Source organism: Neolamprologus brichardi, chromosome 16 (assembly GCF_056152115.1).
Source record: "Neolamprologus brichardi isolate AB-2024 chromosome 16, ASM5615211v1, whole genome shotgun sequence".
In the NCBI taxonomy this organism is placed as follows: Eukaryota; Metazoa; Chordata; class Actinopteri; order Cichliformes; family Cichlidae; genus Neolamprologus; species Neolamprologus brichardi.
This window is the reverse complement of record NC_142119.1, coordinates 26,068,042-26,328,132: the sequence shown is the minus strand read 5'-3', so window position 1 is coordinate 26,328,132 and position 260,091 is coordinate 26,068,042. Positions and strand designations below refer to the sequence as shown.

At 39.9% G+C, this 260,091-nt stretch overlaps 10 protein-coding genes across 19 annotated transcripts; 5 read left to right on the top strand and 5 right to left on the bottom strand.

Annotated features, from left to right (window-relative positions):
* The first annotated feature begins 59,536 nt into the window (after positions 1–59,536).
* On the top strand, positions 59,537–65,196 carry galnt5 (polypeptide N-acetylgalactosaminyltransferase 5). Its single transcript, XM_006788548.3, has 10 exons — positions 59,537–60,953; positions 61,031–61,197; positions 61,643–61,762; positions 62,510–62,645; positions 62,739–62,858; positions 62,957–63,074; positions 63,190–63,519; positions 63,670–63,750; positions 64,128–64,280; positions 64,438–65,196. The coding sequence occupies exons 1-10, from the start codon at positions 59,974–59,976 to the stop codon at positions 64,573–64,575; spliced, it is 2,343 nt and encodes a 780-aa protein (XP_006788611.2). The 5' UTR covers positions 59,537–59,973; the 3' UTR covers positions 64,576–65,196.
* On the bottom strand, positions 65,160–66,837 carry ermn (ermin). The gene is made up of 3 exons (XM_006788550.3): positions 66,752–66,837; positions 66,093–66,670; positions 65,160–65,997 (listed from the first exon to the last, which is right to left on the bottom strand). The coding sequence occupies exons 2-3, from the start codon at positions 66,655–66,657 to the stop codon at positions 65,612–65,614; spliced, it is 951 nt and encodes a 316-aa protein (XP_006788613.2). The 5' UTR covers positions 66,658–66,670; positions 66,752–66,837; the 3' UTR covers positions 65,160–65,611.
* A 1,651-nt stretch (positions 66,838–68,488) lies between these two features.
* On the bottom strand, positions 68,489–72,251 carry cytip (cytohesin 1 interacting protein). Of its 3 annotated transcripts, none has more exons than XM_035906811.2 (9): positions 72,055–72,251; positions 71,725–71,961; positions 71,350–71,426; positions 71,136–71,190; positions 70,872–70,974; positions 70,546–70,639; positions 70,343–70,409; positions 69,992–70,058; positions 68,489–69,775 (listed from the first exon to the last, which is right to left on the bottom strand). In XM_035906811.2, exons 2-9 carry the CDS (start codon positions 71,890–71,892, stop codon positions 69,297–69,299), a joined length of 1,110 nt encoding a protein of 369 aa, XP_035762704.2. In that variant the 5' UTR covers positions 71,893–71,961; positions 72,055–72,251; the 3' UTR covers positions 68,489–69,296. The 3 variants fall into 3 exon arrangements, with proteins under 3 accessions (XP_035762704.2, XP_006788610.2, XP_087685850.1); XM_006788547.2 differs by having other exon boundaries at positions 71,350–71,399; XM_087829724.1 differs by lacking the exon at positions 72,055–72,251 and having other exon boundaries at positions 71,725–71,988.
* Positions 72,252–75,819: 3,568 nt separating this feature from the next.
* On the bottom strand, positions 75,820–91,473 carry acvr1c (activin A receptor type 1C). 2 transcript variants are annotated; one of them, XM_087829706.1, is made up of 10 exons: positions 91,417–91,473; positions 90,138–90,257; positions 84,718–84,948; positions 82,049–82,291; positions 81,651–81,881; positions 81,386–81,553; positions 80,816–80,972; positions 79,705–79,829; positions 79,019–79,149; positions 75,820–76,909 (listed from the first exon to the last, which is right to left on the bottom strand). In XM_087829706.1, the coding sequence occupies exons 2-10, from the start codon at positions 90,205–90,207 to the stop codon at positions 76,784–76,786; spliced, it is 1,482 nt and encodes a 493-aa protein (XP_087685832.1). In that variant the 5' UTR covers positions 90,208–90,257; positions 91,417–91,473; the 3' UTR covers positions 75,820–76,783. The 2 variants fall into 2 exon arrangements, with proteins under 2 accessions (XP_087685832.1, XP_087685831.1); XM_087829705.1 differs by lacking the exon at positions 91,417–91,473 and having other exon boundaries at positions 90,138–90,316.
* A 567-nt stretch (positions 91,474–92,040) lies between these two features.
* On the bottom strand, positions 92,041–119,483 carry LOC102794322 (activin receptor type-1-like). Its single transcript, XM_006788545.3, has 12 exons — positions 119,283–119,483; positions 106,863–106,936; positions 106,016–106,267; positions 103,910–104,182; positions 103,470–103,742; positions 101,747–101,952; positions 99,510–99,609; positions 97,639–97,785; positions 97,136–97,411; positions 95,507–95,704; positions 94,900–95,030; positions 92,041–94,787 (listed from the first exon to the last, which is right to left on the bottom strand). The coding sequence occupies exons 2-12, from the start codon at positions 106,927–106,929 to the stop codon at positions 94,653–94,655; spliced, it is 2,058 nt and encodes a 685-aa protein (XP_006788608.2). The 5' UTR covers positions 106,930–106,936; positions 119,283–119,483; the 3' UTR covers positions 92,041–94,652.
* A 2,511-nt stretch (positions 119,484–121,994) lies between these two features.
* On the top strand, positions 121,995–126,688 carry LOC102793742 (uncharacterized protein C7orf57 homolog). Of its 2 annotated transcripts, none has more exons than XM_006788543.3 (8): positions 121,995–122,089; positions 122,353–122,399; positions 122,575–122,739; positions 122,853–122,949; positions 123,273–123,381; positions 123,639–123,721; positions 126,172–126,264; positions 126,563–126,688. In XM_006788543.3, exons 1-7 carry the CDS (start codon positions 122,010–122,012, stop codon positions 126,251–126,253), a joined length of 663 nt encoding a protein of 220 aa, XP_006788606.2. In that variant the 5' UTR covers positions 121,995–122,009; the 3' UTR covers positions 126,254–126,264; positions 126,563–126,688. The 2 variants fall into 2 exon arrangements, with proteins under 2 accessions (XP_006788606.2, XP_087685930.1); XM_087829804.1 differs by lacking the exon at positions 126,563–126,688 and adding an exon at positions 126,344–126,437.
* Positions 126,689–127,312: 624 nt separating this feature from the next.
* On the top strand, positions 127,313–129,427 carry upp2 (uridine phosphorylase 2). Its single transcript, XM_006788544.3, has 7 exons — positions 127,313–127,478; positions 127,637–127,751; positions 127,878–128,036; positions 128,125–128,239; positions 128,347–128,556; positions 128,643–128,789; positions 128,915–129,427. Exons 1-7 carry the CDS (start codon positions 127,426–127,428, stop codon positions 129,055–129,057), a joined length of 942 nt encoding a protein of 313 aa, XP_006788607.1. The 5' UTR covers positions 127,313–127,425; the 3' UTR covers positions 129,058–129,427.
* Positions 129,428–131,746: 2,319 nt separating this feature from the next.
* Positions 131,747–157,370, bottom strand: LOC102793443 (coiled-coil domain-containing protein 148-like). The gene is made up of 15 exons (XM_006788542.2): positions 157,331–157,370; positions 155,377–155,465; positions 154,846–154,967; positions 150,196–150,299; positions 148,904–148,995; positions 148,653–148,804; positions 145,759–145,854; positions 145,069–145,241; positions 144,401–144,539; positions 141,493–141,699; positions 136,317–136,457; positions 134,732–134,850; positions 132,794–132,911; positions 132,475–132,609; positions 131,747–131,946 (listed from the first exon to the last, which is right to left on the bottom strand). Exons 2-14 carry the CDS (start codon positions 155,429–155,431, stop codon positions 132,553–132,555), a joined length of 1,575 nt encoding a protein of 524 aa, XP_006788605.2. The 5' UTR covers positions 155,432–155,465; positions 157,331–157,370; the 3' UTR covers positions 131,747–131,946; positions 132,475–132,552.
* A 157-nt stretch (positions 157,371–157,527) lies between these two features.
* pkp4 (plakophilin 4) lies at positions 157,528–253,521 on the top strand. 5 transcript variants are annotated; one of them, XM_087830187.1, is made up of 23 exons: positions 157,528–157,698; positions 183,042–183,175; positions 203,754–203,866; positions 213,367–213,401; positions 219,286–219,417; positions 219,857–220,044; positions 221,544–222,108; positions 223,703–223,729; positions 230,925–231,095; positions 233,446–233,656; positions 234,952–235,084; positions 236,626–236,839; positions 242,687–242,870; positions 243,575–243,692; positions 244,694–244,885; positions 245,043–245,216; positions 245,411–245,561; positions 247,872–248,064; positions 248,524–248,608; positions 249,003–249,120; positions 249,232–249,372; positions 250,155–250,219; positions 252,446–253,521. In XM_087830187.1, exons 2-23 carry the CDS (start codon positions 183,047–183,049, stop codon positions 252,683–252,685), a joined length of 3,579 nt encoding a protein of 1,192 aa, XP_087686313.1. In that variant the 5' UTR covers positions 157,528–157,698; positions 183,042–183,046; the 3' UTR covers positions 252,686–253,521. The 5 variants fall into 5 exon arrangements, with proteins under 5 accessions (XP_087686313.1, XP_087686314.1, XP_087686311.1 ...); XM_087830188.1 differs by having other exon boundaries at positions 183,039–183,175; positions 219,286–219,411; XM_087830185.1 differs by having other exon boundaries at positions 183,039–183,175.
* Positions 253,522–257,728: 4,207 nt separating this feature from the next.
* dap1b (death associated protein like 1b) lies at positions 257,729–259,752 on the top strand. 2 transcript variants are annotated; one of them, XM_035906760.2, is made up of 4 exons: positions 257,729–257,891; positions 258,794–258,890; positions 259,042–259,108; positions 259,224–259,752. In XM_035906760.2, exons 1-4 carry the CDS (start codon positions 257,822–257,824, stop codon positions 259,338–259,340), a joined length of 351 nt encoding a protein of 116 aa, XP_035762653.1. In that variant the 5' UTR covers positions 257,729–257,821; the 3' UTR covers positions 259,341–259,752. The 2 variants fall into 2 exon arrangements, with proteins under 2 accessions (XP_035762653.1, XP_006788604.1); XM_006788541.3 differs by having other exon boundaries at positions 257,732–257,891; positions 259,045–259,108.
* The last annotated feature ends 339 nt before the right edge of the window (positions 259,753–260,091 follow it).

The window sequence follows — 260,091 nt, the reverse complement described above, 5'->3', positions numbered from 1 at the left end:
AGCAGGAAGGGTCTCCATGGCTTCTCACAGTCACACCAGAGTCTCCTTGTGTCAAACACTAGATCTCTACTTCGCTGTTCTCAGTTTGACTCAACTCACTGGATTCTCCACTGCCTGGACTGGCATGTTTAAAGACCCTCTTTGTTTCTTTCCTGCAGCTTGAAGTGGCCTGCCTTTCTGTTTTTGTGGTGAAATCTTTCCACACCACACAACAGTTCCATTCCCCAACCATGAGTCAGCCGAACAAAGGAGGCATCAGTGTAGCTCACTCTGCCTCTGGAATTAAAGAATGAAAAACTTTTCTTTTTTTTTTCACTGAATATTTCCCATCTTCTTCTTTAGCCATCGAATCCAAAGGGACTCCTCCTTTTGCTCGCTGTGATTATTTACATCAAAATTCAGCTAGTTATCTACACTACAAACTGTAATGACATGTAAATAATTAGAAGTGTTAGCCCATCCTCATCACCCATCATTATTATCCATTATTTTGGAGTTTTAAATCCATGGCGGTATGGCTTCTGAGCTCAGGAGACATTGTTTATTATCTTTAACTTTTATTTTGAGCAAGTCTAAATGGACGTTGTCTTCATTGGCATGCTTTTTATTGTCCATGTGAGGCCTCCTGCTCCACAGCTACTCACTTGTCATAAATGTTTTAAAAATGCCCTTTGATAACGAGTTTGTCATTGTTTTATTCAGAAATATCAACCGGCCCATTATAGTGGCAGGTATTTTGTCAATCGATACACAATAGCGTATTAATATTTAATCCCTTATATGTCACCGCTATACAAGAAAAACTAGATTGTTGAGAGGCAGCAGCAGGAGCTCGTTTATTTTCCTGCTTTAGCGGTGAAATAGAGAGGATAGACAACTCACTTCAAGGGTGTGTGTGTGTGCACGCGCACACTGACACACACAGCATATATCTGTAGGATGCGTGTGTCTTCAAACAGTAGGTGTCCACATGTTTATGTTTGCCAACATAGCCGTCTGCACTGTCTTTCTCTCAGATAGGAGAGGTGATGTCTCACCACCCTGCAGTGGTTTTTCCTCCGGTCATAAAGCTAAACTCCAAGGACACTCAAACTGCAGGAGCAACAATGTTGACATTAGAGACAGTGAACTGGTGACCATGTAGCGCTTTTTCCAGTATGTATTTTAACAAATGAGGCAAAGAAGAGAATAATCATATCTATATATATGATTGCTTGATCTACTCTCTGTGCTAGGCAACAATTTTGATCTATCCTATCAATCATTCCCTATTTAAAATGCACTCAATGAACGTGTTCACAGTTAATGTCCAGACAGATAAAACTAGTATACAACACACCAAGTCAAAATTGCTAATTATAAAATGACAATGTGAAATTACACTTTTACTTATCTATGACCTTTAATTGTGTTTTTAACATTTGGGAGGGGGGGTTCAGTTTATTTTGAGAGGAACACTTTGGGTGTACCTGTTCACGTATTTAGTCACTGAACATAAATTAATGTGCCTGAGCCCACTGACCTGACTGATTTCCACTGTGCATGTTGGGAAGAAAACACAATACCAACTGTCTACTGCAGATTTGAATAGACCAGTAGTCTGATGCTTTCTGCAGTCTCAAAAAAGTCAAACACCTTTGCTTGCTGCCTTTGTTTGTTTGTAACACAGCTGTATTTCAGCCATCATAAACTAGGATAAAATGTACATTATCCTTGTGCAGGGTTCCCTAAATATAAATTTGATGTTTGCGTTCTTCTTTTGCTTTATCATGGACAACTTGTTTTATTTTTTTCAACAAATCCAATGAAAACAGTGTGATAACTTTTCTCTTGCTACCGTCTAACCTCCAAACCCTTCCAGAGTTCCTAATGAAGACGTAAATCTTTAAAAAAAAAAAAAAAGATCTCAAATGTTTTTTAATTGCAACAGCTAGGTACTGAAGTTACCTATATATTTGTTGAGTATAGGGACATGCCGAACAGTGTCAGACAGTGAGGTGTGTAATTGTTTTTGGAAATTAATGCAAGTCTGTGGCACAGTTCTAGATTATGCTGTGGATAAATAGTAGGTTGAATTCAATGTAGGTCTTTAAAACTAGAAGCACGCCCTGCACAGTAGATAGTTCTAGGTAAGCTCCTACAACTGCTTTAAAAAAAAAACCAAAACTTTGAAAACTTGGAAGCTGAAAATTTACAGGTGTGTGGGTGTCCTGCAAAAAAAAAAGAGAAATAAGCTCAAAAATATGAAAATATTAACTCTAGAAGCAAGCCTGTTTTAGATTGCAAACATGGATTATGAAACATGTGTAGGTGGTAGACTGAATGGATGGATCTACTCAAGCAGTAACAGAGCTTGCTGTCATCCTGCACAGCTTCTCTGTCCTCCTGACAATACACACATATCACCAGGACAGTCCATGCCATGTTAGACTTCAAATGAACTGTACAATGACCTGCAAATGACAAGCACAGAGAGTTGCCGCCCCCTGTGACTTTGGTGTGAATGAGTTTTAACCCTTTGTTACCGAGAAAGAGGGGAAGAAAGCATAATCTATGATCCCAATGTTTCTGGAATGTTTAAAAAGGTCAATATGCTGATATTTTTGACAGCGCTTGACCTTTTGTGAAAAAAGTAACAAAACCATTGGAATTGAAATAACTTCTTTGTTTAGTTCTGGCACATAATGTATCACAGTCAAAGCATGCTGTCTCCCCACAGCATCTGCCCATGAATGACTTGACTGTTAATCCGGTGTATTGATCTAATATCAAAAGGTGCTATTTAAATGCAGCATAACTCCCCAGGAGCCATGATCTGTCAGTAGGCTCTGTTTGGAGTCTGGCTGAATAACTAATGTCTGTTTTGTCTGTCACTGTGTCCAGATGGCACAACATCTGGCTTCCACCTACAGACGCACGATCTACAAAGTGGTCAGGTGGGCTGATGGATACCAGGAAAGTAACTTCACATACACTGACAAGCCACACTAAAACTACTGCAAGGTGAACTAGATAGCATTAGTTATGCTGTCACAGTGGCACCGGTATGGAGTTGAGTTCAATTACGATACTTACAAATTGTCATTCCTTGATGCTGAAAGAGAAGGAAGACCTAAAAGACTTTGACAAGTTCCAAAAATGTGATGGATAAATGATCATATCAAGCATATGCAGTGTTTAGTACCTACTAAAAGTGGTCTTCATAAGGAGTGCTATAACTGGAGACAGGATCATGGCACCAAAGATTCATTAATGTGTGTGGGCAGCACAGGCTGGCCTGTGTGGTCTGATCCCGTCAAAGAGTTGCTATGGCACAAATTGCTTAATGGTAGAAAGCTGTCATAGCCAAAGTGCATTCAGTCTGCTGTGATTGGGGCCATGTAGACATCAGTCTGTTGCCTACAAAACCGCCCATGGTGCAGTGGAACAAGGGGGGAATTCTTTTACATCATGTGGATGCCCAAGTGTGTGTGTGTGTGTGTGTGTGTGTGTGTGTGTGTGTGTGTGTGTGTGTCATTTACCTGGGGAGGAGATGGCAGAAGGATGCACTGTGAGAAAAGAGCAAGTGTCCATTCGCCACATTTTCAACTGTTAGTGGAGCACTGCAAGGAGAGGGTCTTCTAATTCATTCTGAACTTATTATACTTAATGTAACTACTACTTTTCAATCTAGTTCAGGCTACTTAACCAACCTCTCCTGGCTTTAATGTTACAGGTTTGTTGTGTTCTGCAAAGCGCAGGCCAAAACCTTATAATAAAACCCCTCCAGCTATGAGTTCTCTGTTTAGCTCACCATACTTTAAAACAGCCAGTGAGTGAGTGTACAGTGGTATTAACACTGTGTACTGTTATTGTTTTGAATTAAGCTCGACAACAGCTTGCGCTCCATTGTCTATTTAGAATAGATGTTTTTGACAGCACCATTCACACTGTCAGTAATCCCCGTACACCTCTTCCCAATCAGCTACATCAATTCCAGCTCTGATATTCCCGCACATGCATTTGACCTCACATTAACCCAGATACATTTGATCTTTAAGAGCCATAAATTGGCTTTTGTCATTACCATAGGTTAATTACTGAGATTTGCTCAGCACCGTTTCTACACTGTGATTGCAATAATACCCAGTACACAAAAGCCATTCACTGTGCCTGCGTGAGCCCTAAAAATAGGCATTGTTTTGATCTATACCTATCAGGAGTTTGCAATAGTCTATTATTGGCAGTCAACCTAGCAGTACTTTTCGTACAGTTAAGCCTCACCCTTCCTGTCATTCTGTTCTTAATACGTCATCTGCCTGGAAGCTCAAATATAGATCTGAATGTGATCCCTGCATTCCTCACAGCACCTTTATAAGAAAGGAAAAACTGTTATTCAAAGGAATATTCAGCAAGTTAATCAGTAATGAAAATAACTGGTAGTTTTAGCCCTAATCCAGACATCAGATAAATGTTGGTCTTTGTGGATTATTATAGACCATAAGAAATTAGTAAAGTAGCTCATCAAGTATCACATGATTAGTATATACAAGTGATGTGACTGTCCAAGTTTTGGACACTCCTCTTGCTTCAGAGGTGCAGGCTTCTGCAGTATCATTACCACTTTCTTTGCTTTACTTGGAGGTAAACCTGTTTTCTTTTATAGAGAAATGGGGGCCGATTCTATGTAGAATGCACAAGCCCGTTGGTCCAGAATGATTCACATGTTAACACGATAGTAAGAACAATATATTTAAGCATTGAATTAATTAAATATCTTAACCCTTTAAAGCCAAGCATATCGTATTTGATACATGTGTTTTTGTGAGTTTTTGCGACGTCTACATCCTCAGCGTGACTTTTTTTTTTACCCTCAAAAAATGATATAAATTACATCACACATTTTTAATAACTAAATTGCAAAAATATGGCTTATGTAGCAAATGTGATACAAATTAAAACTCATATATGCAGATTTAAATTTGATATATTTGTTATATATTTTGTCTAAACACTCCATTATCAAAAATTTCTGACAGTTATTTCAGGTTTCAGGTTTTAAAGGGTTAAAGGAAGGGGGTGCAGTTTGTAGCACTGTTGCCTCACAGCAAGGAGGTCCTCATTATGTTAAGTTAATTGGTGAGTCTAAATTTTCTGCAGGTGTGAATGTTAGTGGTTGTCTCTCTGTGATAGATTGGTGACTTGCCCAGGGTGTATTCTGCCTCTTACCCAGTGACTGCTGGTATAGCTCAACCATAACTCTGAACTGGATAAGTGGAATATGATGGATGGTTGGAAAAGAAATGTGGAACAGCTAGGCCTGGAATGTGGTGAGTGTGTGGGTGCGAGTAAGTGATGGAGGCATCTGAAAGAAAGTAAAAGAGAAAGCAAACAAACCTAGATTGTACTTGGTGCTTTTTATAGAAACAAGAAGTGCTTAAAAATGGAAAAAGAATATGACTGCCATTATACAGATACAATTTAATGTAATATAAGGTCATATTTTTAGCTAACTTTGCAGTCAAACCATTGATTTGAGTTCTCACGTGACATGAATGATCATAACATGTAAACCCAGAGGTATTCATCTTTACATTTCACTCTGCCATTCATTCCTTATGACTTTGTGTCCTACCACGGCCTCTGAAGACTACTTACAGTTGTTCCTCTTTACTGCTCAGAGAAGTACATGAAAAGTTCTATTTTTTTTTTAAAGAAATCAAAGGTTTGATTAACCATGGATGTTCATGAAATAATACGGGAAAGTGTGAGTGTGTGTGGGTGCATGTATGTGAACAGGCTCCTATCTGATTATTACCAGTGGGCGTTTCTCATGTGTTCCTTTATGAGAAGAGGTTTTAGATTTCTCTACTTTAATAGATGTTCTGTGCTGATGATCCTCTTTTAGCTCAGTAACCATGACACTCAGACTCTCTGTCTGATATGCGGGATCAGGAACAATACTCCAGATGTTGACTGGAACAGCACATCCATGTTGTTTTTCTCTCAATGACATGTTTTGTTACCCTGAGAATGTCCAGGAAATGCAGCTTGATTCCATATATTTTCACTTATTACTTTTCAGCCTCTGAAAATAAAGATTATGTACAAAAATGGCTGTGACTTCTAAACATTAAATGCAATACTTTTACACAACCCTTTAAATTGAAGCTGAAAGTCTGCACTTCAATCACATATTGATAAACTGATTAAAAGTTCCCTACAGTGATGTACAAACGCTGGCCAAAACCTATGAGCATAAAATGTTAGAGAGGTACTGATGCTTCCCTCCTTCCAGGCTGGTGTAGGTTTAGACCCTGTACTCTAAAACCCACCAAAAATCAGTTGTGACACTAACAGAAACTATGTATTTTATACTGTGTGTCACAGAAAATTAGGTGCAGCATTACTTAATCAGTGCTTCTCCCAAGCCCCTGAGGTATGACAAATAAGACTATATTTGTGTTGTGAGTTTGAAAGGAAACACACAGATAACCTGTGAATAGAGACTCAGCTAGTGGCAGGCCTTTCTATGTGAACTCCACAGCACTAATTGAGTTTATTGTAGGGTCTTGTGTGGGAGTTTCTACCAACACAATTTCTAAATTAAACACGTTTTTGTAACGGCAGATAGTAAAAGTACACATTCCTAATTTACTTTTCATCATTTTTAAGCAGTTTTATACTTTCTTGGATAGTCTCATATTTTTGAAGTTTTAAATATGTAACACTTTTAGTCCCTTAACTTCACTTAAACTACATCAAATTAAACCATTCTACAAAGCTTAACTGGTTTTAGCTAAATTTACCAATTACAATGTAAATTAAAAGCTGAGTGTTTTAAGGCTGTCTTGAGACCTTTTATATGGTCGAAGATTTAATATATTTAACACTGGCAGTTCAAGGATGTACATAACTACATACGTGAAGTTTCAATGTGCTTTTTTTTTTCTCAATGTGGGAAGGGATTACATGAAGAGGATGTGGGAGCTATGGAATCTCCGATACCTAACACCTGGACTGACAACAAAAAACCTCAGTGCTCCAACATTTGGAAGAAGGAGCTGCTATCACAACTGAGCTGAGGGGATTGTATCCTACCACAGCCTCTGAAAAGGGTGGTTCTGACTACCTTCCCTCTCTTCGTTACCATCTGACCATAGTTCTCCGGTCCGAATGACATTCCTCTGTCGGCTCTGGGTGTGATGAAGAAAGGGTACAGAAAGCTGTCCATCTTGCTGGTATCTCTCTTCGAGATCAGTGAATCAATGTCGTGTTCACTCCTGGTACACAGCTTGATGTCACCCATGTAGAGGAGGTGGCTGATGCTTTCTCCATAGTCACTAGTTGCTCCGTAGTCACTATCTGTAGCCAGTCTTGTCAGTGATCTCACTGAGGGGATTCAGGCCTATGCAGAACACCATTGTGGATGGAGCATCTTCTTGGTGGAACCTTGATGGTGGCTTGTGCAATTGGCTTGAAGTTGTCCTCAAGTGTTGTTCGCCACATCCCCATTGAGTTCCCGATGAAGGGTTAGGGCGCTGTTCATGCTGTATAGTTCTAAGCATTACAGGATCCATGTGTGGAACAAAGAGTCGATAAGACTATCGAAGAGTCCATAGGTGCCACATCCTCTTCATGTAACCTCTTCCACTGGGTTTACTTGCATAGTAGCATTCCAATAGTGCTCTGTTTTACATCTCTTGCTCACGTATGCCTTCTTTTTCCAGTAGCCCACTTCTCATCAGTGTGTACTGGTTGCTCAACACCTGACGCTTGTTAATCCGGGCGACGTCCAAGCCAGTATGGTTTCAGTTATCTCTCTCTCATTCTTATCCGAGGTAGGCTTGGTTAGCATGGGAGGTCTAGCCTAGGGACTCTTACTAGACACAGACGCCTTGGTTGGGAGTCGAACTCCCAACCTGAAGAGATTTGCCTAGGCCACAAAACACAAGGAACGAACATTAGACCAGTGGAAATCTGTGCTTTTGTCTGATCAGTCCAAATTTGACATCTTTGGTTGCCGTATATTTGTGTGACTCAGGAAAGGTAAAGGATGGTCTCTACATGCATGGTTCCCAATGTGAAACATGGAGGAGGAGGTGTGATGGTGTGCAAGTGCTTTGCTGGTAACACTGTTGGGGATTTATTCAAAATTGAAGGCACACTAAACCAGCATGGTTACCACAGCATCCTGCAACAATATGCCATCCCATCCGGTTTACGTTTAGTTAGACCAGCATTTATTTTTCAACAGGACAATGACCCCAAAAATGCCTCCAGGCTGTGTAAGGGCTATTTGACCAAGAAGTAGAGTGATGGAGTGCTGCACCAGATGGCCTGGCCTCCACTGTCACCTGACCTAAACCCAGTCAAGGTCTGGGATTGCAAATGGACAAGCAAGTGCTCAGCATCTCTGGGAACTCCTTCAAGACTGTTGGAAAACCATTTCAGGTGACTACCTCATGAAGCTCAGTGAGAGAATGCCAAGAGTGTGCAAAGCAGTAATCAAGGCAAAGGGTGGCTATTTTGAAGAGTCTAAAATATAAAACACGTTTTAAATTTATTTATTTAAATATACATGTATATACACATACACCAAGCCTACACATAGATACAGAGCTCCAGAGTTCTGGTTTGAACCCTCCCTGTGTGGATGTTATCCCAACAAAAATAACGTATAGATCCAAACCAGACACTAACCAGCATCTAGTTTGTCAGACTAGTTTAATTTATAACGCTACATCTGTTGCATTTATGCATACATGCTCTTTCATGCTCTTATGCTATTATTAGCTATTCATAAAAATAGAAAAAGAACAACTTTTGTAAAAGAAAATATTTTGAAAAAATGTCAATCTTGACTACTATTAGAAGATTTACATTTAGATACAGCTGTGAAATGTCTTCAATAGATAAATACAAATAATAATTGTGATTATTTAATAAAGACAAATTTGTGCATTCAGGTAAAATGAAAAGGCAAATGTCATGTAACAAATTACATCTAAAGTGACCAAGAGGGAATAATAAGAGTGCATGCACAGAAGAGAATCAGGTATGAGTCACTGTCTGAACTAAGTCCTGAACAGCATCTTGTAGATTTTCACCCACATCACACAGACGATGGAGTTGCACAACACAAAAACATTTTTTTTAGATCGTTGTTTTCTTTAAAAACAATCTTCCAGCAGCGTAAAAAATAGACATTTTATTATCGTTGTCAGTGGAGTGAAGAAATTAATCATTTTTGTCTTCTTATTTCTGCACACATCTTCTTTTTTTTATCGTGTGTGTATGTGTGTGTGTCATCTGTCTTTACCACACACACAGATACAGCCTCTTTTCTGTCCTCATGTGATGCCGGCACTCTCCTCTAGGTTAGTGACAGTGATGAATGCAGAACATGGAACACATTAATGCAGTGAATTCTGGTCAATGTCAGGCCTTTCTTCACCGTGTCAAGTTAAACAAACAAGATCAAGCAAAAGCGAATGGTAATTGACCCTCCAGAGATAAGGCCCTTGCGACTGAAGCAGGAGGTCACGGGAATCCCAAGCCATTCTAAAACCTGAGTGTGTGTGTCCACATTTAAAAATATACTGTACTCACTGTCCAAGTGCTCACACTTTGATAAAATGCTGTAGCGTTCTCACCCCTATTACAAAGTGAATTATTACAAGAAGGAGACCTGTGATATATACTTTCTCTGTACAGTGCCTCATCAGCAACAGACTGTCATTGTAATAAGTGGATTTTACTTGTAGGAGATGTCTAAAGCTGTAGTGGGATGTGTTTAAAATGTGGAGCTTCTGACATTTTGATGACACATTCTTGTGAAACCTAACTAATTAGTAGAGTTTTGGTTTTGAACTTCTGATTTTATATAATGAACCTTGTATACTTACTGCATGTCCGTCACAGCTAGCAAACATCATTCTGATGCTGTGTAATTGGAAGTGAGTATGATAGAAAAGGAAGAGGGTTACCAGGTGGTGAAAGGCAAACAGCTGATAGAATTTCATATTAATTTATTCATTCATTTTTGTTATTTTCCTATTTTAGTCCTGTTGATAACACTAAAAGAAATCATTGTAGTAAATTTTACTTTTTTTTATTGTTTAATTTGGGAGATTAAGACTATCACATTTTGTAAGTGTGATTGGTAGTTGGGTGAGACCCTATAAGCAAACTGTTATTTCAATGCATACATATTTTTAGGTATTGCACTCGATGTAATTGAAATAAATGTACTAATATATTACATAGAACTCAATCTTTAAGGAAATTACGGTGTTTAATAAACTTATTAGATCGCCACCCAATTTAAGGTTTATACCACAGCTGTAACAATATTAGTAATGACCAAAATCTTTTTTTTTTATCTTTTTGTTATGATAACTCCATCGGTGCAAGATGTTTTGAAATGAAAAACATTTTATCACTAAAACATAATTATTGTTGCTATCCGTGTTTTTTTCAAATTTACTTTTTTACAAAAAAAAGCATAAAAACAGTAATCTGACTTCTCAGCGAAGGCCAGTGTGCCCGAAATTTGAGTATGCTGTGGCATGCATAGTTGAAGCATGCGAACAACCACGAATGCAAAAAAGACTCTTCTCCCTGGCCTTGCATGCTTACACCACTGACTCCTTCAGATTTGTATAGGCACACACGCTCAAAGCCATAAGTAAAACGCTAAACCTGACTCCTAATTTCATTGTCACCAAGTTAATAAAGGAGCAATTCATGGGGGGAGATGTGTTGTTCAAGGGTGCCTTCAGGAGGGGGATACATTTTTTAGAAAATAGTACTGTACCTGGGGAAATTAATATCAATATCACAGTCTTCTGGTAAAATGGATGGGTTGTTTGACCATTAAAAGTCTAGAAACGTGCACCTGACTAATTTGATACTTTCTCCTTGTCTATGACTCGCATTTAGTTGCCTCATTTATAACGCCTTCAGGCTTCTACCCTTATGCTGAAGTGCACCTGCTACCTTTCAAAGACTGAATAGAGTGGTTGTTGGTCTGGAAAACTGCGTTGTAAATCTGGGTAGTGTTGTGATTTTGAGCAACAAATGAAAAGGCCATGTACTGAACTTTCAAGCTTTGTCTGAATATCTTGGATGAGCTCAGCTTACAGTAAACTGGGCTGCAGGTTTGCCAGGGCTACTGTGACCTACATAGGTAAGGTAATTGTTGAGGGGCAGGTACAGTCCATGGGAGCCAAAGTCCAGGCTATTCATTTTCTCCCTTCCAAATTAAAAAATGAACTAAAAAGAAATCTTTGGTATTGTTGGTAATTACTGATCAGAGATTGATTTTTAGAAGACTTTTGAACTCTTATGTTGCTGGTAGATGTGACGAGCTGGACATGTTACAGGGTAGAGATGGGTGGAATGACGGTTTAATCAGTATTAGGTCTTTTTTTCACTGTTTTATCTGGTTAAACCTTCAGTGAAGGTGTCTTAAGTGAGACATTAACATTATCCCTTTTCCTGTTTGGATTATTGCTCTATTATTGTCATATCCATCTACTAATTGACTTGTTTGATATCAACATTGCCAAGTTTAAGTTAAAAGGTCTCTAGCAGGAGTTGTTTTTGGGGTTTTTTTTAATGTTGAATATCAAATTTCCCCCAAAAGGACTTCAAATGCTTGAAGCACCGACTAACATTTCAGCCAGTGCTGAACGAGATACATATCAACATTAAATATGTTTAAATATTGCACAGTAGCTACATGTGATTGGTTCAAAGAAATGTTACTGCCATGTATTTTATTAAGCTAGACTGCCTGTTGTATTCGTTGCTGGCTTTTAATTTCTACATCTGTCCACACAGCTGGTGTTTTTATTACTATTAATTTATTACTTGGGTTTTGTCTGCCTGGACACTTGCATTTATAGAGTAATAAGGGAATGCATTTAATGCTCCCCTCCTCAGTTGCATTGTGAATTGTGAGCATAAATTGAATTGAAGGCGGTTGATTAAACCATACTGTCCCAGGCTTTTAAGTGTGTTTAATTTCACACCATCTATAAATAAGCCAATTATTTTCTTATGCACACTGTCGCAGTGAAGGCTTCGTGTTTATCTCACGCAATTGTGTATGAAGGCTCTTTCAAACACCATGCATCTCTAGTTCTCTTGTTAATCCACTTCTAATGTTGACTAAGAAACCAACACTGTTTTTTTTGTTTTTACAAAGCTCAGATTATGAGGGAATTGTATTTTGAATGCACTTGAAAGCCAGGGAGTTCTACGCATATTTTTGTCGGGCTTAATCTACAGATTGTTATGTCTTGCCATGTGGGTATTATTCAACACAAACTCCTCAAAAGAACACAAACAGTGAAATTCTCAAGACTGAGTATGTGGGAGGGCTTATCCGAGCGTCTGCTGCCAGTTTTAACACTGGAGGATACTACATGTTGAATAGCTTTATGCTTTTTATGCTTTTATTTCTAGTCTGTATTGTTTCTCTTGCAGTTGGGGAGAGTCCTGTCTTCATCCTGACAGAAGCCAGAGTGAAATAAAGTAAGCCGGTCTAATCATTTTCAGTCTCAAATGGTCTCAAAAGGAATATAAAATTTTTGTATTTTACTGTTTTTATTTATTTATTTATTTTTTGCACATGCACCATGTTTACTTTTTTACTTGACATTTGATGGATGTACTTTTAAGCTAAATGCAAATAGACACAAAACTCAAAATATCCCATTTGGTTTCATAGCTGCTTCAAGAAAATCTCCATTGTTTACACATTCAAATGTCGTTTTGTATAATCATGCACGCCTATTGAAGGACCTAAATGCATTGTAATTAGAAAATAATGGGCCAGCGTTCATGGATGGAAGGTTTCTACTTAACATTTTCCCTCGAAGCAAATGGGCTAAAGTCAAAATCAACCTGGATAGAAGCCCGTCAGACCCCGGTATAAAAGTTGATCTAGCCTGTTAAAAGAGGGGGGACTGTGCATGCAGAGGTGTAATGGCAATCGCGGTCTCTATTAAGGCTAACAGCTCCCATCTCCTTCAAGGTGGTCATTTAGTAGTGCTGCTCATTCAGCCTAATCAATGGTTGAAGCTGCAGCGAACCATTAAATAAAAAAAGAGGCTAGAGATGAGGTGCTTCTGATTGGGGTTAATTGGATGTAATTGGAATTTATACTGTACAGTGGACGACTCATTAAGAACACATTTAAAAATAATGTCATTTGAGCTCAGGTCATTTAACCATTTTTACACTGAAAAAAGTGCAATGCAGGACTTGGGAAAAGTGGCATAGCTGGTGTCCTACTGTGACTTTCTACAGGCTGTATGTGCGCTAAAATGCAAAATGTCACTCACTGATTTCTTTTCAGTTTGCACCTGAACCTTGCACCTTGAATTTCAGATTGAACAGAGTTTAGATTTGTATTGGATAATGTGCTAACACTTCATTTAATTCCCTTTTTTTTTTTTAGCATTTAAAGCCCCAGATAAACATTGAACACTTTGAAATCAATTATAATGCAGCTGTAACCAGAAGCTTTCTGTGTGCAGCAATAAGCATATGCTTGTGAATAAACAGATAATCAAACAAAGTCTCATTAAGCTATATTTAATTTAAACTGTGTTTGTTTGTTTTTTCTGCAGTTTTGTCCAAGCTAGCATCTTGTGTTGGACAGCTACTTGAAGCTCTGTGCCATGAGACAAGCTCAGACGGATGGATTTCAGCACTAATCCGTTTGATGTAAGTGAATTTAGGTTCTAATTCATGGGCTTGTGCACTGTATAACAAGCCAGAATCAGCAACACACGGTCCATAAATTCAAGAGGAGAGCAAGAGGGAGAGAGAGACAGAGTGTGGGATGAGAGAAGGGGGTAGAAGAATATGGTGTTTAACTGGAAGGCAGTATGTTTTATCAGTCACTGGCACCATTTAGCTGACAAAAATGAGCAGGCCCAGCTCTGGGAATAGGGCCTAGGCACCGGGTGTTCACCAAATCCTCACAAGAAGAATATCAGCACTTCTCACATGCTGCTGCCTGATATCCACTGCTGTAGCTGAAAACTATCTCCATTGTCCAGTTTGATTGCCTGAATCAAACTGATTTACTGCAAATCCATCTGAGCTTTGATAAATCTATTACAGTTTCATTTCACTGATTTCATTAACGTGAATAAAACCAGCCATGCTTTCTGCATAACTGCCTTTTAATGGCTTGGCCCTGTCACCTGCCTCAGTATTAATCCCTCTGACTTATTGCTCCGCAGAGGGAATGAGTAATGGGTATTTGAATGTGATCAGCACAGTACAATGCAATTAAGGAACCAGTACTGTTCTGTGCCTTTAATCCTGAACTAATTTGAATTGCAGTTTGATAGCACTGTGAATCCTGCATAATTATGTAGGGTGCATATTAAACTCTGTGACAAACCAAAGAGGCCTTTAACTAGCCCTGCCACAAGGAGAGCAGCCAGGAGAGCCACAGTAAGGTAGCCAGCCGGAGCACACTGGAAGTCTCAATTACCACCGTCTTGGATGACAGGTGGAAGCTTAGGGGGATGGGATGGGGGGAGGCTTCATTTGAAAATGGTTGACACTGATATCTCTCTTTTTTTCATCCCTAACCTCAACTGTTATGTACAAGTGTCATTTCAGCCTCAAAGAACAGATACATCAAGTGTGAATCAAAGAAAGGTTTGGGTTCGGTCAGTGAGGATAAGCCCCGAAGAGACGCTACTTCAAAGTCCACGTGTATTTAACAGTTCTCTTCTGGCAGCTAATTAGGAAAGTTTCAAATTGTTCATTATGGGAGTTAATTTTAGGACATACCTGCAGAGGTAGATACAGTTTGGTAACATCCGACAGAGTGTTTGCACTAGTTTGTGCTTCTGATATATTACTAAAGCCAGATTTAAATTGAGTGCATGAAATATAGACATTTATAACATTTAAACCCCATCTGTGTCATTGCGAGACGTGTGGACTAAAAATAAAGTTCTTTAATGGGAACTGAGTTAAATATGTTAGGTTTCTTGTTTTGCATCAAAATGGTCAGAAAGAAAATTCCCATGTATCTCCCTCTGATTTTACTTTAAAGCAAAAGAATTTAAAGGCAGGACATAATTTGACTGTTATTCTCTGGGGAGGGGAAAAAAGAGTTTAAAGACAGTTTAAATCGGCAATAAATGCTTCCATCAGGACTTACCTTATTTTTCGTTCCACAAGTGGTCGGACTCGCATATTTCACACTGCCTTAAAATATTCTTAACAGTGAGTTATTCTGCCTCACACAAGATTGAGCCAGAGAGCAAAGATAAGAGGGATGGAGTGAGAAAGAGAGGCAGAGGGGAGAAGAGGAGGAAGACACAGAGGGGGCTGCTAAATTAAGCCATTGTGACTCAAAATCCTCCTTTAATAAGGTTCATGCTGTCTACAACTTCATCATTTTCTCCTGAATGATAATTACTTTATTCAATCATGTTCAAGGTTTTAGTGAAAGCTAGCATTGATTGATTAACTTCAATTACCATGCTTGCATTTGCATAGATAAAAACTGCTTTTCAATTTGTGAGTGGCACGCGGGTGGAAACCCTGCCTTGATATTTGCATTTCAATGTGAACGGTGAAGGATAAAGGTGGGAGCGGGGTCTGATCACTGCTAAGCCCTTTCTGGTCGGCTGCGCCAGCATCTATTTTTCCATAAACACCCTTTGTTATGATGTTGGTTTGCTCCCTCCACGCAGAGAGAGCCAGCAGCGAGCTCTGTTTGCAGGCTGGCTTGTCGGCTCTGTTGGGGGATTAGGCTGCGTCGCACTACAACTCAGTCGAGAGCTTAGGTGAGCGCAGGCTGTGGCAGTGCACTGCTCTCACAACAGTTGTACACCAGGCAGATGAATGGGTGAATGTTGGAAAATTTCACACTCCAAGGAATTGTATATGCTGCATTCTATCTATAGGCTCACCGAGCTAATGAAGATGCACATGTGTAAAGAGCGGGAGGCAGTGGGAGATAATTACAATTATCACATGTCTATATCAATCATCATTAACGAGATTGAAAAACACGCATAAACCCACACAATTTATCTTGACATACTTATTTAACCGTCAAATTGTTTTAATTTTCGTAACTTTTTTTTTTTTGAAGCACCTCATGTGTCATGCCAGCCACACAACTACATGCTCATTTACAGATGACAAGATATCCCCTCTCTTGACAACCTGAAATCTTTTGCTTCTTGCCAACTTTAAGTGATAATGGAAAACCCAACAGATACTCGTAATTGAATTATTGTAACGGAAGGCATGAGCACCTAAGTGTGAAGAAAAAAAATCTTTTTTTGAAGTCCGTTGCCACTTGATCTCTGTGAGCTAAAATAAAAAAAATAATGAGAGGAGGTGGTTTCGTAATGTATTTCCATTTGTGCTCCGGTCCATGCAAGGAACCGTATAGATATACAGTGAGTCAAATCACAGCTGTGCCACTTATGCATGAGTATTGGGATTACTGTCACCTTTGTCTGCATATTTTTTCTTTGATTAATGTCACCCAAATGCTGTGTCTTCCAATTGAGAACCCAGTTCATTTGCATGATTTTTTGTACATGGTGCAAATTTGGGGATAAATTAGTCAGTCTCCCTATGTTGGCATGGCACTGAGTGATTTTTACAGAAGGAAAATAGTCTCAGAGCAGTACTCCCAGAGAATTACACCTGTGAGATATGCTAATCATTAACACAGCCATAATGACCTTATTTACCTTCATATAAAAGACAGAAATTAGCATTAGGTGCCCTAAATGAACAGGGAGTTAATAATCAAGGCACTCACTTTTACCCCCCATTTGTTAGCTGGAGAGGCGTCAATATGTTTAGTTGGAGGCAACCATCAGTTGATGCCTTTAAAACGTATTATGGCGCCATCCCCTATTGCTGCCTTGAAGGGGAATTCCCAGATGGTGGGCTATGATTAGGTAGTTCACTTAGCTGTTTAGAATTGAGCATCTGGAAACACAGGTTGAATTAACACCACTGGGTCCCTCATTTTCTCTAAATGAGTGTCATTCAATTAATCTAATTATTAGGCATGCAAAAACTGAAGGACTAATAGATTCCTATTATACAATCATTATCATCTCTTACTCACAAGTGCTTACATTTCCAAGCGGACTCATGTGTTCAGCACCAAAAGAAACAGCCTCGAGCTTTGCTCTTATACCTTCAGCTTACCTACGGACAAGTTTAGAAAATTGACAAACTTGGTTACTTTTTAAATGATCTCATTTGCATTTTGCTTTCTACTGTGCAGCGAGTTTTACTCATTCTCATTTCTAGTCCTTTCGGATGCAGAGGCCCTGCTGGTTTCCACTTTTGTCATGTAATCAGGGCCTGATTTAGACCTAGAACACCAGCTGAATGAAATTAAGATTCTAGTAGGACTGAAAACAAGCAGCACTCTGGGTACTGGAGGAGCAGGACTGAGAGCCACTTAATTACAGCACTGTATCTGTGACAAAATAAAATGCACCTCAGAGGCATCATTAGCAACAGATACACGGGCAGATCAACGGTATAGGTATGAAACTGAACAAAACAAGTCTTAAAGCGATTACAAGTGAGAAAACTGACGATGACATTAGAGGAGAAATTTCAGAACATCATAGCCGTATCCTATCTGGGACTCCTGTGGCTATTTCTGCTACATTTGTTGCAAACAAAAAGGTTGATCGAGGGGTTTTCTTTTGAACACATTGTCCTTCTGTCACTTCACTCTATTTGACATAATGGACAGGCAGAACAGATGATAGGTGTCAGCTCCTCATCAGCCACCTCCCGATCATGTGATGCAAGCCTAAAATGGCCCATCTCACATCTCTCTTCTCTGTTCCCTCGCTAACTCCCCCTCTCTGGATCCCCTGCTGGCCGGAAGGACCCTCTCCCAAGCCTGGAGTGGCTCCTGCTGGGACTAGTGAGCCGCTGGCGAGAAAGGCAGGGGGGGGGGGGGAGAGAGAGAGGAGGAGGTGGTTGAGGGTGTGGGGGTGTTACACAGACCTGGAGAACACTAGCAGTCCCAACCTTACCCATCACCCTCCACCCCATCCCAGACTGCTATCTAGTTCCTGCTGACCCTCCCCCCACACAGACAAGCACTCTCCCTGCTGTTTGTGTGTGTATATGCGTTTATGCACTTCTATTCTAGCGGATGCATGTGTGACAAAGCGACTGCGTCCTTGTGTGTGCGTCTGTGTTTTCACACAGATGTACTTGCTTGGTTGTGTTAGAATTATTTTTAGTGTGTAGCCTGTGTGCGTGTGGCCGTGTTAGTGAAAGACTGAGTGAGTAAACATGTCCCGGGAAAGGCTGAACATCAAGTGTAAAGAACAATAAATCTACTGCACAGAACCTATCATACAGAGGTAACAATCCACCCAGAGCTGGAGCTAGTCAATTAAATCATCAGCTCATTAGAATAAAACCACTTAAGCTGTAATCAAATAACTTTGAATCCTTAGATCAGCATCTAAAAAAAGAACACTTTCTATTTTCTGTTTCTTTTCCTCTCCAACTAATATCCAGTTTTCTCAGTTTCCATGAGATTTTTTTTGTCATTTGCCTTAACACACTTCACCCCCCCCTCCAACAGGCCCTGTACCAGCCGCACTCCAGTCTAGCCCTGTCTGCAATGCAAACACCCCAGCAACTTAATTCACAAAGAACAGATACCAATTTCTTCTCTGCAAGAGATATATCAAGGATGTTAAACAAAGCAAACAGCTGCATCGAATTCTGATGGCGCAAAGCTAAGCCTTCAATTTGAGCCTTCTCTCAGGAAAAAAAAGCAGAATTTAGCTTCAAATATATTCCTGGTAGAAAAGAGAGCGTATTGTGTTATCATGAGAGTCTGTTTACCTAGTGAATCTACATATGGCTATCTAATATCTTTGTGCCATTGAGCAGGTTGGAAGCTGGAGTCCCAGGGGTTTCAAGGCTGGGATTATGCATGGCGGGGGTTGAACTATTGCCCCTGTGTGATTGAAAGACCTCCACCAGCTTAGGCCCTGTTTATTGTACATTTGCATTGCTCAGTTCCACAAGGCTGCTGGGAACTATCAGTGGCCAGGCAGCTCATATCTGGGCTTCTGTAATTCGGTTTCCTGCGGATCCCCCTCATGCCTTCCAGCAAGCAGGAGGCGCTGAGGGCTTATAGGCAATCATTTAGTCTGATTGACCAGGATATTCTCTGATCAATATCTTGTACCAGGCCCCACACGGTGAGAAAAAACAAATCAAGTGTTTGCGCATTTCAAGCCAGTATTTACACTGGCATTCAGGATTCAATACCAAAACACTTCTCCTTAATTTCGATTAACAAGAGGAAGGCGGCTTTGACTGTGTCATGCTTTCCAAATGAAGAAATGTAAGATTAGCGATGTTGTGAGGCAACTTTAAGATGCACGGCATGTTTTGTGTCAGTAAGTTGGATTCTGAGTCATCTCTTGCCAATGAAGTGAAGATCTATTAATAAAGATAATTGCGTTTGGATCCATGCCCTGAAGTGGTCAACTATGCAATTTCACTAATTCATCCTGGAGAAAGGTTGACCTTAAGAAATGTAATTACACACACACCTCAGTTACATCGGGAACCCAAGAGGTCTGCAAAACGTTTACTGGTGAAGAAGGCATAATTACCAGAAAACAATTAGCCCATTACTGTGGCAGTTGGAAGAAGAGGTTTTTTTTCTGGTGCATCTTCTGGCTTTAAGCAAACAATTTATTATGAAAATCCTGTTGCTAAATTACATGTTATCTGTACTAAAGCAAGAATAAAGATTGTTTGACTTGTTAATTTCTTTCTTTTTCCCCCTTAGGTCTTACTTCTCTCTTAAATAGTGAAAATTGAGTTATTAAAATTTGTGAGAAACTCAATGCACCTGCCTATCTTTAAGGTATACAGTGGGGACCAGCATTAGTTCTACATGGCCACGTGGAATTAAGTGGTTTAGAGTAGCCTGGTATAAACACAAATCATTTATGAATTTTAATAGGCCCACCCATGCCTCATAACTATGCATGACTTCATACTTTCATAATTGACAGGAAATATGATCTAGGCCAAGGGTCGCCTATTAGAATGACTTTTCATTTAATTTTTTGACAGCCCAATACACAAATACAGGGTGGATTTCTTGAGCATATTCATGTAGTGCACAGGAACCTTTCTGGTGAAGTCTAGCAGCAAACCCCTGAGGTCAGGACCACCTCTCTTATAATTACGTACTACTACATTTTGTAGTAGTACAGCATATCTCCCTTTGAGTTGCACAATGCTGTTGTTCAAGTGGAAATTTGGCTTGTTCGTTAAAGTGGTTGAAAGCATATCTCACAAAGCTAAAATGTACATTAGATATACAGATCATTTCCGCTGGCAGGTATGCTGTGCACTCTGATGTCGACCATGCAGACTGAGCAAATATAAAATGTTGCCTTTTGCTCAAGTTCAGCTGTAGCTGTAGGCCCTCGCTCTTCTTCCACACCTACCCTGACCAGGACTGTTCTGTGGCAGCGAGGTGTTCATATACAATGGAACAATATGCCGTGGGAGGTCAAGGAATGTGGGCTCTATCACCCCCCTTTTAGCACAAGCTAAAACTCATTGTATCCCTTAGATGTAAATCTACACCTCTGGGCTATAAAAGTGCTACAAAGAAGCTTCTTGACTGTGTAAATTAACATTCATCCCACTCACAATTAAGCAGACAGACTGACATTGTAGCTCCTACATGGCAGCAACACTGGGGGCTTTGTTGACATGGCGTCTGGATAGAGGAAAAACCAGAGGAAAATATTTTCAACTGAGTCATCGACTGGACATTGGGATCTGGAGACTAGAGTCTGAGTGCAAAACAAGATGCTGTAATTCTGCTTTTGCTCTCTCGTAGGATGCTATTGCGCCACTATTAAAGTCATCTTCACACCAACAGAAGCACCTTTGGTGCTGACACGCGAAGTGTACAGCCCAGTTTGTTATTTTCTGCGCACTGCTGATCACTTTTAGATGGTATTTCAAACATTTTTTCTCATTTGGAAAGATAAAACAAGCTAATCTCAGTGAGCACATGTATCCATAGTTAGAAATTACATGGAAACCAAATTAGTCTCTAATAACTCTGCAACAGATGGCGCTTGCTCTTCTTACCGAAAGTTAAGAATAAGCACAGAGATGCAGTAGCGCAAGATGAAGCTAATAAATTAATCTAAATGACCAAAGACAAAAATAAATTCCCCCTAGATAAATCTATTCAAAACACACACACAAACATGCACACACACAAACATGCACACACACAAAATTTATATCCAGTTAACACTGGATATAAGAACACATTGCTGAAAGCATGAATACATTACCATCTGCTGCTTTTAATCCCAGACAGTTACAGTAGTGGCATGTTTTGGTAAAAGGATATCATTAATCATGGGTATAATCAGATGACATCAGGTCATGGCCCACTAAGTGTGTTTTCCTCATTATGGTAATATGGAGGAGAGGGGTATGTTTCCGCTCCTTTTTTTCTACTTTGACACTTCTTTTCATGACAACCCTCTCCTCATGGAGGAGGAAGGAAAACATTAGCAGCCGTCTGCTTCAGTCACTATAATCTGATAAACAGCAATTTTAGCTGATGCTACAAAGAGCTAACAAGCGCAGATTTATTGTGTTAAGACTATTTCAATTTAGTATATGATCTCTAAACACGGAGGTATCAAAGAAGTCGTTTTCGTATCAGATCTTAATTCAAGCCAACTTCAACTTATGAATAGACCGAAAGCTTCTCTGTGGCAGTAGAAAATAAACCCTGAGGCTATTTACTGTCTCCTTGATATATGAAGTTTGTGGTTTTGATTGTGTGTGATTATGTTCTGGGAGAATGACCTTTAGTGGCAACCGTATTGTAATGTAATGAGGATGTGTCAGTCGGCGGGGGTACAGTGATGAGACGAGGCCAGGCAACTGGCGTTTAGAGCATCGATCCACCGGCACCACGAGTGTAGAGGAGAATCTGAAATATTCCAACGCCTCCCTCGCCCAGGGTGTGGGATCTCTTTGAGCTGGTCTCAAGTACTTTGAGGCATCTTCTGAAACAAGGCCGATGTATACGACCAAACCAGTAGGTGATGAACTAAAGATATTCCTGAATAATACGGTACACGATTAGAGTAAATCTACTTCTAGAAATCACACACACACACAGGCAAAAAAGTGATCTTGCTGCACCTCCTTGATTTTTAGTTTACGCTATAAAACCACAAATCTGATTCCGTGCTGCTAGGAATATGACAATGTTATGTCATACTAATCATGATTAATGTAGAAAAGATAAAAAACAGTTGGAGTGGAGGTGAAAGGAGAGGAGGTGCAGATTGATATGGTGATGAATTCTCTTACCTCCACCTTCTCATTAACTCTTGCCTGGGTAATATGACCTGGGAGAGATTTTCTCCTCCTACTTCAGCCCTGACACTGACTCTCTAAGCCCTTCTTGGTAAGCCCTATCTCATAAAGTACAATTAACTGGGCCAATCAGACAGGCTTAAAGTCACTCCTAGTGCCTTAACTCCTAATTAACCAAAATACATCATCAGCAATAAATCAGCCCCATGGATTTCAATCATAATTAAAGTAATTCGTAATGTTGTAATTTGCTCTGACTTTTTCTTCAAGGACTACTTAGTCTGATTTGGGCTAATAGGAATTAAAATCAATATTTTTTAGTCAGGCTTGGTTTTTCTTTAAAAAGAAAAGAAAAAAAGGAGTACACAATACAAGTACAAGATATCTGATTTAGAGGTGAATGTGAATATTTGGTTGAATGTGATCTGAGCATGTACTGAATAGTTTATCTCTGGGGTTTGAGCCTTAACTATGGAAGCAGAGCACCAGTGAAACATTAATCACCAAAGTATTATGGCTGACATCCTTGGATAGCACATTAATTCATGTGGCTATTAGGCTGCCTTGCAGCAAACCTTCGAAAAAGGTCTACATTGAAATTCAGTTGACAGTGTGTAGAAAGTAACTATGACGTTACTGCATTTAAAAAAAAATAAGAAAAACAAATTATAGGTGTGAATATAACCAATATTTTAAGTATGTTTAGTGGAGCAGATTTAAAAAAAAATAATGTGGACTTCAGTGGGCTGTAGGTTTAATCATTCCTGACTGGCACAACAGTCTTCCCTGTATTCCTTGTCAACAGAGACAGCCACTCTACCTGTAGATGGAAAATACAAAAAAAAAAAGCTGAAGAAACACCAATTAGAATGGTTCGCTCTCCTGCACTCCCTCAGAAAAGCCTGGCTCCGCTAAAGGTCAGCCTGAAATTTGAATGACAGGGCCAAAGTCTTTTACTCATAATTTTTGTGTTTGCAATAGATTTCGGAGCAATTCACAGCCTTAAAGGCCTTAAGTGGAACAGCAATTAATTGTAATGAATAATCTGACAAATCTGGTTGACATATGGCCGCTAATACTCCTCCTTTCTAGAGGGAGCAGTGGAGGGATTAGATTACCTCAAATGAAATCTGGGAGCGCTGTGCCATCTGCATGTACAGGGTGAGGCAGCGCACGTAAAACAGGACGTGGGTGGAACCAGGGTCTGCTCCCTGCCGCTCGAGTTCCCTCAGCCTCACCGGCAACTGATTTGGGAATTGAGCCTCCTTTTTTTCCCCCCTCATCTTATTGAACCAGCTGCCTCTCATGAAATAAAACGCAATAATGCTGCGGCGTTGCCAAAATCGAACACACTGAGAAAAGTAAACAAACATGACAGAAGTGATAAGTGTTGTGCAAACATATAAACAACACCGCCGTGTCAAGCCATCTGAGCACAAGGAAGCCATAACTTTATTAAAAGTATGATGAATTTCCATGAACCCCACACACACATACACACATCTGTTTATTATTAAACTTATAAAGCTACACAAAGTATCTTGTATTTTGTTGCTTTAGGACATGAAAGATGTAATTAATGAGCGGCTGGTTTAGCAGTGATAGAAAGCTATGAAAAGCATGGACAGTGATGGGAAAGCTATTCAGCTAATTTGCTTAAGTGAAACAAGTAAACCCACACTATAAAAATACTTCATCACAAGGAAAAAGTTCTGCATTGGCTAACTTCATTTAAGCAAAACAATAGAAATAAATTTAAATATAAAGTATTTATACAGTAGTTTGTGAATTGGTGAAGGTGGAGTAGATTACAATTTAATCTGTACTTGTTATATGAATGTACTCAGTTACTTTCAAACATGGAATGAGGTAATTCTAGGCTTTGGCAAAGGGCTGCTACAGTTAGGGTCATTAATGCCTATTTAATAACCTATTTACAAAGTCTTTTAAATGGTGCCAGAAAAAGTAAGAATAGCCCAGTCCTCAGCACTGGGAAACAATGTATTGCTGGGAGTGTGCTGCTGTATCAACAGAGCTGATACGTGTAATGGCGTCATTCTGTAAACTCCTGCTAAAAGCCTGATAAAGAGGCAGCGGCTATTAACAGCCAGCTGACATAAGCATGGATCAGCACATTCGTTTAAAGAAGGAAAACACTCTTCTCACAATATACTTCAGCCTCTACTATTTCTTTGTCTTGCATGTAGTCTTGAGACCCCTGATTATAAAATCACAGCAATATTTGTATTTGATAAATGCCTTTATACCTCCCTTGGACCTTAAAGGACTAGTTCAACAAGTTTTTTTTTCTTGACCATGTGGTCCAGCTGGCCTCAGTCTTTTCTGTTGATAAGCACGTTTTGCCTGTGAAGAGCAATGGCATAATCTGACTAAATTCTCATGGTGCATCTTTTGACTTCCTTTTCTGTCTTTGCCTCCATCTTCATGTTTATTCATTGTTATGAGTTACTTTCTATTCTGCTTTCTTAAATCTAAACAAATATGGTCAGTCACTGGCGTGAAATGATTTTCATTCGTCCCTGTAGTGGTCCACAGAACAACTTAAAATTTACTTAGCTTTTTGAGGGTTTTTTGTGTAGTGTAACCAGGAACAATCAGTCGTAGTGTTAAAACTTGTGTACTGAGTGCATAGTGAGTCATTTTTTGTCTCATTTACAAGTTGACATGAACCAAAATGATACTTTCGACATGTTTTAGCACAACTCTAGACCCACTTAAAATATTTGAAATGTTTTAGACAATTTTTAAAGGTTGGGGGTGCTTGAAGCAATTCATAGAAAGTCATTGCCCAGTGGAAGTTTTGCCTTTGCTCACATTGTCCTAACCAGCATCAATGTGACATAAACTCGCCTAGAAAACACGGAATAATAATTTTATACAAAGGCAGTGGGTGTCAGCTCAGATTATCAGTCACCACTTGCAGCTTTATTATCATCGCTTTAGCCAAAATGTAACTTTGATACAGAACACTGGATTGGCTCCATTAACTCCACCTGACAGAGAAGGAAAAACAACAATACATAATTACCCTTTTCTTCTTATAAAATGCATTCTGAGCGGAGAGTTCAGGAGCCAGGTCTCATATTTAATTGCAGGAATTGAATAAAGAACGTTTTTCTGTGAGGTGCTGGTGTGTGGCTAGCATAATTGCCAGGGAACAGGTCTTAATTTAAACCGGGGGGTAATTATCATGCAGAGCATACCCACCCAGAATGTTTGCATAACTATCACAAGCGTTTTCATAAATGATGCTTTAATTAGTCTTAATTAGAATTTGTTTAAGTCAGCAGGGAATGCAGGGCCCGTGAAATGATGTATGTAATAAGCATCAGGGCCCGCTCTGTTTTTTTCCTTACTTGGGGAATAGAGCTGACAAAATCACATCACATTAAATTGATTCAGTCAGAATTAAAATTCTTATGGTATTAATTAAATGAGGGAAGATCTCATTAGCAGGCTGTGTGGTGAGGGAGAGACCCTCTCTGCCAGCAGATGTGACGGTGTCAGAGCTGCTGTACATGCTCGCCATTAGGGCCCCCAGACAAGGAAAAAGTGAGGGAGGTGAGAGGAGGGAAGGAAGGTGGAGAAAGAAGAAGAGGAGAGATACGCTGAGAATGATGGAAAACAGAAGAAGGAATAAAAAAGTGGAATGCAGACAACAGAGGAAGAAGGGGAGGGGGGAAGAAAGAATAAGTGAGAATAAGAGAATGAGAAAAGGAGCGAGAGTCAGTGCATGTCTGTTGCTCTGGGAGAAGAGGAGGAGGAGGAGGGGAGAGAGAGAGAGGTGGCAGCGTATTAATGGGTTGAAGGCTCCTCACCATCTATAGCTTTATTTAGCTTCATTTGGTCTATTTGGCTGGAGGAATTCAATAAGAGAAGAGCTAATGACTTGACCAGATACCCTGTTATCAGCACTGATGAGACACCCTCTCTGCTTGACTCTTTATACAGCTACAGTGGTCTAATAGGCCTCTGGAAGATTGCTACCCAGAGTACAGTACAGACCTTCCCCCAGGAAATATAGAACATGATTTTGCCTCAGGGATCTTTGCTTGGCTGTTACAGGGCTCACCTGATCCTTTTGAATTACTATTGACACACTTCTTAAGGTACTAAACTGCAGAATAATCCTCCAATTCAAGGGTGTTACTCCACAGAGGATTTCCTTTTTTATCCTGTTGTGTTTTCAGGGTTGGGGTATTCATCCCTCGAGCAGCACGCAGTATCATCAGGTCAGCAGATAGTGATGGGGATGCTAAGCAGCAGACACATTGTTGGATGCCTGCAGCAGCTGTCGGTTTGAGTAAACTCCAATTTTAGCTGTGTAACATCTATCATAGGTAGACAGCAGATATACCATATAGAGTGTCAGGATACAGTATGCCTTAATGTCTGTGAGGCAAAGACTTTTTTATTGACAATAAAGTCAAAAATTCTGAAAGAAATCACTTTATATCCAAAACGGGTCAGTAAAACACCTAAGGCCTACAGTATATGAGGCAGGAATTGTAAACAGTGGAAACACTGCCCTGTATAGAATCCAATGAAAATGATAATGGAGGAAACAATGGCCTCAGGCAATGTAGCAGCAACCTACCACTGCCAGTGTTACAAGGCATCACTTTCTCTTTATTAGGAGTAAGCATGACTGTTAGTAGGTCCTGCATAAATATTTGGGGTAAATACACAGTATATCATTTTTCGTCACACTTGAATTGCATTATGATTTCCATGCAGACTCAGGTGAACTGGGGTCAGGGGACTAAATTAAGTGGGTCCTGGAAGCAGCTGCAATGGTTTCTGTCTTTAACCATGCTTGGCTGGTTAAGCTATCAAAAGCCGCTTGTACATGCATCATAAAAAACACTGTGTCTGTGTTTAAAATGGTATTAAAATGCTGTTGACCCTTAAAATTAGAAAGGGAAACGTGCAACTCTTTGCATGGCAATTATTTCATGTCCATCTAGAGCACAGTAGACTAGAAACGTATGACAGAGGCCTCTTGAAAATTTATTGACAGACCGGCACAGAAGTGAGGATTCATTTATGACAATGGGGCGTGATGACATCACACCATAAAAGCCCTGTGTAGGGTCAGATGGCATACTCCACACCGGTTTGAGTCTTTGTGTTTGCTATGCATGAATATATAAAAGGTGGAGTGGGTTAGTAGCTGACATTGCTTTCCTGTGATGTATTGTGACATCCACCGCGATGCTCTTTTTTTAATGCACAGGCTGTAGGATCACGTGAGCAACTGCAGTTCAAAATGGTACGACTTGGAGGTCCTTATAAAGCAGGTTTCTGTGGAGAAATTGCAGAAATTTTCCTTGTAACAAAGAGCTAGTTTAACCAAAAGCTCGTTTACTGTTTTTTTTTCTCCCACTGGGATAATAATTGCCAGCTTACATTAGAAAAATCTCCTAAACTAGCTGTCAGCAGTAGCATAAATAATTTCTTTTTTCATGGCTGAATCTAGACTTTAGTGTTGTGAAATTTCTGAACTGTTTACCACAGTGTTTCTCGAGGGGAAACTGCTGCACCTCTTTAATATCTCTGGTTGCATTGGGCCATTGTGGGCAATGTTGCGAATGAGTAAGCAGGATTTGAAAATGTTGGAGTAACTGGCATTTCAAAGGATTTGATAAATTTCCTTCCTTGTTCTCATTTCAATAGATTAGAAAAAAAAATCTGAATTTCATTTGCATGACATGTGGCTGTATCACATTATATACAGTAGTGCTACCATGAAGGGAGATTTGCATTGCCTCTTTCAGATTCCATGGTGATATACATGTTGATTGATATACATGTTGATGAGCTTTAAAAACACATAACAAGCTTTGTAAGCCTGTGAGTGTGTCAGTTACTGTTCCCAGTATGTCCAAACTAAATGCTAAAACTGTAAGCACGGGCTATTATGATAATTTGGCTTACTTATAATAATTAGCTGTTGTATATTCATTAGCCTTTTAATTGGTTAACTCTGGGGACCGCCAACAATTCCAGTCAGTCAAATACACTAATGATACATGCACATACATGAACACACATACATACACACCCTACCAGAAAGACCTTGCTGGAGTAACCTCCTCCTGAACTTTTATAGAGCACTCTCCCTCCAATCTTACTCCAGCTTTCAATACAGCTGTCAGTTTTGGGCAAAAAAGAAAGCTTTAACTGTGAATTTGCAGCTTTGTCCTCAGTGAGAGCAAGTACCTGTGACATCTGCACTGACATGCTGGAGATTATCCTCCATGTGATTGTCAGACAAATTGGGGGTCAGCAGCGTTGCAGACAGGGGAGCGTGGCAAGGGACACAGAGGAAATGTTCAATCACGGGCCAGCCCATTCGGGAGCCTCCCTTTTCAGCCTCTCCAGCCTATGGTTCATCTCTCTTTCGCACTCACGCTCTCTCTTTCTCTGCCCACAGCTGCCGGGCTTCCACTGGGAGGAAGCTGTATTATGGCTGGGTTAATTTACTGATTAATATCCAGCCACTAGATCCAGCTTTCCCCAGATGGCCAATTAAAAACTACAACTGGCAGCGCACATAGGCCTGGCAGCAGGTTGCCGATGGGCCCAGGGCTGGAGGCTGTGACAGAAGGTGTGGGTCCTGCTTGGGCCTGAATAAGAGCCGTTGACGATCTTAGACTTTGACTTTCCACACCAAACTAAAAGCCATAATACTGTGCAGAGCAAAAGTGAAACTGGGGCTGCTGAGAGGACACATACTGTGTTAAACTTAGGCCATCACAAACAGAAAGTTGTAGGTTCTTGTGCACATTCTACATTTAACATATATATATATATATAGATAGATAGATAGATAGATAGATATAGATATGTGTGTGTGTGTATATATATGTGTATATATATATATATGTATATATATGTGTGTGTGTGTGTGTGTGTGTGTGTGTGTGTGTGTGTGTGTGTGTGTGCACGCGTATGTGTGTGTGTCATAAGAACTATTTATATGAAGGTCATAATGGTGATGTGTAATATACAGCTTTAGATCGAAACATAAAAGACATTCCTGGAATCTGAATGTATCAGAACTGTTAAAAATTACTTATTATCTGTTTCACATAGTTACCCAGAAAATGTAATTTATTTTTCAATCAAATGTAACTGTAATGTAACTGTCTGACTCTAGTGACAACAAAGACAGTGAAATCAAGTTATAGATATATTATACTATATAAATAAGGTAAGAAATTATTAATGATAATAGCTTTATTTACAAATGGTAGATAAATATTAATAACCGTTCCTGTGGTATAAATCAAATAGAAAACAACATTGATAAAAGAAGGCAAAATGTTTATCTCCTTCTTGCATATTGAGTAGAACTGCATTCGCCTGGCTTACATTATATGTATAATATACAGATCAGACCTGTCTACATTAATCTTTGTCCTGTATTTATTTATTTATTAGTATGCAACAGAAAATCACTAGGTTATATCCATTTAAAGTTTTTTGTACTAAATATATAGACAAACCTATTTACAACATATATATATATATATATATATATATATATATATATATATATATATATATATGAAAAATTATGTTGTAGATATATATATATATATCTACAACATAATTTTTCAGTTAAATTACATTTAAGTAAAATGTGTTAATAAACAACACATTTTGTATCAGTTATTAGAGAACAAAATAGAACTAAATTACATTCATTATTATCCTTGCCTACATAAATCTTGCTTTGTAATTCCAAATGATGTACACTTATTACTTGGTAAGTACTATGTAATTATTTTCCAGGAGTGTGTATGTACTATGCATGTACTTCTAAATGTAATGATAGTTTATCTTCTATACTACATTTTCACTGCAAGCTGTAGTACTGCTGAATATTACCAGTAAGTAATATAATCCAGCCTGAAATGGAGCAGTGTTAATTTTCCTATAATAACCGGCACATTATGAGACACGGCTATATTTAGGTGGAGACCATTTGAATACAGGTCTTGTTTTAATACTGACACAAACCTTATAAATGAGCTAGGGTCACCATGGAAACACTGTAAATACAATGGTCGCTGCTCCTCTGAGAGGAAGGGTAATTAATAACTGAATTACAGAATGGAGATAGAAAGCCAGACAGACCCATGCAGCTTCTTGGTCCCTTGATAAAGGAGAGTTTAATACAAACAGTTGTACTTCTACTGGGTCAGCTAAACCAGGGATATCTGGGCCATCTCTGTTCAAAGAGAAAAAGGCCACGAACAGAATTGATGGCCCATTTCATTATGTAATTGCCTCTTTAACTTCCTTGTTCTGAGCAATCGCTCTTTAAACTCAAGCTCAAGGTAATATATGCAGAGATATGAGGGTAGTCTCACAGACAGATAATTCAGTAAATAGCTGTAATCTTTGCATCACCTTTAACCACCCCGGAGCTGGCTAATATGTCATCTTAAAACCGCGGAGTGCTAGAAATGAGTACGGTACATAAAAGACTGGTCTGCTACAGAAAGGAAATGCATATCAACACAGCAGTGAGCCCTCATGTGCACACAGACAAGAGAAAGAGGTTTGCTGTGGCTGCTGTGGATATCACACGTGTGGTCTGTTGTGGAACGAGGCTTGAGACAGCCTTTAAGCTGCCACCCTCAGTGTCGGGGTACAAGGAGCACAAAGCTGGATATGATTACCTACAAGAGAGTGATGCTTCCTGCCCTCCAACCCTTGAACTTAAGGTGTACCCTACATAGAATCAAAGTAAACACCAAGCCCCTGCTCAGAGCCTCTGAAGTGGGTAGATGTGAGAACACAACATGAGTGACCCGCTTCCTTTCATTTCCCTCTTCATAAAGATCCCACAAATGAAAAAAAAAAAAGTAATGCAACACACAAAGCAGCGGTGTGAAGGCAGTGCTCTTATTGAAGGGTCAGTAGTAGGATCACTGGGAGAAGGTCACCAAAGAGCCCAAATTCACACCCCATAATTGAGTAACAGGGGTCGCTGATTACAAGAGAAGCATCATAGAGGAGCACTGGACAGCAGTTGGAGATGATTTCACCTTGGGCCGTACAGGAAAAACAAGACAAACCATTGAAAGAAGGCTCTGGAAAGGCAGAATATTGGGTCGTCTTCCGGTCCCCCGGTGTGATAAAGAATTAGGAATTAATTAAGTGAACAACTGGATATAAAAGGAACTACTATATCAGAGAGATGGAGAGCGAGAATTTCTTCATGTAATTAGATCAATTGGGCATGAAGTGAAGAGGCTTCACTCAGGAGCAGTGTGTGGTTCTGAAATGGGATCACTGACTGAGGTGTGATTACCTTTTGATTGTTAATGCAAAATTGGATTGAGCCACAATGGTAAAAATCCCTTATTTTCTCATTAAGAGTTTGGAGGATGGTTTTGTGCTTCTCTTTCAATGAGTGATACGTGTGTGAATCTTAGTTGTAAGAAAAGCTTGACCTTAATGTGCATCATAAATAGTTTTTATAGCAAATGTGCTTGTCCCATTTGAATCATTAGCGGTAATTAATGTCTTCTGTGATAATTCACCTGAGTGCTTTATGTCCACTTACTCAGCCTATAAATTACCTTTAGAAGGACTTATTGACTCTTCATTTCAAAACAGGGCTTTTCAACTGAGTCTATGTATATTTCACAAAGTCACTGTTCATTAAAAGATGCACTTCTGTGACGCATCCTGTGCTTGTAGGAAAAAAATGGCGTTAAAGTGTGTTCTACACAAACAATCAATTTGAGAAGAATCCAATGAATCTCTTAATTACTGTTGGGCTGAGAGAGTCCCCTGTATCTTAGATATGGACCTTAATCCAGAGGCTGGTCCTAACATAAGTGTCCCTGGGGAGGGGATAGTTCTGTGGCCCAGTGGAGCAGTAGAATGCCTCTATCTTTATCTGTCTCTATACACCTCCATACACAGACAGAGGACATGCGTGAGGGATGGGCCTCATCGTCCGGGGGAAACGGCTTGTGTCGGCCGCCCACACTGCGCTTCCTCTGTGTGAAATTGGCTGAGAGGATGTAGACATATTCCATGCACTGATCCATGGCTGAGTATAAACAAGAGAAGATCTTGCTTTCACTCCTAGAAGGTCAGGAAGCTTCCCCGTGAAACAGTAAGTGACACTGCCTCTTCCGCGCTCACTAACTGTCTGACCGGTGAAACTTGACCCTCCCATCGCCTCCTCCCACCCCGTAGCTCTCACCCTTAACTGTGACGGTGTCCTGTATACAACCAATTCGTCCACTCTCAGTGGGGTGCACTGATATTTAGTGGCTGGGTATGCCAACTTAATCAACAATTCCAGGGACAGATACTCAAATTCACATTGAGGGATCGAGCAGCAGACAAAGCATTCAAGCCTGTGACTGGAGATCCATGACCAGCTGGGAACACCTGTAACATCTAACGTCTAAACACTGCTCTGACTCATATATCATGACTTCAGCTGGACAAATGGGTGGAAAAAATCTAAACATCCTGTTAGATCCTCACCTCACAACTAAGACTGTCCAACTGGTTGAGACGGAGCCATGAGATCTGATTGCGGCTGAAATAAAATGGACTAGGGAAGGCATGAATGTAATTAAAGTGGCTGACACTTTTATGCTGGGTAATGGGAGTCCAGGGCCTAGCTATTCCCTGATGAGCTCCCCTCACAGTATGGAGTACATTTTAATACCACGTTGCACAATGACTTAAACGCAACTCTCAAGGCCTACGCAGAGATGTAATATTGATGTGTAAATAGGATAAATGCCAATATCCTGGGGTGTAAGGTACGCTGGAAATAAACACTACCTAATACGCTAAATAGTGTCAGTTTATATTGTCACAGAGGACATAAATGTATATCTAAGAGTAAATGAAGCTAAAGAGACTCTGCTGTATTGGTATGATACTGCAGAAAGATAAAACTGAATGTTATCTCCTTGTAGCTGCAGATTATATAAAAAAGTAAAAAGCCAGAACAAAAGAAAAAGAACTTCTGTGTGTGAAATTAGGCTTAATGAAATCTTCCCTCAGTCCTCCCTAAGTAGACAAAACAGATGAGTTGTGTTGTGCGCACTGGCACTAATGCAGAGAGCAGAAAAACAGTTAGGCATTGTCCAATCAGTAATGTATTTGTTAACGCAGGTAGGAAGGAGGGAGCTTTTAGATCACAGTGGGGCAGATAATGAAGAACTTAATAAGAGGAATGGTACTTTGAAATGTTCCTCAACCACCTAGGTCCCACAATTTAATCTGTAATAAATAATCTGGCATCATTGCAAGATGGCATCTCATAATGGCAAATGAAATATGCTGGTATGATAGGTACAATAAATCTGGATTTTCCTATGGTTCCCTCAGGCTAGGACAATATGCAACTATAGTGCTCTCTGTCAGGAAGAGCAGATCTCAGAGCCGTCATAAAATCTAAATGGGCACTAATTAGGCAAGCCTTCCCTCTCACACTTACTATTTCTATTGACATTTTCGGCGCGCCACCCTCCCACCCTCCCCCTGCACTACTATAAGTCACTGGGAAAAGAACTCCCAGGATTGCAGAGCACAGGGCTGTTAAAAGGAAGTTCAACTTAGTGGTAATGAATAAATTTGCCCTCCCATGCAGAACTGTTTCTTTTGTCTTGGACCCAACCATATTCCTGCATCTAAATGGTAGTTTGCTTTGCAACAACCAACGACGCTATGGCAGATATTAGAGCCGTTAACGTAGATGATAATTACCTTTGATTAGCGATAACATCCTTATTTTCGGAAGGATGACAAGCATAGAGGGCATTTTTAAATTGTGCAATTTATTCAACGTTAACTACATAATGCATATTTTAGGTTCATATAGCAAATGTTTCATTAGTGCTATGGAAACTATAAATATTAGTATTAACTAAATTCATCATCTAAGAACCTCGATATTATTTCTTGCAGCTGGCACGAACAAAGTGTAGTTAACTAGTTAACTTTTCTATAGGGAGTAGTGGTGTTCAGAGGTAGTGAATAGTGGTGGGATCAGGTAAATATATACGTATGCATTCCTGGGTGCTTCAAATTAATAAAAACCTAATGCGTACTTGGCACAGGCCTGCTTGTTGAACATATGCTGCAAGCATGGCTAAGCCATCTGGCTCAGAGTCAAGTATTCCCACCAACTGTAGTCTTATTCTACCTGACAGTGGAAAAGCTTTATTCCCCTGGCATCGGGGGCACAAATGGAGAAATATTATTGAAATGATTATCTGCATCAAGACTCAGATTTGGGCTGACATTTCGCTGGCTCTGTGTAATCCAAGGGGTTGTCTAGGAGAGGGCGGAGAGGGGGTTTGCCAGTAAGCCTTGGCGGGATGATTAATGAAGCCAGGATACTGGGTGGACCCAGCCCACCTCCACTCAGACCCAGGGGCCGAGCCCCGCATATGAAATTGGCCTATGCTGCTCATCTCCCTGGGAGAGAGGCGCTGATGATCCTCCCGACACCGCTCTACCTCCAGTCACCAAACAACAGCCCAAAGCCATGCCAGATCCAGGCTTAGGAGTTACTCTCCTCGCTCTGTGTGGCTGTAAGGGAGGGCTGCAGAGAAGAACAGAATCTATGCACCTGCTTGTCAGTCAAGCGCTCAAGCTGTATTGTTTGTTTGTTTGTTTTGTTTTCACAATGACAGCTTTAATGCTTCTACCCGTTCCTACTGGTGATATTTTATGGTTAGATTAAAGCTTATAGCATTCATGTTGGAAAAATAACTTTTTAATAACCTGAGAACATCTGCATGAACCGATGACTTTTAACATTTTTGTGAAAAAAGTGCCACCTTTGTATAGTCACATAGAGCATCATGTAATGTCATAGCACATGGAAAGTCTTGAAATTTTCTATATACTGTGCATACCTTTTAATAACCAGTAATTTCTCAGCGCTGTACGTCTGCAGCAGCTCTCCTTCTACCCCTTAGTCTTGATGGATTGGCCTGTGGAAGCCTCTCGGGACCCTGGTAATCGGATAATGCCAAACCAAAATCTTGACCAAGGGGGGAAAAAAAACTGTAACAAGCTCATGAATGAATACAGACAGAGCGAGAGCAAATAATTCAAAAAAGTGAAGAACATCTTTAATCATTCCGTGTCGATGATTAGTCATAGACAACGTCGCTTTGTTAAAGTGTGCTGTAATTAATAACAGGACCGGGATAGAACAATCGAGGGAGTGAGTGTCATGAGTTGTACAATACTAGAGAGGTGATTTCTAAATAGTGTAAATTAGCTGTTTACCTATTGTGATCCAGACTGTGACACTGGAGTTCCTTTTTCCTTGAGAACGAGACTAAAGAGAATGATTAATTGCAAGCTCACGGGTTTTACAGCTTCAAGAGTAAATCAACTTCTCAGAAGTGCTAACTTGCTAAAATATAAACTAATTTTAGGCCCCAGATATTAAAATATAATCCATCTTCTTCCTCCACAGGGAAAGCTAATTAGAAAATGTGACTGGCATAAGAGAGGAGAGGTGGAGGAATGGTGGGATTAGGCTCGGAAGCAGAAAATCACACCCTCTTGCTAAATCTTAGGATTTCTATACACTTCAAATCAACTATTTCCCTTTGTGCCTCACTGTTTGTCACATTTCCAAATTAAAAGCCTGAAACCTGTTTTATTCCACATAAATCAAGAGATTACTATCGGAGTGTTTCAGTAAAAATAAAGAAAACCGTGAGGAAGCATTTTTATTTTTTTCCCCAAATTACAAATATTTCCTTTTTTTTCCTCATGTCTTTTAGATGTTAGTTGAATGTCTACCAGGCACACTTTCACTAATACTACAGCCAATAAACAACAATTGCCAGAGGCAATGAGGCTACCTGGCTGAGGCTCCAGTGGCATTCAGCTCCTGTGTTCTTTGTATGTATTGACCTTATGCAGTGAAACATCCACAACCCATTGTACAGTGCGATTTATGTGCCTAAGGATAAAGCAGTGCTAAACCAGGGACTATCTTCCATGTAATATTACAGACATAATAAAGCTAAAAACATGTAGTAGGATGCAGACCAAAAGAAAGATTTGATTAATATTTTTTTTGTAATTTATTTTACTTCTGAATTAGATAATGTCAATGTCAAAGAGGGTGCTTTATGATGAAATTTGTAGAAAAAAAGGACAGTTACAGTAGATTGCATGCAACATGAGATAGTAGCAGTGTGCAACAGATCTGAGTAGCCAGAGCCAGCCGAGTTCTCTCGAGTCCCAGAAGACAATCCCCTGAGAGAAGAAATGCTCTGAGTGGTGACAGCTTAAAGGCAATAAGCCAATAATAAAGACCAGCAAAGTGGCCATGAGAGAGACTTCTATCTCTGCTTCCTTCCAAACAACAGAGCAAACAAGTGTCACTCAAAAATCTGGGACCAGGTGTGCAAAGTTAAAGCAATTTTTAAAGGTTTTTTTTTCTGCATCTATTCTATAATTAATGGAAATGTTTTGTCTACTCAAATAAGTGATTTTTTTCTAAATCTTCTCCTGCAAACATTAAAGAAGGATGCAATTTTGCAAGAAAGTGGGAAACTAAGAGTTTATTTTCACCAGACCAGTTCTGTTAACCCTTTCAATATAACTTCATAATCCATTTACAGAGGCACATTGCAAGTATTTTAGTGCTATAATCGCTGTACAATTGCTGCCCTGCTGGGTGCCTATTTGGCTGCACCAAATGCACTGTAATTCCTTTGTGCTATAAGTAACTACTCAAAAAAAAGAGTCTCAAATAGAAAATGGCACTTAATCTAGCTAAACTTTATTTCATGTGCAGACATGATTGAAGAGGTTAAAATGTAAATGAACTTAAAAACTTGCCTGTAAAGGACAAAACAGTGGCTCAAAATCAACACTGTAGAAAGTGCTCCATTTAAGAAAAACTAAAGAGTAATGGAGTAATGGTAAATTTGTGATAAAATGTGACTGCATTAACAGATAAAAAAAAACACTTATTTGATATTAAGCAGCACATAGTTTATGCTAGAGGAGAAAAATACATGCAAAACCTTGTGTGGCTCTATTCTATCAACCTATCACCCCTAACTTTGTCTTTCCATCAGCCTCTATGTAATCAACTTTTCTGGTAGAACTTTAGGGGTTGACTCAAACGTTAATCCTGCACTTCAGTGCAGTTATACCCTGTGAGGATAACACATTTCTGGGCTAGTTTGGAAAGGAGAGTGCTGCAGAGGAAGGCAGTGGCCAGTCTGTGATGGGGGGCCAACCAGTAGAAAGCTCATTTGGAATTCAGCACTGCAACATTGCCATCTTTTGGCCAGACTGTATAGTCTGAAATCCCAAGGATACCTCATCTCCAGACCCATATCGATGTGCTTAGGTGGCTTGACACAAAGGTGGATAATGAATTTATTCTTCTCTTACAAAGAAAGGAAGCAGTGTGGTTTGGGATGATAATACAAGATATAAAACTACTGCTTGTTTGCTTTATTATTCTATTAGTAAAACACTTATGTGTATTTTCATTTTTACAAAAGAAGTGAGTGTAATCTTTTAGAGAGTCCATTTAATTTCCTCTGTAATTACAATTTTAAAATCAAATTTGAGTTGAAATACTGTAAACTTCACACTGCAGCGTTCAGCAGAAAGCAACCAAACGTTATTCTCAGCGCTGTGCATTTTAGCACCATGAATCAAATATTACACTGACAAATTAAGAGTGATGGCTCTGAAAAGCAAAGTCACACAGTGGCTCAACATCATCGTCGTCATCGAGTCTTTTTCTGCCAGCAAATTTACAAACATGTAGTGAACGGGAGAGCTCGAGCGGCTATGCTTATCCTCTACCTGAATAAATATTTGTCTGATGTGGCCGTGCTGTCCTGTTTTCCCACGGTGGTGTATGGGACATCATGGATAAGAGAGAGGATGGGCTCTGACAGAGAGTGACAATTCATCCCTTCATCCCCCCCTAACTGACATGTCACATTCTCTGATGACTTTATTGTGCTCCCTGTCACTGCACTTAATCTGTGTGTCAGTCAAGCTGCAGCAGCCCACACCACCACCTCCAGACAGCAAAGCTAATACCCACCCTTTTTAATGACATTAGATTTGGAGTAATGCCATTCAGTATACCACTGATATTATCTTCTATTTGCATCATTCAGCCAGCGACGCAGCCAGAGCCCAGCCGATAGAGAGCTGGTCATTTCCCCATCCATTTCCACTCAGATGACAGATGTCAAGATGGAAAGTGACTATTATTTACTGTAGCCGTGTTTTTATCACAGACAGACATGATGTCTCACTTTACTCCTGGCTGTCAGCCGCTGCATCACAACCTGTCTTTTTTTTTTGGTAATATTTTGAGTGCAGCAGTGGAGCGTCTAGTTACATTTTGATTTTGATTTCATTATGTAAACTCAGCCTATCAGGAGGCAAACTAGCAGCAGCGATTGTCTCAGTCAGTAGCTACATGTTGTAAGTCTAATGTCTTATAATAAACCTTTGGAGCAACAAACTCTAATGATGATCAGTTTAGCAGATTTCGTGTCGTCTCAGTGCACGTGAAGTAATAACACCTGCTTATGCATGCCAAACACCGCCCTGGAAAATATTCCTTCGCTCAATAAGTGTCTGTACTATCCTCTTCAGGTGCTATGATGACTTTGTAATGAACATGCCACGAATGATTTTGACTGATTCAAATTCCCTCTACAGTATATTTGGTCCTTCTGTCACTGAGAATGAGTAAGCAGCATTACCAGCCTATCAGCATTAGAGGTAACAAAATCTTTCCCTTTTTCTTTTTTCTTTTCTTTTTTTTACTGACAGTGCATTCTCTCTCCCATCAGAGCTCCTAGTGCCTAATTAAATGTATTTAGCATCATAAATATTCCAGGGGGACAGGTTGACACAGTGAATTAATGTCTCGCCTCAGTACCAGAGCCTCTCTATTGGCTGTAGAGAGAAAGTTAGCCCAATGCCAGGTAAATGCCTCTGCTTTCATGTCTTCTTATAAATCGGTAGTGCATTTGTTTTCTAATATACAGGAGAGCTACTGTTGGACTAACTGCAGGGGAACGAAGCCAATTTTAGGCAACTATTATCAACTATTTTATACTGATACAGCAGTCCCTGTTAAGTCTTTGTTAATATTCCTGTTTTAAAACACAAGCAAAGGAGGGATCCAAGAGCTTTGTAGATGCTTTGGAAAAAACACTGATACGAGTTGATTCCATTTCTCCATATTCCCAGTCTTTGTGCTAAAATGAGCAGAACAATCTGCTTTCATCATCCTTCAGCTACCAGAAAAACACATGTTATAGATTAGGACACACTGCAGAACGGTGTTAAATTATGTTGTCTGTTTAGCTGATTTGTAGGTATTCTATTTTTACAAATGCACTTACAATATAATTTATTTCTCCTTTAAATTCAGTAAAAGGACTAGATGTTGTAGTCCCTGATAATGCATTGCTTTAAGTGGTGATAATCTTGAGGGGTGGCTGTTATGTTAAATTTCTTAGGTGCTGCCTACTTGCTCCACTGTCCCTTTATTTAAGTATGTAGAAATCCATGTAATAAGATTGCACTGTAAAATCAGAATAATTATATAATAATAAATCATGGGTGGCATTATTGTACGCCAGATAAAGAGCAAATTACAGATTTGAATAAATGAGATAAGACTATAGGTGGCTCATGTAAAACTATATATGCCTTAAACTTTCATGTAAGCTTTATCTAGTGAGCACACCAGCTATGAGCTTATGAGGTATTGCCCCACCTTACTGCTAAGTTCACCAGAGTCTTTTTTTCCCAATACTGCCCCAGGGAATTTTGGAGGACTTGATTGGGTTTTGAAGCTCATCCCAGGTCTTTGCCCTGGAAAAAAAATGTTTCTCATCTTATTTGCTACACTTTTTCTTCCAGGAGCATTATACGCATTATTATGCTTATTTTTAAATCTTGATATTTTTCCTAATTTTCTCAAATCTTCTGTTACCTGCAAAAAATGCATAGACTCCACTTTCCCCTTCTCAACACCTGTAATTGCAATTTGCAAGAGCTAAACTAATTTTACGACACAGGAACACCTGTATTCATCTCCATATTAATAGAAAACAGGAAATATAAATCCCAATTTTCCAGCAGCCAGTGTCAGTGAAGATGTTCCTTGAGGGAGAAGGCTGTCTCTTCCCCATTAAAATATTGGTGCTCTCCCCGCTTTCTCTCTAGAGCGTCCGTTTTGAACCTAAATCAGATATCATAATTATGAATGGCACCAAATCTACATCACTAGCCTTGACACTTGTAATATCCATATATGCCAATGGACAAGTAGGTTCCCACTGTTGGGGTGTTCTCTGTGGTGAGTTATGTTTGGCGCTGCTCTACAATTCGGGGCCCTGTGAGTCTCATTTAGCTGTGGGAAGAGAGCTCTGACTGATAGGCTCATTTCAAGTGCCCTACCCTAAAACATCTTTTGGAAAAGAACCCAACGAGCCTTTTCTCTACTCCTGAAGTCACCTTAAAAAGAATACTCCATAGAGAAACTCAAGGAAGAAAAACTGGCCTTATCATAAATCAGCGCATCATCAGTTAGCCTAAAACGCTAAAGAAGATCCTCTTAAAAATATCAGTGCAGTATTATTTTTGATGGCTAATGATAGAGTTGATTGAGAAATGTAGTTATTAATGAATGTGACTCTATCTGTGCTCCTGCATCCCTCCTCTTGCTGTAAGTCATTACACCATGAACAAGAAAGCACAGGAGCCTTTGTCAGGTCAAGCTCTACAAAGCTAGGCTGATGTAGGTGGTCTACGTTGCCTCATTAGTAACAGCATGAGCTGTGGTCTAATGAACTTAAGACAATGCTAATTAATGGAAGAGAACAAAGGCTTAACATTTTTTAGAAAGTGTGAAGCACCGAATCTGCTTGTATGACAGCATTTAAGCCACCTTAATCCGCTTGTGATGCAGCGCATGGTGCCTCGACCGCATGGTGCCTCGACCGCGCAGCACCGGGGCAGGTCAGAGGGAGCAACTCCATACCTCAGCAGATATAGTCACCTGTGACAATCCTTTATAGGCTGATAAAGTAAAGGAAGTCTCTCAAGGAACAGTGCACTGACTTGGCGGAGGGTCTCCCCGGGGAGCAGGTGTCAGGGTTGTCTATCAGAAGGCTGAAAGGAGAAAAGGGACGTGTTACCGGACTCTATTGTATCCCAGTTGTCATTGACTGATCGGGTCCATTTAGCTGGCTTTCACAGTGAATGAAACCACCTGAATAGATGAAAGCGAGACAGCCTTCCCGACAAACAAGGAGCCCTGGAATATTCATGGAGGATCTGTGAGGAAAAGATTAATGTATTAGAAATTAAAATGGGGCTGGGACGTATGATCTTGCTCTAACACTTGGCCAGACCTGTGTCACCCGCCGCTAGCGCCTGAAGTCGGCACATGCCACTGCCAAGGTGGAGAGGAATCATTAAGCACCCTGCCATTGTGTGAGCAGAATAATCAAACTTCACCCCCCCCCCCCCCCCCCCCCCCTCCATTCTTTCCCGCAGCACTGACAATGAATAATTCTGGAGCCATTTGCAATGTTAACGGCACCTATCTGGGCCATCCATGCCTTTATGATAAGAGCTCCAAATATGCATTTCAACAGTCTGAACAGAAGCTGCTTCACCGCCATTTCAAAGGACACCTGTCAGTCATCTGAAAGAGCTGTCAGTCTCTGTCACGCAACGGTGCCAGTGAAATGGCCCAAAAGATAATCTTTACTCTCTCTCTTTCTCTCTCTCCACCTCTCTCTTTCAGATCAGAGCAGTTACATTTGCAATAGAGTGACAAGTGATTTACACTGGAAAATGGATTGTGTTTAAACTGAAAAAAAGGGGGTTTATTCTTTTAGGCTGTGTTATTCTTTGCTAGCGTACAGCTGTATCAAATATGCTATCACAAATGTGATCTGGGCCACACTGAATGTCATTATGTGTGATACCATGAGCACTAGATGGGCTACTGAGCTCAAAGGTGACTTTGATAAATCCTATCTCACTAAACAGAGCTATGTGACTGTGAAGAGTGGGAGCGAGCTAGGTGGGATCAAACAGGTTTGTGTTACTAAAAACTTTGACCTTCTGTTATTTTTTACTGGAATGAATGAGAATTATTTCTATATATTTATCTACCGCGCTCGATAAAACTGCCTTTCTTATCTCTGTATAGATTTTTACTTAAGTAAAATCCATCTTTTCCCAACTGTACCTCTTTGCCCAAACAGGCCTATATCATTTGTTTACTTCATTCCCAAAACTAGGTTGTTTAATACTGTTACTTATATGGAGGCCTGGTTGACAAGGAAGCCCATATACATGTAAGCCAGGAATTTTTTTAAGCACGACTAACTTGTGTGCCACCAGCTGTTGGTGGTATTTACAGCTGAGTGCAGAGGATGTGTTTGGATCGAGGCTTGCAGGGCTAGAGCTGCACTGGGCCCAGTCCCAGTATCCTTATGGCCACTCCAGGGGCAAGAACAGCCAGCATTCACAGCATACACCATGATACAATGAAATCCCAACACCAAAGTGCTCAGAATGGCACAAAACTAAGTTATGCATACCCTGCAAAGCTGGTAAGGACTTAGCAATGCCCTTTGAATACAGAGTCTGAATATAAAGGACAACCTTCATGACGAGACACTCTGCTCTCCTTCACTGTGTACTGTTCAATAAAGTAAAGAAGACTCTTACTATGTTCCCCTGCATTACACAACTCTCTAAATCATAAAGAGATCACAGCTAAATTATGGAACATTATATCATGGATGCCACAGACCACACATTTCGATCACTGAAGTCCACTTCAGCTACTGAAACTGTCTTCAATGCACTCCTGGGAATTTTGCCAAAAGCCAGAGTCACTTTAGTTCATCCAGCACAAGCCAATACAAAGCTCTGTGGAAACCCTTATGCTTACCCATCCAAAATTCTTTGTTGTTTTCCAGCGAATCGGGCCATTTTCAGACAGAACAAACAGCAATTTGACAAACCATTTAATTTTTGGGCACTCCTCTTTGTCACATAGTTTCCACACCATGTCCATTCCCCCCAACAATCTCTTCATTGTGGCTCAGGGAGGACATGGTGCGAGAAGTGACTCACTCCATGAATGTACACGTTCATTTCAGAGTGCAGTAGGATGGCATAATCCCTGATACTGAACCCTGACTCACCAGGTCTTTTCATTTTTTCTAGATTGAGCATTTTCTCCCTCGTTCACCGTGGAAAAAAAAGGTCTTTTGCATTTGCACTTTTGGCTAAAAGTTCAGCTACGCAGTCTGTAGTGAAATTAAGCGTTTCAGAAAGACAACAAGGCCGTTGTGAACAAAACATTACAAGGTAGCCCGCTGAAGACAAATGAGCACGCTTTCAAATAATTCATGAGTAAATGAAATGTTATGAGTTAATCAAATGAAGTGAATAACGGAACAAAAGGGAGAAGCTATCTTGTCTGCAGTCGCCCCCCTCCTCAAAATTACACAAATGAATGTCAATAGATAAGCTTGTACAACAGCTTTCTTACAAATTATTCAGTGACTACAATTTTGCAGTTGAAAAAGTCACACACAGAAAGCCATTTACCTGAGTCACAAATGAGTATGTAATTGAGTCCTTAGGGAAAATAACTCAGCTTAACTACTGGAAATAATGTGTAAATTCAATACATTTCCTAATGAGCTCATTTGAGTTTGCTGCAATTATATTTGCTAGTCTTGGTGGGGATAGGATTCTGCCGCTGAGTTGAGGTGAATAAAACCACATCTCCTTGTATTCATTAAAATTAGCATATGGACCTGTCAACACTTCTCAGAGGCACGTTGTAACAATGCCATTTAGCCCTGCATCAAGCAATGCCAATAGAATGAATGCATGTGCTGGGTAAATGCCTCCCCACCCTTAGCGACAGGGGTGGAACGGGACTGGCAATGCTGGCTTTGACGCACAAAAGAGGCTGCGTTTTAACAGCCAGGCCCTGGCCTCTGACCAGGGGCCATCCACATCAACACTGCTTACACTCTACCATACCTCCCAGCTACCAGCCCAGCCAACCAACTCTATACGCGCACCGAGACAGACAGGGAGAGGAACAAGAAAGGAAAAATGAAGACCAGCATTGTGTGTGCGTGCGTGTTTCTGTGTTTGTGTTTGTGTAGTGGCAAGGAAGAAAACATAGAAATATTAAAGACGGATAGGTCTCTGCAAAGTTAGTCTTCGTATATATCTTCCTTTAACAGCTCTATATTGATCGACTTTTTAAAATATATGAATAAGAAAGCTAAAATCTAAAAATAATTAGCACTCGATTAATAATACCTGGAGTATATCTCTGGATAAACTTTCAAATATTCTTATCAAAAGGTGCCAGGAATGAGAGGCCTGTGGAAAAAAAGCAGAGCCTTTATTGTTGTTTGTCATCGTTACATTGAAGCTGCCAGTGAGAGGAGGTATTGTTGCTCAGTGGAGCACACAAGGCCCTAGTTGCATTGTTGTGCCAGGATTTTAAAACAGGCACGAGTTATCAATAGACCACAGACTATTCGACTCACTCAGCTGTGCCTCTTGATACACTTCAGAACCTCACACACCAACAGCCAGCCACGATCTCACACAATTGGGCTGCTTTACTCACAAACACTTTGTATCCAGATGGATCCAGGTTCATGTCTAATGGATCGGCTATACTATCATTTCAAAGAGCTCAGCCTCTCCGTTAAGCACATCTTATTAGCCATTTCAAGTATTGCCATAGCGTATTAAAACATAATATCCTTGCAATTTGCACACGATGGTGCAAATAGTCTCGGTGAATTCACACTCATGAAGGTGAACACAAGAATAAAAGACAGGCTAAGGAGAAGACAAGGCCTCAGCTGTTCCCTCTACTGATCTGCAAGCTGTGATTACCTGGAGCACAAAACCAAATGTAAAGGCCTTGGGCTGGCTTTGATATTTCCATTGCTCATTTCTCTGCTGTGACCTGGACTACATCTAACAGACCTAGACTGGAGGTCACAAGGAATCAAGGGGGTAGACGAGGAGATTTAAAATTAAAATCTGAAAAAGGGCCAAAATTGAAAAATTTCACTGAAATGACCATGCTTATGCACACTTGCTTGCTCTCTCCATCACTCACTCTCACACGCATCAACACTCATTATGGTTAGCTTTTTTCCCCAGTGTTGCGTGCCATTACCTCACCCAGCATTAAAGAACTCGGACCACCTGGATTCTGTCAAGGAGCTTATTAAAACATTACATATTCACACTTCTGTAGAACAGAGTTTTAATGAGGTTGAAGGGCGATTCCTCAGTTTGTCCCCACTTTATAGAAAACTATGTGCAATAAGGTAGAAAAAAGTTACCCCATAGTCTGGGTACAAATATTCATAAAAAACAAAAGGTTATGTAGGGTGACAGCAAAGGAAATTGCATTTTAAGTGTAGCATATTATAACATAAAGTTGTGTTATTATTGTTAGGAATTAAACCTACCGGCTGGCAGAGGGATTGTGATTTGTCTTTAACATTGGGAACCAGAGGATGTCTTCCAATTACCAAAGCGTCACACTGGTCTAACTTTTAGCATGCCTGCCCTGTGGTGACCTCAGAGGAGACAGCGCTTCATTAGAATGACTAGAAATTTTAAAAATTCACCTAGAGATATTGACTGCCTGTGGAAAAAGTGGCAAGTTTAAATTTAAACACATAAAAAGAAAAGAAGGTGCTTAATAAGATAAACAAACGTGGAACGGTTGTGTGTTTGTTAGTACTGTTACTAAAAGAAGGTCCTCTGTTCATCAGTATGGGGCCTTTCTGTGTAGAGTTTGTCTTTGGGTCGCTTCCTCCCACCCAAAGACACTGATGGGGTTTGGTTCATTCTAAAATGACTGTAGGTGTGAATAGATAACCTGTTAGAGGTGTACCCTGCCTCTTGCCCAGTCACAGCTAGGATAACCCTGAACTAAAGAGAAAAAAGATGAATGGATGACCCAAAAAATCAATTTGAAAGGCTGTGGAAAATTGTACCATATATTTTCAGTACTTTATAGTCATAACTCCATGTTTAAGTTGGTTTATCACATTATCAAATGATACATAATGAGGTAGCAGTAACTCAGAATTGTGCAAACACAGCCAGCACTCTTGTTTAGTAAGTTAGTGACTTAAAGATGCCTAAATGTGCCAACTTCATGACTAACCACCACCTGAGCCAACTAGGTATGAAAAAAGATGTGCTTAGTCATTTACTGTGTGGAAATGCTGTAAAAGTAACTAATTTCATTGTATGGCTGCTTTCCAATCTTTGGATCCCCAGACCCTATCCCAGCTGTCGCAGGCCAAGGTGCAGCGTTCAATTCAGACTGGTCCTCGGCCTGTCACGGTGGGTGATGCACCTGGTAGCATTAGTTCAATAAATAGGAAACGCGCCTGAAAGATTATCTGTAAATATTCTCAATTTATTTGCAAAAAATCACTTCACAACATTAGCATACATTAATACCGGAAAAATCTGGGTTACAGTCCCCAGTTAGAAAGAAGTAATCATTTATTTGAATCATATCTAACTTATGGATCATTTTTCTCATGGAACAAATGAAGAAGGATAAAATAACTCAAACCAAAACTTGTATAATAGCTATTTAAACTCTAAAATAAGTGAAAAAGTTAGTTGATGGATCACACGTAGCTACTACATGGGAATTTAAAACTGCATTTTAAATCTTCTGTAGCTCACAGTGACAGCTCACAACCGTTTCTCAAAACATGTTTTTGTGTGTAGAGTAATACAGCCGAGCTCAAATTCCTCTCGTCCCTTCAAGCGCAAAATAAAAGAGGCCTGGGCTGCCACCACCTGATTCAATCAAGTGTGTTACATTGTATACCCATGGGCAACAAGGCGACTTGTATTTTAATTAATAATGTAATACCCCGGTCTCAAAGGCCTGGCCCTTGGCATTCTTGCTGCTTTTTTGTAAATACTCAAAAGATCCCAGCAAAGAACATTTTTCTGCACACTCAAACTCGCAACTAGATTTAATACATAGTGTCTGAAAGAAACACAGCAGCATTTCCAAGGATCGTATGAGTGAAGAGAAGCGTGTTTTAGGGCATTAGGTGATAGCTCAGGAACCGAGGAGAGTAGCCTATTACGTGACATATATTGTCATTTAGATGAATGAGAAGAAGAAATCGCAGGAGAAGTAAGAATAAAACTCTAAAAATCATGCAAAGGTGTTGGAAATAAGTAGAATACAGACTGCAATAGTGTAAATCAAAGCTAATGTTAAGGGATATGAAAACAGAGACATGGCCGTGGGTGCTGTGTTGTGAGGAATAACAAGCACAGTCAAGGGTAAATGCACGCTTCTTTGGAGATCCTGGACCGGAAAGAAGCCTGAGGGAGCTCAAGGGTTTTTGGGATACAGGCTGTGTTCAACCTTTTTCTACAGCCACACACACAAGAACAACTGGGAATGGGGATGACACTTTTACAGCATACTATAAGAAGTACTGATTTGTAAGTTTACACATAACAATACAAGAAAACTGCTGCCTGACTCACATTATGAATGTACAGCAGTACCTTGCGTAGAAGTGACCAAAAGTTTTATTATAGCAGACAAATGTAAGTTGAGGCAAAAAAGACTTTCATATGTAAAAATAAATAAATAAAGTTCAATGAACCATGTTGTCAACATTTTATCTGCTAGAGTTTAGATTTTTTTTTAAACAACTGATAAAATGTCAAACAAATAACTATAAAAACAATGTCTCAGATCCCAAATTAAATTTTTAACAGAACAAACATCTTAATTAGCTAGCATGAGCACAGCCACAAGTAAATCTAAAGTGATTATTCCTGCCCTTAGAGAAAGGCTGTCTCCCTGTGCTCTGTCAAAAGGTCAATTATGGCCCCAAACCGGCATGCAGTGACAGTGACCTGGAAGCGGTACTGATGACCCCACATCCAGGGGCCCAAAAGAGTTGATCATCTAACATGCAGGCTGCCTGGAGCCATGGAAATCTGACATTTGTCCTTATTCAAATGAACACAAACAATATGCATCTCATGCCTCTCCCTAACCTGTGCCAAATCTAAGGCATAGGGACCAGCAGTCTTAATGCATTGTCCTCCAAGTACATGCCTCTACTCGTGACTGCGGCCACACAGCAATCACGCACAAAGCCTGCAGTAAGAGCAGGCTGCACAAAAGCAGCATCTTTACTAGCAACAGCGGTCATTACAGTTCTAGTCTGCAGTGCTAGGGGTCACAAATTGGATTAAGGTCATACAGTGAAAGAAAGCGTTAAAGGTGAGACGAGTTTACATCACGTGTACGGCATAATAGGTTACGGCAGTTTTTTCTAACACTCTTTACGGTGATTGAAAGAAATCCTTCAATTAACTAACTGTTTGCAATGTGCAGTTGTCACTCACAGTTAAGGATTTTAAAAAATTATAACACAACTGTTTCGGTTACCTTACCTCTACGGTGGTTTATAATGACATTATGCTTATTGTTTTCCCTCACCGTGTAATTTTCAGACATAGCAGGTGGGTGTTTTAAGCCAAAAAACAAACAAAAAGAAAGCACAGAGTGTTCTGCCTTTGCGCACAAGACAGATAAAATGAGCAACAATGCAGTGGCTGTGATGGTGCACTTGGGAGCTAGTCAAACCCAGTACAGCAAATACAGTCAGATGCATAAATATAAACTGGCAACTGCTGCAAAACTTTAAAAAGCAACTGATGTTAATCGTTGTGATGTCATTTTTGAGTACTTGTGACTATTAGTAAAATGTGGGTTTCATTCAAAATACACCACAGTCCATGTTTGTACACTGATGGAGAAGCATATTATATTTCAGGGTTTTAATGTACTAATCTCTGGTGAGATTTTTGTCGATATAAATTCCACATATGCCACTTTTTATAGGTTTTGCAAATGATGAATATCTTCATCCCTATATGTAGCCTTTCATGCTGAGCCCAGCATGAACCCGTTTACTACTCTGAAGTAAAAACCTTTGCAAAAACACCTACATAAGAAGGTTATTGCCATAAGACCGGTGTATACACGGTAAACTCCCCCCGAATTGCACTTGCCTGAAGCAACACCTACTACATTAAATGTTTATCCATGTGGACTTCCCATCTCTTGCTGTTCTGTCTGTGTGTGCAGAAGGTAGCGGCCTGGCCTGGAACCGTGTGACACAGAGCAAGGGCTCTCATGTCTTCGGGGTGTTCCACAGAGCATGATCATGAAAAGCAGAAAAATGAAGAAAACCGCAAAAGGTTGAGCCATGGAAACGTCTTTCTTCTGCACGTCAGTTAATTTCCTCTTTTTCCCTTTGGTTCCACATCACTTTTCTATTATGTTTTGAACACAGTGAAAACATAATACAAATCATGCTGCTGGAAAAAAAAAAAATCTAATCATTACACCCTCAAATGAAAAAATGGATACCAGTGAAAAATGTACGGGAATTGTTATTTTTCACATTCTAATTCACATCACAAGGAACCGAAGAGAAACTCATGCTGTATATCAGATTGGTTTGGTGCCTTTTGCCCCAAGCCATGCAGCACACACTGATATTAGTTTTAAATACAGATTGCTGGCAATAATAGAACAGAAGAGTCCATGCTTGCCACATGGGCCTGGTCTGGAGTGCCTCACAGTGCCGGTTTACAAAGACGGCTTCAATCACAAAGCACAAATAAATGTAGTTCTTTGGGCTCTGTCAACTGTAAACTGTTATTGATCCCAACAAATGAAATTTGTTCACGTTGATCGATCAAACATATTATCTGTGTTTTCCAGTCTATTACCAGCAAGTGGAAACTCAGGAGGCATCAATAAATAGAGTTGGGTCACCCCGGGTAGATTCCTTTCAAGCTAGAAGGGCTTTAAAAACAGACGACCAAACATAAGTACTTGTACTTAAAGGTAATGGACCTGCATCATGACTAAACACTAAGTGCCTGGGGTGTCTAGATGTGAAAAGCACTTCTGTAGCACCTTCAAGGTCTAGAGGCACTTGTGTATATACTGTATACTTGCCCTCTTCTCTTCTGCCCCTGCTAATACCCCCCACCCTCGCTCCTCTACGTTCGAAAGCCTTCCAGCTGGCACCCAGTGCCTGTACTTGGCAGGTCGGAGGGAACATGAGAATTAAACCTATAACGCCCCAGTTACCAGTTCTCAAATATCAGTGGAGTCCAGCACTTCACCAGGGACTGGTGAAAGGAAAACATGTTAGTGGAACAAAAAGCTCCTTCTGGCAATACTCCACTCAAGTGTTCTGCTCACTGCTGTTACAGGAGCAAAGTTTTCATTAGGAATTACAGTAGGTACAAATGATCGCATGAAGGCGGAATCCATCTGAAAGTTGGATAACAAAGCGATGTATGTAGGCTGCGTCTAACGTTCGGTTTGATGGACAAAATGTTTTCAGACTAAACCTTACTATTTAGGCTTTAAGGACTTCTGCTGAATGCTGCAGAGAGATGCAAAAAGCTGCAAAGAACTAGACTACACTGTCATCTTCACACACTATACAGTCACTCATCGTGCGCTATACATTTCTAAAAATTAACGCAGTCTAATGCAACAAGACTGCAATGTGTTCTGGGAGGTTATAATGTTCAGGTGTTTGAAGTGTTTAAATGAAGGTGTTTGGCCCTTTGGGTTTTTGGTTGAATTGCACTGAAATATTCTGAAACAGGTAAACGGTGTGGATATGTGATAAAGAAATACATAAAAACAAATAAAGTAGCAGCTTCAGTTTTGAGTGAGTGACTTTTAAGTTACGGTAAGTCTTCAAATTATTTAGTTGTTGGACATCATCGTCATCATTTTTGTGCTGCATTCAGCATCAGTAAAAATGCATTTAATAAACAAAATCATGCGACAACAACCGTGTGGTAAACAAGTCCAATAATTTCTTTTTATAGCTGAGTCAATTCTGCTTTCTGAGTTATTAAATGCCGACTATGACGTGCCTGTGAGAGATTACCAAAACCTCGGCTGAACTTAGTGCTTCCCTCCGTCATTTCACATTTCTTCAGACTAACGGGAGAGTGACAGCTTGTCCACAAACCAAAGGCAGCCTTACCAGGAATAGGGATATCCGCCTCTCTACAGTGATAGAGCAGCTCTGATAGCTCCTTTATTATGGAAAATTATTTTAAACAGCATAAAACGGCGGGGCTCATTTTTTCCATGTTTCTGCCACTATCATTCCAGCTATTGATAAGATGTCTAAATTTATTGCAGAATAATTCTGCAGGAAAAGAGATAAAAGGTTGCTGAATAAAATATGAGGCAGAGGCTGTAAATTGTAGCAATGCATATCATTTCATTCAAATGTGGGACGCAATTACCATCTGCTACACTCATCAGTCCCCTCCTTTATGACTTAATTATATGTTTAATGCTATCAGATCAAGGAAAGGGCAAAACAGATGAATGAGAGAGAAAGAGAAAAGATTCCGCAACAAGACAAAAGGCAGATGAAAAGTAACATAAAAGGATGGAATTGATTTCATTCACCAGGAAATAGAAAAAGTTAATTTAGATACAATGTTCCCTCATCTCCTGTGCCTTTGTAAGATAATAAACCCAGCGTGTTGCCAATAGGTCCCGCACCAGTCAAACAAAAGAAGTCAAGTTCCTCAAAACTAAAAGTCTTCTTCCTTAACCATTTGAAGCGATAACAACTCAGTGAATCATTCAAAGTGCTGGATGATTATCGCAGTAATTTCAGTCCATGCAATTCTTGTATGACAACTGCGCATGATCTTAAAATATTAGCAATATTTACTTTTGCATGAGTTGAGATGAAACAGTATACTCTAAAACATTTGTTCTGTGCTTAAATTTAGCTCGATGGGGGTAAAGGAGGCATACTTCTTCTGCACATTTTCTATTCTCTTGTCAGTTCTTTTACATCGATTATGCTTCTTGGGGGGTTTTTGCAATAAAACGAAACAGTCTTTGTTAAATCTTTACTCTATGTTATTCCATTACCAGAGTGAATTCAACTTTGAGACTGAAACTTTTTGTTTGGATGCAAATCGTGTACGCCAGTGTTCACAAAGAAAACTGGGGTTGTCCAAATGGCTTTGGGGTAAAAAGCTAGCCAGTGGGCATCCCAGGTGCCAGCGGGCACTGTCCTAACTGTGTACCTTTGGCCAGAACTCATTATAGGGTGACATTTAGGACTGCTGCTGTCCATGCCAAGTCAGCCTTCTGGATTGAGACAAATTATGTAGTTATTTTTTATGTCAGACATTAAGCCATACCCAGTGGGAGCCAAATCAGTATCACCTTCATGTCACCTGGAAAAAAAACGATAAAGGATGTGGACTTCTTAAACAGGGGCATTATTCAATTCTGGTCTTACACATCAAGATTGGAACGAAATACAACCACCTAACATACAAAAAATGTGATTATAAACTGATATTCAGCTAAATTGTTATTTTTTTAATGCAAGACTTTCATGCAATCGAGCTATTAGTTCCCAAAGGGTTCTCTCAACACCCCAAGAGAAAATAATATTCCCAATAATTTGTTTTAAAAAAACAGAGCTTTTTTGAAAATATTTGCTACGTCTGTGCTGCAGATGGTGCACTCTTTTCCTTCCCTCTGTCGTAACTGTCTCTGCAAAGCCTTAAACGCAGAAAAGAGGAGACTGAATGAGGTGTTTGATCCAAGGGTTTATTTTAAATGCAGAGAAAAACTTTTAACTGGGCTGAATGCTGTGTTCTGAAACAATGCACCTGTGTCATGCCACTGCTGATATGGATATTATTTATCATAATTTGACAGAAAATCTCAGCACTTTTTAAAAGATGTCAATATTTTGATGTTGCATGACAGCACTTTGCAAGGTAAAATTGCCTGGTTTTGCTTTACCTCTGTAAATATATTTGGGAACGCAAATAAAACAACAGTCTTTGATGCAGATCCTTCCTTAAGATCTTCTTGAAGCAGATTGTCCTCCCACAGAGAGTCCGTGAGCATGAGCAGAACTAAAGCGCCATCTTGTGGACTTAAACAAGTACAGCAAAGAGATGCAGGCACTGTCTGCCAGGTTTTCAGTTTACAGGTTAGGCTACAGAGGTGCATTTAAACCCCTGAAATAATAGTGTGTAAAATAACGCGTTACTAGTCAAACCACACACTGCATAAGGCATATGAGTTAAATAATACGGCACATTTTTTAATAAGAAAAAATAAAAACACCTATTAAAGCAATCAATAAATATTTTATAGTGCCCTCATTTAGCGGGAGACACATTTTTTAATGTGGGAATCTCATTAATTCATCAAACAGCTGACAATTAAATACAGATGAGACCATCACTGAGAAGTATACACTGGCAGACAGGGCACACAAAGCGTGAAATAAATCCCACTTGTTTACCTGCTTTGTGTTATTGGGCAAATTGTAGATAATTCCTCATTTAGTGTATTCACGGGAAAGCATTCACATGATGCATATGCTGTGAGTGTTTTCTACACAAACTTCAAGATGTAACAAACAGCAAGAAATGGGATATAATTGATTATAAGTTAATTGTGCAAAGGTCTCTCTGATGGGAGCCATCTGTCAAAACAAGCCACACATCCACTAATTCTAATCATAATTAATTAAATGGCTAACAAATTACATACATCATAGTTAGTAAAGGGGGAAAACTACCGCAGGAACTGTTATGAAACAAATTAGCTTTAACAATGAAAGAAAATTACATCACATAACTAAATATTATCCTCGTTTCCGCAAGCCATATTTCTTAATGAATTCTCTAATTAATTTAATTCACACAATGTGCATAATTTGGAGCTGAAAATGTCAGTGGGTCAGACTTAACCATATTGTTGCTGGCTGTCTATTTCAACGAGTGCCATATTAGCACAACATGACCTCTATGTAAATTACACAGACCAACTGCTGTAATTTTAATTCCAGAGTCAAATTAACATGTTCCGAAGATATCATACAAGTGCATTTAGCTCATTTTACACGTGCTAGTGTCAGCTGATGATTTCCACTTGCTTTAATTTTGTGGACTCCTTTTGATGGGAAACTCGATGACAGTGCAAGTTTCAGACGTTCGGTCATGCCAGAAAGCCTGTTATTGCTTTTATGCTTTTTACATTAAGTGCTGAACTTTCTCGTCAAGGTGACTTACCACTCTCAAAACCTAAGGCTAGTGGACCTTCATGCTTGTGCAGACCCTGTGATTTGGCTCATTCAAAACCCACTTGCATGTAAATTACTACACAATTTCTAATGAAGATGGAAATGTTGGCTACCTCTTAGGTTTTTGAACACTTATCTCAATAACTCACTCCATAGTGTCGAGGTCAGAACACACAATTAAAGTCAGCAAGGCTGAAATGATCTTTGTCTCCGGTGTATTTGTAACTGCAGAGTGAATAAATAATGTCCCGTGATTATAGGCAGTAGCTGATTATTTCTGGGATTATTTTTGATGGGTTTTGAGCTGGAAAAGAACCTAAAAGGAATAGTTTTCCCCTTAGAGTAATCTCGTAAGGATCTTCTTTTAAGTGGGTGGATCAAAGTTTGCTTAATGGCAGCATTTACACCTAGGAAATGAATATAAATCATTACAACTAGTAAGAATTAAGGATACAACGTTTATTATTGATCAAACTGCTGATAATTTACTCAATTTATTCATTAACTATAGGCTCAAATGGCATACAATATTGAAACTCGCTGCCAGATTTAGACTTAATCAGCAATTTTAACTGTATTTAAATTGATGAACTGGTAGATTTCCTCTCCATAAGCTCATTCCAAGTCCACTACTATTACCTGTTTGTGTCCGTTCTGTTGTACTGCATTTAAAGCTTGACAATCACCGCGCTGTCACCTTTAACTTGGTACTGTTTCCTAACCCCCGTGCCTATTTAATTTACACAAAATGCACTCAAATTGGCCAAATGATGCCAGCATGAGTGAGATGCAGAAATCTGTGAATACATGAATAATTTGGCCAGTGGATGGAGCATATAAGCTTGCACATGCATTGCAAGGCTCGGGGGCTATCCTGAGGCCAATCATTTAGCTAACACGCTAATGAAAGTGTGTGTAGTGCAGCTAAGGGCAGCCACCATGGGAGGTAACACTCCCCTCCCTCCTCATGTTGGAGACTGTTAATAGGCTGGATGGAGCCAATGGTACTCCCATGAGAGGCCTGCTGATGAAGAGGAAAACCTGTCCTTGCCTCCACTAATCACTGCCTAATGGCTGCAGTAACACAGGTTTTACAAATGCAATTGTACACGTGTGTGTTTGTGTGTGTGTGTACCCAGCCAAGGTTATTATAGTTAATGAAACTAAAACATAAAATTAAATGTACCCAAAAAAAACATATTAGTAAACTGAAAAAATACAAACTGGACTTTTGAAAGGAAAAACAAAGTGAACTCATAAAAGCAAATAGAAATGTTAAGAAATGGAGGTTTTTGTGCATGTGTTTATTGAGACTGGGATGCCTATATGACTGTGACCAAATTTGTTTGACAAACTGTTGACATTTTACAATAGTCACAGTCACTGATATTGTGTTGTAATATACAATATTATCCTGACAAAGACCCCCTTACCATGGCGAGACTCGTGACCTCCACACATAATGTAGTGCTCACAACTCAGCTGTGTTGTATGCATTTGTGTTGCTGCCAAGTCACTTGTGAAATTCTAGAGAGCCTAATTAACAGTGCTAGCTTTAAGATTTGTATTCAATTCATTTGTTTGTTTCTCACTTCTCAGCCACACGTCACCATCTTGCTTGGACCCAGGAACTTTCAAACCAGTCCAGGCCCTTTTGGATTCCTTTTAAGTCAATTTCCTGGGGGATTGTGGCAAATCTGGTATGGAGAATGGGAGCGTTTTCTCTTCTCTTTAGAGAGCGAACACGTTCTCTTAATGTTACTTGATTTCTTAACATTGTCTTTTGAATGATAGACGGAGCAATGCTGTAAGTTAATTATGTACATGTATTGCTCAACTGTCATTTCCTTGAGTGGGAGGAGCTACTGACTGCATAGGTAGGAGTAGCAGCTCCTTTCAAGGTGCACATGTGTCAGATAATGGTGGTGAAATGCTGCTGAAATAGAGTATAGCCCAGCGCAAAAGTTGTTGATAGACTTAGTGTTTGATTAGCATCTTTAAAATTTGAGATGCATTGTTATTTTTTTGTCTTTTCTTCTCTAATTTAATTATTTTTCTTGAATTGAAGATTTCCCTCTGTTTGGCCTCCTGATATGCACTGTAGATATAACTGTAAATATGGCACTCTAATCCACTGCTGTGATTAAAAGAGGAATAAAAAAGAAGACTGGAAGACTTTTTATTTCTGCCTCCACTGCTCCCACATCATAATAGTATAATAACTAAAGGCCAATATTAATATTTGAACTGGGGGAGAAAAAAACCCCATACAAAAGTGTATTTGATCTGTTAGTAGATCTAGCGGAGACACTGCAGTTTTAGAATACTGATAACAGAATTAAATTGTGCACTAACACAGGCCTGTTGTTCTTCTATTCTTGGTATTTTATAATAATAATAATAATAATAATAATAATAGTAAAAGCTTGACTAGAAAAGTACCCAAGTCTTCACAGTTTAACGACAATCTAAATCTGACTGCTTCAGTGGGCCAATCATGTTTACAACTTTTAAGCTAAATATAACAAGCTGGTGACTCCTTAATCCTAGTGGTGCGTCCATATCTAAAAGCCCTAGATTAATGGATCAAAGTGACTGTATGAAAACTCGATTACAATAAGAATAGGCAACTATTTCTGGAGAAAACACCCACACAATTCAGGTGTGTGCAGTGTAATCTCCTCTAAAAATGAGAACAAGATGAATAACGTCAGACTAGTTTTATCAAAAGTGACCGAACAATTGAACAAGGCGCAGCCTAGTCACATCACCGTGAAACTACGCGTCCTGCCTAGCTTCCATACTACTTGGCAATATTGTTCCTGGTGTAAAGTGAACGGGGAAACACGGAACTGAGTTAACAGAGCCCTTCCGGTTATAACCTCCAAAGTAAAAGTTCTTAAAGAATTAGATGTAATAATTTGTCATGGCCAGTTTTATTTATTAAAATATATATCTTCTAATTATAGACGGTTGTTTCCAAAATCCAAACCAGATCATGGATTTCAATCCAAGACTTTCTCACTATGAGGCAACAGTTCTGACCACTGCATCGCCATGCTGTCCTGTGGTAGAAACAAGCTTCCATAATTAGTTTTGGTTGAGTTAGAAATTTCTTTATCCAATAAGGATCATGAATATTGAAATAAAATTCAGTGATGCATGTAAAGATCAAGGTTTACGAATTCATGATCTATATATTCATCTTATTTTATTCATTTTCAATACCTTTTTTTCCATCCATCCATTTTCTTCTGATTATCCAACTCGGGGTCACAGCTGTCATAGGGTGAGAAGCCGGTCAGCCATGGATAAGCTGCAAATCTGTCACAGGGCTAACACATAGAAAGAAAACCATTCACACACACATTCACTTCGGAATCACCAGTTAACCTTAAATATATGTCTATGGACTGTGGGAGAAACTGAGATCATCTGGAGAGAACTGACACAGAAATGAGTATAACTTCCACTCAGAGAGGCCAGTGTGGATTCAAACCCAGGAACTTCACAGAAAATTCTATCAGAAATAAAAAACAAACAAAAGCATGTGAAAACTGGATAAAAATTCATTTACATTCATAATGATTTGAATGTGAATAAACATTCATTTGTAGATGTAGCTAAAATGTAGGTACACGAGGGAGTGTCCGTCTTCTTGAAATTACAAATGTATGGTTTTCCATATATAATTTAGCTATTAGCTTTTACGACATGTTATATTAGTTAACATTACCAGTGCTATTACCAGACCTATTACTGGAATTGTATTATATTTTTCTGTATTGCAGTAATGTCATTCAGTAATCACACTACAGTTACAGTGCTTCAGTTATCTGCAGACAGCAGATAGAAACCAAATCTAACAATGATCAAACATCTCTCTTTCTTCCTGCACTCTTGCACTTTAATCAGCTGAGTTTGTATTAGTTCACGGAGGAGGAAAATGATGGAGTTGTCTACAACTTTAGACGAATGGAGAAATAGATTTGGTTTGTGTAAGCCTGCTGGACTTTAGCCCAAGTTTTATATTTTTAACTTATTAACCCACATGATACTCAGAGCTAATTATTTTTAGAGTGTAACTTAAGTTTAATTCTTAAAACAATCACACCATAAATACTGTCAGACAGGAACCAAAATTACCTCTCACGAGGTGCCGTTATAAATATTTTAAATGTTACACAAAATTATAAGGTGAGATAAATAATAATAAGGTAATTAAATATATAATATCCAAACTATCCAGAGTTGTAAATAATATTGCAAAATCTAATATCCAACATAAATTTATAATCTATTCAAATTAATATAAAATATAAAATAAATAAGGTTACACTTCTAAGACAAATAACAGCAAAGGTCATTACAGTTAACCAAAATACACTTAAAACTAAAACTAATTGTGATAAAAATAAATATCACAATTAGTTTTAATTGTGATTAAAAAAAAATTAGATTTTGTAAAATTAAAATTAAAACTAACTGAAAAGACTTTGTGACCTTGGAAAATTAACTAAAATAAAATTAAAATATATATAGAGAGAGGAAATATCCTTAGTTTAAATATTTGTTAGCTCTGTTTAATCTCGAAATTTCGCCATTTCATGTCTTTTATTTATTTTTTTTAAATGTGCCCCTAATATTCCCTCGTTCATTACTGATTGTGAAATATTTTTTTTAGAATCCTTTATTTTGAAGGCGAAACGTCCAGCTTCCTGTACCGTCCGCGTTCTCTCCCGCTGACTTGCTTTCCGGGCAGAAACTCCGTCCAATCACTTTACTGACTATGTGGAAGTCGGCTGCAACGTCCTCATACAAAACTGAAGTTAAAGTTGTGGCGTGGATAGACCCTGCGGCGAAACCGAAAACTTTTCTCTTTGACGTCGAAAGGTTTGTGGAGTATTTCGAGGTAGACGTAATGGCTCGCGGATGTGGACATGACCGAACCGGTACTGTACGTTAAGGTAAATTAGTGCTTTAACATTGTACCTACGTGCTGCGCCACGGGAGTCGGACCCTGCTGTATTTATGAGTGACAACACTGACTACCGCTGCTGTTCCGTGAAATATTTCTAGCATGCCACGCAGGCAGATAACTTCTCCAAAGACTAGAAAAGTGTGCCACAGAAGCGGCACTTTCAGTATGGTTCTTTGACGTGTTTTTACATTTACAGAGGGTTTGTTTGTTTGTTTGTTTGTTTAAATTAAAACTATGTCAATAATGAGGATTAGAAGATATTTAAGGGACAGCGGGAGGGTGCTGGCGTTTGTGTTCGTAGCTTCTGTCATTTGGCTGCTGTTTGACATGGCTGCTCTCCGCATGTCACTAAACGAAGTGAATACCGAGCTGCTAAAAGAGCGTGTGATAAGAGAAAAGGAGCTTTTCAAACAGCAGCTGAAGGCCACGCAGCACACTAGAAGGGGGTTTAAACACCCAGTGCAGAGGATGGACTGGACACAGGCGGGGAAAGGACCACTCCCTTCAGGTGTCAAACTTGACCAGGTTTACAGACATGGAGGCAAAGAACGATATCAAAAGGGGAACTTTATTAAAAGTCAAGGAGACAATGTTCCCAAACGTGATAATGGAGCTTCCCTGCACAATTTTACTCCAAATCAGGAAGTTCATAGGAAGAAGAAACCTGTACATTTTGATCTAAATGTAGCAGTGGCAAATGTAACCCAGAAAAATAAACTTGCCTTAAAGGAGGAGCCTGTTGAAGTTGCACAAAGTCACCGGGTCAAGACGGATAAGGCAAATAAAGCAGTTAAAAAGCAGCTTGAGGCTGAGGAGGCACACCCAGTTAAAACAACACCCAAACAACCTCCCAACAAGGATGTAAAAAGACTAGAGAACGAAGATACAAAAGAGAGGGAGCAGGTCAGCGAGACTGTTAAAAGTCCTGTGAATGAAAAAAAGGAACCTGTGAAGCCTTTAGTCGTTCTCCAAGGAGGAGTCGACACCAAGAATAACTCTGCTGTTAGAAAATCAGGTGTCCACAAAGTGCTTTCTCTGGATTTGACTTCCAGTCCAAGAGATGCTAACGCAGTAGGCCAGTTTGGTCAGCCAGCTGTCGTTGGCTGGAAAGAGGATGCAGAGGTGAAGAAGAGATGGGACGAAGGCCATTTTAACGTCTACCTCAGTGACAAGATTCCAGTGGACCGTGCCATTCCAGACACCAGGCCGCAGATGTGAGTCTTCTGCACGTCATCTCTGAAGCTGCCACCACTTGCAAAGCTTGAATGTTAATTTTTGCTGTGTTTTCCAGGTGTGAACAGAGTCTGGTCCACGATGACTTACCTTCCACCAGTGTCATCTTCTGCTTCGTGGATGAAGTGTGGTCAACGCTCCTCCGCTCCGTGCACAGTGTGCTCAACAGATCTCCACCCCACCTCCTTAAAGAGATTATTCTGGTGGATGACTTCAGCACAAAAGGTAACAGTGTCTGGAATTCATCATAGCTTGGCCTCGTCTTCATGGGGTATCTCAGTTGGGTTGATTAAAAATTCGTTATTAAATGTTGGCTATTCGAATATCTTTTTCATTGTATGCTCAAATGCAATGTACTATATAGATTGTTAGCAACACCATTCGATCATTATTGATCAGCCAGAAGTGTTAAAATATGTGACAGCTGCATATTGGTTTTACAATTAAACCATTGATTTCTTTTACATGTACCTACTATTACTTAAGTGATTGATTGGATGATTGATTTTTATTTATTTTTTTTCAATTACTGTATAATCTATGCAAGCTTAGCAACAATATAAATGATCAGAATTTTATTGGCTTTCAGATTGTCATTTTTAATTGTTCTCTGCTGTCAGTGTAACTTGCATGCATGAAGTAGCTTTACCAAGAGCTTTTACTCTGGCAGACTATCTTAAAAAGCAGCTGGATGATTACATGGCCCAGTTTCCCAAAGTGCGAATCGTTCGTCTCAAGGAGCGCCAGGGCTTGATCAGAGCTAGGCTAGCTGGAGCTGCTGTTGCCAAAGGTATGTATGGTCAAGACTGATCTCATATAAGGGTGTCTCTTATACTTTATGAGTCTATAAATGTGGTATAGATACGGGTTAGAGGATACGGCCCCCAAAAAAGAAAGATAAAGACAGCAATAGAATATGTCAAATTGTGTGCTCAGGTAAACTAATGAGCAAGGGTCATAAATAATGTCAGCAGGCTAATATAGTTAATTGAACTACATTCATGTGACAGCCTTGTTGTGAAGTATTCTATTATTTAATTTGAACTATGTTTTGATTTAATGTTTGAGGTGCTGTAAAAAATGTTCGACTTCACAAAGCACAAAAATCTTACCTGAACCCTTCATGGCTGCCACCTTTTGCCTGCTGCTCTGTTGACCAAATGTTCTTGTTGAGGACCATTACTGTAAAAGGAGCTGGGTCTCTAGCTATGACTCAAGAAACCAAACAATACTTATAAATGGAAGAGCTTGCAGTCCTCAAGGCCAAGGGTGGTGGATCAGGTCTCAGGACCAGCAACATATAATCCATAATGCAGCGTTACTCTTCTGACACCAGCGTGCATGGTCAGATGTATGTCCCTGTTTTTACACCTTTCAGATTAGAACTGTATTATGCAGTAATACTATTATTATTATTGATGTAACTGCAAATCTTCTATACATGCATTGACAAAAGTGTCTCATGAGGGTTGTGTGCGTTGTAGGGTTGTGTTCTTAAAACGTTTAACTGCAGTTTAACTGCTTTCCTTTGATGCAGGTGAGGTTCTTACCTTTCTTGACTCCCATATTGAATGCAATGTGGGGTGGCTGGAGCCGCTCTTAGAGAGAGTCTATCTGGATCGAAAGAAAGTACCCTGTCCAGTTATTGAAGTTATCAGTGATAAGGACATGAGGTAAGTGGATAATACCATATTTAATTAATCAGGTATGTGTTTTGGTATAGTAACGGGCAAAAAATAAATTGTGTTGTGGCTTTTCATCCTCAGTTATATGATGGTGGACAACTTCCAAAGGGGTATTTTCAAATGGCCTTTGGTGTTTGGTTGGAGTGCAGTACCACCAGAGGATATCAAGAAATTTAATTTGACCATCTCTGATCCTATCAGGTAAAATTTATGTTTTGTTTTGTTTTTTTGTTGTTGTTTTTTTATAGCTCTAGTGGCTTTTTTTTAGTAATCTCTTTTGTTTGCTTTCTGTCCTGTAGATGCCCAGTTATGGCTGGGGGCCTTTTCTCAATTGACAAACAATACTTCTTCGAACTTGGTACCTATGATCCCGGTCTGGATGTGTGGGGTGGGGAGAACATGGAGATTTCATTTAAGGTTTGTCACTCAGCTAATTTACTGGGAATATTGGTCACAGCTGTTTGGAAACATCCTTCAAGTTTGTGTTTGTCACATGGCTGATGATGTGCTGTACCTGTTGCCGTTTGAACAGATCTGGATGTGCGGCGGAGAAATCGAGATTATCCCCTGCTCTCGTGTGGGACACATTTTCCGCGGGCAGAATCCGTATAAATTTCCCAAAGACCGGCAGAAGACAGTGGAGCGTAACCTGGCGAGGGTGGCTGAAGTGTGGCTAGATGAGTACAAAGATCTTTTCTATGGCCATGGATACCACCACCTGCTGGATCAAAAGCGCATTGATATTGGCAACCTCACAGAGCAGATTGAGCTAAGGAAGAAGCTGAAATGCAAAAGCTTCAAGTGGTACCTGGATAATGTTTATCCGGACATGGTTGCTCCTTTAGTGAAAGCTGAAGGCCTGGTATGTACTCTATCTGTTAATTTAACCCAGTGTCAGCATTCTGTCTGATTGGAATATAAACTGACTATTTTCTTGTGTTCTTGTAAATCAGTAAATAAATCCTGTGTTTACTGTGGTTTCACTTCTCTTAAAATGCTTTCTTTTTTTTAGGTCTTCAATCGTGGCTTAAGAAAATGCCTTGCTTTGCATAACGGCTCTTTGTGCTTTGAGACGTGTGATCTCAGCAAGCAGGTAGGTGTTTAACAGATTATTTAAATGTAAATATCACCAAATGATCTATAGTAGGGCTTTTTGTATGTATTTTTCTTAGTCTTTACACAGGCAAAAAATGTGGATGATTTGCATGTTTGGTGGTCACGACTGTGGTAATTATGGTGGGGGAATAACAAAAATACCCAGAAATAACCAAGACAAATGCAGTCAAAGTCTGAGAAAGGACCCAAGCCACTATAAACAAGTGTGGAGTCCAAGACGAGACCAAGTTTTTCTAAATGTGGCCTCTTTGGATTCAAGTCAGCACCACTGAGGCGTCTTTCAAAATCTTATATTGTTTGACATGCAGCATATTTACCTCCTGGTCACTCTCTCTCCTTTTCTCTCATTTTCAGGGTCAGCACTTTAATTACACCTGGATGAAACACATTCAGCAGCAGAGCCTGTGTGTTGCTGCCCAAGGCAGCGGCAATAGGTTTGCTTTACGGTCATGTGACCGCACCAAGCCTGAGCTCCGCTGGTTCCACAAATCCTCCAACTCTGCTCTAGTAGGTTGACTTAGGGTGTACCATTTGCTTTGTACAATATCTTTGTTTCGTCTTTAGTTCAAACCACAGAGCTGGCCTCCTTTAAATCCACGTAAGGAGTGTTTAGATGCAAGAGTTGCATTCATTTCCCTTCCACCCTTTTTTTTTTGTCTTTAAGGCGGAGCACCTCATAGCAGAGTTTGTTTCCAACCATATGTGCCTGGAAGCAGGACCTGGGAGTGACGACCTTCGTCTCAACCCTTGTGAACCCAGCAGTATCTTCCAGAAGTGGCAGTTCACGAACTACCTTGTGTAGTGGATGAGATTGAAATGAGTTTTATGTGATAAAAATGCACTACAAAAAACCTTCAGTGGCCTCATGCTACAGCACGGTCCGTGGTCCAGCCTCAAATCAGGACTTTCCAGGGTACAAAAGAAGCGTTTTGGAGGCATTAATAAGCATGATTTCTTTTCTTTTTTTTTCTTTTTTTTAAGTGACTGATGTGGGATTGTGTGCCAAAGGACTGGGACTTAGTGTAGAGGAGGATATATATATTTTTTAAATTACTATCACCTGGGGAAAAAGTGAGATTCAGATGGACATCTTTGTTTAACACTTCAGTTCTTTAGTAAAACATTTACAAAGATCGAAGGTTAAACAGTGCCTTATAGATTCATCATTGCTGGGACTAAATAATGAGTTAAATTGCATGAAGCTGTTTGTGTAAAAAACTTTTTTCTTTAAATATCTCGAGATGAGATGTGTGCTTTGAGCGGTCATTTGGGGAAAAAAGCTGCTTTTGTGGGGTTTTTATGTGCCGGTTTTGCTGTGAAAACTTGATGATTTTGTTTTTGTCACTAGAGGGAAGTGTTGCTTCAAAACACTCAATAAACCTGTGCTCTGATTTCATGAGTTTATTACATGATCACAAACATTTCAAGAAAAAGACATGAATGAAAATGCATTTTTGGTGAAAGTAGGTGAAAATAATAACATGTTGATGAATGTGCAACAGTATATATTTTGTTATTTCCCTCCATCTGCCATTTGAATTTCTTTTTAATAGTTATTTACTGAGGTTACTTCTGAGGAATTTAAAACTTTTAACGCCGGATTTCTCATACCAAAAATCTTAATAGCCAATAGTAACAACATAAATCAACTGTTTTCTTTACAAATATGAGATGTTTTCGCTCTATTGAGCCAAGTACCTTAACCGTGACTGTTATGTATGCATGTAAGGTTTGCACATAATGGGTTGCTACATTGGATATTTCTGTGTAAACTGTAAAGCACACATGTTGCATTTGTTTTGTTATGGTTTCATTAGATGGACATTGAAACCAGATTCTTAGTGATTAATTGTCATGTACTCAAACTCATCTATCTTCTGACGGGTGTTGCCTCTGCGGATCCTGCGATAGGACACGGTGCTGTACTTGGTAGATGTGAGATGGTTAAATGAATGCTGGTGGCTCTCACTGCAGCCAGATTTCTTTACCAAAGGCAGGCTGGAGTAACCCGGGTGGGGGTTTTGATAAAGACCAGCATGGACATTAAAGTTTGGACCCAGCTCAGCTTTCTGATCCACTTGAAGCCAACCGGGACCAAACAGCTGGTCTGGGTAGTTTGCCTCCCTGTTCAGCCTTGCATAACCACCCTCATTAGGTACATCAAAGCTTAGGGCTGGTGTGTGAGTTTCTAGTTCCACTTCTTCCTCTTTGATTTGCCGATTTGCTAAAGAGAAAACGAAAGAAAAAATCTTTTCTTTTACAGTCTATAAACAAATACCACTTTTATTTCAATGCAAAGTTATATGAAATTCCTCTTACCTTCTTCCGCTGATGCATTTTGTTCAGGGTGAGCTTGCATTTCTACAGTTGTCCAGTGTGGCTGCAAAAACTCCTTACACATTCTCATAAACTCTCCTGGAGTCTGTTCAGAATCAGCACCTTGTTCCCCAGAGTCTAATGCAAACATTAGTTTAGCTTTGGCCGTATGAAACTTTTGGGGTTCTTCTTGGGTCCAAGTGATCTGATGGGTCATTTCCATTCCCATGTTTAAATTTTCTTTGGCAATATTGGCTTCATGTTCTTCCCCTGCCTTTACCTCTCTCTGCTGGCTAGGTTCATCTGCCACAGTGTTTGCAAGATGTCGGCACTTGATGCCGGTTGATGCAGTAACGATGTTCAGCTGAGCTTGCTCCTCATTACTGTAAAACACAGAGTCATCTCCCTCTTCCAGGGTCCACACATCTCTATCTTCAGGTTCCTTCAGAGTCTTAAAGGCTTCAATGCTGATCCCACTGAGAATCTCCAGTACCTGAGGTGCCAGTGCATCTTCTTCCTCTTCTGCACTGCGTTTTGGGGTATTTGGAGGGATTGCACTCATCTCCATCTGTCTTTTGGTTCTTGAGTAGTGTTGAAAATGGCAAATCAGTTCTGATTCACTTTCTCTTAAATCCCAACTTAAACAAGTATTGTCACATTACCTTCTCCGCTGGTCCGAATGTGTTGCTCCTGTTTTGCTTTGTCAGTCAACTGAGAAAGTATCCATTGTGCTTTTCAATGAGCGATGCAAGCTCGGGCTCTGTGGTGGGCTCTGTACCGCTAGTACCATGTAAATCTCTGTTTGTGTTGAATCACCAAAGAACAGAGGCTTTGCTGTAGTCCAAACAAAGGTTCATTGTGGTTCTGGGACCTACGATTGTACTCATATTTAAATCTGTACTCGGTGACCACCTTCATTCTGCAATGTTTTGAGTCAAGATTAACATTCTGGTTATTCTGTTTTCAATGCACTACTTTCAGTCCGAACCAACAAAGTTTGTACACCCTGAAACAGCTTAAGAACATAAAGACTTCAAGGTTCTAGAACAACTAAATTGCTAACGAAACATACAGTAAAATCACCACTGATTCATTCCTCATAGAAGTGGAGATTCCATTCATTTTTTAATGTATTTGCTATAACATACTGCAATTCAAGTGGACTACAAAAAGGAACTAGGCACTTGCACCTTATCTGCTCTGTGGCTTTTCTATGATAGGAAACTTTGACCAATAGCAGGTAGCTCTTTTTAGGCCAGACTGTTAATAGTATAAAGAGTGATTATGTCTGTACTAGATTTAAAGCTGAAAGTGATCTTGCGTCTTCAGGTCAGAAATATTTGAGCAATAGCACAGTTTTTGTCTTTACTACACTACAGTGGATTTTAAATCAAACATTTAAGATATGACTGAAGTGCAGACTTTTAACTTTAATTCAGCGGGTGTAACAAAAGTATTGTGTTGACTCTTTAGCAATTAGTTTTATACTTGATCACTAATTTCTTGCTCATTGTAAAGACCCTTTTCGTTTGCCTTGGGTTGATTTTCCAGTATGCTTTTGGTCATTATCTATTAATATCCATCTTTATCCATCCCATCAGTTTTTGCAGCATTTGACTGAGTAGGGTATGGCCCTGTATACACACTTCCTGTTACTCCACCATGTTTGACAGATGGTGTGGTTTACTTCAGATTTTGAGCTGCTCCTTTCCTTCTCCACATTTTTCTCTTTCCATTGTTCTGGTACAAGTTGACTATGACAATGATGTGTCTGGCTCCATAAGTGTGTTTCTGACATGGTTAGAAGTTGGGAAGGAGGTTTTCTTATCGTGTTGTTTTCCATTTTCTTCAAGATTTTTGTTGTTGCCGAGTTGCCCAGTGAACTATTTTGTTCATTTCATCATTCCTAAAGTTTGCTCTCTCTCTCTCTCGTAAGTTTATTTTGTTTTTCAAACAGATTTGTAATCTCATTCACCAAATCTCTCTCACCATATACAACTTCAACACTTCAACACAACTTAATTGTTATGGATTATCTAGGAAACGGGCTTCATCTGGCCTTGAAGCTGCTGTAATAATGCGATACATTGTATCGGGGGTAACTTGCTTTCTTTGTGAAGGTAACAACCCTTTCCAATTTATCCATCAGTTGTAGTACAAACCCTCTTTCTGTAGCAGCAAACTGAAACAACAGAAGTAGTTATTTTACAGGATATAGATGAATTCCCTATGCATTTCTTCAATTAATTCATCCTTTAATGACACAGTAAGTTTTTTTCACGACCTGCATCTTCACCAGTAATTTTCAGTGAGTATGGCTCACTCCAAAGTTGCATCTTCACCAACATTGAGACTGCATCACTACATGAAAAGTTAAAGGAATCACCGGTGACTGGAAACATCTTTAAAAGTTTATTGTTCTTAAAGAATTTTCTGTACATCATGATTTTATTTACAAAAGAAAAAAGACTGTGGATCATCGACATTAATGACACTCTTGCCACAGAAAATAATTGATACATTTTTACAGCAATTTCAACAATTTACAAGAAATTGTTACTTTCAGTGTTTCTGAATACTGAAAGAAACTTATACACAGTCGGAAAAAACAATTTGGAAATGAAAGCACTTAAGTAGTACTCTCATACCCACATCCTGTTTTTGAGCTGAGTAGCTATCTATAGGGTGTAGAGGCTTGGTTTTGGTTTTGAGCACCTGAATATGTCATGAGTGATTTATGTCTTCTCATGTGCTTTAGGCTACATGTTTGTTTTAAATTTTGAAGTTGGCTACATTGATACAGTTGCTGCGATTTAAATCGATTAATGCTCATCACAATCTGTGAATATGACAAAAAAATGAATTCAAGTAAGTAGGATATATAATTTCATCTGTCACACTTTACAATCTGTTCAGTTTACATTCATTCAGCCCACATTTGTTTTTGTAATGCTTTTGTGCCACAAGTTAAAGCCGAGCAAGCGAGCCAGGCAGGAACTATAGGGGTAACTTTGACATTGGCAAATGCATACAGTATAAAAGTGTCCAACTTGTTTGCATTCCCATGAAGGGTTAACCCAGGCTTTTAAGTGTGGCGAAACACTTGATTGCATTGTCTGTTTCTATTTGTAATGTGTTAGGAACTTGACAGACCCTGTTTACCAACACTTAATACTGAATAGACACAAGGAGCATTTGGAAAGCGAATCACTGAGTGTTTGTTCCCATCTCCTCCTCTTCAACTGATCGCTGAAGTCCAGGAATTAACTTGAGAATGTGTTTGCGGACACTGGTTCTCCTGCCTCTTCTGGGCAGGGTTCCAAACAAGGACGAGATCCTTGTTTCCTCCCAGGACGGAGACAGAGAGCTGGTGCTGCCGGCCAAACTGGAGCTGCTGGAGCGGCCAAGAGGTTGGTGGTGGTTGCTGGAGCTCGATGTGTGAGCTGAAGAGCTGTCATGCGAAGGAAAGTCTCTGGAGAAGAAGCAGTTATCATCTGTGGTGCTGGCTGCACTGCTGGGACAGGGTGAGCTCACGTCCCCAAACACACTGGCTTGGTCACTATCATCTGTCATCACACTCCTGTAGCTGCTGTCACTGGAAAAACGCCGGCCCAAGCGCCTGATGGGGGAGCTCAAAATAGCTGTGGAGTCTATCAGGAGGTCGAGACTGCTGTCGTTTAAATTACCTGAAAGCACAACAAAATCCCAGTTAGCTGACAGGAAATTTGTATCAGGAAGCTCATCAGCAACTTCCGCTGTATGTTTATCTGTCAGGGGAAGGCCATTTGAATTATCTGGAGTTTACACATCAATTCACATCATTGATGGCACATGCTTCAGAGAAATGTTAATGGCTGTGAGAAAGGAAGTGCTGTGGTCTGACAGCTGAGCATACTTCTCACCTCGCATTAGACGCTTTTCCTGTAAATTAAGCCTCTGCAGCTCCACCAATTTCTCACGTAGTGATTGCTGTATGGGCAAAAAAGACAACAAAAACATTACACTTATGCTTCCAGTAAAACTCTTAACTAATTCGCTGAGAACATTTGCCTACAAAGATATTTGCACACAATGTCCATGCAGAGTATAGCCTGAGTAATTCAGCTGTGCAGCTGCAGGTTAGAAAGTATTGCTGGGGGCGTTTGAGGCTTCACTACTGCATGGCTTGGTGACTGCTCTTTTTTTTTTCTTAACCTACAACACACAGCTAAATGGTGTCACCATCAAACACAGACAGGATTTAAGAGACTCACCTTGAGGGCGTCCATCTTCTTCTCCAACTCTATCTGCTTCACTATATTCCCACAAACAGTCTCTAGTCTGGAATAATATATAACACATAATTACACTCTGTTATAATGCTATTGTAAACTATTGTTATAGTGACTTTTTAGTTATCATCTGTTGTGCTTTTTTTTCTAGCAGTATTTAGGAAGTTATAAATGTTGTCACTCACTTTAGACAGTTGGTGGATTTTCTTATCAGATCAAGCACGCACTGGTGAGATGAGCCTTCAATGCTGACGCCATTGACCGTGACAATTATATCGCCTGTCAAAGATAAGGATGCAGAAATATAAGGAACGAATCGGTTATGATTACACAACATAGCTGTAAACTGCATGTGCACATCAGTGCGTGAGATTGCAGGCGTAGGTGTGAAGGCATGTAGGTATTCACATATGTGGTAAGCGATATATATCTGTCAATCGTCACGCAGCCCAAACGGTAACATCAATGTCTCAGTGGGGCCTATACGGTAGAAAGGATGTGGGCGGCTCACCTGCGGTCAGGCCAGCACTCTCAGCAACACTGTCCTCGTTCACCTTGCAAACAAACGTGCACATCTCCACTGCAGGGCTGTTTTTCAGCTGCAGCCCGTAAGTCTGCAAAGAGAGACAAACATGTCACAAAAAAGCGAGCCAAAAGCAACCCTTTTTTTTTTCCACACAACTTAATAATAATAATAATAATAATGGATTGGATTTATATAGCACTTTTCAAGGCACCCAAAGCAAAACTTAAGCATGCTTCAGTGTTTGCTTACCTGAATTTCAAAACCAAATGTTTCATTGTCTTGCTTTTCCAAAATAATCGTGGTTCTGTGCAAAAGCAGAAAAAGTAAACGACTGATAATTAATATCAATTTTTAAGATATGTAATAAACTGTTCATGCACAAAAAGTCCTGTAGACAGTTTTTCTTTTACACGTATAAAAGGAAAAAAGATGAAAAGTTGCACATCAATTCTGATATATTTACCGTTGTGGGTCTGTGTAATCAACCAGTGAGTTGGAGTAAGCCGGCTTGGACTGCAAACAGAGAGATGCAGAGTTCCTCTTTAAAGACAACAAAGGGCACTTTTTAAACTTTTAACCCTTCCTAGAAAGTATAAAAGCGTTGTTTAAAAAAAAAAATCAATAGAGATTTAAAAATTGGTGAGCTGCAGAGAGCTGCTTTGTTTATTTCTTGTAAATTGGTAAAACTATATCACATTACAGCTTAAATCTCAGCTGTAATCTCACGTCTCGCAAATCAGTGTTTCGGTTATTTGATTTAGACAGCAGAAGTCTGAGTATTTACTGATGTGAAATTATAAACACACATACGTGTATTGCACTTGACATATTGTCTCACCTTGCAAACTCTGGGCTGTGAGCCAGTGCTGTGACGGTGCCGATCACTGCTCCCCCTCAGTGAAGCTCGGTACCACAGAGAACTTTTCTTCTTTGGGGTATTATCCAGAATGTAACTCTCCTGGCTGCCCTGGCGCTGAAGTCCATTGATATTCATGATGGAGTGCATGGTAGAATAGTCCTCAAAGCAGCATCGTGTCCTGCTGCAGCAGCTCTTCAGCGATTGTGTGGTCCTGCCCTGCCGTGCAGCCAAAAGCAAATGCATCAAGCGGAAATCCACATCATGTGATAGCTGTGGTAAACCGCATCTGCACTTCTCAGCTTCACGTACCTTGTTTCCTGTTCACCGCCTTTAACTTTTTTCTGTCTTTTCTCAAGAAGTGCTTCTGTGTTGGTTTGAAAAGAAAAAGCAAGGAGAGTGTTTAAGCCGTTTCTTTTTGAATTCCCCTTCAAACAGTCCCCTTTTCTTTTAGCAGTCTGTGCAATTTGATTTATGGTCTGTCAGAAATCAGCAATGCATGAGAAACCGGCCACCTCACCTCTCCAGCAGCACCTGCTTCCAGCCTCACTCACTCTCAGTTTTGTCAATGGGGCTAAGCCTGTGTTCTGTGCTCTGCCAAGCAGGGAGACTTGTCTTATAGGGCCAGACAAAAGGCTGATTTAGCTCAAGGCCAGTTTCATGCTTCCTAAACAGACAGCACGGGTCATTGGGCCGAAGGCATCAGACATGGTTGGATCAAAAGAAAAAGAAAAACACACACACACAGGCAGGCTGGCAGGCGTGCAGACAGTGGTTAAAGAAAACTAAGCTATGGTGCACAAACTTCCTCTTTCTCTCGCCAACACCATTGCCTTTAAAACATATACAGAGTTGCTTTACACTCCATTGTATAAAGCCCGTGTAAGAAGCAGGCTGCCTTACAGCAATCCACTCTGCCCCACTGACCCTCAGGAACAGTTTGCCAAATAACCACGAGACCGTCTGGACACTGAAGTCCCGTGTGCTCCATTCAATACGCAAAGCAAAAATAATTCCATTACTTGCATAAATTGGGTTGGAAATTGATTTATGTAGAGTATCAAAATCTTGCACTACCCCTGTCTTTATATTGTACTTTCAACAACCCAGAGTTTATAGCCAGGTCATGTCCTTCATAACATGCAGTACCAATTTTAAAGCATGTGATTGGCAATGGTTAATTTTTAAGCATGACGTTTATCCCAAACACTCATCAAATGCAGTGAAAGCATATACAAAGACACAAAATTCACTACATTATTGTACCTGGTCCTAAAAAATCTTTGAAACATGGTGCCTAACCAGATGCTTACTCTGGATGTCATTCCCTTACCCTCCAGCAACACTGAGAAATCTTCGAGTCCTTTTTAATCAGGATATGTCCTTCAGTGAGCACATTAAACAAATATGTAGGACTGTCTTTATTCATTTGCGCAATATCACTAAAATTAGAAACATCCTGTCTCAAAGTGATGCTGAAAAGCTAGCTCATGCATTTATTCATGACTGAAAAGCCTTCAGGTGATCCAGAACAGCCAAGAGAGTATTAACTAGGACTAGAAAGATATTCATTTCACTTCTCTGGTTACCCTTTAAATCCAGAATCGAATTTAAAATCCTTCTCCTCAGGCCCCATCATATCTTAAAGACAGTACTTTTAGTTCCTAGGGTATTTAAAAGTAGAATGAGAGGCAGTGTCTTAAGCTATCAAACACCACTTCTATTAAACCATCTCGCAGTTTGGATTCAGACATCTTCTCTACTTTTGAATGTGTCTCTGTGTTGAATCATATCTGTTATTAACCTCTGTCTCTCTTCCACAGCATGTCTTTTATCCTGTCTTCCTTCTCTCACCCCAACCGGTCGCAGCAGATGGCCGCCCCTCCCTGAGCCTGGTTCTGCCGGAGGTTTCTTCCTGTTAAAAGGGAGTTTTTCCTTCCCACTGTCGCCAAAGTGCTTGCTCATAGGGGGTCATATGATTGTTGGGCTTTTCTCTGTATCTATGAAGCGCCTTGAGGCGACATTTGTTGTGATTTGGCGCTATATAAATAAAATTGAATTGAATTGAATTGAATTGAACTTTTCCATTTTTATAAAACCTGTAGTTCAGATTGAATCAAGTGACCATTCCTTCGTCGTGTTGCAACAGGCCGCTGAAGTCTTTCCATGATGCACTGAACATTTTTTTGTTGTTGTTCAATCATCTCTTCTCACTCTGTGTGTTTTTACACCACTACTGTATTTAACCATTAGTAATTATTAAACTCTGGCTCTCATCCATAGCGTGCCTTTTGACTTATCTATTTTCCATCACCTTCAACCATAAGGGGAAAGAGTTGACCCGTTCTTGGTTCTGAGCATTGTAGTCAATGACTTTGCTGAGCGCAAGGCCGGAAAGATAAAGCTCTGGTGGGTTAGTAGTTCATGTTTTTAGAGATGACTGACACATTGTTGACACGCATTTGTTGAAAATTTGCAGTCACACTGTGTGTCATGTGTATGATGTATCTAGAACCTGTTCCACAGGAAATGATTGATGAATGATGAATGAGTGTGACTGTGGTGATCTCTCGTTTGTCCCTTGCTTGCTGTAATGCTTACATTACAGCTGTCTTTGTGTTAATTTAGCAAGGCTGGATTTGTTTTGAGCTTGTGCTGATGAAAAATTATAAGCAGCTAAAAATACTTTTAAAACCTAACTTTTACATTCTTATGTGCGTGTTTTGATGCCCCTAAGTGACACAACGTGACCTCGTCTTACAGCCTTCACTGTAAAAATCTGTTAATGCAACACAGAAAAAGGGGGTTGACTCATCCATGTAGCGCTGATGGCTTCAGTGTCAGCGCTTTATTTCCTCTGTCTAACGGACATTAACAGCGTATGCAGAAAGAGCAGCAGAACAGAAACGCATATGAGTCACGGCAGTTGAAAGTGCGAATGGGAAGATGATAAAGAAAAAAAGATCAGCTTCAGATAAACGGCTCCGGGAAATTCTGCCCCTGTAACTTGCGCAGTTCTGCACAGTCATTTCTTACAAAATTACCCTTGAAATGTAGGGAGAGCAAAACATCCCATCTTTCTGTCAAAGTCATGAATGATGCTCAGTCAGTGAAAAAGTTTATTTACCCACTGACATCACATTTTATATGTATAATAAATAGTGCAAAAAGAGACGACACAATGCAGTATGAGGAAGTAACACAAAACAGTTTTCGATACATCAAACATGTATATTTAAATGATGGCGGGCTTAAAATTAAAAGTAGGTCTTACTTTGTTTAAAATTCTATATTATATGTGAGATCAGAAACCAGAAATTGCACACGGTGATATGCTTTGCTATCTGCTTTCTGTCCCTTTTTGTGTCTTCATAGAGAAGCAGATAAGACACAATACAGAACATATAAATAATAATAACATTCTAATTTCAGTATTTCTTTTTTCAGTAATTATAGAAAAACGTACTTCATAGTTTTACAGAAATAAAAACTGAAGACTTGCACATTTTGCCAAGAGAGCAACAAGCTACTGTACATAGCTTATTTTCAGAGGCAACACTGCTGATACTACATATTATTCAGTCATTCTGACAATAAGTGCTTTCATACTGCAAAATAGGCCAACACTGATACCAAGCACAGATATTGAAGTATGTCACTTGTCTCTGAAACTAAAAACATGAACATATGGACAGGATGTGAATGAAAAGCCTCAGTGTATATTTTTCATGTTTCACAGTTTCACAATCACTACACCGATTGTTCAGATTATTTCAATCCACAGCTTGAAATAAGTCACTTTGCATGATTCCAAACACACATGCAAGCACACCTACACATGTATGCACAAACTATGTGCAGATTCAGATTTCTGCACTTCCTTTAGGCCTGTTTATGTCGAGGCTCTGCAGGCCATATTAGACAGCGGTGCTAGTGATGCTAATGTGAACCCATATTCAAACTGTGCTCCCCTTATGTGGTATGTAAAAGTAATCAGCATCATGTTGCGCCACATTTGCACCTTCGGCAGCTTTTTTTGCAATTTTTTTTTTTCACCTAATGCAAAAATAAGTCAGGTTTATATAAAAACAATAAATTTGAATTACATATAGGCTTTTGTTTAGATGTTTTATTTTACATTTATCGGATAATTGCTCGTTTTTGTTCAGCAGCAGAAAGCTTTAATATGCAAATTTTTTTTTAGAAAAAGAATAGAATAGACATTCATAGATTTTCTTATCTTTATATTAAAAATATGTATTTGTAGTGATTTTTATGGTTAATCAAACAATGTCAGAAATATTTCTTTGTCGGGATAAACTTTCATTAGTTGAAGTTGCACTCTATATGCTGAAATGGTGAGCTTTCATGTAGTGACCATTGGCACCAGTGGATGAAAAGTTCATCACTCCATTTCTTCTCCTTATAACACCCTTAATTATCCAATTGCTGTGAGTTAATTTTTAATTAACAAACATTGGATGCATTGAGCTAAAGATGATCTTTTACTTGTAAGCTTAGTAGTGCTTTGTGTACATGAGTGCCAGTCAAGCAGAAGCACTTCTGATTAACAGGGAAAATCTGTATGTGTGTCTGTCATTAAAAAACAGTCAAACCAGCTGTTTTGTTTCATTTAAATCCAGTATCCTACAAGATTGTCATTTAGCACATTAACTACCCAGCAATACTGTATTGGCTACAAGATATGGCACAAATATCAATGTGCAACTTCAAGCTTTGGGCACTTATGATACTGAGGTAGCAAAATAATCTATCTATACATCAAACACGACTTATTTAAAATGGCTCTTCCTACCAAGAGTTTAGCTGTTTGGTTAAAATGTTGCTTCACAAGGTGTCTAAGTGCAAAGCTTTCAAAAACGACTCCTACAATACTTTGGCACCAACGACGACACAATGAAGCTTTCCGACGGTGTGGTTGTGTCCCAAGGAGGGCGGTCTCGGGCAGTAAGAGAGGTCAATTATTTTACGCCAGCACCAGCGCCAGCACCAGTGCCGATCTGCAGAGCAACAAATCGAACTATTCTTTGATGTCCTTGATAACGGATAGCTGAGACAAGGTTTTCTTGACCCGCAGAGCAGTCAGTCGCGCAGCAGATTTAGCGTACCAGCACTCCCTCATCAGCTTGCCCATCACACGCAGAGCCTGGTGTAGCAACGAGATGAGATGACGTTATAAGTTACAAAACCCAGAAAATCAGAGGTCAGGCTCCAGTGTGTACTGGAATAACAAATATCAAACATCTAATCTGAACAGTTTCACCGGTAACTAAACATGCAATCCACCCTCTTTGATTGACTCTGTGGAAATATCTTTGCAGCCTTTGCAGTGGTAGTAATAGTTTTTGGTAGCTAAAATTGAATACAGTGGTGTGTCAGAATAACATCCAATTCTCTTCTGTCAGGAAGTGGTTTAACAAGAAATGAGATCTGAGACAAAGAAGTCTCAGACCTCACCCTGTTCTGTCAATCACTTTTAGCCCATTACCCGAGGCCTTGAAGTTAACCACTGCTATGTGTGTCATCCCTCCAGTGCCGTCCTGACTTCTTAAATATCACGTTTTCTGTACATTTTAAAAAGCTTTACGAGAATTTCCACTTTCATATGGCTGTAATATGTATATATTTGAATCACCAAGTTCTCTGATGATATCTGTGACGATAGTAAACAGTGTCCACTAAAGTGCAACTCCCCCTGAAAGGCAAGGGCTATACTACAACTTTGATGTTTTTTTATTACATCATGCTGACATCAGCCTATCAAGGTCAAATGCTTAGCCAATCATGGTACTCGTGTCCTCCAAGGCCTAGCATATTGTTTGAAAGTTTGAAGACGAGCCATAAAAATTGTGGGTAATAAAAAGCTCTTACTGAGTTTGATATTTGGTGCCTTGACCTTGACCCGATTTTCCCCAAAATGAAATCAGCTCGAGTTGTTATTGGTATCTAATATCACACAAAATTTTAAAATGATACATTGAAAACTGTTGACATTAGCAAACAGACAAATTACATAATATACTCCCTCCCTTCCTGGTAGAATAAAGAAATCTCCCTCAAACTGGCAAAACTTGTGATGTCACGATGCGTTGTACACAGGAAAAATTATGGTAAATTTATTGACCTATGGATAAGACCGAGGTAGTAGTTTGTGGCCACAGTGCATCAAGCATGGAGGGTGATAGCTATTACCTATAACCTCAATAGCTGTTACATGAGCTCCTTATGTATAAAGGTGGGACAACAGACTAATCTTTGACAGCCACCTCAGCTTAAATAAGCATGTCACCTCAGTTGTGCAACTAGGTTTGCAGCTTACAAGACTCAGTATGGTCTGCTCAGTTTTATCTAGATAAAATCTAGACACAGTCATATACATGCTTTAAGATCCCCTAGATTATCTTACTGCATTTCTCGGTTCACACTAAAGCATATTTCAGATCTCCTGACATCATTTGCTCGTGACTGTGACATCGATCACTCTGGAAACAGTTATAAAACCATTTCTAAGGCATTAAGACTCCAGAAAATCATGGTAAATGGTAAATGGACTGATTCTTATATAGCGCTTTTCTACTCTCCCGGAGTACTCAAAGCGCTCTATACAACATGCCTCATTCACCCAATCACACCCATTCTCACAAGCACTTTATCTATACTTAGTGCTTTCTAATGACATTCATACACATTCATACTCCGATGGATGCATCGGAGAGCAAGTTGGGGTTAGTATCTTGCCCAAGGATACTTGACATGCAGACTGGAGGAGCCAGGGATCGAACCACCGACCTTCCGATCAGTAGGTGACCTGCTCTACCTCCTGAGCTACAGCCACCCCATGGTGCGAGCTGTTATCCACAAATTGAGAAAGCTATTGTATTTACTTGGGTTGTTGTTGTCTAATAATCATTTTGATGATCTAAAACATGTAAGTGTGAAAAATATGCTAAAAAAGTAAGAAATAAAGACTTTTTCACAAACTATATATAAATGAAGTTGACAAAGTTTAATACTACTGTCAGGAGCACACACAAAAGTTTGTTTTTAGCATGTAATTTGTTTCGTTTTAAACATGCTCATGCTTTGATACAGCTATTCCATATGTGACACTGTAAATTTTCCTATGTGGTTAGAGGCTGTTGGTTCACTGATGCTCGGTTTGGTGCTAAACTGTGACTAATCGTGCTTTATGTCACCATGACACCGGCTCTTTGACAGCTATCTCACATAACAACACATCAGATTTCTGCCTCACCTCACAGCTCTGCCACTGATTGGGAATGCTGGGTCTGAGCTTCTGATCGCAAACCACTTTCCTCATGTCCTCAATGGATGGATCTGAAGGCACCATGTCATAATAAGGCAGCTGAAAATCCTCATGAAGTCCTGTGAAAATGCAAAAAAACAAAAAAGCATTTTGTTTATTGTCTGGATTTACTTCATGAGGTTTATGAACAACATGTGCAGTGTGCTGTGAAATATAAGCAAAGATCTAGTGTTTCTGGGAGAATTACAGTTTCCTGTATGCACTCTTCTTGAAGCAGTGCATGCTTTTCCTTTTTTCTATGATTATATACTGTGGTGATACTCCGTGTAATGCTATAATATGGCAGCGTATGTGCAAGTAATACTTGCGAGCCACAAGTTCAGGCCTTAGTTAATGACGTTAATATGGTTACACAGGTCTGAGTGTGAGCACAGGTGCTCCACAAGCCTTCTGTTTACAAGGAGCAGCCAATCAGAGGTGAGTTAGGTTAAAGGAAGAGGAGCTGTAGAGGCTCGTTTCAGACAGTCTGCACTGAGAGTCAGTATAAGATTTTTTTCAACTGTGTATTATGCAAAGCAAGTCTCTCACAGTCGCTCCAAAAATAAAAGTATTGTTTTGGAAATTTGCATGAAACTCGTGGTAGAGTGTATGTGTGTGTGCGTAGTTTGAAATACCCCTATCGGAGCATCTTCTGGCCAGTTCCCAGAACACCAGGCCTAATGAATAGATATCCGCCCGCTTAAACGACTCAAAGGTGTTTATATTGATTGTCTCATCCAGGATTTCTGGAGCCATGTACCTGCAGAGGACAGAATGATTACTGTCTAATGACATAAAAAGCCCCATACCTCTTGCAGTATATACTTTAATCGATTTGTTTGTGTGGGTTGGCTTCAAAACTTTGTCCCCCAAATTCAAAAAATGTGAAACCACAGGTCACATCACCCTCGTCAAAACCAGCAGAACATATAAGGTGCAGGACATGTATCCGTCTTCCTTGCTGAAGACAGCAAAGATTCAAGTGCTGCTCTTATAGGAATGGTTATCACTTTTTAAAAGGACAAATATATCATCTTTAAAAGAAAACACAGCACTCACTCAAGCCTTATAGACTGACCAAAAACAAGTCCACAACCACTAGGAGTCGCCAAAGCCTAAATGCTTGAGAATGGTCTGCTGCTAAATAAATACATTTGTTTTTGTAATGTTTACAGTTGCATCACTGCCGTTTGTTCTCTCACACCAAATAAATTGAGATTTCATGACTTTTACTCAGCATTTTTCTCAAACGGGCTGTGTGAATTGTGTACACAGACACTACATGATGATGTCTCCTCTATAAAGAGTATTATTTATGCATCAATCAGGGGGGAGAAAGCTGTTCTACACATGTGTTCCTGCACTTTTGACCTCTTTAGACTTTGTCCTTTCCTCCATGCATCTTGGAAATAGGTGAAGCTGTGCCATGTGCAATGTGTACACACACGGCTAATATTACTCTCTAAATAAACAAGGCCAGTTATTCCAGCATGACACCTGGAGGGCCTTATTTGTTACTGTGGGTTCTGCTTTTCTTGCTGAAACCAAAACCAAAGATGCTGGCTTCCTCTTAATGTTTAAGGGCCAATTAATAGTATTACTTTAAAACAAACCGACATGAGAGAACAACTCAAAATCACCAATAATATTTAAAGAACACGGAAGTGATTTCGGTTTAAAGGCACTTCAGTTTAATTTCACATTTCTGTTTTGTGTGTGTTTTTTGTATTGTGACATAAATCCAACCTCTTAGTTCCCACTCTGTGGTTGGATGGTATGTCTATGGTGTTTGTGCTGGAGTCGAGTTTCACGGCCAAACCCAAATCTGCAATCACCGCCGTCCCGTTCTTCTTCACTAAGACATTTTTAGACTTTAGGTCTCTGTGAGCAATGGCTGGCTTCCCTAGAAGCAAGAAAGTAACAATTAAGGTTATTCTGGAAGCCCCAAAAATGTTCTTTATATTACAGCAAATATTTTGGGTCTTTTAGAGATGGATGAAATTGAGGATCATTTTCCAGCCTTAATGTCATAAAATATCACCTTATCATATCACAGCAGGTTTTGCCTTGTGGTTACACTGTAGCGCTGAGTTGATTAGCAAATTAATGGTCAGCCAATGGAAATTTTTTCTTCAGGTTTTAATATATAAAGATATCGCATTGAGATATAGGAAGCACATGGCCAAAATACATTTGCTCCTTTTAATAAGATTAAAGGATATATATATTAAAGGAAATAGAGCACCCTTTGAGCTTCTCTGATGTGACTTCACTGTCCTAGAATTCAAGTTCTTTATTTATTAAGTACATTCATACCCTGTGTGCCAATGATTTCCATGTGGAGATGTGCCAGCCCACTGGCTATGGACAGAGCAAGAATAATCATGCCTTCCACTGAGACCGTGTGCCTGTTCAGGTAATCATACAGGGAGCCGTGCTCATGGTACTCTGACACCAACCAGAGCTGAGTCCATGATCCGTTATCTACAAAAAGGCAGCGAATGACAACGTTATATGTTGGCGAATTTATTTCATAGCTTAATTTGTGAATACATTTGTATTTAGTGCCTAGTTGTAAGACCTTTGTTATCAGCAGCAATAAAGCCCAGGATGTTTTCGTGCCTGAGCATGACAGTCTGATAGATCTCAGCTTCACGGAACCACGAGCGCTCGTCCCTGGAAGAGAAGATCTTAACTGCCACGTCCTCGCCCCTCCACTTGCCGCGCCACACCTCGCCGTATCGACCTTTTCCGATGGTCTCCTGCAGGACGATGGTTCGAGCTATGGTTCGCTGGACCAGCAGTGGCAGCCCTGCAAGATGCAGACGGGAAGAGAAGAGCAGTGGTTTTGTCTCAGCAGATCGTAGCTGGAGGAATCAACAAAATGTGTGCAATTACTGGATTATACTTGTACCACAATGGTCACAATCCGGGCCATCGTGTCAGTAACCATGTGACAAGTTCAAGCAGTTCTCTCACCTGATCCTGAACCAGAAGTGCTCATGTCATATATCAGATCTTTGAGACTTTTGTCAGGTGACATTAGCAACTGATCATCCAGAGGCTCCTCCGAGTCCTGCTTGTGGGATCGCCTGTAGGCACAACGGTGGCCCTGCACAACAAAGACGCCTAGCAGGATCCCTACACACAGCAAGCAGGAGGGCACCAGGATCACCACGATGAGCTGCAGCCTGCTCCAGCCGGGTTCTTCTGAAGGCCTCTCTGAACAACAACATAGCCAATATTATTAGCGTGTAGTCCTTTTCTAACATTCCTAGTACTTTTTTTGGTTCAATAATCAGTAGAATGTAGAATGGAGCAAGACTTGCAACTGTGTTTAATGGGTCTAAGGTCCCTGCTGTGTCTGCTGCACACCCTGGTGGTTACTAGAAAACATGGCAACAGCATAGGGGGCAATTAGCACAACTCAACACATCAGTGTTACATAAAACTCCAGCTAGCATAGATGAGTCAGCTTTTTCAGACTTTCAGAAAAGCTCAGCAAAATTAAAACACCACTCATTCTGCAGCCCTAAACTTTAGAGAGGTGAAAATTGAACGTTTGGCAGATGCAATGTTTTCTTGTTTTTCCAGCGTGTCTGAAAATTTTCATCACTGCCTGTAAGTGTCATTAATCAAAAAGGAATAAAGATATTGAATCTTTTAGTGCCAGCAAGCTTTCACTCCTCAGAAAATTAGAACTAATCAGCAACAGGTGCACCGTCAGACCTCGCAAATAAAGATATAGGCTTGGCAAAACAAAATAACTTGACGTTTCTGTCCCTGACCTTCATTCTGTCTGTGGGTGGCCAGAGGAAAACCTGGACACAAACAAAAACAGGTGAGCGGGTGGGCGCTGTGATAATAAGAGATTTAGAGACATGCTGGCAAAATAATGTGCTGTCAGTGCTGCATCACTACCATGACCTAGTGCTAAATTTGTTTGGTCTGGGGAAATAAAGAGGGAGAATTCTGTAACGATTACTTGGCCAACTTCAGGATTGCAGGAGCTACAACTAACTCTTTCAACATATATGTGCACATGTGGGTACTGTAATAAAAAAAAAATAAAGGTCTTAAAAAAACCTAAGTCCCCAAAGGATGAAATGTCCTCACCAAGCAATCCTAAAATGTGCAACATCTACAGATGGCCCAATGTGCAAAGCAACACATTGTGAACTAAACCACAGTTTCTTAAGACATCTTTAGCCTTTTACCTAAATACAGATCCTGCCATGTGTCCAACTGGTGCTCAGCAGATATGGTGCAAAACAAGACCTTCCTCTCTCCTCTGGCTTATAAGACCTTCTACACACTCTTTTCTTCCCTCTTAGGTGATTGGTGTCATCTCAAAGCTCATATCTGCTTTTAAACAGTTTACTACAGCTAAGAGGGGTTTGGAAATTAGGTACAAAGGAACACTTAAAGTATCCCTTCCCGTTTGTTGAAAAACTAAAGTAAATCAAATTGTACAGCTACACAAACCGCTAAACACTACCTAGCACTTAAATGTCTGAGTATAGAAATGCATGGAAGTCAAAGCGAGGTCGTGAATTCTTTATGTATAAAACAAATCCACAGCTAAACGGATGAGCTGATATGTAGCAAAGCAGTGGAACAGATTGATTGCGCTGTCCTCATTCACAGTCAGCACCATCATGGCCTCGGGGCACTGCCCCAGCCACTCTCATTAAAAATCTGCAGCATCAGACACTTCAGCACCAAACATATGAATATGATCATATATTTGTTGTGTTTCTCACTGACCATCTATACCTTTCTGCCTGCAAATCGGAAACAATCAGTAAATGAATCCATTAGGAAATCAACTGATAATCTGCAGTATTTTTAATAAATAACAAACCATTTCAGTAATTTTTTAGCCAGCTGCATATACAAAGGTGTGAGTAATCCTTCTCTGCATTAAGCCCAACTTCCACCCGGCAGACCCATGAGAGGCTTTTGGGACTACATGCCTGACAAAGTATTTATTTATAAATCAGGCGAGGGAGGGGGAGGATCACTAACTGACGTCCCATAGCCTCTGCCAGATTTGTTATGTCACAGGATCTAGGAGGATCAGCATCCACCTCGTCTAGCCGGGACCAGAATGAGTGGGAAATCCCACACAGATTGAGTTGGTGTTGCCGCTGAGTGTATGCTACTGAAGCAGTGGAACATTAAAAGACTGTCTGAGGGGCTGAATGCATTTTTCCTTTATTTCAGTTTTCCAATATCCGTAAACTTTTTATATATAAATCTATTCATTTTTGTATCTGCTATCACAGCTTATGTAGGGCAGAGTACACCCTGGACAAGTTGCCCATTGCAGGTCTAACCCAAACATACAGACAAGCAGTTACAGTCATACCCACTGCTAATTTAGAACGACAGGCTAACTAACATACATGTCTTTGGAGACTGGAAGGAAGCCAGAGTATCCGGAGTAAACCCGCACAAGCGCCCATGCAAACGGCACACAGAGAGGCCCCAGCTGGCCAGGTGGTCTCGCCACATGCTGCTGCATTACCACACTGTGCACTGTTTATATATAACTCTGTATTATTTCTGCTTCAAAACGCAACCAAAAACTAGTAGAGGCAAATAGACACAGCGGCCTCAGGTCAGTAGCATCGTGTGGGCTGTACCTGGGTATAGGTGCAGGGTCTTGTTGTTGCAGAAGTCAGTGAAGCAACAGTTCCTTTTGGAGACATTTCTGGAGCTGTAGCAGAAGACCTGGCCTTTCATCTCAGAGGGGGACAGGCAGGACTTCACTGCCTCCTCCTTCCCATCGATCAGCATCACAGAGTTCCAGCAGGCGCCGTCTGCTGCTGTCTCACAGGTGTTGTTGGCACACAGCTGGCACACACACTTCAAACCTGAAAGACATTGAGATTTGGTGATTTTTGCCTTCAGACACTTTACAGCTGACAGCAGTCACTGTACTTCATTTATCTGCGAGTGACTGAGGGGGGCTGGGGGGAGGACAATATACTGACTCGCGTGAACAGTGGTTTTCAACTCTTTAGTAGCAGGATGCTCCTGTTACATAATGACATCTATGCTCTTAATGGATGGAGGTGGAGGAACCAGATTAATGCCTCTTAGTTTAACACCCACATAATCTTGTGTTCTACTTGGAGCTGTTGTCATGCTTTGTTCCATAAGCAGTATCTGATAAGCAAGAGTGCACTGCCTGCTCACAAGAAAGAAAAACAAATAGCTTTAAAAATTGCTAATTATTTAATTGTGCGCAATGTTTATTATGGCGCCTTCAGTTTTCAAGCTAAAGGTCTCCACAGCCTTATCTTGTAAATTGTAATATTTCGTAACAAGCAGCACCCATTCATACATTTTTTATAGACACTGATGGCTGATCCTGAAATGTAATTATCAACAGCTAAGTGACAATACCTTAAATCAGTTTCCAGTCATGACTGCTGTATGTATGCAGTAATTATTTTACTTACTGTACTCTGTAATAATCTTAAGTCATTCTTCACTGCCTTAATTTGGATCCACCACGCCATAAGACCTGTTGTCAGAATGGCTTCTTTGCAGCCAGCCTTCCACTGAGACCTTTTCTGATGACTCTGCAGTGGACAGCAGACGGATCAACTGAAGGACCAGATGCATCTCGCAGGTTCTGCGTCAGGTCTTAGCTGGATTTCTTTTCTTATTTCTTTAGGATAAGAATTTCAGATACTGTCCATCTAGTGTAGATATTTTTAGCCCTGACATTTCTTCATTTGTCCTCGACTTGTCCAGTTTTTACAGAATTTCTAAGGGCACTCTGAATACCATGCTGTGCCAAGTCTTCTGCTGATAACTCTTTGGAATTCACCTTGTTGGTGCAAAAAATACTTTATGCTGTTTTTGTACATTCAACTAAATAAATGGGAATAATTTCTTTTTGACTTGCTCTTAGAAACAAAAGGCCTAAAGATACAAAGTTGCCTGTTATAATTGCCTGGGTAAACACTAGTTCCTTCACTTAGTCGCCTTTTTATACTTAAATATAGATCAATGTAAAAAACAAATTCTGAAAATGGTTGGATACAGGACTGGATGGAAAACAAGTGAAAAAGCATCCAATGTCCAAACCTGGAGACCAGTTTTCTAAAAATACAATAAAGTGTGGCTCACTGGAAGCAAAATATTAAGAAATGAGCTTAATTGGTTGTATTTTTATGTTTTTTTGTTGTGTGCTTTTTAAAAATATCGTATAAATCATAAATTCATTGATACGTAGCGATATCAGAAATCAATCCCTGTTTATTCCAGACTCTTGTTTTTTTTTCTGCTCCCTCGCAAATCTCCTGGAAAGCTGATCAATTTTCTATTGACTTTGCGTTTTGTACTAAATCTGGAACCACATTGCTCACTTGGCTCGGTTCCCATGAACTATGAATGCCTTATAAGTAAATCTGACTTGTAATATGCATGTCACACAGAGGTTATATGGTACCTAAAATCTGGAAGAGCCAAAGTATTAAAAGGGGATTTAAACAAATATCATTACATAACAAAATAATATCTTTATAAACATAATCTTTATTTTCAACATCTTGTAGCCTAACCATTAAAGTGAAAAATTTTCCAGCCCACAGTAAACAGTGGTGGACGGTCTCAAAGGAGACGTTTTTGAAAAATTCAATTAGAGTATATTTTTCCTCCAGCTTGCTGTGATGTTCATTCAGGTGGTTCTGATGCGAGCTGCCCAGTTTTGGACATGCTGGCTGTAATGTCTGGCTTCTCTCTGAGTATAATGGAACAAAATGCCACTCACCTTGTGGTGACTAAGGTGCCAAAAACAAACAGAGAACTGATGTCTCTTTTTCCAGAACAAGAAAAAGAAATACAACCACAAATCATGCTTTGACCAGTGTCATGTGACAACTATTTTCTTCCCACAGTCTACAACCACTAAAACAAGCGCACAACTAGCTAATTATAGCTCTGCTGAGAGAAGACATCATTAATGTTTACATCCCATAATGCTCTCATCACGAGTACATGAATCCTTCTGCAGAGTGACAGGGATGGCAGGTGTAGTTCGGAAGAAAGGAAATATCTCCTGCATGAAAGTGCTCGTGGACATTTTTTTGACCCCAAAAGAGACATTGCTGCTAAAAAAGAAAAGAAAAGAAAAGAAAAATAAAGCACTTAGAGACCACGTGTCACCTGATTTACTGAATTTAAGAGCCGGCAGACATCTCTCTAGCCAGCCCCAAACTCACAACAAAACACTCTAAATGGATAAACTGTGAAGGAACGAAGACATAAATTTGATCTTCATTATACTGATGGAACATAATCCCCAGTGGACAACTGAGCAGCAATAACTCTTCATCCTTTTGGTCTTTAAATGGGACTGATTGACAGTTAGAAATATGACCAATCGTCTCTTTTAAAGGTTTTTGTAAAGCTCGTCTTGAAAAGTTCAGGTGAAGACTATGAGATTACTTTTTGCCTTTTTATAGCATAGCTGAGGTTGCTTGGTAACAACCTGTTCAAGGACAATTAAGTTAAAATACACCGAGGTGCGGCGAGAGTTTCCTTTCTTAAAGCTGATGAACACCTGAGCATTGGTGTGTGTATTTAATCACTTCTTTTTCTTATTTCAATTTTCTCCATTGTATAACACTGATGGAGACCGAAGACTTGATTTGGGGATCGTGCATCTTAAATGGCAAAACTATTTTTCCAAAATATACATGTTCAAAATCTTGTTGAGAGTTTATAAAAGGCCACAAACTTCTAAGTAAAAACATTTTTATTTGCTTAATTTATCAAATTAACAAAAACAAAACTCTAAACTAACTTACAATAAATGGGACTGTGAAACCTCACGTAATCTAACATAATAGTTTAACAGGAAACTTGTCTAACCATTTGTACTCTTTCTAAATCCCCATTTTATGATGATATATAACTACATTTCAAATCTATATTTAATTCTCTCTGTTTCAGGAACTTCATATTACCCCATATTTACTTGATCACAGAGTCAGTAATAATGCCTCTGCGTGCACATTTAAAAAGCTGTGAAAAGAAAACCAACAATGAATCAAAGTTGATTCCACATCCATTCAGTTTGGAAGTGGATCTTTGCTTTGAATCAGTTTTGAAATGACTGTTCGCAGCTTTTAGAGCTTGTTTTGTGACAAACCCTAGAAGGGGCAGCTGAATCTGAGCAGTGACAGTAATGAGTGCTCTTTTAAATGAAATATTGCGCAAATTTTGCACATGCTGTTCACATTTAGAAATCATTCTCCATAAACTAACAGGTTTGGATAGCCCTGCAGCACCCCTCAATCCTGAAAGAGTAATTACACATTTCCTCAGGCATCACCAGAGTCAGTTACAAATTAATCCTGTCTCTGTGTTGGGGAGTATAATACTGTTATTTGCAGTGTTGTGAAGTCTTGTTAAAACTGTGGACCAAACTCGATGAGTCCCTTTGAACTAATATCTGCACTAATATAGAGAAAGTGTTTACAATTACAGGAAACAGGCACACACACACAGGGAATATCTGCCACACTAGAAAATCACCCCAATATTACTCAAATAAGGAATACGTTCACTGCAAAGAATGTAGAAATAGAGACATTTTTACTTATTATTATTCTGGCTTTACTTAAATCTGCATTTAATGAGCCTTGTTAACCTTTTAAGTAGCTCAATTATTCGGATGGAATTCCAGTGTCTAGAAGAATAGCACCGAGGCTTGTAGAATAATTTGGAGGCATTAAGCAATAAGAAGCATTTAGCACAATTAAGCAATAACTGGTTGTTTTTAAAAGTTTCACTTAATCATTGCATTAGAAATTAGGCTATTACATAGCTAAAGGTGACCCAGAGTGACTAAAAGAGTGCAACTAGTACAACTTACCTTAAGTCACCTGTAACCTTTTGCCTTAAGTCAGAGAATGTCAGATGAAAAAACTTGTGCTTTTTAATTATTTTCAACAAAATGCATTAGGCAAAGATCCTGACAAACAAAGTTTGCCAAACAATAGTTTTCATCCAGTTCAACCCACCGTGTACTTGCCCCACTGGAAATGTAGTAAAACATGCACTGCAGTCTAACACAGTTTTGAAGTTTATGTCTTTCGGTGTACCTGAGCCCACCAGCAGCCAAACAAGCCAGGCTGTGTTTATGAAGTAGCACCTGTTCTGTTTTCCAGGTCTGGAGTTAAGTGGCTGCGGATTCTCCAATTCTTAATGTATTTCATCAATATCAAATGCAGTGTTACAGCACTTCAAGATGCAGCATGAATGTGGGTGGAAACTATAGATTGTTTTCATCAGTTAACCTGACATCTATTTCTGTAATGAACTGTTTGGTCTGTAGAATAAAAGAAAATTGTGAAGCCTTCAATTTAGGATTTTCTGCAGCCCAGTTTTCAGCAAATATGTAGTTTTGGGCAACAAGTAGTTCAAAAGCAAAACATATGACAAGAAAAAGTTACAAATCCCTTTAGAGACACTTGAATTATTACCTCATTTATCAAGTTATGACAGTAGCTCCAGGTTATTTTTGAATGATGAACTATTCTTTCAGGGGTGTAGTATGAATTCAATCGCAGAAAACAAATAATTAATATTTATATTTCATATTAAGCAAAACGTTTTAATCCTAGATACAAACAGGCTACAAGGTAAATGCTTTAAGGTCTTTGAAATGATATATCACAGCATGTGTACTAAAGCTGACCACATTTATTCCACATATTTGAGCCAAACCTATTCACTGACAGCTTGAAATTACAGTCTTTTAACACCCATACTTCCCCACCGCACACATGCTGTTTGTGGGCGGTAACTTTACTTTCAGACCTTTTTAACAGCAGCAAAATAAGAAAAAAAATGCTCCACTTTTGATCATATCTTTGGAGACAAATTCTTCATTTATTTTTTTTTATTGCTATAAAGTTTTGTGTGATTTTGAAAAGTCAACTATACTAATTGAGTTAGTGTAGGCGGTCTAAGAACTCATTAAAAACCTTAAAAAATACAAATGGCACAGCTTATTATCATATTGCACCCTCAGACTGTGTACCTGCAGTCAGCTGGGCGACAGTCAGGAAAATCAACGCCGCTTGAAAGCACTGCTTCCCGGGACGAGTCATGGTAAGAGCCGCATCTGCTCCCTCTCTGACGCACCGCTTACACAGCTACTCTACAGAAAACAGAGCAAATAAACATTGCGGTAAAGTCCGTCGGCCATGCACCCCGCCACAAACGTCTCCGTCTGTAAACGATCGAGAAACGCAGTTTGCTCCGCCTCTGTTGACTGGACTTTAAGAGGATTAGCGCTGCAGACCTCTGATAAAGACATGTGAATGGGAGCCAGAGAGAAAGTGCGTCGCACATCCATTTAACTGCTGTCGGTCCAATGAAACACCACCTCCTGTCTGCCAAAGGGATATGGAAATTACCTCTGCTCACTGAGGTCTCATTTATTAAATGTGCAGAGATTTTAAACTATTTACAGTGTAATCTGCGGAAATTACTAACTACAACGCCACAATCTGGCCAATCTGCAACCCATACATTATTAATAAATAATCCACAACAAGACTGCTGAGCTCCCTAATGAACACATGAGAACATGAGCACTCTGTACTTCCCTGAGTGCAATAAGTGTCAGTTAATGCAGAAGGAACGAATGTGTCATATGAATGTGTACTCCAAGCCCCTTTACGCACAGTGGGAGCCTTCCAGGCTTAAAAAAATGGAGCCAATGCAACGTGCCAAAACCTCAGTTTCTCCAATGGAGGCTGACCCCAAAAAGCCAGTCACTTCCCATGTTACAAAGCCCAACTTTAAAAACATGTTTACAGCCTGCTACAAAAACAGTTTTGGTCTCTAAGGAAGCCAATGTTTCCCTTTATTTAAAATAAAAAAAACTGCTCAAGGATTATTCTCCTTTGCAGCTGCCTGTTAACATGTTAAAATGTCATTAAGCCTTAAAATGATGCATTAGGGATTAGGGGTCATGATTGCTATGACTGACAGGTGGATACCAACACAGCTTCACCACACCATCACAGCGAATCAGAATCAATATCTTAAACAGGTTTGTGGTACTTTTTTTGGAACATTTATAATAGAAATATCTACTGTGCACCTTTGCAGTATACACTTATAGTACACACTTAAGAAGTGCAGTTCCTCCCGTGGGCACTTCAAGCTTGCTGTAGAAAGTAAGTCACTGCAGATTTACAGCTTAAAGTATGTTTACAACTTGTTTAAAAAGCTATTAATGGTATCTGATCTACATGTGAAAATAGTACAAGGGTGATTTTATTATTACTATTATTTTTTTGCTAACTTACCCTTTAAAACTTTGGTGTACAGCTGCTTTGCCAGATGGATGCCAAGGCAGCTTTAGCCCACCATTGTTCAGGCTCTTTCAAGCTTTCAAATGTGAGTTTGCAGTCCTGTGGATAACGCCCATCTTTTATATACAGTCTATGACAATTACGCTGGTCCCTGGTACTTCCAAACTCCTTAAAAAAAAAAAAAAAAAAATCAGTTAATTGCAAGCGTGGTGCCCTCGAGGATCTGACAGTTGCCCGTTTTGAGTTTGGTAATCCAACCGTCAGCCTATCTTGTGGCCATTCCAACTGCTCTCCCTGGATGAGAGAAGCAAAATCAGAATTAAAAAAAAAAAAAAAAAATAGGCTGCACAGACGCCACTTCTGACCTCTCTCCTAGTGAGGCAGAAAGTAAACACTTAGTTGATCAACAGTGAATGACGTTGCTGTACATTCAAAGCTGGACTCACCTGCATGAAAGAAGTTATTTACAGCCAGCCATGTTTCTGCTGCTGAGGCTACATAGCAACACAAGGTGCCAATGTCTCCAGAGACAATGAAGGTTTGATCCCACAGGCTACACGATCATAACACAATCAAAAATCGGGATTTTTAAAAAAAAAATCTATTTATTCATGGGCAGTACGCACATTGTCTACAAACAAGAAGTGGTGAGGCAGCCACTAGTAAACTCTGAATCCAGGAACCTTGGCTTTTTGGGGGTTCTCGCAGCACAAACAGTCTCTGCTCCAACTGCACCAGCTTTGGTCCTTGGCAGTTAAGAAAATGAATCACTACTAATGTGGTGACTGACACAATCTTCATCAAGGCACTACTAGGAGAACATCAAGTCACAAGACCAACATAAGAAAAATGAGAACTTGTACAGATACACTGACAGGCAAATGCACAATGTTTATTGAGGGTGCTAAGAAAAGAAAAAAACATCCAAGACTGTAGGATTGATGTAGGATTTTCATGAAGTTGGGTCTTTTTTGTTTATCCATGAGTGCCTTTATATAATCTGGTATAAATTGACTCTATATTGTTCATTTTTAACATTTAAATTCTTTCAAATATTTTGATATTTACTTACTGGAAAAAAGTAACACGTACTTCATCACCATTACACCCTCTCAGATAATGAATACAGAGCCCTAAACCTCAAAGAAACAGGATGTGACATTAAAACTGCTGGAGTCAAACCTCTGCTCTGCGGTCTCAGGACGGTTCAAATGACACTGAATATGAAGACTTATATACCTTAAAAGTCTGACAGCTGTTTTCAACACACACAGGGCATCTTAGCATGGTTAATCACCCACTGTTGTCATTCAATCATCTGGCCTATAGCTCTTTTAGCATATGAATTAGTTTGTAACCAGTTTGACACTGCCAAATTCTGCTCTCCCCAAAGTTTGGGCTTTTTACCTTCACCAAATAAATAAAAAATTAACTGTTCGCATTGTTAGAGCACATCTCCAGCAGTCAGAAAAGAAGCTGCTGTTTTAGCTGGAAAGATAAAAAGCTCTGATATTCATCTTGAGATGGAAATGGTCCTTATTATGCACTGTGAGCTGAATTTTCTGTTAGATTCGTAGAAGCTGGAAAAGTTCAGAACAGTCAGACACTGTACTCAGAAAGTGCAAGGACAAAACAGCTGGATAGTTAAGACTTAACGGATTAGCAGCTGTCATAATAGCATCTTGACACCAAAGCCCAGCTTGAACAAAGTGAAATGAAAATGGGCATTTTAGAGTAGAGCCAGCAGAAGCATGCTGAGGCTAACCACTCGATTTCATACAACTAATTTTCCACCTTAGCATTTTAGCATATTAACATTTACCAATCAGGAATAAAGCAAAGGTATGATAAGAAGTTTCAGTGAACACTTTACAGGTGAGGCTAGAAAACCTCTCTGTAGTCTTGTGGATTACTTCTCAAAATTAAGAAAACTTTGCCAAGATTTTGATAGGTTATGGGGGAAATAAACGGAGGTACTGCTTCATGATTCGAGGCATCAAATACATGTAAGCATAGCAGCCAGACTTCCAAAAATCTATTAAACCTTCAAGATATCCTGTGATGACTCTGAAGAAAGGTCACATCAAACGAAGAAAGATTTACTGAACAGGAGCCTGATGAAGGTGGTGGCAGAGAAAAAGAGAAGGCATCACCATTTGAATTGATCTCAAGGTTGTGAATTTCTTCTACAGACTTTTGAGATATTTCTACACACTTCGACACAGTATCAAGACACCAGTCAGATGTAATTTACTTCTTTTTTTTCCCCATTTTAATTAATAGAAATAACTAATTGATATAAAATGTTAAAGAAATTAAAAAACGCTGAAGTTTGACTTCAGTTACTTTGACAATGCACGCATTAAGACGACAATGCACGCGTTAAGACAATATACAGGCTTTACAGGCTTACTTACAGGCCTCTGGAGGAATACAGTTCAGCATCATCTAGCAGATATTGTATTTGTTCTTTTAGCATATGTCTCTGTAAAGCTGAAGAAGCAAAACAAGATAAAAATAATTCAATGAAAAGTTAATGATGATATACAAAAGGTTTGCAACAGAGTACCTTGTAGTTGGACGATATCAGGAAAAGGATGGTGCCACTGACTTGACTGTACAACTAAATGTTACAGAACTGAGCAAAATCCCAAGAAACTTGTTCTGACAGCACTGTAAACAGTGGTACTGGACACAAAGTGAGACATAACACACCTCGACATGTTCACTGTGTTACAAAGTTTGCTGACTGACTAGGCAAGTTCAACCGGCGAGTTGACATCTTTTCCAAATGGATCGACCGCAATGCAAAAGAACAACGCAGTACAATTAAAGAGATAAAGAAATGACCGCGTTCAGACATTTTCCAAGCTAAAAAATTTTTTCAAACAAAATCTGCTCTTCTAAAAACAAGCAACCCTACTCAAATGCCCTGGTACGTTTCTTCCTTGAAGAACATTTCTAATAGTCGAGCTCCTATGATAAAAGTTGAAATAGATATTTTCCCATTTCTAAGACCATCGGCAGTCTCAGAAATGCCTGGTAAGCCATCTTTGGATGCCAAAATATGTCCCTCAAATGTTTTAAAAATAAATATAAGTCTGTGCCACTATAAGGGCACTGAAATTATTGAGTCATTTATCTTTTGAGATTTTTCTCTAAGGTGGTCCATCCTCCGGACATCTTCAGTGGCCCTCAGTACATGCCTGCTTCGTCTTCTCGGGGAAGGCTCAAATGTCTGTTTTTATTTTATCCAGAGAGTTGTCGATCTTTGTGAGAGTCTTTTTGATGCGCAGCGCCGTTAATCTGGCTGACGGATTCTGGTACCAGCATTCCTTCATGAGTTTAGCCATGGAGGTTAAAGTCTAAAAAAGAGGAAAAATAGAAATCGATCAATGTGCCTGATGTAAACACTAAAAACTCTGGATTTTCACAAGACTGCATTTGTGTATTTCTGACAAAAGTAAAATTACTTACTGGGTCTGAAAACCATCTGTTTGGGATGTTGGGTCTCTGCTGATCCACACACACAACCTTCCTCATATCTTCAAAGCTCGGATCATTTGGGACCACGTCATGAAAAGGGGGCTTGTAATCTTCTACAATTCCTAGAAGAAGAAGACAAAGAAGAACAGCTTACTTCGGCGATTGCACAGTTTAAGAGTGTAAAGTATAAAAATATATATTACAATGATGGCTGACTGAGATGTCCACTCAATATCTTAAATCCTGCTTAAAGCCCCTTTAACAGTGAAGATAAGAAGTGGGTTTTAGTTGACAGAAAGTGTATCAAGGCTACATCTTTAAATCAATATATAAAAAGATTTTATTCAGTCCAAGCTGAAGCCATGACTTGTTTTGTTTCTGAAGAAAGACCTGACTACAGCCACCTCAACGCAGTATCTTTGCAAACAGCACAAATATGCCATGCCCAATTTTCTGATCGCGTACATAATATTTGCAGTTGTTCTTATAGTTTCTACTACACCCATCCAAGACTAACAGATGGCCTTGTGCCTTAGTGACGTAATCACAACAAGTCAGAGCTGTGATTGTGACAGTGTTGTGTAAAACATGTACTGACCATTACTGACTGTCCTCCTGGCGATCTCCCACAGGACGAGGCCCAGGGCCCAAATGTCCACTCTCTTGTAGGACTCAAAGCAATCCATCTGGATGGAGTCATCGAGCACTTCAGGGGCCATGTAGCGCTTTGTTCCAACTTTAGGGTTGTTCCCCACGTCTAACTCGTTTGTGTCTTGAAAATGCATGACAGCCAGACCTTAAATGGAAACAAAAGAACACTTTAAAATCGCCTCTTATACACATGTAATCAATGAGATTAAAAGAGAAAATACTTTAACTCTCTGAAGGAGGTAATTACTAAATATTTTTAATTAAGTCATCATCCAAGTGAGGCAACAATAACTAATACAGATACTGGAGTGAAGAGGAGACTAAGTTTTCCGACACTCATCTTTTAAATCAGTCAATTGGCAGGCTATTTGTTCACCATGCGTGGCCCTGTTCACCCAAACAGGATGTACTCCAACCCAACAACAACTCACTTAAGAGACAAACAGCAGCTACCATGTTTGTAAGGACAGCAAAATGCGTCATTCAGACCAGAATTTATTAAATCGAGCCTGTAAACATGTCAAGCCTGTCGCCAGGTTATGGCTTGTCCCCGAATCAGATGTTATTCAAGCATCTGCAAACGGAACATTGATGCATTAGATAAAGTGAACCAAGGTCCTCAAAATGTGTTTTCGGTTAAGGGCAAAGCAATACACCTGGAAGAGGATATTTTTTTGAAATAACTAATGCGGCCGAGCAGACAGATGCAAATTGAGCGACCATGAAGCAAATACGTCTCTAACGCAATGAATAAATTGTAACCTTCAATTAACCTCTTCAGCTAATCTTCACGTGCATCAGCTCGGATCTGCTTTTATCGAAGCCGTATTATTGATTGCACTGAATAAAATACTAAAACCGTTATTCTGTGAATATTATAGCTGCCCGCTGTACCGTTTTATAACTCTCGCCCAAACATATATGTTTATCTGTGGCACACGGAGGAAAGAACGTCCTACTCTACGTTTCCTTTATGGCACAATATGATGAAGTAGCACAGAACAAGACCAAGGAAGCATTTACCTTCTGCTTCAACTCTTCGGTTTTAGCCGTCATATCATATTAAACCTTCATAACACTGACAGATGTAGCTGATGTCAAAAAAATACCCCCTCACGAGTTGTTTAAAAACAAGCAACTCATTAGCTCCCTTAATGTCTCAAAAAACGGCATGTTTGTGCACAGATCTTGGAGACCCTACACACAGCTTTGCAAATGGTGGTCTACATTTTGTAGTCAGTTTAGGGGCCCGGTATACCGGCCGCTTTAGTTGCTTCACGTGTCACCAGTAATATCTTTGACAGTCACTTTTTTTTTTTTAATTTTTGCCGTTAAGGCGCATGTAGCCGCTGCAGTAATCTCCTGACTATCGCCCTTCAAGGAACACTGCCACATCAGCACTGATATAGGAAGAGAAGAAGCCTCGAAGCAAAGACATTGCTAATTGTATCCTTCAAAGTTTTTCCATAAAGAATCATGTTTATGAATTGTTGCAACATCTGCCTGCCATGCGTGTCATTGCAACGTTGTGGACCCCTGCTGTGTTAACACAAACACACGCGTACACTGTTCTCACCGAGATCAGCAATGCTGCACTGTCCGTTCTTTTTCACCAATATGTTTTTGCTCTTCAGGTCTCGGTGGGCAATAGCTGGCTTGCCATGAGTGCCAAAGATCTCGACATGTAAATGCGCCAGACCGCTCGCAATGGAGAGCGCCATCCGGAGGCAGCTGGTTGCGTCGAGGGTGTTGAGCTGAAGGTAATCGTACAAGGAGCCCATCTCGTGAAAGTGAGTGATGAGCCACAGCTGGGTGCTGGAGTTCCTTGAGGTCATGTCTGAACCGATGAAGCCTACGTGGAGAGATATGAAATTAAATATTGCTCATCAACAGAAATGTAAACATGCAACCAAGGAGAAATTAGCATGCATTGATCCTTATACAACACACTACCTATATAGTTTTCATGCATTACTCCTAAGAGTGACAGCTTGATATGATATCAACTTTAATGGTTGTTGTGTCCTTCAGTGCATATCAGAGCTCACTAAACCTGATCATTTATTAAAGGTTGCATACCCAAGATGTTTTCATGTCTCAGCAGCACAGTGTTGTAGATTTCAGTCTCTCTGAACCAAGACTTTTCATCTCGAGAGGAGAAAATTTTAACTGCGACATTCTCTCCCTGCCACTGGCCCCTCCACACTTCACCATAACGGCCCTTGCCTGACAAGTAAAAAGAAAAATTATGAATCGGTGTACACACACACACACACACACACACACACACACACACACACACACACCATCATGTTCATATTCCACCAAATTTACTATGAGCACACTTGGTGGACCCCATTATGTGTAACATTCAAACCTGCACTAATCATTTTTGTGGCAACAATGAAGATTCATTATATTTGTTATAGCATAAACATCTCTGCAGCTTTTTAACTTATCAAGATACTGAAGGGATAGTTAATAAAGTGTAATATTTAACAGCTACAAACAAGATAACCTAAAGGGAAGTGATTTGAAATAATATGTATCAGGGCAAGAAAAAAAGTGTACTTTGAATGCTAATGTCCTTAAATTATTTATATTTATATTTTATTAGTAGCCATAACTTTGTAGGCTTACTATATTTGACAGCTTATTATACTGCCCCCCAGTGGCCAAAAAACAATTAATATAGTCATAACTGTAATAAAAAATGGTTTAGAGTGACGCAGGGTTAGGGAAGTCATTTCAACACAAGTGACTTTCAACATGAGTACCTTTTCATAAAAACAAATTGCCACAACACATTGTGGCAATTTGTTTTTCTGAAAATATGCTGACTCTTGCCAGCATTGTCACTGACACTTATCATAAAACAATCTCAAGACTGAATTGCAATTGTGGCTCTGGAGACTTCACTGCTGAACTGTTGCACATTCACTCTGGCCCACTTTCACGATAAGCTCACACTGCTCGTCTGTTTTGCAACCAATTTCAAATTCATATTTTTATTCTCTTGATGATTTATCTGAAGATTTGGAAGTTCCTGAATTTCATGTTTTGAAATGCTCACACGGGACTTTTTAGTCTTACACCTTTTTCAAGACATGAAAAGTTAAATATGAACCAGGAACTTCTATTTGTAGGCCTATCAGTACTTTCATACTACATGAAATGTTGTAAATTACTGTACTAGCTATATTAATGATCAGCTCTATCTTAATATATATATCTCAAACTTGAGACTCTAAAGTACTGTAATCTGGTATACACCCATCGACAACAAAATTAAGACCAGAGGCTTTCAGGGTGTGTCTTGTGTTGTTGGGCACTGGGACATTAGCACTATAACCTCTGGTTGCCATTGGTTGCAGGATGGGCCTTCTTAACAAGACTGCTCTTGTAGATGCTCGATTATACTGGGTTCTAGAAAGTTTAAAAGCAGGGTAGCACTTTGGACTCTGTCGGTTTCTGCAGTTTAAACTGTGGTGAGAAAGATTATGCTGCAGGAGGAGGATGCTGCTTTTGGTGAGTGTTGATTCCCAGTTGGGGGTGCTCAAGAACAATATTTAAGTGGGTGGTAAGTGTCAAAGTAACATCCAAATGAATGCCAGGAACTGTGTTTTCCCAGCAAATTTCTGACGAGAGCACCAATGTTATTTACCTCACAAATCAGTGCTTTTAATGTTGTTGCTGGTCGGTATATAAGCACGCAATATACATGGCTGTGCAGGTCTGTCGCTTAACAATCTGTGCTGCCAAAGCTGTAAAGTTGCCCCTATGCTTAATCTGAGTGGTGGAGTACTCTTTACATCTCAACATTTCTTTGCCAGAGGACCTTTAGTCTGCTCAGTTACCGTGTCACCTTAAAATGAAAAGAGGAGGCAGATTTTTTGTTTCCACAACTGTGCTATTGCAAATAGGAATACAGCTTTTGACAGGACACCTACCCACACACTCATTTAGTGTGATTTGTCGTGCAACAGTTCTCTGAACAAGGAAAGGGAGTCCTGAGCCACTTCCTGAAGTGCAGGAATGATCTAGCAAATCCTGGGAAAGAGAAAAAAAAATTAAATTGAGAAAAAGAGCTTATGAATTTATTTGTGTGTCTGTGGATATATTTGCATGTGATCTATATGAATGAAAAGCTCAGTCCCAAAAGAATCCTGTGGCTTAAGCCTAAAAATGGTGAAATATGGAGCATCTGGGACTCCGATGGAGATTAATAACAAGCAGGCTGTCTTTGATGTGGCACCCACATGGGATGGAGCTGTGTGTACCAAGATAATGTGTGTGGGTGGGTGTGTGTGTGTTTCTGTGCTAGTGTTGCAGAGTGCCCCCTGCTGAGTAAATAACAGAAGTACCACCCCCTCCCTGGTGACTGGTGTGGGTGCTGAAGATTTTATCTAATCCAAGGGCCAGACTCCAAAACAGGCGCAATGCTGCTAAGCCTTTTATTTTTATCTCATCTGCAAGACGTGCAGCATCCCAGCGCTAACACAGGAGGGCAGTGCACAGCAACATAGTCAGCAGCAGCTGAGCAAAACAAATGACTAACTAGGAGGGGAGAATGAGGATTGAAAATAGAGGGGAGTGATGGCTCAGATAAACAAATGCATAATGCAAGAGCTGCCTGAGAGACAATTTGGAATCACAACACAGGAATGCAAGGCAGAGGCCATAAAATGAATGATGAGTTGCTCTGTAGAGAGTTTAAACCCCTCTCTTTGGTGCAGGAGGATTGTTTTTAGGAGGGCATCTTTGGGCCGGGCTGTTAAGCAGCAGAATGTGATCAGTACGTTGCAATATCATTAGAACCAGAGAGCAAGTTTAGGCAGCAGCTACCGAGGGACAAACACTTTTCACAAGCATGCCATTGTTCATAATAATCTTTCTCGTGGTGCTGCAAAAATAAATCAGATAATCTGGAATTTCAAAAGTTTAGACCACAAGTTTAGACACGTTTATCAAAAGAGAACAACTCTTGAAAGATTACTGAATGGTAAAACGCACGGTAACAACCAAGCATTTTGTTAAGGCACCAGTTGGACTCAGTTTATGCTGAACATGATTACACAGTGTGTGAGCCAATGAATGTGCTGGGTTGTCTTTCAGACTAAATGCTAACCACAGGACTCCACCTAAATTCTGGATTAGTTTAGCGGGCTTCAAAACCGCAGAAAACTCACAATCCATGCATGAGTGGAGAGAAAAGAAATAGCAAAAGACATTCCCCCTAACCGACTGGGGGGAAAAAACTGGGAGGAGCAATGGCACCACCCACACATTCAGCCACAAAATTCATACATATGCATCTAGTGTACAACTGCTTTAACTTTTCTTTCCTCAAGAACAAACGGTTCTTAAAAGTAAGAAAGAAAGTCCAGAGCAACAGTCTGCACAGTTCAATTTAACCATATTCGGAGACTGATCGAGCTCAAATCGACCCAAACAGCCAGTAAACCAAGGCTGGGATAACACACACTTGCAGACATGCATGCTGACAGCTGCGGACACCACAGATGAGTAGTTGTCCTCACTTTTTGCATGTCCACTAGACATCCGCACAGAGTATTACTCCTGCTCTATGATAAGAAACTTAACACCACTCTTGCATACTTAAAGTGGAAACTACATAAGGCTATGTTTAGACACTAGCAAGCTCTAATTTCATTCAAATTACTAAAAACATGAGTACTTTTTTATTAAATGGCAAACATGGGAGTTTTACAGGTTTAACTCATGGCAGGAGAAGGAGACTATAATTACAGTGCCATCGCATCACAGCTTAATCACAAGATTGAATTCTGTTTATGAAGCTGACGCAACTCTTTTATCTTTTAAATAGTGGAAATGCGTACAAAGAGAAGGTAAAAGTCCCCAATAATCCAACAGTGTTTAAAAATCATCACAGGAACCCCTCAAGGTAATACAACACATAATTAGAGGATAGGAATCACACATCTCTGTTATTGGATCTCTGTTACAGTGCAAGTCTGCAGTAGAAACTGTGCATCATACCTGGCATCATACAAAGGGAAAGTAATGGGTGCAAATAAAAGACTGGAATTTGATTAAGCTTTATATCAAACAAACTAGTGCATTATACTATTCCTTGAGCTGCTAATAAAATTGGTTTTTCAGGTGCGTTATGAAGGTAGCCACCTTTGTGCCATCAACTACTCACCGCTAGAGTGCTCTCGCCCACATTAGAAGCTATAAGGCCATCAATAGTTCCATATTCAGCATCTCGGGAGGTTAGCCTCTCCATTTGGTTGTGGTGGATCCGTCTGAACACCAGGATCGCGACAGCAGAGAGGATGATGAGGACAATGATGGGTGCCACGATGACAACAGCTAGTGTGGTCACACTGTAGCTGGATTGCTCATCAGCTGTTAAGGGAACAGAAAAAATTTACAGTGTCACTATCAGGTCATCCCGTTAGATGGTTTTAGAACATAATCACATGTTCTAAAACACAATGAGGGAGCGGTCTTGGACCACACAGGTTGAGGATTCAACCATACACAAAACAGAGGATTGCAGCACTCTGCAGGCTTCCTGAAGAAACAAGTCAGGGTGGGTGTGAAGGTGCATAAAGAATATCCACACACAAGAGTGTTCACTCATATGCACACATAGTAGAGCTCATCAAGTCAGCAGAGGCCATCCTGAGGAACTGACCACCATTCACACTTTCCAAACATTCCAAGGAAAAAGACTGCTCGGCTCTGGTTCCAGCACAGACAATGATCCCCTTTTCTCAACTTGCATAATGAACTCCTTCTTCCAAATACACATAACTAGCAACACTTTCTAGGGGCTCACTATATTTGAATCAAACACACATGGCGAAATGCATTCAGCTGCAAAATGTTACATAAAAATTTTTTATTTCATGATTATCTGCATTTGTGAGAATTCAAACGACAGAAGATTGCAATATAGGAAAGTATGCATGTCATGCGCATGGTAGTAGCGGTATATGGTACATGTATTGCTGGATGGTATCACCGAAATGTGGTCAGATGTGGGCTTTTACAGATGGGGATGTATCACCTCATTTATTTGTTTTAAACTCAAGATTTTTTGGGCTTAAATTAGGATATTTTTGAGAAAAACTAAAATTCAATAACAAAACAGCATTAGCGTAATACTATGTACTACTAGTACTAGTACAATACAGAATGAACTGACATTAATAAACTGTAAATATGTATTTTAACCATTTGTGGAAAGTGCTGGATACAATAATCATTTTCACAACTGATCTATCCCTTCAATGCCAAACCAAGATGATAAGATTAAGGCATATTAGATCTAAATGTGTCATTTAGGCTGTAGTATCAAATGCATGACTGTCGAGGCTAAGGTACAGGTGAAAGAAATAAAAAAGGACAAAAGCTCTGTGTATCGATGCCTGACTCTTTCAATCCCAGGTGGCTTCACCCTCTGGGCTCTTGTCAGCCAGCCCTGACAGCCACTGAGAGAAAAGAAGAGAAGTGGACCATGACTAAATAATATTCAAAACCTCCCTCCAGTTGCCCACCGTCTCCCCTTTTTTTTCTGTTTCATGACATGCCAGGAGTGTGACCACATGGACGTGTAACTCAAGCCAACAGAAACAGTCCAGAACAGCCATGGCAGGTAATTTCACAGCTGAAGCTGAAGCCATCTCAGTAGAGGATGATGGAGAATGTGAATGTGTGTTGCTAAGTATAAACCGTAGCATAAACCAACCATATGGCTACTCCTTCTCTGAATATGAGACATCTAGGTAGTACTTTGAATGTGGTTAGTGATTTGATAAAAAAGGAAAAAGAGTTCAGAGTTCAACACTGAGAGCAGAGTTCTTGCAAATCTTGCACAATCTGATATGTGATGCATTCTGGGTAGCATTGTGCTGTACCTTTGACAGGGAGCTCCACAGTTATGTTCATATTACACAGGTGTCCCTGGCAGCAGTCGACTATCTGGTCTGTGGAAGGCGGGGTCTTGCAGGTCATCGTGCTCTGTTCTAAGACCTTAAAGCAGCCTTTTTGGGACATTATAATGCCGCCGCTGACTGTCAGAGATGAGAAACACTGGTAGCCCAAGCAGCGATCCTGTGTTCCACATGAACCACCCTCGCACACGCACTCATGCTCCTCTTTGCTCAGGGACTTACTCTGGACTACTGTACCTGCAAAAGATTCAGAAAGAAAACTTTTTAAAAAATGCAATGAATTAAGATTATCTTTTGGTTAAAAAACCCCAATAATCCATGAAACTTTTGCACAATCCTAAGTTACATAAGGCCCGTGAAGGAACAGCAGCCAACAGAAATCTGTACAATGTGTACAAAGTCACCTTTCCCTGGGGCTTGCACAGTGACGTTCATGTTACACAGATGGCCCTGGCAGCACTTGACAACATGGGCCGATGAGGGTGGCATGGCACAGGTGGCTTTGCCCTCCTCGTCGTCCCTCAGGCAGCCCTTCTGTTGGACGGCTGCCCCATCAATCATCTTCAGAGCGGAGAAACAGTGCTGGCCTGTGCAGCGATGGCCATGTTCACACACACCGCCCTCGCATACACACTCTTGGTCTCTGAGGACTGGTCTGCCAGCAGACAGTTGTACATCTGATAAGAGGAAATAGATATGTGGGGAAACCCATTAGACCAATACCATTAGCAACCCATTAAATTAAAAGGCATTCACTCACATCAGAATCATGCACGTTGAAAAGATCCATTTGCTGGACATTCACCAAAGAGAGCAGAAAATGTTTTGCCTGTTTGAATCTAGCGTCTCCTGATATAAAACAGATTTTACTATTTTGTTGAAACAACACTTATTCAGGAGGCCTACTCAAACAGACTAGAAAAGATTATTTAAATCTTTGATTTTAGTTGTTGACAAGCACGCACATGGTTCATGTGACAGATCAATTGATTTTCTAGCTTGCGATTTTAAATACATTTTCATTATCAACTGTAAAAGCACACAACAACTAAGCAGCTATACTGTAGAATAATTTCACACAGGTTTCCATCTCACACACGGCTCTAATAATAACAGCATAAAGCTACTGGAAATTAAACAGACTTTAACAGAGTCCATTAGCTTGAAATTGAATGTGCTGAAGCACAGAGCTTGAACAACAAGTTGAACAAGAGTTACAACCTTGCACTTGTATAACTTAATAAATTTCAGTTTAAATGCATGTTTACATTTTATTCACCTAAGGGTGTTTATTGTCAGTCAAGTCGAGGGTCTAGGATAAAGAGTGGCATTTGATGTATAAAGAAATACACCACTTGAGCACATTTTTCTGAGTTACAGTATTGAGAAAGATGAATGCAAGAGATCTGACTCGACCTTGCTGAGCTTTTTCTTTTTCATATTCATATTCTAGGTAAAATACTTTGTATGTGTTTGCACGTATAGCACAGAAAGCTGATTCTGTTAGAAATCAAAGTTGTAGTCATGACAGCAGGCAGTGCTGCAGATATACACATTGCTGCAAAAGAAAGCTACAAGCAAGAAACAGCACACAAGATCTCGTGTCCTGCACGATTGCTTCTTGATTATTTTATCCTATTAGGTATTTATGAAGTGTGTTTTCATGATTAGTGTACGAATTCTTGAGTTATGGCCAAAATGTTGTTTTGCTTTGTTTTGCTGAATGGGATGAATGGACCGAAATTCCAAAACACAATGCATCCATTGTCAACTGTTGCCAGTTCAGAGGAAAAAAAGTGGTGTTACAGTCCAAACACTTCTCGTCTGGGTTTCCATCTGTGAATTCCACCAGTACAGCTGTTAGCAAGAGCCCTCTTCTCATTAGTACCTACTTGAATCAACTCGGCACGGTTCACCATGGTTTTTAGGGTTTTCCATTGGGTCATAGTACCCGGTACCAGGTGATTTTTTAGTACCTGCTCAGTCAGGGTTCCAAGCAATCCGAGGTGGTACTAAAATGTGACGTCGTGAGACTGAATTAGCTGGTCGGTAGCGTCACTTGATGAGTCACAAAAGTGCTGTTTACGAAAATTAAAACCACCATTTTTGAAACCTGGCAACGAGGGAAATGGCTACAAAAAACTATGCCATGATCCCCGAGTCTGACGAAAAGCCATGTCAAGACCAGCCAGCCAAGACCGAGCAGCAGGTCTATTCTTGCCTCGATGTCCACCTTTTTGTAGCATTCGTGTCGCATATTATTACGCCGTGAGACGCTCGGACATGTTGCTATGATGACAACAACACGCATTAGGTAGTACTGGATTGTAATGGAAAACCAGTCAAGCCGAGTTGAGTAGGTAGTAATCGAAAAAAGGGGCTAAGGAGTCAGCTACCACAGACTCACAACTTCCAAATCCATTGAAAAAGTTGTCCCGAAATTCGATTTCATAAAGTTCTGCAGAGTTTAAAGCAGGACAACTTCACGATTCTCTTTGCAAATGCCTCACCTTTTAGTGGGAAGTTAAGGGAGATGTTCATATTACACAAATGCCCATAGCAGCACTTCACCACCAGCTGAGGAGTTGGTGTGGATCTGCAGCTCAAGGATCGGTCTTCGTCCCCCAAAATGCAGCCTTTACGAACGACCGATGTCCCGTTTATCACCGCGAGAGAGCTGAAGCACTCCTGGCCAAAGCATCGGTCCCCACTGCTGCAGGATGATCCGTCACATAAACATTCATTTCTCACACCGCCCTCACCTGCAAGAGGAAACAATTAGAAGATCAGGATTCATGTCTGAGAAGACAGAGGTCCTACAGTAGATGATCAATACTGAGGGCAGAAATATGACCCTTCATGTTTAATCACAATAAATGATCAATGCTCGCTACTTGTTTGCATGTAGAGATAATACATACTGAAGATGTAGGGAGAAAGTTTTGCTTGCCAGAATAAAGAAAAAATTCTACTGTAATCTGCTGCCACTGCAGTAGTTTAAAATAACACTGACAGACAGCAGATGAAAGGCAGACAGACTGAGGAGGGGTGGTGAAACAGGGGGGCAGCATGAATTTTGTTCTATGGATGCAAGAAACTTGAGGGGGACAGTGAAAGAAACAGAAGTAACACTGCATATTTTAATTAGCTCACAGGAGGAGGGGGTATTTCAGATGTCCGTAACACAACTTTTCAAGCACTGTACATATTGTTTATTCTGTGGATATCTAGCACGGACACTACACCGAATTGGATCCTGTCTGGTTTTGTCGACAGGAACTTTCCGTCCCTTTCGATACCGCTCCTGTTCAGGTCTGACGTAAAAAGCAGCCTTTTGGTTTATTATTAGAGACTTACCTTCTAAGCTTGAACAGGGGAGGACCAGTGTGATCACAACTAACAGAAACATGTCCACACTCGTCATTGTAGACCTGGAGAGGGGGAGGGAAAAAATGAAAACAAAAACAAAATGAACGTGGCACTCCAACTATGAAATCGTGATTTTTATCTTTCTATATCAGCACACTGGTGATATCTTTGTGAAAATTCCTTTCAGAGGACTACTTCATAAGACGGACTGAAAATGGCAGGATTTCCCCATTGAGGTAGGAATATTAGAGTGAGTGATTTTACAGAGGGAGACCTTTTCTTGTTTTCAGGGGAAAAAAGTCAACACCAAGTTTAAAATGCTCAAGTAAAGTGGGTCTCATGCCTTCCTGTTGTCCTGGCAACAAGGCATTGAGTGGCAAGCAATGGGGAGACTGGTGCTCTCCTATTGGCTGCCTCGGTGCGTGAGTGTGTGTGTGTGCGTGTTGGAGGGACAGGCTGCTTGGCAGTGAGGGGAGAGGAGCAGACAGACATGAAGAGGAGGAGGAGGAGAAAGAAGAGAGGAGGACAGTGTGGGTGCCCGAATACTATCGTTTAGAGACCTGGTGACAGTCTAATCGTTCAATATTTAATACATTTGTAGGAACCGTCACATACGCTGTGCAGTAGTAGGGTTTTTAACATTTTGAACAGATTTTTTTTGACACAGTTCACCTGTTTATCTCACACTGCAAACTCCAAAATAACCATTTTATAAAGCTGATATGCAAGTGTTGAGCATACACGTAGCTTAGAGCGTGCCCCGTTTATGCTATACCAAACACCGGGAACGTTTTCTTGGCACCATGTGCGTTTGCGCCTCAGTGCATCTGCGCCGCTGATAAATACCCCAACCCCTCCAAGCTTTTGTGCCCGTCTCCCAGACATAAATGATTAAGCACATAATGTTAGCATTAGGCCAACGGCGGCGTCTACACAGCCCGCTCACACACAGACCACATGCTGCTCCTTTAATTAGAGCACAAAACAGAGGCTGCCACACAGAGATAATCGGGAGCTCTGTCTGCTCCCTTTGGACCGGAGAGGAGAGGGGAACAGCGATGGAGGCACGGAGAGCACGAGGCAGACGGGCATGAGGAGGCAAGGGAGGAACGGCCCAGGGGCAACTCGGGGACAGTGGGTCAGAGAAGGGCAGAGAACGGGGCGAGCGTGCGAGAGAGATGTGGGTCACGGTGGGCCGCAACACTCAGTTAGGCTAAAAGGAGGGAGGTGGCTGTGGGGGGAGCGAGACGAGGAGGTGTCTAGTGTCAGCGCCCAGAGGGACAGTGAGAAGAAGGGCGCCATGCTGTTGAAAGGGTGGGGTAGGTGAAGCGGGGGGACAGGCAGAGCTGTGATGGAGTCAGAAAGCCGGAGGAAACGGGACAAAGAGATAAGCAGAGGTGTAGAAGGCAAAAAAAAATATTTTAAATCCCAGGCCAAATAAAACAGATGCATGTTCCTCGTTATCTTGATATATTGACTCATACGACTGGTAAGAAACAAAAAAAGACAACATCAAGCACAACATGCTGACTCAAACACTGAACAGATCAATAACTAACCTCAATTAACTAAGTAGAGCATGTCACAAGGCTCTGCTTAATGGCACCAATTAGTGCAGGCAAATGATTTGCTGCATTTTTGTTTATATTTACTGCCAAAACAGCCTCCACGGGGCAATGAAATTATGTCTGTCTCAGTTCATCTCGCCTACTCAAACACTTTGTCTTTAACAAGCTATAAGGAACGAGGCACTCACTGGGTATGTGTGCGCTTCTTGGACAGACAGCAAATATTTTAGTCTGAGTTTTAAAAAAAACAAACAAACCTCATGAGTCACCAGGTCTTCCTTTACATACAGCTAAACATACAGCAAAGTACCAGTTAGACTTGATAACCAAAAAATGTGAAGTCCCTGCAAGTTTCAAACAGTACAGTATGCATATGCATGAATTCAAAGTATACTTTATGCATTAATAGCAATATTTATGTTGCATAAGCACAGTAAACTGTTTCCCACCTATGAATAGGCCATGGCTAGTTGGTAGCATATCATAAACCCAGCTAACAGCTTGGACTTCATAAATACAGAGCCAGACATGATATTGGAAACCTCAGAAGGCTTTCTTAGGGAAGGAAAAGAAGCAGAGCTAGCATCTGCAAAACTGATCTGAGCAGACAATTTTGTCGTACTGTGAATGTGTGTGTGTTGCGTCCCTCTACCCCTGCGTATTGAATTCTCTGGCAGCGTTGTGTAGTGTGTGCTCACAGAGCTGACATCCTGCCAAGGGTGTGCTCTCATTCCCCCACTCTGTCTCAACCCCCATCTTTCCTCTAATTCCCTCTTCCTATGTCCTCTGAAGTTGTGATGTAATAGGAACTGGTATGAACCCCACATGCTTATTACAACTTAAGATATATTTTCCCCAGTCGCTTATTGTGGTTGGAGCCAATATTGTAATAAGCCTTACAATACTATAAGGCAGAAGGAAATGCTAAAAGCTTTAGAAAGCTGCCCTGATTTTGATATGCATTAAAATACTTTGAGGAAAATAATGTTATATGTGCATTCCTTCTCTTTGCCTTCCTTGAAAGTGAAATGTCAGTTTGCATTGGATGCCATTTACTATGCTCTGAGCTCCTCTGTTCCAGTGGTAAAATTTGACTCAAGTATGCTACAAAGAAAATGTTGATCTGCTTGCCCTTTAGTTATACAGTAACTTTGCATTTAATTTTCTGAGGCACATTCAGGTGGTAATACCGTCATTCTAAATGGAGGAGACGTTCCTTCTTTCAGTAAAGTACAGAATAGAAATACTTTTTCCACCAAAGACGTTCTTTACGAGGGCTTCAGTTTCTCTGCGTAGGTACCGACCTTGTATGAGCAGACATAAAAGATTACATTTAGCTTAACACAAACAAGCCCTTGTGTGTACAATCTAAGATAAACACCTGAAATAGACATGGCTCAGCGAGAAGTATGTTAGGGTAGACTGCTGCCGAGCGCTCCTAGAAAAACTTGAAAGTGATCCTGCATGTCGCCGCTGCCATTTTATGATGCCACAATTCCTTCCCAGACTCTTTCCAGTGATCTCACTCCAGAGGGCCATCTTGATAAGCATTACTCTAAGAAGTTGAGCGGAGCTTAAAGTGATTAGATAGAGATAATTAAACATGCTACTCACATGTTGTTACTGGTGCAACTGGACCAAAAGGCATGCATAGTGGGGAATACAATTATTTGATCACCTGCTGAATTTGTAATTTTGCGCACTTACAAAGAAATTAACAGTCTCTAATTTTTTAGTAGTTTCTTTTTAATGGAGAGAGACTGAATATCAGCCAAAAATCAAGAAAAAACCCTTTACAAAAAATGTATAAAATTGATTTGCATGTTATTAAATGCAGTAAGTATTTGATCCCCTACAATCGAGCCAGAATTCAGAACCCAAAATTCTGGCCGCCACAGATTCTGGTTCCACACGTGTGGCACACAAATTACAATCCATCAACTACAGACACTCCTGATCTCATCTCCTGATGTGTATAAAGCACACCTATCAACAGCATCAATTTCTTTCATTCCAACCTCTCCACCACTGTGGACAAGCCCAAAGAGCTGTCCAAAGGCTAGAATGGGCTACCAGAACAAATGCAAAAACTTTGGTGAGAAGGTGACAACCCTTGGTGCAATTATGAATGAAATATAATAAATAATATAAAAGGACCACCAATCAGCCTGGATCTTTAGCTCCATGCAAGATCTTGACTCATGGGGTGAGGATAATCAAGAGCAAGGTGGTGGAAAACCCAAAAATTTATATTAGGACACACTAAGTTGCAACAGGGACAAAAGTCTTTCAGCATCACCATCTTAAGTTTGCCAAGAAACGTCTAAATGATTCGGAGATGCTTGGGAGAAAGGGCTGTGGTCAAATGAAACCAAAAATCAAGCTTTCTACCCGCCATGTTTGGAGGAAGAGAAATGCCGAGTATGACCCAAAGAACAAGTGGAAACAAAAGCGTAGCGTCTGGACTTCTCGGATGAGAGGTGAAATGTCTTCAAGCAACTTCAAGAAGTCCAGAGACTTTTCTTTCCAAGCTCCTTAGACTACGATGACCTGGAAGACTGAGAACCTTCACAGATACAACATGTGGAAACATTATGTTTTGGGGCTGTTTTACTGCTAAAGTTACAAGACAAGTTCAAAACGTCACGGGGCCAATAGACACAAAAAGCTACAATAAAATCTTGGGACGAGAACCTCATTCCGTCAACTGAAGATGGGTCATGGATGGGTCTTCCAATGACCCCATAACATACAACCAAGTCAACAAAAGACTGGTTAAAGAATACGCTTGTTAAGGTCAAGGAATGGCCTAGCCAGTCTCCAGACTTCAATCCTCTAGAAAGTCTGTGAAAGGAGCTGAAACTTTGAGTTACCAAGTGGTAACCAAGAAACCTAAAGGATTTTGTGAGTTTCTGTAAAATCCATCTTAAAATGTGTGCAAACCTGGTGGCCAACTACTAGAAACATCATACTCCTGTGCTTGCCCACAAAGGTTTCTCCACCAAGTACTAAGTCATGTTTTGGTTGGGGGATCAAATACTTATTTCACTCAATGACATGTAAATCAATGTGATTTGTAATGCAAATCAGCAGAGGATTAAATAATTATTTCTCCCACTGTAGGCAGCTGTGATTTTAACCATTTGAGGAATTTTCTGCTTACGAGACATTAAGTATGATTAAAGCCAACATGTTATTGCCACAATAATTTATAGCTGACATTTTAAAAGTGCAACATATTAATCTAGTTGGACGCTTTATTATTTGGGTCTGTTTTGTATTCAGGTCAGCTAAAGAAGAGGATGACAAAACACTACTTTGTCTGATGAGCATGGTGTATCACCGAGGTTGAGGAGGGAGGAGGCAGAAGCCCTGCAGGAGCTGCTGAGTCATCATGCTGGCAAAGAGGGAGACGAGAGGTGGAATCTGTGTCTGAGCTGGCAGGCTGGCACAGTTACCATGGCACAAATAGCCTGGGCACCGAGGAAACTGCAGCAAACTGCAGGGTGGCGAGAGAAGAAACAGGCAGAGACTAGGGCAATGCAGATCCTGCTGTTCGTGTCCCTGTCCTTCTTTGCTGACCCACACCCAGACAGCCAAAGTGCCAGCATGCCATCAGGGACACGCAGATGGTTCGCTCCTAGGTGGATGTGGGTGTAATACAGACCTGAGGGCGGAAAAAAAAAATCGTCCTCTTTGCAGCAGCCCACATTCGTATTCACACTACAGCTTGGAAAATCAACATGCTCACCTCAGTCTTAAAACCACTCTTGGGTTAGAAAAATAAAGCACTCAGAATGACTAAAGGTAAGGTAATAAAAATGCACAAGCTTAACTTCAAATCTTAGAAGGTTATGAGTGTAAAACAGACTTCCTATATTCAGTGTTTACAAACTGAGTAGAAGGCAAAAATATAAATTTACTTTAAAAAGTAGAGTGCACACTAAATGCTCAAACATCAGTACTTGGTTTAATTTCTCTTCCAGGGTTTAGAAAGAAGAAAAAGCTGAGGCATGTCCCCGACGTGCAAGCTTTGGCTTTAGCTAAGGCTGCTCCCTCTGAGTCATACAATCACCTGGTCACTGAGAATCCCAACTCAGCTTCCTTTCCCCGTTGTCTCACCTTTCCACTTGCTAGCTATATATTTTATGTAATATATATATATATATATATATATATATATATTGCCCTGAAAACTGATTACTTAAATTGACATAATGTCTGTCATGATACAGACTACGAGAAAACCACCCTGAACCTGGCCCGGTTATTTTAGAACTAACCTGCATACAAAAAACATTTTGCCATTGCCAAACTTCAAATGCCCACAACTTCACACTCCACAGTGCCCTTGTATGACCAGCGTATATCATAATACTCTGTACTGCTAATGTGTGTGTGAAAGCCACTGGAAAGCAAAGCTCTTAATGTTTTTATGCCTGTGAAGCTCTTTGAACCTCTACATGAATTTGATTCAGTTCAAATAAAATTGAATTGAATCGAGTCGAGTTGAATTAACCTTTCGAAACACTCCTCTTTCTCCGAGGGTCTCATCAAAATGGGAGATGAAAGGACTTCTGAGGTCCCCTGGAATCTGCAGTGCTCCATTAGCTCCAGCCAGGCTCCATCTCTTAGGGCCTTGCAGTATCTCAGCAGCCGGCCTCTTTTACAATGTGAGGAATGTAATCAAATGCAAATGCCCCCCCCTCTGTTTGCCCAGTGTTTCACTCACACATTAATTGTGGTAGGCAACAGCATAGCAAGTTTTTGTTCTGTGGGTATGGTGCTACCTAAGGTGTATGCACACACTCACAACCACACTTTATTCTGGACCTCAAACAAATTTAATCAAAAAACTATTCTTTTCTTCCTGTTGTGTCTCATCTCGCCCTCCACCTCTCAGGGCCTAAAGCAATATGGGGTTTTTTGTTGGTTTTGTTTTTTTTTACTTAAAATGTGTTCAGTGGGTAGCAGAAAGAATGAACAGAGGTAGAATTAGCAAGAGAAAAAAAAATATACTCGGTCACATTAAAATATATATATATATATATATATATATATATATATATATTTACACCAAAAACATCACTTTTATCTACGTTTAGTGGGTTTTTTTTTAGGGAATCACATTTCAACTTTACATTACTGTAATGTAATTAGCTGGTAAATTAGCAAACGATCCTCAAAAGCTCTGAAAACATTACCCAACATCTTACCACTTATCTTACTATGAAGCAAACACAATTTTCCTTGTGAAGCAAAAAGTCTCAAAAACATTTTGGGAGCAAAAATTGAAGAATTAATAAGATATAGTGTTGTTTCAATTTTTTAGAAATAGACTTGTAAGCCTTGGCATTTGTTCTAAACACTGCGGGGGACAGACCCACTTTGTCCCCTTTGTTCTTTAAATAAGATGGTAACACATAAAGAAGATGTAAACTACAACTCCAATGGCTCACAGCTATGGCCACAAATCGCAACACTTACCTGAGAGGTAATAACTTTAATCATTTTCTAAAGGTGAATCCTCACATTAATTTAATTTAATCAAATCAACTGTAACTGTAGACCACAGAAAGTATAAAATAAGGACGTAGCTTCCAGAGCCGAAGTGCCTTAAACCTGCATTTCATCTGTACGCCAGCAGATGGCAATAGCTGCGATTGCAGAAAGAATTCCAGCCCTATAGAAGTCTATGACAAAATTGTTTTCTGACTTGACCTCTGTCTGACCTCTGACTCAGTCACTAATTTCAGGTCATAGTGAATAAAAAAAAGTAAGACTGTTTTGCAAATCTTGGCCATAATTTTCCGTTTGGAGGATTAGCCACAGTTCGCTCACTGGATAATGACTTACGATTGACAAGTCAGTGAGCGCCGAGTTGCACACTCAAGCTCGCCACTCCTCGTGACATCACCATAGCGACATCCATCTTTTGTGCGGTATATGCTGGAGGTCTATGTTTTTCCAATGATTCTCAAGTTGTAATAAAAGATTAAAAACTTAAACGAAACAAATACCCATCTCATTGCAATGTAGCTTTTTAAAGCAGAGGCAGTGGGCTGAGAAATGGGTAAATAAATGCTTCATCAATAAAGCAGATCGCTTCTAAAAATACAAAACGGGGTTTCTTATAGCCAGCAAACATTTGCTGTGTGACAGGAAAAAAGAAAGAAAGAATGAAAAGTATGTTTTCTTGTTTCACAAGGAAAACAGCCATTTTCATTTCTAATAATACTTCACTGAAGTTTGATTCATTTGAAAAGAAAAAAAAAAAAGACATAACACCTGAGGCAATGTTAGATAGATGTCAAACACATATGATAGAAAGACCAGGAGAGTACAGTGCAATGTAAACAATGAGTATCAAATTACATTCTCACACATGAACTCTGGAAAAGACTGGGGAAAAAAAATCACCAAACCTTTGCCTTTTTTGTCACACGCAGAATGTAGTGCAACTTCTTCAAAGACAAAAAGAAACCCTAAATAAATCTCTTCACAAACTAATGTTATGGCTGTATTATGACTTTGTGGTATGGGACGACTGGGGTGGGACAAACTTAAATGCTTTACAGCGTTGCGATGGCACTGTTAACGAGTCTTCTACGTAATAGTCACCATAGCAATTAGACATTCATTTTCACACAGCATCAAAACATCTGAAACAGCCAGTTCAAACAGACTTTATGGCCCAGAGCCACGTTTGCCAGCAAAGGAATGCACAAACATTTTCCCTCCAAATGACCATCTTATAAAGGTTACCGCCCTGGGGCAATATTTCACTTAAAAGGACACCTTGATTTGTATCAAGGTGGACCCATTGCACCAGTTTTGTTTCTTGTAAAACAAGTCAGGCGACTAGACCAAAGAGCATTGAGTGCAGTTACCAAAAACTATGAGAAGGCTCTAAAAGCTGAGTGACAAGACTCAGACAGATAACAAGATAATCCACAGTGAGTGGCCAACCATACATGAAAAAAACATTCATCACGCCACTGTGATAACCACTAAGTAAACAGCTTGCAACAAAACAATGAATCTGTGATTGGCAGAGAGACTGATCGGGGCCATGACATCCTCCTGCCAGTCGAGCCTTAATGGCTTTGAGTTTCCTGCCTTCCACGAGCAAAGACTTCTCAGGCAATCTGAGCACAAGGAAACAGAGTTTTGAAGAATCCTTTACAATAAAGTCATTAATGTGATGTAACTATTTTCTGAAAGTAGATATGGGTGATAATTCTGTACTATCATTTATGACTCTGCAGTTGTTATTTATGATCATGTAGTAACACTGTTTAGTCGGGTTTTTTTTACTCCTGTTTAGGTTAACGGAAATTTCTGGGGCATTCGTGGTTAACTGATTAAGTATTTGCCAATTAAAATCTTCATTAGAATTAGCAGCCATGGATTTGGCGCATGTGCGAAGCAAAATATACTGCTACACTGTGACACTGATTTCAGCCATGTTGCCGATCCTTACTTCGATGTCAAAAGCAGTGAATGTCTAAATGTTATAAATGGCCCACTCGCCTCAAGCATGGGGAAGGGGAATTCGAGCAAACCCCATCGACTACGACAGCAGAGTACTACCATCATAACAGCACCATTTCAGTTTACAACCCCATGACACGTGAGATGAAACGTAGATTATTTTCAATTCACAGACAAAGTGCCCACACCAAATAAGAGCCCGTGCCCGGGACAGGGAATGAGATCAGAGAGAAGCAGAGACTGAAACAAAGCCATAACTTTCTCCCCTAACAGCTGAGTGATAAGACAAGAGCACTGAAGCGAGTGAAGGGCTCATAAAATGTGTATTGCAGACTGTCTCCAGTGCAGTCTGGGGTTATTGTGGAGAGAGAGGAGTGGAGCCGTGAGCACTGCAGATCTAGGTGTGTGTGTGTGTGCGCATCTGAGGAGACAGCAGCGTCTCGTCTCTCTTCTCTCTGTCTCCACTGGTCTTCATCCACATTTGAACACAACACAGGAGGAATCGATAAGTCTGCACAGAGCCACCAGATGAGGAGACGAGCGAGCTCCCAAACAGCAAACAGAGGAAGACTAAAAATCTGGCAGAAACACAGGGAGTCTTTTATCTCATTCTCTTCTTCCCCCCTCTCTAACTTCCCATGTCCTGCTGAGGCTGCAGAGCCTCAAAGTCCCAGACAGCTCTTCTCATCGCGATATGTTTGGGCTACATAAGGCTGATGATTATTAAAAGGCTGAAGGATATTTTGACTAAAAATAACACTGCAGACAGAGGGCCCCTTTCTAAAAAGCTGGACACAAGCGTAGAGCACAAGCAAATTCAACCCACATGCCGCGTTTCTCTGCAGTCGGCCGCCTCGTTTGATGCCAGGTCTGTTGCTAGTCAAACTTTCGAGTAAGTCAGCACACAGACAAACAAGCCCGGGTCACACATGCAGACAAATCGTGACGCGCGAAAGCTGAAGGTAGCTAGTCTGACACCGCACTTCAAGCCAGATTCTTTCCCCTTTCTATCCTTGGGCCTGCACCTACCACCTGTTTACACACATATCCACACACACACTTTCCTCCCTCGCCCCTCCTCCCTCCTTTTCTTCTCCAACTTGAGAGCCACCTACAAGGAAACGCGATGAGCCTCAGACATGAAGCAGTCTATCTTGGTCTCATAACTGCAGTTCCCTTGTTAATGACAGACTGTGTAACCTGATTCCACACACATATGCATATACACACGCCACTCCCCCGCCTCCCCCGACACACACACACAGACTCTCGCAGGGTTTCAGAGCTTTTCTCTCACTCCACTCGCATATTGTTCCAACCCAAACTGCCAGCTGCTCCTGACAGCCAAATTATTGGGCACACTAAATGATTGCTATCGGAAGCCTGCCCCCCCCTCAAAGCAAACCCCTCTCTTCATATTTTCTGAAATAGCCCGGACTTGCAAGGCAAATGAGGCGATTTATGGTCGTCAGAAGAGGAACAGATACAGGAAAACACTGGTGTAGGGGCCAAGATATTCATATATAAAGAACTTGGGAGCTGCTATGTGGAAATTTAAAAAAACAAAAACTGTTATAAAGATGCTCTATAAATATAAACATAACTGGCTGACGATTCAGCTACTACTGTTAGTCTGTTTGAAACCAGACCAAGAGTTGGTGAGAGGGAGGAAAGGCCCAAAATGGTAGGAACAACAGCCACAATCAGACTGGTAGTTATTTCCTCAGATGAACAGAACAGGCTCCCCAAGACCCCCCACCCCCCACCCCCAGAGTTGAACTACACACAGTCACCCAGACAGCCTGACGTCGCTTTATCTGACCGCTATCAGCCAGACTCCATGAGGCCAGGCCTCGAGAATGACCGGCGCTCGCCAAGAGGCCACAGCTCAGTGACTGGCCAGCTATGGGGTTACATTCTCCAGATCACAGCCACTAAGTGCCACTTAACGCTGCCACTAACCAAGACACAAAACCCTAAAGTGCTATCCGCTTCAAGCCTTCACTGATTTGAACATCTCTCCCCAGCTAATATGAAAAAAAAGAAAAAGAAAAATGATATTTGTGAACAAGTCGTCTGTGTGCTTCAGCTAGTAGTAGTAGCAGCAATTAAAGGGCACGGCTAGCTGGAGATTTTTCCTGAAACTGTGACAAAAAAAGCTTTGAATGGAGACAGCTTTCAATTTAAACCACCCTTTTAAAAATGAACATGTCACCCCCCTGACCCTAAGTTGCATAAGCCGTTAAGAAAATTGATGGATGGATTAGTATGGATTTCGCCCAAATAGTCTGCCTTGCCAGACTTCGGGCTTTGTGTGTGTGTGTGTGACAATCAGATTGTCATGCGCAGACACTATCAAGTGCAGCCAACTTAAAAAGTGCACATTCGAATGGCTTCCCTGGCATTTAAACTCAGTGTGTGGGATTGTCATTTTGTGGGATCTATAACAATGAGTTGATTCTGAGAAAGAGCACTTAAGTGTGAGACATTCCCCATTCACACTTCTTGCAATCAGCACCATTATCTCTGAATGTTTTCAGCCAGCATTAACACCTTTCTAATGAAGTTGGCACCCTCTCATCAGCGGGTCTACCAGGTTTCCATTAGATTGTCCCTCCAAGTAGTTCTCACATATCATCTTCTGTTTGGTTTATATCTATTCCACATCCAATTGATGCTCTATCAGTGACGTTTAAGTAGCTTTTTTTATAATTCCAACTTGCCCAAAATTAAATCTCGAACCACTCCTAGTCATACTGTGTGTTCACGAGTGTTGGTGGCGCCCCCCGCCCCGCAGGACTGCGTTTGTGATGTTAAAGGTGCTCAGCGGGCGATGATGGGGCACGATCGAGCTGGAACGACCCCCCTAAAGACTGGATGACAAAAACTCTTCGAGTCACAGCTACTTGCAATGTCGTGAGCTTGATTCGACTGCTTAGGAGAAATCAGAACCCAGCACAGTCGCAGTTGAAAACCAGATTGTGGTTATTTTGGCCTGGCGCTCATCCTTTCATTAACAAGAGACAGATCTGACAAGGTCTCTTAGCTGGTGGTACACCGAGCTGCGCGGGGAGCTTATCAGAAGCGGCTATTTTGTTTTTGCAAAGTCACAAGAAAGACACGTTAGATAAAAATATGCTCGGCTGCAGAACCAAACAGGCCACGATTTTACAAAGCAGCTGAGAGAAGGAGACAGGGGTTTCTTACGGGAGCGCGTCACGAAGCCGTCTCCGGCAAACTTTTCCACGTCTACCGAAACGTCCGCGCGCATATTCCAGTATAGCCTGGATTAAATGACATTTTAGAGACGTCACGATAAATAATAATAATAAAAATAAAAACTTACCTCGCGGGGTATTTTTTTTCTTCAAAGTGCTGTGAGGGCTAGGTAACCGGCGCAGGTCGAACTATTCTGCCATCTCCCGAGAATTCACCGACAATACCCGATTTGTTTTCCAAAGTCTGAAAAGCAGAGGCTACATGACGCCAACATTGACGCCCGTCTTTCGCTCGGCAGAGAGAAAAAAGAAGCCAAATATAATAATTGTTAAAGTGACAAACTCACTCCGTACTCATTTTTAGGAGAGAGTAAAATCGAAGACGCATTTTTGTTACGCTGTCTGGGCTTCACAACTCGCACCCCGGCGGCGGCGTTTTCGAAGGCAAAAAGCCAGGATTGGAGGAGGAGGAAGTTACCTTGGAACGCAGTAACGCTAGGTGAGACGATAAAGACACGTTTCCTGTCGGCTATTTCAAAATAAAACTCATTTGTTTAATTTTAGTCTGAGGAGCTTTGTGGCGTAGACTGACAGAAATCACCTCTTTCTGAATGTCAACAAGACAAAAAGAGACTAAACCAGGAGCTGTTGGTCTGGACTGGAAGACCAGCAGGGATGCCGTGTACATGGAGGGGATGAGAAGACTACTTTCCGAGGAAGCTCAGATGCTTTAATGTGTGCAGAAAGATGTTGGAGATCTCCTACCAGTCTGTGGGAGCGAGTGCCATCTATTTTGCTGTTGTCTGCTGGGCAGGCAGCATCAGTGCCAGAGATGCCAGCAGGATGAACGAACTAATCCACAAGGCTGGAACCATCATTGGCAAGAATCTGGAGGCATTTGAGCCAGTGAGGGACAGGAGGTCACTGAACAAACTGCTCTCCATCACAAACAATCCATCTCATTTCCTCCATGCTACTCTACAGAAGCAGCAGAGCTCCTTTCCCTAAGTCTTATTTAACCCTGCAGCCATGACGAACACTGCAGGAAATCATTTCAATCATTCTCAATAAAACAATACAGCAACTCTCTCCAGATGAACACCAGGACATAGAATTCCACACAGATGTCTGTGTTAAACCTTCTTGCTGCTGTTTCTTAGACGTAGAGTGTACATATTATTCATTAATATCATTTGCACTACTCCTTTGCACAATTTCGGTCTTACTTTTTTTATTTTCATTATTTTTAGTATTGCTGTTTATGTAAAAATTGTTTGTATTACATCCCATTAAAGCACCTTCACTGTGGGCCAGCAGTACTTTTATGTTGGGCAGTTTTCTTTTTTATTGTAGATTGTACTGTTTTTATTATTTTATTATCTTTATCATGCTGCTGTAATACAGTAGTTTCCCTATCTATCTATCTATCTATCTATCTATCTATCTATCTATCTATCTATCTATCTATCTATCTATCTGAGCACTTTTATAATAGCGTTTTTGTCATAAGAGTCAAATGCCAATCTAATTGTGTGTCAGTTTTTTTGCCTTATATTTATGCCTATAACGTTATTATTATCCTGTCATAAAGTGCTTTTTAGTCATAACTTGGTATAATTAAGAAACATGCAATTTATGAATACAAACAGCATTGTTTTTCTCATAATAAACACATAAAAAAATTTTCTGAAAAATAACATGTGTTGTGTCAATGTATTTTATGTTTTTTTTTAATGTGAAGTGTTTGTAAAAACGCAGATGCACTACATATCTAGTGTAATGTCTCTGGGTTCACCCATAAAGTGTTTTTTGCCTTGTTTGCTTTTGTGTATTATTCGTTTTCTTACTACCAAATGATCTCAAGCGACATTGCGATTTTCTACTGAAGGAATAGACTGCATTTCCTGTCACTGACATATTCTCTCTGGGTAGCTTAACATGTTAACGCAAGCTCCTTCTGCTATTTGGATTGCTGTGCGCATGCTCTTAGCACTTGAGAGAAGCTCTGAACATACCTGAGGCCACATAAATTATTGGTATACTTCAAAGCAAGCATGGCTGCTGAAGAGAAAAGAAATAATACTTAAAAAAATATATTATCCTAAGAGGTATTCATGTACAGAAAGTAAAGATAATGTCCCATCGCCTACAGACTTGCATCTACTTTTAATTCTTTATTACATTTTATGAAGAAAGTGCAGACAGCCTATTTTTTCTGGTTGAAAAGAAGAACTTTGGCTAAAGGATAGTTTATGCTTGGATAGTATTTATTTATAGAAAATTACTGAAAAGTTTTCAATGGATTAGTTTTAAAAAATATTATTCAAATATACCTTACACAAAGCTTTTCAACTCATCAAATCTCTCTCTAAATGTCATCCACATAGATGGGCGGCAGAAAGAAGTCGGTGCTCTAAGACAGTAGCCCCCAATTAGTGCGTCAAGGCTCATTGGTGTGCCTTGAGACAAAACTCTAGGAAGTGTTTTTCAACCAAATATTACCACTTTTTTTTTGGGGGGGGGGGGGGGGGGAGAGAGAGAGAGAGAGAGAGAGAGAGAGAGACCCTAAATAAATTAAAACCCCAATTCTGAGTTTTTGCAGTCATCGAAGATGCACGCTGCAGAATCATCCCACCTTGCAAAACTCACAGTTCAAAGAAATCATTAAAAGCCCCAAATTACCATTGACACTCATGCCCATGATGAGTGTAACTAACTAACTAACTAACTAACTAACTAACTAACTAACTAACTGTTGTTTATTTTCCATGCACCCTATGAGAGTATTCACTCTGCGCGCAGCACTTTTCTCTGGATAGCAGCAACTGTATTCCAGAGGGCTCAAGCCCATTTCCATGGAAACGCGATCACAACTTCCAAACAGTCTGCCTCCACTCACAGCGGCTTCTTACTCCGCTTTCACAATGAATTCAGAGTAAGTCGAAGACGTTTTACTTTTAAATCAGAAGTTTAATTGATGTCTTGAAACTTTAACTTTACTCAAATTAGTCATGTTACTTTTCATGTGTGTTTAATTACAGGCGTGGATAAAAATCAACGCTACCACAGATAGCATTAGCTAGCTAACGCCAAGGTTAATTTAACTATTGCTTTGATGGTGCTAATGACAACAGCTTGCGGCTCACTCAAGGTATAACTGGAAAGGTTGACAGGCTTTTTTGTTTCCGTTTCCACCAGAAATTCCTTCGTCCTCACGAGTAACGATCTGGAACCAACAAAATATGGCAAGTAAAACTAATTATGAATACTTAGTTCAGGCCCTGTGCAGGTTGTGCAGGTTATGAGGGTAACACCGGTGAAGAGATGCTGTGTGAAGTAACATAGGCACATGGAATAATGAAATTTATAAAGCAATGAATATATATATCTTTTTTGTGTGCTTGTACACTAAAACTGCAGGAGTCAAAACAGGATACCATACAAGCAATGGCCACATCTCACAGATCCCTGGACTGTCCCCAACTACCAACACTCTTCCTAAGGAGAGGATCCGAGGGCGAAGAGTTGGAGTCCTACAGAGTGACTCTGATTATGTAAAACTTGCAAAACAAGGAGGGCATAAGGGTAAAGCTGTCCTGTTTCCTTACATTTCCATGTTTTCCTCTTGCTGTATAATAACTGCTACAAACATTAGTTTTTTTCCCGTGTTTTTTTTTTTTCTTATCCTTGTTCAACAGGACTTCTGTGGCACGAGGAATCAATTATTTCTAAACCCAGTTCATACAAACCTCCACATTGGTTTGGCTTTGAATCAGGAGACTTAAGCGACCCAAGGTTTCAAATTTGTGTTATTGTTTTCATTTCACCCCATTCTCATAGTAGTATGTACACTTTGTTATTATTCTAATATGTACATAAATACTTGCCAGTAATACTGTAAAGATTCTCCCACTGCTAGTACTGTTTATGTAACAAAACCTTTTTTTATGCTACTATCCTGTTTCCACAACCACAGGCATTTTTTTTTTTTTTTGGGGGGGGGGGGGGGGGGTGTTTTTGTTTTTTTATTGTTTGATCTTGTATTTAAGCTGTCATTAACGATTTGATACTTTTATATACCTATATTGTTTTGTTCTTTCCAACTGGCTAATTAACAGTGAAGAGAAGAAAATCCCCGGAGCTTTTGAACCACAAGAACCTCCTTTTGGGAGCGACAACATGTCAGCCTGGGAAAGAGACAACAGCAGCAACAATGAGAAAGAGGAGGTACAGTAATGCTAACGTCAGTTAGAAAACTAATATTGGCATATGATCCACAAACAATTATTCCACGTCTTGTGTTGTTAGTTTAAGGATTGTTTGCTTAGTGTTACATACTCAGTATCAGACGGTTATTTTGTGTTTCAGGTACTTTCTTCCTATGACTTGGGCTGATTGCTAAGTTGTCAAAAACAACCAAATTAGGAATAATTAGTCAACAAATAACCTCCACGTATTCTGATTTTGTTTTACTTTTTGTACAGGACGACATTTCTGTCCCCCAAAGTGAGACAGAGAAGTTGCAGACATCCAGTCAACATCATGAGGCCAGCAAATTCAGGAGGATGTAAGTGATTGTGGTCACAAGATGGTGCTGAAGTTCTGTTTTATGCTTAGTGTAAGGGGGGTCTCATAGTGCAGTTTTACAACTCTATTAGATTCTTTGACATAAAGTATAATGGGATCATACCAATATACTAATACTAATGCACCTTTGTTGTAAATGACATTGGACATGTATAATAATGAATTGCAGTCCATTTTGGTCTTTATTTTAAGTAGACAACCACATAGAATAAAAGGTCTAGCCTTCACAAAGCTTTCCTGCACTGCCCTGTATGTGCAACTATTTCTGATTGCATTCAAACTTGTTTATTTCAACTTGTGCTTGCCAGTAATCAAACTGAACTCAGTTGGAGAGCATCAGATCATTTAACTGTGTATACTTTTTTATTTAGCAGAAAGTAATCAATCATGTCTTTTGGGAGATTTTCATGGGCCTACACAGGCAGCATCAACCCACCGTATTTTTCAATGTGGGGTGAAACTGGAGCTCTCAGATCTCACTCATAAAACATACACACAGAGACGATGCGGGTGGGGGCCTGGTTTGAACCCAACAAGGCAACAGTGCTAACCACTGAGCCACCATGGTGCCCAACTAACTATGTGTGGTCCTGCTGAAATGGGTGGATAAAGTGATCAAAATTAAATTATTCATCCTAAATGACTCACTGTCAACAATATTGTCAGTCATTAAAACCAGAACAACCAGGAGTCTGGTGTATGACCTACTGCTTACTTACTCATGGTTAGTCAGTTAAGGTATAAACATTCATGTGCGTACTGGCACACACAAGAGTTCCCTGAAATGAGGAAGCAGACGAAATAAGATCAATAAAGAGGCAACATGTATGTGCTTTTTATTATGAGGACACCATCCAACTGTCCATTGTAATTAAAAAAAAAACTACAGTAGCGCATGTCTCAACTTTATGCAGGAATTATGAAGGAGAAAGAATATACTAATATACTATTAGTATATTATGGTTGCCGATGCAGGCCAGAGTTAAAGATCAGCATGAGTGAGGGAACTAAGCAGAGGGGAGAAAATAAATATTTGGGTTTTAAAAGCACAAGAGTGGAACAGCAGTGTAAACTACGAACAACAGTCCAATGTTAAATCCAGAAGGATGCAGTAATGAAGCCTTAAAGTGACGCAGACTTCCATGAAACCCAAAAAACCTTTGCTGTTATTCTTGCCCAACCCAGCAGAGGTGAGGCACTCCACCACTGTTTAATCCAAGTACAAACATCATTTTGTTACAGGAAAACAGTGTTGTTCCGTCTAGTATGAACTTCAGATAAAGGCGTGGGATGGTTTTGTTTTTTTATTTTTACTATGAATTTTTCCCCATTGTTTTTACTAAAGAAACAACAGAAATAGTATATCAGAGATTAGTAAATTGCATTGACTTTTATTAAATATTATTTAAAAACAAACAAACCTTAATGTACATACAGTGATTTGACCATCTATTTAAATATATTTGAACATGTCTAGAGTGTTATTTACTATTATTATTTATATTTGGCATTCTATTTTTGTAATAATTGGCATTAAGATAATACAGTATAGGATGCAAAGATAAATGGCTAATTAAAAATATATATGTACATTCAAGAGATTGTTGTAATTACATTCTGTCCCATACGTCTCTGTGTTATGATGACAAAGCCCAAATGCTCTCGGGCAGGTTGAAAACTTAGGTCAAACAAAAGAGCACCCAGAGAGATGGTTTCTAGATGAATCCAGATGTTCATCTATTTGCTTTGGCTAACAGCTGATTAGTACTGTGTGCTCTCTGTACCTCTGGGAAAATGTCAGTGACTTGTCAATAACCCAAAATAAGCTAGCATGCAATGCACCAGAGATCGCAATCATATCTGTTGAAAGCACTCCACAAAAGGTCTACTATAAAAAAGTTATGTGAAATTTTCAAACACCCCAGTGTGGTAATATATTAAGCTTGTTTCCAGAACAGATCAAACTACCACAACAACTTTTAACTGCTGATCAGCTACAGTGTTGGAGGAAGATGAGTCAGTTGCAATCTGGAAGTTTCCAGACAGAAGAAGAGTGACTAACCAATTGGAGAAAAATACTTGTGCTTCTCTTAGTTGCTTTGTCTGAATGAGATAAGAGATAAATGTTGAATGTGAGACGCAGCCAGTCCTTTGCTGGATCATTTTTGCACAGTTGGATCTTTGCTATATTTGTGTTGTTTGACAAATACTAGTTGGGAAGCCAATTTTTGTAATAAGTAGCCAGAGTTTATTCAGTGTTGGAGGGGTACGGTCCATTTTTAATGTTTAAACTGTGAGCACTGTAGGCACTGTGTAGTGAAATAACGAGCTTTGCTGGTAAAGAGAGAAAGGGAAAAAAACACTAAAAAGATAAAATTTTCACATTTCTGTTTCCATCATATTTGGACTATATTTTTAATCTTCTTTCAGAGTAATTGACAAGAAACCAGCCCCTGTTGACATGTCAAAGCTGCTCAGCTTTGGTTATGCAGAAGACAGCAAACCAGTATAGTGACGTGTCAAGTAAGTAGTGCAGCAATGGAGTTACAGTCTTAACCCTATAATAAGCATAACACATTCCAATTTCCTATTCTGCTTTCAGAATGCTCATTTTGCATTATGGAAGGAAATTAAGGCCAACTGCTAAGCAGTGTATGGATTTTATGAGGGTATTATTATTAATAACCAGAATGTAAGATGAAGGTGACAAAATTCAAGGTTCCAGTCATTACAAATTTAGAAGGCTTTTTTACACTATAACAGAGATAATAGTGAATTATGTGACAATGACTTGTACTCCTACATATTTCAATTTCAATAGATCGGAAGACTGCCAGGTGCCTGGATGGGAAAAGGGCGTACAAGATTCATGCTGAGACACATCAAGCATTTTACTTTGTTTTGTTAAATCTTTTACTCGAGCATTAAAGTGCCTCACTGAATTACAGATTGGACGTTTTATTTATTGTGATTTTTAGTGGTGCACTTGAAGGCAGCAGTTAACTCCTAAGTTTTTTTTTCTGTGTCTACAAGTCTGTAAATGTCAGCTTCTGGGAAAAGTTTGATAATTCAAATAAAATGAAACCAATCCAAAATGAAACATTTATATATATGTATATGTCACAGGCTAAATTTTCCACACTAAACATGATTCCTGTTCGTGGTACATTATGTTGGCTCTGTGCGTTTCTGTTTTCATATGACCGTGCTAGTGTCAGAGGTTATCTCGGTGTTCTTTTGCTAAATTATGTCAGTACACGCCAGTTATTCACCAGCCTCAGATTGGCTATTGGTGACAAATTACACACCCACACACTCATGCTTTTGTAAGAGTTAACAGTCTTTATAATAATACTGTCTTTATGAACAATTGCTTATTTTGACTGGTGCTCGTATGACTTTTTAAAACTTTACTTACACTTTAGAACCAGACAGTAATTGTTATTATTTTGTGGTAATTTTATGGTTGATCGTACTGTTTGTTTGGGGCTTGGAGGATGTTTTTGTGGGAGCAGCAGGGTTGAGCTACTCCCCTCTCTCTGGAACCAATGAGTGGCAAGGTCAGGGGTCACCACTATATCTGCTGCACAGTCTGATATGACTCTTATTTGGAAAGCAGTAACTGAAAACACTTGGAGGTTTTGAGACATTTTAAAACTTAATTTGAAAGTGTATGCTGCAGTAATGGCACCGATACTTCTGAACCACATGGGGAGTGAGGAGAATGAGTATATAAAGTAAGTATTGGCAACCTAAACTAAGTCTTTTAAACAGTATTTCTTGATGCTTTTCTTTAAACTTATGTCACTGTTTTAATATATATTTAATCCATGCACATATACTTATTGTCGATTCACCACTCTTCGTGAACTAAAATGCATTAAAATCTACTCAGTGAACAGGTCCAAGTAAAAAATCCCAATTTGGACACCATGGAAGAGGACATTCTCTACCACTTCAGCCTGAGCACTAAGACTCACAACCTCCCTGAAATGTTTGGAGATATTAAGGTATATTAAAATAAGTATAAGATATTAAATATAAGATATTAAAATAAGTCCAGCTTAAATAAAACTATTTTCTAAAAGCTCTAAAACACAATTCAACAGTCCTCTGTTTTTCTCTGTTTCCCACAGTTTGTGTGTGTTGGTGGCAGTGCAAACCGAATGAAGGCTTTCGCCCAGTTCATCCATCAGGAGTTGAAACTGCCAGGAAACCCAGGAGACATCAAAGATATCTGTGAGGGAACTGATCGCTACTGCATGTACAAAGTCGGACCAGTTCTCTCTATAAGCGTAGGTATTTCATTTTTTGCTGTGGGTTATCCGTAAGTATTTTACGGATTAGAAAATGTAATTTCTACGCACTGTGTATATAATACAGCATGGAATGGGAGTCCCATCAATCTCCATCATGTTGCATGAGCTCATCAAGCTCCTGCACCATGCCCAGTGTCGTGATGTGGTTTTGTTTCGCCTGGGAACGTCTGGTGGAGTCGGTAAGTGTTTTTGATTTTAATATGAGAAAGTTTTACATGCAGTTAAACAAGTTGTTCAAGTCATTAATCCAAATATGTAAGAAAATTATGCCCTGTGTCATCTACAGGTCTGGCTCCAGGGACCGTGGTGATCACGGAAAAAGCAGTGGACTACTCTTTCCGCCCCCAGTTTGAACAGGTCGTTCTGGGTAAAGTTATCACCAGGAACACTGAGCTGGATGAGGGAGTGGCCAACGAGCTTCTGCAGTGCTCTTCTGAGCTTCAAACTTTTCCAACAGTGATCGGAAACACCATGTGCACCCATGACTTCTATGAAGGTACAGTATGAACAGAATTCCATTAAACATTTATTTGTAATTCCTAGTTGTCATCCCCTGACAAATCCTGTTTTCCGTTTCTGTAGGTCAGGGCCGACTAGATGGAGCTCTGTGCTCCTTCTCCCAAGAAGAGAAACTGGAGTATCTGAGGAAAGCTTATGAGGCCGGAGTGAGGAATATTGAAATGGAGTCCACTGTTTTCGCTGCTATGTGCCGTGTCTGTGGTCTCAAAGGTATTATTTTTCTAACAATGCAAACACTGTATGAAGGCAAAACCTTCTGATCGCTGCAAAGTACATCTTCTACTTGTGATTTTGACATACTGCACTATTCTAAAAACTCTCATTTCACTCTCCAGGAGCTGTGGTATGCGTTGCATTGCTGAATCGCTTTGAGGGGGACCAAATCACATCATCCCATGATGTTCTGGTGGAATATCAGCAGAGACCTCAAATTCTGGTGGCCCATTTTATCAAGAAACGCCTGGGATATATTATCTAACAATCCAGTCGCCCTGTAGCATGTACATAGTTTTGACTCATGTGGATATGTATATATATTGTACTTAAAATGTTAATACTGAAATATTTAAAAGTTAGACATTAAGAGTTTTTATGATTTATTTGACAATAAAATATTAAGCGTGTTGCATGTATGCTTATCCAGGGTTCGTACGGGTGCTTGAAATCCTTGAAAATGCTTAAATTTTAATGTTGTCTTTTCAAGGTTTGAAAAGTGCTTGAATTTCAGATGTGGTGCTTAAAAGTGCCTGAAAGTGTAACAGTATTTCATTCACCACAAATAACTATCTGATTGAATAGTTTTCTTATCAGATAGAGAAATAAAATGAGTCGCAAAATGTAAAAGAAAATTTCCCCGCCTGGGCTGCCTTGCGTCTATTTCAACGTGTGAAGTTAGTGTGTAGTGTAGTCGTTGTTTTGTTTTGTGTGTCAGTTCTACAAGTGAATGTCACAGTTGCTGCAAAAAAGCCACCAAAGGCAGATTGCAGTGTAAACGCTGTCTCAACATGGAAAACAGGGGTGACACACCTGCTGTCAGACCTGCAGGATTTACCATACCATATAACTTTGTTGTTTCCAAAACTTGTGGATATTTTTAAAAAATGTACAATTTCTATTTGCATTTCAAGTTATGAAAATGATTCGTTAAACATGCTTGTGGTTTTTACAGTCAAAAATATCACTTTCTACTTGTATTTTAAATTTTGTCTGAATTTAGATAAATTGTGCTGACACATTATGTCAAAATGAGTAAATAACAGATTGGCAAGATAAACAGTTTTTAAAGGTGAAATATAGAGGCCGAATCAAAAGTAGTCAAAAACGGCCAATTACACCCTGGACCCCAGAGGGTTAAAGGCTAAAAGCAAAGTTGTCACCAAGTACTGTTTATATTTGTGTGTATTGCTGCAGCTTTTTTAAGTATTAACTTGGTGCCTTTGGGTGAACTAATGGTAATATGAGGGACCGAGCCATATGGTCACAAAGAATAGCCACTTGTTTCTGTGCTACCAAAGTTCCCTGGCTTTCATTCAAAATGTGTTTATCGTCAGCACCTACACATTAAACTACTTAAACATTATAAATGTCTTCAAGCTCACACTGAGACTTGTGGGGCACTATCAGCCACTGAGACAGTACACACATTTATATGTGTATTTGTACATGAATATTTCATACTTTAAGGCTGCCTGTTTATTTAAGGGAGATGAACAAAACACATTGGAATTGTACATAATAATATCACGGATGATAAATTCAATAGATTTTAAGTAGATGTTTGTGCATTCTTAAAGTCTTATATGTTGAATTGAACTATGTGATCTGTTCAAAGCCTCTCCCAGTCAGTGCTGTTCTCCATGCCTGACTGACTGTACATGATGTTATTAGCACAAACACTTTAAAGGTGATCATTTAGGACTTCAGCAATAATACAGACAGCAATGTAGTTAGCAATAAAACAGTTAGTTTTATTGGGAATTAACTTAAAAAAACAAACAAACCTCTGTCTCCTATTTTTTGTCACACAGGAAAGAAGCATCAATATCTGATAAGAAGACTTATTTATTTATTTTTTTGGGTTTTTGTTTTTTTTTTCAACAGGAGATGAATATCTCTAACAAGTTGATTTGTTCACATTTTCACATCTTAATTTTTAAGTGAAATGTGCATTTTTGAGTTTATACACTATGTGTATAAGGCGACCGTTTGTGGTGCATTTTTCTATGTCTTAACAAAAGGTGAACAAAGGTGTTTAAGTTCACCTAGGATGATTTGTTTTCATTTTCACATGGTTTTACTGAGGTGATGCGAATTGAAACATGCATTCTTTGTTTTTTGGCGGTCATTGACCCTGAAAAAGGCGTATGAACCCTGTTATAGAGTATATGTGTAAGTATGTATTATATCTACTATATTTATCCAGAAGTATATCCTTGTAAAATAACACAAACCTTCAAAATGATATGTTCTGTATCTTGATCTCCATGTTTATCTCTGCCAAAGCTGGAATTACAGCCCAGCAAGAAAGGAGATTACTTTGAATTTTAAGGGCATGTGTTTAAGACCAAGAAACACACTTCAATGAATTGAAATAAAAATATCACATCTGGACATTTTTGTAGATTTGGAGTCTTTGAATTGTCTTGGGGTTTTTTGTTTGTTTGTTTGTTTGGCTTTTCAAGGAATAAGTGGTTCTAAAACTGATCTATGGGGAGCCTCGAGTCATTTTAGAGTGAGAAATAACTATCTGTCAACTATCTGTTGACAGTGGTGAAAAACACCTTCTTACATGCCTTTTTAGAAGAAAATTATTCAGCAATTTCTTTTAGATAAGAACTTCCAGCAGTGTATTTTAGTGAATGCGCTATCAAATATTTGAGGATGTTAGTAGCTTCTGCAACACAAGATTTTTTTATGCAAATACAACCCACCCTAAAATGCAGTCCGTGACTAAAGATTGATTTGTCTTTTTCTTTGCTCAACACATCTGCCAGCACTCGGAGATACTGTATGTATTTCTCATGTATAAAATCTACAAGTTAGTAATTGTAATTGTCATTTGGAGGACAATACTGTAGTTAAAAAAACTACTTTGTAAGAACTGCAGCTGTTGTAAGCACTCTTAATTAAAAACCATGAAAGATTCTTACACATGAAGCAAATTCATTATAAGCCATATGTTGTTTAATATTGGGACAAGAGTGGGACTTAAACAAAAGTTGGGTCAGAATTTAAGTATGGACCTTGTGTCACGCCGAGGTGGTTTGGGGGGCTCGATGACAGACAGAACCTCTCTGGCATACTGACTCTGGTGTAGACCGGCCTCCCGCAGAGCCTGCTCAACCCGCACTCTTGGATCAGACACAATCTGGAAGATAGATTTTTTTTTTTTTATAAACACAGCTGCTTTATGCAACCTTTGCTGTTTTTAATGGTTCACTACACATTTAATACTTGACATAAGGTTTGATCATTAATTTATCATCATTTAGTGCCAGAAGAGAAAAGCATCACAGTCTGACAATCATTAGTCAATACCTATATTACACAATACCCAAATCCTAACCTGTTAAAACAAAACCACACACAGACTCTACAGTTCACTGACTGACTTTGGTGGCCTTGAAATTAGACTGTTGAGGACAAACACTTTTTGGCCAGCCACCCAGCTTACATAATTTTCCACCAGTGCATGGGTCACTGGTCAGTGTCACCCAAAAGGAACTGAAACTTAAGTGACTTAATGTAACGAAGGAAACGTGAGTGAGGGAGTGAGACATCATGTAGGCTCAATACATACAGAGCAGAGATAAGAGGACAGGGGCAAATGATCATGCAGCCTTAAAGACTTTGCAAAGAAAGTGGTTATAGGAGGGCAGATCCTATCATGTCTCACCTGTGTGTCTGTGTACGTGTTTATACTGTAGAGAGGCTTTTGGAGCTCAAACTCGTTTACATTCAAGTGTCGACACTTTCAAGCCTCTGTGTCTGCCATCATCCTCTCTGGGTCTGCCTCTGCCACCACCCCAACCTTAGATAAATAAGAAAAATATACACTGGATTTACTAATAATATACAATTGTCTTTTTACCTACTGCCATAAGGTGGCAGTGATGCCTTTACTCAGATAAGGATGAGTCGAGTTTTTTTCCCCTGTGAGTTATTTCTACTGACAGAACTAATCCAAGTGGTTGAAAGACCAGATAATGCTCCACCTGGTTTCTAAGAGCTTCCAGACGATTCTGTCTCTCTTCTTCTTCTCTCTGCCGCTCAAGCTCCCGCGCCTCTCTATCCAGCCGTCGCTGTTGTAGCATATCTGCCCGAAACTGCACCCTAGAGGAAGCAGAAAAGGTGTGGACATCAGACCTAAACAATCCCTTTCTTCCTCTGCCACTGCCACAATCAACATTACATATTGCTCCTGACACAGCAGACCTCCAGGCTGTGGAGGGCTCTACGGTGCTGCCAGAGTGCAGCTCCTCTCCCGTCACCTGCTTTTATCTCTGTCTCAGCTCCTCAATGAATCCGTTTCGCATCTGAATTCATTCTCACAGCCAAAGTCAACAACATTATACGGATTCAATGTGAGTGTGTGTCTGCAGAGAAATCAAATGGAAACCACACCACGCAAGAGAATGTTTTTAAAGGCATGTTTTATTTTTCAGCAGCAAGTTAACATTAGTCTGAGACATTATTTTTCCTGTTGAAAGTTTCCAGTGTGCTCACGTCTGACTGACCCCGCATCACTGATGAGGTGCAACATTTCCAGTGACTCAGCAAGGGTCGAGCATGGAGGTGTTAGAAAGTTGCAAATATTCAGAGAAAGTACTTGTGATGCTACATTGTTATCAGAGCATTCTTTTCATTTAAGAAACTACAATCAGCAGTGATTTCTGATTAATACTATGTTTTTCATTTAGCAGTACATATTCCTGTGTATTCAGTAAATATTTTATGATTGATATACACTAATACATTATATATACCTGTTCAACAGCTGATTAACACAAACATCTAATCAGCTACTCACATGAGTTACAGCTACATGTCTACATTTAGGTATGCAGACACGGTGAAGATGGCCTGCTGAGGTTTAAAGGAATCATCAGAATGGGCAAGAACACTGATTTAAGTGACTTTGAACATGGCATTGCTCTTGGTGCCAGATGGGATGGCTGAGTATTTGAGAAACTGCTGATGGGCTTGGATTTGCCCACACAACTATAGAATTTACAGAGAATGGTCTGAAAATGAGAAAATACGCAGTAAGTGCCAGTTCTCTGGGCGAAAATGCCTTGTTAATGCCAGAGGTGAGAGGAGAATGGCAAAGCTGCTTTTGAGCTCATAGTAATGCATCATCAACCCACAGGATGTGGTGGAACAAAGGATTCACATTATAGATGTGCAGCCAAATAGTCTGCAGCAACTGCGCGACGCTAACATATCAATATGGACCAAAATCTCTAAGTATGCGTCCAGCACTTTGTTAAATCTATGCCATATAGAATTAACAAAGTTCTGAAGGTAAAAAAGCAGTTCAACCCAGGTACAGAAAAAAGTGTACCTAATACAAAGTGACCACAGAGTGTATGTATAAATATTATATTGCAAACACAGCACACAGTGGGCTGATGGAAGGATAAGACTATGTAAAGAAGAAAAAATATAGACACTGTATTCTTAAGTTTTGTGTCCATGAAAGTTCCAACGTGTATTATTTAATTAGTCAATGAAAAGACTGACTAATGATACATGATACAAATGAAGGTGAAATGGTAATAATTTCCTGTTAATACTCTTGAGTGAACTCTGTCACTCACTGCTTACAACGGAAATTATGTAAAAATAATTTAGTAACTGTATTTGTTCAAAGTGCTTCACATAATAATAAAATGCAGCATGCTAGATTCCACTTTTTACTCGAATGTATTTTTAAACAGAATGTGAAATAGACATAGGTCACTTGTAAATTTTGGACAACACTGTGAATTCCTGTGAGCGATCGCTCAAATTGCACGCATAAAGTGGCTGACTAAAAACATGTCATGGCTGTTTTGAGTAATTCAGAAATTCTAAGGGTTCTGAGCTGCCTTTAACAACCTTGATGCACTTGACAGCGCTGAAAACTCAAGGTCCCATGATGCAACACTCACCTCTCCTTATCTCGCTTTGCCTGTTCTTCCATGACGCTTCTTAGATTAGCAAGCCTCTCTTGATCCCTCTGCTCCAGCACTTCTCTCCTCTTCTGCTGCTTTAAATAAAACTGTCTGACCTGGGGGGAAAAATCAACAAAGACTAAAACTGAACAAGAACAGTGGCTACACTTCCACTAAGTTGACTGCCACAGAAACTCTTAGGATCATCATGTCCTATTGATTGAGACAGAGCGGGAATCAGATAAGTGTAAATAGAGAGAATGAGATGATATTTCAACGTCTGCCAGACTATTGTGCTAAATTATATGGAATCCAATGAGGCCTAAATGTTCTCATTAATCAGAATGTCTCAGGTTGCCTATACTCGCCTAGCAGACCCCTGAGGAGAGATTTAATTAAACAGTCAGACATACACACACACATATTCTGGTCTGTCGTACCTGTGGGTTCAATAACTAAAGTGAATAATCAAAATACCCATGTAATTATATCCACAATGTGCTTTCAATTTGATATCCATGCATGCCCACAATTAAATCATTCAGATTCTGGAGCCATAAATGGCAAGAAATTTGAACCGGTGAATTTTTAAAAAAAAAACCAAGCTACCTACATCAAAAACCCTGCCAATGGCGGAATTATTCTTTTATTTTATTCATTCCTAAAGTCCTTAAATACAATGCATTTTTATTTACCCAAAGAAACTCTATGGCATTTCTAATACTTCTAAAAGAAAGAGACAATTACTTTCAGCGGTTATTTTGTAGGCATTCAGTGATATTTCATTCCTTGAGAAGTCATTCATACACTCATCTGTTCATACACATGAAAAGGTTTTAGAACGAGTGCACATACAAAACGATTTGATGCTTTTGAGAGTACTTGCTTCACTGTGAAATCAATACTGTAAACACTCATCTAAACGTAAACTAATCCCCATTGTCTGCTACATAGTTGTCCCTTGTTTTTGATTGGATGTGTGCATGTTAGTGGACGGAACGCACCATAGTGAAGCATAAGAATTCATACTCATTTTATCCCACAAGAACAATTAAAGTGGGCCTTTCACTTCCACATTTTTATTCTTGGCCTTTGCTGGGGCAGTGTTGCATGACTCACAGTTCAAAATACTTCCTCTTTAACAAACATATGGTCTTGTGTCTGATGCTCAGTTCATCCTGTGTACTGTCTTAAAAAAGCTGCTTTTAGCTCCTCTTTCCTGAAAGCTGGCCATAGTGGCAAACTTCTCCTAATTGGCTGCCCTTCACAAACAGCAGAGTTGTGTGCCTGAGATGACCATATTAAGGATCTCTGCTCTTATTGTTATGATACAGTTCAACAGTAGAACAAAAATATCTAAAGCTTTGAGCTTTTGGCTTTAAGGAATTACTCGCACAAAACACTAACCAACCAAAAAGTAGCATTTATCATCTAGAAAAATGCTTGCTTTAATAAAATATATAATATAAGCTAAGGTGATTTAAGGCTTTACACATGCAAAAGTATAGACATTAATAAGCAAATGTCCCAGGATTTAACAAACCTATAACAACATTTGTTATAAGGGTGAAGAAATGTTTACTTTTTCTTTCTGCTGCAACCTGATGGCGGCGTCCTTCTCTTGCTCCCTCTTTAACCTCGCCTCTTCTTCCTCTTGTTGTCTGGCTGCTATTGCTGCCTCAAGCTTTGCTACCTCCTCCTGCTGGGCTCGCCACTGCTGCAACTACAAATACACATGCAGACACACATAAGGGATGAAGGAGAAAAGAAAAAGGCAGATTCTTGTCTATCAGCAACTGTTTTGAAAGAATTACTCACACAGAGACAACCAGCTGCCAAATTGTGGCATGAACTCCAGAGGAGGTGCCAAAACTGCTTTTCACACTTTTCTACATCCCCCTCAGGCCCCTCTAAACAATGAATCATAAAGAAAACCCTTGCGTTTGAGGCCTACACTAAAACAAAACGTATGCTAGTGAGGAGAATGGCATCCTTATTCTGCAATTTAGATCCCTTATATTTACACAGAAGCTCCTCCAGAGTTAAAAATGTAGAGATTTTTCAAGTTTTAGCTGAGAAAAAAGAAGAAAATCAATAGCAATCCTCACTCACCCAGCTAGATATTTGGAAAGAGACTGTCTTAACTTTTCAAACACACACAAACCCACAAACATTTCCTAGGGAATGAGTGACAGGTTCGTTATGCAGCAACCTCTCTGTGGCATGCCGGGTATTGAAGTGTTGAATACTGACCAGGCAAACAGATTTACAGATCTATCAGAGGAGAGCTTAGAAATCTCCAAAGGGATGAACTGCAAATTAACATGGTCACACACACATCATCACCAGCAGTATCATCAAGTTAATCATACATGATGTCTGCCTGAGAGAAAGCAGCAGCTGTGGGATTGAGAGAAGAATTTAAACACTCCAGCCTCTAATCCACTTCTATTTAGCAGTGCTAAAGATGGAAATACAATATGGTTATTCTTTAGAAAACTCTCGCAAATACAATTAAAATTATTTCCTGCAGATGTTTCGAGTTCTCAGTATTACTGAACCTGGAGAAGTAAGAAAATATTTATTTATTTATTTATTTTTGCTTCTGGACACTTTTTTAAAGTTAACTTTTCTTTTTTTTTTAATTAGTACCAGGCTCTCTACTACCCTGGCGTGTACTTTCCTCTTCCTCCTCTTCTTACCTTCTTACCTCATAGCTATGTGCGCACTTGCTATTTAAACAGTTTCCATTATTGCTTTGTTTAGTATAATCCTGTGGTTGTGAACGGTCACAGTAATGATTTGAATAACTTCTGGTGTTCACACAATCAAACGCTTAAACCCATGAAAAAATAAATAAATAAATAAATAAATAAAAAAATGAAATTTTGGCCTATTCTGACAAGTTACCCAATATAACTTTAGTGGGCATATTTTCTCAGCAAAACAAGTACACATAATTAAACTATCCATCAAGTTCAATCTATCAATATAAGATACCTGCAAAATGTATAGAAAATCATATATGCAGGTGTGTAGGGAGTACATATATTTTGATACACTCAGGTCACACAACAATGAAATGTTTCTTTAAAAACTCCAAGATCCCCAGTGTCTGAATGTGTTTTGTAAGACTTCTTGTTTAGGCAGGAATGAAGAGGCATTTTAGGTAGCACAAAGAGAATAAAATGGTCATTATGTACAGTCTACAGTAATTTGTCACTGGAATCTCATTTTCTGTGAATTCAAATGGAAATGGGAAACCATCCTTTTTCATGGTAGCACAAAAAAGACTGCAGAGATGTCAGAATAACAAAAGAATGATAGTCTTTTTATCAGAGCACTGCAGCTGGCTCAAAGCTTTTGTTAATATAACTGTACAGTTAAATGTCTTTTGTCAGCCGGCATTGCAGCAGCCATCATAACTTTCTATTGCAAGTTATTTAATATATATAACAGCTGATGGAAGCAGATTAGGCTTAAAAAAAATCAAAAACCATAAAATCATCAGCGCTGTAAATTACTGCAACAAACAGAAGCGAGAATAGCATTACTCCTTATTATGCGGGAACACTCTGCTGAGTGACGTTAATGATACATGAAATTTACAGAATCTTTTAAGGGACAAGAGCTGAAGTCCATTACAAGATGACAAAAATGAAACTATGCAATTATTGTTGTATTTTTACACCCAAGACAATGAACATTTTCCTGAGTTCCATAACAGGTACATCACTGTGCAAAGGAAAAATTATAGACATATGCGTAATTAACTCCTCAGAGAGTTGTCAGCTGAGCCACTGTGGAGCCCACACACTGTCTCAACTCCAGAGTTGTTTTCATCTGGCCACCAAAGAGACTCGGCAGCCACTAAATGACTGACTCGATGACAGGCGATCTCCTCACACAGAGCCTAGAGAATATCCTGATTACTGTAGGAAGAGCACATAAATAATGTGGCCATAAGTTAATCTATAACAGTGATGTTTGTTTGGTAAAGTACTCTGGAGATAAGGTGGGAGGGTGGAGAGAAAAAAAAAGAGTGCTGGCTATAAAAGAAAACCTCCGGTTTTGTGAAATCTTTCTTTTTTGTTTGTAGTGCCGCTTGTCCTTTGGCCTGCTCATCCCTTTCCCACCTGAGCATGTTGCAACAATCTGTCATCCCTCCAGGCTTTATTTACTCATGTGGAAAAAAGAAACAATCACTCATCAAATATGCCTGGGAGCGAGATACAAGTGGGAGGTAAAATGAAAGCAAGGACACAATAAAAGGCCGGAATTAACAGTAACACAGAGAACAATACGAGCTAATTACAAGAGCCAGAACAAACGGATGATGATTTGAAAAGAAGAGTCTGTCTTTCAGTGATAAAATGGAACGATTTTGAGCTGGGTCTCATGCATGCAATGTTGACTAGTTATCTTAAATATCTTTTTATTTTAAAACAACCACAGCTTCTACAATTTCACGTCTGGAGCGCTTTCTGAAACTGCTATATGATCAGTAATCTCATCTGAGTGCATACATATGAATTTAGATTGTCTTCTGTGGCATCCTTGCCCCGTCTAGAACAGAGGAGTTCAAGCAAACTCTAAAATCAATTACCCTTGATTTCTTCCCACTGCACCATTCCCTGAAGAGTGTCTGAGTGGGATGGCAGCACACAACCTCACTCACTATAATGAGGTCAGAATCAGACCGGCACTGACCAAAAACTGTCCTGTGTATGCTCTCATCTGAACCCACTGAGAAGACAAGATGTGGAAACCCAAGGAAGAAAACGTAACAAGTAGGCACTTATTCTACCGCCTTAACCAAAAAGTACCATCACTATAATCTTTCTTTTATAACTTTTTTTCACAGTAAGCTGTTTCCAAAGGGTCTGTTGTCTTTTTTGAAACTGTGCTTTCCATCCTTTTCCATCAGATTACCCCTATATGGAAAAAAACAATTGTATTGTTAAAAAAACCCAAAAAAACAGGATGGACTGCTCTTGAATTATAGATCATGTTGACCGTTAGCCCTCCATAAAATATACATTTTGATTCATTAATTTATTTATATTATACTGCCAGCTCCAATATGCAAGTTTCTGCTACCATATTTTCATACACAGTACACTAAATACAACAGGGATGACTCACAGTAGAGTCAGGGGAGTTGTTTGGATCAGAGGGAGCAGCTGCAGAAACCAAAGCATTAAAGAGGCAGACGCATCAGAAGGAGAATCCATCTTGCCTCGCTGCAGTGTCACTGTGCAGTGATGATAAAGGCAGTGAAAGACTGAATGAAAACAAGAAACCATCTGAGCCTCCACGCAAACTCAAATATGTGCACATCCACCACTGAAATTACACTCCATAAGAAAAAAATAATAACCTATTGACAGTCAGTCTTCAATTCCCCAACTTTTGCTTTAAGTTTAAGATAATGCACTTTAAGACATAGCAAGTATATGGTCATATATAAAGTTGCACTACTATTTAGAAAATAAAATAAAAAATTGGGAGGTTTTTTTTGTTTGTTTTTGAGAATGTACTATCTTTCAAACTTTTGTATAGAAAACATTTCAACTCTTCAGTGTGACACAAATGTGAAAAATAATCTACTGGCAGGTAGCAGAAGGAAAGGGGTGGAGATTGTTATTCACAGCGCTACAAGAATATAGACTTTTTTTTAAGACCGATACAATCTTTGGTGATTTACAAACCTGATATTTTGGCCGATATTTTCTTATATTGTTTTTCCCCTATAATATTTGGCAACCGTAGCGATTTATGAGTCCTAACTAGGATGATATGAAAATGTTGTTTGAAAATAATCTTGAAAGTTGCAGAGTGCCCTCTGGTGGACAAATTATGAAACATCCACATTCATAGAACAGAGAGTTTCTTCCATCTCTTCTTTTACTTTTTAAATTTTCATTTATCAGTTTAAAATGCCAATACCTGTATAAAGGCAAATACCAATTATCGGGCAATACACCACCCTTGCCAATATATATTGGCTGGGCTCTAGTTATTAACTATATATTGTGGTTGTTAGGATTAGGATCGGTCTCATAACAACTTTCGAAACAAGATACCAAAATTGGGGTAATGTAGAGTTAAAAACACTGAAAACTGAAAAGAATTAATTCATGCCAAGAGGGAAGAATTCACAGATCTGTACAGCAAACAATCCTAGAACTTTGCATCTGCAAACCAACAGCAGAAAAAAAACCTCTGTGGTGTTTTTTTGACAAAATGAGATTTGGTGTTGTCGGCTCCCACCAGCCCTACCTCATACATCAGTGTCTTATCCAAACAGCCACAGGACATAAGCAACTTGGTGCTATATCAACACCACATGGATTTGTTCACATGAGTAACTTGTTTGTTGTGCGAATGTGAGCTAGCACCCCTCGGAGACAGCAACATCATGTTTGCAAGACCATTCTTATTAGCTTGTTTGCATTCACAGCCCATCCCAAGTGGCAGCTAAAGCAAGAGATGCTGTCAGGCAGCCTGGCGTAATATACAGCCTCATCAGCAGATATATTGTACACAAGCAGGCAATCTGCTCCCTCAAACTTAACACTATCACAGCTGCACATGAGATAGCTTGAAAGGAATATAGGAAAAAAGATGTTATGTTAACTATATAGCATATATTGAATATATATGAGGAAAACATATATTCTGGCAGCATAAGTAGATTTTAGTGTATCTCAAAAATTCAACAACTAAAGACTCAAAGGTATAAAAGAGACACTAACTTTTTCTCTGAGATGCAAGTAAATGTTCTGCTGGTTCTGGCGGTCTCTGTGTAGCTCCAGCTCCTCCTGGTGGGCATGTTTTGCCTCCTGCAGTGTGACCTGGGCTCGGGCCAGGAGTTCTTCATGGTCTCGCTGCCACTGCTGGGGCACTGCTCTTAGCTGCGCCTGGGTGAAGCGCTGCAAGTCCCACACATATTCATGCTCCAGCTGGAAGAAGAATGAGAATGGACTGTGTACTGTTTGTATGTTTAACTGTACAGATATATCAGGCACAATTATAAACAGAGTCAGAAAAAAAACCTGGAAGATGACACTGTGATCATAGTGCTTCAAAACTAAAGCACCACAGCCCAAACGGCAACTCTGATATATTATGCATCGTGTTGCACCAAATTAACAATATGCTAATGGGAAACCAAAAACTTCCTTTGTTACAACACTCTACAATAATGGCAGCAGGACCATAGGGACAACTCTGTGTCAGATCTAACTCTGCTGGTGTATAAAATGGTCTCGCTCTCTCCTGGCTGTGAAATGTCCTACAGGAAAACAGTTCCTTTCTGTGTGAGGGCTGCCTGTAGCTATTCATCATTGTGTCAGCGCTCACAGAGGCTGCACCACTTGGCTGCTTCATTGGAACCGAGGGAATGATATTCATCTATGGGCTAATAGTGGCTAACTGACGGTGGGAAGGCATTAGACGGCTGAATGGTTTTATTGAAAATGAGTGAGCTGACAGACCTGCCAACGGAACAGAAGCGCCAGAGGCAGTCAAGCAAATCCTGTTTATTAATACACAACTTTAGAACTTGAGGAAAAGCTCCCCCACCTCCTTTGTTCTTCCCTTTCTCTTTTTGCCCCTGCCTTTACTGTGGTTTGAAGTAAAGACTAAGCATGAGCCTTTGAGATATGTGCATATATGTTTGCATGCTTGTGCACAGGCTTGGGTGCACTTCAGCCATTGCACTCACAGTTTGTGTGGATGCATCCACTGCACTGTGCCTGCAGTATACACTTAGAGTGTAACATCACCTAGTTCGGCTGCTGCATTCACATTTCCTCTGCAGAGTAAGGTTTCCTGGAGGAGAATGTGAAATAAATAATGGCCATATAAACTCAGAAGTACAAAGAGGTATGAATATTTTTTACTATTAGCATGGAATATTATTATTACTACTATATTAATATTATGAAATCCTGCTGATTCTCTGCTGGTACAAAGATAATAGATATTTAATTGCCCCATCCAGCAGAGGGAGATCTCCACTTACAGGATCAGAGGAAGAAAAAGAAGAACTGCAAGAAATTGCAAACATTTAGGCTGCTTTTATCACCAAGGCTCTTAAATTGTTACATACCACAAACCACTTGTCTCACACCTTCTATTCAGCTAAAACATGAATGACAAAAGCAACAGAAAATGACGCTATCATCCTGAAATGACTGCACAGAGATCAAATTTAACGGCAGGTGAGCAGAATACCATAGCTCAAACAAGAACAGGCTACAATGCTCTAAAGTGAAAAACAACATAAGAAACATTAGGGCTAAGATGCTGACTCCATAGAAATATAATTAAATTGTGATTAAAACGCTAACTATAGAATTTCCAAGTCACCAATTTGTCTGGAGTGCTAATGGGATTTAATTTAAACAAATACATGCAAAATATCACAAATCACACACATGCCAGTCACAATTCATATTTTCACTGAAAATGCACACAGGCAGAGCTGAGTTCAGCTAGGGGGACTATTTTACTAGTTTGCTGGATATAATCAAAGACATACTTGTTCGGTTGATTTCATTTAGATATCAGATAGAGAAAAAGCCAAAAACTCTGAATAAAATCAAGATTTCTTTTTTCCACATGCTGATAGCAGAATAGCATTTGTGAGTGTAATCAGAGGGGTTTCAGCAAATCAATCTATAGCTCTCACTGATTATCCTATGCACGCAAGCCAGTCTAATTATGACTAATAGCTGAATTAGTCCAACTCTGGGAATGTTTCTGGGTGAGGGACATGGAGAAAGACATTTCTCCTCCTTGCAAGACTCCCCTAAGGCTGAACGATCACAGCTCTAAATGCAGCACCCAGCTTGAACTGATATGAGGACAGGTCTCTGGGCGATGGTGAGGACAGAGAGAGGGTCTGGCGGTTGTCATGGTGATGCTAGGCGGTGGCGTGAGCAAATTGTCCACAGTGGGTGACATGGCATATCCTGCAGCGTGCTGAGCAGATCATTGTCCAGGCTTATCTATGTGTCTCACTGCTGGGTTCAGGGTACTAAGCTACATTGATCAGGGAGCTTGGGACTCACATTGTGGGGCTGCTTCTCACAGGGGAGTAAAGTACATTTTTAAATGGGTGTGTGGGAAAGTTAATGCCTTAATTTATGGTAAATGCATGTAAGAGAGCATGTATCTGTGTGTTTTGTGTGTAGTAAAGAAAAAAGAAATAATAATAAAATGATGCTTGGTGGAAAGTGACCAATCATTCAAACCTGGGGACCAATTTACCCAAAGATACATTTTAGGCTTGAGCAAGGCATGTGAGCAAGGCAAGGTGATCATTGCTTCACCAGATTAATTACATTATACTACAACTATTTATTTATTTTATTTTATTTTTGACTTCTGCTGCTATTAATGTTATGCCACTACTATTCTAGTCAATAAAATGTCATAGAATATACTGTAAAAACCAAAAATATACTCAATTTACTCTCACAACTTGTAGGAAATTAATGCAAAAAGTCTTTACATATGAAAATATCAACCATCAAATTTTGTACATTTAGAGATTTTTACCTATTTTCTGATTAGAACAATAGCTGGCTTTTCTGTTTGTCCATTTATAAATAAATTTAACAATTAATTCAGATTTTTTTCCCCTAAAGTACTTACCAGCTCTTGTCTACTTTTCCCAGGAAAGAATCTCAACAGCATATCCATGCAGAGGGCTCTGTGGTTGGGTATGTCATGAGTATACCTAGACACTGTGAACGTAAATTGTTCATGATCGTGCTCACACCAGCCACAGAACCTGAAACAATTTCAACACAAACAGTACATGATCAGAAAGGAAAGCACTGCAACAGATAAGCAACACTACAAAATTGTCTTTCTCTACCTTCATTTGACTGCATTGCATTTTCATATAGTACATGCAGATAAAAAGCAGTGCTGTGTAACAATAATATAAAGCTGTATGTAAATAAAAATCGAGCTCTGAAGTAGCTTGGAGATATTGATATAATCACTCTCCTGGTGAGAAATACGTATTTAAAAGGTTGTTTCTGCAGAGTGAAGTGACTATGCATCTATATGATTTTAATATCCTGTTGAGTTCTTAATCTTTCATCTTGATCTGTCCAGTTACAGCATAGCTCTGCTCCCGCATGTAATTATCTAAATGAAAGGCTGAAGATCATTAAAAGCCTATTTCAGCCACCTATTTCACATTAGCGGTAAAAACCAGCGATATATTTCATCCAGCAATGCGTAAAAACGTTGAATTATGCAAATAAGGGAAAAAAAGCAAAGCTTAAATCTTCAGACATCTTCAGACATACCTGTCTGTCCTTTGCAGTTGTTCTTGGAGGCTCTGCAGCCTGCTCTGGTATCTCTCTGATAGGGAGTGAAAGGCTTCGATCAGTGAGTCCTTCAGCTTTGGATAAGGGCAGTCTGAATTCAAAACCTCTTCTGGAATGTTCACCAAATTATCTGAAGTACTAGTGAGATATTTCTGTGAAGGACAATATGGCCATCCTTGAGGTTGCCTGTAGACTTTTTATGTCCTTGATATATACAGTTTTACATAAAAGTTTGGGATAATCATATATTTTGACTGACATCAAGCAAACACAACCCCTCAAGCAGGGGTTCAAAAATTAACGCTGTGGACGGGTGTTTGGAGAAAACAGGGAGAAGCATTTCCTAAAACAAACATCTTGCTAACTGTTAAGGATACTGGTGAAAATATTCAGCTTTGTGTTCTAAATATCAACATGTTGGATACATATCTCAGTAGTCAGTTATATAAGCAAAACTGTAAAGAGGTTACTGAAAAATAGAACGATGACCCAATAAACGTCTAACTTAGTTCAAAATAAATAAACAAAATATTCAGATGGAGCAAACTTTGGCATTCCCTGCATAATGAAATGTTAATTTTCTCTCGCGACACACTGTAGCACTCACTTATTAAGGTGAAGAATATGCTATTATCGACAATGGAAATTTCTCTGCATAAAATAACAAACCTCCAGGCCAAGGCCTACAAACTCTCTCTCCAGGTCCAGATACTCTTCATCAAGTTTTGCAATAATGTCATCTTGTTGTGCTTTGATAAAGTTTATCTGTTGGTACAAGGATGAAAACATAAAAATGTATTAAATACAGTGTTAGAAAACAAACATGCCAGTTTGACCTTATGTTGTCAAGAAAAAACAAAATGGTAAAACAGAACTACAAATCTTGCTCTGGCTACCTTGGAATTCCTCTGCCACAAACAACTCTCTCTCAAGATATTTATATATATTTTCTTTCGGTCATCTAAATTTATGAACTTCTGATAGACTACTGCAATAATAGAAAATCACTAATTAGGCCTATTAAAACTGTAAGAGCCTAATTAAAAGGAGTAGTTAGATCTAAGGTAATGTTTAAGAAATATTAAGCTGTGAAGTGTTTTTTGGAAGCAAAAAATACATATATGATGTATCTGATCCTGATCCTGATTGTATTAATATACTGTTATGACTTGTTATATTGGTAGACAATATCACGCAATGAACACCCACCTAGTGAACAACCAAACAATAAGGCATTTGAAAAGGAGAAGGAAATAGACATCAAATTCAAAGAGCTACCCATGCTCTGAATACTGACAAATGTTTTGTGAAAAGAGAGTTTATACATGACTCCTATAAAAACGAACTAAACACCAGGATTTAATAGCTCGTAGAACCACCTTTAGCAGCAATAATCTAAAAGTAAATTAAAGTGATCCTTTTCTGTATGACTCCGTCTGTCTCTCGTGTCATTGTGAAGGAATTCTGGCTCGCTCTTTTTTACAATGTTGCTTCAGTTCCTTGAGGTTTGCAGTCATTTGTCATGCCACAGCATTTCAGTGGGGTTGAGAACTGGACTGCAATTTGACTGCGTGGGCCACTGCAGCGCCTTGACTCTTTTCTTTCTCAACCATTCTGTTGGATATTTGCTGCTGTGCCTGGGATTATTGTTTTGTTCCATGACCAAATTTCAGCCAAGCTTTAGATGCCTTACATTTGACTCTAGTATACTTTGGTATGCAAAGGATTTTATCTTCAACCCGGTGACTGCAAGGTGCCAGGGTCCCATAGTTGCAAACCATGCGCTGAAATGCTGTGTTTGGTTTTCACTAAATGTGGCTCTGTGCATTATTGCCAAATATCTCCGCTGTGGTCTCATCTGTCTAAAGTACACTCTTCTACAAGTCTTGTGTTTTTTTCAGATGGAACTGTGTAAACCTAATACCTTCTTTTTGGAAGAGAAGAACAGGCTTTCCACTGGCAGCCTTCCAAACAGGACATACTTGTTCAGTCTAATTGTACTGTCATAAACTTTAATATTTAACATGCTAACAGGTCTCTGTTAGCATGTTAGCAAGACCTGCTTCAGACTACAAAACTGCCAAAACTTCTGCATTTATAAAGGTGTTCACTTTTATTGATGACACCTGGCTGCTACTTACCCTCTTAATTCCTATGGAAGCAGTCAGGGTAAACTAAGTTTTTCATAACATTGCATAAGATTTAAAAAACAACAACAAAACAGATAACTGTAAATATTTTTTAAACATTTATCAGCCAACACCATCATTTTTGGTATGCAGGAAATGACTTGAGGACTTGCTCAGGAATGCTCAAATGTGCCATGAATTCAGATGGGCTATTGCATGTTGAAAATGCAAAGCCCTCCCAAAAATGTAAAAATATACAGTACATTATTGATATCAAGGTAGCAGTATTAGTAGAAACATTCAAAAACGGAAGAGATCTTAGTGTTCCAGAACAGCACAAAAACACAGATACAATGAATAAAACTGATTAACTGTCTGATGGCTCTTATGCTATGTAAGGGATGAAGATAAGGAATGAATGAAAATGAAGGTGTCTTACAATATAACTACACCCGTCACCCACATAAACAGCAGTAGTAAAATGGTTTTATAGATGCATGAATGCATATGTGGACAATTATAAAGTTTATTTACTGAAAGCCAATTACAATTGTAATTGAGTTTGTTCTAAAACATTATGTTATCTCTTTTAAGTTAAGAGAAAATAGTTTAAGCTCTAACCTATTAATATTCATTTTCAAATTATTATTCCTATTTTATTATTATTCAAACCACATCTAGAAATGCTAAAAGCAGTATTAACATTTTTAAAAGTTATACACAAGCATAGTGTCGCCTACTGTGTGCCTTTCTATTTCTTTTTTTAAACTCCTCACTTTCACTCCAGGATGAAAGCATAATTATACAGCAGTCAGCTTCTCTTTTTTATTGTGAGGCAGAGAAAGGAAAAGTGGTGGAATAAGAGATTGGGAAAGGAAGACAAAATGTGTGTTTATCAGCAGTCAGGTGGGTAAGGGCTATGGGCCAATAAGAGAATAGGAGGCCATGGGGGGGCATGAATTACACAGGTCCGACAAAATGGCTGGCATACGCTTCATTCCCAGCATGGTGTTTCTTTAAAGACCCGGCTAACTCCTTAATCTCACAATTCATCTCTAGAGCCAGGAAAAAGCCTCTCAGAGTCACAGACAGAATTTATGTCTTTAGGGTCCACGGATATCTAACAAACAACAGCTTCATGGACAGCATATACTGCTGGGCAGAAGGTAAGATCACTGTGTGAAAGTAAGAGATTTTAAACTTCTGTGGAGGAGCTGGATGGGCTATTTTGGTCTGGTACCTGCAGAGAGTTTCTGCCGATTAGATTTGCTTTTGAAAACTTGAAGTGCATAGACAGGAAAAAATACTGCCACTTTTTTTCTTTTTTCCCCCAATCAAGGACATATGTTGCAAAACGCTCTTTTATACATGTATATATATATATGGCTGGTCTTTATCAAAATCACTAAGCCCTTATTCCATATCTCACAATACCTGTCGTATCACTTGTTCCCAGTTTGATGGATGTGCAGAGAGCTGCTGATGTTGTACTTCACCCAGTCTGAAGACCAGGTCATCCTTGAACTGATAAACAGGCTGCACAGTGTTTATGCTGAATGCCTCAATTTCCCTCTCAAGAAACAGTTCTAAAACCCGAAAACACACAGGTATACACATTAGCAGTGCACTGCTTAAACAGCAAGGTGATGGTGACACAAATGCACATAAAAAATGTAGTTGTTTACCATATTCTTGAAGAGAGAAGATGGCACTGTCCGTTATATTGTTTGGCCTGATCTGCTTTATAAAATAATGGATGTCATTTTCAGCTTTCTCTCTGTTGGAGAGAACAAATGCATTCTATTAAATGCAAACATATCCATTAATTTAAATGACAAATAATGAACTCATTTTAAACCTAAGCATAAATAATATAATTATGCAAACTGGCCTATTTCAGAATAAGAGACTTTATTTATTTATCTATTGATGCTAGCATCACTGTAATGCAGTACCTAATAAACATGGAGTTAATTTCAGCTTCCTAACGTTATGGAGTGCTCTGTATCTTAATCTATAAAGCTATATGAGAACTTATTGATCTGAATTTGTATAAGCGGCCATGACCTGAAAGGTAGCTGCTAATTATACATAACGGTGTAAAAAGTATAAATTTTACCCTTAAATGAGTAAAAAAAAGCATGTTCTTTGCATTTGGCTTACAACAATTCCACATTTAGAGATGGCCATAAGAAGGTGACAACTTTTTTCCATCTATCTCACACACACACACAGTATTACAGACTTTGCTGGTGGACTTTCTCCAAAAGTTTGACAAAAGTTAGAGGTAGGATGTCTTGTTGCTGTGAGCAGCTTCATACTGAAATGACCCACAGAGAGAGCTACAATAATTATTTGTTTCTTGCTAACATGGTTGAGATGGTTGCAAAAAGGACAAGTAACCATAGAGATATACTTTCCTGTTTGCCTGTTTGAATCCCAAGGTACTTTAACTAGATATGTGTGGAGAGAGATGCAAGCAGTGGCACATCCTTATGACTAGGCTCATTACTGAGGATAACGCTTGTGTACATCATTAACCTTGGGTGGCTCAGACATAGTCATTATGCAGCCAAACAAGCTGCACCCCAGAGCTAGTGCTGCCCTTCTCACTTCACAAGACATGACACTGCTGGGGCCCCCAGTCCCACACTTCTGCCTCAACCCACAGAGGAACACTTTTCCTCCATTTAGTATACCCCTCTGTCTCTGCATGGCTATAACCACCCACTTCTCTCTGTCAATTCAATGTCATGGAGTCAGAAAATCAGCTTAAATATCCTCTCTTCATTTTTTCTCTGATACATTTTTGTTTCGTCTTTTTTGTGTGTCCAGTTTATTCATTCATTTATTTATTTATTTTTCATGCATGTTCCTGGCTAGGCATAATGGGGCTTAAGTGGAATGGTTGCATGGTGTAATAGCAGATTCAGAAAACTGCAGCAGATAATGACAGGGAGTAATAGGGGGCTCTTACTCAGCCTTTTGCAGCCTGAGGCACTCTGTGCTCCACACCTGTCTGTGCTGCCGTAATATGGAGCTCTCCTTGGTTGCCTTGGCTGCACAGCGAGTCTTGTGAACCTATAAGATGGTTCACAAGGCAGTTAAATGCAAAGCAGGAATAAACAGTTTTCCTGGAAGTACAACATGCATTTGGCTGGAGTGCTTGCTTTTAAATGCACTTTAACTAGGAACATTTATTTCCGCCTACAATTAACTTCATCCGGAGAGATCTCTATGCACAGTGCTTTAACGCATCAAATGTCTAGACCATTTTGAATGAAGCACAAAACATATTGTGCATATAGTTTATACATACATCATAATGTTGCAAAGAATGTGAAATACGCAGTATTCTTATGGTTTAAAGTATTTTATCCTGCTTTTTAAAGGCATGCTTCAGTTTTTATTAGCATTATTAAATCTTTGAGTGACTCATAATACAGCTGGAACAGTGTCACTATTAATGCAAAAAAAACAAAATAAACTGGAAAAAATTTGATGAAACACAAATGATACACATTAGACATGTTATTAGGAGAAACGGGGGAGGTAGCAGTCTTAATCTATCATCGCTTGTGGGTCCCCCCCCCCCCGATCAACCCTCTTTAAAGCACTCTGTTAGAGCACCTTTAGCGTAGCAATGCATTGTCTTATCAGTGTTTTTTCACACAGGTCAGTGGCTCAGACGACTCTACAAAATATAATCTCACAAAACCAAAACATGGTTGCAAGTAATTTCCAGATGAGCAGTGAATAAAATGATTTGGGTATACATTCAAATGCTGTGACTGTCTATGTGTTTAGAGGGGATTGCTGTTTTTGGATACGTTTTGCTAATGCTCATTTTATATTAAGTCAATCTACAGTGCTCAGTTGGATTTTAGTGCAGCACTGAAATAAAAAAGGCCAAACTGCTGATATTCCATGCCTCTTCCAGGCAGTGTATTATAGGTAATTTTAATTTGCACTGGCTGTCTAATAACTCATTTGGACTGCAAAAACTGTGCCTGGAGCAAAACTTACATCACCTCATTTGTAGTCTCACTCTGCCAAATAACACTAATCCATTAATATCTACTCTTATTAGCATTATAATAGCCATTAAATTGGTTAGCTTTCCAATCAGTTTTTAGGTAAAGGCACTTAAAACATTTTAGTGAACATTATTGTTTGGTTAAACCTAACCAGAGGAAAATTGAGGTCTTTAATTCTCATATTTAAAGTTTTTCTCACACCACATTGTACATTTTCATGCATTTAACAACATTTCCTTCCATTTAATTCTTAACCCATACCAATCTTATTTTCATGCCTTTTTAAAGATCGCTGACATAACACTTCCTGGCTTCCAGACAGAAAATGTAAAAAATGTATAAAATATTCAAAAGTCTGCCTGGATTACATGCCACCTTGCAAGACCCATACGAAATACCTGGATAAAAAAATTGAAAATGCTTCTTTGCGATTCAGAAGACCATAATACCATCGGAAAATCAACTCTGTACTTGACCTAGAATATTCTGTGTAAATCCATGGCTCACCCTTCATACATTTCTCACGTTTCCATAGATCTTTCCACAATAGGCTCCTTGACTTGTCATAAAAGAAAAAGGATTTATGTTACTAATAACATAAAAGACGATTTTCTTCCAACTCTGGTTCATTCTTTCTCTACTTTCTGTGAAATAAACATGCAGTAGTTCTTCATGTGCAATGAAAAGTTGCACTACTTCAAGAAAAAAATGAGGCCATTTTCAATTTGAAAGCAGCAACACATTTCTAAAAGAGTTGGGCCAGAGCCATGTTTAGCGATCTCTTCTTTGTGTAACAACAGTCTGTAAACATCTGAGGAGACCAGCTGCTGGACTCCTGGAGAGGAATGTTGTTCCATTCTTGTCTGACGTAGGATTCTTGCTGCTCAACAGTTCTATATCTGTTTTGTCATATTTTTCATTTAATGATGTGCCAAATGATTTTAATGGGTGAAAGTTCTGGACTGCAGACAGGCCTGTTCAGCACCCTGACTCTTCTGCTACAAATTAATGCTCTTGTAATAGATGCTGGATTGATGTACCCCATATCATCAAGAACTGAGAGCTGATAACAAGCTGGATGATCCCTCTCTTTAGTCCAGAGGATGAAGGATGTTTTCGGAAAAGCATTTCATATTTAGATTTGTCTGACCACAGAGCAGTTTAACACTTAATTCAGTCCATTTCAAATAAGCTTTAGGCCAGAGAAGACGGTGCCCTGTCTGAATCATGTTACACATGGCTTCTTCTTTGCATCACAGAGTTTTAACGTGCCTTTGTGGATGACATGCTGAACTGCATTCACAGGCAGTGATTTCTGGAAGTATTCCTTTGCCCATGCAGAGACTTCCATGGTAGAATCATGCCTGTTTTTAATGCAGCGATGCACGTCACAGGCATCCAGTATAGGGGCGATCATGGCTCAAGAGTTGGGAGTTCACCTTGTAATCGGAAGGTTGCCGGTTCGAGCCCCAGCTTGGACAGTCTCGGTCGTTGTGTCCTTGTGCGAGACACTTCACCCGTTGCCTACTGGTGGTGGTCAGAGGTGGCGCCAGTGTCCGGCAGCCTCGCCTCTGTCAGTGCGCCCCAGGGTGGCTGTGGCTACAATGTAGCTTGCCATCACCAGTGTGTGAATGTGTGCGTGGATGACTGGATGTGTAAAGCGCTTTGGGGTTCTTAGGGACTAGTAAAGCGCTATACAAATACAGGCCATTACCATTAATCTTCAACCTAGTCACTTGTGTACAGAGATTTGTTCTCTGAATCTTTCGGTGATACTATGTACTGTAGATGACAAGCTGTTTACATTTTATGGAATTCTTCCACAATTAGTAGACACAATTTTTTTTCCCAGATTGGTGAACTTTGACTCTCTAAGATCTCTTTTTATCCTCTCTGACCTGTTACTGACCTGTTGCCAAGTAACCTAATATTTTTCATGAAATACTAAAATGTCATATTTTCTATCTTCTGTTATTAAAAAATATAGTTTTATGTGATTTATAAATCATTCCATTCTGTTTTTATTTATATTTTACACAGTGTCTTAAATTCTCTATAATAGGGTTTGTATATTCAGCTTGTAGACATCCACATGAACAATGTAAAAATAGTTCTATGAGGACATTTAATTTCCTTTCATACACAATGAGTAAAAAGTCATCTTTTTCAGTTTAAAGGGTTTAAACTTAAACCACAGGTATTGTTATAAGCCATGTCTCGTTCTTTTTTCAACTTCTCCCTTCAGGTGTTGCCACCCTATCCTCTGCATCACACCAATTACCTGCGTGTCCTTTCTCACTACATCCATTAACCTTCGTTTTAGTCTTCCTCTTCTCCTTTGGCTTAGCAGTTAATCTTAAACTTTTTCCTAATACATGCACTATCACTCTTCTACCCATGGCCAAACCATCTCAACCTTGCCTCTTTTACTTTGTCTCCAAATCAGCTCCATCCTGAGCAGTCCCTCTGATATACCCTTTCCTTATGCATTTTTCATTCTTTATTGCTCCTTTTAATACATTTTGAAATACAAATCATCTCTGAAATGTCATACATGAGTAAAGGATCAATAACTTTGCAATCACACACAGGGGATTCTCCCGCAATATTGGAGACATGGAATCTGTCAGTTATGCATTTTCTTATAATATAATGCGTTTCAGCAAAAACACGTAAACATTAATATAGGTGAATCAGTAGGGAAAATGTAGCAATATTATGCCCATTTGTTGGATGTCTACCGTTAATCAAAACAGTATTGAAAAAAATATGTTTCCCACTCCTTTTTTCAGTGTTTACATACACACATATCTGTATATTGGGTAACACAGTGCACAGAGTGTAGTATAGAGCTACCAAGTGTTTACTGTCTACTAATGCTGCCAGTCCATTTATAGAAAGCAAAAATTATCCTATGCTTGAGGCTACTCATGGTAATTTATTTACCCCTATCACGTCACCAATATGAGATGTTCAAAAAGCCTGCTTTTTCAGGAGGGCCAATATGCCTCTCTTATCTAGGTTATCCAGAGCGCAGGGTTGAAGAAGCCATGGGCTACCACGATGATGCTAGAAGGCTTCTGACACAATTTACTAATTAAAACAACACAGATCTAACAGCCTAATCTCCAGTGTCCCTAGCATTAACTTTTTGATCAGCTCATAATCATGTGACTATGAACTTCAAACAGTGTGGTGGGAAAAACCACAGGAAGCCAAATGAATATTCACAGAAATGCCATTCTGTATGGCAGTGATATTACTGCTCTCTTTCATGTTGTTGGACAAACTACAAGAATTATGCAATGTCTATTTTATGCTAAATGAAATCCTTTTACAGCGTGTGGCATATATGAAAGAGTGGAAAAAGGTAAACACACACACACGCACACAGATATTGCACTTTTTACTACTACTGAGGACATGCTGTTTAGTTAACACTTCCTTTGATGTATAATGAGTGGTTTTATTCCACATACTACTTTATTTGCTGCTGAATCAACGTGTTATTAAATGCAACAGGACTTTATTTTAGCAAAACACAGCTTTTTTTTATTAGCACAAGGATGATAGTGCTAACAAAAGGTTACCTTTTGTCCAATTAGATCAGTCTCCTGGCGTCTGGCATCAACAATCGCTAGTAGTCTTTTATATTCTGCCGGCTTGTACTTTGAGCTGCCAAGACCATTTTTCATTCGCACTGTCAGTTTTTCTGCATGGATGAAAACAGATGATATGGATGAATTAGGATCACTGGAATTCTTGAAAATCTCATCACTTTTAATGTCTGAAGTAAAGACTTTATGCTGACTTCAGCAAAAAAAGGTTAGACAGAGGAGCAGCACCAGTTAAGCTCTAATAGATTGTATGCGTAATAAAGAAATGATTGCACAGGAGGAGGGGGATAGCAGAGACAAACTGTGTCAGACGGTTTTTTTCAGTGCTTCGGCTTGACTCAAGGAAGCAGGTGGATAAACACAAGCTGTGCCTGTGACAAAAACAACAGACTTGAAAGGCACCTGGAGAATTCGACATGAGGGCTTCAGGTCAAACCGGTTCAACAGTTCAGTAGACCACTATGTCAGAAGCCAGAATATTCCAGCCATTTTTCACTCACTTACCAACATTTTCCGTTTTAATGCTCGTTATGAAAGTTTGTAGATCCTTTCCACTCATCACTGTGGAGCTTTATCTTCATGCACCAGAGTACCTTCAAAATAAATACATTAATTATTGCGCTGCAAACACATGCACAGCTTTGTTGCCTACAAAAAAAAGTTTGGTGTGACATTGTTTGAAATGCTAGTTAACATCAACAAGTTTTAGTGTACTGCAGCCAGTGGGTGTGTGATATACTGCTGGAATGGGTTTTTTTCTTCTTTGCCTTTGTTTTGGATTAAGCTTGGAAAGATTTTCGCACAGGATTCATCTCCTTTCAAATGCATGGTGTGTGAAGAGATGGGATGAACTATGCAGGAATTAATTTTTCTATGATTGGAGGGAAAACAGATGCGCTGTTCTGAATCCTTTTCTATTTTTTGCCCATGTCTCCATTACATATAGACTTAAATACCAATTTTAAGGACAGCAAAATTATTATTTTTTTCCATTTCAACACCAAATGGCAAGCCAAGGTTAGGATTCAAGACATAGGTCATTCTAGAAATGTCAATTTTTCTGTCCCTGGCTTTTACTACACTTAAAAACCACTTTATTTACAATTTATTTCCATGTTATATTTGAATATTTTTTCCTTCCTCATCCATTAAATTCACAATATCTGTTTTTTAAATTAAATTATATAGAAGAACAGGCACCACCACAGCGTTTGTCCCCACAGTGGAGTAGGGTGGGTAAAGGCTGTGTTTTTTTGTTATATTTAAAATGCATCAAATCAATCAGCTATGTTAAAATATATGATGAGTGTGACAAAATGAAGCAAAATGTGAAATAAATATTGTAAGATATATAAAGAAAATCATGGTCCCTTAAAACTGTGTCACTGGTGTTATGAGAAAAGTTTATTATTTTGAAACAAAACATCCCAATAATGACATCACTTGACTTACTGTCACAGATTTCCTGAAGCACTATAAAGAAATGGTCATGATGAGACCAGTGTCTCTTTTCATTTATCAGATCTTTTCTGTTTTATCTTGTAATTTCATAAGAAGCTTTTAGTTGAAGTCACTAATACGACACAGTTAGGAAATTGTTAAAACAAAACAAAACAAAACAACAGAATATAAATAGATTAAATGACTTTATTTGGTGAGTACAAGATGCCTGACATCATGTGGTTTGATGCTTGCAGCATCTATTTTGTAAAAAGCATTTTCCATGAAAACTGTCACTGCTATTACCTTCCTTATGGGTAACATTAGACCTCGAGATAATAATTTTACATCCACTGAAATTTGGTACAGGTATAGGTTAAGATATAAAGAATGGCATTGTCACTCGTTTTAAGTGTTCTTTATATGCTTTCATTTGATTTTATTGCTAATAAATGGCTTTGCAAATATCATACATTGACGCTTTGAACAAACGCTTTGAAATAATAAAATATTATCTTATGATTTTTGCATTATCATTGCATTATTCTAAATAATAATTGATAGAAGCCCCCCAAATTGGCATAATGAGTAAGATAACACCAGTGACGAAAAGGTGGCACATGGGGTAAATGTACAAAATAAATATTTAAAAAAAATCCTTAGGTTGTCTTTTTTTTTTTGCTGTTAAAACTATGGACATACAACTAGCCTAAATATTTTCCAAGCCAAGCTCTGTTAATTTACTTTACCGACTTTTACCAATTATTATATTACTTAATTAAACTAGAAAACGCTTAACTTTATCATTGTCATAGCTGCTACTGCTATAGTTTAGCGACAGTACTTAGGTAGAACTTATGTTCAACCTTACAAAAAAAACAAATAAAAAAAACAGGTGAACCAAAGGTTTCCTACAAGACCAAGCTCAAACTATACCTACAATAAAGTTACACACAACAGTTAGCAATTATTTGCGTTGTAAACTAAGTATTTATACCCGACGAGCCACCTAGCTTACCTTGCTCTCTCCCTTCTATAGTGTATGGGTTGACAAAACAGGTAACCAAGGTAACTATCATCTTCTCAGTCATTGGTTAATTTAACAACGCGTACCTCTTCGGGAACGCCCCCGTATTCGCTTTGCAACCAATCAGGAGTGCACATCGGTTTCCCACATTCCCGCTGACGTCATGCACGCTCGCATTGCCTGGGACTGCTGTTGGAGGCGAGGAGCAGCCGAGGGGTCGTCTTCTTCACTCGAGTGTGGACGCGAGTTTCATTCTTCCACATGCATGGGACTAAAAGGCAGGACTTTACAGATGAAGTTACACGTTCCAATGTAGATCCAAGCCGCAGCTCAGCCAGCGCAACTACAATCCTCCCAAGGTATGGAAATGTTTCTCTTTTCTTTTCTTTGCAAACTGCTAAATAATTGGAGCGAAAATGCAGGGAGAAAGGAAAGCATCTGTGCGCAGAGCATGCAGGAGGGTATGGGCTGCTTTCTTGAAGTCGGAAAGTGAAAAGAGAGTGGTTGCTTTTTTTCCCAGTCTGTGCATGCGGCATAAGACAAGCTTCTTTTGGCTTCCTCTCAGCGGGGAAGAATCTAATACTACCCTAATCTGTTTCTTGTGACCAAATCATCGCAAACAACGCACACCTTTGAGGGACCTTCACGCACTGTTTTTGATGCCATGCCTAACCGTTGGGGTGAAAACTTGGTCGGCTAATGTAAATGCACGGAAACTGCTCCGGGGTTAGTTTTCCTCTTGTAGAAAAACTCACTTTAGTGTGGCAATGCCCTTGAAAACGTGTTGCTAAGTAGTGCAGGAAAAGGCAGGTGAGCTTAGAGTGTGGGAATCTTTGGAATGCGAGGTCGCCCAGGGGCGGAGATCCAAACTCTGCTCCTATTAGATTGGCTTACCTTTTACCCTCAGGTTGAACTAGCTACGTTCAAACTACGCCATATTTAATGACTTCTATTTTGCATTTTAACGAGGATCGTTTCTTTTTTTAACGGTAACCGTGATTCTACGTTGTCATCGTTTTGCACCGTGCAAGAACAACCTATCTTTGTGGCAGGGGTAGTCTGAAACAGTAATTCAGACCGGGAATTTGATTCATTTCCAGGCCACCTTGTTCATGCGAACCTCACCAAACTGCTGTCTTTGAAGGCTTTTTACTGGTTACAAACTGAGTGCTTGCTCTTTAGGGTATCATATGGACAGTAGTAGAAGGAATACTCAGGTACTGTTACAAATGTGCCTCTACTGCAAAGTGTATCTTTAGGTGTTACAAAAACACTTTAAATTGTTCTTATCAAAAACAATTCTTTGTATTAGTTTTTAACGGCTTATATTTGTCTTCTTTATCAGTAGCATTAATTCATAGGGGAAAACCACCATATTCACAACAGTCTCATAAAATCACAATGTCAGTCAAACAAATGACTCTGGATATAATTTATAATTAAGATAACAAAATAAAAAATAAAAAATTGGCAGCCATCAAATATATAAGCTCTAGGTTTCTATTTCCAAAGAAATCACATCATGAAGTGATTACTTTGTTATTAAAAAGGAAATCTGTAGCCAATACTATACAAGCATAACAGACACAAGCATCAAGTATAAACACTTAAGAAGTGCATGAGAATATATAAGCTACATGTGTTTGCTTGTCTGTCTGTCTGTCTGTCTTTGTACACAAAATGAAAAAAGGAGAGGGAAACCAGTGAGTGCAGACCCACAGAGGTGGGGGTGAAACCGTGTAGGTGTAAATGTAAGCAGACAAAGGGTTTTAGAGTTGAAGGCGGGAAACTCTGGATTCCCAGAATCTTTAAAATGAAGCTTTTGTGCCAACTTTGCCAAGGTCGAAATACTCAAGCTGGGATGTGCCGCACATTAGTAAAAAGAGAAATGAGTGATTCTAATGTGAAACAGCAATGAGTGGCTGCACTAAGAAATGATGAGGATTTTAGAGAGTCTGTGAAGCAGATGAATAGAAAAGTGAAAAAAAAGAAAAACACATTTGCTTTTATGTGTGTATATATATACTATTTTTAATTGTTCTTAATTGTCATAGCTTGCTTTTGAAAGTACCTGTGTCCACACAGTCCAAAACATGGACATTAGGTTAATGGGAGTTTCTAAATTGCCTGTCTCTCTGTGTTAGCCCTGTGATGGACTGGTAACCTGTACGTGGTCTACCCCACTTCTCAACCTATGACAGCTGGCATCGGCTCCAGCTCTCCCCCCCAACTCTGAATTGCACAAGTGGTTAAAATGGATGGACAAGTACCCCCACAGATGACTTGTGGGAGTAGCTGCAATTCACTAGCACCATCACTGGCTACGGCTATGTAGACTTAAAACTTACCAGAGCAGTTTTCTCACATGGCAGGCAACCTGAATGTTTTGCCTGGGGACATCAATTCAGAAGCAAAATGTAGGGTTAGCTAAATGTTGACATGATTATCTTTACTAATAGCCAGTCACTCACAAGTCAAGCTAAATGCACTAAAATTGGCAGTTACCTTAGATGATGCCTTTGTTCATCTAAACTGTTAGATTCCTTACCACAGTAATCGACTTTTCCCTCACTTTGATATCAGCTGCATCACGAACCATCTTAGATTTTAATAATAGCAGAATTCGATTTGTGCCGAAGCCATGAATGAATGTAATTTGATGGTGGACACCTGCGCTATTGCTCAAGGAACTTGAGGTGACAAGCAAACCAAAGCAACAACTTCACAATGCAATTCTGCAGCAAGGTCACCAACTGCTCATTTACTGTGAGTGGACCATTAAATATTGTAACAACAAATACCCATATGTTGTGTCCGTTGTGGTGTGCGTGTTGACAAGTGAGTATGATATTGGCCTCTTGTGTGAATACGTTACTTATTTCACAGCATTTAGCTTCTTCCAGGGCAATGACCTTTTTCTTTTTAATTGTCTTCGTCTTTGTAGACTGTTCGTTTTGCCGGGCAACTTTAATGTTATTTTTATTAGTGCAGAAGTAGGAACCACCCTAGCAAAAAATTAGATTGGCTGTGTAAAAGTATAGGAAAAAATAGAATGCAAATATTTATTATTACCTAAATCTTCACTTTCTTTGAATGAAAATACCCCAGCAACAACATATCAAAGGTTAATACAAAGACATTTTACATAGTAACCCAACTTTTTTGGTAAACAAGTCTTTATGTTACTTTATTAATTATGTCCTTAAAATTAAGCTTTGTCACCATCTGTTTTATCCAGTAAGATAAAGTTATCTCACTTAAGTTATTATGGTGCAAAATGAAACTGTCAAGCATAAACAACACTGTCACTTTATCTGCCATAAATGTTGCCATCTGTGATTGTATGGAGCCTAGTTCTCAAATAAATGCAGTCTGTTTCTTATACAACAATTAAATATGATAAATCACCAAAGCAGAGTGTGTCCAGTGTTGGATTTACAGTTGAGCTAAGTTTGCTCGGCTAACATTAACATTAGTGGTGTGTGAGATGAGTGCTCTTGTTCATGGTATTCCAAGAGTACTATAATTTATTTTGTAAAATACTGATATTTGGTGTTCTTGTTTTGATAAAATATCACATATCTTTGCTGATTCCTTGTCCATTGTCATTGGGTTCTTACTGGCTCTTCTTTAAAAGTCACCATGTTGCGTGTATCTTGCCTTTAGCACTATGACAGCTGGGATAGGCTCCAGCCTCCCTATGACCCTGAATTGGATAAGCAGTTAAGGGGGGAAAGGGAACCTACAACCATGTGCATTTCATTCACATTTGTGTTGAAATTCCCAAGAGTAAAGATTATCTCATGCAACATAAAGGCCTTTGCTCAATCCTTGGCATACTTAATAACTTGAACTAAATGCCCCTAAAATCCAAGTTTGGTGAAAATCATTCCAAGGGGAATAGTTTTTTTGTTTTGTTTTTTGTTGTTGTTGTTATTGTAGTTCCCTTGTGTCTGTTTAAGTCTTGGTAAAACCAACGCAGGGAAAGATAAAAGACTGCAGAAGCAGTCATTCATTTTGTTATGATGGATATCCACTAAAGGTCAAGTCTCATACAAAGATGCTAGGAGCCATGTTTCAAGTCTCTTGTTTTTTGTCACACTGCTTAGAAAGGTTATCTGCATGCATCACCAATGTGACAATAGTGCAAGTTTATTTCAACAGTGGAAATGCATATGGCAACTAATAACACACACATTCACTCTCAAAGACAAACACACACACATAAAGGAGGGCTCTCTAGGTTACTCCCCTCGTGGTTCACATTACTGCACTAGTCACACACTGCCACACAGCTGACAACCATTGAAGGAGGTTTACTGTAGATTTGAAACAACAGTACGATTTTGGTTTGTAGAGTCAGTCTCCTTCTGTTTGTTTATTTGTTGCAGTTTTTTTTTCTTTGCTCTAAGCAGTGACACTGCTTCAGGCACACGGAGAGAGGTTTTAGCCGGTCCAACCTACAGCCAGTTGGGCGCCATTTTCATTTGTCATGCTTCCCACTGTTTATCACAATTTGCAGTGCGGATTTATAATGCATTTTCATAACTATCTGTTTCGTGGTTGTTTTTCATTAGGAAAAACCAGACTCTGAAGTAGACGAAGCACAGCCAGGCTCTCAAAGGATCGTTTGTGTGTTGGTGTCATTGTTTGAGCCAGTCTTCATGGTGACTTTTTTTTAATGGATCCTGACAACAGCTGAATAGTTTAGTGCCCTTTGGCGAGCCTCTACTCCTTGTATTTTTTTCACCCCTTAATTCTGGCCCAACATCAAGGTGTAATCCTTAACCCCTATGTTGCATGTCAGATTTGCTTTTTTCTACTACGATCAAAAAGCAGCCCCACACATGCACACTTGCACACACACACAATCACACTCCATTTTAAGACGGGGAAAATGTTTCCATTCGCTGCCTTGTAGCCCACGTGGAACCAAAATGGTTATTTTTCCTTATGTCTGCATGCCTGTATTCAAATAAAGTGCTGAGGTATGAACGTCTTCACATAGCCAGTCAAGAGAAGGTCAGCATCCGTTATGTATAATTCAGTCAAGCACTCTTGAGGAAAAGTTTTTACTGAATAGCGGTGTGCATTTTTTGTCATATTTACTCCCTTACTAACATTTAGTATAATATTGGTGTATTCATAACATTTGATAATTTTTAGTTTACAAAGTCAAAGTTATGATTGACTGTTAGTGTTTACGTTATGTTTAAAACGCTTTCACTAGATGTAGAGTCTTCAAAAGTGTGATTGATGTTCAGATTTTGATTTTTTTTTTTTTTTTCTCTTTGCTTGTGAAGTTTCCTCAGCTACTGTGCCAGTGTGGGATGATAATAATAGTTCATTGTGGCAGTGGCAATCAACCAAAGAATGGCTTTTATGCATCCTTTGACACATAATTTATTTTTTTCCCCCATCAAATTAACCCAGCAACTTTCTATCCCACATCTACGTGGTTTTATCCAGAGGCAGTAGATCTCTCTACTCCCTACTTTCTTCTTTGAGAACAAACCACATGTAGGAAAAAAGGGATTTTCCATTGTGGAGTTGTTGTAGCCGTTCCTTTTTTTTATCACTCAATATAAAAAAATATGCATTCCTATTCTCCAAAAATATGTGAAGATAACAGTGTTGATATGGAAAAGTATTTTAAGGTGTCCTGTCAGTTTTTACTCATATTGTGCACAAAATAATAATAATTAGAGAGCTATAATTCATGTATGTGGTTCATTCAGTTTTGTTTTGGCATGCGTGGATAAGCCTTGACATGCGCGGCTGCTAGCTGATTGTTGATCTAACTGGATATGTAGATGGAAAGAGCGCCAGATTTCATGCTTTGGTTGGATCCCGGACTGCTAAAGATAATACAGAACACAGAGCTTGTCAGCGCTTCTAGAGATTAGGTTCACAATAGACTTCGGTCCAGTAAAACAGCCCTCCATTGGCCCGACATGCTGAGTCTGGAAAGGCGGCCCCACATTAGTGTGTATGTGGACAGTTAAGCGGAGAGGCAGAGCTTTTCCTCTCACTGTCGCTTGCTCCACATGCGGCCTTACTACTGGAATCTTTCTCCAAGCTCATTGCTTGAACAATCCAATCTCTTTAAGCCTATCTGGCTGCAGAATTACCTCAACCAGGCACATAATACCTTGTTGAATATTTCAGCGTGCTACTCACATTATCACCCCAGGCAAAAGCTATCACTTCGCAAATCATGAAAGGAGGAGTGATATGAAAGTCCATCTCAGTGAGGTGCTTAACATAACAAGCAGGCACCGCCCCCCCCCCCCCCCAAAAAAAAACAAAAAAAAAACAAAACAAACAAAACAAAACCTTTGTGTAGTTGTAAAAAAATGTCAAATGCTAGAAAGACGCTGGCTTTAGAGCCAGTTGCCGTACGGCTTTTAATAATTCAACATGCTATGTAGTCTAAGCTCTTATTTAAAGGTTTACAGTACTGGACGAGTATTGAAATTGAACCAGCAGACCCTACCTATAAGTGGAAACTGTAATGATCTGACATTTTCAGTTTGTAACTTAATTGTTTACGTAATTTCTCAAACTTTTAAGATCATATTTTAAAGACATGACGGTACTTAAGTTACATACATAAATTTTGGCTATGTACCCCTTGGTTACTCCTCTTTAAGCTAAAATTGCTTGTTTGTGGCATCAGATGTCATCCAAAAGTGGTATGTGAGTGCTCCTGGTGACTGTATTTAGTCAAAAGGTGAAGGTCGCTCCCCAATGTCACTTTAGTGACCACAAGAGTTATGCATGCTCACAGGGTACAACTGAAAACTAAACTATCTGCAGGATTTGTCTGCCTCACCTGTTTCCATAAAAAGATTCACTTCCTAAATGTCAAGGCATTTAGAAGACTGCAACAAAGTCAAATTACCTCTGAAAAGGGGAGTCGTTGACACTCGAAATAAACAAATAAATACAGTTCAAGGCAGCACATGACATTTAAAATGGCATTTTATAGTTCCCAATTTTGTGTTTGGGCACGAAGTTGAAAGGCAGATGTTGGCTATATGGTATCAAAGCCCATATTGTATCTTTTCTTTCTTTTTTTTCCTGTCAGAGCAACCTGATATAGTGACAACATCAAAGTGGGCATACCTGACGTCTTAAGCCAAGGGTGCACCCTCTGATTTAACTTAAATGAACTACACACGGCTCTAAAGATTTCTTCTTTTCCTAGCACACAGCTTAGTCAGATTATGTGCAAAGAGAGATGCTCTAGAATTTCTTAGCTTCAAAGAAAACAAACACAAAAGTTTCTGGTTGATATCTGCAAATTGCTCATGCTGTACTAGAGAAACTGTCACATCTATGCTACCAGCTTACAAATGCAGTCAACCCATTAAAGGTTTCATTCTCGTCTCAGCAAGAACAGTTTTTTTGGCACCTGAAGTGCACTTTCCGTTGCTTGCACCAGTAACCCTGAACAATGCCAAGCCCTTTAAGTTTTGGATAGAAGTCATTCCCAGGTGTTCAGAGATAATTTGAGATTTCCTGTTGTTTCCAACAAAAGCCCCAAAATGATGGGAAAAAAACTGCATGACACAAGAAGGGGAGCATCTTATGTTACCACTGGGATGAGACATGGCTTGTTTTTTATGTCACGTACTGGCCATCTGAAAGCATTGCAAGAGTATAGCTATGTGATATGATGAACACACACCTGCAGCCTGAGAAGGCCTCGAGTAAAACCATACATACTTCAAAGTAATACATGTTCTCCATGAATCATTACAGAAAAGAAATTAGGAATTTCATTTTATTAGTCTGTACGATGTGAGTTGTTCTTTCAATTCAATCTACATGGCTATGTTACTAATATCGTGCAATCCAAAAGAATCTCTCTATTCCCTTCAGTTGTTCACAGGGATATTGTAGTTTGTGACAGTCACCTTGTTGTTTAGATCTCTTTAAGTTCCAAATTTGCCCATTTACGGCAGTGAATTTTTATGTCCCATGGTTAGACATTAAAATATGGACATGCATCAGAACTCAATCATTGTTTTAAAATGTTATCTGGTGGTGGTTGGATGAACTGACATTTATTTAAGCAAGGTAATTCTGTCTTGAGCTGTAGTGCTTTGCATATTGGTGCCCTGCCTGTGTGATTGAGATATAATTATAATGGATAATCCTCTTTTTCGAAACCTAGTATGAACATACTTCACGAAATGAAATGATTATTTTTTTTTATTCAGTATGACTCAAAATGAGTGACTGAGGCTCTAAACTGAGCACAAAAGTTTTCATATAGACTTGCGCAGGACCAGAAGTCTTTTTGCAACCACGGGTACCGCCCCCTGGTGATGTTAAAAACAGTGCAGGTTTATGAGACCTTTGCATTGAGTTTAAGCTTAATTCATACTTCTCTTCACTCTATGTACAGGCCTATGCAAGTACCCAGTGCTGTTGGCAGGATTTATGCTTGTGTGCGGTATGGCTGCACTGCAGTTTTATTGCCAAAACACTAGCTGCTATTAAGGGTTTCGCTCTTTGTGTCAATCTTTTTTTTTAAACAATTTGAAAAATGGTATCAGGAAATGTGAAGGAGGAAACTATGTTGATTAATTGGTGTTAACGTGATGTTTATGTACTTTACAGTGTACCTACATTGATGATTTAACGCAACATTGGGTTGCCCAACGTAATCCTTGGTTCTTGGAAAAACAGAGTGAGATGTTTCACTATGGGAATCACCTTGTTGTGATCAACTACGGAAGCTCCAATGACACCACGTCTGTCCATAACAGACCTTGTTGAGCCATGCTCAGAGATCCGCCTCCTTATTCAAACATGGCCGACCAGCCCTTTGTTACTTATTGTAAGCAGATCTTTGTGCCCAAGCAAGGAGGGAAGTGTTGGTGAAACGAATCACTCTGTTTTCAAGGAGCCAGAGTTTATGTTGAGTAACCCCCCCCCCCCCCTTTTTTTTTTTCCCTTTCTTTTTGGTAACTTTGCTTGGTGTTTTCACTGCGGGGAATGCAGCCCAATCCAGCTAAGCTCCAGCACTGCTCAAGATCTAAGGTTGGACCCTGATGCATTAGATTCCAGCACTGCCTGACCCAGAGATGACTGTGCAACATCCAACCTATAAAAATGCACAAAGGCCAAAGAGACCTTTGGTTGGGTCATGGGCTACTTCCATGACTTCAGCATCACTCAAGCCTGACAGGTTTAGCCATAAGGCTCTCTTACCTGAGTGCAGCCCATTACACGCCCACAACCTTGGACTGCTCCCCTGGAGGACGAAGGATGAGATTATTGACTCCTGGGCGTTGAAGGTGAAGTCCTTCATGTCCTCTAGTTTGAGGAGGTTGGAGCATCAACTCCATGCCGTCGACAACAGACTCGCCCATGTTTTGATCGAGGAGGCCCTCAAATGATGGGGGGCATGAGCAGAGACTCTTCCTGGATATCACTTGTTGCAGTAGCAGCTTGCAGGCAGTGATCCTGACTGTTCTTCACTGTTACTCTCAACCTCCTTTCCACATACAAATGATAAATATCAGATGAGGGTCCCTGCCCGAGATGGTGGCACTGCATGATGCGGGGAATCGCATACAACCTCTTTAGCCTTTGATTCTGGCCCTTTGATTCAATTCAATTCAATTTTATTTATATAGCGCCAAATCACAACAAATGTCGCCTCAAGGCGCTTCATAGATACAGAGAAAAGCCCAACAATCATATGACCCCCTATGAGCAAGCACTTTGGCGACAGTGGGAAGGAAAAACTCCCTTTTAACAGGAAGAAACCTCCGGCAGAACCAGGCTCAGGGAGGGGCGGCCATCTGCTGCGACCGGTTGGGGTGAGAGAAGGAAGACAGGATAAAAGACATGCTGTGGAAGAGAGACAGAGGTTAATAACAGATATGATTCAATACAGAGAGGTCTATTAACACATAGTGAGTGAGAAAGCTGACTGGAAAGGAAAAACTCAATGCATCATGGGAATCCCCCGGCAGCCTACATCTATTGCAGCATAACTAAGGGAGGATTCAGGGTCACCTGGTCCAGCCCTAACTATATGCTTTAGCAAAAAGGAAAGTTTTAAGCCTAATCTTAAAAGTAGAGATAGTGTCTGTCTCCCGAATCCAAACTGGAAGCTGGTTCCACAGAAGAGGGGCCTGAAAACTGAAGGCTCTGCCTCCCATTCTACTTTTAAATACTCTAGGAACAACAAGTAGGCCTGCAGAGTGGGAGCGAAGTGCTCTAATAGGGTAATATGGTACTACAAGGTCATTAAGATAGGATGGGGCCTGATTATTTAAGACCTTGTATGTGAGGAGCAGGATTTTGAATTCAATTCTGGATTTAACAGGAAGCCAATGAAGGGAAGACAAAACAGGAGAAATATGCTCTCTCTTTCTAGTCCCTGTCAGTACTCTTGCTGCAGCATTTTGGATTAACTGAAGGCTTTTCAGTGAGTTTTTTGGACATCCTGATAATAATGAATTGCAGTAGTCCAGCCTGGAAGTAATAAATGCATGAACTAGTTTTTCAGCGTCACTCTGAGACAGGATATTTCTAATTTTAGAGATGTTGCGCAAATGGAAGAACGCAGTCTTACATATTTGTTTAATATGTGCGTTGAAGGACATATCCTGGTCAAAAATGACTCCAAGGTTCCTCACAGTGTTACTGGAGGCCAAGGTAATGCCATCCAGAGTAAGAATCTGGTTAGATACCATATTTCATATTTCTTTGGTGGAGATAAGAGCCATAGCCATGGTTAACAGAAAGGGGTCATACTAAGCTACACCCGGCCTGTCATAACACATTAGCCCGTTCATAACTAGCACTAGCTGCCGTCAAATCCAAGCTAGTAGCAGCGCGAGCCGGTTCAGCATGTTGGAATAAGAAGGTGGAGCCCTGAGCACAGCGTGACATCGTCAGTCATGGACAGACATGGTGTCACTGGAGCTTCCGTAGTTGGTCAAGCCAAGGCGATTCCTATAGTTAAACACTAAGCGAAATTAGAAAAAGAACTATAAATTCCTGTCACTTTCCAGACCACGACACAATGTCCATCTTCCATACTGTCTGTGGTAGTGAGTAAAAGACTCCAAAAATCCCCCTAAATTTAAAGATGATTGCCAGTCAGAGCAGTATCTGCAATGATAGTTAAATTTTGAATGTCCTTACAGTAGAAAAAGGCATTAGAACAGGGTAAGAAGACTGTAACATTAAAGTTTAGTTTCCTTTTATTGCACTAAGGAAAATTGCATTAAAATATATCTATATTTACAAGGCTCGCAAAATTTCAAAATCTCTGGTAGCCCTTCGGGCAGGCATTCTTCTGTTTTTGGTAGCCCAAAATAAATTTAAGTAGCCCGAATAAAAAAGAAAGCAATTTTTTAATGTTTTGTTTCCGTTACAATATTATACACTAAAGTATAATATTGTAACGGAAACAAAAAATAATCAAAAAAATTTGTTAAAATACAAATCACAACAACTGTATAAAAATTACAACCATCAACTCAAATACTTGGTTCAAATTGAACAGAAATTTCTATGAACTTGTAAGAACTGTGTAGAACATGAATCTGTCTGTGTCAGATCCTGAATCTGAAATTTCCACTGAAGTCACGGGTAAGAAGTAAGTGGAACCAAGATCTAGGCCATTTGCTTTTTGATGTTTGCAAAGGCTGCTAAATTTTGCCAATGGTAGTTCACTCTTTGCAATATAGCACGCTGTTCTAAACAGCTTTTTCAGGAGTTCTTGTTGTGCTTGGTTTACTTTTAGTATGTTTTTTTGCAATTGCTGTTTGTTCTGGGAAAGATACTGCAGACTGGGCAATAATGCATTTCTTGCATTTCTCATGGGTCCTGATGGGGTCTTTCTTAAAATTACTGGTCCCAGTAACAAAGGCGCTTATCGACTCAGAAATCAAATGAAACTCACAACACACCTGGCAGAACATTGTTATTTAGCTTGTCATATTCCAGCCACAGAAATTCTTTTGTCCATGAAACCAAAAAAGCTGCGCTTTCTTTTTGCCTCATAGTCTGATTTGTCATAATTTTTCCGTTTTGTGGTAAGCTTTTTTTGGCTGCCCCTTCTTCACCCTGACCTGTCTTATTTGGCCGAGCAGAACTAAAATACCAGCGTAAATCCTGCTGCTTTTACACACGTACTTACATAACGGTCAGCGATTCTTTGCGCACTCAACCTCTCATATGTTTAAGCTTGCTGCGAGAGATTTCACTTGTCGCGTTTGAATAGTAAGCTAATGAGTGATAAGACGATGTCAGAGGAATTGGTGCGCAAATAATCGTCACTCACCAATCAGTGCTGCTGCTCTCTACACACCGTTCGCGCGATCGCAAAATGAAAGTGAAAGCAAAAAGCAAGCGCAAATTCAAACGTGATTTCAATATGTCACATATTGACAGTGACTCATCGATGCCAATGACATAATTACTCAGCTACATTGGCGAAAGAATGTAAAAGCATAGACATATATTTTCCTATGATAGCCCGACGGGCAGGGCTGAGTTAGATTTTGGTAGCCCGACTGGAAAAATCGCTAGCCCCGGGACGTCGGGCTAGCGATTTTGCGAGCCCTGATTTACTTTTCATCGATACCCTGTGATCACTTTAGATATTACAAAGCTTCAGACCCACTCTCAGTATTGTCTCACAAATATATACTCTCTTGCCTACATTTTGTTTGTTGGGGTTTCTCACTGTAGTATATACATGAAAAATGATGGGGTTATTGATGAGTAGCCTTCCAGGAATGTGTTTCACAAACATGTTAGCAAATCACTGTGAAGACACCACTTGACTCTGCAGCACCATCTGCTCAGCTGTGATGTGGCGTGTGCTGCATGTGCTGCAGGCAATGCAGAAAGCATTGTAGACAATCAAGCTGGAGCCGCTCTGCCAGGGAAATCATGTGATGACAAATTTTACAAAACATCCAAAGTATCTTTTCCTGCATTATCTTGTCAGTTTCTATGCAACATGTAAACCGATACAGATCTGTGATGGACTAGGTTGATGATTTGCTAGCTTCAATTATTTCAGTTATTTATTTATTCGAACCTTGTTTTGCTGTCAGAGTGCATTTAATTTGAAAGGTATTATTCTTTTCAATTAAATGTGAATGGAGATCAAAAATCCTGTCAGTAATGTTGAATAGCTTCTTCGTGACACAATAAAACAGGTTGTTGGGCACTATTTTCACCCACCTTCCCTCCAGCAGTTATTGGCAGTAGCCACTGAAATATTTAACCTAAGTTGGTGCTGACTTTTTTTTTTCTCTGCCTGATCTGATTTCTGTACAGTAACCTGCCACCTCAGAACGTAAACATTTTAGTTAAAAAAAAAAAGTACTCATGTGCAGAACAAATCAATCTGTCAACAGACACTTTTCAAGCTGTAATTCACAGCTTGTGGTAAATACCAGATTGGCATGCAGGTTATTGTAGAACCCCATAACTGCTTAAAAAACGATTTTTTGCTACTTGGCTGTTTGTAGCTTGCATAGAAATATGGCAAAATATGTACTTGTAATACTTATTGTATGCTATCTCTATTCTGTCTCTTGATCTCTGTTTGAAAAAAGTGCAGACTAAAGGTACGTGCTGGGCTACTCTTGGAGTTTATATAACTTTCAGATACCTTTCACTGACTATCTTGTTATGATGTACACAAACACAACTAATGTTTATGGTATGCTATGACGTGATATATTTAGATCAGACCATGGTACTTGGAAATGACATGATTGGAGTTAAAATATAGTGTACATTTTAAATTGATCACAATAGGAAAAAAGGAAGTACCATGTAATAGTGGGTCTTTGTGCTTAAACATTCTTTTAACTGTTTCAATAACATTAACAGAACATTTGCTTGTTTCATTTTGAAAGCAGTTGCTTCATTTCTTTATGTTTTGTATGTATATTTGTGCAATTAATAGTGGCAAGACTCAAATTTGAATGGACAACAGCACATTGTTTCATGACCCCTGCCTGTCAACTCTGAAGCGCAAGGCATTGATTAGGCAGTGCTGATGCAAATCAGCTATCAGAAAATACACTGCACATCTTTAATTTATCTATGCACATCCCCCTTTAAGTTCATACTTCCCAGCAAACAACAGTTGGAGTTTTTGTTGTTGTTTTTTTTCCTGGTTTACCAGAGTTCAGAAGTCAGTCACACTAAATTCAGTCTTTCGGTGTGAGTATTTTATAATTATTGGAACTTACTGTGTTAACTGAACAATTATTTTAAGCGGTGTTTAAAGCCAGAAGACCAGAATATCTTTGGAGCCTAGAGATTGTCTATTAAAATGAAAAGGGAAGTAGTTTGTGTCAATATAAAAGGATTATCTTTTACATCCCAAAGCAGAAGAGCTATTATGATAACTAGAAAATGGCTCTGGTCACTGTCACAGATACATTTCCTAGCTCCTTTAATCATTCTTAATTAAGGTCAGTACAGTTATCTTTTAAAGGACGACATTTCTAAATTGCCTGAAGAATCATGTTGGATGTCCATTGTTCATTCACTCACTATAATTCTTAAACTCTAGCAGATATTGGTAATTGGTGATGTCTGTCAATACTTTTGTGTGCAATCACAAGACTTGCAGTTATTACGGCTTGTGTTTTTTTTTTTTTTTGGTTTGCTTTTTTTGGCACATCAGAGTTCTTGATAATGTTTTTGGAAATACGTTATGTTTAAACTGTGGGTCCATAGTGTAGTAGCAAGTGAAAGGTTGCTGCTTTGATCCCAGCCTGAGACACAAATTCCCTTTGGGGTGGCGTCAGGAAGGTCATGTGGTGTAAAAGTAGAGCTACTCACTGTGGCAACCCTCTTGTGACAAGGGAGCAGCAAAAAGTAGCTTTTATGTTTAACCTAAAACTCTCTATACTTTTCAAAATGGAAGCAAAGGAAAGTTAAGTAACTAAATAACTTCATGGTAACAGTGCGTTTTTTCTAATGGTTTTCCATCAATAGAGAATTTGGGGTGGAAGCAGATAATTCCACCATTAGGATTCATGAAACTTGGACTTATTATGAGTGGATGATGATGGTCTCAAAATTTTACCATGTTATTTCAACAAAATCTCTAATTATTATAGTTCTAAAAATATAGGAAAAAAAATACTGAAAGTGGTGTTATCAATGCTTGCAGATGGCAGTATTTATAAGTGTCATTAAATGAAAGGCATTTTCCATCCCTCTTTTCAAATGAGCTACTGTCATTGATGAAACACTTCCTTATTCGAAGTGTGAATCAAAGTGCCAGCAGTAGCAGCAGCAGTATTATACTGCAATAATAGCGACACGCCATTATGTGTAATGAGACATCATAAGTCAAGTGTAGGCACAAAAGTGGCCTAAGTACTCTTGTGCTTGGGGTACTTTTTCCTCTGGAAATTTTAAGTAAAAGTATAACATGACTGCTTAACACTTAGTTTCACAGTAACTAAAGTAAATTGACCTTGTAACTTTCAGGAGGTACACAATAGTGTTACACAGTAAAACTGAAATATATATTCTACCTCAGATGCGTCTTGGGTCTGGATTTTTAGCCAGCTGCTTTTTTTCAATTTGTTCTTCCTGCCACATGGAGTGCAGCTAGCAAGCGGAGCTAAGAATGCTTGGTTGAGACATTTGTTTACTTTTAGATCGTATCACCAGTTGCTAGTATCTCCTTTTTTGTTTGGTTGTTCTCAGTGGTGTTCTCAGAAAGCTTTCTTGTAAATTTACTTTAAATTACTTAGAAAAAGTTGAAGTAGCTTCCTTTTTACTTAACTGAGATCGCTGACATGCACTCTTGCTCTCAGACATGCCTGGGAAAGTTAATATCAGCATAATGAGCACCTTTCCACAGTGGGAGCTCAGAGCAGCAAGTGCAAGGTACAGGAAACTCATAAAAGAGCAACACCCTGAACTGAAGTCACAAATATCCTTTTTTCCGACAGCAGTGGAAAAAGCAAAGATTCTCTTGCCTCATGATAGCTGGGATAGACTCCAGCTCCCCGCAAGCCTGGTAAGGATACGCAGAGGAGAATGGGAGGGTTGAATTTACAATTTATTCCAGTTACAAGGTTTTTTTTGTTTTCTTCTTGTCCATTCAATGTTTAACCAATTGGTCACAAGTTCTACTGAGCAGTTCTTTCAGGGCATCTTGGAAAGATGACCCCTTAGTAAGTTTTCCCCCCTCCCCTGAAAGTGACCCTAAACGAGGTCTAACAGTGGGATGGTTCATATTATCTTAAAAAGGTATGCAGGCATCAAGCTGTTCTGAAATGGCCTACAAACTCTTACAGCGGAAAACAACCATAAAGTGCTGAGTGAGCGTAGTTACAGCTTGACACATTGCATTGTGGGAGCCAGAACACTGCCAATAGCAGTAATGCTGATTTTCCTTTTCAGTTCACGCCCTTTCGGATGGTCCTGGTATTTCATGACATAAAATCTAAACAGGATAATTTGAATTGATAGTTATTCCAGTCAGCCGTGGGAAAAATGCTTGACATGGCAAATCGAGTGCATAGGGTTGATAAAAGTCACATTGATTAAACACATTTTAACTCAGCTGAGAAATTAGGTTAAATAATGAACATCCGATGCCATGTTTAAATCCCAAGATACATTTGTCCGGTATAGCATATTTTACAAAAGGAATTAGTTTTTTATTTTTTTTATATATTGACTGTTCAGGTGATCTACACAACATTGTGTTATAATTCCCTCTTGGAAAGTGTTTCTGCTGTAGTTGTTGTGTTTGCGTTGTAATTGTACGCAGAAAGGCTTTAGGGTGTTAAATGTATTTGTCTAACAACATGTGACAGAATGAAGTATGTCTGTCTCGCGCAGACCCCGATTCTATTTAAGGGATTAGCATGCAATCAGAATAATTTATGTCCCCGCATGTCACAACATATTACTGGTGGTGACATGTTGGAAACAGCTGATGAGACTTCAGTTGCGCCTCTCAGCTCCCTGTTAGTTAAGGTATTGAGAGGAAATGATTTTGAGGGTGAATGATCTGTAGGATTTTTGTTTGCAGAAAGTTACTCTTGCGTTTTTATCGCTGCACAGAGCAAACACAGATTATTTGGTGATGCAGTCATCTCTTCAATGCGCTTTTTAAGTAAACGTGTCTTGGATGGTAAAGTGCAGCTCAGGACTTACCCACGTTTCTTTCCCGCCCCCCACTGTGCTGCAATGACTGTGTTTCCTACCTTTATTCATTCACAAGCCCTGCCCTGTGGCCACACATGCTCATCTACCTAGACCTCAGGTTATTGCAACATTTCTCGGGGTGAGGTCCAACGTGTGAAGTGGGCATGGGTGCAGCTTCTGAGTGATTTCCTCTCTTTGTCGAAAAGTGAAGGAGATGCTCTCAGGCTTTCGTCTCCATTCACCACAGCCTTATACGTCAAACCTTTTTTAATCCTGTATCAACAGAAGGACAGGTATGTGCCTTACTCAAAGGAAGCTACATCTTTCTTTTGAGCTTATTCAAGGTAATTATTGACAGAGTGATTGTGTGTGCGCAAGAGTGACTGATTCTGCTTTGGAAAGGAGACATTCCTGTTGGGTGTGTCAATATGAGCAAAGTATTTTTCAGCTGTTTTCAGAAGCAGAAAGTCAAACATCTGGTTTTTCTAATAATAACTTTTTTCTTGTTTTGATCCTGGCACGTCCACTATGTGGGGCTCACAAGCAGTTTTCATTATTTTCTTCAAAATGCTATTTTCTTGTGAGCACATTACTAGCAAATCCATGTATTGATGCTTAGATGCATATTCTGTCTGGCGTTGGGGTCAGTCAAGGTTCATACAGTTTGATTCAGACCATTTACACATTTGTATTTCTAAATTCTCACATCTGCTCGTAGCAAATACTTTGTGAGGGTGTCCGCCAGTGTTTCCTAACCATCTGTTGAGTCTAATAGTTTGCTCAGTTAAGAGGTCTAGAAATGGCTTCAGTTTCAGGGCCATACCTAAAAATCAAATGCTGCTGTTGTGAATGAGATTTTTTTTTTTTTTTTTTTTAACTTTCCTCAAAAGGGTCTTTGTAGCATCTGCTGGACATAATGTATCTATTTTGTATCAGGAAAGTCAATACACTGTTAAAAAAGAAGCAATTTAGTATTGTGGGTCTTTGGGGATGTTGTTGTACCTGCTGAGATTATTAATGATTAGTGATGGGACTGAATTTCTCCTCACAATAAAAGTCAGTCTAGATAAGCTGGAAGCATTCATGCGTCACATGGCCCTGACAGCAAACGGTTGTTTTTATTTTTTTCTTACTTAAAAATTACTTGAAATACATCAGATGATTTCACTCGTCAGATTGTCCTCTCAACATAATCAATCAACTTGGATATGCTCATAACATGGTTTTTGTTTGTTTAACCTTGGTAAACTGTATAATGCATGTGTGATTATGCTGCACTGAGACAACCAGCAATCAGACATACACCGTGTTGGCTTGAAAATTACACATCTGACTCTTCATTGTATTTTAGAAAACCAGCTTTCTGTCTGATAACAGGAATATTGGGGGATGATTTGCCACAGGCCTGATTACTTCAAAAAAGATTCACAAATTCAGTGAGGCTGATCTGCGTCAGACTTATTGCACCCATGTTTCCATTACAGATCTGGGGGTGGGGGGAGTCTAACCAGCAGCATGAATGGCATCCAAGCATAAATCTAGCTCCATTTGTTTTCTGTTAGGAAAAACCACAGACTTAATGTCCTGACAGGCTGGAGTTTGTGCAACCTCCACAAACACAATAATTCGCCATGACGGAGAAAAGTGAAATGCAAGATAAAACTTGTGAGACAGTCCAAGTCACTGCGTCACAACCACTCAGACTCACTACTACGTTCTGTAAAAGGTCTTTTATAGGGCGCTGCTCAAAAGACACAGTTCTTCATGTGACTTTTTGTCTTTATGTGTCATAATACAAGTTGTGCATTAACTATCAAACTGTAATTTCCAACAAATATTAAGTATACATTTAGTGAAAAATTCAGCCTGAAAACTGGTCTTTAAGTAGCTCTCGCCTCTGTGCCATTGATTTTTCCCAGCTGCTTTTAGCTCAGCAAGTCAAGGCAATCAACTGCTGCTTCTTTGAGATTCCCTGCAATTGAAATTCAGGCTAATGTACTATCATTTCTCAGCTCGTCTCCATTTCTGTGCTGAATGTCGGTGATGTGGTGTCACTCAGCCCCCTGGAGAGAAATTTGCTTCCCTGAAAGTCAACAGATAATGGTTCTAATGGGTTTGACGTACAGGACCAATTACAGGAACACCGCGTGTGTTCAGGTGATGGCAATTTATCAACTTTGCAAGTAAAAGGGGCTGAAAAGGAACTTTAAAAAAGAAACAAGAGGATTTCAGAAAAAAACAGGTTAAAGGAAAACAGTTGCTTTTATTATACTTTTGCAGGGAAAACTATTTAATTTGAATACAGCAGTGCGTACTCATTTGCCACTTTTTTGGGTGCATCTGTTCAGTTGCTAGTTAATGTAGAAATCTAAGTAGCCAATTACATGGCAGGAGCTAGTTATAGATGTCAAACCAAGCATCAAAATGGGGAAGAAAATGACTTAAAGTTTACCTCATCGTTGTTGGTAGTGGTAGATTGACTGGTTTGAGGGTACTACTGTTTTGGTCTAATGGTGTGGGAGATATTTTTTTATTTTTTTGACATAGCTTGGCCCACTTATTACCAACTAAATATCACCGAGTATCACCTCAATTTGGTTTAATGAAGTTGAAAATGAGTTCACTGTACTCAAATGGCCTCTACAGCCACCAATAGAGCACCTTTTGGATGTGGTTGAATGGGAAATTCACAGCATAGATGTTCAGCTGCCAAATCTGCAGCAACTGTATAATGCTATCATGTCAATATGAAACAAATTCTCTGAGCAATGCTTGCTGGCAGCTGCCATAAAGAATTAAAGCCGTTCTAAAGGCAAACACTGGTTCCACCTAGTTCTAGCAAGGTGTACTTAACAAAGTGGCCAGTGAGTGCATGTATAATGACATCAAGATAAACTCCTCACCACTGTGACTTTGACAGCAGTGCTGGCTTTTTTTTTCAGCTGCTCCCTCCTTCACCGCTGGATGGAAACGCATATTTGTTCTGGGACAGATTTCACCCCGATTCAATATGCTTCCTATACGCAGTGTTCTTCCTGCCAAGTTTGAACCAGGGATCGTGACAGGTTATTACCGGAGCTGTGATATACATCTGCTTATTTCATTTAATTTTTTTAAACTTAACTTGTTTTTCATCAGATTGTATAGCAGCAGACAGTTTTAGTACAAGTAGGACATTAAACTGAAAATCCTGCTAATTTATTTGCAGTGTTTTTGTTGACGAGACATCAGACTTTACAGCTTGACAGCTGGCCAACTAGCTACCCAGCAGGGACAGTCACAATAAAGTAGAATCTGCACACTGTTCGCTCAACTTCCACTGCTTCATATCTTGCAGGCAGAGATAATATCTTGTCATCAAATACAAACGTGGCTCGGAGCCTTTTTTCCAGTTTATCCCTATCCCGTAATGCAGTCTCTGAATGTGGAAAAGCCAGAGTCGACAGTCCCTGATCCACACGCAGGGCTCGCAAAATCGCTAGCCCGACGTCCCGGGGCTAGCGATTGTTCCAGTCGGGCTACCAAAATCTATCTCTGCCCTGCCCGTCGGGCTATCATAGGAAGGAAAAATATATGTCAATGCTTTTGCATTCTTTAGGAAATGTAGCTGGGTAATTATGTCATTGGCATCGGTGAGCCACTGTCAATATGTGACATATTGAAATCGCGTTTGAATTTGCGCTTGTTTTTTGCTTTCACTTTGCAATCGCGCGAACTGTGTATAGAGAGCGACAGCACTGATTGGTGAGTGAGGATAATTTGTGCATTTGTTCCTCTGACATTGTCTTATCAATCGTTAGCTTACTATGCAAACATGACAAGTGAAATCTCCTGCAGCAAGCTTAAACATGTGAGAGGTTGATCGCGCAGAGAATCGCTGAGAAGCAGCAGGATATATATTTTAGTTCTGCTGAGCCAAATAAGACAGGTCAGGGTGAAGAAGTGACAGCCAAAGAAAAGCTTACCACAAAACGGAAAAGCTATGACAAATCAGACTATAAGGCAAAAAGAAAGTGCAGCTTTATGGTTTCATGGACAAAAGAATTTCTGTGGCTGCAATATGACGAGCTATATAACCAGGGCTGCACATAAGTGGTCCGCAGGTGCGCATTCGCTGTCAAAATAAAAAAACGCAACGCGTGTTTGCATACATAAGATTTTTTGGAGGAGGACAGACATTTGTTTAGAACTCTTAAAGATGTCGAAGAAGCTCCTTTAAGCAATTACTTTGGTTTTCCTCCACCTCCAAAGAAATGTCAGGAGTCCGAACCACAAAAGAAACGCGTATTCTCGGAAAAGTGGTTGCAGGAGGTGAGCTGGCTTCAAACAAAGGATGAACGCACAGAGATGTGGTGCGGAATGTGCCGTGAAAATCCCACTCTAACGGACAAAAACAGCCTTTTATATGGACGCAAACGCGCGTTGCAACTTCTTATCTGGTGCGCGTCTTTCATTTTGACAGCGAATGCGCACATGCGGACCACTTATGTGCACCCGTGTAAATAACATAATGTTCTGCCGGCTGTGTTGTTGGTTTTCCCTCGATTTCTGAGTCGAAACGCGCCTTTGTTACTGGGACCAGTAATTTTAAGAAAGGCCCCCATTAGAACCCATAAGAAATGCAAGAAATGCATTATTGCTCAGTCTGCAATATCTTTCCCGGAACAAACACCAATTGCAAATAACATACTAAAAATAAACCTGAAAATCAATCTATGTTGCAAAGAGTGAACTACCACTGGCAAAATTTAGCAGTCTTTGCAAACTTCAAAAAGCAAATGGCCTAGATCTTGGTTCCACTTTCCTCTTACCTGTGACTTCAGTGGAAATTTCAAATTCAGGATCTGACACAGACTGATTCATGTTCTACACAGTTCTTACAAGTTCATAGAAATTTCTGTTCAATTAGAACCAAGTATCTGAGTTGATGATTGTAATTTTTATACAATGTTGTAATTTGTTTTTCAACAATTTTTTGATTAATGATTTGTTTCCTTTACAATATTACACTTTAATGTATAATATTGTAAAGGAAACAAAACATCAATCAAAAAATTGCTCTCTTTTTTATTCGGGCTACTTAAATTTATCTTGGGCTACCAAAAACTGAAGAGTCCCTGCCCGAAGGGCTACCAGGGATTTTGAAATTTTGCGAGCCCTGACACGGACCGCCTTATTCACTGCATAGTCTGTGTGCAACTCAAGATGCTTAATATAGCAACATATCATCTTGCTTACTTTTTACCTAAAGTGCCAATCTACAGACAGACACAGACTTTTATGTTCAAATAAAGCATTATTTTTCTCAAAGGAAACATTTCTTCAGCATCTCTTTTCGCCCTCGGGTGGGTCTTTGTTCCTGGCTTTTTAAGGACTACTTCCCAAAACGCCCAACGTGCTCTGATTGGCTGGCTAGTTCTTGCTATGTTATGGCGAAAATCAGACATTGATGTCCAAATGAAGTCTCGTCAACAAGTATTACTAGCAAGAAAACAATTCAACTCACCACAGTTTATAGTGTCACAATAAAAGGGTCTGACTACTGGGCCTGAAGATTGATTTATTTCTTTAATTCGCTTAGCAATACAAAAACAAAACCACAAAACATTTCTGCTTGGTGGTTATGTTTGATTAGAGCAAAGTTTGCTTGTTGTTTATTGAGAGACTCGCAGATACATGAATGCCGTAAAACTGTATTCATCTACAAATGAGCCTTGGCTTTCACCTCAGTTCATCCAAATATTGTGAGTAGAAGAAAAAACATCTTCAGAAAAATGTCTGTCATAACCTTAAGTAGGCAGTTATAACCCAAAATGCTTCCTAGCAGAAATATGAGACGGGTAAACATGCAAAACTGTAACAAAGGTTTCCTTCTTCACTCTGACTTCTCAGAGTCACCCTTTTTCTTCTGCACGTCTATTGCTAGTGACAGATAATAGTTTTTCTCCCGCAGCGCTTGTTGGGGAAGGTGTTACTAGACTCGGGTGGTTTTCGAGTGATCCAAGGACTGATTAATTCATGACTGTAGATGAAAGTGATGGGGGAGAATGGAGGAAAAAAAGGCTGTATTTGCCTCAGCTTTCTTTATTGCTATCCCCTTTAAAAACCCCTTCATTTAGGTTTTGACACATTAGAAGAAATACGTTTTCAAACCCTGTGGCACACTCATTTTCCCTTTATGTCCTTTCAGTATGAACCACATTTAGTTTGGGAAACGGTCACCAGAAGAGGTGTTGTGTAAGAAGCTGAGAGGAGTGGCCAAGTCTGAGGTCAGTAGATCAGATCACGTGATCCAGTGTGTCAGGGTGGGGTCAGACTAAGACTTTTCTTGGCAGACTAGGAGACACTGAGGATTATAATGCTTACAGGGAGATTTAGCTTTGACTAGAAAAGGATGTCTAGTAAAAGAGAGGCTTATTATTCCATGTTGAATAGGTAGATAAGTCTGACAGTTAATGAAATTCATTTTCATTTTTCTTTAGTCTTGCTGTCATGCAGGCTGTTTGTATTCTGCTTAGTCAAAGGAAACAATTATAACAGTAATAATTAGACACTGGCTTGCTTCTTTATCTTGACCACAATGAGGTCATCTTTATTCTGGAGGAACTACGCAGTGTGGTCCTTGCGCATTAAACTAATGACAGCCTTGAAATCTGCGTAGATTGGGTCTGCCTTCTTGGCTTCTTACCTACTTTTCAGCTTTGTACTTGTTCTTTGAACTGTTTAAGGGCCTGAAATACCCAAGTTTCAACCCACCAGGCTTACAGCGAGGTTTTTTCTCCCTCCCTCGTTTGGAGGGCGATACAAAGAAATGTTGAAGAACCAGTCAACCATGTGCTTATAAGGACTGTGGTAGGTTGGCAGCTTCGCTGTCTTCACTTATATTTCACAGCTGCTGAAAAGTCAACGATAAGCACAGTGAAATCATTGTAGACCAAATATAATGGGGGATTTCAGTGGTAGGCTTCTACACCCATCACAAATTTTCCTTCTTTCTAATGGTGCCTTCAGCAAGGTTTGCCGTACTTCCTGGATGTTGTTTTCTTTGGTTCTCTTTCCTAAAGTCTGCTCTAGTCTGGACAAGTTTAGCCTGCTGAGAAATACTGAAATTATATACACAGATTTTGGTCATATTTTCACTCTTTAGTGTTTTTGTTGGCAAGTCATCTTTTTATTTATTTAGGTTTTTTAATGGAAGATTGAATGTTAAATCCTGTTTTTATAGAATTTACTGTGATAAACACGTCATTTACCGTTATATCTGTCCTGCATAGTTAATTGCAGCTTGTTAATTAAAAGAGAAGCAGAAGAGTTTTCTTTCCATCCTGAATAGGTTGGCAACTTCTGTGAGTTTTCAAAATATGCCCTCGGTCAGTCCTGTCAGTGTTTTCCTCTGTGTGTGAGTGTATGTGTGCAGCAGTCAGGGAGGAGGAGCTCAGATTTTCTAGTTTCCCATTGCTGGCTTTTCTGGGAATAACATGGAATGTCCTGGTTCAAAGGCTGCAGTTGAGGGATGTGGTGGGAGGTAGTGGAGAACTGTGTTGTAAACTGCAAGTGAACAAGCAAAGTACCTTGGTGACTGATCAGAGGATGTATGTAACGTGGTATGCAGGACATTACATATATTACATACTTAACATACTTGGTGTTAGTGAAGCATTAATCTGTAATACCAGAGCTGGCATGTGATTCTTCACATCTCAGAAACATTGGTGAAGCTCTCCCAGAATACCTCTGGATCACATTTCGTCCACATGTTTCGGGACCTCCTGCAAAACTACATGCACATCTAAAGCTTGTAGATTACACCAGCAGTGCAGTATCTCAGTCATGCATCTTCTGTGTTTATTAGACCCTCTTGCTTTTGGTGTGACACAGCCATCACAGCCTTTAACTGTCTTGTCTGGTGAATCTGGATCCACCTCGAGCAAAGCTCCCTTGACGCTGTCTCTGTCAAGAGAAATAATGAGATCATAACTATTTCTTCCACTTTCTCATTTCAGTTCAGGAACACCTTATCACCTTTTTCCAAAGGCCTGCCCTCTCGCATCTCTCAACATCTCCAATACATCCAATAATACAGAGAAAAGTCACCTGCGGACACACGTTAGGGCAACTTTTGTATTGCTAAGATTGAAATTTCAATTCCATTTTTTTGCCTTTACCAGAATCGCTGGCTTTCCTTTTGTTTGTGTTGGATTTTTATATGACTAAATTTCATACATAAATCATTATTTAAGTCGTGTGTTGTCTCAAGACCATATGGCATTCATTTGCACTGTCACAGACATAAAACATTGACAGTCCTTTTCTTGTTTGGGCCATATGGCATGTGTGGGTGTATGTTTGTGCATTGCTGGTGTGGTGCGCCTCCACTTCTCAGCATCGCTTTGCCTGCGTGTGTTCGCACGCGCACGCACCCAGTCGGGTATGTGTGCAAGACTTTTAGCCGAGCGCCTGTGGTGACCAGAGCATTGTGTGTGTGTGTGTGTATATGTGTGTGCGTGTGTCCCAGCAGGAGGAATGCCAGCTCCTGAGCAGAGCCCAGTGACGGAGGAGGGGCTTCTGCTGACCATCCGCGACAGTTCAACTGGCCGCAACATGGAGGCTGACAACACCGCCAACAACATCCTGGCCTCCGTCAAAGAGCAGGTAGTGGGTTTCTTCCACTCACACTGTGCTAAAAGCCCCTTTGCTTCACGTTAAATCTCTGATATTACAGCACAGTTACAGCGTTTATGAACCATTATTTTGTATTGGGACATTTCAGAAATGCTACTGCTTACTGTATGCATGGCTTTTCCCCCCCACTTATTTGTGTCACACAACATGTTAACACTGTAATTGTATAACTTAACGTTGAAAGTGGTCACATCTCAATGTGTGAGATGATGAAAAGATTTTCATTTACAGCCAAATCCTCATCATAGACTTTTATTTGCTTTATTCTATTGTGAAAAAAAGTGAAGTGGAAGAAGCTTGACAAAGAAAGCGATTCATGGTTTATCGCCTGCAGTTATGGCCTGGCTTGTATCAGAGGACAACTAGAAAGATCATCTCTAGCAGGGATTGAGAGCTTGAGTAGAGACGTGCCCTCTGACTCACTCTGTTTCCCTCTCTGTGATTCATCCACGCCCCCTTTTGTTGTTTTACACACACTCCTTTTTCTTTCTGGCTTCACTCCAGTCCTTCATACTTCTTGGGAATCCAGCACAGGGCATAATGTGCTACAGAGATTTTGATCATTATTAATAATTTGAATTCCCTTCTGTGAAATCTTGCGTACATTTCCTGAACTACGCTCATGTTGAGCTAAAGTTTGAGAATGATTAATGGCGTTTCTTCGTTTTATTATTAAAAAAACTTTTTTTTAAAAAGGACTGCACGAGTGCTATTAAGACTTACTGCAGGAAAGTAGGTATTGTTTACATGTGTGAGGAAGGAAGGAAAGAAGGAAGGAAGGAAGGAGGGAGCACCTGTCATTGTCACTTCCTTCCTTAGAGTAATCCTCAGTGGCTCATCCGGTTGGAGCAGATATCCATGCAGGCGAGCAGGAAGGGCGAGTAGCCTGCCTGAGCTGTTGCTTTTAGAATGACTGGCTGGAGGCATGGCTCGACGGGGATTCCTGCCGAAGAGTCGATACTTTAAAATTATAGTTCTCCTTGGAGTTTATGCAGGACAGAGTTGGAGAAATTAATAAAGGGATGAGTGAGAAGGAAAATGCGTAGAAGGTCAGAGACGAGGTTAGTTAGGGTTTTCGGGGTTTTTTCCGTCCTCTGCTTATATGTGAGGTTTTCCTGTGATTGTTGAGAGAAACCTTCGAGGGATCGCGCTGTGGATGTAAACATGCATGTTTTGTAGCCATGTTTGTGGTTAGGGCTGAAGCTAAGGAATGAAAGTGCTTGACAGGAGTGTTTGGTAAGTGTTTATTGTGTTAAGGCTGCATCTTTTATTTTTTGTCTTTGTTCTGCCTCTTTATTTGGCAGAGTTTCCTCTCTTTGACTAGTCTCATTCACTCCTCGTCTTCCCTCCTTCTCGTTCTCCTTGGAAATTTTGTTTTGTCATTGCTGTAGTTACAGCTGCACAGCCTTTGCCCAGATGCCCAAAGAAGGAAAGGCTCACCAACATGTTGGTGTTTATTCACTTGGACATGTCGCACTCTCTCTTTCCTTGTAACTACTTGCAAACAGCCTCTCTCTCCCTCTCTTTTTTCCCCCTTTGCTTTCTTTAGCCTGTAATTTTAGGATTTGGTTATGTTGCATTGTAGCTACTGGAGTCCTGTTTGTGCTCTGTGCTTGTTTAATAGCAAGCACCATCTGGATGACACATCCATAATGGTTTATTACAGATCCAGTGTTTAAATGTCAAAGTATTTCTTGCAGCTCGTTCTTATTTGCCTCTGAGAAGCACGCGTGCTGTTTCTCATGCTTGAGTCAACTCATGGCAAATGAACTGTATTGTTATTCAGTATTAACTTCATAAATTCTTCAGACCCATCTTTGAATTAGAATTTAATTTAACCAAAGGGATGATTATTATTTTTATTTGTTTATTTTTTTAATCTAGTTTGTCTTAGGTCTAATTAAAGCAATGGGGCAGCATTGGCACTCATTCAGACCAGACTAATTATAATTTGATGTTTTTCATTATTTGATTTGATTTCAGTTCTTTTATTTTTACGTTCACCTCATGTTAATTTAGGTTTGCTTACTGAATGGATAAGCTTGTTTCTGTTGAGTTTTCATTGTTTTAAATCTTTATTTTGCGGTAAGTTTTTAGGATTTTGAGTGTTTCTTTTTAATTATAGATGGGTAATTTACATGGGGCAAGATTTGAACACGGTTAACTATGTAGGCCTCCCAGTTTAATATTCGAATGTGCCAACGCCTCTTCACTCTTGTAATAATAACAAATTTGACCAAATTAAGAGACTAAAACTACAGGTCTTTCCTGTATGTATCTATATATATTTATTCCGCATTATTCAGGCACATCCAGGCAAGTTGCATCTCCTTCGGAAGAATACTCGCTCATCTTCCCAGTAAATTCCAAAGAATTTTGGGTTGGATGCACAGCTACGTGTTTGTTCAGAGATTCTTCTGTAGGTGAGCATCACCTTACTCATTATATAGCTGAAAGTGGCTCACGATATTCAGTATGAATTGTCAAAACATTTGACCTAAAATAATTGAATGCAATTTATCACAGTGCAACTGAAAAACAGTTGTACTGTCATCACGAGACGCACAAGTACCTGCTCTGAACAAGCAACATAAGAGGAAATAATATTTGTTTCTACTAATGTTGTTTGTTTTTTACATTTGAGTTTAATGAATCATTTAGTGCAGACGTTATTCCTGTCACATGACACCGTGAAGGCTCTAACTTCCTGGTTGTCTGGGTAACTTTCTGTGTGGAGTTTGGATGTTCTCCCTGTGCCTCCATGGGTTTCTTCCAGCTACCGCCGGCGTCTTCCCACAGATCAGACATGCTTGTTAGGTTAACTCCTTCTAAAAGAGCCATGGATGTGAGGTAGATTAAGTGCTTAAAGTGCATAGAATAAAGTGCTATATGAATGGTTGAATGTGGCTCGCAGTCTAAAGCGTTTCGATTAGTCAGAGTGACTAGAAACTGCTATAAAAGGGCCACGAAAGCCCCAGTCCCTTTTCATTTCGATTTCTATTGGTGAAAGAAAAAAAAAACAAATAGAAAATTATGATTTTTGTTCTTCTCCAACTGTATTTTAAACTCGTGTGTATTCGTGAAGAGCATGTGTTTGACATTTAATATTCTGTTTTCTTTCCGGTTGTAATTTTTGTAGCATCAAAACACAATTTGCATTAGTTTTACATAAAGTAGGTTGTAGGGCTGTGCGATATGACCAAAATCTCATATCCCAATATAAGAATTCTATCGTCCAATAACGATATAAATCACAAAAATGTAACATTTTCTGTAAATTCTGTGAATCTCGGGCAGCTCGACTTGCGTGAAGTGTTTCCAGCTGCGCGTCATGTAGCTGGAGTCCAGTGTTTTAACCGATGCATGAAACTATACATTTTTAGACATAAGTTGTAACAGCCGCCGTTTTCTTTGTGAGTATTTATTACAGAGGGTGCTGCGGGGAAAAGCCTGTTCTAACGTTTGAGTCTAAGGTCTATTTTTTAGCACCTGGCAGCTCTTTTTTACTTCTCATCCGTAAATAATCTGCTCTTTCACGTGAGTCAGTTTATTTTGAAAAGTCTCAACAGGATCTTGAGCTTTATTGTGAAAGGTTTATGTGGAACATAAACAAGCGGACACGCGCTGGTGTTACTGTCGTTGTTGCTAACCATAATATAGCACATCATTATATACCAGCTAGCCAAACTTCAGTAACCCTACAAACGTCACTGCTGTTTAGTTTTCTGTCTTCATTTATGTTGGAAGTGATAACAGAGCTGTACGTTTTAATTTGTTTCCAAAACCCCGCAGTCAGGACATGCTATATTGTATTTAGATAGAAGCTAGCGAGCTAACTTCCTGCTAACTTCTAACTCCGTTAAATGTCATAAATTTCGTTTTCATGGATGCCTAGATGTTAAACTCAATTGTTACACCAGTTTTTCAACTCTCAGTAATGCCATAGTGATCGTTTGATATATGGACCTGCAGCGGAGTTTAGGCCCAGACACGGCTAGTGACGTCAGACTTAATGACCAGATATCGAACAGCCCTAGTAGGTTGTGTGTCAAAGGATGTTGTAGTAGTGTAGTAATTGTACAGTTTCCATTGTAGCCAGATAAAGTGTTGTATGAGTGGATAACCTAACAGGAATGTGTATGTGTCTACTCAAATAATTCCATTATGTTGGTAGACTACAATGCAAATTGAATTTATGATTGTTGTTATTTTGATATAAGTGAGACAATGGCATTACAGATTATACGGAGAGTTACGCAAGCTGTGAAATACTGAAAACATCCTAAAGCCAAGAGATGGGCTTCTTACAACAGTGTCCTTTAAATTGAAATTAAATAGTGTCACATTTGGTGCTTATTAAAATGATTATTTTAGAGATGATGGCTGCAATCTATTCTCTGGGAGCTCATTGGTAAGGTAGTTGGGTAATTTAGTAAGTAAGTGCATCTCATGTAAATACACATACTGTAAAATGTAAATGAAAACCTTTTATAACGTTAAATTGATTGTTGGTGAATAATGGTGGCTGCATCAGACACAATCTTCAGCAGCCTTTAAAAACAAGCCAAATTCAGACTTGAAACAGCTATATAGGAGCTCTTTGGCTGTCTGAGTGGAAGGCCATGACATCCACTGCGCAGGCATTAATGAGGTAGAGGTCAGGTCTTTAAAGAGCCATCTCATTGATCAGTTTGACCTAAACTCTGCTTTCTACTGCTTCTCCCTTGAGAGAAATAGCTGCAGAAAAGGAGGGTCCTTTCGTTGCATCAGCTTTGATCTCATCAGCACCAAGTACTTCTTATACAAACACTTCTCCAGTGGCCCCTCAGTATACCTATTTTTAGGTATGTTAGTATTAAGTAGGTTGCAGAAACAGACAAAGGGGGAAGGATGATGGGTGACGATAACGTTTGCGCTTTCCTGACAGCGTGCACGCTGTACACGTAAAGTCTGTGCATAGTTGACCTGTTATTAACTTAAACCTTGAAATGCCAAACTGTGTTTTATTACTTGTATTTAGTTAGTTATAAGTTATAAAGCACAGAATTATGTAATGGCATACAAAAAGACTTGATTTGGTGTCTGATTTTTTTTCTTCAAACTTTTTTTGTGGAATAATATAATAATTCTTCTATTATATCTGCAGTACTTGAGTATTTCCATTAAATTTCGTGCTCATGAGCAGTTCAGGCAGTACTTCAAAATGTTTTTAAAGAAGTAGGAGCTTCAGGTTGGAGCTGATTTACTTCTTTAGCCTTTATTTTAGAAAAGACTGTTTGCTGATGTTACTCTATTACAAATATGATTTACTGTTGTATATTGTGAGTATAGTTTATGCAGTAATATGTTACACAATAGTAAAGGAATAAAGATAACATTTGGAAGTGCACTAAATGTATACAAGAGGTTCCACACTAAAGAGACGGCAGGAGCCAATCCTTTCCTGCTCAACACTTTACTTCCTGGCCTTTCCCCTCTTTCCTCTCGCTTGCTCTGCGTTGCTGTTGAGGCATTTTTTCAGGAGGGGGACTGTTTTTTTTTATCCTTTATTATGACAGGAAAGCTCGAAGACGTAGACAAAGAGCAGGGGGGAAGACGACGCAAATGCCTCTGGGGTGGATTCAAACCTTTGCCTAATAGTTCGCCTGCTCAACCTGTTGGGCTAAAGCAGTGCCGACTGTTGAGCTATTTTAATGAGGGATTCTGTCCAAAAAATGCTGCTGCTACTCAGTGGATCCATAATGCAGTGGTTTACACATTTACCTAACAAGTGAAAAGATCCCTAGTTTGATCCCAGGAGGAAACTGTAGTTCTTTGGAGGTTGCATCCAGCATAAAAATCTGCCAAATAAAATATGTGGCGCTACCTGCTGTAGTAACACTCAAATGTGGTAACCACAACTAGGGGTGGGTTTTTATAATCGATTTATCGATTAAAATCGATTCTGGCTTGGATTACGTAAAATCGATTCATTAAAATCCTGAATCGATTTTTTAATATAAATTTATTTTGCCCGAAATGCCAGAATCTCAGGTGAAATCTCACAAAATTTCAACAACCACCAAACAGCTAAAACAGTAAATGAGAGCAGGAACACGGATTCTGCACAAAGACTTAAACACACAGCGCAGCCCGCAGATCAGAATCAGTTAGATGTCGAATTTCTCACAGTTTGGGCTGAAAGCCGACAGCCCGCTGATTCTGATCTGACGGCGGGTCTGCGCTTTGTGTTCACGCCCTTTATGCGCTGATTCTAAAGCTGTTAGTTTGATGTCTCTCCAAACAATATTGACCGAACCAGCAGCAAAAGAGGATCCAAACTAGCTTCACAAAAACATCGTCAAGTATTCACTCTTACTTTCTCTCTCTCTCTCTCTCTCTCTCTCTCTCTCTCTCTCTCTCTCTCTCTCTCTCTCTCATTCGCTTGCTTGTTACACAAGTCTACCGTTGTTTACAGCGCTATCGGCCGACTTTTTTTTTTTCTGTTTTATATACTTCCGAAAAGAAAACCTAATTTCTGCCGTTCAATGCTGAACAAATTTAAACTTTTTAAAATTATGCAAAATGCAAAATGCTTAGCCGTGTCTCTAATAAAACCGCTGTAACTTCAGAGGTAATGTTCATGTGTTGATTAATGGTTTTCTTTCGTTTTTGATGTACTGCAGAATATTTTTATAAAATCCAGGCCAGGAAAAATCACCTTCATGTGTTTCTGTGTTTTATCTTCAGCTACTTTGACACAAAGGCATCTGCTGTGACGCTCACACCTCTGATAAAGTCTTGCGTGTGTCAGCTTCCTTTTTATAGATACAAAAATATGTAAACGTACTAATCAGAATTATAATATTTCTGACTGTCAAAATTTCCCATATTCAAATCGAAGTGAATCGAATCGAATCGAATTAAATCGAATCGTGGATCGAATCGATTCTGGACCTTGTGAATCGGAATTGAATCGATTCTAAAAATCAGTGACGATACCCAGCCCTAACCACAACCACAGCTGCTCTATCATGGCTAGACCAGTATCAGTGGTTTCAGAATTAGTCTGCCTCAAGCATTGTGGAGACAGCAAATGAGTGATATCAAGATTGTGGTGTGCTGATTTTTGGAAATGAAATGTTTTGCTGCACTCCCGTTCCTCCTCCATTATAAAGCTTTGTCGTTAGAGTAATGCTGTTATTAGCTGTGCCTGGACATGCCCATATGCATGGCACAACTAGCAAAAATTTGTGTTCCAACGCACCACCGTACAAAAACAAAACAAAAAAACACCACCACCATCACCACAGTGGAATTGTCCCACTTTGTTGGAGTCAATTACACATGAAAAATCTGTCTGCCTTCTGCTTTTTCGTGGTAAACTGAAGTTACAGTCTGTGACCCTGATTTCATCCAAATCAGGCATAGACACACACGCACACTGGCATTCTTCAAAGCTCAAGAACTGACCTTGCTTTCAGTGCTACAACTTTACCTTGTTAAAGGCTTGATGAGCTTGCTGAAATATTACTCACTTGAGATACCCATGAAAGCTTCTGTCTTGTTTTAATGAAGCCCAAGTCATCTTTGTCCAAGTGACCCAGCTTAAGGAGTTAATAGTTGGGGTCAGAGAAAAGCTCAGAGGCAGTGGTTTTTTGGGTTTTGGGTTTTTTTTTTGCCATTATGCATTTCCATGCCCTAAGCCCACAGAAAGGTTGAGTTCCCTCCGTAGGCGATAGTGTCTGTTCCACTTCCATAGGCGAAATAAGGATTCTAATTACTATCGACTAGTGATTTTCTCCACTTCTCGGGGTCTTATCTGCCTTCCTCTGCCTGGTGCTGCTGCTGTGACACAGGCAAGGAGAAATCTAGAGGCATAAGCATTCTGGCCTCGATTATAGTCATAAAAATGGAAGCCGGGCTCCGAGCAATTACCCCATGGGGGAGCAGGACAAGTATGAGAGAGAAGTGAGAGAGATTCAGAGGGGAGAGATGCAGGTGAAGGAGAGTGCGCAGATATACAGAGGAAAGACAAAACGCCGAGATGCCGAGTGGGGGGGCAGAAGCGGGAGTGTGAGCTTGATGGAGAGAGGCAGAGTCAGAGAGGCTGTCACCTGTGAATGGTTCACTAAAGCTCTGTGACAGGAGGCTGTCAACGTAGACGAAAACAGAAAAGAAGGAAAAGGGGAAGAGAAGATAATCTGCTCCCAATGTGACACGATGTCAAAGGAGTGGTCAGTCTAGCCTGGTGCAGCAATGCTGTTTTCTACCCAGCCACGGGAACTCTCCCCCTCCCCAACTAGCCTGTTAATACTCATCACATCACTGTCATTATCATCATCATTACCACTATAATCATTGCCACTGTCAACAGCACACACAGGGAACCAGGTCATTTGGAGCAGGAGTTTCACTTCTCACATAAGAGGGTGGGAGTATAATAAATACTCTCGGGCTATCCTTGGAATTGCCATGCGTCCATGGATGTAGTTCCATAATCCAAAGAGAGGTTTGTGTCTTCGTCTCTTTGCCCAAACGTCGCTTAGTTGAGTTGCACTAAATGACTGTGGTAATCGCACAACCCACTGCAGTCTTTGTTCACTGCAGCAACCTCTAGACTGACGGTCATTAAATTGCTTACTCTCCTTATTATACCTTAGAGCAATGACACAACACTATTGATCTCTCTGTGGAATTGTATGTTCACACGTCTGTGATTTCACTGGTGCAGTATTTTTGGGCCCTTTTCCACTTGAGAAGATACAGATTGTTTTTGAGTTACTTATTTATTGGCAGTATGTTTTGGTATTATTATCAACAGCATCACATAAGAGCTTTTGTTGAGGCTCAACAGCTTGTAGCTGCTCAGAAACAAAAGCAGCTCCGGCGCAAAACTTGGATGAAAAGACTTGGTGAAGAAAGAAAGCGATGACGAGGGATGAGGGATGACGGCATTAGATTGGCGGTACAGGCTTTAGAAATGTTTCCTTGACAGACATAGCCCCAAACAATAAGTGGGTGACACATGCTTTTATAACCAGGTTTAATAAAAACAATACCATAAAGACTGAGGTCCATTTATCATTAAAATACTCAATTGGGTTAGGTTTTGTAGTTGTTAGTCAGCTAGTTAACACGGCTTTATTATTTAAGATAATTATTGCGCTCAGCTAATTAGTGAAGATCTCGTTTCCACAGTTACTCTGCCTGTTAAATGTGCTCCGTGTCTACTACCTGGAGAAAGCTACTGGGGAAAACGCTTTATCCTCTTCCAGTTTTGGTTGTACAGTCAAGCCTTCATTTCCCCAGCAGAGTTGCCCTTTGGCAAACACAATTATAGAGTGAAGCGAGGCTCATAGCAAATCAACCTAAAGGCCGATTGTGTCATTATTCTGCATCCACTGCACTGTGCAATGAACATTTGCTCCATAATTATCAGTCAGGTCAAACAGTGTTTCAGTTGGCACTTTAAAAAGGAGGAATTGTATTTTGTGCCGCAGCGTTTTTTATAACAAAGTATTTAAAGCTTCAAACTGCTCCTCTTGAAATAGTGAATTTGTATAAATTGCGCTCTTTCGCGTAATTGTGTTTCATGCTGTAAATGCTATTGGGGTGGCAGTTCAAAGGATGTGATTTTGTTGGGAATAAAAGATGCACCACTTGAGTCTTTTTTTTCTTTTCTTTTTAATTTCCTCCAACTATTAGTGCCAGTCACACATTACTGTTTTTGTATTTAATAATGGGAAAGTGTTGATGACTTAGTAAGCCAAGGTAGTGAAATTTGGGAAACACGGGGACGAAGATTCACCACAACAACAAAACATTTTCTGAAAGATCTTGTCTGGAAATGCAATTTAATGAATTAAAGTTAGTCACTGTCGAATCTGTTCATCAACACTGACACGATTATACATCCCCCTCAAACAGTCATTGTTATTGACAGTCATTCTTCTGTTGTCATTCTCTTGTACCAGCTGCAGCACTTGCCAATACAAATGACAGCTCTTTTAATAGCATCCATCTCATATGTGACAAACCTAAATGATGTTTTTGTCGAGCCAAGTCGTAACTTTATTTTCTTGCCAGTATTTTGCATTTCGCGCATTCTCTCATCTTTTAGTTTGATCTTTTAATAGACAACAAATGTTTTAATGTAGCAGATTACTGGTCAGTGATTATCTGACATTTAGATGTCAGTGTCAGATAAGAATAAGAAAGAATAGCCAATCAGTATGCTTGATACTTCCATTGTTTAAAAGCAATGAAAGAGAAACCTGTCACGATTTAATATACTAATACTCAACTCTGGTTTGGTGGCCCCATCATCTGTCTGCTTTTTGCGGATGATGTGGTTCTTTTCACTTCATCAGGTGATGACCTCCAGCTCAGAATGGAGCAGTTTGCAGCGGAGGGAGAAAATGCAGGAATGAGAATTGCCACCTTGAAGTCTGAGGCTGTGGTTCTCATCAAGAAAAGAGTGTCTGCCCTGAGATTAAGAGAAGTTTAAGTATCTTGGGGATCTTGCTCAAAAGTAAGGGGGGTCTGGAGCGGGAGATTGACAGATGGATTGGTGCGGCATCAGCAACCATGCAGAAACTATTGATCTGTTGCAGTGAAAAAGGAGCTGAGCCTTAACATGAAGCTGTCAGTTCATCAGTCAATCTACATTCTTATTTTCACACAAGATTTGGGTAGTGACCTAAAGAATGAGATTGTTGATACAAGCGTTGAAAATGAGACTCCTTCATTGGAGTCTGTAGACAGTTCCTTAGTGATAGGGAGCTCATTCCATCAGGAGAGGCTCAGAGTAAAGTAGAGACAGTTGAGATTACTTGGATGCCCCTCAGACACCACCTAGAAAGAGGTGTTTCAGGAATTTCCTCCTGTGGGGAGATGATATCTCTAGGGTGACTTGGGATCAACTCGGTGTACCCCCTGGAGTAGCTGGAGGTGGCAGCTAGGGAGAGGGAGGCCTGGGCATCTGTTTAGACTGCTGCCCGTCGACCCAGACCCCAAGCAGTTGGGTGTGTGGATGCATCTATGCATGCGTTGTTCAGGATTTCTTAAAAGCTTCTTAATGATTTAAAAATCATTCTTACCATAACTGAATCTTTCAGTATACATTATCTTTTAGACACTTGTACAAGGTTCACTTTCAAACTAGCTGTGATAGGCTGATGTGAGGTAAGCTCAGGCAAATGTTTAATGTTCTGCAAAAGGTGGCTCTATGTTCAGAATGTCAAATCATTAGCACAGGGAATATAGTTTAATTGCCACCAAATAATTTACTAACTGAGGCATTCAATTTATTGTTCCATGTTGATTACTAGATTGCATGCATATTTAAAGAGAACCTATCATGCTAATTTCCAGCTCTAATGTTTGAACCGTACTAGACTAGCTTTGCATAATTCGAAGCTCAGAATAATTAGTGGTGCAGTCTCTAGATCATCCACTGATTAGAAAAGGATTTGACCAACTTTCTGCTGATTGGTTGTCTTCTGCGCACAGTAGGTTTGAACAGCAGGCGAGTGGTGCTGCCGTACTCACAGTTCATAGCCAGAACTGTGTGCCTGTCCACTCGCATACAAAGCCAAAAGTTTGGCTAAAAAAACTGTAGCTGAGAAAATTCTTGTAATGTTAGGAGACGTTTTGTGTGCCCAAGATGTGATTTAACATGTGATGAACGTACCAGGTTAAAGAGATTTAACCTCACGGAATTAAAAGAGAATTATGAATGAAATAACTCAAGTAATCTGACATCAGTATAATGTCCACAATAACCTTGGTTTCAGTGAACAGAGCCATAAGTGGTAAAAATGTACTGGTACAGCATAGAATTAGATTAGATGGCAGGAATGACCGAGATCTGTACCAGAAATCCAAATGTTCATGGAGCCAATCCCTCTACTGCAGGATAATCCTGCTATGACCTTGAATTCCATATCTGTCTACAGACAGTTATGTCAATTTATTCTCTATAGAAGAATGTCAAACATGATTTTAGTAGCTCAGCAAGTTTTTGCTTTAAAAGCTTGTAATGTTGTAATAAAAGTCTTAGCAGAAATGATGTTCTATTGTGAGCTTGCTGTTCCATTATTGTTTGTTAGTATAACTGTGGACTTTTGCCATATAATGAGCTTTTGCATTATAAAAAGCTCTGGAGCAGCTGTGGGTGGTAAAGCAGTTTTTCCCCGTGATTCACCTATAGCTTATATTCTCTTACCTCAGCAAGCCACTTTACTGTATTTATAAATGTCTTTCTTTGCAACATAGCTATTACAATTCTGCTATGGTGGCATGCTGCTGCAGCCAGTTTCCTAAAACCTTAGTATTTAGCAAGGTGACTTTGTGGCAGGTTTTGTAAGTAAATTCCCTGCGTGGTTCCTCCAGGTCTGTTTGCACAGCCTGCTCTGAGGCTTGTTCTCTTCTCTCACACCTCAGGCCTGCTTTTCTGTCCCTGCTGCTGCAGAAATCCTATAACCTCTGCTGTCATTCTCCCACTGCGTAGTTGCGTCTGCAACACTGCAGTGTGGGTGCTGAGCTGTCAGGGCCCATTGCCCCTTAATGAACAATCATATTTTTGTTACATTCTTTAAGTGGACAGTCTATATCAGTTACCTAAAATGGATATAAATGCTGCAATTGATTGTGCATCCTACACTTTCACTGGCTGACAGTCAGATCAGATATTAACCACATCTCTTACTAATTAGCAAGTTGCCCTGAAGAAATCACTTGACTCTGCACCACCTCCTGCTCAGCTGTTGTACGTGCCCTGCTACATATGCTACAAACAGTGATGAAAGTATTAGTCATATCTGCATATATTTGACAGTATATACGATAAATTGAAATGTTTTATAGGCAAATATTGGCTGACGGATACATATTGGTCACCCATTACGACTTGATGTAAAACATTCCTCTACAATCAATCTTTACAGTGATACACTTGAACTTTCAAAGCATTAGATATGCATTAAAATGGATGGAATGATGTATTCCGGTTCCCCAAATTGAAAGTTAGCAGAAATACTCACCAAGGTGATGCTGGATGCAGAATATGCTTGCTGGGTTTTTGTTGAAGTGAAGACATAAATAAATACAGTACATTGTTACTAATTCATGAATGTAAAAAGTAATAATAATATACAGATTAATAGAGTTAATTGTGGCATGTGTAAAATTTTATGCAAACGGTGTCAGAAGTTAATGAACTCATCTGTTTTTAATTGACCTTAGGACATGTAAGGCAGCTCGTGAATGGTCATTAAGGATTTTTAGATGATGATGTTTCCAAAGCTAATGAATTCTGACTATTTAAATATTGTTGTAACAACATTTACAACCATTGGCTCCTGAATAAGATTGTAAATTGAAGTTAATTAATGGCTGCTAAGCAGCACAAGGCCAGAGTTGTTATGGCAGTGCTATGGACAAGTATTATAAAATATAATGCTTTAGGTCTGCAGTGGAGCCAGGGTGGCTTCTACTGTAGGACAATGAGCCAAATGATGCTGCAAACTCTACTGCTTAAAGTATTGATAATAGCCTCCTAACATTTAGCACCCTTAAAAAAATCTGTGGTTAGGGTTTTAAGTGGGATGCTTGAAAATATCAAGCAGTGATCTGTAAATGAAAACGCTTTATAAATTCAAGACTAAAAGGAGCCCACTCAGTTCTGACTCAGTAGGATGCACAAACTTTCGTATATGGTGTATTTACTGTTGAAAGTTCATGAAAAGTAGCATTTCAGTGTTTGATATGTTTGCTGAAAGGGTTTACTGTTCTTTCTGTTTTTAAAAAAAGAAAAAATGTGTAGTGTGCACATGTGTTTTAGGTTTACACTATAGTTGGAGTGGTTCATGCTGTAGTTTGTTTTCTTTGTATTGTAGAAGTATGCTGTTTGCGAAGAAGTCATTCTTTTTTCTTTTTTTTTTTTTAAAGGCATGTGTAAGTCAGTGTTTTGTTTTGTTTTTTTAATGAAGATACATGACATTTGGGATGTGTGTGTCTGTGTGTGCGCAAGCTTCTTTTATTTATACACTGTTTGTATGCTGATGCAGCATTGGGGTTAAGCCTCTTCAGGCATTTCTGATGGGTCTGTACTGTCAGCAGGACCCCTAGATAGGACGTGGGAGAGTGTAAGTTGCTAGCATGATCTTCTGCCATGTGTCATTTGTTTCTTTAGGGCCTTTTTAAAGACACAAGGGGACAGGATCTGATTCAGCACTGTGACTACAGGCAGATCAGGCCAAACAAGCTCATTGTAATGACAAATAAAAGCACTAGGGCCCTGTTGGCACATGAAAATTGGTCATCTGTTGTCCCTATCGTCTCCTTCCACTTGATACCAATAGAAGCTTAGGCTGGGCCCAAAATCTTTGTTTAAGCTTAACAAGTTTCTAATGGTCATTACTGCTGTGCTTGGCCTTATTGTACTGGGGTGAATAGAAAATATATTAATTCCACAGAGCAGTGACTTTTCTCGTTTTTCTTTCTCTTCCTCGCTCTCTCTGGCTCATATGAGCCCCACTTATGAGACTGATCCTTGTCCCTTTTTTCATCAGACCATGGGTCCCATTTTGGCACACAGCCCTTTGTTATAACAAGGTAATTATAGACGCACTGAAGTCATGTTCATAATAGCCTTAATGACTCATGCAGGATAGGGGAAAGTCTATTGAAATGTGTGCAAGAAAATGAAAGCTCTAAAACACTTTTTTGCTAAGGAGAGCCTGAGGATGTGATAATAAAGAGGCATTTATGGCAGTAATCCTTGGTGCCAACTGAGAGGCCATTCTCTCAGCATGACAAGAATGATGCCTTGTTGTTTTAATGCCTGACTATTTAGATATCAGTCTTGAATTCATTATTGGATCATTGGATTGTCATAACTATCTACAGTCATAACAGTGTGCAAGAAAAGCACTGTAACCTACACTGTAACATGCATGGTAACCTGATGCAATGTCCTAGAAACACTGCATTGATTCACTGTGTAGCAGATCTTAACAGCACTGATAAGTGTATTTATAATAATATGTCATGTAAACACAGTATATTGATTAGCACAAGGAGAACAACAAAAAGTAATGGGTTGCAATTGTATCTAGCTTGCTCACATTGCTAATGCAATAGCAGTGCTGCTGCAGGCATATTCAGATTTTCTTATTTTCATAGCTCCGACAGTTGTGTATGGACTCAGCTCTGAGTTCTTGCCACGTCCCTGCAAAAACATAACGCTTTGTTCAAGATTTATTAGAGCCAAATTCAACACGATCAGCTCGGTTTCACTCATAACAGCAGAGAAATGCAGAGATCACAGCGCAAAAGCATGAATGCAAACAACGACATCGCCCACGGCATAGGCGTAAGCTCTACGGAGATTCACTCAGTACCATAAATTAAGCTGTCAAACAGGAGAAAATACCTGGAAGACAAAGCTCCAAGCTGGAAACTTTGGACTGTCTCCATGCTTCTCCATAGTAAGAAAACAACAGGGTTGGGGTGGGCTTGCAGGCAGTGTGTCCACCTACTATAGGCTGGGAACTCTGAATATCAATAGTGACAGCCTTATGGCTGCAGCAGATGTCTCTCTGTGCTGTGCCTGATCAAGATCATAGACCAATTCATCAGTGGGATTAAAGAGCAGCCAGTTTGTGTGAAGTATTTAAAAAGACACAACTGTGTCTGTTTTGCTTACACGTGCCAATGTATAATAAAAACTTTGCAGCCCGAGATGAAGTTGCTGGACTCGAGAAGGACGCGCGTTGCCAAATAAAACAATTGGATTATGAGCTTAGGAGAAAGAAGGCATAGAACTGCTGGGCCAAGAATAGTGACATTTGCAGGAGCAGGAAATCTCTGAAATCACTCTTCGTTCAGCCAGTAAACAAAACAGTTTGGTGCGTGTTTCTCACCATATGTTTGAGTCTTATCCGTAAGCATCTGTCAAAGAAAGCATAAAACATTCATAACTCAAGCTATACCCATGCAAGATCATGTTTATACATGGATGAAATTGCACATATGTCTATTTATTAGTCTCATTTATGCTTGATTGTATCAAGCCAGGCCTTGACCCAATGCTCCCAGACTATCACTGCTAGTGGGAGTGTGCTCTTTAAATATATGAACGGTCCTGTCACCTTGCTGTTTTATACGGACTCACCAGGCTCTTTATGAGGTAGACCTTTTTTACCTGCTTATTAGCAGTATTTAATATCTAATTTGCCACATCATCACATGGTAACAATACGGTTCATTTAGGCATGTATATGTGGTAAAAAATGACCTGATAAAGTTTAATTAGAATGCAGAGTAAAGGTGATTTAATTGATCTTAAACATAGCGTGGTTATTGGTGCTAGCTGGGTTGGTCCAAAACTGCTGATCTAATGGGATTTCTCAGCATCATTTCTTTGGGTGAAAATGGCTTTTGATGCCACAGCTGAGGAAAATGACCAAACTGCTTCAAACTAAGGGAAAGGCAAATTAACTCTAACACTCTTTACAACCAAGATATGCTGATGAGGATCTATAAACGTACAATACATCAAACCTTGAAGGGCATGCACCACTGCAGCAAATGATCAAAGCAGGTGGTGCTCCTTTCAGCTAAGAAGAGGAAACTGAGGCTATAAGTTGCCCAAAATTGGGACAGCAAATTGGAAAAATGTTTTCTTGCCTGATGAGTCTCGATTTATACTGCAATATTCAGATGGTAGTGTCAGAATTTGGAGTATAGACTACTGGTGATTGCATAAATGTGTGGGAGATTTTGGGCCCTTTAGTACTAGCTGAGCATTGTTTAAATGCCGCAGCCTACCTGAATATTCTGGCTTTGTCCATCTTTTTGTGACCACAATGTTCCCATCTACTGATTGCTGCTTCCAGTACCATAATGGGCACTATACCCAAAGGACCTCCACAGGCACCAGATCTCAATCCAGCAGAGCACTTTTGGGATGTGGTGAAACAGGAGATTCGCATCATGGATGTGCAACCGAAAAATCAGCAGCAACTGTGTGAAGCTGTCAGGCCAATATGGATTTCCTTGAAATCTCTGAGAAATGTTTCCAAAAGCTTGTCTAATCTATGCTGTGAAGAATTAAGGCAGCTCTAAAAGCAAAAGGTGGTCCAGTGGGGTTTTAGCAAGGTGGCTGATGAATATATTTGTGTGTCCATATGAATCATCTCCCCTATAAATGTCACTGTCACCTTATGTTCTCTTTCCTGTGCACAGGTGCCATACTCACACTAGAGTAATTCAAGATTTGTATGAGAAGGAATGGGGCTCTGTTTGAATCACTGCACCTTTTTCTCTCTCTCTGCTTGTGACTCACACAGTTGTCACTAGCATTCAGTATCATTCTCTTAACTCTTACTACTTGTTTCCTCTGAAAATTCTTCTTATATAAACTAGCCCTCTGCCACATTGGTGATCACTTATGCCACCTCCAGACTGCAGATGCAGCATGTGTTCAATCTGCAGTGAACCACTTGACATTTAAACGCTAGTTTAATTAATTTTTTCCCTCTCGATTGCGGTGCTGGGTACTGTACCAACCTCTTTCAACCATAGTCGAGATGAGACTGACTGACGAGAGTTGACCCATGCAGTGGACCCACCCCCAGTTTTGGTTTTGCCGTGTTGGTCTGAATGGTGTTCAGTCCTGGGGCTTGAATGAGAGAACGGCCTGTATTGTTGGTAACCGTCGCGCTCTGTGTGCCTTTTTTTTTATGAGTAGCTATTTTGTAACAGCTAACTTCTTAAAATGAATGTTGTGTCAGAATGTATCAAACCCGTTGACAATCTGCATATGTCTAGTTCAGAAATTCATTTCAATATTTGTATTTTGACTGCTTACACTTAGCTCTATCTGTCACAAGAACACTGAGAATGGAAACGGGAGTGACTGGTTGGGATGAAGGGTTGAAATTGGCAATTTTCATGCGACTAAATCTCTCAGTAGGGGTTATGTGTCACAGAAAGGATTGATGGCTCATTTCTTCCTCTAAGTAAAGTGTTGCTGTGGCCACCCTGTTTCCGTCCTGCTTTGCTGTATGTGCGCTCTGCAAGCTTGTAGGCATATGCTTGTACCAGTAACGAGGAGACGATGACGTGATTGTTTTTGTTTTGTTCCTGGAGAGTCATCCTACAAAAGGCTGCCTGTGCTAGGCAAATAAATGATTAGTATAATATAAAAAGACACAATCTAATCTTCAACTTGAGTCTCAGCAATGACACTCAAGAGCCAATCAAATTTAAAATATGAATACCAGACAAAGTGAAATTTAATCAGAGATGAGTGACAAAACATGATTGTTTAGTTTATATAACTGCCAGAAAAAAATGTAATAATGTAAATCATGCATTTACTTTTTGTTTACCCCTCAGCCTTTGACTTCACATAAGTAGCTCTGGTTTTATAGCTGGTTTTTTTTAACTTAAAGTGTTGTGTGTAACCATGTGCCTCTATCACTGCTGTTATTAGTTTTACTGTCTGCATTTTTACCTCCATTATTTTCTTTTCCATTTTCCCTTTTTCTTCTTCTTTTGTGTGCCTTGAAAGCACTTTGGATCAACTGTGTTGTGTTTGAAGTGCTTTACAAATAAGGGTTCCCAGCCACGTTGGAAAAAAAGAAGAAGAAAATCCACAAGGAAGTAGAACATAACAGCTTTCCTACCCGCTTACTCTCTCTCACTGAAGTCAAGCTTCACATATCTGCAACTGAGGTAGATTTCAGGAAAGAGGTGAGCAGTGGAGAGTACAAAGTAGTAGTTTGGGGGAGGGGTGGGCAGAACATGTCTACAATGTAGAGGGAAGTTTCAGTTCACCCCCAGGGAACACGCAGAGTAGGTGTGAAAAGTAGGCTGGTCTTGGTGCTTTAAACTGACTAAATTTCCTCAGTCAGGTCACAAAAGGAGGTGATAGGCAGGTAATGTGTTCGTGTGTAGATTTAGCTGGCTGCGAATAAAACTGACCGTGGTCGTGGGCATTACTGGAATGGCTAAGGAAAGGATTACACTCTAAGGACACGGACAATGCGGACCCCAAAGCCAAGTGTTATTCCTGTTGTATTTCAGTGAAGTCTGCTTCGGTTTCACCTGAAAGGCGTAGTTGTTGGTCCATTGTGTGGTTACAAAGAATTGGCAGACACACGGATTGTCCACAATCCACTCGTCGATGTCATTCAGACCCAAAGAGACCCTAGCGTACGCATGTATGCAGAAACTGCAACAAGCTTTTAAGGATAGCGAGGGAACGATTCTCCCGTTCATTTACTGAGTTCTATTAACTGAGGTCTCCTGGAAGAAAAAAGCAAGTGTAGGCTCTGCTGCTATCCTAGCAGTGTGGTGAGTACAAAACCAAAAAAACAACCCAAAATATTCAAATGGGTGTATGTGTGCAGTTATTTAGTCTGTACCAAAGACCTTGTGTGTGTCTTATGACTGTCATGATGCAGTGCTTGGAGCTAGAGATCTGTGCAAGCAATGGCCTTGTTCAGGCTAGATAATTAGTCAAATGCTGATTTCTCCTCAACTCCCATAGGAACAGTGTCACCTAGGCCAAATATCACCATTGAAGTGGTGCTCGTCTTTCTGTGTGGGCTTGGAAAATTGCATTGCCGTGTAGGCTACAAGTACATACAGTTTGTTCCATACGTTTTTGGACAGGGGACAATTTTTCTAATTTTGGCTCTTGACATCATCACAGAGGATTTAAGTAAAACAGTCGACATGTAAGGAGTTTAATAAAATAGTTGCATTAACTGCTTGGGACTTACTGCCTACAGTGTGTAAAAATAATAGGGATCTGTTGAAAGACATAGAAAACAATAATCACAGTAATGTTTTTTGTAAGTGCATAATCACTTCATTAATAAAGATTACAGTTTTGTTACCTTAAAATGAGGCCTTTATGTTTATTAATTAATGCCTGTGGTGCTCTTCACTTTGCTCACATATGGCATAGACACGGTTGGCTAATTTATCTGGTTATTTTTAATATCTTGTTAAACCAATTTATACAGTCAGATGACAAAACCTTGGCTGTTTACAGTTACAGAGAATGCAACATTGCATTTGGGTGGACATGATGAAATGAATATATTTACAAAAACCAAAAGAATTTGAATTTATAATAAATCGTTTTTAAAAACCTATAGATATTAATAATCGCTGTATGTGTAAAGATGTTGGTGGAAGGTTTAATTCAGCTGTTAAGGAAGAGATGGGACTATTTACATACACGTGCTGTTATCATTATAGTAAGAAAGAAGCAGCTTGTTTTCTAGCTATTGTGTGTTCTCTTCAATGCTTGGAAAATGAAATATTCGTGATTGCGTCTCTCTAAGGAGATCTCTGTAATCTCATCATTAACCTATGCACAGTGATGAACCACAATGACACGGAGCAGGCTGCCAACTGTTAACTTTCCCCTCCCATATTGACTTCATATTTTTCACATTTGCCAATCGAAGTCCATATTTCTTTTGAGCGAGAATGTATTTCTGACCCTTAGTCCCCTGACTGTCTTTATTGTGTTTATGTGCAGGAGCTTCAGTTCGAGCGGCTAACCAGGGAGCTGGAAGTGGAGAGGCAGATTGTGGCCAATCAGCTGGAAAGATGCAGACTCGGAGCTGAGTCACCAGGCGCTGGTAGCAGCAGGTAATGAGCAGAGAGACACACACACACACACACAGAGGAAGCCACAGTCCAACACATGGCTTTTCTATCCTTCACAGCAGTGGCCATACGCTGTGGTATAACCTTATGGCATTATAGCATTGTGATGGAGCATCCCAGTATGCTCAATGATGCTCAGTGATTGGACTATGAATCTAAAATATTTCTCCGTCTTGTGCTTTAATCTGAGAGGAACAGAATCACTCCTTGCATGTGCATGCGTATGTATGTATGCATTTATATGTGTGAGCTGTGAGGTGTTGTTTTCTCAGCGACACATTGCTGTCAGTGACTTGGCTCTGTGGGCGCATTCCCACTTCATCAGCAAAGACACTAGGTTGCCTGATCATCACACCTCAGTGACCGCACATTCTGTCCTGTCTGCTGTGGCTCACATATGTCAGGTTCATCTGTAAGGCTCAATATAACGTTGAAATATCTCAACAGCCTCACAAGGCAGCTGCAACAAAGTTTTAACAGCAGTCTTATTGGCTTCTGCTGTAAAATGCGTCCATAGTCCTCTTCTGTCATATGTAAACAACAAACCTTCTGCAGCAACAGAAACAATAAAGGCAATGAGCAGTAACAGTTGCAAATGCACAAACCAAAATACTTGCACAGTATGTTTATTATTGTTTTTAGGGCTTTGTCACGTCACGTAACGTAACTGTAAATGTTACTGTCACAAACACAGGACTATGACTAAATTATTCCTGTTTGAGAGAAACAATAATTGGTGTAAACGCTTGATAATTAAAGTTGTATTACTGTTTGTTTTTTAATGTTCTGTTTTTGATGGCGAGCTATTTTTTTAATTAAAACTAAAAATGAAGTACTTCAAAATAAAAGCTCATGCATCGTAAACATGAATCCTGTTATAGTTGCACTTTTAGTATCTTAAGCTGAAATGAGAGTAAGAGAATTTGTGAGCATTATGATGGGAGTTATTTGTGTCTTTCATTTTCTTTGAATGTCTGGTTTACTGAAACAGCATACTGCTATACTACGAGTATTTTACTTGGAGTTAACCAAGCTGTACTCTGATGTCTGGTTTAGTCATAAGTATTATGTCTCTTTGTAAGGTTTGATTCCTGAGTGCTGCTATAAAAATAATGATGAGATCACAAATTATGTAAACTGTCTTTGCACTTGAAAGATTGGTGGTTAGATTCCCGGCTCCTACAAGTGTGTATTTAGGCAACACATTGAACCCCAAATTCCAACTAATGAGCGTGTGTGCCGAGGAGAAATGCTAAAAGTCCTGCATGAATAGTGTCAAAGTGGCCTGAGTGATCAGAAATGACAAAAAAGTGCTATTTACTCATTTTGTTGTTTGGATCATGTGGTCAGAGCTAAGGTACAGTCATCTTTTTGTTGCACTGTACTCCTGTAAACACTTTCCCCCCCCCTTTTTTTTAATCTTCATCATATAACCAAAAAGAAACAACTACTTCTAATTATTGCTGCTACAGGTGGTTCTTCAAGCTTCTCATATGTCTAGATGCACGAAACACCAGAGCTGCTGCTGCCTCTCCTTAAACATCTTGCACCATACTATGCCTTCTAGATGGGCATGTAAGGATGACAGGAGTTGTAGCTCTAGTGTAAGGTTCCACCCTACCCTTATCTACGTTTATCCCCTAATAGCTTAAATCTCTTACATACTACATCCTTCTGTATAGTGCTTTTTATGAGTGTGGGGCGAGCTATTTTCTTCACAAGTGGTCAGTGAATATAAATTCTGATGGCATGTTGCTACATTCACCCTCAAATGGGCCGTAACACAATTGGGATATATCTGGATACATGACACTTTGTTTCAAAAGTAGCTTTAATGGCTCTCTGAACTTTTCTGGCTTTCTGATAATAAGCCCTATGCCCTTAGATAGTGCATTCTTGCACTCTAGCCTGCATAACTCTAAAAAGCACTCACCTACCAGCACTGCTCAGTAAGTGTCCATTTCCCCTTTGTCCCTTTTTAGAGGGGTGCAAATATACAGCAGCTTTAAGTGCTGCCAAAGAGGTGTGGACAACAGCTCTCTGAATTATACACAGCCCCAGTAATTACTTTAATTTCCTCTTTCTCTCATTTGGAGCACAGTTTTAATGAGTCCAACCACACTATGGTTGTTCTTTATTCGTCCACACACGGGAATATTTATAAAATGATTCATATATCAAGAATAATTTTGGGAATAAAGCTTAAGGACAGAGCAGTCTTTGTTTACTCAACCTAATTATTCCCTAAAATATCAAATCTTGTGTGTGCTAGACACAATGAAAATATCACCCAAATCTGTTTTGTGTAGCTTTCAGCTCATTGTCTTGATCCACTGGTCCATAAGTGACATTTGGCTTGCAAAACAAAGTGTTTTTCAGAGTAGTTGGTGGACTAAATGAGTCAAATGCCAAAATCCCAGGCAATGTTGGACATGCAGTTGTCTTGTTGTAGGCTAAGTGTCACTTAAAAAGCATCACAAGAAAAAACTCGACTGAATTGGCAGACACAGGTTGTTGCTGTGGTTTCATTTTAATGAGGCTTGCCCTATAGCTCGGTTGTTAGGACTGTCAGCTTGGGACTTAAGGCTTTCCATGTATTTGCTACGATAGTAGTATGCTGTTTCTGTCTTCATAGCTATTAGTCACCTACTTATCTTGCCTGAGATACCACTCGGATACCTCTTTACCGCTTTAGAAATCTTTCTTTTTTTCACATTGCTAATGCTGCTGTTTGCACTTCTCTTGCCCACAAATTATGACATTTTACTGGCCTTCCATTCACTCGTTTTATCTTCTAGCGGCATATTCTGTGTTGTGCATGTAATGGAACATGCATTTGTTGCAAACTGTTCAGCATGCAGTTTCTTTGGGTTGATAAAGGCTATAGCTAGAGGCTATCCCAGCCAAATTTGAGCAAGAGGTACATCTTTGGGTGGTTTACCAGTCAATCACAGGCCTAGCACAAACAAAAGATTCACATCCACACCCATGTACAATTCCGAATTACTACCGTAGTCAAACTACAAAAAAGTTTGTTTTTCTGCTGCCTTCCATTTGAAGTGGTGTCAGGCTTTCCACTCGGTGAAGTCTGAGTAGCCACACCAACCTCGATTTTGCAATTCGAGATGGCAGCTGCAAGGAAAATGGTATTAAGACTGTAAAACTATTGTGCATGTGTCACTAGTTAACCTGTACATTGCGTTCATACCCAAGTATTGCTACTGATGGCAAAATTTGTTTACCTTGATATGGAGAGAAAACAAAGCCTTTTTTTTTCTGACTGCTACTGAATTATGGTCAAGTTGGGTATGACATCACTACCAATTCCAGTGTCCAACTTCCTTTGTATTAAGGTAAAAGGAATGCTGGCTTGGTCTGTGGGCAGAAAGTGGAGCATCCAGAGGGAACTAGTGTAGGCACAGAGAGAAAATGCAACCCTAAATGTTAAGAAAATACAAAATATACAAATTCACATAAAAATGTTAACTAAAGTCAGTAAAATATGTATCTGTCTGCAGGACTGATCCAGCCTTCCTCCCGCTTTTCCTTTCTTTCTGTTACCAAACATTAAGATTTGCATCTTCCATTTATTCCAGTAGGAAAGAGTTGCAAGAGTATTTGAATGTGAGACAAGGTACATGGATAGAAGCAGAAATGCCTGGTATGGGCACATTCTTAAAATTTAGCCACTGTAGTCTGACCCTCTGAACAAGTTAATTGAGTTTGAATGAAGTTTGAAACAATGTTATTAGCAAACAGCCAAGTCTGCAGTTTAGGATGCTTTTTATTATTTAAACTGAATTTATTCCCAGTGTCTGTTGGCAAAGTCCCACCTAAATATTTGCCTCTAATCATCCAGCCCTGCTCTCATCATGCAGATCACAGTCAGTGTTTTGGTTGAGCTTTGTGATGTCTGTTTGAAAAAGCATTAAATTAAATTTTCTGCGAGTTAAGTGTGCAGGGCTTTTTTTTCTGATTTGTTTTCAGTCTCTTGCATTTGCTTTTGACTGGGTGCCTTTTTTCCCCACCATCATGGATGCCCTACAACCCATTTTCACCTGAAATCTACTGCTGTAGATAGTCTTATGCTAACATAAGACTAATGCATGATGTTTTAAAGCCTGTATATGTACGTGTAAATATAAACACTTCAGACTGAGAGACTGAAACCACCTAGGACCCTATAAAGAAAACGTACAACACCGCTTTTCACACCTTTCTTTTTTTTCCCCCTTTCAAGTAAGAAGACGAATGATATGGTTGTGGCTCAAGATTTGCGAGTGAATGGAGATTAGCCTCGAGCATTGAGGTCACACTGATTGGCTCAATAGCACAGCAGGACAACAGCAGAGGTGACAACACACTTGAGGGGTTCGGATTGGAGTCATTACATTTCGCGACACCTCCAGAGCTGGCCTCCACCTTCATTTGTACAAGCAGACAGGGGGTGGCCATCAAACTTCACCTCTGGCAAACTTAACTAGAAGATGCAACCCCCACACCCAGCCAGCCTTTCATTAGCCAAAAGAACTGATGGGAAATAAAGTGTCATGTCACAGTTAGGCCTGTTGTGTATCACCATTGGCACTTTTACTCTCACTTAGCAGCGCCTTCGCTCTGCCTGCTGGTCAGCATGCAGTACGGGTGGCGCATAATCGTTACGGTAGCCATTCTTCTGCTTTATCTCCTATGCTTCAGTGAAGCTCAGCTCGCCCAACTTCCTCTTTTTAATTGCCTGCATGCTCATTAAAATTCTAAGAAAGTGCTTCTTAAAGCTCATTTAGTGTCACCTTAACTGGGAAGAAATAGCGGCAACACTTTGCTTGATATTAATGATTGGCAAATGGAAGATCTGAAAAAGAACGGGGTGGATGCACTGCTCCGGGGTCTCCTGCTTGGCCTCTGTTTCTTGTAATAACTAACTCTGGAACAGGGGAGTGAGTGGTTTTTACCTTTGATCAGTGATTTGATGTTCACACATACTTAAAATAATAAGTTTAGAGTCCTATTTAGTACCTGATAACTTGCTCGTCTGTTCCACACTGCTCTTTCTTCTTAGCTGTATTCATTTGAGGCCATTCCATTTGCTACAATGTTATTTGAATTTTCTCTTACATTTTAGTTAGCTTTTTAACCACACTTTGGTTATTTGAAGTTTTCTAAAACAAAAAATTACCTGCTATAATTTAGCTTTCAGTTTGTTTCAGATCATGTTGTAGTTTCAGCATTGTAATAAGAACTCTAGGTTAGGATTATCATGATCGAGGATTTGCACTGAACTGCAACTGGCCTCTTTCTTTAAATAGAATTAAGTAGTTAAAACTGAGTAGCCTTTGTTTTAAGTCTTGGTTTAAACAAAATATATTGTAATAATTTTTCAAAAAAAGGCTTCACATCATCTGTCTACCTGGAAAACAAATTGAAATTTAGGAAAATTAAGGCCTCCTATATACAGTAAAGCCTACAAACATCAGACACATCTAGGACAAATGGGTTTACTACTAAAGCTAACTGTACTAGAAGCTTGTGTCATACTTTTTATGCCAAAAACGCTCAGTGCAGTTGATTGGTATAAGACCATTTATATTACTACACACTGTCACTGGATTCTTTCTGATTTTGTTGCTTGGTACTGTCTGTGTTATTTCCAAATAATGGACCCAAACTGTGATTTCTCTCTGGCTGGATCATTATTCTCCTGCATTACTCTCTGGAGGGTGACTACCTCTGTGGGATACAGGCTCCACTGGAATAAATACTGGTATTCATGTCAGGATTATGTCAGCATGTCAGGACACTGAGCTTAAAGACAGAGGGTGTGAATGTACAATGTGATTACTTTTTGATTTACTCGGAGAGTGTTTCTCATGCTGCTTCAGCTCCCTTCAGGTTATATTCCATCCTTCGGCCGTTGACTTAGCATATTTACTAAATGAATGTGGAAAAACAGCTGCCAGTCCAGCAGCTGTGTGTGTGTGTGTGTGTGTGTATGTATGTATATATATATGTATGTATGTATGTATATATATATGTATGTATTAGGGGTGCAACGATACACAAAATTCACGGTTCGGTTCGGTTCGATACTTTGGTGTCACGGTTCGATATTTTTTCGATACAAAAAAAAATGTTCATGCCTTTTTATTAATTTGTCATTTATTAAATTTTCACGGCACATTCTGCACCACATCTCTGTGCGTTCATCATTTGTTTGAAGAAAGCTCACCTCCTGCAACCACTTTTCCGAGAATACGCGTTTCTTTTGTGGTTCGGACTCCTTCTGACATTTCTTTGGAGGTGGAGGAACACCAAAGTAATTGCTTAAAGGAGCTTCTTCGACATCTTTAAGAGTTCTAAACAAATGTCTGTCCACCTCCTGAAAATCTTATGTACGCAAACACTCGTTGCAACTTCTTATCTTGTGCGGGTTTTTATTTTGACAGCGAATGCGCACCTGCGGACCACTTATGTGCAGCCCTGGTTATTTAGCTCGTCATATTGCAGCCACAGAAATTCTTTTGTCCATGAAACCATAAAGCTGCTCTTTCTTTTTGCCTTATAGTCTGATTTGTCATAACTTTTCCGTTTTGTCACTTCTTCACCCTGACCTGTCTTATTTGGCTCAGCAAAACTAAAATATATATCCTGCTGCTTTTACACGCGCACTCACATAACGCTCAGCGATTCTCTGCGCGATCAACCTCTCACATGTTTAAGCTGAGGGAGATTTCACTTGTCATGTTTGCATAGTAAGCTAACGATTGATATGTCAGAGGAATTGGTGCGCAAATTATCATCACTCACCAATCAGTACTGTCGCTCTCTATACACAGTTCATGCGATTGCAAAGTGAAAGCAAAAAACAAGCGCAAATTCAAACGCGATTTCAGTATGTCACATATTGACAGTGGCTCACCGATGCCAATGACATAATTACCCAGCTACATTTCCGAAAGAATGCAAAACCATTGACATATATTTTTCCTTCCTACGATAGCCCGACGGGCAGGGCAGAGATAGATTTTGGTAGCCCGACTGGAAAAAAGCCCCAGGACGTCGGGCTAGCGATTTTGCGAGCCATGTATCTGATTGAGGAATCACTCATCTTTGGAAAAGAGAGTTTATTATGGAGAAATGTCTCTTTCCAAAATAAAAGCTATACTATACGCTTCTTCTGGGCTATATTCTCAGCAGCATATTAAACATATCAGGTCCCCATAAGGAGAATCATGTGCTAACGGCTGTCTAAATGACTCGGGTAAAGTTTGTAGCATGCGTGCTTGTTGTTTTTGTCTGCTTCCACTTGTCTTTGCACTAGGATGATGTCGGAGTAAATGTGCAGTCATATTGGTTGTGTTCCCACTAGTGCTGTCAGCGTAAATCTGGAATGACGTTAACGTCACAACACGGCAAATCTCCGTTAACGAGCTACCGCGGATCGCCTCATGAGTGGGGCTGGAAGACGTCAACACATTAACGAGCTAACTGCGCTAACACACTAGTTCCCACCAATTGAGCATTGCTGGTACATCCAACATACTGTTTTACTTTTGTCCATGAGTGCTTACCTTCAGGGTCATACGTCACATGAAAACCAAAATAGTTCCAAACGCCAGATCTGAATGAGGGTGGGGGAGGTTCAATTTGCCATGTTGCAACTAGCCTAGCTTCTGTCTCGCTAGCTTGCCCTGCGCTCAGTGAATCTGTGTTCGACTACTCCGCCTAGGCTGCACTGTCGAGCGCAGATCCACTGAGCGCTCAACACAGACAGCATCGTCAGAAGGAAAGTTGATAAAATAAATTAAAAATGTTGTATTGTTCGATACATATGCGTACCGAACCGAAAGCACTGTATCGAACGGTTCAATATCGATACGAGTATCGTTGCACCCCTAATATATACATACTAGGGGTGCAACGATCGTTGCACCCCTAGTATGTATATATTATCGTAGGAAGGAAAAATATATGTCAATGGTTTTGCATTCTTTCGGAAATGTAGCTGGGTAATTATGTCATTGGCATCGGTGAGCCACTGTCAATATGTGACATACTGAAATCGCGTTTGAATTTGCGCTTGTTTTTTGCTTTCACTTTGCAATCGCATGAACTGTGTATAGAGAGCGACAGTACTGATTGGTGAGTGATGATAATTTGCGCACCAATTCCTCTGACATATCAATCGTTAGCTTACTATGCAAACATGACAAGTGAAATCTCCCTCAGCTTAAACATGTGAGAGGTTGATCGCGCAGAGAATCGCTGAGCGTTATGTGAGTGCGTGTGTAAAAGCAGCAGGATATATATTTTAGTTTTGCTGAGCCAAATAAGACAGGTCAGGGTGAAGAAGTGACAAAACGGAAAAGTTATGACAAATCAGACTATAAGGCAAAAAGAAAGAGCAGCTTTATGGTTTCATGGACAAAAGAATTTCTGTGGCTGCAATATGACGAGCTAAATAACCAGGGCTGCACATAAGTGGTCCGCAGGTGCGCATTCGCTGTCAAAATAAAAACCCGCACAAGATAAGAAGTTGCAACGAGTGTTTGCGTACATAAGATTTTCAGGAGGTGGACAGACATTTGTTTAGAACTCTTAAAGATGTCGAAGAAGCTCCTTTAAGCAATTACTTTGGTGTTCCTCCACCTCCAAAGAAATGTCAGAAGGAGTCCGAACCACAAAAGAAACGCGTATTCTCGGAAAAGTGGTTGCAGGAGGTGAGCTGGCTTTAAACAAATGATGAACGCACAGAGATGTGGTGCAGAATGTGCCGTGAAAATTTAATAAATGACAAATTAATAAAAAGGCATGAACATTTTTTTTTGTATCGAAAAAATATCGAACCGTGACACCAAAGTATCGAACCGAACCGAACCGTGAATTTTGTGTATCGTTGCACCCCTAGTATATATATATGTATATATATATATATATATGTATATGTCTCAGATGAAAATCTAAATGAGTCAGCTAGCATTTTGTTTGCACACTGCCATAAAAAAGAAAGAAAGAAAGATATATATATATATATTTCTTTCTTTCTTTCTTTCTTTCTTTTTTATATATATATATATATATATATATATATATATATATATATATATATATATATATATATATATATATATATATATATATATATATATATATATATATATATATATATATATATCTCTTTCTTTCTTTCTTTCTTATGGCAGTGTGCAAACAAAATGCTAGCTGACTCATTTAGATTTCATCTGAGATGCAAACAGCTCCACTTTGGCAGCATCCTTTGAACCTCTAGCTGTTTTATCTCAAAAGCACTGATTACCATCTCTAATCTTGTTGTAAATAGCACAAGTAGATGAGGCTCCAAGGTGTCTCATCCAGATGATTTCACTCATATCTTCCACTGTGGTGTCTCTGGTTCGTAGTGCATTTATTCACCTTTTCATCTGTTGTTGTTTTTTTTTTTTTTCTTCTTTTTTTCTCCCACACAGCTCATCTGAGAAGTCCCTACCTTGGAGAACTGCAGGTAATTACTGAAATGCTATTGCTGCTCATAAAATAATATCTCATTTTACGCTGTGTCCGTTTACATTTATATTTGGTGTCTTTTATATCTGCATATTTGCAGGAGTAATCAAGAATTGAAGCAAACACTCCCCCATTTGAGTCTGTACCCAGACCTGAAATTAATAATTAGTTAATAATTACACATGCCGCAATGCTAAAACATTACGGGCCACGAGGCTCACCTACTTTCACAAGGGCACTGACTGCTGTGGTTAACGTTTATACTACAATACATGGATTCTTCAGATAAGCTCTCTGCAGGTTTCAAACTAAAAGTATTTAGTAAAATATTTCCTATTTAAAACTGATTATTTTCTTGTTGGACCTGTTAGAACCTGAGAGAACAACATGCAGTTTATGCAGTGTTAGTGAGTTATATCAGCTAAGCTAAGTGCTTTTCAATTCTCCATTTGCAAAGCAAGGGCTGTGCATGTATCTAGACTTGATAAAATGTACATTTTGTGTGTTTGTGTGTGTGCATGGTGTGCAGTACAGACATGTTTTACATTTCCACAATAATCTGTGCTAATACAAGTGTTTTCAACCGCGCAATTGACAGCCCCGGGCATGTTCTTGTTTTAATAGTTACTTAAGCAATTTCTGCCCACTCAGATGAAACGCCATCATTGGCAGGTAGCAGAAGACTCTCTCTCAAGACCCCGTTGGTCTGTTTGTTTAGCCCGCATCTTTCAAGGATGTTTAGGCGACAACAGATAATGGATTAAATTTACTAATGTCTTTCATGGCTTATTAATTGCATAGTGGAAGACTGACTTTCTGCAGTGGTCATTAATCTTTTGTTTTCGATCCCATCAAAGAGCCTATGGGGGGTTACACTTGTACACATGCAGAGGGAATATTAATATCACATGGGTTTCTCGTTTTCTGCCCGAGTCCCAATTTCCGTGCTGAATCCATTTCATTAGGGTTACAACTGAGTCGGGTACTAATCGCTGCCATTGTTTTTCTTTGTATTGATTTCTCATTGTGTTGTGGATGATAAATGATGGTCAGATGCGGTGATGTACTTTGTCCAATCTAAATGACTTAAACTCAAAATGTGTGGCACAGAGTAATGGGCCACAGTTTTCTCTGAGGCTTATCGGCCTCGTGAGCCACCGTACGTCTCCACCGACTGAGAGATCGGAGGGGAAGTGTTACTGTAGAAACAACTGTCTTAGCCTCAGGAAAAGTCAGTGCAGTCGCACCTCGTACATCTGCAAGAAGAGAGCAAGCACCCCAGAAATGGAGCTTTCTCCTTTTTCGGTACCTCGTCTGTCTGTTTGTGTTTCGATCCCTTCTCTTTATCAAGCATGTATTTGTCTTCATGCTGGCAGTTCAACATGTCAGTATCATGTTTGACTTTTTAATACTTTATTTAATGTTCATTGTTTTGAAGATAAGAGGCAGAGGCGGTTTTATATGTACAGTATAGCTCGGTGATAAGCATACAGTGATTGGGTTGTTATTGTTGTTTAGGTGGAAAATTGGAAACTTGGGATCATCTACTAAAATATTATTCTTCAGTAAGCTTCAGAAAGTGTTTCTAATACCTCAAAACTTGTAATGCTTCTTTTGTGAAAAATACTTTTTTGTCAGGCAGCTTATCTTTCCCAAAGCAAAATGATAAGTCGTTCCTGTAAGTCATTGTAAAATTGCACAGGTTGTTTTTCTTCTGTGAGGGAGCTGTGCACTGTTTGGTTTCCATAAAGCAGAAACTGAGTAAAGACCTGGCATTTTAGAGATCACAAACCCATCTGGGTAAATATTCAGTAAGCATTATTCAGGAAGAGGCACCTCTTCACCAGTGATCTGGTTACATGTATACAATATTTCTGCCAAGAACAAGAGTATCAGGATGCATTCCCACATATAATGAAGCTGAGATCCATTCAGACAATTACATTTATTGTCGAATAAATTTTTACAGTTTCTGATTCGCCAGAATAACCTCCTTATAACTCCTCTTCCTCGGGTAAATCATTGGTCAGATCTGTTCACCATGCAGTACTTTATGAAATGATTCTTTGTGTATAATTTGTGTCATAAAGAAATCTTCTAAGGTAGATTGAGAGGGAAGATTCATGTCATTAGACTGCCCAGCCAGTATAAAATTTCACAGTTGAAGATATTTTAAAAAAATGCTTTGAAGGTATGCCAAACATAGTCCCAAGTTCTTCAAAAGACATCAAGTTATTGCTGATCACGGTAGAGATCAGTCCTGGCTGTACGCTGTATTGTCCAAGACTCGTGGGTCAGCTCTAGCTGGTCAACAAAAACATGATCAAAAAATTGGGAATAAACAACTTAAAAAAGTGCAATATCACCCCGTGACATTTTTAATGTGTTTTGGAAAAATCAGTATACAGTGTTGTGTGTTTTACAAGCTATTACAGCATAAAATCACAGAATAAATGGGCAGACACTACAGTTTTGACACTGCCTGATATGTAACAGCAAATGCAACCACCCTGCAAAGTGAAATAATAGTGCTTGAAACCAGCAGTTATTGTCAGATCATCACAGAGGCACCTGGCCAGCTGTCCACTTGAATACACTCCACACCTCCTCAATGCCTAGAAGACACAGAAATATAAGGCTGTATATGGATGGATGTTTTCTATAACTATAATAGATTTCTATCAATTAGGGTCTCAAGAGCCATTTCTTATTTGATGTCAGAAGGGAGAAAAATTCCCAGATTTTACATATTGCTGATTAATAGCTGCGCAAATACAGTCTCAATATATCGCAGTATGTTGCTGGGATTTATTCATTTGTACATACATCATTCCAGTGCTGTAATAAGCTTGTTCACATGAGACATGTGCTTGTGTGTTTATTTCAGGTGGATAAATTACCTATATTTACAGAAAGAGGTAAAACGTTCAGATAAAAATATTTAAAAGGAGAACATTTTTATATTTTACCTGCTGCTGCTCCCTCGGTGTCGGCTCTACATGCATAATTCTTCACCTGTGATGTAACATTGTAAGCCAACAGACTTGAGCTTTGCTGGTCCTAGAAAACAGAATCACAGGAGTACCATATAACTGTCCCATTGACCCAAATGGAAAGTGGGCGTGAGGGTTTCTGGCACACAAATGAAACACTGTTGTGTGCAGCAAAATGTAGCCCATATCATAAAGAAAGTATTTATTGGAGTGGTAAAACAGGTTTTGACCGAAATATGATATTCGACGACCTCTCCTCTCCCCCTAATGACGAGTTTTGACACCTCATTATAAATCAATAAAGAATTTGATGACCGTTTGAGTAGTTTCTTCTTCTTTTTTTCAATTGGCAGCTCATAGGTAGAGACCAACCTCACTCTCTTCTGATGGAAAATCTGGGATTTAGTTCTATAACCAACCCTGCAATATGACAGAAACCACTCAGTTCAGAGAAGAGCTTCAAGGGTTATTCCTAGTAGGCTTTCGAGGGGAAAAGAGGCACTCGGAGCCAAATCCTAGAAGATTATTATTCTACATTCCCACTTGGCTACTTGCCACAAGGAGCCGCTACGGAGGGTATGTGGCCAGGGTTACCCTTTGTAACACAACCCCAAAGGGGATTTGTGTCACCAGCTACAAACAAGCCGGTGTTGACCACTACAACGTTACTACTCCATGCAACACTTATGTTTTCATTTAAAACACCTTAGTCCTCACAAGTACGGACCCGCAGTAAATGGTAAATGGCGCTTTAAGAGTCCCTAAGGACCCCAAAGAGCTTTACACATTCAGTCATCCACCCATTCACACACACATTCACACACTGGTGATGGCAAGCTACATTGTAGCTGGGGCACACTGACAGAGGCGAGGCTGCCGGACACTGGCGCCACCGGACCCTCTGACCACCACCAGTAGGCAACGGGTGAAGTGTCTTGCCCAATTACAAGGCGAACTCCCAACTCTTGAGCCACAATTGCCCACGCAGTATACAAGAAAAGACACCCACAGAGGACACCAAGCATTTTCCATTATCTCAGCATTGACCAGTGGTACACACAGAAGGACACACAGCATGTAGTCTCAATAATAAAACAAAAGCTAGGGAACCAGCTAAAGCTAAATCATTATTGGGTGCCGAAATAAATACTGTTTCAATATTTGTAACATTGATTTTTTTAATTTTTTTCCCACTGTTTGGCCCTTTCTTGCCTTTTGTATCCTTGGTAGATTGGTAATACGACTTATTTTTTTCACTTTAATACCTGGGCTCTAATCCTGTATATGCTCATATCGATTTTCAGCCTCGGTGTCAAAATCGACTTTTCTCATATGTGATGTCCCAGTGTCACTCTTTCTTTTCCTCTGAAAAGTTTCTGCATCATTTTCCAGCACATTAATTAGCTGGGGACACAAACCAGAAAGATGCTCTTTAAATCCAGGGAAATAAATTGTTTGGGGAAAATAGGAAACACACGAGTTGATTGTTTGGGTTCTGCTTGGTGCTGCCCACTTTACAGACATTCTACATTCTTATCTAATGCATTGTTAATAGACAAGAAAATTTAAAAATTGGGGGCAGAGTGCTTAGACATCTACTAGTGGGATTAGCAAAGCAAGGGCAAGCGGTAGAGATAAATGTTGAGCTCTAAAATAAGTTTTGAAATTCACTGCTGGGGCTTAAATGTAAGAAGTGGCCGCTGCTCTCCTCTTTAGTCAGTAGTCGTGGGGAAAAAATAACTATCTGAAATAGAAGATTACACACATAGTGAATCTACACAGATCAAAAAGGCTTCTGTTTCGCTCTGCACTTGCGCTCTGCATCTATTCCAGTTTTGTCTATTCCTTTTTGGCATATTATTTATCATACAGAGTGAGCGCTTGGTACAAAATGTCCTAAACAACATGCTGTGTGTGTACCAGACTACGAGTCACTGTCAGAATTCAGATTGTTGAGTTGTTTGATGTCTTTGGCTAATAAATGCCTTTTCATCTTTGTTGCAAACTTAAAAATACACACACAAAAATGTGAGCGAGTATCCACGTATTAAATTGCACTGACACAGTTGACACAGAGTTTGTTGTAGACTGGGCTCTCTGAAGCCACATGGGGGATGCCTCTCTCGCAACAGGCCACCCCCACTGTGCTTTCTGACAGTCTGACCCCAGATCTGCTTTGATCTGCTTTGACTCAATCCCTTCAGTAAATATCCAAGCACCTTTAGTCTTCCAAAGGTGGGAGTGCAAGATGCCAGGTTGTCAAATGCACAAAGCCTACATGTCAACACATTTATTCAACAGGTCAGTTTTGACAACAAGGCGGCTCAGTCACAGGATTCAGCTTTCATTCACACGCTAGCTAACCAGGCAGGATCTGACAAACTCAGACCACCAATGTTTGTCTTCTTCCTTCCCTTCATTCACTGCCAATTGTTCTAGTGATTGCAGAGGAATCCATTGACTCTGGTCACGCTTAACTAGATTGTGACTGTGGAGAAACATTGTGCACAGAGACATTAGACAGCTAATTTCGGCTTCTGTTTCCCTCGCTCGTTGTTGCCATGCACGACGCGAGAGGGGATGCAGGGAAATGTTAGAGCTGTGAAACGATTTAGAGCATAGCTGTATACACAATTGAAGTGACATGCCGCCCAATTTTGACTTCCCAAATTAGTATGGTAGTAAAATTTAATGACTCCAACTGTATACAAGTGTGAAACTAATGTTGCTGAAATTACCGTCGTATTGTTTGCTTTCAGTTCCATAAACTATTGACTGCTTTAACGACTATTGTAAACTCTCAGTCCCAAAGACCGAAAACTGTGAGATTATTTCAGACCTGAAGCTCCACCTCTCTGCCTGACTTTCTGCTCTGCCGTGTCTTCTCAGATGCCTGTGCCTTGGGGGACACAAAGTCTCGGGTGACTGACAGCTCCCAGTCCCCGAGGTACCGCATCAGGACGGAGTCAGAGCAGGTGTCTCTGTACTCCCCGGAGCAGTCCTCCCTTCATGAAAGTGAGGGTCTGTTGTTGCCTTCTCTCTACATTCTGCAGCCCTCTCTTCTGCTCGCTTTCTCTTGCCTCAGCGTTGTTCCACTACACTGATGCCAGTTTTGAAAACAATTTTCTTTAATTTTATACCTTATGATTACACTCTTTATTTTTATTTTTTGTCTTTCACCGTTATATTCTTCAGGATAAACTGTTATCCGTATAATCATAAGGTATAAAAGGCTGGATATTTACCATGGCACACTGAGTAATAGCTTGACAAAACTGTAACCCCCCCCCCCCCCCCCCCCTCCCCCTGCTGTGCCATTTGTCATTAGTAAGGCTATCCTAAGTAAAGGTCACATCTGTTATGAAACCCTTTATGATGTGTTCCTGTGCCTCTAACCGGTCTCCATACTCTCCCCCAGCATTTCATTCTCGTCTGTCGTTTTTCTCTCATTATCTCTCAGGATCTGGAGGGAATTCGTGTAGCTCAGCTCAGATGAACTCGTACTCGGACAGTGGTTACCAGGATGCCAGCAGCAGCTACCTCAGCAGCCAGAACCTGGGCAAGGCTGAACTAAGGGTGCAGCATTCCTTCCCCGGTACTGGCACGCTGATGAGGAATGCCAGGGCTGAGGGACAGGCTTCAGCCCAGGTACTGACGGTTGTTTAAGTCAAGATTTATCTCATCATACGTCTTGTTCAAAGGGTCGTGAAGTTTAATTGCTCCAGAATTGTTGTTGAGTTTGTTAGTGATTTATTGCTTTAATGCACCGAGGGATCGAGCACCACAACCTAATCACGCTTCTTACAGCTTCGTATATAGAGACTGCTGAGAAACCAAATGGCGCCGTCACACAACAGAGGAGGGGAGCACAAGGAAAATAAATATGTCCCAGAGTAAAGTCGTGCCCTGTGATGAATTGTTTTATGCAATGTTGTTTTATGTAGCATGTCATTATTATTACAGTACATCATTTTATAGCTCCTCCTGAATGTAAGAACTAAACCACAGAGCTAGGGCTGGGTATCGTCACTGATTTTTAGAATCGATTCAATTCCGATTCACAAGGTCCAGAATCGATTCGATCCACGATTCGATTTAATTCGATTCGATTCGATTCACTTCGATTTGAATATGGGAAATTTTGACAGTCAGAAATATTATAATTCTGATTAGTACGTTTACATATTTTTGTATCTATAAAAAGGAAGCTGACACACGCAAGACTTTATCAGAGGTGTGAGCGTCACAGCAGATGCCTTTGTGTCAAAGTAGCTGAAGATAAAACACAGAAACACATGAAGGTGATTTTTCCTGGCCTGGATTTTATAAAAATATTCTGCAGTACATCAAAAACGAAAGAAAACCATTAATCAACACATGAACATTACCTCTGAAGTTACAGCGGTTTTATTAGAGACACGGCTAAGCATTTTGCATTTTGCATAATTTTAAAAAGTTTAAATTTGTTCAGCATTGAACGGCAGAAATTAGGTTTTCTTTTCGGAAGTATATAAAACAGAAAAAAAAAAAGTCGGCCGATAGCGCTGTAAACAACGGTAGACTTGTGTAACAAGCAAGCGAATGAGAGAGAGAGAGAGAGAGAGAGAGAGAGAGAGAGAGAGAGAGAGAGAGAGAGAGAGAGAGAGAGAGAAGTAAGAGTGAATACTTGACGATGTTTTTGTGAAGCTAGTTTGGATCCTCTTTTGCTGCTGGTTCGGTCAATATTGTTTGGAGAGACATCAAACTAACAGCTTTAGAATCAGCGCATAAAGGGCGTGAACACAAAGCGCAGACCCGCCGTCAGATCAGAATCAGCGGGCTGTCGGCTTTCAGCCCAAACTGTGAGAAATTCGACATCTAACTGATTCTGATCTGCGGGCTGCGCTGTGTGTTTAAGTCTTTGTGCAGAATCCGTGTTCCTGCTCTCATTTACTGTTTTAGCTGTTTGGTGGTTGTTGAAATTTTGTGAGATTTCACCTGAGATTCTGGCATTTCGGGCAAAATAAATTTATATTAAAAAATCGATTCAGGATTTTAATGAATCGATTTTACGTAATCCAAGCCAGAATCGATTTTAATCGATAAATCGATTATAAAAACCCACCCCTACACAGAGCCTTTTTCTTTTTTTTTCCTCTTGCTTGCAGGTCACAACAGCAGTGCCTGGCCGAGCTATGCGAAGGGTCAGCTCAGTGCCTTCTCGCTCTCACTCGCCAGCCTACGCGAGCAGTATGTCCCCCTCCCGTGGTTCCCTGCGTACCTCAGTTGGTAGTGCCTACGGCTCCCCCATTGTTACAGAACCCAAACCCCTCTCCGCCATCTATTCTACAACATTGCCCTCTGCCCAGCGAACCAGTACTACGGGCGGTGGCAGCAGTGGCTCACCCTACAATACTCAGAAAAACTCCCCCGCTGCGCTGCGTCGCATGGGCTCCACAAACTCTCGATCTAGCCGCACCACCTCACCCTACCAGGCCTCAGCAGGGTCACCCTCGGGCCGCATGGGCTCACCTCTGACGATGGTCGACAACGTCAACCCTCCGCTGACTAAACAGCCTACTCACACTTCGTCTCCAGTCAGGGCTAGTATGACTGCCGTGCCCCAGCACTACAGCGCCACTCTGCCCCGCTCCGTGCTCCACAACACCGACCCCTACGGACCCCAGAGTTACGACATTTACGAGAGAATGACGCGACCTGACAGCCTCGCAGGTGCTCCGCTGCGCACACACATATGCACACACATACTTGCTCTGTACGGTGCATCAGTATTTTATATATATTCTTTTGAAAGTCTCAGCATAAAATTACTGACACTTTAATATCAAGTCTGCTAACATAAGTTACAAGTGTTTTGTGTGTTGTTCCTCCTTTCTTGGCATGTTAAACGATACAGTTATGTTTGCTTTGTGCAGACAGAGATGCACTCTTGTATAATTATTTCTCAGGCATGTTTCTGACTCTTTTGTTTCATTTACTCAAGTTAAAAGCAAAGAGTGAATGCGAGGTCAGTGGTTGCCCTGGAGTGTCGCCAAAACATACTAACCTAACCCTGCTCGAAGACAAATATTGGCTCAGAGTATAAAAAGCTGCTTATCATAGTTGGTATTGCTGTTAACCATAGACTCAGAAACCAAGTCTATTAGCTTTTTTGCTAATTGAGTGCTCTCAAGCAAAAATACTTTAGTATTAAACAGCTTGTGCTTTACTGATTACATTCTGATAGAAACCATGTTATTATTATTTGATAGTCTGCCTTTAAACTATTATGTCAGAGGAAGAACTAAGTTTAAATTATTTCCAGGCAGCTTCACTTGCCTTTTCTGGTTTCAAATAAATCAGTTGCTTCAGTTACCACACCTAAAAGAGGTGTAACCTTGCACAAGCGCAATTCACTTATGGTACAGTCACACAAAAGAAAACAGTGGTTGGCACGGTTATTACGACTGCATGCAACAACTTTGATCCGATTGCTTTTGAAGTGGTTGCTTTGACGAAATTTCAGATTTGTAACTAGTGTGACTGAGGCGAGAGGTATAACTACCAAACGCCACAGAAACCATGATTTTCAGCTGCCTTTAGTTTTGTTTTATGTGAGAATTAAGGCTACTGCTTGATATTACGCATGTGTGGCATTCATTCAGGGGAAAAAGTGTTTATTTTTTTTGGTGGTTAAATAACTGACAGCATTTAATCATAAACACAAGGTGCCCCCATAGTGGAAATAACAGAAAGCGAAGAAAATGATTCCACAAAACGTGATGGCATTCCTTCAAATCCATTGTTCTGATGAGTGCATTATCCAGGCTATATTGTGGGCAATCACTGAGGCAGGAAAGGGGGTGGCTTTGTGTGTGTGAGAGAAGTATGCCAGAGATCAGGAAGATAATTAATTGGAAAGCGTGCCTGTGCAAACTAGTTTGTCATTCTTAAGAGAATCCTGAGCAAATGAGGCAAAAACAAGAGCTGACTAGTGTTTGCTTGCTAAACACACGTATCTTGTCCCGGTGTTTTCCACACGGCAACAAGAATTGATGGACGGAGATCAGCCTGCAGCCTTTCATTTTCTGCTCCCATTTTCTGTAGAATCTCCAGGACATTAGATCATAGTCTAGACAAATAATGACAACTACAGATAACCATGATTATTCAGTGGGAATTTCAAACTGATGAAACACTGCTTCGCTTTTGGTTTTGCCTCCACGTCATAAAATAACACATTACTCAGAAAATCAGTGTAGTGTTACTTTGAGGTTAACTGACACTTATTTCCTCTTGACTTGATGCTGCCTTGGGATTTTCTCAGATGCCCTCGTTGATGGTGACGTACAAGGTGAATTTAGTTTTGTTTTGTTTTGGTGGTTGTGTTACTTCAGCTCATCATGTGTTCTGTTTACATAAAGGTGCTGTGTGTGTGTGTGTGTGCACGACTTGATCTTACTTATTTTATTTATGTCTAACGCTCATGTACGACCAGTTGCCATTTTTAACGTCTAATGAACACACGTGCATTGTAGCAAGATCACAGGGAACATGCTGCTAAATATCTTTACATTAAATTTTGATGTAATGTATTAGCTATCTAAATACTCGCGCTTCAGGTAAATTCTGCAAACTCTGAAAGATTAGTATTGCTTTAAATTTCTGAAGGAGCACGCAGTCCTTTAAGATGAAAACGTTCAGCTGCGTAATAAAACGTATTTTTATTCATTTTGCTTGTAGCGCATCAACCAGATATTTATGATAAAAAATTAACTGGCAAAATAATTTTTAATTGAGCAAAATTGCCTTCGCATCTGTTCGAGCTGAATCACATGGGATAATAACCAAAAAGGCAGAAGTTAATGATGGCAGCTGGGTGTCGACTGTGGAAGTGTAATGAAAGGTCAGTCTTGGCCTTGCTGCTAGCTGTTTCTCGTGACTGCATGCTGCTTCTTTCCTCAGTGGGATGGAACTGTCTTTAAATGTTTTCATTTTGGGTGAATTTGTTGTTTTTCCGGACTTTTATTAAACATCACAGGCCTTTCCACATGCATTTGTATTTATTTATTACACTAGCCTGACTTAGCAGTAGTTCAGAGCTTATCATTGTTACTATGGAAATGTTCTTAAAGTGAGATTGTTTTTTATTACCCAGACTCACTGCACACACAAACACAGATGTTGCTACTTTGACTGATGATGTCTCCAGCAGAGCCAAAGGGTTGTCAGCCTCCTGAGTAGTGTAACAGTAATAGTAGAACAACTTCACTCGTCGGTGTCCACAGCTGTCTGCCTGTGTGTGTGTGTGTCTCGTCAAGGTAGAGTATAAAACTGGCCAACAAACCGAGCTTTCTGTTCCTTCTGCTTTCCTTCATTTCTTTGTCACCTTCTTTGTCCTCCCCCTTACAGTCTTCCTTTTTGTCACAAACACATCATCTGCACTTTGCAGTAATTTTTCACAGGTGTCCGATGAGCCATAGTAGAAGGAAATGGGACGATCACACAATCAGACTCAATTGCAAGGATTTGGCAAACACCATCCAGCAGCCTGAACTTGATGTTGTAGCTCTTGGTGGTTTTTTGTCAATATCTATCAGAAAGTGTTTTTCCTCCCCCCTCCTCCTCTCCTTTTTCTTGGTTCATCACACACTTTTTGGTTCTCTCTGCTGCCTTTTCGTCACACTTCTGTCCACCTTTTTGTGCTTCATTTGTGCCCTTTCTCCTCCCTCCGCTCTTCCGACTACTCATCCACCTGGCTCCCCTCCCTGCGCTGTCACTGGCATGATGTCAGAGCTTCCCTCTGCTGCTGAAAAATGGAAAATGAAGATAAATTGTCCCTAATAATGTGCTCATTACGCTCCATGTCCCTTTCAGAGAGGAAGGAAGAGAAAGGGGGGGAAAATAGCACATCTTAATGTCTGCATTTTCATTTCGCCATCCAGGCTACCGGGGTAGTTTTAGCTGTGGTGCAATCGAATTTTTACCCCTTTAGGAACTTTCATGCGTAATGATTTTCTGATAATCATCCCAGTTTTCTTTGAGGAGTTCCGTTTGTTTAGAGAGGATTCTTGAAATGTATTTTTCTTGAGGGATACATTCAGCTGCATCCATTTAAGTGTTTGTTTCTCCAGGGAAAGCACGCGCCAAGCAGCCACCACCCTTTATCCAGCCTCTGCCAAGTGTAATCTGTTAAAGCCACGGTGAGAGGACTGAGGGGGAGAATTAAATGACTATAACGCAGCAGGAATGTGGGCCATTCATCCTCAATAGACAGCAGTATGTTATTTCTCCCTGACAATTTGCAGATGCCTTTAGAAGTGACTGCAGCCCTTCTATCGGGGGACAGATTAGTCTCTGCTAAGGTTGTTTGAATGTTGCTACTTTCAGGAGTCAGGCTGCTGAGAGGCAGAGATATGCATGAAGGTTCCTGTGCCTGGGAGATTCTCTCCCACTCACTCGGTCACAGCTGTGCCAAAAGCTCTGTTTATGTGGCTAGGCTTTACATGGAATGAGAGGTCTCTGGTGGTCCTAGACAGCCTCATTAACCCTCTTTTCATTCATCCTCTCTTTCCCATCCCCTCCTATACTCTCGGCTGCTTTCTTTTCCCGCCTTTCCTTATGTCTTCCCACCACCTCTTCTCTCTCCATCTCCTCACCCTCTCCTCACCCTCTTCAAACCTTTGAACAAGAGAAGCTGAACTGATTTCCTGCCAAGCTGCGGCTAGTGGTTATTGTGCACACAGCTATGGTGTGAAAGGCCTCTGCACTATTGAGTGCACACAGTGGCAGAATTTTTCTTCTTTACTCTGTTTTACTACTTCCTTCCAACCTTAGTTTATGTCTTTGTTTATATGGCTATGGAGTGGAGAGTCAGAGCTTGGGCGTTTCTTTAGGTTTTAGGGGGTTAAAATGTTTTATAGGAAACACACATAAACAAAACAGAAAAGCTTCTGTAGGTTATGATACATTTTAGTTTTGCCTTATTTCAACCCTCTTTACTTGACAACACTCTGAAGTTTACAAAAAAAAATACTTTCATTAGTGAGGTAAAATCAGTCAAAAACATTCAAATCTTCAATATATAAATGAAGTCCACAGCCTTGTTTAAACCTTTCCATATTTCAAGGATGTTTGCAGCACTCGCCATCATTTAATTTATTACTGCGCAATGGCTAAAAAGCCAGTCGCTAAATTTAATTTAGAGAAAATGTTTTAAAATCTGTCATAACCTTGACAAAAAACTGGGTGCTTTGTCAACACTGTTTTACCCAAAAATGGATTGCACTTGTTGTGATCTCTTCCATAAAATGCTCTTGCTGTCAGAGAGCACTTAGAAGCTAGGACACCATTTTTTTTCCAGCTTTCAGGTCAAGGTCGGACTGATATTTTGGCAGGAAATGCTCATTTACTTGCAATTTAGACTTTGATAGAATTTAATCTGTATTTGTGTGTTTATTTGATTCATTAGGGGAAAAGACCTGCCCACTGAGCCTGGTGATAAGTTGACCTTAAAGTGGAGTTATTCTGCTCAATTCCAGCTCCGTATTTTAGTTTCTGGGTTCTGTGTGATACACGGTTTAAATACATATCTGTATCTATCTAATACTGGGCTTTAGTGCACGCAATCACCCCCCCAACTTTCTTCTTATTGGTTGGCTCTTGTAAACGGGAGGCAAACCACCTGCTGTGCTCACGGGTATAAAACTGTGTGGCTGAGATAACCGTATTAATTACATCCCATGTCTGTGATCTCAAAGATATTCAAGAGTTGGAGAAATTCTCTTAAGCTGAGCCTTAAGAGCAGTCTGAAGCCTAAGCTTTCGGTTCACAAGGATTATTTTCATATATCTTGTTATTTAAAACTTTGGACATTTTAAGCATAGACCATTCTAACTGCACATGTATGACAGAAAATAAGGAAAATCCTTTTTTTAAATCTGTTTTTTTTGTTTGTTTGTTTTACAACTTCTGCTAATATCAGCCAGTAACTTGGACTGCAACCATTATTTCAAAAAAACTACACCATTAAGCTAGTTAGTTGATTCTCTGCATGTTTATTCAGATTGAGGTTACCAGGGTCCCCTAACCAGCTGCCCAATGCCTCATCCTATGCTTGCCTCAGTGCATGTAAAGGCTCTGTGTTTCAGAGGTTAGCCTCAGTCTAGTCTACCATGTACATCTGAAATTTGTACTCGTCTTGCCTCCAGAGTCTCTCTGCTCACAAATGAGGCAAATATGTTTATTTATTAATGTCCTCAGTCTCAAATTGTGACAAGACTCCCTCATTTAGCTGGTTCTGCATGGCAGAGCTCGTGTTTAGCAGCAGTCTGTGCCTGAGCTCATGCAGTTGGAGAGGACCCAAGTGACGTTTGGGGGCTTGTGAAATGTGCAATAAGCAGTAAGTTGCCAACTGTATACTGGCCCACTGGGGTTCACAGCTTAGTGAGCTTCAGTGATGTGAGGTTTAAAACAAACATTACTTAAATGGTGTTTGTTTAGGTTTGTTTGATGAGAGAAAGAGGAGCAAACGCTGTCCTCTACAGTTCATCATACCAGTTTATTTTTAATTGGTCTGTAAAATAAAAAAAAAAAAAGTTTGGACTCTTAACCTATTTTGCGATCTTCAAAATGCGACGGTAAAAGCACGACTATTATTCTGCTTCTTGTTATGTCACAGCAGAATAGCTCAGCTCTGAGTTTAACTTGATTAGGGGATGATTGGGTGAGACATGCTATAATTGTGGTCCATTTTCAGACATTAGCCCTTGGTTATTTTGATAGAAATTTTGCAGCCCATTACCCCCTCCTGTTTAAATTAATAGGGCCCCCTTTTTAATCAGATTATTCATCCATTTTCTTTTCCTTCTTCAGTACAAATTCTACTCAAATGCACTATCCTCTCCTATCGATTGTTTCAGTTAACCATTTTGTGTTTTGGGGAGCAGGGAAATGAATTTGCTTTTTTAAGTTTGAGTTTGTACAGAGTGAGAACAGATGGTGCAGGTGTATATGCTGCCATGCACATTATATTGGAGCCAAAAGTTACTCTTCCAAAGTTGCGTCATAACATTATAACCACAGCAACTTTTGTTGACATCTCATCGTCTCTTTAAAACATAACCAAGAACGCTTTAATCATATTCTTATGTTCCTTGAGAAAATGTCAACATGTCAAGTTTTAACTTCTTTGTGGTTACATATTAAGGTATTACAAAGGCCTTTTAAAAAAATGATTTTTCTTTTATATACTCTCATCCAGTTATGGCAAAAAGAAAGATGACAACATGTATCGACTCTTCTTTTTACACACTGGGACATAATAAAAATGAAAGTCCTAAAACCAGCTTAATATAACCTCCAATGAACTATAAAACGTGGCATATTACACATCGATTTAACAAATCAAGTGTTCTTATGTCTCTTATTACTTCCATAGGTAGGTACATAGTAGCCAGTAGAGGCAGTAGCAGTGCTGCTAATCATATGTTCTCGATTGAGCATCAGAAGTGTGAGTACCTCTGTAAAATTTCAGGTTTTGTCACTTTGTTGGCTGGAGCTCTCAGGTATGTGTGTTAACACATAGCCAAGTAGGGAATACATCAGCAGTGCTCTTAAAGGGGCAATTGATGCTGCCCATAACTCTCAGCAGGGTTTTAAGGTCACTTCCAAACAATTTGAAGTCTACATTGAAAAAGGTTAATCACGAGTGGCAAACATTAAAGACGGTTGCCAATCTTTCCACGAGTGGGCGTCCCAGAAAATTCAACCCAAGGTCACATTTTGCAATGCTTAGAGAAACTGCAAAATAACCCAAGAAGTACATCTCAGACTTTTAACTACCTGAAACCGTGCACAATTAGTAAAGTACAATTTAAAAAAGAAAAACCTCTGCATAAAACAAAAAAAGTATGCGTTGCTTTTCTCTTTAAAAAGAACACGGCAGCACAGCTTAGCTTTTCAAAGTTGCAGCTAAACGAACCACAAGACAAGATGGTTGGCCATAATGCATGGCACCACATTTAGCAAAAAAAAAAAAAAAAAAACCCAAACAAAACATTACCACAAACATCTTGCACCAACAGTGAAGCACGGGGGTGGATGCTGATGGTTTGGGTTTGTTTTGCAGCTGCAGGACCTGTGTGCTTTGCAGTCTTTGAGTTGACCATGAACTCCTCAAAGTTTCAACGTGTTCTAGAAACAAATGTGAGGCTATTTGTCCAACAAATACTTCAGCCTGAGTGAGACACTGTGGCTGGACCGTAAGATAGCTGAAAAGAAGAGTGGGCCAAAATTCATCCATAGCTGCTGACTAATGGGATGCTTTTAGTTTTTCACACATTGCTTCTGCATTTTGGCATCATTTATATTAATAATGGCACTGACTAACTTGTCTAACTTGCTATTACTTTTTTAAGACCTGGTCAAGGACTGATTATGTCCTGATAGGTAAAATCTTACAAGTGACAGAGAGTGTGCGAGTGTGCGATCTCATCTGCCTACCATGTGACACAATGTCAGTTTGTCAGATTGTTGGCCATGACTGCACGACCTCGCTCACGTTTGTTTTTGTTGGAAGTTTAGGCATTCCAAGGTTGGTAGAGTGAGACATAATAGCCGTGTTTCCCTTTATATGGAAAGACCCAGTGCAGTGTGATGTTTCCTCATTCTGCTCTTGTTGTTTTACATCTGACCCGAGTCTGAGTCAGACAGAAATTGATGCTCGACTATGCCAGCATTTCCTGTTAAAGTGACCTTTGTGAAAGGAATTTTTAATTAGACAATGGTTTCCTTTTCTCACCCCCATCAGGAGAGCTTTTTGCTGATTATAGCATTTGTTTGTTTGTTATGTGAAACACTCTGTTGTTAATGGACTGACTGGTTTGCAGTGTCACTTCGGTATCTGCTCAGTTCACTTCAGTGACTCATTTTAGTCATTTCAACCAATATTTAGCATTTGCTTGTGCCTAGTTCCTGTTCAAAAAAGAAGCAGATGTGGGGTTTTTCCCTAACTCATGTTTTGTTTTGTGTTTTTGTTTCATTTTTCATTTTTCATACTTTACTGACAGTCATATTTGTGTGAACTGAATTATTTCTTCAGCATGTGCAGTGCTTTCTATTCATTTTGATCAAGTTTGAAAATTGATTTAACCTGATACATAAGATGAACATCATGTCTGCTTTTGTTTTTGTCAAAACTGCATTATTGTTGTAAAGCGATGCAGTGTCCCTTTTGTAAATCAGTGAACCGCACACAACAATGACATTAAGTTTGACAACAAAAGAAGACATGTTGTTTTCTGAGATTGATTATCCAAGTCTACCAAGTATCAGGTGACTTAAGTGACCTAAATACCGTCGTTTGGGGTGATACAAGCACTCTTGCGGTTTCTTTTTGCAGCCACGATGTTTTCCACTGATGTTTTTAACATGCTGGCACAGTTATCCTGTAAGAATCATGAAAACATGGCCGGAAAGTCGCTGTCTTGGTCTATAATATTTTGAAAAGACACAGACACTAAATTCTTCCCATTTATATTAATTTGCAGGAATACGGAGCTCTTACACCAGTCAGCACAGCCAGCTGGCCCCGGACTTAAGGTCAACCATCTCCCCAGACCGCCACATTGCACCAATCTATGAGGATCGGACGTACAAGGGCCCGTTGTATCGCAGTCCCAGCCACACCCACCAGAGCACGCTCTACAGGAGCACATCAGGTTGGCCCCACATTATTATTAACTTTGGACATTGTTACTAATAATAGTTAGTAACAGTCTCCCTATGATACTAAAATTATGCGTTTCCCTCTCACAAGTAAGAATTTTGCTGCCAGATTGTTGGAAGAACCTGAGTTTAGTGTCAACAAAAGTGCAAAGCATCACCTACGCTAACGACTGCTATGAAATACTTGCTGTGGAGCCATTTTTTAAAAGTCAGAAAATGCTTTTCCTGTCAGTGAGTAAGTTGAGGTGGCACAATTGTATGTATGCAGCTGGTTACAGATGAATCTAGCCAGCTGAGATGGGTTAAAAAGAGAAAGCTTGAGAGAGGAGGACATCGTATACCGAGGTAATGTTTTTCTTGATGCTACGCGTCCCCTGCCACTCAGTGACAGTGTGGCACAGATAGAAGCTGGGAACCCCTGCAGTACCTTACAAACAACACAGTTTTTGATTTGAGTGTGTTTGTGTGCGACAGATCAAATCTACTAGAAACTCCATTTACCATCTTCTTTGCTTGTGCTGTATCTTCGTGCGGTAGAGCCAGGTCAGGATGAGCACAGAATTTTTATTCTATACATCCTCACATCAGAAGTGCCTTCTTCCTGTTATGTAGTTTCTTTGACTTTAAGTGTGTCAAAGTCTTTGCCATTTAATCCAGGTGTCTTGGACTCTTTCCCATATCCCCCATGGAGGACTATCGCTGTCCATGTGGGGGTTGGACATCTTTCTGTCTGCCCTTTAGCGCACAGTATGTTATGTCTTTCTTTCTTGCTTTTCTCTCTTGATTTCTACTTTTCGTTCTCTCTTCCGCTGCCTCCATTTCCATCCTCCCTCCACTGTCAGACAGAAATGGGTGAGACATGAGTTAATGGGCAGGTTCTGATATGTCATCCTGCCACAAAGGAGTCCATTACCCATGTGTCACATTGAGAATGAGAAGAAGGATGAAGGGGACAGCTTGGTTAGCCACATCCACAGCCTGTGCTCTTCCAGCTGTCCTGATGTTAGTATTTTCCGCTCATCATCTCTCCTGCCTCGGATACGCATGTTTAATTCCCATGACGTACACTCGCACTCCATTCAGGCTTCTCCTCGGCGCATCGGAGATCTGCTTAGACCGATAAGTTCACTAATAAATGCTATTGGTGGTATGAAGAAGCCCCACAGACAAGCCACTGTAATGTGTTTATTCCAGCTATACTAAGAAAAGGCAAGTGGGATAGAGCTGGAGGGGGTGTTCAATATGGGGGCTTTGTGAGCGCTATCTCATTAGAAAAATCCAATTTGATCCCACAGTTTTCTTTGTTATGTTGTGAAATGAAATTTCAATGGGCCATTTCCCCCTATCGGCTTTCCATGCATTTTTGGGGGCTTTTTCTGTTGGCAGGCAGTGTACTTTTTTGTGAAAGCGGGAGCAATGGAAGTATCGATCTTTTTCTGAGAAGGTGAGAAATGGAATCCAAATAGTTCTTGTAAAATTGCAAAGCTGCAGTATGTTGTTTATAATTTGTCTTCCAATGTCTTTGGCTGTGTAAGGTTACATTTTGGGAGATAACCATGTTGCGCGGTAGAGCTGCTGCCCAACATAGTGCAGTGATGCGCGAAATTGTGTTTTTGGAGTAACCCCACCAGTTGACGTCTTGGCTGCTGGTAGGAGGGAGTTTGAGCACGCTCGTGCCAAGTTCTGTTGGATGGAGGATAGATTTCTGACCGGCGCAGCAGTCACGCTGCCTCGTATCACGTGGCTCCGGTGAGAAGGAGGGCTGAATCCAAGCAGCTTGTTTATGCCGTTCTGTTTGTGACCCATTGTGTTAAAAAACTAGGTCATAATACCATTCGGTGCAAATGAAAAGAGGAAAGATGACTGAAGGGAGGTGTTCTCAGGCTGACTTCTTTTCTCCATCTTTTGGAGCGCGCCTTGGTTTACCAAATTCTGTCTGCTTTGTTTGGCAAACTTAGCCTGAGCATAGGATGTCTCAGAGGAGCAAGAAGGCGGTGAAGAAAGGATTTGTGGATCACCAAGCAAGTTGAGTCCTCCTGTCCTCTTTGAAAACCAGCAGGATCCTCTGGCTAACACAAGCTTGTAAAAGCAACAAGAAGTAAAGAGTTCTGCTTTGTGCTACCATGGGAGCTGTGTTTTATCCTCATCATTAATCTGTTCCAGATTTGAGAATTTGCTGAGCTTGTCAGAACAGCAGCATGTCTGTATTTCCAGCTTTGTTTGAAGATGTATGCCTATGGTGGGGAAAGCTGGAAGTTTAGCTGACGACGTCTAGACGCCGCTAAGATGTTTTTGTGTTTTTGGTCTTGTGTTTAATCTGAATGATTTGGATTTATCCCTTAGGTGTGGGCAGTCTGCAAAGGTCGTCTAGCCAGCGAAGTGCCATGACCTACCAAAGAAACAATTATACTCTTAACACATCAGCCACCTATGCTGATCCCTATCGCTCAGCACAGTACCGGCCTTCCGATCCCAATTACACCCGCCAGGCTGTTGTCGTGGATGATGGTGCCGCCCGCTCTCCTTCCATAGACAGCATTCAGAAGGATCCGAGGTAAGCTCGACACACATTTCACTCTATTTCTATGCTTCTGTTTCCCTAAACTTATTCTGTGGTTAGTAACCAGTGTAGTGTAACATAAACCAGTAATCCAGGGGGACTACTTTTGCTTACAAGGCAGTCCTGTTCTGCTGGGTCAACACTGGTGTCCTCTTACTATTCAAACAGTGAACCTCCTGGGTAGACACGCACACACAGCTCTGGCCGTTAAGCTGGCTCAACTATGCCTGGCCACTTAACAAAAGATTCTCACATGTGCTGAAGTGCTGTGTCTGCTCTTGTCGTGTAAGCGTAGAGAGTGGATTGACATTTGCAGTGACCCTGCTCATTGGGAAATTTGTTTACACTTGTTTATGCTGCTGTCTAAGTATTTAAAGTGAGTGCACAACGCTTATTTTATGTGACACCGGCCCATTCTGGAATGGCGTCAGACTCAAAATTCCTCTAGAATTTTTTTTTAACATTGCTCCTGTCTAGGAAAGACTTATTAGTTTAGTCAAAGGCCACAAATTTAGTTCTAGCAGTCTGGGATTGTGATGTGCATAATTCAGTCAGTGTGTCAAAGGTATTTCTCTTACAACTTAAGCCCCTTTCACTCTTTGCCTCCTTTCCATTAACCACTTTTCCCTAGATGTCTTAACAGGCAATTTCACTAGGTTGAATCTATTAACATTCATGTATCGCTTTCAGCGAGGCAAAAATTTGACCTGTGTGCATTCACATTAACGGATGAGCATGCACAAGATTATAATGTACTCATGCACAATCTTCCTCATATGGGAAGTAGTGGCTCTATCAGTGCTGGTGTATATTTCTAAATGAAGAGTCTGAATTAGGGATAATAATTAGCATGAGAGCAGTTAAATGTTGTTGTCCTCGGTAGTCAGAACCAGAAGTGCGGGTCGATTAAAGTACTTATTGGTATTTTGTTATTGTGCAACACTAATTCAGACAACTTTGATCCAATATGGATATAAACTACAAATTGACTGGTTGGCAGAGGTCTACAATCACAAAACATTTTGTCTAATTTTAAGTTTGAAAAATCCATTATTAGTATCTTAAAAAAAGAAATTTAGATACAATGCATTCCTTTGTTCTTTCTTTAATGTGCTACATGCACAAACACAATAATCTAAGTGTGACCCAACTGGACCTGGTGCAAATGTAATTTCTTGGCTTTATCAGCCTGTCCTTTGGTGCTGAAGAATTAATTTTTAGGAAAAAGGCAACCTTCTTCCAGTCGCTGCCGTCATGCTGATGCCTTTTCACCCCACGTGTACTTTTAGAGAGTTCGCGTGGCGTGACCCAGAGCTAACAGAGGTGATTCACATGCTGCAGCACCACTTCCCATCAGTGCAGGCCAATGCAGCTGCCTACCTGCAACACCTGTGCTTTGGTGATAATCGAGTCAAGAATGAGGTAGGTGTTCTACCACTAATCCCTTACACTCTTATTACAGTGAGTTATTTCAACTTATGTTATTCAAAAATGTTTGTTAGTTTATTGGGCCTGCCCAGATTTTGGAGATGTGCATATACTTTACCAAAAACTCTTAATGTCTGGCAGATGAGAAGAGCAAAGCCAGCGACAGTCAAAGTGAAAACTGGCTTTTTAACTACAGTTTTGTGGTATGACTATAGCAGTAACTTTGAGCTCTGAGTTAGCCTGTATAAATCACCCATCCATCCATCTGCTCTATGACAACTGAGATTGGTTGGAAACTATCCCAGTTGTCCTAGGGGGGGCGGCAGGGAACACCCTGGACAGGTTGCCAATTTGTTGCTGAGCTAACACATGCAAACACGCAGCTATCCATGCTTATAATAACACTTAAGATCAATTTGGAATCACCAGTTAATGAAACCCTACTAACTGCATGTCTTTGGACTGTGGGAGGAACCTGCAATACCTGAAGAGAACTCACACAGACGAAAGGATATACACAAATCAGCCATTTTATTACTGGTGCAATGGCTACACCTAGTTATTCCATGAATATTGAATGTTGTCTCTATGTCTGAAAAACTGTGAAATGCAACTGCTGTAGTTTTTGTACAATCATCTCCTTCAGCTGTGATCTATCTTATATGTCACTACTTTACTAGAAGGTAAAACCTATCAGCATGGGTTATCTCATACGAGCTTGTGGATTATAGAGAGGTATTTTTTTTTTTTAATGCGTGTTCCAAGAGTTTCACAATTACTTTTCTGAGCTAGTGTCATCTTAACAAGCAGAACTGATGACTGGAGCTGTGAAAATGGAATTTAGGTCTGGAAGTGTGAGGCGGTCAGACAGTCAGGTGGTCACTTTGACACAGACAAAAGAAATTATTTGTAACTAGCAGATGTATTATTTGGTCAATTCAACTCGTCGAGCTGAAAAGGTTTAGAGCTACCAAAGAGTCACAAGAATGTGAACATAGTCACAATCACACTGCTCTTACACATCAGAAGCAAGTCTATTTAAAGAAAAAAACATCCACAGCTTACAGCAACAGTTAGAAAAATAAATAAATCCAAAGAGACATCTGCTCTGGATTTGTCCTTTCAGACATTAGCATAATGGTGATTTTGACATATAAAGACTAAGATAAGTTATGAAGACGGTATATTTTAGATACTGTTTTTCTTGGATGCCGTATGACAGAAAAACGTGATTGATATTACAAAGCGAAAAGCAGGGAGCTTTTTTTCAGAGTACACATTGTTCTGTTCTCCAGAAGGAAATGTAAATCCAGTTTTCTTTTAGTCTACCATCTCCTGTGGTTAAGACTTTTTCCATGGTCATATATTAGCATTTCTTTTCAAAATAATTTGTTTGGTATGAATAAATTCCCTGTGCGTAGATTCTCTTGTCACATGAATAAATGCATGATTTTTTCCCCGTGTTTTACAGGGAAAGTTTTAAAAACTGTTGTTAGTGGTCAGAATCATTTCACATCTGAAAATCCTGACTCCAGGTGTGTCGACTGGGAGGGATTAAACACCTGGTGGACCTGCTAGACCACAAAGTCCTTGAAGTCCAGAGGAACTCCTGTGGCGCTCTGAGGAACCTCGTGTATGGCAAAACTATGGATGACAACAAGATCGCTGTTAGGAACGCCGGGGGTATCCCAGCACTGCTCCGTCTCCTTAGAAAGACTGTGGATGCGGAAGTGAGGGAGCTTGTGACAGGTTAGTGTGGAGAATGCAGAAACTCTAAGGGGAATTATATGCTTTAAAAAATCTGTCAGAGTATTCATCCACACGCTTCTCTGTTAAACTTGAAAATAATCCAAATTACACTTCATTCACACACATTCACACGCACAAATAGACGCACATCTGGGCCATTTCTGATCGGTGAATAATTTCGATTACTTGCTTTTTATTTTTAGCTCGCAGGCTAACTGATTCACTGAAAAGTCATTTCAGCACTGGTATTATCCAGCATCAGACACAGCAACTTTACAGAATTTGATAAATGACTTGCTGGGCATTACAGGAGAGATCATTACAGTACAGTTACAGTGGGGCTGTAACTTATGAATCCTGACATGGTCTCTGAATGTAGCTCGAGGTTGTTTAGTGCTGCGTGTCATGGTTAACTGTGGATTACTGCGCTTAAAGATGCTTTGAATAAGCTATTAAGCAGACGGCTTACCATAGTCGGTTCTGAAATTATGATTGTAGTAATAACTCAGGTGTAGAGGCTTTCCCTTAAGTTGCTGCTACTGCTGTCACTGCTGCTTATGATATATGCAACAAAATAAAACCACATTTCTGTAGGATTCATGCTTTTTCTTTTATTACTTAGGCTGCCGTTTTAGCTCCTTCTCTGTCAGAAAACAAGCATTCCTGCCAGTGGGCTTGATAATCCTCTCTCTCTCTCTGCGTTGACCTGTGTGCGACTCAGCTACATTTGTGTGTTGTTTGAGGTCTGCAAATAGGGTATAAATCCGTGTTGTTTAGGATCAGGGTGGAGCACTACAAAAATAAGCAAGCCAAGACATTTGGCTCCCAGGTGGCAGAGTCAGCTGTTTGTGCTGGACTAACATGCGCTCAGGTTACAATCCAGCAGTCCCCCGAGGGTGAACAATACGAGCCTGAATATGAACCCTTTTGTATTGTCTGCGAGAAGATAATCTTCAGCTTCCTTTTCTAGTAGAGCATTTGTTGACTCTGCTTAAAAAGGAGAAAATAATCATTCTCACATTGGAATCTACAGTCTCTAAATTGTCTTTCTTCACACTTGCATTTCAGATAATGCACAGGCATTTCCGAATCGTCTCCTTTAGTGATCTCTGTTTAGGTTCTTTTCCTTTCCTTTCTTCCACAGAAAGCCTGATGTGTGTAATTGGTAGTGCAGACCCTAGGAACAAGAGTAATTTGAAAAGGTCAGCAGGGTTGCATCACCCTGGTTAATGGTGCGTTCCATCTGAAGTCTGAATATTCAATTGGAACAAATCAGACTTCCAACTCAGAAAGTCAGAGAAGCCCCATCAATTCTGATTTAACAATCCAAGATGGCAACAGCGCAGGTAATCTTCAGTAAAATTTTAAAACTTACAATCTGAAATACTACTATTGTGTATTTGTGACTCACTAAATGAGCCATACGCAAATGTGCTGCAGCTGTGTGTTTTAAGTGCAAAAAACCCAACCACTGTGCTGTGTTGCTAGTAATGCACGAATGGCTCCACCTTGCTGAGGAGCAAAACAAATGCTGTTTTTCCTCAGTTTTCCAACTTTACTACTGCAGCGTCACTCCCAGTTCCAACATTCAACTTCAGAGTGAAATGGGAAGCGGCACAATTATAGCTGATGAGAAACGCCCACATAAAGAGCTTTCAGGTGGATGACAAAGACAGCCCACACCATAGCTCAAAGTGGAGCAGACAGACATTATTCACTCACCCACAGCTCCTTATGAGGCAGCTTTTGTGGGATATTTAGAATTCGAATTAGAACACCTTCTTTAGTGTCGTTGCCAGTGGAGTTCAAAAAGCCGACCAGTTGTCCGATTATTTGAGCTTCTATTGTCATCTGTGCTTCATTAGAGCTAGCTATAAGAACAGGCCACCCTTGCTTCAGGTCATGGGTCATGCTGGGGGAGACTCACAACATGATCTCATCCCTTTACCTGCCTCCTCTTCCAACAGCTGTTGTGGTTATTGCTCTGTTCTTAATCACTTCTTCAGATCCAAAGGACAAACACACTGCTCTGTTATTAGCACCAGTAGATGAAACACCTGAAACTGCCATTCATGCACATACACACAGTCGTGCATCATGACTCCAGTGGACTTTACATTAACTTGCATTCACTTTTACTGACTTTCTTTAACCTTAACCTTAAACAATATCTGCTACTAAGCATAACCCGAATCTAAACTTAGTCTAATCTTAAAAACATGTCACTGTGTTGAAATGTAGTGATTTATTGTATAAGGACTTCTTCCCCAAAAGGAATAAACGTCCCCATTATATGACAGATTTAGGCCCCTAAAATATGAGTAATACCTGGACAACAAATACACACACACACACACTCTGTTATTGCCCTGTTCTGACGTTTTATCTTGGTTTTACTTCCAAAACTTTGCTCCACACTGATTGCAATCACCATGCCAAACACTGTTTTTGCATATTCTGGACTTTGAAATATTAAATGACTGTTTAAACAAGAGCTTTTTTTTTTATTTCAAAAATAGATGTTTGGAAAAGATTACCGACTTCTAATGTACATACAGAGAAGCTGAATGGCATTATCCCACAAAGCTAGTTTTAGTTGCCAAGTCTTGGTGTGATTTGCTATGTTTGTGTTCTTGGAGAACAAAGAATGAGAAGATTAATAACCTTTTTTCAAGAGATAAATGATAAAGGTAATTTCATCTAAAAATATATCCATGACTTTCACTGCGTGCGGGGCGCAAAAATGAAAAATGCTCACTAACCTCAAAAGTACACGCCGAGCTGACTCTGAGATTTAGTCGATGCAGCATTAGAGATCAGACAGTACTGAAGCTTTTTTTTTAACTCCAAAAATTAAAAGGTTAATAAACTGAGCCGTTTTTTTTTTTTGTTTTGTTTTGGGGTTTTTTTGGGTTTTTTTGGATGATTAGCAGCTTTATACTAACTGAACTGAAAGACGACCCAGTTATTGCTTCGCCAGGCAAAGTCGATGACGTGTCGACCTGTAGTTGAAGACACAGAAATGGTCTCCAGGGAGAAGTGACACATTTGGGGAATCAATCAAGATCACTTTCATTCCGCCTGTCGAAAGTGTTTAGCCTCACTTGAAGTGAAAAATGAGTGATTAATGAAAGTCAGCTTTGTTGGGCAGCTAACAAAATATACAGAAGCATTTAAATCACACCAGAGCGTTTTTGGACTGAGTCACAGACATCCTGGTGGGTATTGAAGTCATTTTAATAATTATAACGTGAGTTCAACTGACTAAATTTTCCAAAGTCGTCATCCACACATATTTAGCAAATGCAGCATGACATAGGCTTGCAGGACTGCATTATGACAGAATGTAATCAAGTGCATTGGATTAAGTACTGATAAAATGTCAGAAAGCTCTTTAATTTCCAAGATCACTGCTTGTAATATATTCAGATTTTATTTAGGAGTCTCTCTGTCTCTCTCCTTGTGTCTCGTTTAGCCTTTCAGTGTCATGTGTCCAATAAATATGACAATGCTGACTGTTGCGACACACGTGTCTCAGTAGTCAGGATGAGTCTGTTCTTTGTGTATTTCTGTGATTAAAAAAATGGCAGAACTGAAGTCGGTAAAAACACCAAATTTGCACAAGTGGATGACTTAGATTAACTACATGTAAAATTTGGCAAGTGGCTGCTGATGAGGGGAAGTGGTGCCAGACTTTGAACTCTGCAGGCAACTGTCAGCCATATACACACAATAATCAGTGGAGTGCTGAGTCACTGTGCCAGTGCAATCCCTTGTGGCCATTTAGTTCTTTATCTGTGATCTTTAGACGTTTACTCTGTTTGTGTTAAAAACCCAGAATGCGTTACAGCTGAGCTACTTCAGGGCAAAAGATATGTCCATTTAACTTCCTTAGCTGTTCTAAACACCTTCAGATTATGTATTTATTTATTATTTTGGGGTTTTTTTTTCTCCATGCGTCTCCCTGTGTCCTCCTGCGCTCTCACAATTCACAACAATGTTTACCTTGGGTCAGCGTTTCAAAGGCAGGCCAAGGCACTGGAGAACAAGCGACTGAGTAGGGAACAAGGTTCACGTCGGTGCCTACAAGCATACATCTGTTCCGTCTGACTGTCAGGTGTAACTTATGGGTATTGCTGCTGGTGTTGCACCACTGACAGGGTTGTCAGTCACACCTCAGTGAATTCTCCTGTTGATTTCTCCCGACATGCTGCCTCCACAGGATCAGTCCAAAATCCAGCTGAGAACATTCTTCCTACAAATTGACATTCAGTGGCTGTTTAGGAACTTGCCAGAGGCAGAACGAGTGAATTGTGGAGTCAGAAGAAGAAGCAGGGGGGTTGGTCAGTGGACATGAGTGTCTTATCACTGCATTATTGGTCCTATTACAAGGCAGTCTGTGCGTGTCCCGTGAGAAAGGCAAACACAGAACTGAATGTGCTGGTGGAAGGAGCAAAGGTCAGTTAGTGCAGAATTAAACTGAGTCCCACTGAGTCAAGTTGAGCAGAGTCTACTAGTCCACCTGACACAAAGCTTTTGGCATGCACAAAATGACTCTCACACACACACACACACACACACACACACACTGCTGCCAGGCTCCAGTAAGAAGCACGTGCTGCATGTTAACTTTATATAAGTTGCGTATCACATGGTTTTCAGTGCCGCCCTGTTATTTTAGCATAATAAAAGGAAAGTAATGAAAGTTCACTAAAGGACTTTAATGGGTTTGAAAGCACTTTGATTTAGTGTTAATAAGGATAATGGTAAGAGAAATTGTTGATTAAATGACTGGCAGTGGCCGTCTTGGCAGGCATATATCTGTCTGTAAAGCCTCTTGCCAGCAGTCTGCCTCAATCGGGCTCTTGGGCCATATTACAGAGTATTATCGTCTCCATTGCTTCAATCAGAGCAGGACGGAGAGGCAGCTTACTGAAAGAAGATAAACAGTGAGGTTGAGAGAAAAGTAGCCAGGAAGACCTGTCATTATTTGTTTTACTTCTCCCAGTAGTGTGTCCATGTATATTACAGAGTTCCATGTAATAGCTTCATTGGTCTGTTGATCATGTGATGTGTTCTGAAGGCACAGACTGAGGTGAGCAAGTGGTAGAGCAACAACAGCAAATGGATTCATTAACATGAAGCATTAAGCACTCATACGTGAACCACTAACACACATGCACACTGTACATGACGCATTGTTTTGGCTGCATTTTGAACATTACACATGTATTCAGCCCTGAGTGTTTACTGTAGAATTCAGCTTGTGTAACATTTGTCTCCTGCAGGGCTTCCAATGCCCTACAGCAGTCAGGCTGTGTCTTAGTATAAGCCTAGCAGCAAGAGTCACCTAATTAGAAGAACATGTTACATGCTGACTAATCCATGACAGATGCAGCATCAAAAGCTGCCACGACTGTGCATGATTATCAGTGGTTACCAAAAGTATATTTGAATTGAGTGAAATGATGGCATGATTTCTAAAGACTTCTACCTTATTTATATTTCAATTGAAATGACTGAGCTGATGCCATATGGATCCCCACCCCATCATTCTTACTATATTTTTCATTTCAAGCAAATAATCTTTGCCGCAAGGATAGTCTGCAGAGATGAAAGTTGACTTGAATATCTGATGCCTTGATGTTCGAGCTGTAGTACAGTCATATCTTTACTCAGGTTCTCGGTTTGCATGTTGTCGGACACGTCCGCACACACTGAACTAAAAGCCAAAGTTGGTTTCTCTCTCTTCTCCCCCCCCGGTTAACCTAAGTGCACATGACAGCTCAGCTGAATTGACAGAAGGTTTGCACGCCTGCTTCTCAATGCATGTGGCTATGTCCTCAGGGGTGCTGTGGAACCTGTCGTCGTGTGACGCCGTCAAGATGACAATCATCCGGGACGCCTTAACAACTCTGACTAACACTGTGATCATCCCTCACTCTGGATGGAGCAGCTCCACCTTCGATGACGAGCACAAGCTGAAGTTTCACTCCTCTCTGGTGCTGAGGAACACCACAGGCTGCCTGAGGTAAACCACCTGATGATCACACTTGGCACTAGCTCCCCACTGTGGACATCTGATGCTATTGCATGTAATGACTGATGAGCTCATAGCATGCTTTTGAAGAAAATATGATAATAAAGTGACCCGCCTCAAATCTAAAAATAAAAAATTTGTAGATATGCTCGTAAATCAATTTTTATTTAGCGAATATTATCAGGATGATGTGCATTTTTTCATGAATATGGGTTTAATGATTAAATATGATTTAGTGAAATGGGTACACTTTTCTGTCTTGTTGTCGTTTTAAAGCCGTCACCATTTCTTTGAATATCACAGTCAAAACTATTGGAAAACTCACAACCTCTCTCCTGGGGCTTCTTCCTTTGAGATCAGTGCAGTGTGTAGAGCACAGCTTCTAATTGGTGCCAGCTAGTTGAGGTGATTGTTTGTGTAACACTGCACTCAAACATGCATAGGTGTGGTCGTCGGGTCCTTACTTACTCAGCAAAGTACTGTAATTTCTTTAGTCAGACCACACACATGCACACCTCTCATACATTATGGCTGGTGTATGGGGATTGCAAAGCCCACATTACACATTCGAGTGGGACACACACACACACACACGTGCACAGCTGTCATTTTGTGTGTTTGCATATGCTCATCTGTTTGTTGAGCAAAGCCCCAAATCAAATGTCGTATGTGTGTGTCTGCATGGTGTTTCAAAGGAACCTGAGTTCAGCTGGTGAGGAGGCCAGGAAACAGATGCGCACTTGTGAGGGCTTGATTGACTCACTGCTCTATGTCATCAAAGCCTGCGTAAACACCTCTGACTTCGACAGCAAGGTACGCACAAAGACACCCATCCACTGATGCACACACACACACACACACACACACACACACACAAATACATTTAGCCAAGAGGGGGAACATGCTGCCACATGATAAGAGGGAAGAATCCTACTCATCCTGATTGAATCATTTGTTTCCTTGTGCCTAAATGACCCTCAGCTGCCAGAAGCAACTGTTTCATGTGCTTTGTCATCCAAAGCACAACTCATCTTTTTGCATTCTGATTGGCCGGGCTGCAACAGTGGTTGCTCATATTACTAATGGCCATAGTTAGAACCACATAAGCTTAGGCTTCAGAATACTTTAAATGTTCTGTTTCACACTCTTTTTCAAGTCTTGGATCTCTTTGATGTCATAAAGAGCAGATGTACTTAATGGGAGACACAGTCCTGGCTGTCTGAGGGAAAGACAGTCAGAGAAAAGTTGGCTATAAGCAAGGGAGGCATGAAAGCAAGAGGAGGCAGAATGACTTGTTTCAGACAGAGGTGGAATTGAGGGGCCGCACCAAAGCCCAGTATAGATGAATAAGGGTTATGCTGAGAGTTCAAGAATTAAAGATATAGAGCTGGAATGGCCATTATATATCCTTAACCTTTTTTATACAACTGGGTATTGCAAAAGCTCATTCATCTGTGAATTGTAAAGCCATAAAAAGTCAAGTGGACCATGTCTAATGTGAAGATCACCACTCTGGGAACTCGACCCTTAACCGTGTCCATCATTCATGCTCATTGTCATTCTGTAAGGCAAACCCATTACAAAACTCAAACAGCATGAAAATAAATTTGTGTGCTCTGGTTGACGAATTTTGTCTGCCTTGAGTTCCAAATCTAATTGATATCATTGTATTACTGCAAATAGAAGGTGCATGTCCCACACACTGGCTGCAGATACTGTAGGATGCTGCACAGAGTTGTAGCCTTTGTCATGGTGATTAAAAGAGCATCTACTATAACTACCTGTTCCACTGCCTTTCTTCTTGTACCTGCCAGATTGTGGAGAATTGTATTTGCACTCTAAGGAACCTGTCATATCGTCTGGAGCTGGAGATGACAGCACCCAGACTGATAGAGGGGCAGGAAGTGGATGGCTTACTGGCCAGAGAATCTCCCAGTAAAGAGGTGGATTCCAGCTGTTGGGGCAGAAAGAAAAAGAAGAAGAAAAACAGCCTTCAGGAAGACACAGTGAGTGTGGGACTGTATCTTTAAAATAGCAAGACATTTGGCAAAATATTTCTATTATCATGTATGATATACTGGAAAATGAGTGAAGACCACACAGAAAAGTTGCAATAAAGTCATTATATACCACAGCCTGACAAACACTTATATTCTGATTCAGTGGGACGGTGTGGGGCCCATACCTGGCTTCTCCAAGTCTCCCAAGGGTGCAGAAATGCTTTGGCATCCTTCGGTGGTTAAGCCTTACTTGACTCTGTTGGCTGAGAGTTCCAATCCTGCAACTCTGGAGGGAGCAGCCGGGTCTCTTCAGAACCTGTCAGCTGGCAACTGGAAGGTAAAGTACCTGTATTCACTTTTTATACACTCACTGATCACTTAACTTAACAGTTCAGCACGTCTGCATCGATCAAAGCTGACACCAGTTTTATTCTGGAACTCACACATGCTAAAACACACATCTTAAAACCAGACATTTTCCTGAGTAGGGCGTGGACCCTTCTCAAGTTTCACTGCTTTCTGTGTGCACAGTTTGCAGCATACATCCGTGCAGCAGTGCGAAAGGAGAAAGGACTGCCCATCCTGGTGGAGCTGCTTCGGATGGATAACGACAGGGTGGTGTGTTCAGTTGCCACTGCTCTGAGAAACATGGCACTGGATGTCAGGAACAAGGAGCTCATAGGTCAGGAGTCACACTGTCACACATTTTACACTATACACCAGCGGTCCCCAACCTTTTTTGCGCCACAGACCGGTTTATGCCCGACAATATTTTCATGGACCGGCCTTTAACCCTTTAAAACCGGAGCGGGCACGCCCTGTTTTGCGTAACTATTTTTAAATCCCGGTAGCTCTGCAACCACGTGAGCTAGCGCAATAATTTTTTTTGCATATGAAACCTGAGGAGTTGTACTTACATCTTATGCCATCAGCTTGTGCTAGGTCACAGTTTCCTTCCACATATAGCTTTGCAAAAACTGCATAAAAAGCGCTTGCAGCAACAAAAACACAATATTCCAGAAACACGCTTTGCCGATCCGATCAGCTGTTCATAACACTTCCTACATTGGATTAGACGTCAGCGCGAAGTATCGCATGTCCGCCATGACCTGCCCGAAACCGGAAGTGACGTCATTTTCGCGGAAATGTAGTTTTTTACCGTCTGGGCCTCAATGAGCCTATACTGGTGTTTTTAAAAGTTATGTTTGACTTTATGACTTTCTGTGTCGTTTCTGGGATGCTTAGGACTCATATTGCACTGCTAGAAATAGTTTATTTTGATGCATATGCTGCTTTTTTGCAAATTTGCACTAGAATATTTATTTTTGTTTTTCCTGCAGTGTATAAAAATTGGTGTATTTCAAAAATAAAACTATGAAGGCACTCAAAATAAATTTCCTGTGGTGGGAAACTATTTTGTGCAACTTCTTTGTATTTACAGTTTTGAGGGATAAGCCTCTTAAATTTCTCTAACTAGAAATATATGTTAAAAAAACAAAAACGATTTTCAATTTTTTTGTAGTTTATTGCACTTTTTTGCAATTTATGTAATCACTATGCACTTAATTCAGACATTTTATTAATCTAGGCTGTAATGGTTGTATTGATGTATAGCAACTTGAAATGCTCCCAAAAATGGCACTAAAGCATGTAAAAATATAATATAAGCTCTGGCGGACTTGGTTCTATGGTAGGTCTTAAAGGGTTAAGGTGTCGCGGATAAATACAACAAAATAAAACGAGTACCAGTACCGAAAAAAAGAAATTTTATTCATAACACACGTGAAAAGACCCAGGAAAACCGAGTAAACGATAAAAACGATAACAAAATAACACTGAAAACCGATAAAAACCCTGAAAACTATACATTTCACACCTGAGCCTCAACTCTCGCGGCCCGGTACCAAACGACTCACGGACCGGTACCGGTCCGAGGCCCGGGGGTTGGGGACCGCTGCTATACACCATAATGACTCTGTCTGGATGAATAATATTAAACACAAATATAAAGCCGCCTTATTGTTTTTCCTATCGGATTCAGCATATTTAACAGTCCAGCCTCTGCTCATGTTGTACCAATTAGGCAGAGGCTATGTTGTTAAAGCATTTAGCTTGGATACATGCCCTTACTCAGAATAAAACACCCACCTAATGTGTGGATGTTACAAGCACATTATTTTCTGTTATTTAAGGAGGTACATAGATATTATATAGATGATCTTTAGGAAATTAGCTGAATAATGTGACTTTACACAACACTACTTATTAATATTTTAAACATTTTCCATCTAAGCTGGCTCTGTGATTTATACAGTGTGCAAACCGACAAATTGTTTAACAAATTGTTAAACAGTGGGGGGGTTTTGTTAGTTCAGTTTGTTTTAATTAATGGCAACTACAGAACAAGGGCCTTTTGTGACAATTTTAACTATTGGTTATTATTTTTTTAATCTCCCTCTAGCCTTTTGTTTTTCATGAAACATTCTCATTTAATGGAAAAAAAACAAGCTTTTATGTGCGCTCTGTGGAATTAATGAGGAGTTACAGTTCCAACAAAGCTGGGGTGATGCCTGTAGCAGGAAGGCTGGGGTGGGGGTTGGTTCTGATTTAAGGTGCCTTCAGTTTTGTGGTTGTGAGTTTATGCTGCAGGGTTTTTTTCTTTTCTTTTGGTTTTCTTACCACCAGGCTGCTGCTGCTTTACAGTAGGATGCACACACGCCAGTGTCCTTGCGTTGATGCAATGTCATTTAGGATAACTTTCTACAACACTGCAGGCTAAGCAAAATGAATATCAGCCTGATTATAGAAGCTCCACGGTGTAGTTTAGGTCACAGTGGAAGACCTTTACATTATGTAACATGGAGGGGGAAAAAATGTATGAGTGGTACTCCCCTCCCTTCTCCATGCATAAGCATCTGCCTACAAACATGCTGTACAGTAAGTGTGTCACAGTGTATTTCCTGCACGTCTCACCTCCCCTCCTCGCTCTTAGGGAAGTACGCAATGAGGGACCTGGTCAACCGTCTCCCTGGGGGGAACACCACCCTGCTGTCGGACGAGACCGTGGCAGCCATCTGTTGCACCCTGCACGAGGTCACCAGCAAAAACATGGAGAATGCAAAGGCTCTCGCTGACACGGGCGGCATCGAGAAGCTGGTCAACATAACCAAGGGCAGAGGAGACAGGTGCGCTACAGAAGCTCGTATTTGTCTGAGAGTTTGTTGTTTTTTTTCTCAGTGTACACACTGATACACACCCGACTGTAACTTGTGCACACGGTGAAAAACCCCCACCAGAGTCGTGGATGGGGATAAAAGGCTGTTTTGGGCACTGACCAGCTGGAGTTTTATACAAAAACACACCACACCTAAGTAACACTTTGATGCTTGGAGAAGGAGAAGTTTTAGCCACAGGGAAGGTGGCATTGTATGCATTGAGGTTTTATGTCCCTGTGGAATGATGGCACAGCAGCTATTTCTAGCCTGCTATATATTCAGTAATGTTCCAGGGTAAAACACACTGAGGACAAACTCTTTCCTCAAACATCATGTCCTGTAATTTTTACAGTGTTTTTTTTAAAGTAAGGCTAAAGGCATTCAGGAATACCCTAAAATACCCATTTGGGCTTTTGACTGTTTCTCCAGGTACTCTATGAAGGTGGTTAAAGCAGCTGCTCAGGTGCTGAACACACTGTGGCAGTACAGAGATCTACGTGCCATCTATAAAAAGGTAATGACATTGAGTTTGGTCCTCTCTGGTGTCCGGTTTAATGTCTGTGAAAAATACACGGCATATCAAAAAGAATTATCTGATTTTAAAGTGTTTTAATTCTGAAGCCGTTCACTGGTCATGACTGAAACATGTACAGGTAGAAAGAAGAGAGGGATCTGTGGCTTTCACATGGTTGCTGACAGGTAGTGTAGCAATAGCCTGACATGCTTGCAAAAGTATGGGATGAGTTTGAGTATCGTATGTGCTTTAAAAAAATATCTATCCTTTTGAAATCAGATAGTTCTTTTTGATACATCATGTATATAGTTTTTATGTGTAGTAACAGAGTCTTTTGACATCCAGCATATTTATCCGGAGGATCAATGTTTTCCTCTCCCCACTACCCTAACAGGACGGATGGAATCAAAACCATTTTCTCACACCAGTGTCCACACTGGAGCGAGACAGGTTCAAGTCCCAGCCCACCCTCCCCACCAGCAACGTTCAGATGTCTCCAGTCAACCACCCTGGTACATTCAGTTCACTTTATTCCGTGCCCAGTCAAAATAGACACTGTCTGTGAGACCGGAAAACCTCTGGAATTTAATGTTACGAAACGTGTTTTCTTTTTTTCCTTGCAGCTGCCAGCGCCACGTCGTCTCCTGCACTGCTGGGCATCAGAGAGCATAGAGACACCATCAGAGATTATCAGAGAGCACAGTCAACTATGCAATTTTCTAATTACCAAGGAGACAACAGTATTCATAAAAAACAGTATACAGGTACACACCTGAAAGCCACTCGGGGTTACGCTCCTTAAAAATTAAATTTGGCTCACACTCACCATCTGCACCAGACTGTGTGCTGTTACACACTTGCTGCTATTCGGGGCATTATCTGTTTTATCCTTCGTAACGCTCCAAGCGGATTCTGTGGCCAGTCTCCTCTCCTTGCCAAGACGGGCCTCTCTTATCATTTCCACCAAGCCCTGCCAGCCCCATCACAGTCAGTTGAATTCCGACCGCTTCAGGGCTGTTTTTGTGCTGCAGTTGGTCTGCACAGCACTAAAGTGGACCAACCAGCCAGGAGTGGACACTCCACAATGGTGCCATTGTTAGTATCACCAGGTCACAGCTTGCAGACAGGGCCAGTGAGTGGGTACTCAGACATACTACCGTCAGACAAGAGCTCTCACCAGCCTACTCTGGTTGCTGAGAACAGGGGGGAGGCCAGAGTAAACAAAATGAGCCTGCAGCCTCAAAAATTCATCTATTACATAGGGAAGTGGAAATTGAGTTTCTGGATTCCACCCGTTGGATAAAGTGCCAGTGGAAATACCCATCCCATGGGCTGTATAAACAACAGAACAGCAGTGGCCAAGTCTATTATTTGGTGTTATTTCTCTCCAGCGTAGCGCGCCACTTCTTGATCCTCTACTATCAAAATACAGACATTTGCCCTTCAGGGATGTGCTGACTTTTTTCACTGATATGAAGTGTGTTGGCATCAAGTTCCACCAATCCATCTAAGGCACCACTCACTTTATTTATTTTTTTCTTTCCAGGGTCTGGAAAGCCGTCTCCGTATTACTACTCATCACCCACAACAGAGGAGCCCCGAAGAACACAGGTGAATGCAGTAATTCTGCACAAATGTCTGGTTACACTCCACAGCCTCCCCTTCTCATCTTGTCTTGTATGCCTGCTCTGATGTGGCTGTACAGAGGTAGAGGTTGTTTTGCTGTGTATATGCAGAGATTGTTTATTTCTCTGTTTGCCTGTTAGCTTTGTTTATTTGTGCAGACTATTTCTACTGTTATTTTTGTAGTGTTTGGGGTTTTTTTTCAGTGTGATAGAGTAGTTTACAGTACATGATATTGCAATGTACGCAACAAATGATTAATTAATCAAACTAAAATATAAAAAAAATATGATACTAGCCTTAATAGTGTTTGGTGATATAAGCTGGCACAAGGCACATGTCTGAGATCCCTGCGCTGCACTGTATAAGCACGACCAACCCTTCTAACCCGCTTGACTAATACAAAGAGACTGACACGTATTCCACCCCGGATGAATGACAATGCTGCGAATGACCCAGCACATCAGCTATTGTTTGAGTGAGATTGAATGTGACTGCTGGGATTGGGATGGTCTGGGTACGTCTCAGGCACTTGTCTCTGTTGGACACATCCATGTGTGCCCGTTCAGATAACAGGCACGGAGAGGAGGCAGGAGGGAGGAGATGCTGCACAAAGACAGAGTTCTCTTATGTCCTTCATTGCTTCACATTTCTGGCTAAAGACGGTCATTATTCATTTCAGACATTTATAAATCCCATCCATTTTGTTGGATTTCTAACATTTACCTTGAAGCTGTTTTTGTTGCATTAGTGGCCAGAGACGTGCAGGCGAGAAGATAATTGATTAGCCTATTGTCTGAAAAATCTCCAGCCACACTAACGAGCGTTTGTCCTGAATCTGCTGAGATGTTTGTTTATGCCGTTTCATTTTGTTACCACCATACAGAAGATTGATTTGAGATATTTTTTGTGTTTTGACAGGATGAACAAGCGTTATGTACTTAAAGGCATAGTTAACTTTTTAAAATCTTATTTTCTCTCTTGCTGAGGCTTATAGAAGAAAGTCTGCCCCTGAGTTGTTGTTTTGACAGTCACTGTCCGCTTGATTAGGTGCACCTGTACAACTCCTTGTTAACACAAACGGCTAATCAGCCAATCACATGGCAACAACTCAGTGCATTTAGGCTTGGGGGCGAGGTCAAGATGAATCCGAATGGGGAAGGAAGGCGACGCAGCTAAGAACAGGAAACAGAGGCTGTAATTTGCACACGCTCACAAAAATTGGACAGCTGCTGGTGGTGTAATGGTGTTGGGGCATATTTTCTTTGTACCCTTTAGATCCCTTAGTACCAAAGGTCAGTGAGTGTATAAACAAATGGGGAGAGAGCCTTTACTTTATTTTCAACACTCAAATATACATATACATATTTTTTTTTGCCTCAAATAAAAGTGAAAAATCTTTAACAACATAGTTTACATAGACATTACAGTAAGTCAAGGAAAAGGATAAGTACACGTACCTACATATGTCTTGCACTGACATTGTTGCGATCCTCTACTGTGGACATGAATCAGTGTAACGCCACATTTGTTTTGCAGTTCTGTCTCTGGGCAGCATCTTCTGAGCCACTGTGCACAACATTTTGTTTAAATTGTCAGTTTACTCTTTAACGCTGAGAAGCTAATGTTTACAGGTGCTTGTAGGTGGATTTCTAATCATCTAGGTGGAGATTTGCAATTAAAATTTTCCCAAAATGTTACCGTGTAGTGTGGTTATATTTATAGTGAGGTGTAAGTGTTCCTGAAAGTATAAGCAGCAGTACAATATGAAGATAAATAAAGTTTGTTTACTTAAATTAAGCTACACGAGAACTATCATTAAAACTTATAATGAAATCTGAATAATGCTTTGAAATAAGTGCTGCACGGCCAAGGCTGCAAACATCAGTGAAAACTGCCTAATTAAGTAAAGGTTAAAGGATTTTTGAAAACTTGTGGCGCAGAGAAATGACCTCCTGTAAATGTTGCATGTGAAATGATTGGACATTTTAATAATAATTATGCATTACATTTCACAAAGCGTTGGGATGTAATTGGCTAAAGTGGAGCTAATTTAATTTACTTTAAATGCTGGCAGGGGAATGGGGACAGCAAAGGCTAAATTTGCTACCTTTATTTTCTTTTGAGTGTAAGTTTGAATCTTTAACGTAACGACTGTTGTAAAACTCAAGTTTTCAGAACTGACTCTTGATACTTGCCTCTCGTTCCTTGCAGCCTCTGTATTATTCAGATGAGCCGAGCAGGAGAAACTACGATACATACAGAATGTACCTGCAGCACCCACACGGCTACGACGACTCGTATTTGGAGGAGGTCATCACGTACCCTCCCACCTTCAGCTCCCAGCCTCATGGACTGAAATCCACCTGTAACTACGTGGACTATTACGCTACCACACGGACGCCTTCGTTCAGGGCAGAGCAGTACCCCGGCTCTCCAGACTCCTGGGTATAGGTCTGGAGGTGCTACCGTTTCACCATCACTTCGGTTTGTGACTGGGGTGCGTCTTCACCCTGCAGCAGAGGCGAGGAACACACAGGAAATGACAAACTTTTTTTTTTTCACGAACTTGGCTTCATACATGTTTGTTTTGTGGATGTGTGTGTATGGAGGAGAGTTCAACTGAGTGATAACAGATGGAAAGATGGGATGTGAGCCAAAGAAGGAAATTAAGGAATGTCTTTTTTTTTTTCTAATTATTTTTTATTTAGATGAGAAAGATGGAATCATGCTGTGAGTCTGTTGAGAGCAGATATTGGGACACTACAGTGAGGAGACATGCGTCCTACTGTCTAGATGTTAGGTTAATTTTTCTTTTTGAAACTCTTAGCTGTGATAGCATGGTGAAAGGTGTGAGTCATGTAAACGAAGGTCCGCGGTAAGAGTCGAGACTGGAGGAATATGTATGTGCTGAAGCCAAAATGGATCATGAACTCATATCTGTTTAAAAAATGAATTAAAAAAAAATATAAAATAAAAAAAATAATCAAATGAAAAATAGTTAACTAATGATGTTAGCTTGTACAGAGGGATCAAATTATATCTGTACTTAATGTTGAAACTGTGTAATGCCATGGAGTCTTGTACATTTTTCGTTTTATTGTAAATACAGAAAAAAAACATGTTACCTGGTTTACACTCAACAGCACTGGTTGGAAAAAAAACAAAAAGAAACTTGTGCCATGTTAGGTCTCTAAAGATATATAAATATACAAAGAAATATGTGGACAAAGATGGCATCATAACACAACAACGACAACGTAATAAAAGGTCAAGTTTTGTTTTTTAAACTGTGTGAGAGTTTCTTTGCATCTCCAGTTTACTGACATTTTGTCCACGTGTGCAAAGAGAGTGAATGAATAGATCCAAAGGAGATCAAACCCTTTCTGCTCTGGTTGTAATATCCTCTATCCTGCCTGGGAAGCATATTTTATGTATTTACACAGACATGAGTAGTGAGCCTTAAACCACCTGTGTTTTATAAAAGCCGTGTGGCACCCTGGAGCACAGCAACCAACGCTGATCGGTAGCGGACTCTGTGCTTACACCTCGACTGACAAACCGTGCTCTTGGGACGGAGAAAAAAACCTTGTTTTAAAATGTTTTTCAAATATCGATGCTGAATACGAGCGACGTGTGGTGCAAATGTATTTAAGATGAAAGATTCCAGGATGATTTTCTGTCACGCTACAAACTCTGCAAAATGGTGACGAGGGTCAGGGATGATTTGTGACAGAAAGATAGCAGCAGTTATTCACTGTGTCAGGAAATTAAAATATGCTACTGTGGGCCATGTATCAGTGTAAAATATAAGTAAAAACCTGACGATATTAGAGACATGTACTTCCTTCCCATCCAATATACATACACTATTTTTAAAAAAATGGACTGGGATAAACTAATCGTCTCTTGTTAACTTGATGTAAATAAAAAATTTCCAAGGCACTGAGCCTCAATATGAGATCAGCAAAAATTGTTTTTGAACTGTGACTCAATAATAGGTCAATAATTTAAAAAAATATGGAGCTGGAATACTGACAAGGTTCAATTGCCTGTGGATCGGGGCCAGTACTACTTAAAAGATGAAATACAGTTGCTCTTTAGGCCTAAAATGATTTGAATAAACACACTGCTGAAAGTTTGGTAAACTTAAAGTTTTTTAAAAGAACAACAACACAGCGTGTTATAATCACCAGACTGAACAGCTTTATATACTTGCAGACAAACTAAGATGTTCAAGTTCATCTATATTCATCTTTTTTTTAAAAAAAATTTTATTTGCATACAAAAGCAATTTAAAATCCTTTAGATCTCATAATTAATGTTGTTTCATGCCCAGAAGGTATTTGATGGGTTGGAGTGGGGTTATCTCTCTTTTTCAGATCATCAAAGAATTTGATTTTTACTCATATTCCTCTTCCTCACCAGCCTCCACTTTCAGAAACCAGCTACACTTCCACATGAGACGGGCCTCTTTCTTGCTTAAGTAGTTGCAACTCTATGGACTGTGCTGCTTATAGTAAAGCTGGCATTAAGGGAATACATACGTTTATACCAACCATTAATTGGCTTCGGCCTACAAAAGACACTGAGCAGTGAGATTATCCCAGCCCCTAATTTCATTTAATTCATTACCCCTCAAAGTAAATGCACGCAAATTAAAGTACCTAATAATCTGGGTCACATATGACTTCATACACCCAATTTTCCCCTCACTGCAGTTTCTTCTGAAACAAAATTCAGAATGTTAGAGCTTACTGAATTTATCAGGAGGAAGAATAAATACAGGTGAAGTCAATGTGTAATCTGCTTTTAAATGCATGTAAGAGCACAGCTACGAGCCAGGACTGTCTCCCATAACTTTAAGGACTTTTTAAAAAAAAAAAAGCTGCTAATGTTATATGAGCATTGTTGACAGGGATTTCATGGCACAGCCCCTAGAGATGGAGAACTAATCCGATATGCTTAAACTCCCCACCCGATCTCAGCCTACATCCAGGTCCAAATATCATTGTGAAGCATTATTTAAAAATCTGGATACAGTTCATATGAACACTTTTCACTCAGTCTTGATCTATATTGATCTATATCTAATTAAGAAGTCAGCTGTTTATAACAATAAATGCAGATCCAGAGTCTGATGTGCTGCAAAAAAAAACCCCAACAACCTCATACTTTTATATCGATTGATGGAGTAATGCTAAAGCACTAATTTCCCTAAACTCTCTTTTGAATTCCACTCGGAAACTTAATCTCGGGTCTCTCGGGATACTTTATTCCTTTTTGAAACTCATTTTGGATCTTCTGACTGGGAGGAAGACTTGAAGAACCAGCTTAAGTTTAGAGAACTACTTATAATAGTACACACTGCTTAGGAGGCTAAATAGGTTTAGGACTACATGTTGAACCCATAAGTGACAAGTCACACCATCAGCCAACAAACGAGGCAAATCTTTATATTAGTCTAAAACAATATTTAAGTTTCATACACTGCAGAAATATCCACAAAACTATTAAGTGCAGTAATGACCTCCCCCAAGATAGCGCTTACATGCTAGCTGCCAGCTAGCTAAATATGAGAGTTTAGCTAAATGACTTCCTAAACAAAAGGAAAATTTACCTCCAGTCTTTTTAATACACTTATACATTATTTAAAGAAAGTTTGCTTTATGCAAGAAAGTGTGCTAAGAAATGTGATGCTATATGACAATTATTTTTTAAGAATGAATGCATTGATACTGCAATTTTGCACTACATAGTACATGCATTTTATTCTTGGTATGTTGTATACTTAACTATTGGAACTGATTTAGTTGTTTTTGTACTTCTCGATATGATCTACTTTATTGTTTTCCTTGTTTCATCTACGGTGAAGGTTCTGATAACTAAAAGGTACAGTAATACTATAACTGCGATGGGGTTCAGCTGGGATGAGGAAGAATTATGTTTTTCCAGTTGTGCCTGTGAGGTTTGGTTTTTTTATGGGGGGGGGGTTGGTTTATTTTTCAGTATTTAGACTTTATTTTATGCACCAAAAAAACACTTTGAGCACAAACGAGAAAAAAATGCTGTCAAGAAAGGAAGAAAAAGCCAGACCCGACCAAAAGCGCAGCCACCGTTCAAATTAAACTAGAACTAAAGAAGATTCAAGTTAAAATACAATAAACTGGAGCTTGCCAACTGCACAAACAGGAAAAGGAAACTAAGCACATCAGCAGCTTTTCCTTCTTCTGGAGCCTTTTGGCACACAGAATAAAGGTAGGAGTTAAGAAACAAAACAACAGCTATAAATATAACTCACATTAACCGACATAGCAGCAACCTTTGTTATATTTAGATGGCAAAAAATAAAACATGCAGCAGAACTGCAAAAAACAGTCTCATTGTAATTGGTAAGAAAAACGTGTTAGGGCACCCTTTTCTATGCACAAAATACAAGCAAGAAAATATACTAAAACTGAAAAATAATGAAGTCTCGAACTTTTCTTTTTTCCCAGAACAAAACAAAGCTGGTCCACCTTAAGGCCCACGCGTTTCAAGCAGCTTGGCACTGTGCTGCACATTACCAACATTTCAGTTAAATTAACACAAGCCAGCTGACAGTTAGCCTGCAGCTTGTGCATACCCGGGAAGGCAACAACAGACGCATTTTTCAGTATTAATGCCCCCATAGTTCATGCATAAGCTGTGAAGCTTCAAACCTGTATATTCAAGGAAACTGCTGTACAGTCACAGAACTTAGCAAAGTCACAGATTCGAAGAACCTGGCATTAAAGGCACAGATGATTCAGGTTATGGTTAGACTGATCTGTATTACCTGTAACCTGTGACGTGTATCACAGCAGACATTACAGTGGACAACGGCTCAGCTCAATACACTGCGCAGGTAACTGTGTGCTCTAGCATGGGTATTTAATATCCAATCAGGTATACTTTCCAGTGTGTTTCTGTCACTTTTCTGCTTGTTGGGATGACACACTTTACCTCTAGTCAGTCTTACCTTCTCCATTAAACATAAAGAAACATTAGTGTGTACACATGCAAAGATCTGACAGTCCTTTCTGCGCTTCAGCTTTAAACATGGGGGCACTATCGCTGTTTACTTTGGATCCTCATGCTGGATAAAAGAGTCTAATGTGATGAAAAAATATCTGCCTTAAAATGGCACAGTGTTATTTTCTTCTTCGTTGAAAATATTCGTGCAATCGAAAACTTCCTCTGGGGGGTTGTGTCTGTGGGCTGTCATACCTGGAAATAGTTTAAGTGTGGTTAAAACTCTTTTTGTTGCCAATCTCGAAGTTTTGTGAAAATATTTTCAAAATAAGATCAAGTAACAGTAACATAAATCAGCTGCAGTTAAATCGTGCTGCAAACCGCAAACAGTTAGTGTACAGTTTCATTTTCTCGGTAAACTATCAGCGGGTAGAGAAAAAGAAAAAAGAAGGTGAAAAAAAAGAAAACAAAGAGGCGTTTCGCTGGCCGCAAACTTCCTGTAGCCTCGCGGGACGTCATCTCTGTTGTAGAGAATAAAAACAACGGAGTGGGCGTCGAGGACAGTTTGGTGCTTTCACTGCGGAAGGTTTTCAAGAAATGGTGCAACAACTCCCCAAATCTGGAGCGAAGGAGGCTCCTCGGCTGAAAGCTGGCCACCCTCCGGCAGGTAAGCCGTGTCTCTCTGATAGCTGCCTGCTCTTTTATTTATTTATATTTTAAAACTTTATTAAAGCTTGAGAGTTTTTGTTGTTGTTTTTCCATTCCTTGACCCAGTTACAGAGTCGTTCAGAGCGAGTCGACCCCGCTGCAGTTTTTTTCCCCACCAAAGTAACGTAACTTTTGCCGTTAATTTGACACGCAGTATGCAAAAGTGCGATAGCTGGAGCTGACTGGCTGCTGTGGCATTGGAGTACTAAAGTGCAAGAAGTGTCATCGGCATGCTTTTGTTTGAAGGGAGGCCTGTTATGTGCACCGTGCACTGCTATTCGTGCAAAGCTGCGGAACAGTAGTTAACTTTGCATTAACAGCTGCAGCTTGAAGCGCTGTCACTCATCTGTTTACGAAGACGATCTGACAAGCAAAATATTGTGATACTTTAGTTTGTACGAACTTTTGCATCATTACTATATGGGGGGGTTGGACGCCATGTTTAAATTTTGAATTAGTATTGTAAGGTCCCAAAGTTAAACATGGTATTTGACATTCTAATGTCCCCAAAAAAGTTATAATTGTGCAGTTTCTGGCACATTAATTTTATTTCATTATTATGAGGGACAGACTGCAGAAACTATCATGTGTCCAGATTTTAAGAAAGTACAGAGTGTTTGATAGTTTTTAGGACTATAGATCACCTCTGCACAATGAAGCGGACAGGGAAGTGACTACAGGTTTTTGAATGAATGCTAGTGTTCATAAGCTTGAACTGCAAGTGCACAAAGTGAGAGAAAGGAGTTGAAAACCTTTGTGGTTTTCACTTTCCACTCCTCTGTCTCAGTTGCATGAAATGCGCTGTAAAACACTGCTTTGACACAGATTGTTTTTTGTTTCTTTCCTCTTTTGCATCACTAGTAAAGGCCGGGGGTAAACGGGTGGCCAAGAAAGGCATGGAAGAGAATGCCACCCATGCAACTCCAGAAAAGGACACCAGGAAGTCTGATAAAATCAGGTATGCTCACACTCTGCAGTAAATGTGCTTGAGCTGAAAACAAATTTAGCTTCAAACATTAGTGTGCAAGAATGCCCAGCAGCATTTCGATCATATAGGTCACTAACTTTGCTTTAAAGCTGAGTATAACTCTGTTTTAAAACCTGTGTGGCAGGTCCCTTGCCACCCCCAACAGGATGCAACAAGTTGGCATACTTCTAACAGGAACCCTCGACAAGGTAAACAAAGCATTAACTCTTAAAAAAGCGAGTTAATTCCTTTCCGAGCCAACTGGGTTAGTTGCAGTGCTTCAAAGTATTGTGGATAATAAACCTCCTTCCTGATGTTTTGCAGCTGAGCCACGACTTCCCAGAAACACCTGTGAGCGTGAGGCACAGTAAGGTGCGCCCCGCGGTGGAGAAGTCGCACTCCCCTCGGATCGTTTTCATCCAGCAGCCGAGGAAGTATTGAACTTTTTCGGGCATGCCCTGGAGGGAACCATGTTAAGTCAGCCGTTTCACACCAATGTGAAGTGTTAGACACGTGAGGAGACTGAGACTGACAGGTTGCCTGTAAAGTGTTGATGGAGTGAAAGCTTTCAAGCTTTGTTTACTTAGAAGGAAGAAAAAAAAAACTCTTTGGGGCCATGCTTGTATGTGAATACTATAAACCAGCACTTAATGCATCTTTTCTGGCATAATAATAGAATTCTATATTTGTATTTGTCATCTGATTAGAAAACAAAAGCATTTGGTGAGTATGAGTATATTTGAAGGGAGGGGGTAAGTTACTGAGTTATATAAGGGTGCTTTTAAGGGGAATCTTCACTTTGTATTGCATGGCAATTGTATTAGATTTATTAAAAAAAATAGGGGGACTGCAAGCCATCACTGTGTTGTCTCTGTTTATTTCTTGGTACAGTTTTCCGTTCATACACTCTAAAATGGCCACAAGGGGGCAGCAAATGGCCATTTATAACTTTAATAAACCAGACTATCTGGTCATGGATTTCACAAGTCAATCTCTAAACTGCGTGCATCTATGCAATATATATGCTTATTTATAATTATTGACTTACCTTTTACTTATTTACATATAATATATGCTTGCGTCTATCCATCTGGCCTCTTTCATATAGTGACTGAACCGTGATATCGTAACGTTCCAGCAAGTCCACCTTTTATGTAGCCAAACTATTTTAATTATCCCAGTATGTGTGTGC

What these genes read in the sequence shown, in the direction of transcription:
- galnt5 (XM_006788548.3), top strand. Translation starts at nt 59,974, where the DNA reads ATGTCAATAATGAGGATTAGAAGATATTTAAGGGACAGCGGGAGGGTG. An exon ending in TGGAGCTGCTGTTGCCAAAG is followed by an intron (nt 61,763 to 62,509) that starts GTATGTATGGTC and finishes CCTTTGATGCAG; the next exon opens with GTGAGGTTCTTACCTTTCTT. An exon ending in ACCATCTCTGATCCTATCAG is followed by an intron (nt 62,859 to 62,956) that starts GTAAAATTTATG and finishes TCTGTCCTGTAG; the next exon opens with ATGCCCAGTTATGGCTGGGG.
- ermn (XM_006788550.3), bottom strand. Translation starts at nt 66,657, where the DNA reads ATGGAGATGAGTGCAATCCCTCCAAATACCCCAAAACGCAGTGCAGAA. An exon ending in AAATGCATCAGCGGAAGAAG is followed by an intron (nt 65,998 to 66,092) that starts GTAAGAGGAATT and finishes TTTTCTCTTTAG; the next exon opens with CAAATCGGCAAATCAAAGAG.
- cytip (XM_087829724.1), bottom strand. Translation starts at nt 71,988, where the DNA reads ATGCATTTGCTTTTGGCTGCACGGCAGGGCAGGACCACACAATCGCTG. An exon ending in AAATCCACCAACTGTCTAAA is followed by an intron (nt 70,410 to 70,545) that starts GTGAGTGACAAC and finishes ATATTATTCCAG; the next exon opens with ACTAGAGACTGTTTGTGGGA. An exon ending in GGAAAAGCGTCTAATGCGAG is followed by an intron (nt 69,776 to 69,991) that starts GTGAGAAGTATG and finishes TTGTGCTTTCAG; the next exon opens with GTAATTTAAACGACAGCAGT.
- acvr1c (XM_087829706.1), bottom strand. Translation starts at nt 90,207, where the DNA reads ATGACTCGTCCCGGGAAGCAGTGCTTTCAAGCGGCGTTGATTTTCCTG. An exon ending in CAGAAGATGCTCCGATAGGG is followed by an intron (nt 79,150 to 79,704) that starts GTATTTCAAACT and finishes GCATTTTCACAG; the next exon opens with GACTTCATGAGGATTTTCAG. An exon ending in ATCAGTGGCAGAGCTGTGAG is followed by an intron (nt 76,910 to 79,018) that starts GTGAGGCAGAAA and finishes TTGCTACACCAG; the next exon opens with GCTCTGCGTGTGATGGGCAA.
- LOC102794322 (XM_006788545.3), bottom strand. Translation starts at nt 106,929, where the DNA reads ATGACGAGTGTGGACATGTTTCTGTTAGTTGTGATCACACTGGTCCTC. An exon ending in CACACTAAATGAGTGTGTGG is followed by an intron (nt 97,786 to 99,509) that starts GTAGGTGTCCTG and finishes TTTACTTGTCAG; the next exon opens with GCAAGGGCCGTTATGGTGAA. An exon ending in GAGACATGAAAACATCTTGG is followed by an intron (nt 97,412 to 97,638) that starts GTATGCAACCTT and finishes CTCTCCACGTAG; the next exon opens with GCTTCATCGGTTCAGACATG.
- LOC102793742 (XM_006788543.3), top strand. Translation starts at nt 122,010, where the DNA reads ATGGAAACGCGATCACAACTTCCAAACAGTCTGCCTCCACTCACAGCG. An exon ending in AAAACAAGGAGGGCATAAGG is followed by an intron (nt 122,740 to 122,852) that starts GTAAAGCTGTCC and finishes CTTGTTCAACAG; the next exon opens with GACTTCTGTGGCACGAGGAA. An exon ending in GGAGACTTAAGCGACCCAAG is followed by an intron (nt 122,950 to 123,272) that starts GTTTCAAATTTG and finishes GCTAATTAACAG; the next exon opens with TGAAGAGAAGAAAATCCCCG.
- upp2 (XM_006788544.3), top strand. Translation starts at nt 127,426, where the DNA reads ATGGCACCGATACTTCTGAACCACATGGGGAGTGAGGAGAATGAGTAT. An exon ending in GAGGAGAATGAGTATATAAA is followed by an intron (nt 127,479 to 127,636) that starts GTAAGTATTGGC and finishes AAATCTACTCAG; the next exon opens with TGAACAGGTCCAAGTAAAAA. An exon ending in CCGTGTCTGTGGTCTCAAAG is followed by an intron (nt 128,790 to 128,914) that starts GTATTATTTTTC and finishes TTCACTCTCCAG; the next exon opens with GAGCTGTGGTATGCGTTGCA.
- LOC102793443 (XM_006788542.2), bottom strand. Translation starts at nt 155,431, where the DNA reads ATGAGTGGAAAGGATCTACAAACTTTCATAACGAGCATTAAAACGGAA. An exon ending in CTCAGGCTGCAAAAGGCTGA is followed by an intron (nt 148,996 to 150,195) that starts GTAAGAGCCCCC and finishes TCTCTCCAACAG; the next exon opens with AGAGAAAGCTGAAAATGACA. An exon ending in CAACTGCAAAGGACAGACAG is followed by an intron (nt 144,540 to 145,068) that starts GTATGTCTGAAG and finishes AAATTGTTTCAG; the next exon opens with GTTCTGTGGCTGGTGTGAGC.
- pkp4 (XM_087830187.1), top strand. Translation starts at nt 183,047, where the DNA reads ATGCCAGCTCCTGAGCAGAGCCCAGTGACGGAGGAGGGGCTTCTGCTG. An exon ending in GCGACCTGACAGCCTCGCAG is followed by an intron (nt 222,109 to 223,702) that starts GTGCTCCGCTGC and finishes GGATTTTCTCAG; the next exon opens with ATGCCCTCGTTGATGGTGAC. An exon ending in CGTTGATGGTGACGTACAAG is followed by an intron (nt 223,730 to 230,924) that starts GTGAATTTAGTT and finishes ATTAATTTGCAG; the next exon opens with GAATACGGAGCTCTTACACC.
- dap1b (XM_035906760.2), top strand. Translation starts at nt 257,822, where the DNA reads ATGGTGCAACAACTCCCCAAATCTGGAGCGAAGGAGGCTCCTCGGCTG. An exon ending in AGCTGGCCACCCTCCGGCAG is followed by an intron (nt 257,892 to 258,793) that starts GTAAGCCGTGTC and finishes TTGCATCACTAG; the next exon opens with TAAAGGCCGGGGGTAAACGG. An exon ending in TAACAGGAACCCTCGACAAG is followed by an intron (nt 259,109 to 259,223) that starts GTAAACAAAGCA and finishes GATGTTTTGCAG; the next exon opens with CTGAGCCACGACTTCCCAGA.